This window comes from Trachurus trachurus, assembly GCF_905171665.1.
Source record: "Trachurus trachurus genome assembly, chromosome: 5".
NCBI classification, from domain to species: Eukaryota; Metazoa; Chordata; class Actinopteri; order Carangiformes; family Carangidae; genus Trachurus; species Trachurus trachurus.
The window spans coordinates 35,056,311-35,301,048 of record NC_139896.1 but is presented as its reverse complement, the minus strand read 5'-3'; the positions used below and the strand labels follow the sequence as shown (position 1 = coordinate 35,301,048).

At 41.7% G+C, this 244,738-nt stretch overlaps 5 protein-coding genes across 6 annotated transcripts; 1 reads left to right on the top strand and 4 right to left on the bottom strand.

Annotated features, from left to right (window-relative positions):
* Window positions 1-22,558: 22,558 nt before the first annotated feature.
* On the bottom strand, window positions 22,559-146,620 carry arhgef10la (Rho guanine nucleotide exchange factor (GEF) 10-like a). Of its 2 annotated transcripts, XM_083972303.1 has the most exons (27): window positions 146,410-146,620; window positions 127,037-127,303; window positions 124,039-124,066; window positions 114,620-114,780; window positions 112,407-112,508; window positions 112,179-112,306; window positions 109,930-110,038; window positions 109,016-109,045; window positions 108,651-108,751; window positions 108,118-108,195; window positions 106,613-106,792; window positions 105,445-105,561; window positions 101,409-101,501; window positions 100,334-100,504; window positions 98,276-98,421; window positions 97,239-97,411; window positions 92,457-92,572; window positions 91,003-91,130; window positions 78,724-78,824; window positions 65,364-65,485; window positions 48,189-48,275; window positions 40,463-40,677; window positions 39,424-39,581; window positions 37,225-37,367; window positions 28,754-28,925; window positions 24,391-24,513; window positions 22,559-23,188 (listed from the first exon to the last, which is right to left on the bottom strand). In XM_083972303.1, the coding sequence occupies exons 2-27, from the start codon at window positions 127,296-127,298 to the stop codon at window positions 22,638-22,640; spliced, it is 3,795 nt and encodes a 1,264-aa protein (XP_083828429.1). In that variant the 5' UTR covers window positions 127,299-127,303; window positions 146,410-146,620; the 3' UTR covers window positions 22,559-22,637. The 2 variants fall into 2 exon arrangements, with proteins under 2 accessions (XP_083828429.1, XP_083828430.1); XM_083972304.1 differs by lacking the exon at window positions 109,016-109,045.
* A 4,009-nt stretch (window positions 146,621-150,629) lies between these two features.
* Window positions 150,630-204,029, bottom strand: chd5 (chromodomain helicase DNA binding protein 5; the record flags this gene model as incomplete). Its single annotated transcript, XM_083971031.1, has 41 exons — window positions 150,630-150,757; window positions 151,736-151,862; window positions 154,581-154,744; window positions 155,823-156,018; window positions 156,138-156,270; window positions 156,464-156,572; window positions 157,813-157,956; window positions 158,539-158,628; window positions 158,726-158,933; window positions 159,119-159,198; window positions 159,323-159,482; window positions 161,551-161,695; window positions 164,214-164,347; window positions 169,918-170,006; window positions 170,201-170,287; window positions 171,733-171,907; window positions 173,770-173,945; window positions 174,336-174,582; window positions 174,706-174,830; window positions 174,955-175,072; window positions 175,395-175,526; window positions 175,784-175,925; window positions 176,479-176,652; window positions 176,822-176,943; window positions 177,149-177,286; window positions 178,287-178,487; window positions 179,138-179,329; window positions 179,987-180,095; window positions 180,310-180,441; window positions 181,480-181,691; window positions 182,215-182,421; window positions 182,922-183,140; window positions 185,161-185,327; window positions 186,555-186,681; window positions 186,844-186,956; window positions 187,059-187,300; window positions 187,900-188,018; window positions 189,299-189,517; window positions 196,314-196,465; window positions 203,638-203,722; window positions 203,982-204,029. The coding sequence occupies 41 exons, from the start codon at window positions 204,027-204,029 to the stop codon at window positions 150,630-150,632; spliced, it is 6,087 nt and encodes a 2,028-aa protein (XP_083827157.1).
* A 1,046-nt stretch (window positions 204,030-205,075) lies between these two features.
* Window positions 205,076-210,921, bottom strand: rpl22 (ribosomal protein L22). Its single transcript, XM_083971653.1, has 4 exons — window positions 210,813-210,921; window positions 210,322-210,432; window positions 209,865-209,989; window positions 205,076-205,263 (listed from the first exon to the last, which is right to left on the bottom strand). Exons 1-4 carry the CDS (start codon window positions 210,822-210,824, stop codon window positions 205,122-205,124), a joined length of 390 nt encoding a protein of 129 aa, XP_083827779.1. The 5' UTR covers window positions 210,825-210,921; the 3' UTR covers window positions 205,076-205,121.
* A 1,236-nt stretch (window positions 210,922-212,157) lies between these two features.
* Window positions 212,158-237,755, top strand: rnf207a (ring finger protein 207a; the record flags this gene model as incomplete). Its single annotated transcript, XM_083972305.1, has 18 exons — window positions 212,158-212,182; window positions 212,407-212,600; window positions 218,329-218,461; window positions 218,799-218,943; window positions 219,155-219,236; window positions 219,420-219,495; window positions 221,667-221,792; window positions 223,588-223,634; window positions 224,909-224,981; window positions 225,601-225,669; window positions 226,081-226,149; window positions 226,810-226,916; window positions 232,316-232,493; window positions 234,158-234,343; window positions 234,981-235,032; window positions 235,128-235,245; window positions 236,641-236,733; window positions 237,602-237,755. Exons 2-18 carry the CDS (start codon window positions 212,407-212,409, stop codon window positions 237,753-237,755), a joined length of 1,902 nt encoding a protein of 633 aa, XP_083828431.1. The 5' UTR covers window positions 212,158-212,182.
* Window positions 215,210-217,072, bottom strand: zpr1 (ZPR1 zinc finger). The gene has a single exon (XM_083972310.1). The coding sequence runs from the start codon at window positions 216,902-216,904 to the stop codon at window positions 215,561-215,563; it is 1,344 nt and encodes a 447-aa protein (XP_083828436.1). The 5' UTR covers window positions 216,905-217,072; the 3' UTR covers window positions 215,210-215,560.
* Window positions 237,756-244,738: the final 6,983 nt, after the last annotated feature.

Sequence of the window (244,738 nt, the reverse complement as noted above, 5' to 3'; positions counted from 1 at the left end):
AGCTCTTAGTTATGCTGCTCTAGGCCTCGACTGCTGGCAGGACTCCCATGATGCATCTATATTGTACCACTTCATGTCATTAACTCGTATTTTCTCTCTTCGTTTGTTTGTGCTTCTGTGTGTCCTCACTCTGCAGGTACCTCTGACTCTGGATCTGCATCTACAGTACTCAGCATTAATATTAAAGCAGAAGTGAGTGGTCCGGTCGTTTTCGCTAATGCTGCGTTCCAGGCAGGCTTTTGAAATCGTAAATTACAGCTTCAAGTCACAACTTACGACTTTGTAGCGTTTCAGGCAACCCACTCGTGTTTTTCCGACCTGTTTTACCGGTGAAAGTCACTATAACGGCCACTCGTAACTTCCGACCGGTGAACTCGTACCAGATCGAACTGGTACCACTTCACGGTCGGAAAAATACGAGTTTCCTTGAACGCACCGTAACAGTCCTCGTCCCTACGTCACCACATTCACGGCGTTCCTTGGCTGCACACACAGCCCTGCATGCCGTTCTCTCTCCTCATTGGATAAAAACTGTAGGATACGATAAATGTTTTCTCTTCGGCTCAGAGCAGAGCAGAGGGACTGACAGACCCGTGTTTCAGTCTGTTTTCGGTATGCGCTAATTTGCAATTTTTGTTAATGTCAATCGTACTTTTATGGTTGCGGATACGGAGGAAATGATAATTTCTGGAGCATACATCATTGTTCAGGAGAGAGAGAGCTTTACAATGATACCTGACATGACATGGGTCAGACAACAAACACAGCACAGTATGTCACAGACAGTAGCTGTTAACTTTTGGTGAATTTAGGAGAAATCTACTGACGAAAGAGACAAAATGAAGTAAAATAACCACCTTAATGTGGATGTTCTACCATTTCTTTGGACTTTTATGAAAGAATACATGTTAAGGAAGCAAAATAGCCCAAAATCTCAAAAATGATCAGTGCATCAAAAAGACTACTTTACTATTATTATCATTAATAGCTGTGATAATACTATAATGTCATTACCCAATAACTAATTTCATCAAAATATCCAACATATCAATAATATTATATACAGTACAGTCATTCCTGCTCTCTCTCCCACTTTTCTTTCTTCCCTCCCTCTTTCTATCTTCCCCTTTCCATCTTTTTTCCTCTAAACCCAACTACTGAAAGCAGAGGGCCATCTACCCTGTCTCCAATTCTGTTGGAGCTTTCTTCTTGTTACTGTCACCAAGTGGAAACTGTTGTGGTTTCATGTTGTGAGGTCTTGACCTTACATTGTACTACGCTGCCTTGAGATGATGCTTGTTGTTGGTGTACAGATAAAACTTGAATTAAAGGCATTCTGCAGTAAAGTGACTGGCAATCTGGTCAGGGACATTTTGCCATGTTCTGACACCACTGCTATTTGTTGAGAATTTTGTTCATTTCTGAGGTTTTAAATGTTCACTACTGCCTAGAGTGCACTATAGCCCAAATAAAAGCGCATCTGCCATGACAGTAGTGCTGTGCAGGCGCATGTCAACTAGATTACTGATATCATGGATCTCATCTACTGTAGTGTAAGAACAATGTTGAGCTGACTCCTTGTTGAGAGAAACAAACACGTAGCTCCAGCTTCTGACAGAAATCAGAGGAGAAACATTTGCTCCATTATCCGAAGATAAGAAAGTGCCCACGATGCGGTCTTAGTATCTCATTTCATTAAGTGGCTTATTCACCCAATTCCAGCTCTGTGTGCATGAAAATCACAAGCCTAAATGTTAAACTTGTTATTGATTATGCTGAATGTATCTCATTAAAGACAGCATGAGATGTGTTATATTATTCAGTAGGAGCTGCATAAGGAATGAGACAAGTCAGGAAAACATAGAAAATAAAAACATATAGCAACAAACTTTTTCAGGTTGTAGCTATACAATATTAGTGCACTGTTTGTTGACTGAGTGGTGGCAAGCCTCTGCAGCCTTTTGGGTAAACTAAAACAAAACACATGTCTAATAGTTTGCCCCCCACACCCAACACCTGCAGCCTCAATCCCTCTCCCATTCTCATCTATAGATTTGAACTGGGACTTTATGGTGAGCAATAGTGTCTCGTCTGTATCCATTTGTATTCCCCAAACACCACACTATCCCCATCTTTTGTTTTTGGCACCAACAAATGGTAAATGATAAATGATACTCCATTTCATTTAAGTGGAGCTGAAGCACAGAACTACACATTTTCTACACTTTTATATTTATCTGATGAAATACGGAGTTACTAGGTATATTTACTAATTACTCACTTATTATGCAAAGGCTATAATCCCCAGTCAATATACTTAGAGCTTAGAGCTGTGACCCTTAATTTCCATGTAAAATATACTGGCCTACTGCTGTGTTTTTAATCACTGAACATAAATTCCAGTAAATGATAATGACATCAAGGACGTGAGCACAAGTACAGGGACTGATTTTATTTTTAATGTGGTCATGTGACAAGGCATGGAAATCAATTCTCCACATGTGCAGATATCTTTTATGGGATTTCTTAACATCAAACAGGCCAAAATGGTCCATGCGTTGAGTTGGCCAGCGATCACTTCAAATCAAAAATTGTAAGATCAACAAATGTAGTGCAAGGAAAGGTCAGGGAAGAATTACGTGCGTGTACTACGCCTGAACTTTGAGATGAAGGGAAATTAAGATAACAGGGAAATCTTGCAACCTTGAATGGTTTCACCTCACAAGCAGCAGAAGATGCAAAGAACAAAGCAATGTATCATCAGACACTTTGATGCTAGAAAACAACTGAATGAACTGAATACAAGGTTACAGTATGCTGTGAAGATGCCGCTGTGCATCTTATTCCTTTCAGAGGCTCCTTGAGTCATAAAAGAATAACAGTTCTTACTGTAGGCCCTTTCACCCTATTCTAATTAAATTACTTCCCTTGCTAAGTGTAACAGGGTCAGTGCAGTGTCTGATTCCCTTCACCATATTTTCAGAAGTATAGGCTTAGTGTCCTAAGGGCCCCTTCTCTCAGTAAGGAAATAGTCTGCAAGTCTGCCAGCTCTGTCAGAGACACTTATATCAAGGAACTGACCGTTTATAGTAAATGGTTAAACAGTTTGATTTGGCAGAAGAGGCTGAGCCGTTCAAAGACCGAGGAACCTGAGAGACCTAATCTCCCTCAATAAAAATAATAAATACATAAACCTCAGTTCAACCAAAATTGTTTAGAAGGAGGCTGAGGAGCTGTGGCAATAAACAGTGTTGGCATGAGCAGTAATCAGCAGCATAAATTTGAGGGAGTGTCACTTTTTACACCTGAATCAATATGATGGGATGTTACTTGAAACACAGCCGTGAATGGGCTGATCGTTTGCAGCATATTACAAATGCCAATCAGCCAATACAAACGTAACTTCCGTCTGCCTGGACTGTTTGTTTCATTCGAGGTATGCAGGAAATTACTCAACTCCTTATTGATTCTGATTTGAGACTATTGATACTGATTCAAATGGTTTTATTCAGCTCGGTTCAACAATCCATGACCACTGAGTGTGCAGTTTATTTGCTTTTTGTCTGAGCTGAGCAGTTGCTTTGGTGTCCAAGCTCACTGCACAGTGTACGTTAGTAAACAAACAAACCATAAAGCCTTGGTTCTAATCACAGGAGGGGGAGCACAGGAAGACAAGACAAAAGGAATTTCGAAATAAAACACGGGAAGCGCAAAAGACCTTGAGCAGTTTCAGCCCTTAGTCATGAGATCATTGTTTCACCGGTTAGGCTCCACTGCTTAGGGTTATTGATTCACTCACTGCCAATGGTTATTCACTACAATAGATGATTGTTTTGTTAAAATAAAAATATATATCTCCTTAAGGTCAGAGGACCTTTGATCTCATCATCCACAGCAGTGAATGGCTCAGCCTCTGCCTCAGTACTGCTGACTGCCTCTCAAAAATAGGAGCTGCTGTTGATCTAATCTCATGCAGGTTAAAATCATCTCACACAACGCCATCTTGAAATAATCCCATATATACCATATGCGACCCATGTTGCTGCTGTCATGATTAGTTTGGCCATTGGAGGTCGCATAACAATAAGATACAACTGTGCAGCGTAATGCGTTTTAAGTTAGCATTGTCGCTATCCCTAGCGCCGTCTAGAGCACTGGAAAAGAGAGTAACGACACGCAATGGTTCAATGGAAGCGCCTCCTGGTGGAGGAATATGGGTATTGCAAAAGCGCCCAAGAACTGACAACTCTGCATCGTTGGTGAATGAGCAAGTGTGGTATTTTCAATAATTTAAGGACATTTATAGATCACCCACGTTAATAGCATCATTCAGGACCCTTTACAGATAAACATTAACACATAGGCGAGTAAAAAACAACCAAAAAAAAACCCAACCAGTTGTCTACATTAATGTTTCAATCTACATTTTGTAATAAACAAATTATAAGTATAATTTGATATGACCAAGACACCTAAAAACAAAAACACGGCCATTTTCATCAATTTACAAGCAAGTGGGCAACACACATACATTGGAGTGAATGGGTTTTCTGGGCGCTTTTGCAATACCCATATCCTGCCACTCGGGGTGCAAAACCCTTACCACGGGAGTCAATGCTGGTGTCGTTACTCTCTTTTCCAGTGCTCTAGCGCCGTCTAGCCATGGTGTAACTCCGGTTTGCCTGCATCAATTTTAGTCACGTTTTCTGCTCCCCCCAACACCGGGTGACCATCAGGACAACGATTTAGGGGTCAAAAATGACTGGAATTCTCCTTTAAGATGATTGGTGTAGGTGGTTGTTTTTTTCTGCAGGACAATCCCCTTCGGTATGAAAGTGTGAGTGCTGTGGCATTTTGAAATGCACAAAACATGTGCCAAAGTGGCAGTGCAATGTGAAATAATGCAAGAAAACACAGGCTAGCGACAAAAATAACTTGTCAATCTATAGTATGCTGTGCCTAAGCCAACTGTATGACTAACCCGTAAATATTCTGTTCTAAAAAAAAAACACATGGGTTCACAGAAATCTATTGATGTAAGCCTCCTGTCCATCATCCCTCCACCCACACAAACAATTTGATGTCAAGCTGTTGCTTAACGCGCTGGTGTCTGACAGAGGTTAGGTTCAAGTTACAAGAAAACAGAGATGCTAACAACACATCTTAGACAGTGAGAGAGACAAAGCAAAGCACATAATGTATGGTTGGCGCCGCGGTAAACTATACGTATAGTTTAATGTCTTTTGAACATTCAGTCACGATACTGTACATCCTGGGGCAACGTGCATCTTTCTTTGGGCTGTCTAACATCAAACAGGTAAAAATCCATAAGTTTGCAAACAGTTGCCTGAAACTAAACATTATAAGATCAACAAAAGTAGTGCAAGGTAAGGTTACAGAAGAATTATGAGTGTGTACTAAGCCTAAACCTTGAGATGAAGGAAAAATTAAGATAAGGGATAAATCATCGGCCTCGACTGATCTCACCTCAAAAACATCAGAAAGAGCAAAGAATAAAGAGTCGTGTGATTTAGCACTTTAATATTGAAAAAAACAACAAGGTTCCAGTGCATTTAATCATTATGCACATGTTCCTGTCAAGGATACAGTGAGTCATTAAAAGGACAAAAGCTTTTTCTGCAGGCCTTGCCATCCTGTTTACATGTGGGGCAGTTTTTATTATATCTTAAGAATATTTGTATTTGCCCTTTACATATTGTTGTCTTGGTAGCTCAGCTGCAGAAGAAGACATGCAAACACATTATACAACATGCTGTCTTTTGCATTTACATCAACACACATACAGTTGGCAGAACTGTATGTGTCATTGTAAATGCTGAGACCCTTATATTAGATATAGATTGAGATTGAGTCATCCCAGTTGAAGAGCAAGGTATGGTTATGTGTTACAGTCAAGCAGTCACTTTACCCTGATGAGGTTAAATTCAGCAAAATGAGGTACAGATTAGGAAGATTGTTGAACGTAGGCATAGCTGCTGCCAGGACTGGGAGGTGTAAGAGTATGCTAAAACCTATGCTGACAGACAGTGTAAGATAAGTGCACTCACTGGTGCAATAATGTTTTGCCAGTGATGCATATTGTGGTTTTGTGGTAGAGGAGTGAGTGCAGCTCCACAGACAGCTCAGTAGGTGGTAGGTGTGAGGCCACAGTTTGTGGGTGTGCTAGGAGTGAGAGAATGAGCCTTTTTATAGTAAAGTATTGTGAGTTTTTGTGGATACAGTGAATTGTTACATCATTGTTTTTGGTGTGAGGTACGATGGCATGGAATAAGTGTCAGCGTACTGCTGGGTAATATCCTTAAAGCTGAATTTCTAATTTGTCAATTTTTGGGTTGAGATGTAGATTATTACTTGGTTATTGCAAAAGGTTTCAACAGAAAATCCTGTTTCTCTTTCATCATTCTGCTCATACAGAGGTGTATACAGCAGCTTTATCATGTGGTCATAATTTGACTGTGAGAGACAAATACAATATATTTCAAAGCATGAAAACACAGCAAGGGTTTATCAATAAAATGCATAAGAAAAACCAGACTGCTACAGATATAACACCATGGTATTATTCTTCACTTCTCTAAAACTTTTTTTACCAACAAACAATGTGCACCCTTTACAGCTATCTACTGTAGCTACACCCAGAGAGTGGATATAATGTTTGCTGCTTTTCTTATGGTATAATAAAAGGTCAAACATATTAAAGTAATAATAACCATTTAAGCAATAAGTAATAGGCACATTAGCACAGAAAAACATGTACAAGTACATGTCTGTGTTTTCTTGGTTTCTTTTTTTCAATTACAGAGCAAAGAGGAAATGCCTCTCTTACTGTAAGTGGTGACTTCACACTCGTGGGGCCATTACATGTTAAAGGTCTATAGCCTGCACTTGTACCACAATGAGTATCGGATAAGATATCTAACATAAAATATTACCTCTAGTAAACCAGAGGTCTCTGAACCACCTGCAGGGTAATAGCCTCTTCCTTCTCGGGCAAGAGGTAACCTTATGCACAAGTTAATCATCTGTGTGTCCCACTCAGACGACACAGCTGAATTGCACTGACCTGGTGGTAACAGTTGGGTTAGATACAGTTTAATAACTTTGGAGACAGTTTACGTGTTTGAGAAATTTGGAGCAGCCAATAGAAAGATTTGTTGTATAAAAACTCATCTGCCACTCAGTGGGCGCAGACTGAGCAGTGAAAAACACATCTCATTTCAGTGTGAAGTGCTTGTCCTGTTTAACTATGTGTGACAGCGAAGACTAGAGGCAAACATTTGCCAGCTAGCACTAAAAACAATGTACAGATGAGGCTGATGCTGCCATTAGTTTTACAGGTGACTGGTCTGGTTCTGTTTTTTCGACCTCATGATGGTGGCAGATGCATAGCCCACTCATTCATCTCTAATTTGTAGAAAGGATTTCATAGTGCACACTTTTATGTCCCAAACACCTTTTAACATGGGCGATGAAGTGGTGAGAGCTACACACAATTATAATTTTAGGATATGTGTAGCCTACTGTTACTGTACAACTAGAAAAGAGCTGTACATAACTGTGCTGTTGGTGTGTATCACATTTTTAACTAACATTTACCACCACATGGATTACATGGCTGCAAAAGAGTAATAAATGGCCAATCAAAAGAATAATAGAACCATATTTATTCAAAACACCAAATAAAATAAACTGAGCCTATGGTACTGTTTATGTTGGCACACTGTTGGAGGTCATTTCTAAAACCTAGCCACTGTCCCTATCGAATACAGAAACAGAAAATGGAACCTGAGAAGTTCAAGGTTTGCCCAAAACAAGAGATAATTGAACACCTTGACAAAAATATGCATTTCTCTATACTGAATACCAAAACTAACCCAGATTAGCAATGTCTCAGACAGTATTACCAAATACATTTTACTGAACTAAATTTATATGCAAAATGATAAAAATATGAAACCAAAAATGATTATGGTACCACCACCCACATTAGTTATTCACCCTGACCCACATTCAATCAGTCAACACTGTGTTGAGTCAGGGGGTTAGCAAAGTCGGCAGATAATTTGAATCAATTGTTTGGAAACCATGGATATCTACTGTACTGTATACCAAATTTTGTGGAAATTCATTTAGAAAATCTTGAGAGATTTTTTTACTGGCTGAGCTGAAACTTGGCTGTGCTGTTGGAACTAGATTAAAGAAAAAGTCAGTACCTCACCAAAATCTTATTCATAGTTTGTGGACCATGGATAACTGCACAAAATCTCTGCAATTTCAGACTGGAACAAAATAATGCACCAACAAAGTGACAAAATCTGGTGCTGAAAAATGAAGGCAATACGTGGCCAACTGTGTTTGTGGTGTACTTTTTTTTTTTTTTTTTTTAAGATTTTCCATGCAAATATGAGAAAAATACATTTTCTTTGGCTGGCTTTTCTGTTCCTCTGTATTCTATTTGTTAGCACTAATTAGCAGTTCTCAGTGTCTGTGCCCATTACAGCAGTAGTAGGGCCCAGCATGATGAACGACGTATAGGGAACTAACTCTTTAGATGGGGTATGTCCGGAAGTGTCTAGTTTGGTGGATAGGCTACTATTAGGTTTGAGATTAATGGTGTGAGTCCATCAAAGACTTTGGGATATTTGGTCTGTGGTGTCAATTCTGGCTACTAGCCTCAGTCTCACTGTAGCTGCTCAATCGCTGTGACACCTATTTGACAGTCTTACTTTAGCTGTATCAGTTTTGCTCCACCAGAACCATCTGTGCTTTTTGCCTCTGTGCATGTCTCCTTTAAACACCTTTAGACTTGGCTGGAACATCAGCCCCGGTATATATAACATTACCTTACTGCCTCTTATGCTGATGTCAACCAGTAGCCACCTCAGCTAAAAACAGTCCATCCACGTCCTCAGAAACCTCATTTACTGTGCAGTTTGACCTGCAGACTTTCCAATAATGTCCTCTTTTTCCACGGTTGTGTCATTCTGCTCTCTTAGTTGAGCATTGAAATACCGGCTGAAAGGGTGATTTCCACAATTTGGGCATGCTTTGTGTAGCACTTTGCTCTGCACTGTTTTTCTGGTCTGTAGTCGTCCCTGTGTCTGTTCCTTGGCTTCATATTTTTGCGCTTTCCCTCTCTTGATGCGCACAGCATCCATGGCTCCTTTACCGGCACTCATCTCCTCTCTCAAATCAGTCTGTTGCCGCTTTATTTCCTCTGACTGTCTAGCCATTGTGATAGCTTTTGTGAGGGTGAGAGTGTCAACTTACATCCTCTCTGACAGTGATGAATCTTTAAGACCCACTACCAGTCTGTCCCTCAGAAGTTCAATGTGCACTTCCCCATACTCACAGTTCTCCAGTAGTGCATAAAATCCTGTGATGAATAAGTCCACAGTTTCAGTGGGCTGCTGTACCCTGTTGTTGGTTCAAGCTGGCACTGCACCTTGGTTAATTCAAGCCCTCGTCAAACGCCATCGGCCTTTTCTCCTCGGAAATCAAATGTTTACTTGGTTTGGGTACTGTACATGAATTGTTAGAAATGCTCAAATCTCCTTGTTCACTTTTCTCAGTCCTGTGGATTCAAGGGGTTGAAGGTTTAATGATGAACGCTGGCATCAGAGGTGTCGCTGCTTCATCCTCCATGTTGCTGTTTTGCATGTTGTTTATTTGCTAGCTGTGCACTTTCATTCCTCTGGGGCAGAGCCACGTTGTGTTGGGTTCATTCTCAGAAAATACAGACTATAGTTTAAAATAAGTGTTCAGAACTTTTACATTTACATTTACACAGATGCGTAGATGCAATTTCATTGGTTAGTGCACTAACCAATGAAATTGCATCTACAGAACTGAGTGATCAACCAACAGCCGACAACCAACAGAAATGATTACATCAGCTGTTGACCAGCCAATCTTACTCATGATCAGTATCAGTATCAGCAGCAAAAAAAAGTGTGATCACACACCATCCCTAATACAAACTGTAAGTACTGATAAATAAGCTGCTGCTCTGATCCTCCAGCTCACCCTCACTGAAAACCATCATCTCATCGGCTGATCAAAAGTGCAGTGTAGATATTGTTCTCAACCATTGTTCTCAATCCATCACCACTATTACCATCCTCCACGCAGTGCCCAAAATAACATTCTTGAAATGCTTTAACTGTCCCTGACACCCTCTCACCGAGCTTTTCATCTTGTATGAGCATTAAACCTTAAACACACCAACCAATTACACATTCTGTCTGCTCCATCCATTTATACTGCGTACAATTACCCTTGTGCCACCTGGTTTGTTAATATGACAATGAAGGCCCCTTGGGGGTATGGAATTTATTCTATTTTGCCACCTATTTTTTTTGACTAAGAGTTGGAATCCCTGTGGCTGTATCGTAATTCTCAAACACTACCATAGTAAACAGTTAAATTAAATTGGGAACATATGCCAAAGGGGTAATCCTGTATTAATGATGAGACTGGACCCCCCCCGCCCCCCCAAAAAAAAAAAAAAAAAGTAAAATAATAAATATCCTGCAGAGTCTGGTAAGTACAGAGACACTTCAGACTGCAGCAACATAATCGCCTCAATAACCATTGGTTTATTTTTCTGCATGGCCCATTTTGATGTAGTCTGTGACAACTTCCTCAAGCAATGAGTAAAAACCAGCCAGACCCATCTGTTTCAAAACAAGGATATCAAAGAACGCTTCTCTGCATTTATTGTGTTCACGTCTTCCAAACAAAAATGAAACCAGTGGGCTATATGTATCTTGTTGACAGCTGGTCTGATATTACCGCTGTGTTCATACGGCTCCTATTATGCAAAGTGTCCAATTGAAGACTGTGTCTGTAAACTGACATTATGGGCATCAGTTTGTACTTGGGCAACAACACTACAGTATGGCCGACTGTTCAGGAATTCACAGCACTGACTGAGTTCCTGCTTGTATATTCCAAGTGTGACCCTGTCTCCAAGTGTTCACAGTGCACATTGGGTGAGAACTATCCTTTAGAAGTGAAGCAGAGAGGGGGTGAATTTGGATGTGGCTAAACTTGCAGACCTGACAGATGCCACTTTTCCCCCCCCCTTTTCTTTCAAATTACAAATCAGATGAGATTACATAAGATTTGACTGATTCTGGGGTGATATTCACACATTGCAGCTGTGGAGCCTGGATAACACCAGACCTCATCTCAATGTAGGTTGAGACTCGGTCTGAGAACCACCAGTTCATTTTTTCATATTTGAGGCATGGTTTACGAAAGCCCAGAGCTGTTTATTGGGCGCTACAAATGTCTATCAAATGCGTCTGTACGTAGCTTAGCCAATCGTATCAATCATACCCGATCTTAAAATAGGTGTCTGACTGCCACCATGTTGGATCGACAAGCTATCAACAAAGTAGCTTTGGTGTGTCGTCATCGTCTTGCTGCCTCCTCCCCTGTTCTGTGATTGGCTCCCTCGTTCAGGGAAAAATTGGCCCATGGTTTCCAGGCTGACTTTGCAGAGCAAGTAAAATCACACGCAAGGCAGCATGGGAATACTCAGGCTAGCTGTGCACCATAAAACAAAACAAACCAAAACAACAACTAAAATAAGACACACATAATTAACACATAATTGAGCTTTTTTTCATTTCTCAAATCTTTTTTTAAATTTACGTATAAGGGTAAAGCTTTATAGTGATCAAATGTTTGCTTACAGTACTGTATGTTTGTTTTTAGCATAGGAAAGCTCCTGCTGAACTCAAGCTTTAGTGTTGCCCCTCTCCTGTAAGTCACTTGAAAAATGCAAATTGAGCAAGTTGCACCTACAGTTTTTATTCTTGGTGATACTTTTGCACACTCTGATTCAGCCTTACTGCAGGATCATGCAGGCCAGTCTCAGTCCTTGCATGTGGCTAAAATGAATGACCATTTTGTGGCATTTAACTGTGCTCTGTGCTACTGAGTGTTGTTACCAGTATTCTATATTTAACAGTTGTTGAAAATGTGAGTCCAGTACACCAGCATAGTACAGTAAATGAAGAAGGGCATGGCTTAATACACACTGTGGTCACTTTATCTGCAGGTGACTTTAACTGGTGACAAAAAGCAACATTACTGATATAGTATCTAGGCACTGACATGATCATTTCCACAGTTCTGACTGAAACAAGCTAAAGGAAAAAAAATTATCATGCAACGTCCAAAAAAATGTCTCTGTGGCCGCTTTATAGTTTTGCAATAACCCACTTGTTTAGTCAAACCATCAGAGGTCACAAGGCCATGTAAACACGTTAGCTTTTGAGCTTAGTGCAGCTGCTCATAGACTTAGCTATAGAAAGTGGCAGTGAGCAAAAGGAGGGAGGCACAGTTCAAGGGCCATCAAAAGAATCAATTTCCCAATGGAAATTACAACCAAAACATTTGGAAAACACTAAGGTGTAAGCATCAGCATAATCAGTGCCTGTGTTGGTTGTGTGTGAGATGTAGTGAGGTCTGAGAGTGTGGGATGTTAAAGAAAAGGAATAATAGGGTTGAGGAGTGAAGGGCCAGGCCACCGCACCACACCGGCAGCACATAGAACCAGAGAGACACCGGGCCGGGTGCCTTATTAACAACATAGCCTACACCGCCTACGCCTACCGCGGCTAACATTAGGCTACTATTTGTATTCTCCCTTGATCACAATTAGTCTGAAGCTGGTAAAAATGAAACACAAGGTAAAAATCCTTAGTTCTTCTGCCCTGCTCCGCTGATCAGAGCAGCGTCCCTAGCAACGGCCCGTTTTACTTAGCAACGGTCTGTTATACAGAAATAAAAGACCCTAAATGCAGAATCAGTGAGTAATTAATAAGAAAGTAATCAAAATGCAGAATTCAATATATCCATGTTATTAAAAAAAAGTGAATCCCCTCTTTTTGTGAGACTTGTCACAGCCCACGCTGCCACTGATAGACTGCCTGCAGTCAACTATTTATTCCGCCTATAACTTTACGTCTTTTGGGATGGAATAAAACTGCAGTCTGGGGTTTCTTTGGCGACTGCTATCACAGTCAACAGCACAATATAATCCTGGCATCTTTCAAATAACGTCAATTTTCGGTCTCTTGCTGATTTCCTCCTACTACTCCACTTGTTCTGGTAACGTGACGCTGTGATCTGAGCCCAGATTGCCCTGATTCGGACACAAATATGGCGGCGCAGAAACACAGTGACGTCATGTGAATCTAATGAATACACCAACCTAGATATTACCCTATCGTTATATGTGTTTCTTTCTGTTTTTAATTGAACCTAAAAGCTATTGCAGATCTCTTAATTAAACACATTTTACTTTAATTTTCACTTCTTGAATCTTAAAGATTATTAATACTGTCCAATTAATTAAACACCATGGTTATGTAGCGAAACATTGGGGCTACATAACCATGGCAACAAAGGTAGGTACACTGATCTTGCACTTTCTGTGTGCATCATTGTAACCATGGAAACCAATGTGCAGTGCACCTGCAGGGGCGCTATCACAGGAGACACTCCCATGGGTCGTATCAGAACTCTGGGGTTCTTCAAGTTGGAGGAGTCGTGTAACAATGTAAAGTAACAGATAATTATGACTTGTTACTAACGCCCAAATGACATATTTTTCCTATCCTATAATTTCAAATCAGAATTCCAACTGTCCCAGCCCACTGCTGTGACAGTGTTGGATTTCAGGATCTCTCTCAGAGGAGTGAGGGGTTTAAAAATAGAAACTGTCATCGCTGGTTACTGTGAATGTCCACACTATAAAACAGACAGTGTCTAAGCTGCCAAGCTTCCTGCAAAGCCTAACCCCCTCTCTCCTCTTTTTATCAAGAGAGGGAGTGCATTTTGAATAAATATCATACCTGCCACTGCTGATATTGATTTTCTATACCTTTGAAGAGGGGAAAAAAAGCAAGAATTTGAACTGTGCCATGCATGTGGTTGTCAGCTCTAATGCCTTGTGGAGAAAGTTGATTATTCAGTCACACTCCCCTTCTGTGAGATCAGGCTTGATGAGCAGAGCTGCAATCAAAACAACAACTGAGAAACTGCAGCTTGGCTGAATCCAATATACCAAAAATCACAGATGTGGCACACTGAGTGTACATAGTAAACCCATGACAAGATGGCTACATGACTTCCTCTTGTATTGTGGTACTGTCAAGGGGACAGTATTATTACACAAACATGGCCATGTTATTTACCATAATACAAACGAAAATGTGTTTAATAGGCTCCATCTGTCACGCAGAGGACAAAAGCACTAAAAGGAACTGTACATCTCTTCCCCCAGGGAGAAGGAGAAGCAGGAATGAGGTGGAGGAGAGAGAGAGAGAGAGAGAGAGAGAGAGAGAGAGAGAGAGAGAGAGAGAGAGAGAGAGAGAGAGAGAGAGAGAGAGAGAGAGACGGAGAGAGAGGGAGTTGTTGAAGAACAGAGGAGCATGTTGGAAAGGTACAGAGTGAGAGTCAGAGCAAGGAAAACACTAAACTTGACCAAAGTGCTGCACAGACTCAGGTGATGCAAGTATTGCACGGGTGTGTCACGCAGACAGACAGTGAGAGCAAGGATAAGATGTTGTTGTTTTTGATGCCGAAAATGATTCGTCTTTATTTTTGCCTCTGTGGTGAAACGCATCCAGGTTACAGCCACATTCAACACGTTATTTACTTCACAGACGCTCTCTGGCTGGCATCCAAATACAACAGGGATGCAAAAAAGGAGAACGAGTGGACTTGAATGCTAACATTCTCATTTTGTTTGAATAGTCAGAGGAATGTTGGCATAAAAGTGACTTGATTCACTGCGAGACATAAAAAGAAATTTTTATCTTCTCCACAGAGGTCCCACTGAGATAGTAGCAGAGAGTTATAGCAATAGATATATGAATTGAAGGTCACCCTTCAAAGGCCCAAACAGTCTCAGAAAATAAAACACTGCAGGACAGTGAGAAGTGCAGAGCATGTAAAACTGGCATGTTTATACGTGTGATAGTAAATAAGAAGTGGAACTAGGAGTATTGGATCTGAGACATTATATAAATGTGTTTTCAGGAAATTGCCTATAAAACTCCTCAGCCGCACATCACCTACTATGATTTTACAGACTGCAAAAAATAAATAAAAATAAATAAACATGATAACGCCATAACTAAAATAAGGTGCAGCAACAAGAAAACATCACAGAGATCCCACTGTTATGAGGCCGGAGCTGCATTATTTCTCAGTAGCTCTGGACAAATTGATAGACGAAGAAATAAATATTGTTGGAGATGTTAACTATTCAATACAGGCTTGGTGTCATGCCATTAAGCAGACCCCTCTCCTGGGGGACAAGTTGAATAATGTACAGTGATCAAAATTTCATCAATCTTTTGCATGATTAAAATGTGGTAAATAAAATATATGTGTGAGCAGCGGTGAGAGCATTGTAAAAGACAGGTCTGCATAAAGCAATGAGAGATTGATGGGTCTGAGCGCTGAGCAGGCATAGGGGGGAGTTCAGTTCTCAGATCCAGAAATTGATGAACTAGAAAACAATACCCACTATTGAAATGTTTTTTTTTTCATCATATGACAGGGATTTTGCTAGGGGAGACACCCAAGATGTGACCCAGCCCCTCTCCGTTGGGGCTGCACCGAGCACGCTGACAGCCATCAGCTCCGAGCATTGATGGAGGGTGATAATAACACCCGAGGCAGCCCTGTGTGGGCCTCATCCCCGCATTCTCCGTATGCAAATCATTAGCTACTTCCTCCTTTGTCAAGAAAGGTTTGTACAGTGTGCTGCTCTTCCTTTATCATTCCCACTGCCAAGCCTGTGGAAATGAAAAGCAATGCAAATATGCCTGGCTTTTAGGAGTCTGCAGATAAAGCAGGGAGACCTTCAAAACCGCAATGCTTCATCCGCTTCAGTTTAGCCTTGACCGAGGCATGCAAATTATACCTGAGATGTCGGGAGAGTGACGCCGTGAGCTGCACAGGCGCAAAGCTGGGGCTCGAGATAGGCAAATCTCTTCTGGAGCAGGGTTAATTGGCAGAAAATATCTATAGAAAGGTTTTCTAAAAAAAAGGTTTAAAAAAAAAGGTTTAAAAAAAAGGCGGGGGGGGGGGGTCCCACCAGAAAAAAAGCACACATATTTACGGCGCCCCCATACTGTTTGAGTCTCAACAGTGAAACGCTTGCGCAGCAGTTGGGCCTCTCATTTTGTCATTGTGCTTCCAGGCAGGGCTGTGTTCTTCTGCTGACCCAGGTACAAGGTGCAATTCAGCACTGCTTTATCAGATCAGTATTACACTCGCAATTCTCACTGGAGTTTTATGAACCCTTTCAGAGAGACTCCTTGTTGTGGTGTGATCCTCATTGTGTTGCTGGGATGCTGGGATGCTGGTTTGCGTATTGGGGCGCTCCCAAGATAACATCTACGAGCCAAAAAAAAACGCTGGGTAAATGAGAGCTTGAGGCAAAAATGAAAAGAGTACAAGTAAACAAAGCCTAGATTATACACATCCACAGAGGGTGAGGAGGCATATTAATGGCAGTGAATGCATTGTTTTGTTCTGACACACAGGTTATGCATATAGAACTGATTTACTGCACGACTGGGGAAGACATCTCAACATTTCATAAGAAAAAAAACAAAACATCACTGCTTGTTTGTATTTGTGTAACATTTTTGTAGTTTCTGCCTCAAGCTGGTTTACAGAAAGTAACAGTGTTTTGAAAGACTCAGCTGGCTGTGATCAGTTTAGTCATGTACTGTAATTATCTAAATGTTGCTATACACACCTGAATCTCCATCTGACTCTTTTCGTTTAGCCCATAATTCATGGTTTGTTTTAGCTTTGACTTTTCTGGATAATTTCCTGTGGGCTAGTGGTGGGAATGAGGCCCAAGCTCATTTGTCATTTGCTTCCCTTCACCCTACCTCCACCCCTGCCCTCAACCCCTTGCCCCCTGCAACAGAGTGGTAAGGGGCAACCTTACTGGAATACGATGTATGTTAAATGTTGAATTTCAGGCATAATCAGACATAAAAATATGCAGAAATGTAGGACCACCATGCAAATCTGCAATAATGATATTACATTAGTGAGCAAAACAAACAGCGTGCTGGCGATTTTAGAAAAGGTTTCTATGAAGAAGGGGGTCGAATATATAGACAAAAGGATTAAAGGATAATTAACGTTTTTTACAATCTGGACCTTATTTCTAGCATAAAATATGATCATTTACTCACCCAGATAACTTTGGTGTCATTACAAGTCGTTCCGACGAAATTAGCTCCAGCCGAGAGCCGCGTATATCTGTATAACGTGAGTCTACAGGGCAGCGGAATGCAGCCTCTAAATAACACATTATCTGCAGAGAAAGATATTTTGTTAGTGCTATTCCCCTCTGAGTCCGGGGTTAGCTGTTATCAACATCCGGGGTCTGTAGGATGACCTACTGACCTCTGACCTGGATGATGTCGTCTCTGAGTGCCGCGCATCGTGGCTTGTTGCTACCGCTAATGCTACGGTTCGTTTCTGTGTGTTTCCGACTTCCAAATGAGCAGCTGGATGAAGTTCAGCTTCCACAGGCTTCCTCTCCTCAACCTGGACTCACTAAAGCTCCGGCTAGTTGAGATAAAAATGGACCCAGATGACGAAGCAAAAAGATTATTATCAGAATGAGCCGGGCAGCGCTCAGAGATGACATCATCCAGGTCAGAGGTCAATAGGTCAACCTACAGACCCCAGATGTTGATAACAGCTAACCCCGGACTCAGAGGGGAATAGCACTAGTGTATCATAACAAAATATTGGTGAATGAACGAGTTTCGCGGCAGATAATGTGTTATTTAGAGGCTGCAATTCCGTTGCCCTGTAGACTCACAGATATATGCGGCTCTCGGCTGGAGCTAATTTCGTCAGAACGACTTGTAATGACACCAAAGTTATCTGGGTGAAAAAATTATCATATTTTATGCTAGAAATAAGGTCCAGATTGTAAAAAATGGTAATTTTCCTTTAAGGACTATAATGTATGTGTCTGTTTGGTTGCTGCATTCTGGGAAGTGTGTTGCTAGCTTGTAGTGTGGTCCAAAAAAATCTTTGTTTGAAGGCCGATGTCACCCATCCATTGATCCCAAAGAGAATGGTGATACCCCTTCCCCTGCTGTGTGCTAAACTAAGTGGTAGAGTTAAGGAAGAAGGCTGACGGGTAGAAATGGACCTGGGCCTGAGGGTCAGTGGTTGTGCAACCCCCCAGCATGTGGAGGGACAGGGTGGGTGGGCTTTCATGTGGCCTGACAGCTTCATGTGGAGTTAGTAGGAAGAGAAGGCTGTTAACGTAACGTTGAGGTCAAAGGGTGACAGCGCGCGTTGACCTGATGATTGGTCATGAGGAAATGGCACACCGCCTCATTTCCTACAATGATGGATTGTCACACTTGTATTCTGTGCAGACTTCTCAGACACTTGTTGGGAGACAGGAGACAGGAGGATAGAAAACACAGCCAGGCAGGCAGGCAGGGAGGATCCAGAGGGGGAGGGGGTTGGAGAGGAGGATGGGAAATAGTAGGGGGCTCCCCTGTGTGTTTTCACCTGCAGTTTGAGCTGGCTTGTAACAATCCTCCTGCCTCCCTGAAGTGTTGTGTGCCAGCGACGACATAAGCCTCTGGCACTCCACATAGGATGAAGGTGAAGAGGCATAAAGGATGTGACAAAACCAAGTCTCCACGGCAATTCTTTACCAAGGAAGTTTTACTTAAACTGTCAATTTTGGTAAATTCAGTCACTCCCATATTCTGTCCTCTAACTAAAGCATTGATCAATGTTTTTTCCCCCCTTTTTCTTTTTTGTAACATCAAGCCCACTTGTAAAGCTGACGGTGTCTTGCATTTGAAGACAGCAGAGCTCTTGAGACAGCAACAAGAAACAAATAAACTGGACTGTGACCTGTGATGTGATGTCTAGAGGGGAGCGTATTGAAGATGAAACACATCTGAGTGAAAAATTAAAAGGCATTACATCAGATTCTGTTTTCCCTGTTCTGTCTCTGTATTCGTACTTGTACTTCACAAAAGTGCAAGATTTGTGTTGTTTTTTTCCCTTCTTTTTTAAAGCACTGAGTAGATGTAGAGGTAAGCTCATTGTAATTTGAATAACCAAACACCCAAAAAGTAAGAAGATAATCCAGATGATATGATCAAAGACAGGATTTTCTGTTGCTGAGTCACAGAGAAACAGGAAAAGTATAACTTCATTAGCATAATAATGCTGCACATGTACAATATATCCCCAAAACCGGAAAGCGCCCTAATGCCAGTTGCCTCTATCCTCATCCTTAATCAGTCATATAAAAAGATCAAATTCACTCTCATGTTTAAACATGTTTTATTTTAGCATAAGCTTGTTAGACAATGTTTAGACATGTAACATTAAATTACTGTACCAAAAGGAAACAAGCACTGTTTCCACATGCCTGCCATGGCATCAAGAGTAACACTCGTGCGGTTTATTGCCTTTACTTCTGTTAAGTATTTTCATAGGTCTGACCATCAGGTTTTGGCAATCTTGTGCTTTCCAGACTGAGAACTGGGAACGTAGCTACATCGTGAAGAAACACGAGTAATCAGATAATCGTACACTGTAAAACTTTTGCAGTGGGTAGAACTTAAAGTGACACCTCCTTATGTCACGTGTGACTGTAGAGTAGGTCAAAGTGGAGCTTGGAGGATGGTTGGTCAATTGTGGACATAATTTGAGTAATAATTTTATGTCTATATTTTCTTTTCAGTATTTCAATGTGTTTGTTTAAACCAGTTTTCTCTCCTTAACTCTTTGTTTTGATTTGAAGTCCCAGTTCTCAGCTGTTACCTTGTGGAGCACATGTTGTCAGAACTGATGAAACAACAACAACAAATCTACAAAAATAAGATCCCATTTTTTGATAAACCGCAATAACTTTTAATACTGCAAGAAAACAAATTTCATTTGAAAATACCAACACTGCTGGAGTCCTCTTTAGGGTTTAATTAGCACAGTTAACAGTTCTAATTAGTAGTACAGTACGTTCATTTGTGAGCATTAATATTCAGAGTCTGGGTAATACCTGCGCACATAGAAGCAAATGGAAGGAATGAGTCAGTGTCCATCGAAGGTCAACATACACGCTGAGATTAAATCTCAGTTGTTAGCACATAAGCTAGTGAAAACAGCTCGACAATGCCGACTGCACATCAGCTTCAGCAAAGCAATCATGTATATTTCATCAGGCCAGTCAGGCAGGAGCACGCCGTCGCCGCTCATCCTCTGGCTAAGGTTGAACAAACAACCTCTGTGGTGACCATGAGGGGGCTGGAGTTCCAGCTGCATTGACTCGCACATGAATAAGAGTACGTTTCTGACGTGACATTGAGATTTACATTTAGATGACACCATCTGAGGACAGTTTACATCATCTTTGTTATTTATTTATATATTTTTTAATGATTTTGACTGACAGCAGGATGTTTAAATGCTTTTTGAGTTTCGGTTGTGAAGAGAAGAAGAAAAGGGAAAATAAGCCCCCGATGTGCCTCGGGGAAATACAAAGCATGAATTTTATGCTTCGTCTGTGATGGAGGGATAAGCAGTGATTCCATGTGTGGAGGGAGGGAGGGCTAGGTAGAGACAGGTGGAGGAAAATGATATACCATAACCTTCACCATTGCTTGGTCTGCTGACAATCCACAAAGCAATGTTCATAGTTGGATACTACTGTGTCAACACACCGTCAATGATGCGGTCTGTGAAGTATTAACTTCTTGGATTTCTCTGCAGGACAAAATGCCAATGTCAATAGTCCGTGTTTGCAAACCTACCGACACTGCTCTGACTTTGAATTAAGAGGCCATGAAGCAAAACACAAAAAACAAAAAAAACAACACTTCACATAATCACTTAGTACCACTGAGTTCTTCTCATACCAGCTCAGATTCAATATACTCCAGGATAAACACAGTGTATTTACAAATTATTTCATTTCACAAGTTAAAAAAAAGAGAACAACCTGTACATAGGCTAACAATAATGCATTTCATATCATTCCATGTGGTTCTAAAATTGTTTTCTAAGCATATCAGATTAAAGACAGACCATGTAATCCTTCAACTGATCTGAAGACACGATAACCACCACAAATGGAGATGTGAGGTTTTAACTAGACAGGAATGACAAGCTGTTTATGTGCGTCCTCGTATCCTGATCATAAAATATTAATGTTTGCATTAAATTACAAATATTTACATTATTTATATTAGCAAGGAAAACAAGTGTTGATGGGACGAGTCCTGGTTAATTTTACAGATAATATAAATCAATGTTAACTGCAGCACTGACTGCTGTTGACTATGTATTGTAAAACACCATCTTCAATCAGAATCATCTTGTATGTATATTTAAAATGAATGTGCATTAAACATGCGTGTTGGTGTTTTATCTCATAAGTTCCCAGAGTTGATACATAGCCAATAGCAGTTTAGATGACTGCAGCATTTTTATTTCATCATTCATTAATAGAGATTTGCTTTTGATGTGTAACTGGGGTTTCCAGCTAATGACATCTGTGTATTAACGAGACTGTGTGCGCATTTGTTTTATCTATCTGGTAGATGACAGTGAATAATGAAACAGATGTCTGCCATTTACAGTACACAGGCAAGATAATACTCTAAAATGTGGCACTATAGAGTTTCATTTCCTCAGATAAACCTGTAATAATAGTGGCATTCTTTCAGTGCAAATATGGCTCTGTAATGTAGAGTAATATCATCTTTCTTTCATAACTTTTGTTCTTCGAGTCAGTTGGTTCTTGACAAAGTTTTTGTAGCCATCTCATGGAGGCATCTCATTTTCTGAACCAAAAACAAAATTGCAACAGCTGCAACAAAAACAGGAAAAATTAAGTTCTTTCTTTAAGAGAGCACAGATTGAATTTCGAGACACAATAGAAGGTATCTTACATTCACATTGTATGGGACGGGAGAAAGGCTGGCAAAGCTAATAAAGTGATGCTAATGTACTTTGTGATGCAGTGGGAGTCCCCAGCTTTCAGCTCCAAACAGATGGGATCTCTCCCCACAGGATCAGATAAAAGACGTCCATCTCTAACTCCGTGGAGCCTGGCAGATTCAACAAAGGCTGCGTCTCAAAGACATGTTGTCCATGGGTGCTCACACTGAAGTCCTTCACACTAAATAAATGTGGCAGAGCCGACGCAGCGCAGCGATGAGGAGGTTAAACTGCAGCATATCAATCCTAACTACGGCAACCACATCAAAAACAATCACACGGACCTAATCAGTGGCAGCATCCGCCGCCGCTGGGAAGATGAAGATGATGAAGATTCACAATCGTGAACATTCAAAGTGTCCTGTGGACTCACAGTACTTCTAGTAACCAGAGTGTCTATAGTTTTTTTTTTTTACTCCACAGAGCGTGTCAAGCTCTGTTACAGTGGCAACACCTTCTCATCATGTATTCAAATCTCTTGAATTTATGGAGCAGGTTATTCAAGGCTGAGCTTCAAGCTTTAAGTTGACATCTATAAATACACATCACCTTACGATATATCATTTTCCATATCACACTGTGAGTGGGAGCTGCCACACCATGAGGATATTCTCTAAGCCCTCCATACTTGTCCTAGTACCTGCTGGAGCTCCTTCCTTCAGCCTGCGGAAGCCCTTTCCTCCGGAGATAACCGCCGCAGAGATCACCCTGTCTCTGCGTCCCCCGTCCCTCTCACAAGGACGCCCTTTCACCCACATTTCCGGGTCGTCGCTGAGCTCGTAGATAGACCCGTCCTCCACGCTGTGCTCCAGAGACTCCAGGGACGAGTCCAGCGCCTCGTCTCCCAGGGCCGTGAGCGGCCGCCCGGGTAATCCCGACGTGGAGCGCAGCTTGTACTGCAGCAGGACGCCACGTCTCTTGCCCCGTCCCTCTCCCTGGTAGGAGCTGGACTGTTGGAGGGACTCCTGGGAGGAGGTGTCGCTGCGGTCCTCGCCTCCGCAGGCGGAGTCTGGGCTGTCCCCGACAGAATCCCTCTTCAGCAGTTCAGGAGACAAGCTGCTGGTGGTGGCGACCAGGAAGTCCACAGGCCCACAGTGGGCGTTTAGAGAGACCATGCCCTTCCCTGTAGCAGACAGACACACAGAATATAGATATGAGACCCACAGAGAAAACACACACTGCTCCTCTTTGGGAAGTTAAAGGGATAGTTCACCCAAAATTCAAATTTCACTCATTATCTACTCACCCTCATGTCAACTAAGAGCTGTGAGAATTTTCAGAGTCCTCCGTGGCTTCTCTGAGTTACGGGGGGGTCCGCGCAGCAGTATTTGTCCATATAATGGTTGTCAATGGATACCAACTTTCTTCGTCCAAAAAGACACACCAACATCCAAATACCTCCATGCTACTCGTCTGTAATGTCCCTCTTGTATTGAAGCCCCGACATGAGAAATTGTTCCAAAAAAAATTAAATAAGTCTATATTTTAAGCTTGTTTGTAGCGGAAGCTCCCAGTGTCTCGGTTCACTGCTCTTCCTGTGTCACTGCAAATCTCGCGTGATTTGCACTGACCGGCGGAACAATTTCTCATGTCGGGGCTTCAATACAAGAGGGACATTACAGACGAGCAGTATGGAGGTATTTGGATGTTTTTTGGTGTGTCTTTTTGGACAAAGAAAGTTGGTATCCATTGACAACCATTATATGGACAAATACTGCTGCGCGGACCCCCCCGTAACTCAGAGAAGGGACGGAGGACTCTCACAGCTCTTAGTCGACATGAGGGTGAGTAGATAATGAGTGAAATTTGAATTTTGGGTGAACTATCCCTTTAAAAGACTTTATGATCTAAGTTGCAGTTGTGTCAAGTGAGAGTAACTGAAAGCCAATGTGGGATCATAAAATACGTCATCAACAGTTTTCTGTAAATTATTCATCATAATTCACGGTGGTACAGTAATGACTGTAGCTATAGTTTGTGGTGTATTTACATATTATTCAATAAACTCACTCAGAGTATGATGGTCATGAAGTAAGTTTGTGCGAGAGGGAAACTAATGACCTCATTTGCTTGGTATAATAAACACAATGCTGCCAGGCAGTTTTTAAATTACCCTGCAAGACTATATATACAATATGATTTGTGTGTTGCCTGCCTGGTAATATTTGCACTGATTCCCAGAGCCACAAGAAAAATGTGAAGTGTGACCTCAATAATGGGCAGAGCAGAGTAATTTTCTGTCATGAAAAAAAAAACCTCTTCGCTCTTCTTTTGACCTGTCAAGAGGCTGTTCAATCACAGTCATCCGCCTCCTCTGATCCATACCTGTTATTTTGGGGATGCCCTCCAGTTTGGGAACGGGGAGGGTGATAATTAAGCCTTGGGCTGTGCCCACCCACAACAGGCCCTGGCAAATCAGGAGACTCGTGACTCGCATGTTCTTTTGACCTGTAATATTGAGAATGACAGAAAATTGAATTGAGTTACGTTGCCATCTATTGTTACAAAATGACAGGTAGCCCTCAAAACCACAACAGATGACGATGCCCTTTCAAAGAGCAACACGTTAAATCCCTGTTGACACAACAATACAACTTTTACAGACTGGAAGCGGTCGGTAAAGGTCTATCTGTTACAGTCAATTATGAACTCCCATTGATTTTGTTATTGCCAGTGGCTTTTCACAAATGCTGCATTCTGAGTTCATGATGAACTCTTATCCTCGGTTATCGCTGTGAGTTGTGGTAAAGTTTAAGCTCGGTGATCAGTCTGTGGCGTACGAGTTTAACACAGCATTGCCAACCAGGGCTCTGGGTTACATAAGATTATGAAAAACTGGATTTGTCTCGTTGCTACTGACCCAGTTGAAAGAAAAACTCTCAACAACACAACACTGAACTTAGTGTTAGACATTTCTGTTTCAAATCCGAGTGGTTTTGAAATATTGAGTTGCCAAGTTTTTACCTCCTGCTGTAAGTAGCAAAGCTGATAAACAGGGAAGTTTTCTTTTATCGGTAAAACGGCAAACGCTGACAGGCTTCCTGAGTAAGTGAGGCGCTACACACCCATGGTGCATGCACAGGTGCTTTCAATCATTCTGGGTGATTGTGACTCTTCCATTGTGGGCTGATGCCATGTTGCTGACCTTGTTGTTATGTTTGATGCGACTGCACTGGCTACGTAACATAAAACATTTTCTTTTGCTTCAAGTCTTTTAAGTGCTCCAGTTTAGTGTCCTAAACAAACACCAAACAAACGAACCCGCTCTCAGACTGAAAATAGGTCACATCATCCAGAATAATTGAAAACGACTGTTACTGTACACACTACAGACGTGTCAGAGGAGGACAGTTAAGACAGGTTCAGGCTTAGAAATGTGCTTTGTTGCCTGAGTAACCAGACCCAACAACAACATACACATGTATCACCACAGCCAGTTGAGAGGGTAAACCACCAAAGTCAGCAAAAACCACATGTTCATGATGTTAATTTACTCTTTAAAGGTAGAGTCTGTGGAATTTTCCTAAAAAAACAAAACTAAATATAGACGTCATACAAAAGTTGAGCTCGAGAGGAGGGACCCAAATTGAATGTTGTATTTACAAACTGCAATGAACAAACCTACAGCCTCTACCTTTAAATACTGTATCAACACCACCAAACCAAAAAATAAAAAAATAAAATCAAAATATCCACTTTTAACAGACATAACAGAGAAAACAATGCATACTATTAAGACTTATTAAGACTATTAAAGACCTAGATACTAATACTTGAACCCAGAGTGCACATTATCATATTACCACATAATAAATGATATATTTTGTATTTCACATAGAGCGTGACATTGACCTGCTGATATTACAGATAATATTGCATCACGTTTTTGGTTTAGGTTGTTTTTTTATTCCTAGATGAGATATAACAAGTTGGCATTAGAGACGACTGAGTCTCTCTGTTAGTGTGACAAATGAAGGAATTCTGGGTGATTTTCTTTTCCCTCATGTGTGTGTGTGTGCTGATAATCCTTGGGATGAAATCAAGCAGTGATTTTCTTAGGATAAAGTTACCTTGTTTTACTTCCTGTGATGGCGTATGATGCAACATATCCTTTCTGCTGTGAAGTGTTTTTTTATTGCTGACCTGTTTTTGTAGCTTGTATTAGTGACGGGGAAAGGATAATTGCACGCTCTTATTATACTGCACATGCACAACCTTTGTTTCCAGTTAACAAAGGAGTGAAACACATTGTTTGTTTTGGATGTATTTCTGCATTCCTTCTGTGGTCCCTCAGCTCTTGGCTCCCACCGTGGCCTAGTTATCTATAGAACCATTTACCATAATATCCATGGTGCCCATAATTGAATTACACCACCACTCATGTGATCAGGACTAGGAGAATTCTCATTTACATGTGTAGCTGTATTTACATGTTTGTTCTGTGTCATGCTCAGATTATGATGATTTGCATGAGTGGCTCAACTGTGTCAATAATTAATTCATTTTGCTGTGCAGAGATGAATCATGCCAAGTAGGATCCTGGTGCTGTGTGTACAGGAGGAAGTGGAGGCAGAGCAGAGGAGCTCATTCAGCAAACAGAGCAGAAGCCTTTAGGTGGAGACCTCGCTGGGTCACGGCAAGGAAGTTAGGCGCCGGCAAAAAAAAACGGCTTTCATCTTGAAACTGTCAGTTACCTGCTCACATCGCCTCAGAGTCTATTTGTACTTTGGTTTGGAGAGCTTAAGTGAGAGAGTGGCGCTCGTGAACACCCACTTTTGGGTTGCCATGAAATCTGGAGTTAAGTCGGAAGATGTGGGCACCAGGCATTGTCTTTAAGAACAGTGATAAAAAGGGATAATGACAAAGGCACTTGAGATTAAGGAGGTATAGCTTAACCTCCAGCAATCTTGAACCTCCATTTCTGCAGCGATGCACACACTCTGCAGTGTGTAGTGGGTTTATCGTGGGAGCTGGTATTTGCCTTAAAAAGAAGATGTCTCCAAAGATAAATGTTACTCAGAGATGTGTCACTGAGGACTTTATTTTGGAATATTATTTTTTCACCCTGAGGACAGAACTATTAAAGGCATTAGTAGCAAAGAGATCAGCAGTTTCCTCTGCCTCGGAAACTTCTTGTTGTTTACTGCAACTGGAATTCCCCATTGAGTATAAATCACATTAAGGGGAGAGGATTAGGGGGTATATCATCACTGCATGTCCTAGCATAAGTCAAGGAGAAACCTATGGGAGCAGAGACCTATTGACAGAGAGAAACTATCAGTATTTCATGAGCAGTATCTGTGCTTGTAGAGTATCAGGGGATGCTCTTTTCTCCTGTGAGCTCGACAAATCACAACTAAAGTCAAAGATCCTCTTCCCGTTGCGGACCCTGAAGACATGAGGCGAGCAACTCTTTTTCCTCTGACCTTGTAGCTCCCCCCAGGGCTGAGCCTCCAGGCTGCCACCCTGCCCAAAATCTGCTGCATATTTCAAGGGGAGACACTGGTGCCGGGTGAAAATGACCTCTGGGTCACCGCTTTCCTCCAGATATGACGGCCACAGGAGTCTCTTCTCCTTAAAGTCTCCTCTTTACTTTGATCTGGGAGAGAAAAGTTTGGCGTCTGAAACACACGCTTGTTTTTATTCTTTCCTCAACTCACAAGAGAAAACCTTTTTTTTCTGATTGGATGGAGTGCTACCACAGCTTTGAGAATTGCTCTAAATACATCAATCACACTCTGGTGTGACTCAATGAAAAGGACAACATTTTCTAAATCCAGATGCATTTATACCACTCCCTGAAGCTCAAAATGATCTTCACATGTGTTGAACGGGCTGATGGCCCACGTGCCGCAGCCATCGAGTCACATGCACTGTACTGTTATCATTACTTGACAGTTTTAGGTATGCTTCATTGCTATCTAATTTGTTTACCATAGTTCTTCCCTGGAAAAAGGGAAAAACACCCACACTGGCTGATAAATATTTCATCCATCATGAAGGAAGTCACACAGGAAGTAATGCGCTATCTGCAGTATACTAAATGGACTGCAGTGAGAAGTGAAACGGGGGTGAGTGGATTTTAAAGCAGAGCGGATGAGATGAAACGGGGAGTGAGAGGGAGAAAAGTGGGACAAAAAAGAAAAGCAAAATATTAACTCAAAGGGGAGAAAAGTGGGGAGGTACATGCAGAGAAAAAGAGGTAAACTGGGCATGATATCACAGAGGCATGTACATTTAAAGAGAGACAAGATTGTTTCCATGGGAACCCTTAGTATGAAATCTTTAAGGCTGCCAGTTAACTGCTCCTCAATGACTTTATTTCTTTTTTATTAATCCCTATCTCTCACCCCATGGCTCTATTATGGCTCTGTGAAGGCCTGAGATGGATACTTATTCAGGTCAGTCCCCGGAGTGCAAGACCCAAGGAGCAACTTGGACAAGACAAGAATATCATTCAAGGGAGGAGAGCGTCATCAATGTTAAATCAGTGCCCTCGCATTGCTCTTATATAATCAACGAATTTGGAGGCAGACATTTTGAAACAATAAAGTATCATAGAGAAAATCAATTTTATGGGTTTTTGCACAGAGAAGAAAATGTGTTTCAGCTGCACTGCGAGATAGAGGCCGACCTCTGCGAGTGGAGGGTCAGCATCGAGTGTTGTGTGAGATGTGTGAGTGTGTACCAGTGTTCAGCAGCGTCGCCCGTGTTGAGATGTTGATTTCCTGCAGGAGCTCCAGTGTTTCGGTGTGAAAGAGACGGATGGAGGAGCCCTCGGAGAAAGCCATCCACACCCCGCCGCCGGCACACGCCATGTGTGAGACGCTGACCATGGGATCTGGGTGGACTTCAAACTTCTGTAATGGAAACAACAGCACTGTTAAAAATAACAGCGACATAAGAAGAAAATGCAATCACCCACGTCATCAACAAATGACATTAGTGCCACGACAAAGAGAAAACAAAACATTTCAACAGCTGAAAGGTTAGCTCTCTCTGGAATCTTACTCGGGTCTTTTGAACAAATTTGACCTTTTGGGGGGATTTTTTCTCTAAATAATCTGTGGACTGCAAGATTTTGAAAAATAAAGGTGCTGAAAACTTGGTCTTGGTCCTGTTTTTTTCAGTTTCTAACCCTCTATTATTCCATGAACAGGGTATTTGCAGGGTCTTGAAAAGTATTAAAAGGTGATAAATCAATTTTGGAAAAATTAAGAGCCTTAAAAAGTATTAAAAAGTCTTTTCACGACTTTATAAATTTATAAAGGGAAGTCTGAATTAGCTGTCCAAGAGTTTGAGTCCTAAAAACATTGTGAAAGTGTGTGAATTTATTTGTTTTATTAAAAAACAAAGATGAACCGGTACATAAAAACTAGGCTATTGTGGGTGCGTTCGTAAATTGTCTTTGAGAGCGCCAGAGCGCACTAGGGCAGAAATTCAGAGGCACAAAGTTCACTCTGGCGCTCCCAGTGCATATTACAAACGCACCATGTCACATGACGCCCCCAGCCTATTTTGAATTCTGTTGTATCATAGTGGTCTATAGTCTTTATCACAAACTAAAACTGTTAATCTAAAAGTGTCACTGATGTAAATGGTTACAGCTTGAAGTGCCGGTGAGGTATTAAAAAATATTGAGAAGGTCTTGAAAAAGTCTTAAAAATGTATTAAAATTAACTTCAAGATTCCTGTATAACCCTGACGAAGGAAGCAGGCGTTTTCCCAAACTAGGAAACTCAGAAACAAAATTAATGAGAATGTGGGACATTGAAAGCGAAAAAAAGAGGGAAGGGCACAAAAGGAGAAATAAACTTTATATAAATAAATTACAGAACAAACAAATTAAAGCAACAATGGGAGGGCATGAGTGTGCTTGACTGTGCTGTGCTTCACCTTAGGAACTGTTTGTTCCATTAGTTTACCAATTATAGATTATTGTGACAGACAGTCAGTTCAAAGCTGAAGCTACTGCAGTGCTCATCTTTTTTAAAACATTACAAGATAAATGTCAATTGTAATAATATCATGACATGATGAGGTCAGATGCCACCCCACTGACTCTCATGTTTAGCTGTTGCTCTGCTCTTGCTGTTCTGTAAATAAAGTCTAACTGTGCCTCCTAATTTTGTCATTTAGAGAGTCCCTGACACACGGGGCATGTTTTTGCATCATTCCCCTGGCTTCTATCTTTTTAAGACCACAATGGAAAAAGAGTGTTTCAGGCACACAGTCTTAATGAGTAGCTTGAAATAAATGCAATGAGCCTTATCATAGCAACACATGCAGCCCCTGCGGTCCAAGGCGTGACAGGGGCTGGTTTGGGCATCATCTTAGAACTCATATCACTGTCAGTGCATGAGTTGCATGAGGCTGGGCAATTAGTCAGTGAGAGCAAGTGAGTGAAGATGAGAATGCACCCCCCTCTACCCCAACCCAAGTGCACCGGCGGACAGGGATTACCACCTGTTTGTGTGCCCTTGCCCGTGGGTCCTCCTTTGTTTGAAATTAGGGAAAAGGAGAGAAGCCTTTGATGTGTTTTCTCTTTTAATTGACTCCTCAGCAGTGGGTGCCTGCTCCGCCCGGGAAGGGATGTGCAATACGGCTCATCGTTTTTTCAAGTGCAGCCATCAAAAAATTAGATATCCATAATAAAAAGGCACATTTCACCTTCAATAACCCATTGCAATTCAAATAAGTTGACAAGTTGCAATGAAAACAGTCCGGCTGTACTGTATATATGCTACATAATTATCTCATTAATCATTATCAAACGTGGCGGCTCTGAGAGGACTTCCAGCTAACCAGTGGCCGTCAGACTGTAATTGTTGAATGTCATCTTGTTTGCCATATGTTTGGAACCACCTGGAAGGCATTCTGTTACCTTAATGTACCCAGGAATCTCAGAAAGCGCCAGAATATGTGTTAAGATCAGTGATTTAACGCTTGTAAGAGAAGAATGTTTTTTCATAACTATCAATTCATATTTAAAGGGACAACGAGGAGTTTCCCCGTCAGCAGAACGAAAAATTCCGCGGCAAATAAAAAAAGTCTCATATTAATGTGGATGAATCTACGTTACCACTTGTTAATGGGCCCATTTTAGATAAATATATTGTTTTGTCTCTATCGTTATTTTGTTATTATTAGTGGTGGCGGAAACGCTGGTCGGTTTCCTTACTTTCGGTTTCGCGGCGAGTCATGAGAATAACGCCGCCGAATCGCCGTTTATGGTCAGAACTACGACGGTATGTGATCGTCTTCAAACCTCTGACTTTAATTCTTGATGAATCTGAGTCTGAAGAATTTCACGGTGTACGCGGAGGCTCATAAATGTAGTGTGAAAACGCTTTGCTTTTCCAAAACTCCCCGTTGTCCCTTTAAGATAGTGCTGCAAAATAAAATTCTCCAAATATAATCAGGGATATAGACCCAACATGTTGGAATAGCCTGCTGCGCTATGTCAAATACAGGATAAGTACAAGCCACAACTGTTGCCCTCAGCCAGCAACCTGGTATTAGTTTGCTGAATCCAGCGTTGCTTACAGAGATGAGGTGGTCAGTGAAGCTTGACAGTAGTAATGTGCCCTTTCCACTCAACTCGGCAGTGTCACAATAACAACAACATCCCTCTACAGTCCCCTACCAGCTGTGGGGAAACAGCAGAGCTCGGGCTGCAGACGCCACAGCTGATCTGAACAGCTCATTAGTTCTTCATTACATCAGGTGACGAGGTGTCTTTGTCCTTTGTCGAGTGCTACGTCCACGCCTCTACTCTACTGCGAGCTATGGCGGGGAGTCGTAGACGTGAGTGATGGGAGAAAGCAGGCAGAAAAAGAAGTAGTAATGGGAAGTGGAAGGAACAAGGCCGGCCAGTCTGTATTGATCAAAGCCTGTACGTTCATGCATGTCCTGCTTTGTTAAGGTTACACCACAGGCTCTGAGACCGCTGTATGGATGACGTGACGCGCCCTCAGAAACACACAGTTGTACCTTGAGAAGTTTGAACAAGATGGTAAAATGCTTTTGTGTAAAAAATCAAACAAAGTAATAAAGTACTCCTACTGAGTGACTATCCATGAGATTTTTTTTTAAAAAAGAAAATCTTTTCATTGGCTGACTTTGTCTCATTTTCTCCCTAGTTAAGTTGTTTCACGATTCCTGCTGTGAACAAGACCCTCTAGTTACCCTGATGGGAAATGTAGGTAGCGTTTATGATTCTGCAATTTCACTGATGTTCACACAGTTTTTTGTTGGGGGAAAACAAGTATAAATTGATGTGAGCATCATGCCTGTGGCACAAAGACACTATACTGACCACAATGTCACAGGGTCCTCTGGTGGTAGAGAGAGCTTAACAGCATTCTTGTAATAAATGCAAGTGTAAGCAGACAAAGGGGTGAGAGGGACTTGGAGCTGGAGATTGAACTTTTATTTTGGTTGCAGGGGATCTTTTTGTTGCTGAGACAGACTAACACCATGCCCAGTTTCCTTAACACATTCATGGGCAGTTGAGCGGTATCATCAGCAGGACATTCAGCTTGTCTCAGTGCTAATGGGACCCCAGGACCGGCTGTATGAAGTTGTTAGCTATATTACAGTAGCAGCCAGTCTCTAGAGATGGCCGTTTTGAATTTTTCATATGTCTAGTGAAAGGTATAATGTGTAGGAATTCCCCCCATCTAGCGGTGCGGTTGCATATCTGAACGTATTCTTGATGTTGCATTCAGGTGAAATGGGGCAGACGTCAGACAGACAACAGACGCTGCATGTAACAGGATAAACAAGCCTCTATGTAAACAAGTGGTCCACCAGCACGAGGCAAAACAATACAGGCGTGACAATATGTTGTCATGGTGATGTGGTATTGTTTTACCGTCTTTCTTTCGTCCAGTAAAATGACATCCGGTTGGTTTGCCGACGGCCGTCTGCCTGACTGCACCTGAATGCAACACCAGTGCCTCCGTCCTTCCTCACACTACACAGTGGTGACAGTTTTAACAGGCCGAGCCCACAGCTCGGCTGAGTTTCTATGGTTACCTACGGTCACGCTGACACTCAACGTAAAAAATGGCGATGCAACATGGCCGCCTCGGTTCGGTGCGAGAAAGCTTTCATTTGTATGCAGGTGTGATTCCACTTCAGTGAAATACGTACCTTTTACCTTTGTCAACTACTGGATGGATGAACTGCCATGAAATGTTCTACAGATATCCAGGATAAATTTGGTGTCAAGTCATTTATAACTAATTACACTCCCATGATGCTGAACTGTAGTTTGTGTTTATTTCTGATTATCAAATGCTGTCACATCTAACACTGTGAAGCAAACTGCTGGACGTGTTACACTAACATTGCTTTAAACGCAACACTGTGCTGAAATATGGCCTCACAGAACTGCTGTGAACTCGTTCCTCCTTCATTTCCTTAATTGTTTAAACCTCTGTGGTCATATCTAATAGCTAAAACCATGGAAGGTATTGTTCCCAGGCTTTGTGAGCTTGTTAGCAAGATATCTGCATTTTAAGACAGATGAAACAGCCCATAAATCCTCACTTTCCTTCAGCCACATTTGTCTCTCTTGTCTCAGAGCCACTGCATCGCTGAGGTTTTGTCAGCTCTATAATTTTCATCTTTCCCCACCGGGGTGGAATGTAGCTACATAATACACACACACACATTTTTAAGTGGTGATGATCCTTTGGGTTTCTCATGCAAGCGATTTCAATATCATAGTAAGCAGACAGCCATGTTTACCCGACACATAGTGAAAAGGTTATAGCTGAATAATAATGTAAGTCACAGATGTAAAGATTTAAAAGAGACTCTTGCCGTGCAGCGGGTGCAGGGATCAGCTCTGTCAGACGAGACGAGGTGCAGTGTCCACCAAAGTCATGGACAAATGATTCAAAAGTGCAGAAAATCTAACAAAGTGGTGACCGTGGGGAAAACAATGAAATTAAGTGAATACGAGTCCATGACCCCTCCAGCCGTGCTCTGTGTCATATGTCTCGCTACAGGTGCCAAGTACTGCTTATCCAGATCCTGGACATGCACCAACGCCCCTGTGAAGTCAGCCCTCTTGAGTCCACATTAGTGAGGAAGACAAGGTTAGCAAAGAAGTAACCAGAGCTGACCGGTTAAGCTCTGTGGGAGATACAGTGAACCAGAACTGTGCCTCCGTTGCATGGCCATTCAGCTGATTAAGCCCATGTCTCTGGAGGACGGGGGGAGGGAAAAGAGGTGAAGGAATAAAAGGAGACATCCCTGGCTTGCCTCGCTCCTGATTATGTGGACCTTGAGGCCGGCTCAATAAGCAGCTGTACTGATGGTCCACATTTGCCAGCTGTTGCTTCTTATTTGTTGCAAATAACAACCCTAACCCTAACCCTTTAAGAGAAAAAAATGTAAACACATATTAACTTAAAAATCAAATACATTATTTTTACTCCTTGTATATTACTACATCTTTTTCTAGTTGGCATGAGATCAACCCAAACATCTGTAATTCCAGATGGAGTAAGTTAAAGGGATAGTTCAATATTTTCTGGCAAATTGGCCCATTGCCATAATCCCTACAGTCATAGCAGTAGGTTCGTTACCTTTAAAGCAGAAGTAAGGGGAATGTTTGTGTTAATATAAGTCTTAAATAGTTGTATCTTCCGACAGCAATCACTTCTATAGAGTGTTTGGTCTGAAACACGGGTCTGTCAGTCACTCTGCTCTGCTGTAAGCCGAGGAGAAAACTTTCCTTGTATCCTACAACCTTTATCCAATGAGGAGAGAGAACGGCATAAAGGGGCGGTCCTCTCTGTGTGTGCAGCCAAGGGATGCGCGTGAATGTGGTGACGTAGGGACGGGGGCGGGGACTGCTAACTCCATCAGCTGACAGGAAGTTAGCCAAAACCTCCGGATCACTTACTTCTGCTTTAAGTGCAAGTTATTTTTTGAACAGCGGAGCAGAGCCGCAAGCGGTTTTTTTCATTTACTCTGAAGATGTAAACCTAATTTATATGATGTGGGCAATGAGACACACTGTGTTTGGATGTTCAGATTCTGTGAAAGTAGATTTGTCTTGTGTAATTTGTGTGAACAGATAGGCTACTATCACACATCTTAATCAGGTCCTGTCACATATCTTACAACTGTGTGTTGTCTCAGAGTGGCCGTGTGATACAAGTTGTTTTTTGTTCCACAAGCATAGAATTGAGATCCACAAACAGTTTGTGTAAATGTTAGGTAGATGTTCACAAATGTTTTTCATTTATTTGAAAATTATTGTAATGTATTCACAGATATGTTTTTATTTGTTCAATTTGTTTGTGCATTTGCAGATCAGTTTTATATTTGCGAGATATTTCTGTGAGTTTGCTATTTTAATTTGTGTATTTGTGGAAGGTGTTTCATATAAACAGATTACAAATTTGAACACAGATTGTCAATCTATTCACCCAAATAACTCTAAATCTACCTCCATCATGTTTTTTTATATGTCACTAACTTGTATTTGTCCAGGGAGGGTCTGCTCGGCACACATGCTTGTTTTCAACAAAAGCCCTTCAACTCATTTGTACAGCTATGCACACGCACATCTGGGAGCTATAATTAAATAGTAATGGTTTGCAGTTCAGCATCTGAATACCATATTAACATAACCCAGAAGAGTTTGTTTTCTGCCAGTCATTATTGTCTACTGCAGTGAGAGAGTCGCCCCCCCCCCCCCCCGCACACCTCTAATGACACACAGCAGAGATGAACACCTTGGAGAGCAACAACACAAAAACCAAAAGCATGACAGAGACAACACCCAGGGTGATATTCTGGAGATAACACTGCACATTCCCGTACCGTAACTCAGATCTCAGAGCGCTACAGCGAAATGAGGCTTATTTGTGTGTGAAAGCCCCAACAAACATGGTACAAATCTACAAAGGCTTTGACTCATTGTCCACACAGCAGCTCCAGGCTGTAAATCTCAATGACATCACAGATTAGGACGCAGGCTCTCCGAGGCTGTGTGCATCAATCTTTTCAGAAAATGAAAGCAGAGGAAATTTTCCTCAAAGCTACGAAAAACCAAAAACAAACAAAAAAACACCTTGTCAAGCAGTTTCACATATGAACCATCCATTTAGGAGCTCAGAACATGCTCTAGTGAATATTTATCAGCGGGAGAGGTTGGAGGAATTGACCTGCCAACTTGAGATGGAAAAAACATGCATGCATTTTTTGGATTGTCATTTTTTAACTGGTTAATCAATTTTGACATAAACTTCTGAAATGCAAAATATTCTAATCTCGATAGGTTGCTAAACACAATTGACAAAGAACAACAAATACATCTAAACAAATAGATTTATTAAAATAGTATTGTATACAAATAGAAACTAAAATGTGCTCTACTGTCCTCTGCTTTCATCTCAATTCTAATCTTGGATTTTGATGGATATTATTTTTTTTAGAATCTGCTTCATAATGTTTTTGAAAATTACAGATTCACACTCCATTTTCTCATACAGTTTTCTTATGTTGCCTTTTATGTCTATTTCCATGCTACTTTAATGCCTGTTTTGCACACTGAATTAACTCTTTGTATGATAATGTGCTTTACCTCCATTCAGCCCTAGTAATCTTGCTGCTTTGTGTACAGAAAACACATGGGTCAAATAATCTTAATATCAGTACTGTACTGTAAAACTGTATTCAGAGTAAAGGAAAAGCAATGCAAAAGAAAAAGGCAAAACCAAAAAAAAATAAGGAAAGAAAAACCTCTGTAAAGGTTTGCACAAAAATTCTTATTATGATGCCTGGACAAAACGAAAATAAAATTACACTCAAATCAGTCTAAAGATGATGTTCAGTCTAGAAAGGCAATCACATACGGTTAACAATATAAATGGCTTAAGTTTAGAAAATTCCAACAGCTTTGAATTGATGGAGTGAAAATATTTCAACATTTATCAATTATTAGCTGTGAAAATGTTTCAAAGTTTGTTCGTTGTATCTATGGTTTCCCCTTTAAGGCGGAATATCCAGATAAATAATGCACAATCCTAAGAGTCTGCTCAGATGAAAGCAGATTTTGTCTGATGAAAAATCTCTGAAATGTTATCTTTTTTTTGTCAACATGGTAAACTGCAACATTATGTATTTATTTACCTGAGTGACGAGGCTGGAGATGTCTATGGCTGTGACAGAGTTCCCCCAACTGGCCCACACCGAGTCGTCCAACACCAACAGCGTGCGCACCGGTTCTGAGCCCAGGTTTACACATCTGCAGGAATCAGGTTCCCAAAGATCATCTGAGGGAAAGAAAAACACACAGTGAACAAAAAAACCAATAGCTGTCTACAAACCCTCAAAATCACCGTCTATTATCACAGCTAGCTTCAACTCTGAGGGTCCTACTTCTATTTCAACACCATAATATTGAGTGAAGCAATTACATTCATTTCTTGCCTCTTGTATCGCAGCAAGTTATCTTGGTGTTTATGTAAAAAAAAATACACTTAAAGCTATTTAATGTGGAGCAATTACTTAAGTGTCAGTGGAGGGAGCTCCCAGTTGAGGCTCATTTTACTTAAATGAATAAAAAAGCAACAGACATGAGCGTATGTGGACTAAAGGTTGACTAAACAAGTCTACAGACCTCCATTTGAAGCACCACATACTGTGCAGCACAATGTTTGCACCCTTGCCACCCACATGCTAATAACTCTGGTGTATACTTTAATCCACTTTCCAACTCCTTTATCACTCCCCCCTCTCTTGCTGTGTCGTTCACTCTTTTTGCTTCATCAGTGTGAAAATGAAGCAGACCTTTTTTCTTTGAGTTTTAATCACAGTGCCCACGTTGCAGCTACCACAGAAGCACATTATAAAGTGAATTACATAAGCATTGCCTTTGCTATGCGTTAATGAAGCAAAATTAGAGAAGGAAGTGCATCCAGCCATTTAATTAACATTTTGAGTTGTTTATTTCTGCCTTTCATAGCAGAATGGCTTTACAATGCCTTTTGACTTCCACAGGTTAATTGCTTGGCATGTTATAAAGGTCATTTTTCCACCTTTTCAAAATTCACTCTTGTAAATGTCCCTACAGTCCCCTTGCACTAAGGAACACCAAACCCATGATTCTCCCACTTTAACATAATGGGGGACCAGTCTTGTTGCAAGTCAAGTCAAACATTTCTCCCTCTGCTTGTTAAATGTTTTCATTTTAAGCTGACATAATGTCTGATGTGCATATCTCGGTGAGAGAAGCTAGAAAACATTATTCACTAAGCAACAATGTGTTGTGTGTATTCACATGCCTTTTGATACGAGTCTCGACTGAAACCTTGGCATTTCCTGGCTGCTGCAGACTTGTTTTTAGACAGTAGCGCGCTAGTCAAGGGCATAAATCTTTAACAGATGTGCCGAATCCACAAACATTCCCCGGCACCCTCCAGAGCTTTTCTCCTGTCCTTTTTTTTATATACAAAGCATGAATAGTAATATTTAATCGGCATGCAGCAGCTTGGTGTAATTAATCATCCTTTCTGCTTGGGAGGAGAGAGGAGCACGGGAGGAAAGCAGGCGCATTGACATACTGTGGCCAGGTAAGAAGAACCCAGTGATAGAGCTATTGTGCTCCCGCTGGCTGTGAAGACTACAACCCACTGCTGAGATGGTGTTAAGCCCCCCTAGCCTTGTGCAATGCCTGACTAAACATGGCATGCCATCTACCACATGGAGAGGTGTTATTTTCATACTTATACCGGGTGTGAAATTCACCAGGAAAACAAAATGGGATCCTAGCATAGACTGTTCAAAATTAAAATCATTTTACAAATACTCTCATTGTGGAAATGGGTTTTCCGAAAAATGTATCGTGCACGACGTTAATATTTTTAGGTCATGTTAATAAAGAATTTATGTTTGAACACAATAATTGTTTACTACTACAGAGCAGTTTCATAAATATGTAATGCATGAAAACAGAATCTCATTTGTACCAGTTATTAAAATATTTTTGTTGCTAAACAAGCTGATTTAGAATCTGAAAAATATTCAGTCAGTCTGCCTCACTGTCATGCAATACGGGACAACAGGTACAGTATAGAGGGAACATAAACACTCATCAGTAGAAAAGAAATAGTTCACACAGTAGTAAATACGAGTTCATAATTAGCATTTAGAATATGTAGTCAATTGAAATATTTTTGTCTCTCCCTAATATGCTTTGCATTTTGAGTTAGTTTATAGTTGTTTTAATTATTATTATTTGCCATATGAAATAAAAGGACACATCATGCACAGAGAGCAGAAAAACACCTAACAACATCCTTCTAAAAAAAAAAAAACCCAAAACCTTACCGCTGTTATTTCTTCCATAAACCATCACAGTCCCATTCCTCAGGCCTGCAAACAGGAAACGAGAGGAGTGCTTGAGGCAGAGCACAGGGCAGCCCTCTGGGTTACGGAGGGTCAATAGGCACTGTGCTGCAGTGTCCACGCTGCCATACACCAGGATGCTGCAGGAACAAAAGCAGTACAGGCAAACATGATAAATGGGTGTCATTTAAGATGACAGAGTGGCTCTTTTTCATGCAGTTTGATTTAACAGTTCACTCTGGAGCAAAGCATTGTGTAAGTGCAACCACTCTGTCTTTCTCATGTTTGAAATCCCATCTTAACTTTGCTACATCTTGTTGTCTTCTTCAGAATGACAAATGCACATTGCTTTTTGTTTCTCTCTGTCAGAGAGGAAGAAGTAGAAGAAGTAGTATTGGAGATGACAGTTATTTGAGTGTGCTGAAATGCATAAATTGATTTTTTTTTTTTTTACTGTATGTCTTTTTTCTCTTTCCCTGGACAGACACGCATTGAAAGGGAATGATTCAGCATCCACAAAGTGCTGACATATGATTTCTTATTCTTATGCAAAGGACTAAACACTACTACAAAATGTCAATTATAGAAAAGTTGTAACATAATGGGTAAATCTGAGATACAGGACCATTCCCTGCTTGAAGAAAACACAATGTATTCACTGCAGCTATGGCAGGAGACTGATTAAACCCATCCCCTATTACACACGGTGGGATCAGAGGGTTTATTGGATTAGAAAATGAAACTGATCTTAGCAGCAGTAGCAGGATTGATGCCATGTTGGGTATCACCTCTGATTTTTTGCTTTGATGAAATATTGACAAGCAAATCTATAATGCTGGAAATCTCAAGGGGCCATAACAAAGGATAATACAGGATATTATTTTACAACAGAAGACATGGAGCATACTGAAAAGCAGATACAAGTTATTTCCAATGAATATAATTTAAAAATTTCTCCTTTTTTTCTATATCAACACAAAAGCTTGTTTTTCTCTTTTTTTCTAAGGCATCTGTTCCTCACCGGCCGTCGTCTAACCCGACACAAATGTTGGCGCCGATCCCAGAGGTCGCCCGGTGAACTCCAGCCTCGCCTTCCTCAGCCTGAGATGGTTCTGGTACATACTCCAGACATCGGACAGCAGAGCCTACCTGCAGGCTCTTCACAGCCCGTGGCATGGGCCTGTTGAGGGAAAATATCTCTATCTGCCCCTGAGAACTCTCTCCTCCACCAGCCACCTGTAGGGAGAAAAGAGCCTGGTTGAAAGAGGTCGAGACCCCATGTTAAGTTGTACCAATGGACTGAATCGTAATGCCGCAGGTGATAAACTATTCTGCTGGAATAGAGAAAAAGATATAGGAGGAGAAAATGTGCTGAACCAGGCTGGGCTCCATTAGATCATGCTACTGTAGCAATGTGTGTTTGCTGTCTTGATGGAACTGTGGAAGCCGGGGTATAATGTGTCTGTGCTTAAACATTCTCCACCTGTCAGCAATTTAGATTAAAAAAAAGTTCAAATCAATTATCCTGTCAGACTTTATCGTTTGTAGTCCTCCCTCAGTTTCTTTGAATATCACGTAGAATTTTAAACACATTATGTAATGGATTCACAATGTCATCTCGAGAACATCAAACAGTCCTTAAAACACTGAGATCTTTTCATCAGAGCAGGAGGGAGAGGCTAGCTCTCCAAGGTTTCTGGAGGGCCCTGAGCTGCTTAACAATGACGTTTTCTGAGTTCATAAGATCCGAGTGACTAATCAATTGCTTGAGTCAGTTAATGATGAAATGAAAATAAATCTTTTTCAATTAATTGAAAAGGACGATTTTAGCGTGTCCAAGGTCACAGTCAGTTGAGGAAGCTGTTTTCTGAGTGAATGAAGAAGTGCACAGCACACAGGAGGTACAAACTACAAACAAAGCTTCTGAAAGCCAGACGTTTCTTCCAATCAATGCCTTGTGTCCCATTTTGAAAGGAGCTCAAGTTGTGAAAGAGCCTCCCTGAAAACAGGAACAACAACAAACTTAGATGTTACCAAAAGAAGTCAACTCAATAAGCTTTCCCAAGGTGATTCATACTCTACAGACTGACTGTCGGCCTCAATAGAGACTTGATTTCCTGTGTATCACATTTATATTGGCCTTTGTGTAAGCCTGTCAATGCCAATGCTGAGAAAACAAAGACAGCAGGAGCTTTCTCTGATTCCAATTAAGGTGGCATCGCTCCCATTCCCAAACAATTAAAGTGTCACTGTAGGTTTTCAATATAATTTCATTCATTACTTGTGTGTAAGACCTAGATGCTTGTCCAGACAAAATGCAAAGCCCTTCTAGGTGAAACAAGAAAGCACGGCTGCTCGGCGTTAGACAGTGAAGATTTATTCTCTGTATGAATCACATTGTGTGAGTGTGACATGAGCTAAATATAGTCTTTAGCTCTTCTCCTCCACACTCACCCTTATTTGCATGCAATCATTTGTTTGATTTGTATCAGCGTGCAGAATCTGGACAGGAGTGATCCTGTGGGCTCTTGAGAATGAGCCAGAACAAATAATGGTCTGTTGCACAGGGTGAAAAGAAGATAGGGAGGACTTATCTTGCAGCAAGGGGCCCAGAAAAACACAGCTTCAAGTGACTCTGTGTAACCGACGCCAGAGGCAGGGCCCCTGTCACCCACACTCCTACACAATTTAATCATTCACATGTCCGTCTGTACCTCCAACCCTTTACACACACACACACCACCATCACCACTACACAACCTGGAAAGCCAGCGCTAATACTGTGCCCTGACAAAGTCATCACTACTTATTTGGGGAAATAGATTTCTGGAGTTGTGCCGTGGACAGATTCCTCCTCTCGGCTTGGGAGACACAAAAACTTCCCAAACAGTAAAAGCTCTGCCAGCATTAATTAGATTGCTCTGGACAGAGCGAGGAAGCATGGGAGAATGGTCATGATAGCACACTCTGCTCAACAATGTTCGCCACATTAAGAGGCCAAAACCACGGATGACCAGATTGCTGATATACTCTGAAGAAAATACATTTCAACTTCCCCAGCACTAATGCTTGCTATGAATGCTAACACGCTGAATAAATGCTGATGATAAACGTGAGGGCAGAGTTAACGGAGACTTTATCTAAAACTGAGAAGTAGGATATTGGGGGAAAAGGAGGACAAGTGGGGTGAAGGCAAACAGGGAAACACTGGGGTATCAGCCTGATTAGACACAATGTCATTACTCTGATCAAAGCACACAGAAATCCCCATAGCCCATCTCACTTTAACATGATTAGTGTCATCCCTTATTTGACAAGCCTGCCAGGGAGGTAGAACCAACTGGGGGCGGGAACGCTCAGCCACTAATTATTCTTGCTGGATCTGCAGGCCTTCACTGTTTTGTGTTTTAGTGGATACCAGTATGTTTTCACTGTGGTTAAGTGTTGCACCTTGCAGTGTGTAACATGCACTGTGCTGGGAGATAGATGTGCTTAGTACACAGTGAGTTGCTTGTCCTGTTTTTAAGGTTGGTTTGAATAATGAATGTCTAAGTATATTTGCTCAACAGATTTAAATTACATTCATAACAAAATTTGTCTGTTAAACATTTAGATGCTTAAAGGGATAGTAGCATTTTTTTTAAGTGGGGTTGTATGATCTACAAATAGCCCCTAAGTACTTTAATTGCAGTAGAAGACTCTCTGCACTCCTCCCGTTAGCAACGACAGCCCATAGCCCTGCCCAGAGATTTACAACATACAGTGTTGTGAACAGACCCAAAGAAAAAAAATACACAGTTCCATTGTTCAGTATAATATAATTTTTTCCAGCCACTCAAAGTGCAGGAAAAACACAGTTTTTATTTGGACCTAACCAACTCACGTATCCCTCCGCCCAGGGTCAGGGGTGGACTGGGACAAAAATTTGGCCCTGGACTTTTTGGTCCAGACCGGCCCACTTTCTGCGCACGGATATTTTGCCAACTAGCACCGTTGATGTACATACAAACACACAAGCTCTTAATAACACCACTACTAAACGATATACAATATACAACAAAGTACAGGAATAGTGTGGAATAAGTTAAGTTTGGACAACATTACATGCACATAATGAGTCTGCATGCAATCAGAACTTTGGCTAGTTGGCTAAAGTATGGAAAACAATAGTACAATGATCTGAAAAATGGACAAACACTAATTTTATCTTAGAAAGACAGTACAGCTCAACATAATGTATAGACAATGAAGCATGACAAGAAATACTGTATGCAGAATGATGTTTTACTGTAACAGTATAATCAGTGTTTTATTAATTTTAACTGTATAATGTTAAACTGTTGAAAGGACAATAAACCATAAACACTGACTGAAAAAAATATGGAAAGCATTTGTTAAGTTGTTAGCTCAATGTCCTTCATGACCAAATTTGAGTGAGGGCACTTTAATAAAAGCAACTAATCAATTAATCAGGATAGTATATGAATTTATTGTTTTCCAACTTTAGATAACTAGATTTAGCTGTAACACACCACACCATCATAGTTATTTATTATGTCAAGTAAAGTTCATAGCAACCGTTCTGGACCATTTACAGTATTTTAATGAATGTTTATCCACACCACTCTGGAAAGCACATACCTGCTTAACACGGTATCACTACCTCCTTCACATGGTGGAGAGTCTTCCTCAACACTTGTTTTTTCAGCCTCCTCCTGCACCATAAGGGCACTGGTGGAGGCTGGAGCCTTCTCCAGACTGTCAGACTCACGTGAAGGACCTGCTGCTGAAGCTGCAGCCTCGGTGCTTCTAGCCCTGGCCAGGCCAGGCGGCCCCTGATCTGCGTAATTGTTGTACTTTTAGCAGTCTGTGCTGCTGTTACTTTCCTCCATTTTTCCGCGCCGTCTTTGCGTTTGTTTACTTTTCTTTTCCGTTTTCGTGCGCTAGTGTGTTGTTGTTTTCTCTCTCTCGCTCTCTCTCTCATCATGACTCCGTGATTGGACGAGGGGGGGGTCTATAACATGCGTGGGTGGGACTCCTGGGCCTCTGTAACCTCTCATAGGGCCATTGGGCCAGGTAGACAAGCCACTGGGCCAATCGTCACCTCTCTGCTGTGTCTGCAGCTGAGCACTGTGGGCCGAGCCGATGCATGTCTCTCTCTCTGGGCCGGGAGAGTTACAATACGCAAGGCGAGGCATGGCGAAAAAAAAGTTAAATAAATAAATAAAAAACGGCCGCCTATCGGCCCATTGGTGACCGTCCCACCGGGAAAACTCCCGGTACTCCCTATGGCCAATCCACCCCTGCCCAGGGTTAGCGCCCGCCGATCAGCAGTTGGTTAGGTCCAAATAAAAACAGTTTTTCCTGCACTTTGAAGGGCTGGAAAAAATTATATTATAGCGAACAATGGAACTATGTATTTTTTTTCAGGTAAAACCTCTTTTAGGCCGTGAAAGTAGGCCGTTTCTTTGGGTCTGTTCACAACACTGTATGTTGTAAATCTCTGGGCAGGGCTATGGGCTGGCGTTGCTAACGGGAGGAGTGTAGAGAGTCTTCTACAGCAATTAAAGTACTTAGGGGCTATTTGTAGATCATACAACCCCATTTTAAAACAATGCTACTATCCCTTTAAGTGCTATGGTTGGGAATCTTTGGGTGTCTCACAATTCGACTTGATTCCGATTCTTAGGGTCACGATTCCATTAAAAATCGATTATCCTCAATTGACGATGGAGGGTGGGGTTGCTGATGGGCATAGGCCTAGTCACAGACATCCAATAGAGGATTTAAATCTGACCCGTTAACGTTAATAGGCGGTTAATGAGCGTCATGGCGTGCTGCAGCTGCAGCGCTGTGTGCGGAAGCCTGTGAGTGCGCGTATTGAGACGGAGGAAGATTATGAATCGATCCAGAATCGTAGAGGATAAGAAAGAAGAAGCTGCATCCTCTCACAAATTGTTAAAGCTATCAGTAAGCGATCCGGTGGTTTTGGCTAACTTCTCGTCAGCCGATGGAGTTAGCAGTCCCCGCCCTCGTCATGGATCTATTGGTCCTCGTCCCTACGTCACCACATTCACGCGCATCCCTTGGCTGCACACACAGAGGACCGCCCCTTTATGCTGTTCTCTCTCCTCATTGGATAAAGGTTGTAGGATACAAGGAAAGTTTTCTCCTCGGCTTACAGCAGAGCAGAGTGACTGACAGACCCGTGTTTCAGACCAAACACTCTATAGAAGTGATTGCTGTCGGAAGATACAACTATTTAAGACTTATATTAACACAAACATTCTGCTTACTTCTGCTTTACTTTTAACATTTACATTACATTGACATTTATTTTAAACTTATTTTGAAGCTTTTAAAAATTAGATGTTTAAAACTGGAAAGTTTTATACAGAGATGAACAATTCATGAAAAATATTGACAAAATCACAATATGGCCAAAGCAATGTCCACATTGCAATGTCTGCAATTTCATGCATTCATCCACTGGCTGTAGGGTCGGGGGGGGGGGGGCTAGGCGATCCTAGCTGGTATAGTCTGAGGGCAGGGTAAACCCTAGAGGGGTCGTTGGTCTATCACAGGGCTGACACATCGAGACTAACAATGCTCAAACTCTCACAGGCAATTTAGCGTTGGCAATCAACCTAATGAGCATGTCTCTGGACCGTGGGAGGAAGAACCTGGAGAGAACCCACACAGGCACAGGGAGAATATGTAAACTAAACTCTACACAGAAAAGTCCCTGGCCTGGCAACCACTGCACATGCACAATATACCATAACAAAAGCTGTGTGGTGCTACGAGTACCTCTCAGTTTTAAAGGACAAGGTCCAAACTGTGAGTGGAAAACACCAATGCAACTCTACTGCTACTGTAAATCATTCTGCTGGTCAATATTCAAAGACCTGAAGCACTTGATTCTCATCCTCAAGGACTGAAGACAGATAATGCTGTCGAAGACCACAGAGTGCTCTGACAGACCTGAAACATAACAGCTTCTTTATCGAGCTTAACCTGGCCATGCCTCAATAACACACAGCTCTTTGCATTAGGCCTTGCTGCTGTGCTGTATAGTATGAGTGAACATCTTCTGTACACACTGCAGTAACAGTCAATAGCTGATTGTTGCAGCTGTAAACAGACTGAAAGCTTTAAACACATACTTCAGTCTAGTGGACATATTCTCTACCAGTGGAGCACATACTTGTATCCTGCAACCTAACTTTGCTCCTCTGAATGGTGTGGGTCAAGCTCTGGGGCATTTAAGCCATCTGTAACACATGTGCTCTACAGGAAGTTGAAGGTCAAACACTGACATCAAATTGCCCTAACTTCCAGTTGTGCCACACAGTATCTCCCTTTTCCCCATCTGACTGAGCATCCAGCTTTAAAAACCTTTCAAATAGCACCACAAAAGCAATTAAGGCCCCGTCCAGACGAATTCGTTTTTTTCGAATCCGGATAAATACTTTATCGGATTGGCCTCGCGTCCACACGGATCCGGCGTTTTCAGGGGGTGAAAACGGTATTTTTTGAAAACGGGTCCCAGAGTGGGAAAATTTGAAAACGCCGCCCCAGCGTATCCGTCTGGACGGCCAATACGGACTTTTTCAGAAACGATGATGTCATGCCCCCCGCCGCTCTACCTGTAACCTGAGAGGCACACACACACACACACACACACACACACACACACACACACACACCGCTGCAGCAGCTGCACACTGACAGTCTATGCACGTAACAACAACAACGGCCAACTACCGTCAGGTCGCTCAGACGCTGCGGCTGAATCGCGCCTGTTTAATCATCACTGATCATCATATTAACTCTGACACGACTCCCTGTCAACATTTAATCCATGTTTGAGTTTGAATACAGCGGGGAACTTCTTCTTCTATTGAATTACAGCGGGGACTTCCCGTCTTCTTCTCTGTTTTAAGTGTTTATGTGTGGCAGGCCGCGCTGCAGCGACACACACACTCCACACACACGCCTGCAGTATGCAGGTACTACAGCGTTTTGGGTCGTTTTCACTGGATCAGTGTGGACGCAGATATTTCTGAAAACGATGCCGTGTTTACGGAGATTTTTTTCAAAACGATTAAGAAAAAGATCGGATTCAGTGAAGCCGCGTTTTCGTGTGGATGGGGCCTAAGTCTGAGAAACTAAACTGTGAGTAGTGAGTTTTTCGAGGGCCTTCACTTGATTTAGCCAGTTTTAGGTCAAAGGGGGATTACCTGATAAAGTGCCCACCTTCTGCAAAGAGGAGAGGGAGCAAAAATTGAAACTTAAAGATTAATAGCAGATTCACTCGTTTTCCTGAGTTTCTCTCTCTCTAGATCTGTTAAATTCCCCCAAGTCTGGGGATTGTAATGTGATAGTCTGGCAGTGCAATTTGCCCCACTCATCACAAAGCACTCAGCAGCAGTTACCTACTACTAGCCTTCACAAGGTGTCAATTCGCAGTTTCCTTGTGACATTTTACAGAGAAAAATGGTGCGTGTCCCATTCTTTGCCTTAAGAAAAAAAAATTTACTCATTTTTTTTAATGAATGAGAGCAGGATATAGAGGACCTTTAAAAATGTCATGGTAATTGTGTTAAAAGCTAAAATTATCAGCAACTGTAAAATATGCATTATTTTACCTTGTCATTGGTTTCAATTATTTGGCATACCACTGAGTGTGCGGGTTCTTGTATATGCATGCATGCATATGTGTGTGTAAGCAAGACATTACTTACCCAGAGGTAGCCTTGAGGTAGGGAGGTGCTCGCTGCAGAGAAGCCCAACAATGCACAGTGAACAGGATTATGGAGGGCGGCTTCCAGCTAGGAAAGACAAAATGAATATGGATTTAAAATGCATCAAGGCTCCATGATGCAAACTTATTTTTTATTCTTTTGATGTAGTCCCAAAAATACTGCTTATCTCAAGAACATCTTCCTGACAGTTCTTTACGTGCTGAAGAATATCATTGAATTCCTGTTTTGACACACACACACACACACAGACACACACACGTAAACACAGTAATTTCATACATTGAACACTAAAATCAATGTAGCACAACTGGCAGACATTTCCCAAAACGTTCTTATTAGTATGATTGTACTGCACTTAGCTCTTTCCTAGTCCCATCAACTACTCAAAGTGCTTTACACACATTCACACAGACATCACTATCAGCCATAGACTGTAAAAAGAATGGACGTAGCACCGTGATGTCAGCCATTAGTTTGGGGGAGTCTGTTTTGTGCTCCTACTACGGACATTTGAACTGCGCCATCTTGGATTTTAGTGGGAGTCTACTTTCCATATTTGAAGCCCAAACAACACTAAAACAGAGAGTTGCTCACTTCAGGTCCCAACCCCCAGAGGCCGCTGGAGAACTGCAGCTTTTTGAATGCAGAAGTGGTCTTCACTTGTAGAACCCACAACTCCCCCCTTGCTACCAAACAGTCAATTTGAGGCAAACATTCACATTCTGGACGTATTTTAACATCAACTCTGATTCATTTAATTTGTTTTCAGATCTCTTTCCTTCAGTAATGGTGCTGTCATGGTTTGTCTCTCCTGTTTAGTTCCTGTTTTATTCCTGTTTGTTGGTTCGTCTGCATTGTTACCCCATGTCCCTGAGTTTTTTCCACGTGTTCCTGCCCTTTGATTTAAGTATTAAATATATATATATATATCATTCCACTACACCTGTCTTTCGTGTGGGGCCAGTTTTAGACAGGTGCTGTCCACTCATTTGAATTTACTGTACAGGTTTGTTCACAATGAATAATACAGTATAGTATACTTACTGTACATGTAAATGGTAGATGTGACCAACAATAAGCCTTTCCATTGCAAACAGTTGCAAATGCAGTTTGCACGCAATAATAATTTTGAAGCATAAAATGCACGGAGCATGCACTACAAAGCTGTATGGTGTTTGTATAACAACTGGTATTTAACATTTACTATTAGAGCTGAAAGTGAGCATACATGGGAACACGTAACAGGTGTGTTGGTGTCTTGAACTAAGGCAGATGTCAGACTGTTATCAATAAAAGGAGCCAACATCTTATCAAAAAGAAAAATAAATTGATATTTTTATAATTTATATCCCTTAGACATATCGGAGTTTGCCTGAGAATAAGTGAAGGAGTGCAGCAGAGCCTGTGGCTGATGCGTGCATCAAACCCCCCATGGTGAAAGCTGCTCTTCTAACCAGCGGCCTGTGTGGTGGGGAATGATTATTATTTTGGAGTGTGACCGCTAAGGGTGGGCTATGTGACAGACAGAACAGCTAATTGTGAGTTGCTGGGATGGTGGGATGGTGGTGGGGGGGCAGTGGGAGAGTTGTTGAGTTGTTGGGCTTTAGGAGGGATGTATTGAGTGAAGAGAGGGTCAGTGATGAGCGCTGCGTGTCTTTAACTGTCGTCCTCCACGGCAGTGAGCATCAATCACAGGTAATTTATAGCCTCCCATGACCAGAACACTCCCTCTTTTGTCTCTTGTTGGGTATGTTTGTAAACACTAAACAAAAAGAAGGATGCTGGCCACATCACTGCCCCCACCATCTGCCCCCACCCACTGCCCTACCCCTCCACACCCCGGCTGTCTCCATCTATTCATATTCACTACATACATGCATGGCTTGTCCTCTATATATCCTCTCAGTCCCACTTTCCCATTTCTCATTCCCATCTTTCACTTTATTTATGTCTGCTCTTTTCCCACCATCTTTTTTTTCTCCCTCTCCCGTTCTGCCAGCCTCTCATCAAGTGCAGTGAAATGTTTTTGATAGGTAATTAAGTGGCAGCCGTATTATGTGTCCATATGGAAGCCCCACGGTGAAGGGAGCTGCGGTGGGACAGAGGGACTGGAGGACTGGAGCAGACTGTGCTGGTGGTTCAATAGTGGTTGGATTTTATCAGTCACCTGAGACTGGAGAGCATTGTAGGCCAATCTTCCCGGGCCAAGATTGTTTTGTATGTTAGCACTCTCCACAGTCAGTACGGCAATTCTAGAGGGATCCATCGCCTCTATCAGAGCAGTCTCTAACTTCATAAGTTATTCAAAGGCAGGAATGTGCACCGGGATCATTCAGATAAAGAACCGATGTGTAAATGAAGAGGCTTGTGTCTTAATGAGATACAGTCTGGGTTAAAATTATCGACAATGCTGAATTTCAAGTACATAATTCATAATATCTTCAGAAATGTGAACACATTTTTTTTAACTGATTATACTGACATTACAATAACCAAATCTGATACCTACACTCTTAGAAATAAAAGTGCTAACTAGAACCATATAAGGTTATCCGGCTTGTCTTCATAGGAGAACCCTTTATTGTTCCTGGTAGAACCTTTTATAAAGGTTTCACCTGGAACCCTTAGTTTTTCCAAGAAGCCTTGAAAAACCCTCTCTTCAAAAAAGGGGTTTTCAGAGGTAAATGGTTCTGGCTAGAACCTCAGACCTTCTAGAAGAACCCTTTTTGAACCCTTATTTCTAAGAGTGTATTGACATATTTAAATTAAAGCAAACAAACAAATAAAACAGACCTGTGGTTAATTTTCCATTGCATGACCTGAATTAACCAATGAATGATGGGTTTGTTTTACCACACAAAAGGGCTGATTGTTTCCAGTTTCCTTTTCACAATGGTAAAGACAAGAGCGCTGTCTGAGAGCATCAGAAATACTGTTATCAAAGAACATAACAACTCCCAAGGCTACACGGCAGTCGGCAAAGATCTTCAAATCCCTGCTCCAACAGTTCATAATGTTATGGAGACATTTCACAGTCATAAAAGTATTAGGATGCTTCCAGGACATGATTTTAAGAAGAAGCTCCATGGAGGTTACTGTGGATTGTGGGAAAAACACCACACAAGATGTCAAAAGAGCTTCAGGCTGACCTGGAGCTTTGTGGAGTGGTGGTTTGAGTTTGTGCTACACGCTGCACAATAAACCATGTCAGGCTCCATGGGCAAAGGCCAAGCAGGATACATCTATTGCAAAAGAAAAGACTCAAAAGGCAAGACTAATGTGTGCAAAAAGTTCCACAGATAAGCCACAGTCCTTCTGGGATAATGTTTATGAACAGATGAAACCAAAATAGAGCTCTGTGGGAATGCACTGCATCAGTTTGTTTACAGGCGAAGAAAGAAGCCTATAAAGAAAAGAACACCTACAGTAAAAAAACGGCGGAGGCTTTACATAATTGGTTCATTTGCATTTAATTCTGAAGGTATTTGGAATTATGTACTTGAACTTCAGGGGTGCCAATCATTTTTACCAGGATGTATTCATTCGTTGAAACATCTCATGCCTACTCTTGTAAAATGGTTTCAGGTATAAAAGGGAAATCTAATTTTGAACTATTGAACTAATTAGCTGTTTCCCAACGACACACTATGCTTAAGAATGTTAAAAAGCACTTCTTTCTATATAACAATGATGCAAATTCATGTTACTTAATAGGCTACTTAGCATGAAATATATATTTCATATTATCAATGTCTAACAAAATTCTTTGACTGTTACATGAAGCATTTTGTGTTAATGGCTCACTGGGCTTCAAGTACACTAGGACACCGAGGGAAGCATAGATTGTGTTCCCATTAAAGTGCAGACAGTGACTGTGATCAATACGGTAAACCCCGGGTCCACTTATTGAACTTCTTTAAACAGCCAATGGAAAGAGCTCAGATGAGCATCACAACAAAGCATATGAGATCATTTACACCTGTGAATGTGCAAATTATATTGACAGGCACAAAGGAAATGCGGGCCTTCAACGATGATCATATCAGTGGCGATCCAAATGCTAATTAGGTATCAGTGAGGCACCATTTAAAAATCAATGAGCTCCAAGCCTTCTGAAAGTCAATTGTCAGTCTTGTTTATAGCACAGTCTGTGTGCGTTATGTGTGTCTGCAGAGCCGTAGGTGTGAAGTGGAGAAGCCGAAGCTATTCCCAGGTGTGGAGGCAGGATGAGAGAGAGGTGAGTGTGGAAGCCGGCGGAGGGAAGTTTGATGGAGGACTTTGGGGAGTGTGGGGAGGAAACGGGCAGGTGAGCTAATTAAAGCAGGATTTGTTGATGTGATGAGAGGGCGGCCTCCCAGCTGCTGGTTACCAATGACCCAATGGTCGACAGAGAGTCCGCCCCACCCATTACCCCAAGAGGGCGCCAGCCCATATGCTGGTGCCAGGTGGCAATGGTTAGCAGAGGAGCATCCATCGCTTTTCCAGAGGATAAATGTAAAATGTGTGCATTAGTCCCATTCCTACAGGACAGAATGGATGGGAGCCGTTACTGTGACTGTCTTTTATCTACTGTAAACATTTTTGCCTCGTTAGACACTGCTACAGCTCTCGGCTCTGTGTGTCAACAAATGGAAGCAGTGGTGGTTGTTGGTAGTGGTCTAGTATGACAGGGTAGAGTTTTAATGATTCATGCTCTTGGCTGTCAGACCGTCAGTGCAGTGTCCCCCTGGTAAGGATGACTTTCCCAAATCCAATTAATGTTGTTTTACCTCCCAAGGCTACTCAGGTGCACTGTTTTTCCTTACAGCAATATTGCTCTGTAAGCACTGTGAAATGTGCTCTCGGAAATGTGGGGAATCTTCCACGCATCAGATTTGTGACAAGTGCTATCCAAAAAGGCTCCATGCATCACATTCATCAGGGGCCCGTAATGTTATCAAGACACACTGCAGCCTGCGTCGCTTTGTTTGGCCTCAACTGTGCTTATGTAATGGATTCTCTTTATTGGAGAGAGTGCTCTATAGACACTTATGAGATACTGCATTAGGTGAAACTACTGAGCACACATTTCTGGACTGTTCAAAAGAAAAAAATGAGTTTGCAAATACAATATATTGCACTGTATAGCCTGCCTGGAAATCAAATAACAAATATTATCTCCATAAACGGCATGCATACAGAGAACCGGGTGCTGTGTGTTAGACCCAGAGAAAGAAAATATGCCCTTTTTTTAATTCCATAGTCACAGTGCCTTCCCCCAATTCCACATACCAACAATCTTTTACACGCACTAACAAGCACTAATAGAAAACTTCCACTGTTTATTAACTGGTAATTGACTGGTGCTGGCGCTCCCTCTCCACTGCAACCCCACTGCCTAAGGCTACAGGCAGGATGGCCGCAGAGTGAATCGCCAGTCAGCCTGAAATTACTTACATCCTGAGTACTGCCACAGGTAATGCACACTAAACAAGCTCCTGACATGAGAGATTTTGTAAAGTTGCTGCCTGGGTTAACAAGAAGGAAGAGTGGCATTTCATGCTCAAACATAAAAAAAAAATTGTGTTGATCATATTTGGTTTTGATTTGACCTTTGATTGGGCAACTCTTAACAACCACATCTACCAAGGAGCATGTTGTACTGTGCACTGAGGTACAGTACGTTGTGTAGCTGAGCGTCTGGTTTCAGAGTTTTCTAAGGCTGCGTTTGGACAATACACCGAGACATGTGAAGAGGAAAAAAGAACACTTTGCTTCTTTGATTTCTCTCCCTGATGAGTCAGAAATTCCTCCTCCAGTTGTAAGCAAACAGAAATAAGTAAATACAATTGGATAGTTATGATGCTGTAAAAGACACCCAGAAAGTATCTATGAAACCTTTCTGGCAAACAGATGGTGTGATCTGAACAAAAAGCATTGTGTTTTGTAGCAACTGTTCAGTGTGGACTAACCAGTGTAGCTGAGGAAGGGAAGGAGCACCAAAGACACAGTATTCCATTTGCACAGGGTGAAAGTACAACGGTTTGCTCATTTAGAGCACAAGGTAAACTGGCAGTGTCCTAATTCACTAAATTGCTACCCCCTGTATAATAAGCATTCAGCTGTGCTCTACAGCAGTGCATATACATATTTCATATTTTGAGTTAACAAGCTATTTTTTTAGGCTTTCAAAATTCATTTTTTAAATTCTTGTATTTGTTGAAAATACTTTTGCATATTTTGAGGTGTAAAACTACTTTGGCGCATCCCTGTGCTGCCCTACAACGCAAGAAAGGGGTAACTCATTTTTTGTCAAAAATGAGATTTTGTCATTTTTGGGACATTAAAGGTCTGCTACATCATGTGGATAAATATCTTGACTCAACGTTATCTTATTTGGGATATATTTGCGGGTGGTTTTCACAGTAACTCCCAAAAACTGGGGTGAAACAACAAGAGAACACAGTAACTAGAGTTACCCCTTTCTTCCTGTGTATAGAACTACCCAAAGCTGTGGGGAAACAACGAGAGAACACAGTAACATGAGTTACCCTTTTCTTCCTGTGTATAGAATGTTCAACAGGCCCTACTGTACAACAGGCTGCTACCATTTTAGAACCAATGGGAGTTACCCCTTTCTTGCGTTGTATGGCCAGCTTATATTTTGCCTCAATGCACAAAAAGACAGAGGTAACTCTGAAATAAGGGTAAAATGTTAAGTTTGACTTACATATTTTTACACAGCTAGAATACTACTCGCAAAAGCAAGGATTTGACCAATTTTCAGAATCCTAAGTTCAATACAGTTGACTGGACAAGAAAAATACTTTAAACTCATTTTTCTCAGAACTGCACTCTGAGGAGTTACCCCTTTCTTCTGTTGTAGGGCAGGCTCACCAGGTAGAGCACACACCACATTGGCTTTGTCCTAACTGCAGTGGCCTTGGGTTTGGATCTGAGCTGCGGTGCCTCTGACATGGCTCGGCTCCCTCTTACGTTGCTGACATGCTCACCCAATACACACCAGAGAGATCCCTTCGATCATCAAATAAAGATCTCCTCACTACACTATACCCAGAATCAACTCCAAATCAGCTCATGGTGCTTTCAGCCACTATGGTCCTACTGTCTGGAATTCTCTTCCACATGAACTATGGTCTGCTACAACAGTGTCTTCTTTTAAAAGCAAACTAAAAACATATCTTTTTTGCAAGCTTTTAGTTATATTTAAAGCAGAAGTAAGCGATCCGGTGGTTTTGGCTAACTTCTTGTCAGCAGATGGAGTTAGCAGTCCCCGCCCTCGTCCCTACGTCACCACATTCACGCGCATCCCTTGGCTGCACACACAGAGAGGACCGCCCCTTTATGCCGTTCTCTCTCCTCATTGGATAAAGGTTGTAGGATACGAGGAAAGTTTTCTCCTCGGCTTACAGCAGAGCAGAGTGACTGACAGACCCGTGTTTCAGACCAAACACTCTATGTAAGTGATTGGAAGATATAACTATTTAAGACTTATATTAACACAAATATTCCACTTACTTCTGCTTTAAAGAGTGTTTTATTTCTGTCTTGTTTGCTTTAAGAATTTGTATTATCTCCCTCTTTAAATGATGATAATAATACATTCTTGTGTGATTTTATAATGTCCTAAATGTTTATTTGTAATATTTTCTTATCCTATATGCTATTTTATGTTATACATCTTTGTTTTAATTTTTTGAAGCACATTGAGTTTACGCTTGCCATATGAAATGTGCTATATAAATACATTTGACTTGACTTGACTCTCTCTCCCCCTGACTTTCCTCTGTCTAATGTCATAACAAAAGGCAAAAATACCAAAAACTAACTTAAAAAAAACAAAACAGAAAGACGTTACACAGTTAACAGTGTGCTACACAAACCCTTATACACACTTTGTTTGCGGACATGCACACTGTCACAAAGCAAGCATACGGGGGGGGCAGCAAAATGTTGTTTGCTCATTATCTGCTTTCCAATACTGTACATCATCCTCTCTAATGAACCTAATACAAAAGGACAACAGGATCAAAGTTGAAACTTGCTGTTCATGTTATGATTTCATGAGCTAGATGTCACCCTGTGATTTAAATTCCACCGGCATCTACAAGCGGAGATCAAAGGGCCAACCACCTGCTGTGCTTACAGGCCTGCATTACACACAGAATATTCAAAGTCATTTGAAGACAATAAGATTAAACCATCTGCACGAGAGAGGGCTGAGTAGACAGCCTGATTTTTAACTCTTGGTAGACCTGTATCAGGTCCTTTAGAGGTGGTTAGGACTTGCGGCAAAAGCATATGGCTATCAGCTTATTATTGAAACTGGCTCAGGACATTTCCCTCAATTTAATAACCACAGTCTGTACAGTAACGATTCCCTGTCTCCCTTGGCTATGCCACAGATCATATCAGCAATAAGTGGAATGAAGTTGGAGAGTGGTTTTGCATATCACTGCTCAGAGCCACAGCCTGACATTGGTAGGACATCACAAACTCATATTCATGACTTGACTGAGATTTTCTTCCTTGTGCCCTTCACCGCTCCTAGCTCAACGACTGCAACACGCCCAACAAATGTGATGCAAATTCGGTGTGTCGCTATGCCCCCTCACATTCACGCTCACACACAGACACACACGCACGCACACATGCACACACACACTGCTGACTCCTGCGGCCATGGCAGTTCCAGCTCTGGATGAAAGCAGTGTACTGCCCCTGCATTAATGGGTTCAAAAGAGGACTACGGGCCAAACTTCTCCGTCTACTCCATCACTTCCTCCATCTTCCATTCCCTTTTGCCAGACGCAGGAAACAACCGACCAGGTCCCGGATCTGTACCCACCTCAAAGACGGAAACTGACACAACAGTTTGTCAATACAAGGTCCTAGATGAAACCCTGTACACAAGATTGGACAAGGCTTTCTATAATCCTTAATATCAGATGGCAGGAAACACAGAACAAAGGCAGCTGTGTTGCCAGCTCAGATCCAGCCATGTGGCCGTTGAAGTGACTTTTGCCAAGGAAGCTTTGCACATCAAGGAGCACCTCCCAAATTTGCATCTGCCCCTCGCAATCCTTGGATCCTTATTCTATGGTGGCCTCTTTGGCATAACATGAGACAAACACAAATCACAACTGTTCACAAATACAAATCTGGTTGTTCCACCTCAAGTCTGTATTTTGATATTTGTTGTTAGCTGGATACGATATAACCTTTTTGTACGGATCAACATAAGAAGTAGTAAAGCATTGAGCACATTTCAGCATAGAGAATTAAAGAACACTGAAGCATAAGGTTAAATGTCCTTAAATCTCTTAATAGTGGCCAACAACAACAAACAAAACAGCAATCAGAGTGGTAGTTGCCCATGTCTTGGAAGCAAGTAGCAAGAAGACTAATTAGCAGAGCAGACATATCACTGCAACAGACAGGATTGCTTTGGCACAATAGGAAATCAAAGAAGAGAGAGGGCTTTCTTCCCTTTCCTTTTGAATTGATGCAGTTTTTGCCTATCGTCCTCTCCATATTGATGTATAATCACAGAGGAAGAATGTGACCGAATTACCACATTTAGCAGATCTGCAGGATTTTCCTTCTGGGTACATAATTTGTTCCTGCATGCTATCTTGACAAGTACAGAGTGAGCTCAGACCCAAGGCCAGAGAAGGACTGTAGTCTGAGGCATTGCTAGAGTGTCTATGATTCCCTGTAATTAGTATGTTAACTGTCACAGCAACTGATCGGGCTCTTCGCAAATGACCTCGCTGTCAAGCAGTGGGTGTGTCTTCTCATTTTCGTATATACACAGGCGCCATACTGCCCTCTATTGGCAGGGAGAGCACTGAGGAGAAAATCAACTGTGCAGTATATGGAAACCAGGCTCTTATGTGCACACACAGTACCAACTTCCCCAGTGACTCTGGCAGCATAAACCAGTTTCCTGTCCCGGCCAATAAGAGGCAGGAAGAAGAGGCTGTACTGTTGGCAAGCATGGCAACCATTCATAATGAAATCCTACTTGCTCTCATGTTGTTAGTAACATCATCTACTATGAAAACACTTCTTTCATCAGGACGCTTGGAAAAATACCAACTCTGTATCATACAAACACAAAATAATAAAATATGTCTATTAAGCTCTGAGCACTTCGAATTTTTTCTTCTCTTCACATACATTTCACAGTTGCTTCTTATGAAAATTATGAAAAATGCAGCTCCATAGCCATCGCCTGTGTATAATAGTCAAAACTTACACCCACCACATCTACATTTCCGCTTCTGTGGTTCTTGCCTTTTTGTTTGCTGCTGACATAACAGCTACAAAGTACCTTCTAACTATTGCTTTAATTCAATAACCTTGACTGATGATGCTGCTTAGCTCCGGCAGTGAGTGTAGAGATCCACATCTATATACAAAAAAAGAAAGCCTGACCTCTGTGTACTCCTGAACCATTAGCCAAGTTGTTGGAAACTGTCACGACTTCCTCAGACTTGTTCTCTGCGAATGCCAAAGTTTGACTTCTGCCCTGACCTCTGAGAAAGGTCCTCTTTGATCGGGAGTGTTAAGCAGTCAGAGCTTGTGTGCTGTCACTGGCCCCTGTGTTTGTGACAGTGACAAGTTTGGTGTGTCTGGGGTTGGGTTTTTTGCTGAGCTGAGCCGCGATGGCCAGAAGGGCCAAGCTGTATCAGCTCCAGCGACAGGTCTGCTGTGATCCAGCTTCACACAGAAAAATTAGATTGACACTTCCTCCTGCATTCTCATATTCCGCATGCCAAAAGCCTGTCTTCCCCCCTTTGAACTCAGAGGATGAGCAGCAGTGGTCTGTATTTTGTGGAGAGAACTGTGGAACATGTTTACAAAGCTTCCAAATCTCAGAGTGGCTCCAAAAATTTACAACTACAATTGAGGTAAGTCATTTTTTTCCCTGAATGCAGCTCTCGGTGCATTTCAACAAACACAGTTCAGTTCAGCATGATGTGAATGAATTCCATAAGACATACAGTACATCTCCGTAGAGTGAATCTTGCGAAAATCCATCACAGCAGTTACAGAAAATGGGAATTTGTATATAGTATATATCTGTGCATTCAATATTACAGCTGTGGATTTGGGAGGTGGCCACATCACGTTGTGCTTCATGTCCTGGAAACATCAGCATGATGCCGGATGTCTGGTGAGCACCTACTGGATGAACATGTCCTAAAATGAAAATCACTTGAGATAAACCCAGATAAATACCCATGTTGTGTTCATGAACACGTACTGTATCACTCTGTGGCTCTAAACTGCAGAGAGGTGGGAATTATTTCTAACATGTCCTCGTAAATAAAGAGGCTGGCCACCGATGGCATTTTTAAGCATCATTTGCAGAAATGATAATGAAGCAAACACAGCCAAATAGAGCACGGCACAGTCAGTACTGTTGGTCATCATCGTAATTCATTTGACCCCATGATGGTCACAGCAAAGCCTGTATACTGTAGATTATCCTAAAGCTCCAATAAGTAATCCATGGGGAAAAAAGAAAAGGGATCTTGATGAGGATGGGGTCTGGGAGAGAACAGTGTGCTCTCTCCTGTCTCAAGCACTTGTGCATCCTGCTGTTTGTGTTTTTCTGTTTGCTCAAAGGATATTACTGCAGAGCAAGAAAGGGAGCTGATACGCCCCGGTGGATGTATGATGAGAAGGAGCTTTTAATCCGTGCTGTGGCATCCATTCTCAACAAATCAGAGAGGTGGCTGATATCTGCTACTCTGAAAGGTAGCAAACGACCTTCAGGAAAAACAGAGGGAGAAGCATTACATAACGTGTCAACTTGATGACTTTACCTATAAAAAAAATTAGGATAAAAAACAGTCTGGAGGGGGGAGAGGAAATAAATCATCAGAAAGGCGTTGCATCAGGGAAAGGCCACCTTTTTCACATTGTCCTTCTCCTTTTTAATCCATATTTCATAACATAGCATCTCATCTGTGGTGCTTCACCCACACACAGCCTTCACGCTGAACCATTTCCTTCATCTTGGCTTTAAGAGCTTTGAGTCATTATGTTGGTAAATCAGTCATTCACCAGACAATGCTATAAACGTAGCAGTGTATTTACCGCTGCCAGGGGTGCCACTCGACAAGCTCGTTTTACACACATGCAGTCACTTTCATGTGGCCTGGTGAATGCACAGTGCTGATCTCCTATCAGCTGATCAGCAGGCATGATGGATGACACAGCACGTGAGAGGGACATGCACAACATGCCCCCGAAGAACCAGCTACTCCAGTGACACGGCACAGATCTCTTGTCACTGGATGACAAAGACAGAAATGACCTAGAACATGTTTAAAGGGATAGTTCAACATTTTGGCAAATTGGCCCATTGCCATAATCGCTATAGTCATAGCAGTAGGTTTGATACCTTTATTTGTCGGTGTAAGCTGTTTTTAGAACGGTGGAGCAGAGCAGCAGGCTGTTCAGGGCTACGCTATGGAGGCTAAGGGAATTTCTTGGTTTCTCTCATCAAACTCATCAAATACACAACCCAACAACTCAAAAACACTCTGGTGGACAAGCTGTGAGCTGCACAATCACCACGCTATGAGATAATAACGGAACGTTACGAGACTGAGCTGTTTTAGAGGGAAATTCATGCAAAACCGCTGATACGCGTTGCCTTCAGGGAAAGTTTTTCAGCAAGCAGTCTCTGTATTTACCTCGAAAACGGCTCCGTTTCGTAATGTTCCATTATTATCTCATAGTGTGGTGAATGTGCAGGTCACAACTTGTCCACCAGAGCGTTTTGGAGTTGTTGGATTGTGTATTTGATGAGTTTGATGAGAGACACCAAGAAATCCCATTAGCCCCCGTAGCTCTGAGCAGCTCATGGCTCTGCTCCGCCGTTCTAAAAATAGCTTACACCGACAAATAAAGGTAACAAACCTACTCCTATGACTATAGCGATTATGGCAATGGGCCAATTTGCCAAAATGTTGAACTATCCCTTTAATGGATTGGAAGTTGATAGGAGACTGAATTACTGTAGAGTAGACCCAATCACAAAAAGACATAAAATAGTAAATAAATAATAATGGTGATCTCTGTGATGATCTATGTAAACTAGTGGAGTATATTGGGGGTGAGATGTGAGCAAGCTTTGCCGTTTTCCGAGCTGAGACACAGAAGCTAATCCTCTCAGAGAAAGAGAAGGGAAGCTAACCCTGATGCAGCCCAAACCCTTTTCCAGTTTGTCATTCTACACTTCAAAGCATACATGATGAAATCCCCCAAGGTATTATAAGAGCTCTGGCATAGCAGCCATCCTCAACCCTGTCCTAGCCTAATGCCTCATAAATGGAGTCTGGAAACATGTCTCTTTACTATTTCGAAAGTCTTTGTAGCCTTGGATCTTTAAGAACCTTTTAGAGTTGCAGAGGAAGAGGTGCTTTCCTACTGAAGGAGATAGGCCACGTTTGTGAATCATTATGCAGCCAAGGGATTCCTGTCCCCTCACTGTAAAATACTGCACATACAGTATGCATGTGAGCCTCTTTCAGAACGGTACTGTAAGATCAGGACAGGAACTGGGCATTGATCTTCTCCCGAGCTTTGCTGAATGAGCGGTTATACAGAAATACTGTGCACAAGAAAATAAATGTGTCCTACATAGTCAGGCACATAATTTAAGCCATTCAGTTCCCAATGCACTATGTGACGCCATCAAATGCCAGTTGTTGTACAGCTTGCTGAGCTGTCAGGTTATTGGGTTTCATTAAAAAAAATCCATTACTGGTATCCAGGATTCAGAGTAGCATAGCAGTGCTTGCTGGACAGAACTTAAGAAATAGTTGATAACAATCTGCAGGGATGGCAAGGGGCACAGTGGACGCTGTTCTCTAAACTTAGCACATACCATGTGACGCCACTACAAAAAATGTCATTACAAGCCAATAACAAGCCTTTGTTTAAAGGGATAGTTCACCCACCGGGAGGAGGGGGGGGGGGGGTCCCGCGCAGCAGTATTTGTCAATGGTTGTATTTGTTAATGGTTGTCAATGGATACCAACTTTCTTTGTCCAAAAAGACTTCAATACAAGAGGGACATTACAGACGAGCAGTATGGAGGTATTTGGATGTTTTTTTTGGTGTGTCCTTTTGGACAAAGAAAGTTGGTATCCATTGACAACCATTATTATCAATCATCAATTATCAATAATAATATCAATTATTATTGACCCCCCCCCCCCCCCCCCCCCCGTAACTCAGAGAAGGGACGGAGGACTCTGAAAATTCTCACAGCTCTTAGTTGACATGAGGGTGAGTAGATAATGAGTGAAATTTGAATTTTGGGTGAACTATCCCTTTAAGTTTTTGATGATAATTTGTGTTGAGACACAGGATGGAAGGCCAAGTAATGATAGCTATGATTACTATCTATTATGTCCTAAATGCCAGGATATAATGTAAAATTGACTATCAGCAAATACCAGAGCCAAAGGTTGTTGGTTCTTGTAAACAACCCAAAACGACAAATTATACACGGCAGTAAATTGTCACATTTGAAAGACTAGATAAACTGAAATTTAGCAAATCACTGAAATGATTCATCCACTATTAAAAAGGTGGGTGACATATTTACTGCTGTGGGTCTAACTGATAAACCTGACTCTGTTTCAGCACCGCTGGTTTTTAGCCACATTGATGTATGTTCCCATCACATCAGTGAAAAAAGCTATTAATAATAACAATGTGTGACTGTTATTATTTAGTGTGATTTCAACAGGGTTCAGTCAATTTGAGCTGATATTTTATCTCTTCATCTGTAAACATCCACTAACATGCTACAGCACTTTAAAAAAATGTCTTTAATTGTCCCGTTTAACAGCCGATTCTCCTGTATAGAAACCTGGCTCAGCTGTTAGCCTTGCTGCTATAGCATCACCTATTAATCCCTTAACCCATCCACCTCACACCCTCCCTGTGGGCCAGCTGCCAAACCTGCTCTGTTTCATCTTTCAAAATGGCAGAGAGGGCAGTGAAACCGAGCGTGCACTGACTCTTTAAACAACAACTACCATCAGAATGTCGTTTGTCTATTAACCAAGATAGCTCCTGATTCTGAGTGTGTGTGTATGAGAGGCAGAGAGAGGGGGAGCGAGAGAGAGAGAGAGAGAGAGAGAGAGAGAGAGAGAGAGAGAGCTAGAGAGAAAATGAAGGAGATAAATTGAGAGGAGTCTGTCTGCCCCTGCTGTTTTCACTCAGTAGACTTGTGATAAGGTTTATCTCCGGTGCCTAACGAGTTGGCCCAGTAGCCCGGTCCGGCTCCTACTGAGTGGACCAGGGCGCACCGAGCTGCACACAGCCGGCAGAGGGTTGAGCTCCCTTAGGTGACCTGTGCGTGTTGTTCATGCTACGCTGCTTTAGAACTTTATTTTCTGTAGGAAATAGGCTTCGGCCCCTTCGGCCACATCTCTTTTAATCTGGGATTTCTTTTTTTTTTGCCTCCTTTTCTTCATCCTTTCTACTCACTGTAACTCAGACTGCCAAGAGAAGCTGCGAGAGCTGGAGAAAGAGATGCTGCGGAGCTTTGGCACAGAGAGGCGTGTGTGTCCCAGAGGCAGTGGCTGAGGCAAAGATGGAGACACAGAGAGGGAGAGGGGGGCTGCTGCTGAGTTAAGCCCCTAATCACAGTCTGCTCTGCATGAAGGACTTAAAGTCACTCCATTTAATGCTACCTTCTCTTTAGTCAGAAAAGGGAAAGAAATACTACTGCTTACCTCTTCAGCTTTCTGATACCTAGGCCCCCCATTCCTATCAAACCCATTCACATGATGCATTTCAGTAAACGCACACCAAGGCGAGCTGTTCTCCTTTCATTAACCTGAACATGAGTGACCGTTACTGCCCTTCACGGACACAACTCATAAAAACATCCATGCTCAACTTGGTAGTCCTCAAAAAATAAAGCCATGTGAAACAATTCCATGCTAAACCACATCTGTGACTGACATGGTTGCCGTGCCCTTCATTGGCATGCTCAGCTGCTTCATTTGTTTGCGCGAGAAGTGAAGAATATGAGCAAACCCTGTGAGACTGCGGCATCCCATCGGCTCAGAATACATTAATTGATTTGGCTCCACTTCCAGCCAGGTGTAACACACTTTTGCAGAATACCTTGAAACATCAGTAAGATCTTTGGGGAAATTCCCCGTGCCGTGTCAGAGTCAGACTTTCTGCCGTTTCGCCGCCCTTCCTGTCTCGTCCACACGGTTAGCAGACTATGGAGTGGGCTATAGGTCTTAATCTAATGTTGAAACATTGATTTATGCTTGGGTGTCCCACAGCCATTAAGATAATTGCATGATCACTTTATAACATCCTCCCCTGGTGGCCATGGTAATGTGGCTCCCACCACCACCCACCTTGCTCAGGAAGACCTGTAACCACATTATGGCGATAGACAATGTGGTTGGAAATATCATCTTTCAGCCCTTGCAAATTGATTTCAAACCATTTCCTCTGACTTCTAAACCCTTTTAGTCTATCTCTTACCTGTGCTGACCATTTGATCTATTGGAGGCTTCTAGGTCTTAACAGCATGTATTGATCGAGATTCTTCAGCCTGTATCTTGAGGGGATGCTTTCGTGTCACCTTGTAACTCCAATAGTCTGGGTATTTTTGAGTGAGATCATCAGTGAGACAGTGTATTCTTAGCTCTTAGGGCAAAGGCAGGTGCACTTTGATTGCACTCAATGGGAAAAATGGTGGTGTTAATTGGCACTATGATCTCTGGCGACAAACTCTTTATTAAAATATTATGTACAGAACCTGACGTGACTTCAGGCTAATAGCCTCCAAAGAGGAGAGGCTCTGAAGTCCTCTTTGCTATAAGTAGAAGCAAGCTCAGAAATATGCAGTATATTTAAACTTTAGACTGACATCAACAGCCAGATGATTAAACTGAAAATGTCACTTATGCTATCATTTATGCTTTAAATTTCATATTTCATTGACAAATAAATATGGAATATTGATATTTATTTATTTTTTGGCATTGGGGTTAATCTGATTTAAACCTTTTGAAACCTCAGAACATATGGTAAGCCTGTGCTCTTTAAGAAATGATCTTTATCTTTCTTAGGTGTCGGCGGATTTACCTTTCTTTCGGGCGACTTCATAGCAAAGACTGGCATGTGACATGAAAGCAGCGGCCACCAAAGCTGGGCCATCGTTTTTCCGTCGTCTTCTCCACATAACCAGCCCGGGGAATTCTCCTCTCCTGTGACAGAAGAAGAGAGTGACGTCTTAATGTTTTTGTAGTTTTGCTGCTGGTTTTACTGACACTTTCTTACACGGATCTCATGCTCACAGTTGAGCCTCCTTCAAGATGTAAAAAAACTATGCAAAATAGCCCTAAATACATTTCCAGTATGTAATATGAATGGTGTTATTCGCATGTGAATGTTATAATCAGCCAGAGGCCTACTCCCTGGTGGAGGAGGCGAGGCCAGCTACTGCCAACGCGGGGCCTCAACAGTGATTAAACCGGCACTTAATCAACAGTGAGAGTCAGTCCCTGCAGGAAAAAGGCAACTACTGGATTTGAGTTATAATAATGGATCTGCCTGGTGTGAGCTCAGAGCTCTGAGCCTTACAACAGGTGCACCCCCTGACAAGGCACCAGGCAAAACTGCCAAAATATTCCCATTATGTAATTTTGTCATCATCAATTTCAATTTACAGAAACTAAATTGTGCATGAAATTCAACAGCTTGCTAAAATTTGCTTCCTGGTTTGTTTGCATGCCTTACCATGGAGAAAGCTACTCCTCACCTGTAGTGTGACTCCAAGGCACCACAGAACCATCAAACCTATTTGCATCCGTCTATAGTGGAGTTTTGTTTTATAAGAACAACTCTTTCTGTGGCACAGGGCTGTGCCTATGGGCAGAATGAATGAAAGGTCGTAAGATTAGTTTTTATTTATCTATTTCTGTCACACAGATACCAACCTGCAACCTTGTAGTCATAGTGACATTGACCTGCACCTTATTGTTGTTTAACAACTGAGACTAAAATTACTGAATTACCATAAATGTGTCATCATTCTCCCAAGCTGTCAGTTTGCAAACAGGGGATCACAGAGTGAATCTCTTGTCAGATTCAAAGCATGAACACATCTGAATAAAGATAAAACATGTTGATACAGATTGAGAAGCTACAATAAGGCAGAAAAAAAAAGATAGAAAGCCTCTAGTGCCATTTGAAATACAACGTGCTACTCCTGAATGGTACACGCATAAGAATGATGAAGGACAGGAGTGAACAGCATCCAGTCAGTAGGCTACTGTTCGTTGTAGCCTGTGTGTGTAAAAACGTGTGCAAACTTGATTGCACGCTCAAACACACGTTGCCCAACACTGATCAAAGCAGCTCTTACTCATTTTTTTAATGATAAACCAAATTTTCTTTTGTTCTTTGCCTTATAGGCCTATCTCCTCATCTTCTCTTCATATCTGTTCTCACCACATTTACCTTCTCATAGTAAACTCCCTCGTTTCTTCTGCTGCAGCTCGACAATATGTTTATTTGCCCCTCTCTACAGTATTAATCCATCGGATCAAATTTTCATTCAGCGTGTTCAGCCATCCAGCTCTCTGTCCACACTGGCGGAAACGATCACCACACGTAAAACACTCATTTAAATACTGTAGTTTGCGCGTGTCATTTAGGCGTCTTACTCTTAGTAGATCACCTATTTTGCGTGCGCTAACCAAACACGCAACATTTTACTAGGAGCACGCAATTTAGCGCCTGTTATCTGGGATCTTAGTAGATCCGGCTCATGTCTTTTCAGACCTTTCAATGACTTTTTGTCTAGTGTTTATTTGCTCTACAGTTTCTTTCATAATTCCTTCAACCTTTTGAGCAACACACGCCAACTTGCACTCACCTCAACTATCTCAAAACATCTGTGAATGAAATCAGGCTATCTGTGTGGCCACAACACAACAGTGTATGACATTTAAAGGGATAGTTCACCCAAAATTGAAATTTCGTCAAATTTGGACGAACTGGGAAGAGGACAGACCCTGGTTCGTCCAAATATGACGAACCGGGAAGAGGAGCTTCGAGAAGCTTCCGCTACAAAACAAGCTTGAAATATAGACTTATTAAATTTTTTTCGGGACAATTTCGCATTTCGGGGCTTCAATACAAGACGGATATTACATACGAGCAGCATGGAGGTATTTGGATGTTTTTTGGTGTGTCTTTTTGTTACAAAGACAGTTGGTATCCATTTCCAACCGTTATATGGACATGCACTGCTACGCCGAGACCCCCTGTAACTCAGAGAAGCCACGGAGGACTCTGAAACTTCTCCCAGCCCTTAGTCCACATGAGGGTGAGTAGATAATGAGTGAAATTTCAATCTTGGGTTTTGGGTTTTTCAATCCCTTTAAAATTGTGTATATTGTATTGTACAAGTTGTACAGATTTCATCTTACTTTGTCCCACCCCCGCACTGCGATGACACTGAAAATAGAGAGCAATGTACAGAAATAGAATTCATCGCCTCTTGCGCTGCATAGTGATCCTGTGTTCAACAGAGACACAGTGAGGAATCAGGTGGATAACTGGAAGTTTTAAATCATTCATTAATTTATATTTACAGTCATCTGGAGTTGTGGAGTGTTCTTTAATAATTCATTTTGGTGGGGGTGGGTTGGCTTATGTGCTGACTATCCCCTCAGCTATCCAGTGCAAGGATATGGGGGGCGGGGGGTCACTTATGAAAAGACTTTAATTGAGGCCAGATTGCTGCAGGTGGGGCAGGAGGTCCAGTGGTTTCCTTTGCCTCGGAGTAATCGTCAACTTTCTTCACTTAATCATTAAATTAGCATAAATAATGTTTCGTTTGGGCGTACTGACTTCTCTCACTCAAGCAGAGTTTAATGTGGTTATCAATTTAAAGGAGAGACAGACACATGGAGGAGAAGAAAGAGGGAGACAGAAAGAGACTGGGACAGACAGAGAAAGTGGTTATGAAGGGACACAAATTAGCCTTAACCTTCAGTCCTTGGCACACAGTAATGATGATGAATAACGACGAACAAATGATTCCAACGGGCCTAAATTGAAAACGGCATCAAGTGGGGACATGAAGGCCACTCACCTCAACACACATTTTCTCATACACGCGCACACGCGCGCACACACACACACACGCGCGCACACAACCATACACACACTTCTTAGTGATTTGTTTGCATGATTTGAACTCCTAAACACAGGAAAACATGATCAAGATGAGCTTTAGCCTGCCTCCCTCTACTATTACACAAAAATACTTTGTATGTGTCTACATCTTGTTTAAAGTAATTTATCAAATGTATCAAAAAAAACTATAAAACTAAACTATTATCATTATTAGTTTTATATTATAGCTTTCTTTTTGTTTACGCATATGCAGGCTCATATTATATATGATATATTATTATACTATATATTAAAGCAGAAGTAAGCGATCCGGTGGTTTTGGCTAACTTCTTGTCAGCCGATGGAGTTAGCAGTCCCCGCCCTCGTCCCTACGTCACCACATTCACGCGCATCCCTTGGCTGCACACACAGAGAGGACCGCCCCTTCATGCCGTTCTCTCTCCTCATTGGATAAAGGTTGTAGGATACAAGGAAAGTTTTCTCCTCCGAGCAGAGTGACTGACAGACCCGTGTTTCAGACCAAACACTCTGATGTGAAGCTGACTCTGTTTAAAGCTTATTGCACACCGCTGTACACTGCACATCTGTGGTCAAATTACAAAAAAACGAGTTTTCGGAGACTACAAGTGGCATATAATGACTCTTTGAGAATCTTGTTAAAACAGCCCAGATGGACCAGCGCCACTGAAATGTTTGTGAATGCTCGAGTCAACACTCTCCAGTCTGTCTTAAGAAATATTATGTATAAGTTCATTTGTCGTCTAAACAACTCAGAAAATCAGATTGTGATGGAACTGACAAATGTTGCATTTAGTGCCACGCGTTACACGTCACTGCTCTGGAAACACTGGTATAAGTGTCTTTTAATAAGGGGCTGCTAGGCTACCCCGTATGTTGTTGTTGTCTGTTGTTGTAGTATTGTTGTATTTTTAACTGAACCCAGAGTCTGTACTAATAAATTATCTATCTATCTATCTATCTATCTATCTATCTATCTATCTATCTATCTATCTATCTATCTATCTATCTATCTATCTATCTATCTATCTATCTATCTATCTATCTATCTATCTATCTATATTCATATATATATAATAATAATAATATATCTTATATTAACACAAACATTCCGCTTACTTCTGCTTTAAGTACAAGATTCAGTATAAATTACTACCTGAAAACCTTCCTCTAATTTTGATTGTGTAGTACAATGAAGGAAAATGAAGATTTTACAAAGAAAACAGTATTTTTTACGGTGTGTTTTTCCTAGTACACTGCACGTGAGCTGTGATTCATACCAGATACACATTGAGTTGGATTTACTAGAAATAGGACAAGAAAAAAAAGGCATTCATGTCAGTCTCCTAATGGTAATTACAAGTACATGTGACTTACTGTGGCTTCCAATACATACCAATTAGTGTCATATTGCTTAAGTGTGTTGACACAGGCAGCAAACTGCAGCAAGCCTCTAATGCCAGCAGTCTGATATAATAAGGATCAAAACAGTTATATTACTACTCATACAATACGCTGGTGATTTTGCATGCGGTTGGTCAATTAGTTTAATAAAAAGGCTTGGGATATTTATTCCACATACAGTGGCCTTTTTCTGTCCATGTACATGTGTGATTACTAACAACGATAACGCACCATCACATACAATGTATAATAATACTGTACTGTAGTATTCATTGTCTGCAGTCTACAGTATGTCATCATTTCTTAAAGTTAAAAAAATTAATGTTTGTAAATGATTGAAACTTCATTACAATAATATAAATATAAAGAAACCTGCTGCATAATTATCCAACATTATATTAAGGTTAAATGTAATTTCATGAAAACAGAACAAGCCGTACAGGCTATTCAACCTACTAAATTAACTCAATTCAAATAGCATTTGACAACAATTAGGGTCCACTCTGGAACTACTTTACATTAACACCATAGGTACACTCTATATTAAAGCCAGAATGATTAGTTGAGTAGCCCATTGACATACAACAATTGAAAAACACACTGTATCATTTCACTATTTCAGTCATTGCTCATATAAAAGAATGAAGAGATGTTGTTCTTTGCTTTGTCCTTCAAACAAAAAAAATGCTGCTTTTACTTTGTTTGCTGAATATGGATATTGACCTTGTGACTGAATACAAATGATTGCTTCTACACTGTACCACAATTAAAGTAGAATTCACTGAGGAATAATACTGTGTCGAAATCAATGACAAAAAAGGCAAACCACTACGTGGTACCAACAGTCATATGGTTTTAATACCATGGTCTATTATGTTTCTATACACATTTGAAACTAATGTTTCCAACACGTTTCCTTTACAAAGGAAGCAGAGTGAATTACTGTTACAGAGACACAAGTCTCTAAACAGCTGGATTGCATATACATCTGAAAATATCAGCCACAAAACAACATGAGAGTGATTCAGGAAAAGAATCAAGGAGGTGGAAATGTTGCTGTCATGTCAGTGTTAAAGGATAAACTGTCACACACAGCACTCATGTGGCTTGACCATGACATCACAGACGCGATTGACACAGTTAGTAGCCTGACTGAAAAGACGTGCATGCTGAGGCATACATTAAAGCTAAACTTGCCTATAAATGTAACGGCTCTGCTCGTATGTTCTCTACAAACATACTCAGCTAGCTTTTCATTTGCAAAGTTCAAAGGGAGGAGGGCCGTGGGCTCCTTCAGGCTACTACCCATTTGGGCAGAGAGTACACTAATCATCTCAGGATAAACTATAACAGAGTCAATTACCGTGCCTTGCTGAAGTTATATCCACTTTTAACTTCTTCAGTTTTCCCTGTGCCTAATAAAATGGTAAGAACAGAGATACCCAGGATCTGCAGTTGATGCATGGATGCAATGCATGGAAGACTGACAAGTAGATTAGTGCACTGATTCCCAGCCAGACGCACTCGTATCCCAGGAGATACCGCTGCAGTTGCCAAGGGGAATGTGTAAAGATTGTTGGAGTACCTCAGCTAGTTTGAAAAAAAGAAAGTATGATTTAGTTAAAAAAAAAAAAAAATCTGCCAAATTCTGTGTGAAAGGGAAACAGAGGCAAAAGCACCTCTACAAATATATATAAGATCTTTATGATGATCGACCTTTAATAATTAACTGTGTGAATAACATTTCTTTCATGTCAGTTCAAACACCACTGGATTACTGAACCAGTACTGATGGAAACCAGGGTTAAAAGTACAATTCTCAGTGATGCAGAGAACTAAAATGTAGTAATAAAAATGCTAAAGCAGTAAGTTAACTTAAGACTTAATAACTATGCAAACAGTGTAGCTCAGTGTAGAGCTATGGTCATTTCAACACCAATGTCTACCACAAATTACCCTCCTCAAGTGTTTCAAAACACTGCTTAATAGTTCATTCCAGAAGCACGGTGTTCTTACAGCCAAAACCTATATTATTTATAAATTATTTATTTGAACGCACTTTTCTTTTCTTATAAATGTCAAATCTACTATATGTTGTATGTTTTTTTGCTTTTGAAAGTGTGGAAAAACCAATTACAGAATGGTGAGCTCCCCTGTGTGCAGTTTGTTTATCTACAGTGTTAATTAAAGGCAATCCTCATGAATGATGAGATTCCAGCAGTTAAAGGTTGAGGTCAGCTCTATATACAGTACTGTGAACCCAATCCCAGATACTGTACAATAACCATGTGTAACAGCATTTATGAGGGGGAGGGTTGGAATACTAAGTAGGGGGGATTTAGTTTCTCAGTTTCCTTATTCCAATCATGCTTTTGTTTCAAGTCTTTTGCTGATGAAGATTAATTTGCAGAGCATGGCGCTCTATCAACCCCAGTGACACAAAGGGCAAAGATATAGACTAATTAAATACACCAGTGCAATTGATATTTCCCATGGATCAATGCAAGTGTGGGATCTGTTAATTAAATCCGTGATAATGTTTACTCATCATAAACATTTCCCATGTTTGAGCACAGCGAGATAGGGAGATAATCTTCGCTGTCTGACAGATTAATTTAGGGCTAATAATTCTAGCACATACAGAGTGAATGCCTTTTTTGAGGAGGGGTGGGGGGTGGGGTTGTGTTCAATATTTATAGTAAAGTGTCTTCAAAGGGAGTCTTACCAGCTTCCACACTGACAAGACACACTTTAACAACACAAAACTAAACAAAAAAATACACTTGCACATACAGTAACGTATAGTCAATGCCATCTGAACAGACGCAAAGAAATCAGTCACTATAGCAACCAAGCAATCTGAATCCCTGGGCTAATGAAAGTAAAGCCCTTGCAGTCTCAGCTCAGGTCCATGCACCAGGCTGGATTTTGCATTCTCCTGTTTTCCTCGTCTCCTCTCCTGTGTGGTATACATCGGCATGGCACAGGTTATCACACAGTGGATTAAGAAGGCGTGTCAGAGTGTGTGCCAGAACCTCCGAGCCGCACTCCACTCATCTATTGATCCATGTGCGAGAGAAAAAGCGAGAGACCGGCACACTTAGCAGTGTAACTGCAGGCAACAGCCCCCTGCCTGCCCTCTGTTCCCTGTAGTGGGACTGATTGCTTGTCTCAATCATCATTTCACCCCCCTAACCATCCTTTCTTCCCCTCCACACATACACACACATTAACACATACTCCCTTACACCCTCAACCTCTCCTCCTCCTGCGCACATTCATTGCTCTGCTTCTGTCTCCAACGTCTCAGCGGCAATCTCTCATGATTTGACGGCCTCTTGTTCTTCTTGTGAGGGCCATCAAAGTCTGCTGCCTTAACCCTGTCTGAAAGGGCTGGGACTGCATGGTAGGAAGCAATTAATTCTGCAGTGAGAAAGCCCATTAATTAGGCAATGCTTCTGGCTATTTCACGAAGACCCTTCAGAAACAGTAGGGCCACTCAGAGAGACATAAAAGATGCACTAGCACACCAGGTTATTAATGGACCCCAGGGCTCCTGGTGAAGCACCACTGTGGGGTAATTCTCACTTTCTGTTTCAAGGCCTCGTACAGTAACTATCACATGCACTCACAAAATGACAAATGGTATTTACTGGAAACGCATCTTACTGGGCTCGGCTCATGTAAAGCTTGAATACCAATGCAGCTTCAAGATCCTGCTGAAGTTAAACATTTCTTGCAAAGCACTGCCAATCACAGGCTGCAACGTTTGAAAGAAATGAACATGTTGTCGATAATGGACAGTAAAGAGATGGGACTAGGGTTGCAAAGGGGCGGGAAATTTCCGGTAAATTTTCAGAAACTTTCCATGGGAAGTTAAGCTGGGGAATTTGGAAACTTTCCATGGGAATTAATGGGAATAATTGTAATTTATGGGAATTAACTGGAAATTGGGGATCATTTAAACAAACTGTATCATATCCAAACATAAATGTAAATATTTTGTTTTGTAATAAGCAGACACCCATGCAAAATAATACAATTAAAAAACATGACACCCCCCCCAAGTTCCCTGTTAAGGGCCAACCTTCAATTTTGTAAATTTCGGATTTATTCCCATGTATTCCCGTTTATTCCCATATATTCCAGTTTATTGTGATATATTCCCGTTAATTCCCATGGAAAGTTCCCAACTTTGAAAATTTTGCAGCCCTAGATGGGACCTAAACATGACATGCAGGACCATCACCGAAAACCACTCCTATTCACGCACGTGGTGCAGAGAAAATCCAGGCAGTGGATGTGGCTGTGCTTTCACTGAGGTAACAGGATACATTACACACTGGTGTGAAGATGAGTCTGGGTAAATGAGTTTTGTGATGTCTAATCACTCACTTAATCATGCATGAGAACATTAGCTATTTGTGTTGTCCACCATTCGGGACATTTCAGAGCACAGAACCCATTTGAAACTAAACAAGAGCATGGTTGGGTGCGTTTGAAACGCTGACTCATCTGTAGGTCTCCCCTGAGCACAGGGCAGGCCTGCCTCCGCCTGCAATGACGAGGAAGCCTCAGTGACAGTACACCATCCGTGAAATTAAATCAACAACTCCTTTATTGTAATTACATTTGGTTAAATGGGAAGGCAAAGTGTGGGTGTAAAACAATTAACATGTAATTGTCATCCTGACCAGGTTGGTGCTGATCTATTTCACCAAGGGATTCAATGAAATCCATCACCCCGCCCTCATCTGTACCATTTGTTTCTAAATGAATGATTAGATAAGTACCAGTGTCTCATAGTGCTGTAATGCACTATGACACACCTTATGGGTAATCTATTCTAGATGATGCAACAATCAGCTGGGAGTTACTTTGACTTTATAAAATCACAGTTGAGTTATTCACATATTCTGAAATGTTAGTGTCTGGTTTTATCTATTTTGAGGTTAAACATTTTAAATACTTGAGTTCAGTATAAATTCAATATTGCAATAAATTACTTTCACATCTTTAATTTAAAGTTTTGTAACCTTAAAGGTACATTGTGTAGGAATTCCTCCCATCTAGCGTTGTGGTTGTATATCGCAAGCAACTCAGTCGTATTTTTCATGCTGCATTCACGTGAAATTGGGCAGACGGCAGACGGACAACAGCCGCTGCACGTAACGGCATAAACAAGCCTCTATGTAACAATGTAACACGTACAACAATACACGTGACAATATGTTGTCATGGCGATGTGGTATTGTTTACCTGACCCACGTTTTATCAGCTTTCTCTAAAATGACATCTGGTTTGTTAGCAACGGCCGTCTGCCCGACTGCAGGTGAATGCAGCATCAGTGTAACGCTCCATTCCTCCTCACTGCGTTACCGCGGTGACTTTTCACAGACGCCACCTCCACCTGAGCCGACAGCTCCGGTGTCTCCGCTGAGTTTCCGTGGTTTCCTACCGTCACGCTGCCACTGAACGTAAAAACATGGAGACACCACATGGCAGCCAGCACCGAGCTTACCCGCTCCATGTAGATAAGAACGATATGAACGGCTCATTCAGAGCTGAAAGGAACACTTCAGTTTGTTGATGAGGCGGAATTACTGATTAATGAAAAACAGACTTTTGAATGAAATAATCGATTTTCGTGAATAGATAACAGGAGAAGTTACACAATGTCCCTTTAATTATACCTGTTACACAACATAACATACTGTGTGACTGGTCTAAACACACAGCCTAATGCAGGCCTGGATACCAGTTCCCTTGAGTCCCTGTAGAGAGCATGTGGCTATGAAAACTGAAGAGGTAGATGAACTTTGTACAGGCAGGGGATTCACTTTGTCCATTTAGAAAATAAAAACTCAGTCTGAGTAACAAGCTGCTATTTTTACCACTAATAGCTGATCATGATAAACATTTCCATTAACCTCTGCTTGTGAGGCTAGAGGAGAGGGGGAGGTGGTGAAGAGGACTGACACTGTGTGGGCTGTCAACTATGAATACATATTTAAATTCATATAAGCCATCTGAGAGGAAGGCAAATGTGAGAGAGCCTTCAATGATTGCCTAGAAAAACATGAAAATTACTTTTTTTCTTCAGTCTGCAGTCTTTAAGTTGTTTGAATCTGCTTGAATGCTAACAGTACTATCTTACCTCATGCATGATACGCAGTCAGTTGCATTGTTTAAATTTTAAAATGTCAGTGATATATGTTACATGAGGTCGTTAGAGGGAGAGATAAGTAAAACCAACAGCTGTGTTATTTCATTTCTCATGTGTATTAAAGCAGGAATCATTTAAATCAGTTGTTTATACAACAGCATATTACAGTATAAGACAATTTGGAGTTTGAGGATGTTTCCATATAATTCAGGAGTAAAGAAAACATCTTCAAATGTAATATATTATACATCCTGTCACTCATTTTAACAAGAGATGAGTGAATCAATATCCGAGTTAAACACGTTCTCCAGCTGAAAGATGTAGATGGTCTTTATCATCTCTGCAGCCTCACTGTCATATTTCTGAGTCTTGAGCTTGATATATTAAAATTAACCAGCTGTGTGATGTCTTGAATGCAGTGAGGCTTTCTGTGGACTGTTCCCCCGCCCTTCCTTTTGCTCCACTTGACCTAAAACTGGTCTTCTGTGTTTTCTGTCTTCTTAATTTTGTTGTCCTCTTATTTTATTGCTTTTCTTTGTGCCTAGAAGTTTGCTCTCCTTGAAGGAAACACAGCTGTGGTTCTAATGGTAACTTGCCAGATATAGACGTGTTGGCTAATGGCCTTAAATCTTACAAATTTAAGTGTGTCAATTTCCACTCAACAGTTAGATCCGAAACTTTTCTGAATCAAAGAAAGGCAAAGATGTTAGGCTTTTTCTCAAGCCACAGGAGGATAATGGCTCTGACAAGTGCTAGAGGCGACGAGACAGAAGAATAGCCCGACAGAGATGGATCGGTGCTGACAGCTGTACAATTGTCACTCAACATGAGAGTGAAAATAATGTGCAATATTAACATGTTGATAGCACTTTGTCCCATGTCTTCAAGGTGTGTAGAGTGTTTTCCCCAGTTGTCCTGGGTGTGAAGTGAGAAAATTCAATAAACATTTATTTTTTGTTTTTTTTAGGTCTATTAGATAAATTCAATTTATTTAATTATTTAGAAAAAAAGGGAGCTATAAGGCTCAGCCCTTGTCTGTACTTTTAACCATCCTTGAGTTATACTGGATGTATGACATACTGGTGGTCCCCATAAACATTGTTGCAGTGTGAGACTCCTCCTGGCATGCAGCTACGGATAACGTGCATGATTCAGCTTTGAATATCATCCATGTCCACAAACCAGCCACAGGGGAGGAGAGTAGCATGCTATAACTATGCCACTGTCCCCATCAGTGCGCCTGCTGTGATGCTGATAAAGGTGTGAGCAACAAGGAAAAGGCTGGGGATGCTGCGCTGCGCTTCGCTGCAGCCTCAGCATCCTCTGCTCTCAGCCTGGTGTTTTTGATGCCACTCTGACACAAACCATATACAGTAGGCTCTACTGGAGAGTCTACAGATGCACTGTATGCTTTATGCACCTCTGTGCCAATACTGTGAAGGAAGGCCAGCAGTGTGGGGGAAGAATCTTTTTTTTTTCTTATTGTAATGTGCTGGAATGGAGAGTCTCAAGATACAGGGAAGTAAAATCTCAGGAAAACTTCTCTAGGACATAAAAAGCTCCCTTGAAGCTCTCGGGGCTCTGCTGGCATATTAACAACAGGCAGTGGGGTTCAAAAGTGTGAGACCACTCTCCCTAAGTGGTCTCGAAGTTTTGGAGCACACTGCATATCTCTGGCCACTCATCTAAGTGCGACAATAAAGTGAGAATTCTGTGATCTACCTCCAATAAAGCCCTCCGAAAACCTTGACTGTTTCTGTGCTGATGCCCTCAGCAATGGCCTCAGGGATAAAAGAAGCCACAACAATACAACTGAAGCTACACACAAGCAGTGTGTTGAGAGACATACTGCATGCACAACAAACCCCGGAATAAAGCGTGTGTGACAAGGAAGAGTGCTCAAGGCGACGCAGGGAGTAGCAAAGGATGAGGAGAGGAGACCGAGCCAGTGAGTGGGTTGAATATGCGTGCCATCATGGCCAAATAAGCAGATTAATGTCCTCAGTAGTCCCATCTCTGTTTTTACCACATGATGACTGCACACATTGATGAGCCCCGTGGAGGAAGACCCCCTGTACTACAGCATGGTCAGACTGCATCGGCTTAGGCCTGGCCAGAGCAAGCAAGGCTTGGAAGGAAGAGGTTAGGAAGATTAAAAAAATAGAACTGTGCTGCTCCCTGCTGGGCAGGGTTTGGCCATTTCTTTTCCACCCATCAATGCTGATATCAAAGAGTCACCCAGAATTTGAAAAAGGGGGGAGAAATCGCTGTACAAATGACAAATGGAAGCAGAGAATCACATTTTTTTCAAGAGCTAATATGTAACTTGCAATGGCCACATCATCTCTCCTAGATGATGGGTCATACTTTCTTTGACAATAGATAGGTGGCATTGTAAAACATAGGCTATTAATAAAACATTGTTTGGACAGATTGCCTCTTTCCTCCACACATAAACTTCACATGACCCAGTTGAAAGTCTCAGTTTTTCTGTGATTATATAAGTTGTAACAGCAGTTGTGCACTTAGCCGATACAGAGTGAAGCAAACACTGATGATGCGTCTGTGCCTCTGACTTAAAACATTGTTATTGCATTTCCCTGCATTACATCATCCTGTTTAAATAGAAAATACATAGTAATCCTTTCTGTGTTTGTGTGTGTGTGTGTGTGTGTGTGTGTGTGTGTGTGTGTGTGTGTGCGTGCTTACGTAGTGCGATCTTGGCCAAGTGCAGACGGTTGACCCAGGAGATTTTACTAAGGGGGTTGGGAGTGTTGAAGACCACCATGAAACTGACAGGACGCCCAGACCTGGAGCAAACACACATGCACACACATATAAATACACAGGCATCCACACAGCAGATGTACTTACTGAATTTTTAAAATGTTTGTCACAAGTCTTCTTTGAAAAGAATAGAATAAAAGCATAAATGCTGATTTAGTCTGTGTTTTTTTTCTTCATTTCATCACTTCATCCGATCAGACAGACTATCTTGCTGAGGCTCAGGAAGTGAGATCTTGGTGTCTGAAATGGAGGAGCTCCAACTGCATTATATTGCAGATACACTATTGTGTAACGACAGACTGACCACTGTCTTTCGTAGCGCCTGAAGAAACAGTGTGATGTCAAATAAAGTTTCTGCAGTGATGTCACTTGGGACTGTATTAGCTGAAACTAAAAACTGCAGTTTCTCACAGAGAAGTGAGATTACCAAACCAAGTTCAAGGTTACTGCTGCTACTGGTCGGCCTACAACACATCTGAACCTCTGACCAAACTGGCAGCAGCACTGTTACATTTGGGTTATGAAGGCAACAGGATTTGATAAGAAAGATGAAACAGATGAAGAAGTGGAATCAGAAATGTACAGTGCAAACTGCAGAAGAGGCAGCCCTTACCTATCTGCCACATGTCATTTCTCTTCCATACAACCATGAGCAGTATTGACTTCATATGAAGACTGAAAACCTGTGGCCCTGTGTTCTCATCTCAACCTACTGATAACTGTTGTAAGAATATGACAGAATATATATTGACTTAGAATCTCAAGCTATGGTGAACATTTCAAGTGCGTCTGGACTAACACATTCTAGTCACAAGAATGGACATGGCTTTGAGATGATTATTTGTTGCACTGGTTTTATCTGGTTCCAAATGTTGGTGTGAGAAAAAAAAGGGAAACGCTGACTGTAACTGTGGTTCACATGACTGAATTTATTCATTGAGGTATCACGGTGGAAATGTTTAGGATTTTGATTAAAAGAAAAGTGGTCAAATGTTCATGTCTAACATCCTCTTCATGTGCTATCTAAAGACAAAACAGTACACCACAGTCAGAGGAACACGGCGGCAACAGGGGAAAGACATTTTTCATTTCATGGGACTTTAGGTTTAATACAGCAAGATTTTTTTGTCTGAGAACACCTGCTTGCTTGCTTGTAGTTTTACAGTGGTTCAGTTCAGTAAGCTGCGGCTTTATGATTTCAGCCTGCACGTCAACATTCAGGGCAGACTGTGATGATCACACAGTCTGGTCACAGTAAATGGCTTCTAGATGGGCTCCAATGCCCAAAATGCCAGTAATGTGTCAGGATTTCTGTCTCAGCCTTGTTTATTGCCCTCCTGTCATACTCCACACACCCACCAGATGTCTCCTGACTTTATTCCCTTTCCCAGATCCACCTGCTCACCTGTTTTCATTTCCAGTCACCTGAACTTCTCCGCCATAGCCTACCTACACACCTGTTTCTCATTTTCCTCATCTGCTCTCCAAATGATTTATTTTTTAAAAGCTCTTTTACCAAGTCAGCTGCCGGATCGTTCACTAATGTCTTGTGCTGCCCGTGCTTTAGACCCACCCACCTTTCATGCTTCATACTTATCACAGTTTTTCCCATTACTGATTTAAAGCAGAAGCAAGCGATCCGGTCGTTTTGGCTAACTTCTTGTGAGCCAATGGAGTTAGCAGCCCCCGCCCTCGTCATGGATCTATTGGTCCTCGTCCCTACGTCACCACATTCATGCGCATCCCTTGGCTGCACACACAGCCCTTCATGCCGTTCTCTCTCCTCATTGGATAAAGGTTGTAGGATACAAGGAAGTATACAAGACGTTTTCTCCTCGGCTCAGAGCAGAGTGACTGACAGACCCGTGTTTCAGACCAAACACTCTATGTAAGTGATTGCTGTTGGAAGATACAACTATTTAAGTCTTATATTAACACAAATATTCCACTTACTTCTGCTTTAATGATGGGAAATGATCATACCAAGGTCAGCTTTAGGCATAAAGATGCTACTAACAGGACATTCATTTTGCAACAGGGATGCTTATCACAACACAAGACTACTAAACTAAAATAAAGTTTTGGCTGTAGCTGTCCTTAACCAGCCTTCTCTGTGTGCCTGTCCTTCAGGGTGCAGACTTATGGACTAACTCACTTGAAAAGATCCTTGATTGTGTGAAAAGTTAACTGTGCAAATGCCAGACCCAAGCTGTGTATTCAAGTAGTTTGGGAGAGCTCTTGAAACACAAACTTGAATTAATGCATGAATTAGAAACGCTTTATGTTTTCGTATGATAACACTCTCTCACAACACTTTATTCTGATTTTGATCTCAGCTGGCCTTTTCCTTGATTAACTGGAGGAGAAAATGACACAATTGCATACATATAGAGAGAAGAGAGGTGTAACAGCAGGTGAGGCATGAAAAGTTTCTCTGAATGTTATTGAACTAGAAACTAGGCTGTTGTTGTTGCTGCAATCGACTGTAAAAGCCATGAATTCAAACTGACTATACCTGCAATCCTCTGCAAAGATGCCAGATTTACAGAGGCACCTTTCAAGCTGTGAGGAGCGTGTTTGACATTGAAAACATAGATGTTTCATGTATTGCTCCTTTAACCTCTGATATACAATATCTGATATGAAATTATGATTTAATGGTATTCAAAAATAAAATACAGTAAAATCTACATCCTTTACCAAAAAGTGTGTTGGATCTCATACATTACATTGAATAATCTCTGCATATATTTCCATTACAGTCCCATAATTTAGTGTTTAACAGGGTTGAAAAATATATTTCCTTATGATATGATAATGATAAATAATCTTAATAGTGAATATAGTTTGCTTAAGGCTGTGTAACATGCTAGATCACACATCTCTATGCTGTAATTTGCATTTTGCCTCTGTCCCTATATGGTAATTTTTGGTGATTTTGACAAGTGTTAAATATGTTTTCAGTGCTTCATTTATGCATATTTCTTTGTTGTTGAGGGGTTAGGGTTTGCGGAGCCGTGAACTGGGTGTCAGTGCAAATCGCACGAGATTTGCACTGACACAGGCAAAGCAGTGAACTGAGACACTGGGAGCTTCCGCTACGAACAAGCTTAAAATATAGACTTATTTAATTTTTTTCGGAACAATTTCTCATGTTGGGGCTTCAATACAAGAGGGACATTATAGACGAGCTGTGTGGAGGTATTTGGATGTTTTTTGGTGTGTCTTTTTGGACGAAGAAAAGTGAGCTCCATTCTCAACCGTCATATGGACATGCAGTACTGCACGGAGCCCCGCTGTAACTCAGAGAAGACACGGAGGACTTCTCCGTGTCCTTAGTCCACATGAGGGTGAGTAGATAATGAGTGAAATTTAAATTTTGAGTGAACTATCCCTTTAAATACAGTGAATGCATTTTTGTGCGTAAAACTTTACAGCAATACAAACCTGTTTTTGCACTGGGGTAGTAAACTTCTTTTGCATAACAAATTATTTCATATGCTATACAATCTAATACAAATTTTCAGTTTGTAGTAATTCAATTTAATGCTAATCACCATTAACCTCCTGAGACCCGAGCTTTTTTCTGGTGTACATTTTTTATTTCTCCTTGCTATCTGGGATAAGTAGGACCTAATAAGTACAATACCTTAAGTTTGTCTTTGTACAGGAAGTAGTTTTTGCAAAAGATGATGTCCTCATATGAGGAGTGGACACTGGGATTATCACAACATTAAAAAAAATGTTGTTTGGGACCAGAAGGGCCCAATTTGTGTAAATTCAAAATTTCAGCTTTCTACAATAAGTAGTTCTCTCAAAAATCAGTGTCCTCATACGAGGACATTGGGTCGAAAAACAATGAATCCTACTGTATATAGAATACAGTGAAATATGGAAGTTCAAAGGGGTTTTATTCTAAAATGAGTGTCATCCTGAGGTCAAGTACTATAAGTCTGAAGTGGAACAGTCAAGTAATAACGAGTAGTTTTTAAGAAATCCTCCTGAGACCCTGCATCCTCATAGGAACATTATTTTTGCCTCTTAGCACCATGATACTCCATTTTTAAAAACTTTGACCTATTAGCCACATTTAGGGACACTGCCTGTGTCATATTGTGGTGATATCACAAATTACACCAATTTCTTTGAAAACAACATGGTACTTTAATAACATAACATAGTCCCAATGTCCTCAAACGAGGACGTGACATTTATTGATGTCCTAGTCTGCTAATATTACTAAAATGTGTCAAATTTTAATGCTATATGAAGACAGAGACATTGTTGTACATAAATACACTGGTTTCATTCATAAAATTTGGATTTAATTCTTACTTTGGTCTTTTATCTTCCGGGAACTGCCATAGAAGGCTCCAGCTGAAATTCCCGCCATTTTTTCCCCCAAAGAAATTGGTGTAATTTGTGATATCACCACAAGATAGCACAGGCAGTGTCCCTAAATGTGGCTAATAGGTCAAAGTTTTTAAAAATGGAGTATCATGGTGCTAAGAGGCAAAAATGTAATGTCCTCGTATGAGGACGCAGGGTCTCAGAAGGAAATCATTTTAAATTTCCGCTGTCTAATTTGTTTCACTTCTTGTTATCTCAATTTCTCATTTTTAGGGTAAAGGACTTCAGTTTGACTGTCTGTACACTACAGGACTGCAGAGTCTTTTCAGGTTGCCAACTGCTAACTGTCTCATTTCGTCTACCACAAGCCATCAGGTGCTGTGTCACTTTTATCTCCAGAGGTCAATATGGAACAGTTACCAACTGTATTGAGCTACCAGTGCAGAGCAAAAGACAATGTGATCCAAACAAATAACAGTTTTTCATTAAAGTCTCACTCCATGCCAACTTGGAATGGGTCTTGGTTAGTGCCAAACTGCTGGCAGAGAGCTGGTTGTCTCCTGGTTCACACGTTTACCAGATTTGTTCTTTTCCATCAGCTCATTCAAGCTGCTGTGTTATTATTTCAGGCAGGGAAGAACACTATCTGAGGAAAGACACCTTGTTGAATGTACCAGAACTTCAAAACACATTATAAAAAACAATTCTCTAAAAGCAAGAGCCCCACTCATAGCCCCGATGACAAACCAGCTCTCATAGCTGCTTCCTTCTTCCATACAAAATAAATGGAAATAGCCAAACAATAGCATGGGTAAGTCTTATGCAAGTCAAGTGAATTTACAAGCTAATACAACAATACACACTTGCATCAATTCCAAAGTCAATACCAAAATGTGTGTGTAGAAATGCAAGGTCTCTCCAAGAGACAAGCATTTTGAAGTATTTGGAAGTGGATGTTTTCTTTGTGGGTCATGTGGGCTAACACACATACAACTCGTGTTCTAGTTATACATTTAAAACACTGAGCTTTCTGTAGCTTTTGTTTAGTCTTTTTTTTTTTCAAACCACTGGTGTTGAAATACTTGGCTATCTCCTGTCAACTAAAATAAAACAACATCATGACGCACTGTCTGAAATTAGACTCTGTTGTCTGGAATGATCAGGCTTTATTGGAACAAGTAAGCTGCCTGGCCAAGGAGAAGATGTCTTTTTAAAGTACTAAGTGGCTTTCCAAAGTAATGGCCCTGTTTCAGTCACCTGTGCAACCATTCCACAGTGACTCCAAGGCAATGAAAAAAAAGGATAAAGTAAGTAAGTAAGATCTCAAACTTCCTTGACGAAAAAATTGAGCTTTCACACAAATGTAATTCATACCATTCGCTGCTTAAATATAGCAGAGGCAATTTGCCGAAGACAGAGGGGGAGCCGAGAATACAACTTCTCACATGGTTAGATTCCTAAGGCAACACTTCATGCCCACACAGTCTCAAACATGCTAAACTGAGCAGTCTCCGTTTCCTCCCTCCTGCCCACTGATTGACAGCCGCAGTGCAGGTGTGCTGCACTGCCAGAACGAAGAGAAGAGAAGAGAACTACACTGGAGCACGCTGGCAGAGGGGACAGGAGGAGAGCAGAGAGGGAAGGAGGCTCTAAAAGGGACGGGGGTAACAGGGAAGGAGAGGGGACAGAGCGGGGCGAGGCAGCAAAGTGAGACGAATTTATGGGATCATGTCAGTGCTGAAGCTCATGTATGACAATAAAACACAGGGACGGGACAGGACAGATGTAGGAGTGAGTCCTGAGTGGCAGCCTGTCACACACCTATCCTTCAGCTCACCTCCACCCTCCACACACTAACAGTCAGCTGGCTCTGCAAAAAAGGAGACAGTTCTGTGTCCCTGTGAGAGGTTGTTGAGCTAGTCCAAGACAGACTTGATAGAAAATATTACAAGAGACGGACTAAAGTTGATACAGACTTGTGAGTCTCAATACTCACACTTCCCCTCAAAATCAGCCCTAGCCCTTGGTTTTTCACGTTCCCGCTGAGGGGTAGGGTGTCCCCAACGTCAAGACAAGTAAGGGAAGTGCTGTTCAGCCCTAAAATCCCACTTAATTTGAAGGGCCGTGTGATGCACACTATGAATTGAGGGGAAGAAAATTGAGGGCTGCACACATGAGTCCTGGAAACCACTGAGCCATACGCAGAGAGCCAAGTTAAGTTGGTAAATATTATACAATTATATATGGTGGTGGTTATAATGCGACATGTCTGTCATCAGAAGACAGTGGTGTGTAGATGCAGATAAAAAAGAGTATTAACAGTCTATCGCCTGTACACCTGCATCTTCTTTTTTTACTCCTTTACTCCCGCTGTGTCTTTGAACAGCTGGAATACGTAGCGGAGCTGACATTAAACATGATCGCAACTCACATTTATCCGGCAGAAGAACTGTTTCCATCTGCATTTGCTATATTCATGACATTTAATCAAATTTCGCCATTTCCACAAGGAATTTTTAAGTTCTTAATGGGAATAAAAACATGTGCATGTAACAACAGCAACAACAACAGCTGATGACACTGCCTGACCATTTTTGTTTTTGATCGACATCCGTTGATTTGTCAGACGAAGGAGAATAAAAGGAGCCAAGGAAATGGGTAACGCCACCACTGGAGCTGGCATGTTTGAAATGAGGGCAAGAAGCGTACGTCGACAACACGCATGACGTAGGTGAAGACGTCTGTTACGCTAATTTGTAGGGCTGGGACGATATGCTTTTCTCCCGATTCGATTCTTCTACGATTTTTTGGATGGCGATTCGATTTAAATTGTGATTCTACGATAGTGCAGATTCTCTCGATTTTTGGTCTGCATTTTTAACATTTATCTGCACACAAATACTGTAGGAGCCTGTAAATTAACATACTCCATTATAAAGTGAACTTAAACCCTTTTCAAAACCTGTACTCTCTGTATGTAAAAAAGGCTAACAAATGCACATTGCACAATATTTCAAAAAAATTCAAAAAAGAAAAAAAAAAAATGATTTTTGAAAATAAAATCGATTTAAAAATCGTCAAAAAAGATATCGCAATATTTATGTGATTCGATTTTTTCTCCCACCCCTACTAATTTGCATGAAGCGGTGTCCCAATTAGGTAAAATTCCCTACCCATCAACACTATCCCTTCGTCAGTAAGGGGAATCTATCAAGTGAGTGCACTTGAAACCAAGGGGTAAGGTTAAGGGAGGAGAATTGGGATTGGGCTGTACTGTAGTGTGATTTAGTGCTGTATAGAAAATCAAAGGGAGGACACAAAACAGGATCCTCAGAAATTTCAGAAAATGTGCTTGAAAATAAGTCTGGGTCCAGCATGACATGGTTTTATAGAGTCACACACCACCTCTCTGACAAGTAACCATGTACTGCAATTTACATAGTCACTGTCTGCGATACAAAATAATGAACATGTATTCAGTTTGACCCTGAACACGGCTGATCACAAGTAAATACCTGGTTGTCACCATTTGAGCAGGACCCAGGTTTGGCCCCTCTGTCCAGAACTCCCTGCTATACCACATCATTATACCAGAGCTGGTGAACATCTATTTGCTAAAGAAGGTTGTTAAGTAGAAATTCATTTCAAGTGCTTGGTGCAGTGTTTATCCTGGTTTTACTGTACTGAGGGATTTTGTGACATAATACGCTCACATCATGAAAAGTTAATGCAACTACTTACATTAATGATCATCACCTATCTTTGTGATTCAGCATAAAAACTATGAGGGCTAAATGCCAACCGACCCACCCTCTGCTATTAGGTGTACTGGATAGTCCTAATGAGGATTTATGCGGTTTCCGCTTTGTATCTGAACCACATAACAAGATACATCTTTTACAAAAAAAATCTGTCTGTATGAAAATGAATATAGGGGAAAACAGCTTGTGAATATTGGATGAAATACCTTCTCAGGGCTAAGGAGCCAATTTCCCCAGTTTGTTTTGACTACTCAAGCAAGAACACAAACTTTTCCACTTGAGTTGACCAAAGGAAATGTGTCGTAGGTTCCCTTTAGCTTCAGCCCCGCTGCACCTGATAACTGGCTAAAAGTAGAGGACCGTGTTTTTTCTTGGTCACTTCCCAGTGTGAATGTGTCTACATGAGGGAATGTCAAGAGAGGGGGAATGGAGAACAGCAAGCTGTCCCTGGATAAATAAGGCTGAAGACAGCGGCACGAAGGTGGGGGGTGGGTGCAGAGGCGGAATGTTATTCACATATCACTGTACACTAAAGCACGGGAATATGACAGATGTTATAACAACACTGCCATCCTGAGAAGTACACGTTGCTTTACTGAGTCAGATGAAGAGACAGACTACAGTCCGTCTCTGTGAGATCAGTCAGCATCTTCTCCTTTAAACGTTCAATGGCACACACACACACAAAAAAAAAGCATTCAGTGTAACAAGGTCACAGACGCTGAAAAGACGTGTTGCTGATAAACATTCTTGACATGTCAGTGTAGTGAGCCAGTGACCACCTAATACTCATTACTATTCACTGTATCAGGATGAAAGAAGAAATAGGAGGTGGATATCTCAGAATCTGAACAAATCAAAGGAAACCACTATCTGCATGTCTGGAATGAATGAATGAATGAATGAATGAATGAATGAATGAATGAATGAATGAATGAAATCATGGAATTCACATAAATAATTCACTTTTTCTTTTTGACCAGGCACTTTTTATGAAAGTAGCTATAGTAAAGACTTATTTTCTGAAGAACCATTCTGGATGCCATTGGAAGAATTGTGTGAAATTATATTTTTCTCTAATTTCTGAACCAAGCTTTTAAGTGGGAGTCCACACTTCCCTTAATACCCATGTAGTGTAAATATTGGAGAAACACCTCTATAGTCCAAACACTGAGATAAGGTCACAGGGACTCTCCAGAGCCTCTTAGGGAACATCTGTATTTAGAAAAGACTCTCCATCAAAATTAACTAGAAATGGAGCCCAAAACACACATCTGACTGTGACTGTCAGCTCTGCCATTTGCTTTGAAGGTAGCCTGCACATTTCCCGTAAGAGAGACTGTGAAAAAAAAGAAGCTTCGGGCTTACAATACTGTTCCTTCATGTGTGCCATGCTGCTGTGAGAAGGGGATGAAGCAACAAACACATTTGGCTAAACTATGAAATTTGAACTCTGGATGTATCACTTGCCAGTATGGCCCATGTATCTGTGCCTGTGGTTGCTCCAGCAGACGCAGTAAAAGAGGATGTTAATGAACTGCTGTCACACGTAGGCTGGTGCCTTTGAGGCAGCAGTCAGGATTCTCTCCACGTACTCAGTCTGTTTGCAGTGTGGAGGCTGTGATGTGCTGCCTGACTGCAGAGAGTCGCTCGCGGCCAGACAGGAGGGGACCAACTCAGTACAGGGGGTCCCTGCTGCGGTCCTACTCTCTCACCAGCAGAGCAGTGGCTCAGCTCCGCACACAAGTGTGTGTATGTGTGATTCTACCCCAGGAAAGTGTGCCTCATTGTCTGAGATGCATGCTCCCTTATGTTCAGATGCATTTGTCAGTCGGAAGCATGTACATGTAACATGGACATATTGAATCTGGAAGCCCTTTAGTTCCCTGTAGATCCTTACTCAGATTAGTGACAAAACTGAGAAGGATAGCGAGGGAAATCCAAGGTATGTGTGAGTGCAATTGTGTGTGTGTGTGAGTGAGAGAGAGAGAGAGAGAGAGAGAGAGAGAGAGAGAGAGAGAGAGAGAGAGAGAGTCAGTCTACCGCTGATCTCCCCTGCAATCTGCCACTTCTGCACCCTGGGTAGTGTCAGAATGGTTTCGGCGCCCGCTGAGCCACCTGTCACCCTCAGCCCCGAGGCTCACTGCCGGTCCAGCCACCTGACACCGAGGCCCGGCCTAAATTAGATTGCTATCACACAACCAGGACTGGCTCTTCCCCCTACAGGAGGTTTTCTTCTTTCAGCTGACATTGTTACCTTTTTACATCTCCACACAACTCTTTGGCCATCTCCAAACAGGATTTTACTGCAGGTCTTGCTCTGTATTATTTACGTTTTAAATAAGAATCTTCGCCTGGACATATGTAGGGGTGGGAAATCCCCTTGTCAGTGCAGTTGCTAATGACATTATCACAGGAACTGAGCAAATAGGGTACCCCTTGAAGGGGAATTGGGGGACTCTCTTGTAAGCATGACATCTGGCTCCACCAAACATCTGAGTAAGCAGATTGGCCCTGCAGGCCTGGTGTGACAGCCGACGAGGAAGCTGGGAGATGTGGGAGAACTGATCTGCACAGCTCCGCTGCTCAAGCTGTCACTTTAGCTTGGCTTGGCACAGTTAGATTCTCTGTGGCTCTGAAGCATTAGGCCCACTCTTCTGACTGCCGCTGCCCTGCCGGCACTGAGCCAACTCTTTCATGAGGGAGGTTGATCATCGTGCTCACGCTTTCTTTCTTCCTCTCCGACTCCTACGTGCTCTCTCAGCAGGCCCTTGGCTTCTCTTTCCTTCTCTTTTTGTCCTCCCCTGTCTCTTTATCATCCTATCCCCACCAGAAACAACACATTGGGATCCATTATAATCTGCCATTATTTACTATTCCCTGTTACTGTACAGTACTCTAAGCTAGTTGTGTGCTCTGTCCTTTCCATCTTTGTTCTTCACTAAGTAGGTGTTCAGTGATGCAGAAGTCACTTTTCCCACCAGGATTCATTTCAACATGTTGGGACATCCACTTGAAAATCCTCAGCCTGACAAGGTAACCTGCTCAGCTGAGGAAAATTGCAGCTGCAGCTGTTTGTTTTTGGAATAAAAACATAACAAGTGCCCTTTTTTTGCGTTTGAAGATATGGATATACATAAAAATACCAATTGGGGACTATTAGGACATAATCTTCACTATAAACTGTATAGATTTTTAAAATTACTCATCACAGTTTACAGTACTCTTGTGTGTGAAAATCTAATATTAAAAAAACTGTATTAAATTAAACTGGGGAACTGTAGAGCCAGGAGATAAATTAGAGCTCTGTGGAGTATATAAATACAGCACTTTTCCAAATGCTAAACATTTGGCTTTTCAACAAAGATACTGAAAAGATAAAATTATATGGATCTTAGTTAGCAATGCAGAAACCTTAGAGGTCCATATGTTAGGTAAACGCTTAAATAAAAAATAGGAACCTAAATCCAGCTGAAGGAACATTTTGTAAAACACTCCTCATTATTCTGTCCAGGTATTGAAGGGAATGAATTATTTGACTCTGGTAATTACCCACTCACACTCCAATAAGCTGCTTTTGCCTCTAATTTGCTAAAGGTCAAGATGTCCTGTTGGCTAGGTGATCTAAGGACATCCACTGTCTGTAACCATGACTTCCTGGATTTTAGACATCCCTCCCCTGTGTCCACCTGTACTCTCAGATACTATATTAAGATACTATAAGATATGATACAGTACTATACTGCACTACTACTACTACTACTACTACTACCATACCATACTACTACATTTCCAAATCTAACGATAGTAATTATTTTCTGCATGTTTAATGTTATAAATAGTTCCATATATGTTAATCTTGTTATTTCATCATGTACAGTAAGCCCCTATAGCCCTCCAGTCAACCATGAGGTATGGTACTGTGTACCTCCATTTACTGGAACATTTTAAGTCAGTGACCAGCACAAGAATACATTTTTTGTTGTAGTTATCTTTGCTGTTGTTGCCATGGTCATTTAAGTTTCCACACCCAAACATACAGTATATAGCAGATTTTACTTCTCACTTCTGAACATGAAATACTACTCACTTGTCTGGCCTGCCAGGCACCTGCAGGCGTAAGCGACATTTGTTAGCACTCTGGATCTGTTCTTCTTTGATGCGAATGAGCCTCTGCAGAGCCAGACACCAGTCCTGGGCCACTGTGGTGTTCAGGTTCTTTGATGGAAAAAGACACACAGTTAAAACTTGTTTCTCAGCTGTGGCTTACGCTGGGTCATCTAGCAGAGATACAAGCACATTACATGCATGCTGAGCACAGGAGCCATCCGTAAATGTGCTTGCATATTAATATTCTTACACACAAAGAACACATCCACAGACATAAAACTGCAGTATATCATCCGAAGCTATGTGGTTGTGGCATTTTTATCCCCTCAAATGTAACACTGAGTTCACTTCGACACTGGCATCCGTTTTACAATAAAACCTACTCCCTCAAGTGAAATAGAATCAAATCAATTTTCAGAAGTCAATGAGCTGTGCAGAACTATTCCGTCTATTTGTTCGGTGGACAATAATATAACAGGGTGGAAAGTGAAAATCAGTCATTTAGTGTCAGGCCAATATCACTCCTCCTGAGGACATTGTGCTCATTAAGTGCAGGGAGGCAAAGGTGCCGCCATTAGCCTGAGAGGCTGCTGATTGCTGCAGTATACCTTCATGGCTGTGTTATGTAGTGTATAGTAGTGTTAATGTGTTAGTGGATGGCTGCTGGGAAGCGGCCTGATCTGAATGCTACAGGATGCTAGTTTCTTTTACAACGGAGCAAATGACACCTTTATCTAGCATATCAGAGGGAACATCTCATTCCCACCATTGTGGCACTGTTGATGAGTAGATGGATCGGAGACTCCATGCTTTTAGGAATTGATGATTCAAGAAGCATGTGAGGCTGCACTTTGATCACATTTTAAACATCTCGAATCCTTTTTCAATTTCTTTACAAGGAATAGCACACAGATTTGTCAATAGTTATCTTTGTACCATCTAAACTTGATCTCTACGTTTGCACTGAATCTACCAATTTAAATTAACTGTGCATACTTCAGTGTTGTCTTTGCTGCCTCTGTGATTCTGCAGTGTGCTGTCAGAACTTGGAAGCAATCATAAGGTAAAGCTGCAGTTAACAGGACAGATATTTTTTCAGTAAATATCTTGAGATAACTGCCTTATAAATAATTTGTGATGCTGAAAGGAGGAGAGAATAGAATATTTGAAGGTCAGTCTGTGGGTGCATTTTTTTTTAAGAGGCCGATTTGAACCGAGGCTTTTAAAGGAAACCCTTAGAGAAGCAAGCTGGCCTGTGTAGGGGTGTGATGAATGTAACAGACTATGACTTTTGTAACTCGGCCTGGAGACTCAGTTGGACTGAGGAACCCTATGCCTTTCAGCCTACTTTGTTTCAATATATGTTGTATGATACACATTTTCCCTGTGAGACAGTGCGGCCACAGTGAATGTGTAACATGAAGCGACATGTACCTGGTATGTCCCCTGCAACGTGCCCACCAGCAGAGTGACCTCCTCCACCACAGAAAGGTCATGTTGCAGCTCCTGCAGCTCTTGGTACAGTCTTGGAGGGCCCAGTATTGCTTTACCTAAGAGACCATATACAGAAGAAAGAGAGAAAATCACACATATTTTATCAACCAAGCTTGCACAAAGACAGCAAGGTTACATGGCATGCAGCCACTTGTAATTACTAGTCAGTTGGATTTTTGTTTTCTCAACTAATAGCTAAAAATCTGTCAAAAAACAATACTTAAAATGGACATCACAATTTCACAGAGCTCATGGGGATGTCTTCACCGGTGGCCGCTTGTTTCGGTAACTTTTGACGGTAACACTTTACAATGAGGGTCCCTTAATTAACGTTAGTTAGTGCATTATTAAGCATTAATATATAAACTAATGTGTTAATTAATGCTGAGTATGCATACATAATTATAACTAATTACATTATTCAACTTTTATTATTACTTAATAATTTATTAACTAACTTTGAGTAGTAAACATTAATTAACTGCTTACTGCAACATTAATTAATGTGATTCCTAATCCTAAGTAATACATGATAATGATTGTTAATATATCTGTAAACAGTTAATTAATGCTTAATAATGTACTAACTAACATTAACTAAGGGACTCTTATTGTAAAGTGTTACCCGTTTGAAGCAACAGTCCCACAACCAGAAGTATTTACAGTAATACACTTTGCACAAGATACACTGAGGTTCAAGGTTAAAGTTTTGTCATTGCACCTGAGAACTTTAGCGCCAGCTGGAACTCTGGCACTAATAAAAGAAGTTTGATGTGTGGGTGGATCGATCTTCATTATTTGTTGAACAACACCAGAGTGAATTTATGAGTAAAAAAATTAGGTGGAGAAACTGTTATTTGGAGCTATGATGCCCTTTTGCTGGCCAAAAGGAATGCGGGTGTCTCATTAGACACAAAATTCAGCATCGATTTGCGGCCCGCTACCTTCAAATCTCTCTCTCCTACTACCGCCAATCGATAGCTGTGTCTCCTCCTGTCTGCCGTCCTCCCCTGGCCCACATCTAGCCAGCAGCAGCCTCCATGAGAGCTGCCTAATTAAATTCTGCAGGTAGATTTTGCTTTAGAGCTGTCCTGCACTGTCAGTGCTGCCACATAATAAAAGAAGCACAGGAGCTGAGCCGGTAGGCGGGTTTAGTGAGGCATGCTCCTCCGAGGGGACCTGCTACCTTTTGTCTATCCAAGTGCATAAATGGAGTGCGAGTAAAGCCATAAGAGGGAAGGGAGAGAGAAAGAGGGGGTGGGTGGGCTGAGATTGTTCATTTAAAAAGCTCCATTGTAGCTTTTGGGGTTTAATGGGATCTTTGACCAGGCAGCCAGTGACATCTGTCATCTGAGCAAGGAAATCAATAGGTGAGGCATTTGAATATAAAGGGGTGTGCTGCGAGCTGCAAGAACAATGTCTGCGTGTCCTCTCCAGGGAGACTGCTTGGACCTATGTTCAGGTTCGTCAAGTCCTCCGAGGCCTGCTGTTGGCTACAGCCCGAGAGGTGAATGTGCTGAGTTGTAATCCAGCGTAATCCCGTTGGTGAGGCAGGATATGGTTTTCACACTCAGACATGGCTATCCACGCCGGCCGCCAGGCACGGAGCTCACTGGTATGGAAGGAAGGCCAGAGCCCAGAGGGGTCCGGCCCCGCTTCCCCTGGAATAAGTCAGCCATCTAGCACTCCGCTGCTGTGCCAGTGGATTTAAAGACAATGCAGCCTCCATACCTGTATCAAAAACCCTTGACTGATCCACAGCCAAAGTCCAAAAAACTGTGCTCCTGACAGCAGGTCAAAAGAGAAGCAGCAATAAGACAGGTATAATGGGGACATAAGAAGAGTAAGACAGTAGAGCTGGGCGGTATGACCAAAAATTTATATCACGGTATTTTTCATAATTATATCGGTTTCACGGTATTTGACGGTATTTTTTTTTTGTTAACCCCATTTTCTAATAATTTAGAGAATAATTACTGCAGTAAATTGGCTGAGAATGACCTATTTTACTGTCACGAGGAGTGAATATTGTGGAAGAACATTAGTATCCAGACTAGTATTAACACGGGTTTGAATGGTCCCACAAAATGCTGCTGTTCACAAAGAGGTGGCAGTGGCACTCATAACTGGAATGAGGTGAAGGAATCAGAATGAATGACTGTTACAGTCAAAAAGCAGAACCCTTTATTAATATAATACAGACTAAAAAAATGTTTGCACATGAGAATAATCATCAATCTAAAATGCTATCTAATCAAAATGTGTTCTCAAAATGAATTCATGACATCAATTATTTATACATAAATAAACATTTCTTCACACACACAAAAAAGTCCAGACAGTAGGCCTAGCTACTGCTTTGCAAGTCAGTCTGTGTCATAGAACACGGTGGCATGGGGCGACTGTGCTCAATCAGAGGTGTGCCTTCAGATCATAACAACAGGTTGAGAGCCAGAGGACGTTCCGCCGCTCTGTGTTCCCAACGTTTTGTACGCTACACACTCACCGGTATTGGGGTATATGAAAAATGCATATCATTTAAAAAAAATTCACCGGTATTCGGTATGAACCGGTATATCGCCCAGCCCTCTAAGACAGCGTAAGAGTAAACAACTGGCACAAGAAAAGAGCACATACATTGGTGGGCTGTCAAGTGCGGTAGGTACAGACAGCGAGAGCAACAGCCTGACAGAGACACAGGCGGACAGAAAGAAGAGAAAGACAGACAGGCCTGGATTTCCCTAAAGGACAGTTTTCTTCAGTAAAGGACAGCACGGCCTGCAGAAGATGAAAAATGACTCTATTTTGAGTCATGCTGAGGAAGCACAAGATTTAGACTACACACCCCACCCAATGACATCACAGGGGTTGGAACTATAAATAGATGGGATAGCCTGCCTGAATGAAAATGTAGGGAACAACAGATGTTCACATAGGTGACTGAGGTGACCGCACCGTGTGAAGAGGGTGGGAAAAAAAACATGAGAAAGTCAGGCATGACATTGGCAGAGTTATATGCAGGGAAAGGAAGAGAGACTGGTGCATTGACAGCTAACCTTAAATGATCCCCAAACCTTGCAGCAAAGTATGTGAGTAGCTATACGAGTATTATACACTACCTGAAGAACAGTGAAAAGTTAATCCAGTCAGAATCTAAACCAGCTCTCAAAGCAGTAGCTGCTTGCTGAGCATGACACAGGAGGCTCTGTAGAAGGCACCATTAATATTTAAGTCATGGAGCTGCAACTTTAAAAAGCCTGTACCATTACATCCTGATAAGGTTTTGTATCTCCCTTTTCCCATGGCACATTTATCAGGGATCTCGTCAAGCTCTGAATACACCAGAGTTTTGTGAGGGGTGGTGGGAGAACTAGTGTTTCAACCACTGATTCCTATCTACTACTACTGGCTCTCTAATTGGGCCTGGAAAGGGAGGGAATAATCTCTGCAGATTGATGACTCCACTCTGGATGTGTTTGTGGTCTATCAGACAGTGAAATGAGACGGTGGGGACGATGCTGCAGGGGGCCCTCTACCCCCACATATCTCTCCAAGATAAAACACCCCAGGCACATGGGAACAAGTGACCGTCATGACTATCCTCCTCGCAAACACATCCTCAATCAGAGTGACAAGCAGCAAGACCCGCGGCCCGTATTCCTAAAGATTTGGAGAATCCCCTCAGAGAATTCCTAGGAGTGATTCCAGAATATTCTCAGAGAACTCTGAGCAAGGAATGGACAGAAACTTCGGAGGTGTGGTTGACCCCTGTTGCTAGGTATGAGTCATCATTTCAAAAGCTGTGATTGGTTGATCCTAAAAGCTAGATAAGAAATATACTTTTGGTGATAATGGGCAAAGGATGGACCCTCAAATTGATAAACTTAACCATAGAATCTAATCTTATGAAGTCTGTGTAATTATAAATAATATTTCACATAAAAGAAAATATCTGTTAAATGAATAGTAAGCTATACTTTAAAATTATCCTACAAAATGTGTGAAAACATAGACCCACTTGCACAGTATTCACATAGTGATAGTTAGATTTATTTGCTTATATTAATTGCCATGCTGGTCATTTTTGCACTTTCAACTTTCAACATTTCAACTCAATTTGGTATTAACGAGGGTAAAATGGCTCAGCTTTCATCAATGTCTGTGACTGCTGACCGGCCTATAAGACGCAGTGTTGGCTGGCTTTCATTTCATTTCATTTGCATTGTGGCGTTGGGTTGGAGAAGTAAGTGCATCTCTAATGAGATCAGCCACAAACATGATTCCTGCACGATCCAATCTGTAGCGTTTCATTAATTCACTGTCATCCAGTGTTTGGAGAATATCTCTCCTGCCTCTTCCGTCCGCCATTTTGTCCTCTGCTTAGGAAACTCCTAAGTCCTCTTCCCTGCTCTTAACAGATCTCACCTTAGGAGCTCTCTTAAGATTCTTTAGGAATAGCTTTTATCTTTATCTACTCTTCACTTTTAGGGGAAATTCTAAGAAAACATCATGATTCTAAGAATTTTCTTAGAATTTGGCCACTAGGAGCAACTCTTTGCACTAAGAATCTTTAGGAATACAGCACCAAACAGAACTGGATTAGCTTTGCTGAGTCAGAGAAAGGTGCTGAGGCTAGTCAAGTTAGTCCTAGTGATGAGATGAGCTGTATGACATGGGGGGAAAGGAGTGAGATCTGGTACACTTTTGTTTTGTTTTTTTTACCTGAAGAGCAGATGGCACTTGGACGCTTAGTCCCACTCTGCTGAATGAAGGTGTCTTTGCTCTGAGCGCCCTCTTGCCCCACCTCTACAACTTGCACCTGTTGTAAGGGGGCGCTCCACTTCATGGTGTACCTGGGGCCAACGGGGACTAGGCTGCTGATATCCGGCGGCCCCCTGGTGGAGATAAGAAAAAAAAGAAACTTAAAGGTGGAATTTTATTAAGAAAACAACCTGAGAGAAATCCCCACCCTACTGGCAACCTGCTCAGAGCACTATACCCTGCACTCCATAGGAGGAGACGCTCTCTGAATTGTCAAGAAGAAGATTTAGGTGTTAGAACTGGAATCTGTATGATCACACGTGTTTCCTACCAGAACCGTACCCCTGGCTGTGCTGGGATGAGTTCATTGCTATTCATGTATTCCTGTAATCACACAGATAATCAACATTGTGATCGGTCTGTCAAGATCCTGGAGGGCAGACCAAGTCAACTTCGGGACACTTGAGTTGAATGAGACGTAGAGCGATAATTACTTTGAAGGGTGAACAAGAGCGCTTTAAGCCACATCTATGACAGGAGCTTTGCAAAACAGACGAAATCCCTTTCCTGTTTACTTCTCTCAAGAGAGGGAGCGAAGGAGAGAGAGAGGAAGTGAAAGAGAGCGATGTGATCAATGTTGTTGTCACAGAAAATAAATTGGAATGAAACCAAAAAATGTTTTATGTCAGTAATCTAGGACTCCTGTAGCTGTAGTTAGGCATTCTACCATTTGTTTAAAGCTGATAAAGCTGCTGCAACTCCTGATAGCGCCCAAAAGCCCTAGCAGCTATTTCTCTTTGCTATGCAGTTTGCCAAAATATCCTTGCAAAACCCAGGGCATCACATTAGAGCCCGATGTCACCTAATAGCTATTTCTCCCAACTGTGCAGTTTTCCTTAAAAAACGTACATACAATTTCATGCTAGCACTACGCATTAGCAAAGTATTCTTGAATGAAAAGCCATATGGCTTCACTTAGCTCTACAAGAGGGACTTACTTGACATTTATATTGGCACAGATGAGTACATCATCAAAGAGGAAGACCTTTCTCTCCTTTGACTTCAGGACTTGTCCCCGGTCGCCATACACAGTCTCAATAAGCGTCTCACAGAGGACCAGTGACCCCTGCTCCGAGTTCAGTTGCTATAGGGGACACAGAAATCAGATCAGAGGCACAGGAGACAGCATCACAAAGGACCAGGACTCCAGAGTTCAATGCCTGAAGGACAGAAAAATCAGGCTTGGAGGATCACATGTCTCATCAGGGATTACCCATAAAACCAAGCTGTTGAAGGTCATTTAATGTGTGTTACATGAAGACAGAGACAGCACATGCGTGACTGTTCATTCGGTGGCTCACGCTCCTTCTCTGTCTTTGTTGTGCACGCATGTGATGAGAGAGGCAACCTTCAGTTCAGTGGAGCTGCCAGAAACTTGTATTGGCATGTTTTAAATAAATACATCCAACACATTTTTGCAGATCATTCTTAGTCTTTTTGTCTGTGTCGTGCCATCCACCACACCACCACATCAGAACCTACACTCACTTAAGTAGGAGACACAATATTTTCCACTGTATTGGAGCAAACACATTGGGATGGAAATACATTAACAGTTTGCAGCATGCATACCTTTACACACACACAGAGTTAAAGAATCTGATAACAGATGCAATTTGTGCTACAGTATGTTGCCACATGCTGGGCTTTCCAGTCTTCCATTATGTTTGGCAAAAGGAAATAGCAACAGAAAGCTTTTTTAACACTTTGGTCAAGCCCTGTTTATGACTGACTCAAGACTTATACTGTGCCAATTTAATTCAGGGTCATAACAAATTAAACAAATGAAGTGAAGCTACTACACTTCAAGCAGCAGGTTAAGTCAAAGTAAGGAGTCCACATCCTGATATTTGATGTTGATGTTGGTTCAAGAGACACAGATTTAAGAGAATAATGAATCACGCTGCTGTGTCCATTCTACAACCTGCAGTGCAGTAATGTCTCTGTCCTATCTGCAGCCAATCTGTAGCTGCTTTTGGCTGTGGCTCAGATAGCACACAGGATGAATCATTAGACTGACTAGGACTGATGTTTGATGGCTACAAAAACCATACAGCTCCCTCACGAGGTGGGCCGCAATAAGAATACATCCTTAAAAGTCTTCAAGCATCAATTGGCACAGAGGGCATTGCACCATGTACATGTGAGTCTGAGTGCAAACATGTGCGTGTGCATGTGTGGAAAGCCCATTCTCACTCCCATTGTTATCTGCCCTATTCTGGCGACTTAGACACTTTGAGACAAAGAATGAATATTTCATTGGATGGTTATGGGGGCAATAGAGTAGACTGTTTCCTATTGGAATTCTGCAGTGTCACCGCAGCAAATGGAATTCTGTGTGGAGTGGGGGAGATTGGCCGAATCAGCTCATCTCAGAGTCCTAGAAAGCAAGGGCTGATAGAGGAAAAAAAAAAAAGGGGGGAGGGTGAGAGAGAGGAGGACAGACAAAGATGCAGCTACACAAGAGAAAGAGAAGAAGAGTGTATAAGTGGAGTGGGAAGGTAAGCAAGGGAGTGCAAGTGGAGAATAGAGGGGAGGCAAAGTGGAGAGCAAGAGGAAGCGGGAGAGAGACAGGGTGAAAGAGATAGCTCTCTTACAGTTTCCAATTAAATGTCTCATTTACCCCCTAATTCTTCTTATTCAGAGCAGCATTTGTTCAGATTTGCAGCGGCAGGACTGTAATTTCAGTGTGGTAATGGAGAGGCAACGCCTCTGCCATTGCATTTGGTACTGTTTAGGGATGATAATGGGCATCATTTCTAGGAGATAATTTCTCTAAATAAAAATGCCTCCCTAGATTAATGTGCAAGAAAGTGATATAAGCAATCGCTATATACTAGTTTAATTCATAGGTGTTTGGCTCACAGTGATAACAACATAGAGGAGTTAAAAGGCTCAGAGCCTGGCTCACAGTTGATTTGATTGGAGCATGGGAGCGTGTGTGTGTGCATGTGCATGTGGGAGGGAGGGGAGAGCGTGTGTGTATATCCAGTCACCTTACTGAGCAGGCGATCACTGACGCTGCGGGCTAGTTGTTGAGTTTCTGTAATCTGGTCAGCTACTCGCTTCTGTTCATTCAGCTTCTCAGCCAGCATCTCCAGCTCTGTGAGAGCCAGCTGCAGCGGCAGCCGGTCCACGTGGCCCTTCGGTGTGTTCTTAAGCATGTCCTGGAAAAGGTTACAAGGGGAGTTTGAAGTAAAGAAGTTAGAAAACACTCACCACCCTCTATGTGATTTAATACCTTTCTCTGTATCTTGCAATGTGCTGAATTAAAACAAAATAGGTTTTTTGTTGTTGTTGTCTTGACCTTCAAGTTCACATCAGGGTCAAATAGGTCTGTTTAATTTGAGCTGTGTGTTTGTCACACGTTCTCAAGGATTTAGGTTACCATACTGAGTCAACAATGGTTTAAAATTGTAAAGCTCATTGTATCCAGAATTTAAAAAAAAAAAAAACTCCAAATGATCAAAGTTCATATGAGAAAAGTTGGGGTAACAAATCTTTGTTTGTCCTGCATCTCTGACTGGTTGAAAGCTTGGTGTTATCTTGATATGCAACTCAGATGTTCCTCAATGCCTTGAGCTCTAGTTCGCTATAATGTATGATTTAATACATACACTTCCTCTTTGGAGTACTGAGTTTAGGCTAGAAGAAAATGCCTGATTCACATTCATAACTTATCTTTTGAATTCATGGATAATCAATGCCTACTGAGGGATGAAATGAGCTGCTGCAGATCCAGCAAGTCAAGCTCAAATCCAAATCTTTGCACAGAATAGAAAGTGGAGGAGCTGGGATGTAAAGCCAGCACTATGAAAAACTGATGGGGCTAGCTACTTTTCAAGCTCTGGCAAACCCCGATGTAAAGTATGTAATGTACAACTTCTTGTTCTCTGGATAAGTTCAAATCTAATCGATTCTGTGGCCTTGCAGCATTGCATCTTTATTAGTGTATGTACTGCTAAATCATTATTTTGTCAAGTTTCTCACATTTGAAGTGTTTTAACTAGTAAGATTCCTTTAATTAATACACATTAAATCACTAGCCCTGTACAAACAACAGTTGTTTACCTGCAGGAGCAATATGAACTGAGGGAATCGTTGAATGGGTTTCACCATTAAGCCATACAGGGTGATCCGGTCAACACTATTTGCCTGCTTTTTCTGAAAAAAAAAAAAAAAAGAATTAAAACAGAACATGCAGTTGGGAAAACATTTTAGTCTATAAAGACCATTAGAAGGAAACTAAACTATTCCTACTTCAAGAGGAGCTTAGCATAATGCTCTAGTCTCCGGCCCAGGAGTAGGAGTGTGAGTGGGTGAATAAGATTTGAAAATCAGGGTTTAGCAGTCGTAGGAGAGTATGAAAGAGGAGATTTGATGAGTGTATGCGTCTAATGTATTACTGTGGGTGTAGGTCAGGAAAAGATATTGTTCCAGTGCAGTGTCAAGACTGGATACATTTCAAAGATGGTACTGTATGGTAGTAAAGGCTGGATTGGATCAACTGTGAGGTAGAAATGCAAAAAGGAAATGTAATGTGTAATGTGTGGATACACATGCATATACAGTATACATGTACACACATTTGTTCCAGAAACATTACTGTTGTGACATACTCTGCCATTAAATGCAGTTTTATTTTAGTGAGTATACCTTTTTCCTTAGACTTCAGAAACTTTTGTTCTTTTTAAGATGGCACGTAGATGAGTCATTTGTGAATAAATGTATACTATATTATAAATTGGATTGGTATTGATGTTCTGATATGAAAAGAGCCAAACCCTGTGTTTTCCAGGCACTTTATGATGCCGTCTGGTAAAATTCACAAATATATGTGAGCTTATCTGATGGTACCAGCTGTATGAATTATGAATACCTTTTATTTTTCTGGTCATCATAGTCACATTATTGAACCACCAGTCACTGTCACATCCAATATTATTACATACTGGATAAGATCAACTTCAATTAATAAACTTTACACAATTTGTTATGCGACGCCACAGTATTGATGTTGTCTGATTTTGTTGATATTGAAATCTGACAAAAAATGTCCTCTTAAAAAAGGTTTGTGTCTCATATCTTATTAAAATCATTATTACACTTCAACAAATGATGAAGTTAGGATTAGGACATTGATTGATGTCCTCAACAAGATAGGCAAGGCAAGGCATGTTTATTTGGATAGCCCATTTTTACAATCAGTTAGTCTCTAAAGGCTTAACATAGCACTAGAAAAACACATCATATACTCGCAGAGCAAAATTTCAGACTGCAGCCCCCGTTCAGTCAGGGTAAGTGAACTCCATCTACTGTGGAGTTCACTCACATGTAGGCTACTTAATTAGCCAGTCAGCAATAATCTCATATTCTCTCATTGTACTGGCCCTATATAAATCATTCATGAGGTCAGCAACTAGTAGAGTAGCAGAACACCAATATTAGTGTAATAAGATGTATTATTTCATTTTGTATTCTAATGTAATAGTTAACTTTGTGTACATAACACATAAATTGTGGGACTCTGGTCCTACACAGCCCACCTTCACTCACTAAACTGTCAGTGACACAAGATCCCTGTTTCTTGTTCATTAAGTGAACAGGCATTAAGAGGAATCCCCCTGGTAACTCCAGGACAACAACACTAAACAAGCATAACACCTTAGAGAGCGACAACAGTGGTCAGCAGCCACTGAACTATTAAATCACAGGTGAGGAAAGCAGGGCTTGTGATCAAAAGACGCTGTTTCATGAGCACTAAGTAAAATCTTTCCAGTATGACCAGATCAGAATGTCAAAGGAGATGTGCTGTTTCCCTACAAGAAAAATGCTTTCATTGTGGTCTTCTGGCTTTTGGAAAGTAATTTATACTGAGCTCACAAATGTACCTCTTTGCAAATGCAGCCCTCACATTACATCATACAGTACCGTCTGCAAACTGTATTCAAACTCACTAAACTAAATGTAATAATTGCCATCACTGTAAATATTTGTTACATGCTTATGGTCATGTGCCTCCACAAAACATAAAAACAAGATAATGAAGTAATTTATTTTGTGGTTTTCAGTCTCTCTCCAATTTACTATTTGGTTTGTCTCCACGTTGCCAGTGTGAGCTGCAACAGGCAGTGGGAGAGACAGAGGAACCTTTCAACAGAAAGAAAGGGACTCATGTTATCTGGAGAAACACGCAGGGCTGTCAGCTGTGTGATCTGGTTCTGTAACTCAGCATTACAACTCAATGATCCAGGTCATACTCATGCATGAATGCTGTGTGCACAGGGAATTGTTCAACTCAGCACACTGAAATCATTTCTTGGCACTCTCTATGCACCTTGGCACTATATTTTGTTGTTCACAAATCCTAATGAATATCTGAAGTATTAAGTAAACAGAGTACAAGTATTAAAGCAGAAGTGAGTGATATATTTGTGTTAATATAAGTCTTAAATAGTTATATCTTCCGACAGCAATCACTTACATAGAGTGTTTGGTCTGAAACACGGGTCTCTCAGTCCCTCTGCTCTGCTCTGAGCCGAAGAGAAAACATTTATCGTATCCTACAGTTTTTATCCAATGAGGAGAGAGAACGGCATGCAGGGCTGTGTGTGCAGCCAAGGAACGCCGTGAATGTGGTGACGTAGCGACGAGGACTGTTATGGTGCGTTCAAGGAAACTCGTATTTTTCCGACCGTGAAGTGGTACCAGTTCGATCTGGTACGAGTTCACCGGTCGGAAGTTACGAGTGGCCGTTATAGTGACTTTCACCGGTAAAACAGGTCGGAAAAACACGAGTGGGTTGCCTGGAACGCTACAAAGTCGTAAATTGTGACTTGAAGCTGTAATTTACGATTTCAAAAGCCTGCCTGGAACGCAGCATTAGCGAAAACGACCGGATCACTCACTTCTGCTTTAAGTACAGAAACAATTTCCATTTCATATATTGGCCAACTAGAAACTTTGCAATTTCCTCATTGTAAAAATCACATAGCCTGGCGTCACCAGGCTCTTCAGAGAGGAGAAGAGCCTGTATCTGTTAACTCCCAATGTTGTCTGCATTCTGGTTCTGGTCTGAGAGCGGATACGGAAATCATCAAATTCACCAAAGTAAAAGTGTTCACCAACATAAAACTTATAAAATAGACATTAATTTGTAATACAATAAATGCAAAAAATGTGTAATACAATAAATAAAAAAGGTTAACTTAATGGCTCTGGGACTTTCTTGTAAATTATATTCCTTAAATTAAAAAGTTTCACTGCATTTTATTAGCTTGGTGTTTTTATTTTGACGGAAAGGCCCCAGACTAAAAATCACATGCTTTTTGAGATACATTAAAAAATTCAAGAGCAGCGAGAACAGTACAAAATAATAATTAGTGTCAGATTCTGAGAATTATTATGCATTTACAACATAAATACAGGCCATGTTCATTAACAGGACAACCCTGGACATTATAGTTTTCAATCGAAATGTTGGTGACAAGGTCATTATTTCTGAAATTAAGGACAATATAACCTATAATCCATACTTGACCTGCACGATATGAGCATAATGTGCAATGTGCGCTGCTGACACTGTTCAATATTGCGATGATGATGTGACAATTATTTAAGTGTGCATATTAACCATGCAGTTCCTATGTTTTTCTGCTTTAATAGATACCCTGCAACACTGAACAGAATAATAGAAAAAAATATTTTGAGCATACTTTTATTGAACAAATTGCTCATGAATAATCAATCAATTATCGATTCTCCTTACTCATTGCCTATCAGGCAACCTTTTGCGATGTGTTTATCGCGCATGTTCATATCACGAATATGATTAATTGCTCAGCCCTAATCCATACTATTTAACACCAAGAATCATGAACTATATGTAAATAACAATTTTGTATTCTGTGTTAACACCAACTTTTAACGCACTGAATTCTTGTTCTGTCTCTGTGGAAACCTGAGAAGCATGCATTATTGAAGCCTTTAGCTTTGGGGCTTTGATGGAACACAACAGAGAAAAGAAGAAGCAAAGGACAAAAAAAAAAAAAAAAAATTGGGTTAAAAAAAAAGAAGAACATTTTTGCTCATGGGCTTTGCAACTCACCTTTAAGAATTCCAGAAAAGCTGGCTTGGACATGCAGGCCTTTTTAATGAGAGCCATGGCACTGGTGAAGTTGTTGACGTATTCACTGTATACATCCAGCACCATTGACTTGGAAAACTGTGGAAACAAAGAAAACAAGCATAATGATTTGACAGCAATGGGGGAGGGGGGGGGGGGGGGGTCTACTGCTCTGCCTGTTTGATTATTTTGTCTTTGCACCCGCATCCACAAACTCATGTAATTTCCTCTGACATCTTGAATGTCTGTCTAACCATCTTGTTTGCAGGACCCATCGGTAATTTCAATGTAAAGAGAGGCTCAAAATGGGCCTTTTAAGTATAGTACTTTAAAAAATTGGTTTGTTTACCATCTCGGTTACTGCAATACCCTTCACGATCCATTTAAGAGGTTGGGCAAAGAGGAATGAGGTTGCAGAGTGTGAGACAGAAAGTGTGTGCGCGAAAGGGGGGTGTGTCTGCGGCGCGGTAGACATTCATTCTCTCTCCTCAATTAAACCCACACCAGGCAGCTGATAGCAGCAGTTTAAGGAGTGGTGGGGAATTAGCGAATCACAAGAAGGAATTAACCTGCGTTGCTCACACCCTCCTCTCAGATGTAACTACAAGCCCTGCTGGAACACAAACATGGCCACATGACAAAGGGGCAGCTAAATAAAGAGTACACAGTCCCAATGTTTCCCTTCTCCATGTGGCCTCATTTGATGGCAGGACCAGTGTGTATTGGCCAGCAGAGAAGGAGAGGGTCAAATCAGCACTTTTTTTTAAAGAAAATAATGAGCGGTGCTTATGGATGAGCACACTGGGGAGACTCACAACAGAAAACTGAAAGAAAAAGTGTAAACGCATATCCCAGAGATCCCACTGGATGCTGAGGAGATAGTCATCACCACTGTAATTGATTCCATGTTTGGGGTAAACTATCCCTATTTGCTCCTTCTAAAACCTGTAGCTCATTATGACACTGGTAGCAGAGATTGTGTTATGAAGTTCAATAGAAATGCCAAGAAAAATATGAGTGCTTCTACCTAGAATTTGAGTCTTTGATTGGCTGTTTTATAGATACAAACAAAACACACACACAAATAATGCAGCAAAAAAGCCTCCCCCATGTGAAGATACATACAGGAAACATGCAAATACACACTAACCGAGGCAACAAATAAGTCTCCAATTTTCTCACTGGTATCCCACTCAGCCACACGAGATGCCAGTGCAATCTGAAACATGGAGTGGCATTGTGTGATCTCCCTGATTCGGTAAAATATTGGCCGGATCTTCCGTGGACTCAGGATGCGTGGATCAGCCTCCATCAGTGGTCGGTGGTATTCCTGATGAGATTATGAGAGAAAATTGGGGTTTTATTGTCACAGATGTACATAATGCATGTGTGTGTGTGTGTGTGTGTGTGTGTGTGTGTGTGTGTGTGTGTGTGTGTGTGTGTGTGTGTGTGTGTGTGTGTGTGTGTGTGTGTGTGTGTGTGTGTGTGTGTGTGTGTGTGGGTGGCTGCTTAAAGATGAATCAGCAGTCCGCCTTCCTTTTTCTTTTCAACAGCATAAATAGACAACTGAGAGGTAGCTGACAAATATCCTATGAATCTGGGATAATGAGGAAATGTAGTCATGGTGCTTGGAAACGCATCCAACCAAAGGATTCACCCAAAGAAAAGCATTAGCCACTGGCAAACATGCTCTGAATTCAAGGTGACTTGTAATCATAAAAGCCAGTTGACGATGGCGAGAGGCAGCTCCGAGAAAAGTTAAAGAAAAGATGCAAAAACAAAAATGGTGAAAGGGATAGTGATTGATTCTTCAGTCGGTGCTCATGGGAATATTAGCCTCGCCTGCAGAAATAAGTTGACAAGAGCTTTTTGTGGATGGCAAGCCAGCGACCGTGACGTCTTTGTATCTGAACATGCTGAAGTATAGATGACTTTATGTAAAAGCCAAAACAAGTAAGATGAAAAGAATATTTAACAGAAAAAAGGATCGATCTGAACAAGAGCAGAGCTAATTTTTGTTGTTGTGCCTGATGTTGTATTTCTGTAAATCCATAACAGTAAATTAATCCTCAACAGAAGAAACACGGGCAGGCAACGCAACATGAACAACTGTGCAATCTGTTTTACAGTAAAAATTAAAGTCACAGCCATCAATGTCTAATTGTGCTTGTGGCTCTTTGTCTTTTTTATTTTTTTGTTATCTGTCTGGAGACGCTGCATTTACCACTTGGCTGGACTCTCTGAATAAGAAGAGAGATTTCAGAGGAGCGAAGCCTTCCCAAGTAGCACACACAATCATGTCGCTCGACAACAAAGGTAACACATTGTTCTAGACAATGAAATATTTAGTCACTGATTGCCACTGATTCCATCTCAGTAGGTGCTACTCTCATTTTTGTGATGAAGAGATAACAAGTCATAGTTTTTGTGCAGAAGAGATAAAACTGCACTACATCCTATGCAAGCCCTACAGTCCCTTTGTCTCTTAGCGCACAGAAATGGGGAGGGTTGTTTGATGAGGATTTTTTTTCTGCACTGAGACACCTCGGTAATTTGATGGATGTCACGGCTTCTCTATTCAGTTTAATTCATAATGGCTAAATGGTGAAGATATTGTAAGTGGCAGAGGAGGACAACAGGGACTAAACAACTCACCTGCAAGATTCTCCTGAGAGACTCTAGGTAGCTCCGCTCACTCTGAATGATGGAACTGAGGATATGGCGTCTGACAACCTGTGGAGACAACAGACCAGTCAGGAAATCTAGCGCTAAGAGGACATGATGGGGCTGCGGTGCGCGCTATGCTTTCAGTTAAGCATGGCGCAGGTTGATGGATTGCACTATAATCATGCATTCGTCACAGGAGGAAAAAAAAAACGAAGGAGGAGTACTGTAGGTGTGTTTGAACAAGGTCTTCGTCAGAGTCTGAGTCTTCAGATTCCCAAGATGTGACAGAAAGCGTTTTAGCTGTTGTAAAACATGCTGCCTTCCCAAACAGGACAAAAGAGAATTGTCTGTATAGATATGTAAAAATACTGAAACAACAAATCAGTGCTTTTAAGATGACAAGCCTACGGTCTCATCTTAAGACTATACCGGATGCTTGATGTTTCTGCTACAAAAGTGGGCTGAACATATGCAGTAGGGGGAAAAAGAAATCTGGACAAAAGGTGCCAGGCGTACTGTACCTGGTAGCTGGTCAGCCCCTCTGGCATGGGGCTCAGTTGTGGAGGGGGGTGCTTCACTTCTGACACAGCCACATCCAGGTATCCTGCATCATCCTCCTCTTCTGCAGACAATCAGAAATGAAAGAGAAAAACACCAGAAGGTTAAAAAGAGACAGTGTGTGCATGTGTGTGTGTGTGTGTGTGTGTGTGTGTGTGTGTGTGTGTGTGTGTGTGTGTGTGTGTGTGTGTGTGTGTGTGTGTGTGTGTGTGTGTGTGTGTGTGTGTGTGTGTGTGTGACACAGAGAATGAGACAGAGAGGGGAAACAGAAAGCCAGCCTTCAGATCTCACTGCAGCCGGAGACACTGCGACACACTAAGTTTATTACCTCTAAAATATGAAGAGATTTCTGTGCTCTCTGAAGAAGAGATGGAGAGACAGCAGAGAGATGGAGAGACACAGACAGAGAAATACAAAAAAAAAGAGAAAAAAAGGGAGAAATTCGAAACAATACTGTATCTCTGCAGGAGTAAAGCAGGCACACATAATGCAAAACACGATCCGGCACATTCTCATCTCTGCATTGGCACAAAGATGTTTGACAGTTTCAAAACTAAAAAATCTCCACTTCCGTAACCATGCTTCCACCATTCCAATTAAAGACTTTGGAATGATAACAGAGGATTGGTGGAAAAGCAATATAATGCCGTGCAGATTTCCCTTGATCAACACCTAAAAATAGCAGCACTGGCCTCTTTACCTCTTTGTGATGGTTGGGAGATTTGTGAGGAATGGGTCTGCTATATGTGGTTTATGGCACTCCTTCATACTTCACTAATGGATGCTAATCTTCCTCTATTGTTAGACAAGGGCTCCTATAATACAACCTATATTGTATAGGCTTTGTTGCTTCATCCTTCCCCCTCTCTCTCTCTCTCTCTCCCTCTCCATCACACATCAAAAGCTTTACTCGACCACATCGCCAGTCTCAAAAACTGAAAAAGAGTGTTTTAGTTGGTGTTTTATTTATTATACTTATAATCAGTGAGATCTGTCTCTTTCACAGTGCTTTCATTTCTCCCTTAAGGGATTTGTATAAAGAAAAAGTAAGACTTTCTACTCTATCTGCCTCCAACACTTCTTTGGCTTGGCTATACAAAAGCAACTGCCTCTAATTCGCCGACTGCAAAGAGCAACCGAACCCACACTTCATAACCAATACCCACTACTAAAAAAAGAGAAACATTCATCCAAAAAATAAAGCTGACCAACAATTACAAAGCTCAGTCATCCCTGCATTACCCAATTGATCTTTTCTCTGCAGGAAGGGAACTTTTCGCATGACGGCTATTTTGGTCTTTTCAAGCCCATCTTTTGTTCCACTTTTCGCCGCCTTCATGAGCTGTTGAACCTGGTTGGAAGGAGCAGACAAAAACAAGAGAGAAGTGTTAGAGCACGAGGAATGTGCCATGCTGTGGAGACTTGATAACCTACGGTGCTCCTCTGGAGAGAGATGGAGAGAAGTGGCGCACAGTGGGCTCATCATGAATCTCACCATCTGCGGCTCCCTGTGGTCGCTGTGCAGCCTCTAATCAGAGAGTCTATGAGCATATCATTGAGATATTATGGTAACAGAGTGAGCTCCACATCCGAGTAACACAGCTACTTTGCTAAGTGTGGGAGAATTTAGCTGACCGCCAACTCCACCCTGAGACTCACAGAGGACCTGCAACCAGACTCCACAAACCCAGAATACACCCAGGGTAATAGTATTTTTAAATGATGCTACTTCAGGAAAGTAGGTCATTAATTGGGGGCAAGTTGCACTGGTGTTTATGGAAGTAAATACACGGAATATTATTTAATAATTCATGTGGCCCATAAATGCGTCTTGATATTAAACCAGGCAGGGAAAGAGAGAGAGGCCAACAGAGAATCTTAAAGAGAAGTCACAGTCCAAAGCAAAGCTGGGAGGGATGGTGCAGACAGACAGTTAAGCCTCTGAGTTAGCTAAGCATACAACACAGCATATTTCAGCAATGGGTGATCATCTGTCCTATTGGCAAACATCGAGCAGATTGCTTTCAGCTCTGCAAAGAAATAGTGCGATCACTGCGTTCGCTGGCTTCTGTGGATATACCTTGATGTCATAGTTGTGCTTGCCAGACAGCCTCATGGCCAGTTCACGTTTGGTCCTGGCACAGCGCTCCCTCAGCCGGCACACTTCAGGAGAGAGCTACAGGTGTGGGACAGGGACGGGCATGGGGTGCGTTTAGCCACAAATGGCGGTTGGTGGAGGAAAAGTGTAGGGGGAGAGGAAATAGAAAAGGGAAACGGAAGGCAAAGTGATCAAGGCAAAACAAGCTACTTCACATCAGGAATTAATCACAAGCACAGAGAGTGAAAGCCTGGAGCACTGCGTTGGTCAGAGCGTTATGGCTTATGAGACTAATGGCCACTGATTTACAGAGGGGTGGGGGGTGGGGGTGCGGGTGGGGGTTGCAGGCGGTTTAGGGCAAATATTAAAGAGGCAAACTCTGTTGCAGCTCTCCCAGGCTGCACCAATTAAGCAATGAGCTGAACAGGAGGCGGACTTCAGGTACACTTAGTGAAAAATGAATCGGGCAGGATTAATTAAAAACAATGTGTTTTTGATTAAGGCTATGTCGGCTGAAAATTGTCGTCGGACCCTCACAGTCAAGGTTTCATCATTAATTGTTCAACCAGTGTAGCTGAATCCCTTCTTTTGTTCAGTGGCCTGGGAAGAGCATGCCAACAGAGCTGTGGGGGGACTTTTACACCACACCCTCCTGTAATTACCGGAGCAACTCATTTTTGTCCCGCTACAACAAACACTTTTCCCCCTTGGTCTCCCTCCTTTCTCAGAGCATTAACTCTGGATTGTCTTGCTTTACAGCGTAGTTACATCCATAAATAAACAACCTGGATATGTAAAAATGTGAAAAAGAAGATGTAAGTCTATACATTGATGATGGCTCAACTCAGCAAAAGACTACTTTATTAGTATGACTCCAGATTTCCCCCCATGCCTGCTACAAAGCATGCATGTTAAAGGCTGGTGAAGCATAGAGGAAATGCAGCCCGATGTGAATGTGCACACAGTGCCATCATGTGGAAGTCCGACACTCTGTAGCCGCGCTGCAGAGTGATGAACAGTATCTTTGGCAGAGGAAAGAGAAGGAGATCTGAGGCTTTTCAAACAGAAACGGCTCTTGTTTACCTTCATTCCACAATGAAAGTAGAAAGCCCAGACAACCTGTTATCCATTTTTCATGTTCTTTATGTTTCCCTTCGAGTTCTATACATTAATAAACAACAACTGTGCTAGAGGAGCAGATGATGAAATATTCTCCTTGATAATTTTGTAAGTGCTGAAAACCAACCGAAACAACCCAGCCAGTCGTGACGCCATTTAAAATAAACAGAGAGGATCATTTTTGTTAACTAAATACATATTTCAGGAATGCACCCCCCCCCCCCCCCCCACACACACACACACACACACACACACACACACACACACATAATACCTTGCTCCGTGTTGGTTGTTTGGCCTCGTTATCAGACTGTTCGTCATAGCTCTCAAACTCACTGGAGCTCCAGCCGTTGTCTGCGTTCCCAGGGCCAGCGTCTCTCTGAACATCTTCATAAATCATATCTGCTAAACACTCACAAATGTTACACATCAAAAGTTTCACACTGATATTCACGGACGGACAAAACATGCTATGAAACACAATGCAGTTGTAGCTACAAACCTGCATCAGGGGAGAGCGGGTCCTCACTTGGAACATCATCATAGATCACCTCTGAAGCCTCTGCTGTTTGTGGCCCAGCTTCAGCTTCAGCCACACATACAGCTGGCAGGGAAAAGCAGTAACATCAAAGTGAACAAGCATTGTTTTAAATGGAAAAATAGTGGTGTCTGTCTTCTACCTTTTATCTCCCTTTCTGTTTGATAGTTGCACCTCCTGTTGTTAAATCATTCTTTTAAATTTCTCTCTCAAAAACAACAAACACACACGCAGCACACACAATACGCGCTCCAAACTACATTCCCTGAATCCTGTTGGCAAAGCAGAATAGATAAAAGATGCCAGATCCTCTAGCCTCTGGTTAGGAATTCACACAGCCTTTGAATATTTACATACTTATTGTATCATTTGCATTTGAAGGTCTTTTTGCTCAGGCAGACCTGGCACAGCTCCTGCGCGTGTTGCTGTAATGGCTTTGTCCACGTGACGCAACATGATTGTATCAAGCTTGTTTGAGCTATTGACCCATCCTATCTCTACGCTCGACAGGATTTGTCATTAACTGCTTTGAGAGTGTTTCAGCCTAATTTAGCTCAGTGAGCTTTATTGATTTGGTTTTAAACTGTGATTTGTCTGCAACACTTTCGCCTAAGCCCCGAACAGCAACAATCACTGTTTTCAATTAATCTGATTGGAGATGTGTATTCTGTCATGGATTATTCAGCAGCGTTCAGTCTAAAATTCGAAATAACCTTGGGCACAATCCAGGAGATGAACAAAGAGCAACTGCTTTTCTTCAAAAGAGGATTAGCTACACAAATGTTCTTTATATCTTGCTCACTTTCCTCCACTGCATTCAGAAAGGATTCAGTACAGAGAATAAAACAACTGGATTTGGGCTATCAGCCTGACTATCAGCATATCTGCAAAGTGACTGGGCCTCTTGGGAACACGGCTTGTTATTTCAAAAGTGGCAAACCAGAAGTTCCCCGATGTGTTTTCTCACTTTTATTTAACTTTTCTCTACAGCAGCACAATGACACTTTAATGAACTCACTCATAGGTCACGCTAACACTGCAAGCAATCACAAAATGACACTGCCGTTATGAATATGTCCTAGTTGTTGCAAATGAGAACGCACAAATGGGAGGCATGTGGAAATCAATGTCAGATAATCACTTCAAAATGTGCCATGACCACAATCAAGAGACGGAACATGCTTTTACAAACAGGAAATAGTTCATTATTCATAATGATCCATTTAAACAACTTTGAAACACAGTCTGTCTACACAAAGAGCTGCTTTGCTCTCCACAACAGGCTAACATGAATACAAAATGTTTACTTGAGTCTGGTATTTGGAAAACAAAAAAGCCACATGTGAAAGCACAAATGAAGTCTATAATAGATTTCCCATTAAGATCAGAACAAAAGTCATCTATCCTAGGTTAACCTGCTTTTTCTACTTTCTGCATCATAGTTTTGGATATTTGGGAGTTTAATACAGTTTTATTATTCAGTTTAAGTATACTGTACACGTTCAAAATGACAGCAGAGGCAGTGTGTGAAAATACATCAGAAGAGTGGGACATAAAAAATGTCATGCAGCATTGCAGGGCTCCTTTATATCTCTCATTTCTGAGCCACCTTCAAATAACGGCAGCACTGCTGACTGAGTCGAAATCCAAAAGCAATTTTCCCTCATGGAAATGGTTCTCTATTGATCCTCATCCTGAATTAATTGGATTCATGTCATGTCTGTGTGGAAATCAAATCATGGCAGAGAATATGTGTGCGTGAGCCCCTGTGTACTGTGTCAGTATGTGTGTCACTGCAAATTCATGTGGCCATACATATGTGTATCGGGCTCCTTACACTGTGGAAATCAATGAGGCATAAGATGGCTGTAAGTCTGTGACACAGTATTCTTGTCACCTTTCATGAAGTTCAAGAGATGCAGTGTGCAGTTTTAACAGAGGACTGGAGCACCAACTTATTTTGCCAGTGTCATTATGGTGTGGTCCATGACTGTTTACGCAACTCTGGAGTCCCACTTGGTTTTCTATCAGATCTGTCTGCTGTGTGAACACTATGATACAGAAGTGCAATGAGCCTGAATGCCGAGATAGGCTTAGCTTTTTTCAGGTCTGAAATTGAACCCTTGATCTACAATATAAGGCAAATCACTACTTGTCAATATAATTCAGTTCTGTACCTTCAGAGGTGTCCCTCGAGGCAGAGCTTTCCTTGAAGGTTTCTTTGCTGTGGTCTCCTGTATCAGTCGGCTTCTCCACAGTTGATGGCACCACAGGAAGCCCCTGAAGCTTCTCTCCCACACAAGGAGCTGAGGTACTGGGCTCGTCTGCTGCCGAGGCCCTGGAAGGTACCCAAACATTAGCACAGTTAAACTAACACTGAGAGCTGTGTGCCTCATTACCAGTTGATTTCAGTGAGAGGAAGGGGAGGCAGAGTGGCTAGAGGTGGGGGGACGAAATACTTCTTTGCTATCAAAACATGCAAGCACACACTCCCTCCGGTCTGACAGAACACATACTGCGGCTGTCAAATTAGTGTGATGTTCTTGAGGAAACTTTTTTCTGGAGCACTAGTTTTCCGTGCTAACAGATGTGCATTTTCACCCCCTCCGAGGAGGCTTTGTTTTATCTTCCTGTTAGTCTGTTTACTGGACAGATTGCAGATATATCTCAAAGAACCAATTAAGAAATATCAGTGAAATTTGTTGGAAAGTGGGAATATGGGCTGAGGCACAAGTGATTAGTTTTTGGTGCCAAATAGATCAATGTACAAAGTATAATTCAGATCATCTTTTATACTGAATGATTAACTTTTCCTTGCACCACTTTTGCATCCACATAATTGCTAATACATAAAGACAGTAGATGCTGCACTTAGTTCAATGGAAATTATTTGGCACCCAAAGTCCATGACTGTTTACCATTATGTTGATTTTGATGCAGACAGAAACTGATTAAACATTTTAAGAGAGTACTTTCTTAAAATTTCAACTTTGTGCCATTTTTGTTTGCTTGGCTTCACAAGCTCTCCTCTTAAAACTTTACTGAAATTGAAAATAGCAAATTATTCAGTATTACAAAGTAGACTCTTTAAGGTTATGATTTATGTCACCTGTTTATGGGATATACTGTATAAAATCACACCTACTGCATGTTACTTGAATCACCTAGAGCACTGTCAAATCATTATCTGTCATGCCTGCGGCTTACTATAATCACCACTGGCTTTTTGAATGAGAACATGCCCTGAACCAGTTATTAAAAGCAGCCTCTGTCAGGGGGAAATACTGTTGACACAGCTATCACATGGCCTGTGTTGAGGGATTGTCCTCCCCCACATTACTGATAATATGACAGGATCCATCGTGTAGGAGAGTCCCATTTACACTAATTAAATCTGTCCCTCTGCTAAACACCTTAGTAACAAACTAACAGCAACAGCCAGTCAGAGTGATGGGCAACACACAGACAACATCACTTGCCAGAAGGATAACGGCATAAAATGCAGTCATTTTGAACTGCCAGAATGTTAGCCTTGCAAACACTTAGTTTGCATTAAAGCAGGAATAGAAAAAGACTATCTGTATTCAACCATCTTGCAAACCATTATCTTTGCTTGTATGGCACAGCACCAGGTGAGCTGTGTATTATTTGTCAGAAAGAAAGGAAAGCATGCCTGAAGCAGACAAGGATAAATAAAAAAAATAAAAAAACAGTGGGCAGTTTATAGCATTTGTGGGTACCATACACAGAATACAGGTACACCACATAAAATCACTGTTAGTCAGAAGAATCTCTACATGTACACATAAATCCATATGTAAATCCCAATCTGTACATTAGGTCATTATGTTTTATTATATTATTACTTTGGTTATTATTTTTAATTTATTTATTAAGTCAGATGACCCCTGGACATTTTTGTCCACCTCTCACACTTTCCCAACTCCCCACGGTCAAATGAAAGGTCCTGATTTTTGGCAAGGAGGTGTATCGTTGGGTAAACTCTGGATGTCCCAAATTTCAGAATGAAAGTCCATTTTCTGGACCTGTAATGCATTTTTACAACACCCATGACCCTTCAACTGAAATGTCCACCTCCGCCTATGGGTTTTTTAATGTATTTCAAAATAAAAATTTTAACTAACAAATATCACCATGAAACTTCCCAAGTTTATTACTCACATTAAGACAAATACTTTGGGAGTAACTGATGTCTACATTTTGTCCAGGGGTCATGGATGTGGTACAAATTGAAGGATCATTTGAGGGTTACGTAACATGTACACACAACAATGTGTGTATAACATACACACAATTTTAGGATTGTGTGTTTATGTAACTATTCATAAATCTGGTCCTAATTCGTGTCTATGCTTTGTTCTCCCCATTGTACAATAAATGCTTAGCACATATCTGGAGGTAGCTATAAAGCCGTGCCGACATGTCATTTTACAGCTACTGCTACTTATTTGTGGTGTCAAGTTGCAAAAGACTGCCAAGTATTATTCTGCAGCATTATCTATGATGCTGGATGATTCATCTCAATCTAAGAAACAAAAATGATCTGCACCCACATGAAAACAAAATAAAGAGCCATTTGTCAACACATTTCTTAGAATAACCTGATCATTTGTCATTCAACTTGCTTGTGTAGAAAAGAGTAGAGCCAGAACAATAATAGCTATGCAGCTTGTCCACCTGACCGTGTCAGGTGTGAGTGATTTGAGCTGCTTAGCTATTGATCCAAGCATATCTTTGCACATCCCTTCACAACTTATCTGTGGCTATGAGCCCCGGTGAGTCATATAGCTCAAGGAGAGAAGCAGGAATCCTTTTTCAATGCAAATGACACAGCCTGGGGCAGAGCACAGCCTAAAGTAAAAGCTGCCTGAATGCAAATCTCACACTGATTCCATTCCTTTCAGCTACTGTGCCAGGGCAGTACTGCAATGCCACCTGTTTTGCCCTGTGGTCTCAGGCATAGCTGTTTTTTTCATAACTGCACCAGCATTGTGTTGAGCATATTAATGGCTCTTAGTTTGTCCTGAGGTCATCAGTCCCCATTAGTCCTCCCATCATGCTGGCCTGCTCTCACTGCCTTTCCTCCCACCAGAAGCTGCCTCCTTCAGCTCTTGTTAACATTTCTATGTTTCCCACATTCTGTGTTATAAACTGTTTTCTTGTCTGTAACAACATCTATTGCACGTCTACCCGTCCTGGGTGAGGGATCCCTCCTCTGTTGCTCTTCCTGAGGTTTCTCAGATTTTTCCCTGTTAAAAGGGTTTTCTAGGAGTTTTTCCTCAGTGGATGTGAGGGTCTAAGGCCAGAGGATGTTGTTATGATGCTATGTGAAGCCCTTACAGACAAACTGTTTGTAAAAATGGGCTATACAAATAAAATTGCCTTGCCTCGCCTTGCCATGAACAACTGCCCACTCTTCACATTAAACTACAATGCATCCTGTTTTACAGCCCAAAGATGCGACAGACTCAGATTAGATGGCAATCAAACTATTTGGTTCGTGGCTTCTAATTATATTTTTACGAGTTTAGTTTTAATGTTTGCATCTCTGCATCTCTCTTGCACACCCAAATGAGACAAACACAACAAGGTGAGGGGTCAACAAACAGAGGGATCAGCTGTGAAAAATACATCGTCCTCTGTGAGAAACATCGAATGACTTTTCTCTCGAAAGCAAATGTAAAAAACTTCTGCAAGACCGCAAAAGGGTAAAGAGGTCAAGGCGAACAAAGATACTGTTGAACACGTGAGGTTATACTCACTAAGGTTAGGACTCGGTGTAAGTAACACAGATACTTGCCACGTTGTCATGGTATCTCTTGTGTTAATCTTTTCATTGCTGAGGTTCCATGCAACTCGTTTAATGAAAACTATCTGTCAGGGGGTGAAAAGTGAAGTCAGGAGTAAATGTTGGCATCAAACACTGGAGCGTGTACAGAACTCACGGGAGAGGAATGCTGCCTTAAGCCTAATAGCTGTAACAAGCTGATGTGCTGTCACTGCAGTGTTAAGAAAAACCCACATTTCTGCAATAACAATCACAAAGTAATTTTGGCAATATTATTCTAAAACTGCTGACAGATGTGGTGGATGTGCTGACAGTCCCAACACCTTGATGATGGAAAGTGCTATTGATAGCTCTTCTTTAAAAGGCAGGCTATTGACTAAACCCAAGTGGAAACGTGCACTCAGCAGAAATCCCCCTGCATGAGAAATTGCCAAGACCTCACTGGGACATGCGCAAACACACACATACAATACACAGCCGTTTGTGCTCACAACATGCACACAGCAGACATGTACACACACACACTCACACACCTGTGTACAAATACAGGCCCCTCTTTTCAGCACAGGAAAGCCCACAGGAATCCACCCCATGAAGTCAACTGTCATGCAGAGGTTTCTGAGCACACTTCCTAGATGCAGGTGGGGGGGCTTCACCGAATTCACAGCCCCGGCACGATGCAGCCAGAGAGGCTGGGGAGGGATAACTGTGAGAAGACCTAACAAAGAGACTTTAGAATAGTTCAACCAGTCACATAAAGTTAGAAAGTAAGCAAAAGCTAGTATATTAAAGGAGAATTCTGGTCATTTTTGACCCCTAAATCGTTGTCCTGATGGTCACCCAGTGTTGGGGGGAGCAAAAAACGACGCGACTAAAATTGATGCAGACAAACCAGAGTTACACCATGGCTAGACGGCGCTAGGGATAGCAACAACGCTAAACTATGGGGGCAATTCTTTCAGCCACAACAAACACTCAAAAAACAATCAAATATCTATGGTACATGACTGGAATCCTTATGACACACCACTGAACTCATATAGTGTAGAGTATAAACAGTATAAACTTTGTGTTTTTGCATGTAGTCACTCACCTCAGAGTCAGACAGCCGAACTCTGAAACATCCTGGAAAGACATTACTATCCCATCACAGAGATATTTTGGACATTACCACTGCACTGCTCCACCGTTTATTTTTGTAAAGAAATCATCACAACAAGGAAAAAGTGTTTGTTTCTGTGGCGGGGAGAGCAGGCGCTCTGTGATGGGATAGTAATGTCTTTCCAGGATGTTTCAGAGTTGGGCTGTCTGAGGTGAGTGACTACATGCAAAAACACAAAGTTTATACTGTTTATACTGTACACTATATGAGTTCAGTGGTGTGTCATAATGATTCCAGTCATGTACCATAGATATTTGATTGTTTTTTGAGACAGAATTGCCCCCATAGTTTAGCGTTGTTGCTATCCCTAGCGTCGTCTAGCCATTGTGTAACTCTGGTTTGCCTGCATCAATTTTAGTCACGTTTTTTGCTCCCCCCAACACTGGGTGACCATCAGGACAATGATTTAGGGGTCAAAAATGACCGGAATTCTCCTTTAACTTTAGCACTAAACTACTTTAGTATGTTTGTCATTATCTGGCAAATGTTCCATACAGACGCTAATGTCCCCCAAGTGAAAGTGGTATGAGATAGGAACTACTAATATTATATTTCAGTGTTTATTTAATTTTCTTTCATACTGATTGATGATATTCTGATGAACTGAAGCAGAGAAGTGGATGGTCACCCTCCCTTTAGCAGGGAGCAGGCAAAAGACAGCTGCTGCCTGAGAGCAATCAATAAACTATCACCTTATCATTTACTGTGCTGCGACCTTGAAGCAAACCATCTTCTTGACTATGAAAGATGCAGCCAGTCAGTGTCGGATCATTTCACTCATACACCTAATAGTCCAACAATAAAGCCTCTGAATATCAGCTGGATTTTAATGTTGCCATATGTGGATAAATGTTTTATGTTTCACCAAAAGCACAAAAGATAAAAAATATCCCCAGTGGCATAGAACCACGTAGTTTGCTTTGGAAAGGTTTTGACATATCCAACGAGTACAGTACGTATAGCAAAGCTAGCAGGAGAGTGAGTGAGCTGTCACTACGGTAACACCATCCTACATGCCCGCACAGTCTCACAGGTCTTATCAGCCAAACTCATTGAAATGAACCTGAGTGCAGCTCTTTTAACTTGAGCCGCATCTGAATACAATAAAGATTCATTGAATTGTACTTGTGTCACTCAAATCAGTAAAAACAACCAAACACTCAACAGAAACACAAACCGGTCCTCATTAGTCTGGCTCATACAAACATATTTGCTGAGACACACAAAGCAATTTAAGAGAATTTATGGTATTTGACAATTTTCTAGTAATTTGAATGTATTCTTAGGCATTAACAAAATTCATGAGTGGTCCACTCCTGTTGTGTGAGCCTTTTTTCCACAGGAGGAAAACACCCTAATTTGACTTAATAATCATAGTGAACTAATTTGTATTAATATAACACGTCATTGACAGATGTGCAATTTACATTTTGTATTGTTAAATGTACCGGTTAATTGTTTTGGGTCCTCTGATATGACTATTGACACCATTTATATTGACAGCAAACTTCTGCAGTGTGAAATTCTCCTTTTTACACTTGCTTGATATTTCTGTGAATGAACCTTTCCCACAAAGAAGAACAGGCAGCCTTATATGGTAATTTTAGGGGCAATGATTATGCTAATAATGATCAAATCTCACAAATGCACACCTCCTCATTAACAGGTTCATCGGACTGAAACAAGCAATTTATGACAATTTTATGTGGTTATGGGAATTTGGTGAATCAAACTTTTAACATTCATGTTAAAGCAGATATCAGTGGAATGTTTTTGTTAATATAAGTCCTAAATAGTCCTATTTTCCGTCAGCAATCACTTACATGAAGTATTTCAGCCTAAACACGAGTCTCTCCGTCACTCTGCTCTGCTGTAACCCGAGGAGAAAATTTTCCTTGTGGGATACAAGTGTTATCCAATGAGGAGAGAGAACGGCATGAAGGGCTGTGTGTGCAGCCAAGGGATGCGCGTGAATGTGGTGACGTAGCACGAGGACCAATTGATGCCTGACAAGGGCGGGGGCTGCTAACTCATGGTGCGTTCAAAGAAACTCGTACTTTGTGTTTTTCCTTCCTGTGAAGTCATACCAGTTCGATCTGGTACGAGTTCACGGGTCGGAAGTTACGAGTGGCCGTTATAGGGAACTTTCACAGACAACAGGATGGTAAAAACACGAGCTACGGGTTACCTGGAACGCTACCAAGTCGTAGTTGTGACTTGAAGCTGTAACTTACGGTTTCAAAAGCCTGCCTTGAACGCAGCATTAGCCGAAACGGCCGTGAAGCTGATATCTGCTTTAACAACTCTCACAGAAAAAAGCAACATCATTTTAGGACAAGAACACAATAATATTCTTGCATGAGGCCAAATTTACCAGTTGATTGTCCACACATTCCTCACAGGTGTAAAGAGTAACACTCGTCACCACTGCACCTCAGTTAGGTGCTGAGTTCCCATTTCCTCCTATTACATACAGTATACTGTAGATCCTGGCTCACTGGTATGGTACGTTTTCACTGCTGCTAAATTTGAGTTCTTTTCCAGGAGCAATAAAGAGTTTCATTATTGTCTTTCTATTGTACTACAAGAGGTGTAGTGTAATACAACCTCAGAGCTTCAGTGAGTTGCTATCAGAAGGTGACTACAGAGGTACAGTAGGAACATGTTAAAAATTCAGTAAGAGAAAATAAGTGTCACAAACATGAGTTAATATTGGTGTTGCTTTCCACTGCTGGAGACGACTCTTGGCAAGTAAAGGAATGAAGCTTGGTGCACAATTCAAAGATGTTTTCTTAATTAAACAGCAGTTAATGCTAATGTTGGCTGTAGCAGCAGCAAGAGTTAGTTACTAACAGCTTACTAAGCCATTGGTGTTATTTTTGGTGTATTCTTGCCACAAAAAATCTAAATGTTTGCCATGAAAAAGATCTTACAGTTTTTGGAATGCTATAAAATATTTCAAACATTTTTTCAGTGCTGTGAGCATGGAAGCAGAAATGGACACTTAATACTTAAAGGACAATTCCGGACAAATTCAACTCATTCTGTATTTTCCTAACATTTTAGGTCTAAAAGAAGGAATCTGAAGATTTTCAGTTTAATTGCTCCTATTTTGTGGTAGTTGTGTCTGTCCCCGCATCGCCACGGCAGCCATGAATGGGAGAGGATGGAAGTTCCGCTGTTTAGGCTGTTTACATCCCTCAAAGCCGTATTTTTTTCCCCACAGACAGCGTCAGATGGCGACTCAAACATGCACCCAGAAGTTTATTTACTTCAAGCAAGTCAACATGTTTGTAAAACTAGATCTAATTCAAAGTCTTGCGCGAGACCCAAGTTGACGCTCGGTGTGTTCAGGTGCAGTCGGAAGCTCCCGTTTGTGTCATAAACACAGGAATATCAACTCTTGACTTGCTTGAAGTAAATAAACTTCTGGGTGCATGTTTGAGTAGCCATCTGACCCTGTCTGTGGAGGAAATTGCGGCTTTGAGGGATGTAAACAGCAGCGGAACTTCTATCCGCTCCCGTGGCGATGCGGGGACAGACACAACTACCACAAAACAAGAGCAATTAAACTGAAAATTCCTTCTTTTAGACCTAAAATTTTAGAAAAATATGGCCCGAGTTGAATTTGCCCAGAATTGTCCTTTAAGCAGAGGAAACTTGTTGTTTTGCATGGCTACACTGTAGGCCTACACCGACCAGGTATAACATTATGACCGCTGCCTAATACTGTGTTGGTCCCCCTTTTATACGCACACAAGTGTGATGCACTGTGTATTCTGACGCCTTTCTATCAGAACCAACATGAACTTATTCAGCAATTTGAGCAAAGGAGGCTTGTCTGTTGGATGGGACCACACAGGCCAGCCTTCGCTCCCCAAGTGTATCACTGAGCCTGTGGCCGGTTCACCACTGCTCCTTCCTTGGACCACTTTTGATAGATACTGACCACTGCAGACCGGGAACATCCCACAAGAGCTGCAGTTTTTCAGATGCTCTGACCCAGTCGTCCTTGTCAAACTGGCTCAAATCCTTACACTTTCCCCTTTGTTCCTGCTTCTAATACATCAACTTTGAGGACAAAATGTTCACTTGCTGCCTTATATCTCCCACCCGCTAACAGGCGCCATGAGGAAGTGTAATTATTGTCATTCACTTCCCCTGTCAGTGGTCATAATGTTATGCCTGATTGGTGTACCACAGGGGTTACATGGAATAAACATGTTCATTTGTGATGCGAGGGAACTGACTTTTTAAATTAAATTCATCTCACTGCATAATAAAGTGTAAACAAGGCTGATCCAATCATACTGTATGCATCATCATGAATTAGGCAACCCAGTGATTTCCCTCTAGAATTGCAACAGCAACAACACTTTATACTTAACATTACCACTACTCACTGTGGGTGTGACATGCCATCTGTCATCTAAATGTTGTACAAATAGATGCAGCGTAACATCACAGAATCTCATACCCACTGTGGTGTGTTTGGATGGAGTGTAAGCATGACATTATCTCAGACGGAATGACATGACAATGATGTAGTGTGGTGTTGAGTTTACTTCCCCCACCGTCCTTTAGTAATTTTCCCCATACTGTGATAGGAATCAGAGGCAACTTACCAGCTGGGTGAGTGACTAACTGGAACATCTGTCAAAATGAAGAAAACAGCAACCATGAAAAACGACTCAGTAGCAAAGGAAGCACATATTTGAAAGAAAAAAAGAGAGAGACGGACACATATAACTCATCTTTAGAATTTTTTTTAAGTGAGTTTCTGTTCAAACTCTTTTACTTCTAGTCTATAGGACTTTTTAAAATCTATAGCCTCAACAACTGAATCACACCTGCTTGGAGCAAATGTTATCTGATTGTCAGGATAAAACATACAACTGCACAAGTGTAAGTGAGTCTGAGATACTTCAGCAGATAGAGCAGCTAGACAATCACAAGAAAAAAAAACTATTTTGCATGGTGGCGCCGTGCTGTCAAAGCACAGGTACAACTTAGGTGCTGTTCAATAAATGTCACTATTGATTTCCTATGGATTCCACCATGTAACCTCATGTAATCTGGTGAGGGAGTCTCAGCTGCTCTCAGCTCTCACTTACATAACAGACCTCCCCTACAGTCTACTACACCCAGAATTCCCCTATGCATCCCATAGCCCACTTAATGGATTACCACATGTAGAGTAAAAACACTTTTTAATCAAGCACTAATCACTTCACTTTGTCCAAAAGGACTGGTCCAAGACCTAAATCTCCCTCTCTCCCCCTCTCTGTTTGGCAACATTAGTCAGGTTGTAAATACAGTATGTCATATCTGCATTTCCATCCAATTAAGAGTAAAGTTAACTCTGCTCTCTCATGACTGTCTGCCAGAGGTGACAAGTGAATCATGCTACAGTAAGTAAAGATTAAAACCACATACAACTGTCTGAAGACACTCACACAGGCACACAGTTATTCCATTCAATTTCCCACATGATACAGTTTTCAAAATGGAGAAAAATAAAGTTGTATTCTCTTCTTCTGATACCCTTGTTTATTGTTTTATTTTTTATTTTACATTGTAGCCTATCACCTGGTAGCTATACCCTTTTATGGTTAATTATATTCTATTTTTATTCTATAGGCTATTGAGAGTGAGGAGTCACGTGCCGATTTGAGCAGCCAGTCGGCCATGATGGAAGGAGACGCTATCGGTTGCCAGGGGCAACACATCAGAACAGCACAGAGACGGACTAAATTCTAGCTCTTTTTTTGCGCCAACAGATGAACAAATTACAAGAAAGAATAAGGAGAAAGTAAATCACTGGAGCAGTTTTTAACACAGCAGTGATTTCCGGCATTGTAAAACAGTAAATTACGGAGTAGACGATTTTGTTTTGCCCATAGACTAGTAAGGCCTTTGCCACCTAAATCCTTCCATCATGGCGGAGAAGGGGGGCGGGGCTCTGACATGGATGTGCATTAGGGCTCTGAGCTGTGACGACAACTCCTCACTCTCAATAGCCTAGCTGGTAGAGAGGCCACTGATGTCCCATCACACCCACTGTCCTCTGGCACAGGTGTTTTTCACTTACTGTGCTAATTAGGGCCTCATCTTGTGTTAGATTATATTGCTTATTTACGCTATTTTAGATTTTCAGCTTTTGTCTAATTCAGTTAGCTTTATTTGTCACAATTATCTAGCTATCTAAAATAACATTCAAGTCTAAAACATGTTATTAATTAGGCTATGACTCACTTACGATTCAGTGTGCAACTAGTAAAAAGTTTAGAAAACATCTCCACCAGCTACAACATTAACACGTTGCTTGTGGGGTGAAATGTATTTAAACAACTTTTGTCCAATATTAATAAAGCATAATTTGTAATCACATAATAGCACCTTACATGTTGATTAGGTAGTATAGACTCGTCAGTGGAGAGATTGTTGCTTGTTAACTAGCAAGGGTTAGGGTTAGGCTACAAATCAATAGTAAACTCTTAAATATCTCTAAATATTTGTGGAGGTCAGCTTGTTTGCTGTCTCACCGGGTGATGGATGAAAATGCTCACGTTGAGCTCCGTTAGCAAGCTGTCCAAACTAGCTTGTGCTGCTGACGTCTGGTCGAGGAACTCTGAGGTGTCGAGTGTTTAACTGTTTACTGTGTGATTAGTTTCAGGTGTGCTAGCAGCTAAGTTAAAGCAGAAGTAAGCGATCCGGTGGTGGCTAACTTTCTGTCAGCCGATGGAGTTAGCAGTCCCCGCCGTGGTCCCTACGTCACCACATGAAGCCGATCAATGTAGCCTACCCTATAGCTAACATAATGTGAGTCCCCTCCAGTTCTATATTTGTTTTCAGTAACGCAATGAATAAATTAGCTGTAACATACCACAAATAAGTGCACAAATTATCACCTGAATTTAAATAATATTTGCACAAGACAGTGAACATTCACTTCCACAGCCTGCAATGCAATCATTAGAAAAAATGACTGATGACTTTTGGCCGATTCCACCAAAAGAGTGCCATTTCTGTCCCCAGCATATTAAATGTATAAAAACATAATATAAATTATAGTATATATATGTATGTATGTATGTAGCCTATGTATGTATGTGGAATATAACATGGTTTTAAAATGGCATTTGAGTTTTGGTAACAGCCCAGAAAAAATAATAAACTTTCAAAAGTTGTAATAAATTAAATAAAGTAGCCTGAGATTGACCAGTAGCTCATTTTGAATGAGTAAATGCATATATTAATAAATTCTATAGGCTACTGAAATGGAATGAAAAATGAAGTTTAATTTTTAAGAGTTGAGCAAATGGCACTCTTTTCGCAGAATGACCCTTTGTAGGAATCTGTGATTTTTTTTCTTTATATATGGTGACATTTAAAAAAAAAAAAAAAAAAGATGATGCTAATTATGAATTTAACAGACATTATGAATGGCACCTAGTGTTGGTCAGTGGTGTAAATATAATGGTAAATATTCTGCACTGTGGTGGTCATCCCTCCTCTTCCCCATGCAGATTTAGGTGGACAGCACGTCTCTGGTAGTAGGCTATGGAGGCCTAAATATGTGGAGATACTACAGTGGCTGTGAGCTAAGAAAAAACATGTTACCTTCAGTAGAACTTGATGCTACATCCTTGTTGGGAATGTCCTCCTGTCCAGCAGGAGGTGAGCTTTTGGGAAGCTGGGTGGTGTCTTGTGATACTGTCCCACTGTCCTCCTTAGTTGCCACCTGCACAGAGCTGATCCCTTTACTGTCCGCCTGAAGTTTCTCCTCTTCAGCGCTGTCCTCAAACACAAACTCTTCACCTTGTTCCTCGTCTTCCTCCTCCTCATCCTCTTTTGGTGGTTGCTGAGAGATCACAGTCGACATGATTCCTGGAAAGGTGACATAATGTAAGTGTATTTAGTTTGTATGATGCAAGTTAAAATTTACATGTGTGACCAAAAAAACTGAATACAAAGAAAAGACTGGAGGGCCTGTGAAGTTCTCTCTCTGCTTTTTATCAACATAGCAAAGCTGCTTAACAGAATGTAAAATAGCCTACATTTTAAGATAAAAATCTGTGTTGTACCAAACAACAGTGGCCTGAAATGAACTCCTAACCTCATCCTGTGTTCACAGCAAAGCATTAGACTGATCTGCAGTCTTCTTCAGTGCCAACAAGAACATTTTCTTGAAAGTCCATGAAGAACACCCTGAGTTGAACACCTTATTTTTTATTTTCCTGCCTGACATGAACTAGCTCAGATGCTCAGACAGAGACACTCCCAGCACTATAGCCTACATACTGTAACATATGGCAGTTGGAAAGACTGTTAGTTAAATCAAAGAGTTTGAGGAGGCTTAGTGGCAGATTAATTAAGATATCCACACAGTGATGAAAACATGTGCCCTCAATTATGCGAGAGGCTAATTCCGTCTTGTCTTATCAATGAAAACAGGTAGCAGCCTCTGTGTTTTTTAGGAATTGATTTAAAAACAACTGAAATCCATCAATACAGTCTTTGCAATCAGCATCTACATGTTTTACAGTGTTTCTGGGATGTTATTTCTTCAGCAAATGAGGTCATCCCTGTAAACTGTCAGTTGTAATTCCTGGAAGTTCGATTTGTTGTTAGCATATTTCAACACAAAATGGACATTTTTCCATTACACACACAGACCCTGAAGTTAATAAATTTCTATAATTGTTTCTTTATTTTTACATTGTGGGGATTTTTTTATGACACACAGGCTCTGTTTCTGTACATGTCAGTCTACACCCGGCATCTGCTTTGCATTTTGATTAGCACTGAACTCCTTCCAGTGCTGGAACATTGTCCGGCCTGATGAGGTAGTTTACCGCGCTCCTTCGGGAAAAATGACACCATGGGGCGGAGGCAGCCGAACACGGGTCGCTTGTGAAAACATCCCTGAACCATGCTGCTTGTGGATTGTAAAATTCATCGCCAGCACTTTCTGTTTAACCTGGATATGAGATGTGTCATCATGTCAGTTATGGCTCTCAAAAGCTTTTGGAATCCCGAATTCCCAGCACCACAGCACAGTGACGCTGCAGTTAAAACAGCCCCCACTTCTTTAGATTAGTTTTAAAGAAGAGGGAGGGAAATAGTTCTCTGCTTGTTTACAAGAACAATATGCAGCCTTTGGACCCGGTTACCTCCTCTGTGCCACAAACACAGTTTCTTCAGTCATCCCACTCATTGGTCAAATCAACAATGACTCTTTTGTGGAGGGAAAACTTCTGCCCAGCCTCAGAAGGCATTGTTTCTACATTTCGTCACTGCAATACTGATTAGCTCACAGGTCGTCTGGACTACGGCTGTGCACACTGTACAGTATGGTATGGATCATACAAAGTTAATGTGGAATAAAGGACTATTTTGTCAAAGAAAGCATGGATGAATGAAATCTTACAGCATTAAGTTTAAGTGGAAGTTAAAGGAGCGGTATGTAAGAATTGTTGCTGCAGTCAAATACAAAACACAGCAGTGCGTTGTTTCCCCTCCCCTACCCCCAGACTCCAGGTTGCCAGACAGCTAACCTCTGCTCTGCTCACTCACAGTCAGTCTCAAAGTCTCAAAGCAGAGTAAAAAACTAAATATTCATCAACAACCTCACTGTTTTATTGTTCACGTCACTCAGACCAGAGACAGGCGACCTGACCGGGCCGGACTCATCTCATGAACCGCTCCTCACGTTCACCATCACTTCATTTACCATCGGCTCCATTTCGCCACATTTCCTCCCTCTTTTCTAACTTTCACTTTGTAATTATTCCCTTTAGCTTTAGCTGCTCAAACTAACTAGGCTATTTGCTCACAACAGCAAGCTGTGCATCAAACGGCAGAGCGACAAGCTGCTTATTTCTACTGTGTGATATCAAGGAAATATGACCATAATAACCGATAATAGAAAACAATCTTCTTTTTTTTCGCGATCTCGTTTTATCTCCAAGCGGTAGCTGCAGCTCAGTGGTAGCCTAACTGGCAACCCAGAGGCTGAAATGCCACCGACACTGTGACTGGCTGGGTGGCAACGCATGCCAACACGTAAAGTCAAAACATAAACATGATTTGCGGTCTGCAAAAAAATGTTTTGATGCAAATATTCTGGCTGTACTATTGTTGTTGGTGAGTTCATCATGTTATATGAACATTGTTGACATATTAGGATGATTTTATGGCCAGTTGCTTTAGATTTGTTGATTCTTACATATTCTTACGTATTGTACCTTTAATGCCACAGGTGGAGGCCATGCTGACGAAACAATCATTCCCGTGAAGGGGACTGAGTAAACTTTAGATCACCCTGACATCTTGAGGATGTAATTGATATTTCCACATTGTTACAAATCAGCAGACAGCAGGGGCCTTGACTAAAAGTTCAGCTAATACTCACCCAAAACTGGAACCCAAAAAGTTTTTCACTTCCTCAGAACCAAAATGACAGGTATTCTGAGCAAATGTCTTTGAGGTAAGGCGTTTGGACAAGTCATCAAACAGACTCCATCTTAGAAAAATAAAGAGCCCCAGGAGTGGTGCTGTGAAAGCTATTCTTGAGGGGAAAATAAGATACATCACAGAATAGAGATGAAACCAACTCCTACACACCCTGTCCCTGACCTACATAGAGCTCTGGAAACTCCACCGCTCTGTACCAAATGTGGTAATGAGTCTGTCGAATGTGTACAGAGGAAAGTGAGGTATTTGTGCACTTTCCTGAGTGATCCGTGGCAAACCAGGTCGCATGTTGGCAGTGCACATCCTGATGTGCAACATCAAATGTTTCATCTTGCTTTAAATGTAGTAGTTCTTGGATTTGCATATTTAGTTGCATTTTTACATTATGTATATTTTTTTCTGTCATTTCCTTTCAATTGCAATCTTTGATTACTCAGTCGCATCGTATGGGTACGTGGCATCTGATTTGTTGCCCGATGTTGCCAGATTCCATCTCAGCTCCCTATTGTACTTTATTTATTGCACAATGCAGTAAGGATGTGTAATCTTCTCTAAAGGACAAAATTAAATTACAGCGTTTAAAAACAGAAAGATCAGGGGAGAGAAAGGGTTTTCTATCCAGTAACTGTATCAAAAGCTTTCAGTCAGGATTTTGCAAATCTGCCGGGCTGCATATTTAGTTCTAGCCAATGATTTACACAGAGCTATGTTTAACCAACTGCAGACAAACCTCACAGCCACTGGTCAGCGGCAGTCGGGTATATCAATGGACAACGGCAGAGAAGAGCAGCTGGTGACGACTGAATAAACAGCACTGCAAAATCTTAACAGAAAGCCACTGAGAACACCCCCCACTTTAGGGTTTTCCTTAACAGAAAGCGGCACACAAACATTGAACAGACAATGAGAGAGCAGTGGACCATTGACAACAACAAACTGTGCCAGGCAGAGATGATTCTGCTCCTGGCGCTTGTTTCTTCTTCAGCTTCCCCGAGGACTTCCTATCGAGAGATGTGAATGCGACTCGGCCAATTTAGGAACTGCAAACAGCTCCTTGAGAACAGACGGAATATGTCTTTCTTTGGCTGTCAAAAGGCATAACAATTTGAGTGGGAAGCTGTTCACAGACATTTGTGGATTTCATGGGTGCGCTTTTAAACACAGCATAACCCAACCAAAGATTTTTTCAACACAGAGGAAGCTAAGCCTATTGCATTATATATTACAAACGTTATGAATATTTTAAATTTAACTTTAAATTAATTCCTGAAGACTGTGCGCCAAAGGCCACGTAGAATATCACATCACACTACAAAAGCATCATGATAAGAGGGTTATCTATGCATATTTGAGATTTGAGTTTATTCCTGCTTTCCTCCTGGTTGTCGTGGTGTTGCCCCTGTTGAGACGTTCGGGGATATATTATTCATTCAGGCGCCAGTCTGGCCTTCATATGCCCTCTGCAGTGTAGAGCAAATCCACTAATGTCTGTCCACAACAGCAGTGATGTGCTGCTGGTGTCACAGTCAAGGACACAGTGGGAGTAACCTCCACCTCCCATCTGCCATTTGTGCTCACAGCATAATAGTGTACTGGTTTGGGTGTGTGTGTGTGTGTGTGTGTGTGTGTGTGTGTGTGTGTGTGTGTGTGTGTGTGTGTGTGTGTGTGTGTGTGTGTGTGTGCTGCACTGTACAAACACTGGGCAGAGATAAGAATGCCCTGAATGTGTTGACCAGACAGCGTTTTGTTTATCCAGAGAAATACTTTAGAAAGTGAAAAACTAGATTGGGTCAGAGGAGTGACAGTGTGTTCTCTGAATAACTCTTGCACACAGTTTATTTTAGAAAATGTCGATGACGACGAATCTTGTAACGCAGAGACTATAATATAACTAGGGTTGCAAAGGGGTGGAAAATTTCCTGAAAATTACCTGAAATTTTCCATGGGAAGTTTTGGAAATATTCCAAATTGGAAACTTCCCATGGGAATTATTGGGAATTTATGGGAATTAACTGGAAATTGGGGGTATTTTTGGGGGGCTTTCCATTGCCTTTAATTGATATCACAGTGGAGAGAGAGACAGGAAATGGGCGGCAGAGAGGGGGAATGACATGCAGGAAAGGGCTGCTGTGTGCATGTGATTGAGGAATAGCAATAGGTTATCCCCCAAAAAAACTCTATTTTTTTTTTTTTTTTTTGGTTCAACCATGTTAAAGCAATACTTACCTTTCTGGAACTTTTGCACATTTCTTTGTCTAAGTTAAAATGCTATTAATAATCTGATGATACATTAAAATGTAAGAGAAACCCAACAGGGTTAAAAACTCATCATTTTTTCATTCTCATATAATTCTGAGAAAAGTCTGACCAATAATATTATTCGGTCCGATTAATAAGATTTGACGAGCGACCGAACCTACTTAATATGTAATCACTTTGTGCACCCCTCTCCTCCTCTCCCCCCTCCCGACCAGGAAGAACGCTTATTGACAGAGCAGTAGCAGGACATGAGCAGAGGAGACTAGAGTCACAACACACACAAGAAAGAAGGTTTTTGGAAATAAATAGTTTTTTAAAAGACCAATAACTGCAGCCGCAGCTGGTCGCGGAGTTTCATGTCTGATATTGTAACGTTGATAGTGAGCAGCCCCGAGTGATACGTAAACACAGGACGTCACATGTGTCTATAAAGCATCCAGTGCTAACGGCTAGGGGGCTAGGCTACTGTTAGCTCTGTGCTAACGGCTAGGCTACTGTTAGCTCTGTGAGTTCTCAGCGGTCCGGACCCGGTTGAACTCCGGACCGGCGCGGCTCGACTCGGCTCGGTCTGGATTTATTTTCGGCCTGAACCACCGCATCAGGTGGCGCTGGTCCGGCCGCCAGCCCGGCTGGTTGAGAACTGTAATATGTAACAATCACTTCCCCTGCGTCTCCAGTAGCAGTAGGCTAACAATTTTTATTATAAAACTCATCAGTCATCATCACTGAGTCCGTTTATACGGTTTAAAACTCCGGTGTTGTGTTTGTTTGTGTTGTTCCCGTTTCACTCGTGTTCCTGTTCTGTTTACCGTTGCCATGCCAACGCATGCAGCAGGGAGGGAGGGGGCTCGTGGAGGTGCTGCAGGAGGGAGAGGTGGGTGGGACTTGTGAGGGAGGTGGAGCTGTTGATTTTCAAATGTTTGTGCTGTGCTGAGTGAAATGCCAGATATTTGGTCCTATAGTTTGTTCTCACAGTGCATTTGGATCCAAAATGTGTATAAGTGCCCGCCCTCAGGTCAAGAAGTCACACAATCTCCAATTTTTTGATCGAGCAACATCCCTTCAATTTACTGGACTGGATTCATCTATTCAAGTAAGTAAAATGCTTTGACGTTGTTGTTGTTGTTGTTGCTGTTGCTATCAGGTTGCTATGCGGGATCATGTGCGGGATTCTGATTGGCCAACGTGGGCTTGAAATTCTCGCTACACTGCCACCTACAGGTTTGGCATGCTCTTGACGGCATATATACACGGGTTAGTGTAAACGAAACGTTTTCTGAAAACGGACTGGTGTGCGCGCAGTTTTTTTTGTAAACGGAGAGGGTGAAATGTCCGTTTATGAAAATAGCCGGGCACATGTAAACGTAGTCTAAATGTGTGGAAACCTGCCTGTGAGGTCTTGGTGACGTGTGTGCACTGCGCGTCGGTGAACCAATCTACCACTGCGCCGGCTGCACTTCGCCTTGCACCGAGAGTAGACCAAGCTGGCGAGCTTTCGGCGCACCCTCTGCGGGGCATTTTCGCACGAAACTTCCACTGCGCCAAGCTGAATCTGTGACACCTCTCCATCTCGGCGCACCGCAGTCTACCAACCTGCCAAACTGACCGTGCGCCAGGCTGCGCTAGTCGAAACTTGTACTGCACCGGCTGCGCCACCAGCACTGCGCCACAAAATTATAGGGCCCTGAGAGAACAAGCAGACGCAGACTACACGCTGTGTGTAGGGCCCCGCGATCCATGGGGCCCCCCATTGCGCCATTGTAATCTCCCACTCTCCGCAAATGCGCAAAGGATGTTCACCCCGGGCAGCGCTACAAGTCATCCCGAGACATTTTCTTAATACCGCGTCACGGTGTGTGTGGGCGGGGCTCCTCCCCCACATGCACGTCCAGAGCAAGGGGGCAGTTGTCAGTATGAGAAGTGAAGCTCACTTCCGCGTTCAAAAAACTGCAATCCCCCCGGCTTCCTCTGGGGGCTGGTGTCAGAAAGCAGCATTCTCCACAGACCCCCATGTTAAAATAGCCGACTTTACATCCTCAATAAACATTATCAAAGCCTGGTACCATTACGTTTTTTGGTCTCAACCGATCGAGTTAGAACCGAGCGGCACAAAACAGACCCCCCCAAACCAATGGGTGACGTCACGGGTGCTACGTCCATTCTTTTTACAGTCTATGGTCCAGAGAGACAGAAAGCAGCTGCCTCATCGATAACTCCCTGTGTGCTGCTGCAGGATTTACCTTATGTTTAATTTTTACCATCATTAAACAGCTTCGGACTAATTGTGATGTTAGATAAACGACTTGTAACTTGTTACAAGGAGAGTGGAGGCTCCTTCCACATCGTGGCTGGAAACCAAACCTGCAATCAGAGCCTCTGACCCGCAGTGTCACAGCTCTCCTCGGTGAGCTCGGTGGCACCGCGACTCCTCGACACAAACGCTGGACGCTGGGGCCACACCAGACGCGGAAGCGCCGAGAAGCGGGGGCATTTTCATTTCGACGTCCAAATCATGGATCTAAGCCTGGTTTATGCTTCTGAGTCGCAGCGACGGCGGACCTACGGCGTAGACCCGACGTCGTCGTTGAGCATTCGAAGTTCTGCGTCGAGGGAACGCGTTGCTTCTGGTCACAGTAAACAATGGTAACTGAAAAACAAACGCTTTTATTGCAAATGTTGAAGCGCAGGTGACGGAGAAGACGTTTGCGGAGGTGGTCTGTCTGACCAGTCGAGGCTGAACGGGTGAATTACCACACTGACGTTCTGAGCGGACCAATCACAGTCCTTGTGGTTCGCGTTGGTACGCGTCAAAGCGTCGTGGAGGTGCACGTCAGGCTACGGCGTAGGGGTCCGCGTCAACGGCATAGTTTGGTCAAATGCCACTGGAGACATGTTAAATAAACTACAATGTAGAATGGAGCTGCCCGCACAATACTGAAGTGTACAGGACAAGTATAATTTCTATGCACGAGAAACTTAACTGGTTACTGGTCAAAGACAGACTATTGTACTCACTGTTCGTTGTTATTAGAAATATATCTGTCCTAAAAACACCTGTTATCTTGTTTAAAGGTGTACAGAAATGGCCGTTTGTCCTGTTTGTCGCGCCGAGTTGTCACGAGCTGCAACACGAGTTTACCCGAGTAAGGAAAACGAATTTGATTGGTCGTTATCGAGCGGGCGGGATATTCAAAGCTTGGGGCGAGCCCAAGCTCCGTGTGTGTGTGCGTGTCTCAGACGTTTGATGACGGATTACGGATCCAATATCAGTGGCTGGTGAATCGTGTACAGGCTGACGTATAATCTGTGCGCCTGCATTATCCAATGCGAAAAAAAAAATACACACTTTCATCCCGGATTTACTCAAAAATAGAATTTTGCACAAAGTTTGGCCTACATCGTCTGAAAGATGAGTTATCACATTAATTTTATGATCCAGAGTGGGCTCAAATTCAGTTTTCTTTTCTGTACACCTTTAAAAACCTCGCTTTTAGTGCAGAGAGTCATAAATATATCACCAGACATGCAGCTGTAGGAAACTTTACATTACCTAAAGCAAGATCTAACGCCATCAAGCGTACGGTTTTGTATAGAGGTATGAAAGAATGGAATTCACTGCCGAAAAATATCAAAGAAATTCAAAATGTTAATAAAACAGCATTTATCAAAGTAAGACAACATGGTATATTTATATATGGAGTAGCCTATATTTCGATGGATATATGATATGTGTTATTATAATGTATATTCTGTAGAATGAATGTATATACAAGTATGATGTGTGATGTGTAATGATGTACAGTATGCATATGATATGTAGAAATGTGGGATTAGTGTGTGAACAATTAATATAACGAAGAATGAATGAAGCACAGTTAAGAAATGTAAACACTTTGTTTTTGTTTTGTTAGGTTAAGCATATCGCTCACTTGTTTTTTTGTTTTTAATTTTTAAAATGTTTATGTTTTGTGTTTTCAACTGTATATTTGATACTGTTGGACCCCAGGAAGAAGAGCTGTGGCTTAGCTGCAGCTAATGGGGATCTTAATAATAAACAAATAAAACAAATAGCTACGCCGTCGCCGCAACGCAGAAGCATAAACCAGGCTTATAATACATCCATGGTCCAAATCCTCTGCGGCCGGCTCGCGCCCTGCAGCGATCGTTTCGCCGTCTGGTCTATTTTGTGCACGGGCCGCGAGCGATTGCGTCAATCAATCAGGAAGTCACACAAAGAAACACAAGTGAATCCGGTCAATTTTCAAAATAAAACACTGCGATTGACAAATACGTGAGGCCAATGTGTCTACGTTTGTAGCCTATTTGTGTTTATTCATCTAAACAGAGCGCGAGAGATGAACACACACAGAGCTGAGGGGCAGTGCTTGTTTCTCTATTTCTTATTTGTGATGTTTTATTCTTGGAAAGGGGAGTTATGATAGCATCATAGCCTACCACTAGTTGTGGTTTTAATTGCAGTTATATAAGCAAAATGTTGTCTGGGAGAGGGGTACTTATATTCAATTTGGGAAAGGGTAGGCTACTCAAGCCAAACAAATATGGTGTCTATTGTTATAAATATTCCTTAGATAGAAAATCGGTATCGGAAAAACCGGTTTTGGCAGGTCAGACCTCCTTAAAAACTGGAAATCTGTATCGGCCAAGAATTTTGCAATCGGTGCATCTCTACTCTTTTTCTTGACGTTTCTGTCTGTCTCAGCCTGGGGGGCCTCTATCGTCATTGGCAACCACCTCAAGTTGCCGTGGTAACCTCTGAGCCTCAGGCCAGAGCTCGTTAACTTTTTAAACAATCCACCTGGAGCCACACACACCAACACATACAGGTAGCTTCATGTGATTACAGTCACACACACACACCAAAACACACAGGTAACATACACATGCGTGCGTATGCGCGCACTCCTCTCCCACACACACAAAAACACACACAGGTAACTTCATGTGATTAAAGAGATACACACACACACACACACACACCAGTACACAGGTGACTTAATGTGGTTACAGCTCCTCCATATCAGAGCTCAGTGAAAGATGATCATGTGTCTGTCTGATCAGCTCTGTCTTGACCTGAAGATCGTGGGTTTGATTCCCATGTTGACAGAGATGGTATGCCCGGCAGTAGCCCCCCGTGGTCCTATCAAAAATTCCCAGAGGAAATGTTCTAGTTTTATCTACTCTAGTGTTCTCCCCACTGCAAACGATTGCATGTAAGATAGTGTAACGTCAATGTATTTTCCAATTCCAATTCCAATGTTTTATGTCTTATGTAAATGTGTGTATGTAAAAGTATGTGTCTCCTATTATGTGTCCCTTATGATCCTTGTTTCTATCATGTGAAGCACTTTAAGCTGCCACTGGCATGAAAAGTGCTGTAAATCCTGATTGATTGATCAATCAATCAAAGAATGGAAGACTGCAAAATGTGACTTGTGACTTTTTTGTGTAATTTATATTTTAGATGATTCCTCCATACCATACTATGTGAGGTCCATATTTATGAGGCTGGACCGAATAGAAACCTCACTCACAAACCTCACTCACAAACATAACAAAAATCTTGATGAAAGACATGCAACATCAAGATGTTGAAATTGAGGAGCTGTCGAGGCAACTCACAACGCCTGAAGAGCTGGAGGAAGCTTGTGAAAAGATTGGAGATGCCAACTACAAAAAGAAAGTGGTATGTGCAATGTTGCTGTTGCTGTGTGTTAAACTATGGCGCCATCCAAATAATATTGGCCACGTTTCCCAGATTCGATCTTTCTTAAGGACGTAAGAAGGCTCTTAAAGCAGAAGTGAGTGGTCCGGTCGTTTTCGCTAATGCTGCGTTCGTTTTGAAATCGTAAATTACAGCTTCAAGTCACAACTTACGACTTTGTAGCGTTCCAGGCAACCCACTCGTGTTTTTCCGACCTGTTTTACCGGTGAAAGTCACTATAACGGCCACTCGTAACTTCTGACCGGTGAACTCGTACCAGATCGAACTGGTACGACTTCACGGTCGGAAAAATACGAGTTTCCTTGAACGCACCATAACAGTCCTTGTCGCTACGTCACCACATTCACGGCGTTCCTTGGCTGCACACACAGCCCTGCATGCCGTTCTCTCTCCTCATTGGATAAAAACTGTAGGATACGATAAATGTTTTCTCTTCGGCTCAGAGCAGAGCAGAGGGACTGAGAGACCCGTGTTTCAGTCCAAACACTCTATGTAAGTGATTGCTGTCGGAAGATATAACTATTTAAGACTTATATTAACACAAATATATCACTCACTTCTGCTTTAAGAAGGGTTCGGCTAAGAAGGAGCACGGGTGTTTCCGAGATGCGTTCTTAACTGCCTTCTTAGGAGAACCTTAAGATCATGCCAAATAAGTTTCTTAAGAAGCTCTTAACGGGAGCTGTCCACCGCCACAGTACTGAAACTGAATCAATCGGTGCCAGGCAAATCGATTATTATATCACACGCCACCTAATACACGCATAAATCACACACAGTGACAAGCGCAGCTGCACCGACGGGCGATGAATAAACCGAAAACGGGATTTCCACTTGCCAAACATGGGGTTAACACAGGTCCCGGTGTCCACGGGCCTGATTAGAAACTTCTGCGCTGTTGTTGCCGTGTTGGTCACGGGCAGTGACAGACTGGCCGTAGATGACACGGCACAGCCGCGTAATGATGCGGCCAGGACGGCTGCGTGACCATGTGATTGATGTGTGTGAAAATAAAAAATAAAAACGATGATCAATGATCAATGCTATACATATAGAGAATGTGAAGTTACGTCACACCGTGGGACGTTGGGCGCCATCTTTGGAGGATCGCGGATGTAAACACTTGCTCGTCTCCCTAAAAAAAGTTCCCCAAAGTCGCTTAAAAGTAATCATGGTGGGACAGTACTGCTGCGTAAAAAAATGCCACAGTAGTATATGCACTAATACCAAAAACAAGATAGTTCACGATGTCTGGATAAGTCAGTGGAGGGAGTAAATCTGGGTCTTGAATCCAGTCCCCACTCTCTGTTAACGTTTGCGTTCCTCCAAAGATGGCGCCGTCGTTCCCCAACGCAAAGCGGCGTGACGTCAGCTTCACATTCTCTATAGGCTACATATATATTTAGGCAGTGGAGTGTTAATGCGTGACAGTCTTTATTCCTCATATTTAGTTTATTATTGTTCTTATTTTATTTTTTATCTCTTTATTTTTTATTTTGGCACATAATTTAATATGTTTTAAACATACAATGTGCACTGTTTAACTATCTTGCTTAGTGTGATATTGATTTGCCTTGAAAAAGTGAGCGTTGGTCGCTAAGAAAACTCGTAACTGTGCGTTCACACCAAAAGCTTCCAAAGCGTCAAAAACGCCGGAAGACAATTCATTTTCAATGAGAGCCCGGCGACACTGAGCGTCCAAAGCGTCAACAGGCGTTGCCGCGCTTCCAAAGCGTCCAAAGCTACACCAGATGAGAAGTTGAGCCAGGTTTAACTTTAGGGTAATTAGCTATGACGTGGTTCAGCGGCAACCGGCGGCAGCCTGTCAGAATAGAGATGTCCGTCGGCTGCCTTTTTTTCTTTTTTTTGTATTTCGGCTCCCCAATGACCAGCGCGATTGAACTTTGACGTCAGTCACCTGACGAGCAGCCAAAGCGGCTGAAAATATTTGCCCTTTTGGGAGCTGTCTTGTCTGACGCCCACCCTCGAGCGTTTTTGACGCTTTGGAAGCTTTTGGTGTGAACGCACAGTTAGAGTGGGTCAGCTCGATCTTACATTTCCTTCTTAATGAAAGATCTTCTTAAGCTAAGAGCGACTCTGGGAAACACGTTCTTCTTTCACAGCGTTCTTAAGAGCGCTCCTAAGAAGATCTTAGCACTTCTTAACGAATCTGGGAAACGCGGCCATTGTGGGCTGCTTCTCCAAATTATCCAGACTGGGTGAAAAACTGCATTTGCCTGTATTCTGACTCAAAGCTACAAAATGGTTCAGCTGCTGTTTCAAACTGCTCTAGCAGTTTCTGTGCTTTTGGAGTCTCAGAGTGGCCTATCTCTCTTATAAAAGAAACTGTTCTTCTCTTCAGACCATCAACAATATCTCTGATTAGACTAGAAGACGTGTGTTCAACAACATCCCTGATCCCACTTAATGTATGTGAGGACTTGGCCTTCAACCTAGCTAAGAAGAGTGCAACTCTGTCTTTTATGCTTTCATCTGGTAACTCATCCCATTCCTCCACTGCAGTCTCACTGCATTCCACCTCACCTAACACATTGGGTTCAGGGTCTGGGGATATGGACCAATCAGAAAGTCGCGCCTTCTACTGATTCAACATCAAAGTCAAAACTGTGCCCCATTAGGTGTCTCCTAAACGATCTCTGGTTGTCAAATGAACGATGGCACCCAACTTGTGCACACTGGAAATAAGTTGATGTGGATAACCTATATTGTGCATCACTTTCAGATGAAAAAAATATTGTCTTATGTCAGCCTAAAGACCTCTACATTTGAAACACGTAAACTATTTTGTCTAGACCTACTCTAGTGTACCTCAAGCAACTTCTTTTGGTGTTGTTGAAATTTAAGCTGTGCCGATATTATTGTAAACACCCACAGCAGCTCGCGCCCATTCAGTCAATGGAAGCTCCTCCACCGGCCTCCACCGGCCATGTGAGCGACGCGCACTCCAGCAGCCGTCGCGCGGCGTCTCTCTTCTCTTTCGCGCCGGGTCTATTTTATTTCCTCGTTGCGTGGCTACGCGGCCCTCCAACAGGTAGAAAACTACAGAGAACGGTGTATAAAACAAATATATTACATTTAAAAGTGATTAAAATAAATGTCTCATGTACCAGAGGCAAAGCCAGTAGCAGTGCAACATTATGGGGTTTGTTTTTTTACATTGTGGATCCATGATCGTGTAGTTAAACAGTAAATTGATACCATTTAATATAGTCTGCACTTGCAAACCCTACATAGTTAGCGTGGCCTAATTGTGTGACGGAGGCGTGGCCTAATTTTGTAAGGGGGCGTGGCCTAATTATGTAATGGGGGCGTGGGCGGTTTATACTGGTTTATACCAGTTTAGATCGGTTTACTCCAGTTTATACTGGTTTATACCGGTTTATACCAGTTTATTCCGGTTTAGATTGGTTTACTCCGGTTTATACATATTCCGGTTTATACCAGTTTATTCCAGGTTAGATCGGTTTTCTCCGGTTTATACAGGTTTATACTGCTTTATTCCGGTTTACTGGTTTATACCAGTTTACCGGATTATTCCGTTCTAGATCGGTTTATTCCGGTTTATACAGGATACAGATTAAAGGCTAAACTAAACCAGGCCAAACCAGATTAAACCGGGCCAAATCAGACTAAACCAGGCAAAACAAGCCTTAAATCTGGTTGTTTTATAGCCTGACAAACCAGACTGTAACGACCGGTAGACCTCGGCTCAATCCAGGGGGCGGGATGAAGGCTGTCTTTCAAACTGCCTCTGCACATAATAGGGTAGCGCTTGAGCGCTACGACTAATCAGAGCAAAGAGCAGGATGACGTTAGCCTGACAAGCCAATTAAAATGTATGTCGTCATGGCGTTAAGCCCGCCCAACGACTCTCTAAACAGATAGAGCGCTGTGATTGGTGAACACAAACGGTGTTCGAGACTCAAAAAGTTCCTCTGGCTCGTTTCTAGACCCACCTACGGAGCAAATATATTTGCTGCCGCTAGGGTGCATCTAGATTTCTAGGCTAGTTGTTTTAGCCAAGACTGCTACAAAATATTTTCCCCAACTGAGTTCCCTGTTAAGGGCCAACCTTCAATTTTGTAAATGTTGGATTTATTCCCGTTTATTCCCATATATTCCCGTTAATTCCCATGGAAAGTTTCCAACTTTGAAAATTCCCGGAATTTTGCAACCCTAAAAATAACACAACATCTGCACAGGCTTCAGTTAACGAACACTTTGTCAGTGTTTACGGATTTTCTGGCCCTCAGCAACCAGTCACACTCAGTCTCTTCCCTTCTCCCACTCACTTTTATTTTCATCTACACCATTGTGCAAAACGGATGTTGATTTTTACACTGTTAGATTTTATTATGGTCCCTCCAGACATCTTGCAACATCATTACTAAACGTAAACATAAGCATCCATCAGTGGATAGAGGCTCTGAAGAAACTAAGTGTGGCCACTTGAAATTAATGAAAGCCATTAGTTAGTTAAAAGACTGTGAGGAATCTTTGATTGGTGTCATGTTAGTCATGTTCCTATTCAGATGTTAGAGAAGTGCGGCCACCAAACTCATTTCCTGTACCTCAAATAGATGTCTCCTTCCTGTGAGCACTGAAAAAGAAATCAAAGCCTCAGATGCCAGGATATACTGACTTTTAGCTCCCAATTTGTCTCAAGTTCCAAACAACAACAGATGCTACACTCCCCTCATTGCAGAAGTTGTCAAACTACAGGGCCCGCCTCCCTGGGGACGACACAGGAGAGTTGAAGCCAGGGCGCGGTAGGGAGAAGCATGAGGCAAAGAAAGGTGAAAGGAGAGACGTGAGGTGAAGACAGGTGAAAGGGACGGTGCACTTCATGTTCTTAAAACCAGGTCAAATCTGGTATAGCAGGACAACTTCAGGTCAAAGCCTGATTATAACTGAAATGCCATCTGACAACATCAGCAAACAAACTATGCCAGACAAAGACTGTGCTGTGATTTCAGCTGTATTGACTAGAATCACTATCTATCACTCAGAGAGAAAGTTGGAAAAGACAGACTTTCTTTATTTTTGAAGCCAGGGAGGCCAAAAAGACAGACAGACAGAGGATGGTGAGCAGCAAAGGGCCACTGCCGGGTACTCTCTAACCTGAGCTGCCAGAGGAAGAACTAAGCCCAAATGTCATGCAGTCTCATCTCTCTCTCTCCTGTAGCTCACAGGGATAAACAAATAATTTATTTCAAATTCCAGATTGTGACAGACTTTTATTGAAGACAAATATTTATGTTTAAAGGGACATTGTGTAACTTCTCCTTTTATCTATTCACAAAGTGAATAGATAATAGTGTTCCTTTCAGCTCTGAATTAGCCGTTCATATCATTCATATCTCCATGGAGCGGGTAAGCTCGGTGCTGCTGCCATGTGGTGTCTCCATGTTTTTACGTTCAGTGGCAGCGTGACGGTAGGAAACCACGGAAACTCAGCGGAGACACCGGAGCTGTCGGCTCAGGTGGAGGTGGCGTCTGTGAAAAGTCACCGTGGTAACGCAGTGAGGAGGAATGGAGCGTTACACTGATGCTGCATTCACCTGCAGTCGGGCAGACGGCCGTCGCTAACAAACCAGATGTCATTTTAGTCACAGAAGTCCAGAGAAAGCCGGTAAAACGTGGGTCAGGTAAACAATACCACATCACCATGACAACATATTGTCACGTGTATTGTTTTGCCTCGTGCTGACGGACCACTTGTTTACATAGAGGCTTGTTTATGCCGTTACGTGCAGCGGCTGACGTCCGTCTGCCGTCTGCCCAATTTTACATGAATGCAGCATGAAAAATACGATTGAGTTGCTTGTGATATACAAACGCAACACTAGATGGGAGTAATTCCTACACAATGTACCAGTACTACTGATGACTTCTTTCTCTCCTGCTCATTGTGTCTTTTCTTTAATTATTCTTCTTCCTTCTTTAATAATAATACCATACAATTAAAGTACTCTATTTATTGTAATGGAAGTGAGTGTGAGTATCGGGAGTCCTCTTGCACTTCTCTGCAGTTCCAAAGCAGCAGCTCGGTGGACTGAGGCTATGCACTCTGCTGACCAGTGGCAGAAATACCATCAGTCCATCAATCAGTAAGACAGTCAGACAGTTATTTAGGGACATTTTGTGACGAAGAGACTAGCCACTGTGTTGTGGTCCGGCCAACAATAGAAAGTTAGTTGTTGCGGTTTGGCCCTCTGTTGCTCACTAATCAATACAGCAAAGACAGACAAATAAGGTGCTTTAAAGCCCTTGGTGCTCCTGACTGCTGCAGGTAGCAGCAAAATCATACTCCTTCTAAGAGTCATAACTCAGCTAAATCTAAACACACGGGACACATGTTTTTAGACACATTGTGACTCTTGCCTCACAAGGATATGATTATCTCACAAATAAATGTCCATAAATACACTTGAACTTAAAAAAAACAAACCCTGACCTAATGCCACCCACAATCTGCCTCTGCCTGCCTGTTACATGCTCATGTCTTTCAAACTCCACATTTCCAGGTTCTGAGCCCAAACCAAGATGCCACCATAGTAAGTCTGACATGACACAGTTCCTCCACAGCCACATGAGACACTGTGAGTTATGAGTCACCTTTATGGGAAAACTTGTTTTAATTCTCCGATAATATACAACAATTCTAAGATTATGCACATTCTTACTTAACATGAAAGGGAAGTTTGTGTCTTACTTTTTGCCTTTTGCTAAACTTTCATGGAAGCCCGGTGTTTGCTCAGTAAAACTTCACCACCTGTAAGTTCAAATATAAGGTAGTGTATTAGGTATTGAGTGATGATGTTGTGTGATGTGTGTTCTTAATTTATCTCCTATCATAAACACGTAATTCGGACTAAAATGTCCTAACTGAGTGCTGTATAAGGGTCAGCCACCTCCTCTACTTAAAATTCGGCCTGGACCTGCTCAAGCCCACCAGTGTCACTACAGTAACTGCAACTGGGACGACAGACAACTGAATAACAAGCTGTTTGAGAAGCACTTGTGTAGATCTAAAATGTAAGCTGTAAACTGCCACTAACGACTCACTGTATCTGTTATATGTTCAAGTATTGTATAACTCCAGGTAGCAAGGCTAACTTTCACAATCAGTACAAAGGAGATGTGGCAGTCCCTCTGATGTGCCACTCAAATGAGACATCACTTGTGAAAACATACAGTACTGTACCCCTGAGGGAAAGTGTTGAGGTGTCAGGAAGTGTCAGTTTTAACTTCCTACTTGCCCTTGATCTCAGGAGATTATTATGAATATCAGACTAGTGTGCTAGAGTTTGTTTGTTTTTTTTGTTGGAAGAGTTCACAGGAAAATTAAAGTTCTGTTTGGGTGACATGCCACCACTGTAACAGCAACATACTGAAGATAAGCTAATAGACATCCCGGAATTCCTTCTACTAGTTAATTACCTGCAGTGCAGAATACTGTGTACACGGTTCAATACATCACACCAGTAAACATTTGACAGGTGTATCACTACTGTCAAATGAGTCATTGTGTATACTGAGCACCAAGGCCTTTCCTGTGTGCATATGATTGCATGGGTGCAAGTCTTAATGGGTGAATGTGTGGCAAAAGGGGAATGAGTTCCCATTGATAGTGAAGTCTTTGTGGTAGCTGCAGGCCATGCATGCATGGATTGTTAATGTCTGTTGGATGGGGTGGACTGTGACTAAGGAGAAAAAAATCTGATACAGTGAGTCCTTGGAGTTTCTTAAAAGAAAGGCTCTTGGACATCCGGCAAGTGAGGCAGAAACAGTGCCCTAGCTAAAAATGCAAATGACTTGGTCAGAGGTCCCGTAGCCCTCCCTCCCTCCCTCCCTGCCTCTCTATTCTGCTCAGAGTGTAGCAGCAGCGTGAAATCCATCCTGGGAGGGGCTATTGTACTCCGGGAAACCGTCAAACTGGAATGGGTAAGAGCAGGCCCAGGCCAGAGGATCTCTTTTTATAGCCCCGAGGCTTTGGGAGAGCTGTTGCAGTGCTGCTGAAAACCAGCCAGCCAGAGGCGTGTGGGTCTGGGATGAGCCTCAGAGCCGGCAGTCTCCCGCTCATCCTTCCTGGTTGGTGTCTGTCTCAGGGACTGCTGCTATCACTGCAAGGCCTCACGCTCTGTAGCCTCGCCGGCTCTGTGAGGCAGACTCAGGTTTAATCGTCCATGATGGTGTGTACTCTGCCAAAGGGACACACGGGTGTCTGCCATCGTGCTCCACCTTTTCCCTTGTCCCCCTCAGCTGTCCCCTAGTAGCTGCTGGACTGAGAGACAAGAGAGGCACAAAACCACCAGCACACACCACCCCCCAGCTCCTCTCCATCAATAGCCCTCTTGCACAAAGCTGCTGTCTTTGCAACATGCTAACCAACCGACAGGGAGGAGGGAGAGAGAGAGATGAGATGGAATGAAGGGAAGAAAGAGGGAAAGTGTTTGGAGGACAACAAATAGTATATATATATGCCTCTCACCTCCTTGTCCTCAGTAGTGTGTCCTCCGAGAAGCTTCAGGCACTCCCTGGTGACCCTTTAGTCCTGCTAGCCTCCTATGAACTCTCAGTCCTCACACTCATCCTCCTTGTGTCCTGTGAGGGCTGCGAGTGGCTCAACACAGATTGGAATTCTCCTGTGCTGTTTACTTTCCCACAACTTCTCTCCTGCACCGTGTGCACTAGCAGCTCTGGATGAGGTAACCCTCTTTGCTCCCTCCCCTTTCTCTCTGCCTCCCTTGGCTCTCTGCTTCCGTTCCTCCCTCTGTCTCCCCTCTCTGTCCCTCTCTGTTTTTTAGATGGGGTCTATTCCCCCCTTCAGCCCCTTCAGTCTCATGCTGTCCTTTCTTTGGTTTTCTCCCTCCTCCCACTCTCCAGACCCCTGCTGCTGTCCAGACAGCAGCACAAAGCAGGGTGAGGGCACTCAAACACAGCTGGCCAATGGTAGAGTGACAAAGTTAAGCATGTGACCAGTGAGAGGCAGAGGGGTAGCATTTGCACCAATCAGGAGAGATATTCAGAGCAACGTGGGCTGGACAAAAAGAATTAGGGCCAATGCTATTTTACAGCACTTCCTGTATGTGACTGCAGGTGTGTGCACACACTGCACTTGTGTCAGTGTAGCAGTTTCTCATTAATGGCTGAAATTATGATTATAAATATCATTATTATAATTGTTTAAAAGGTAAATCTAGAATATGCACATAAATCACAACAAGATTTAAGTTTTTATTCAGCCACTTCTTACCTGCTTTAGTTTTTCATTTACCAAATGAATGGCTGTTTCATCAGTTGATTGTTATCACTAATTTAACACAGTTTACTTCCTGTCTACAGCTAAGAACACAAAATAAAATGTACTTGTAGTGCAGTGTAATTATTATGCAGCAGAATTAACCATCAGAAATATACAATTGGCCTTTATGTAGTATTATATTTGCATATTATGTTATTTTAGTATATTATGACTAGTATAATTATTTGTCCATTTACTTACTAGTGAATTACTGCAGTAGACTTATTTTAGTTACTTTCTATACAGTTTAACAGTTTAATGTGTAACAATGCATGATGTCATAAATAATTATGTAAAACTGATCATGCTTTGTGTGTAAAATCTCATAATAACTGCTGCTGTCAAATACATTTGGAGGTTTATCTGTACAGGTATGGCTGTTGTTGCTATTTTCAACCTCACCAGTGTTTCTATTTCTGCCTCTAATCACATTTACAGACTGCAGGCTCAGGCAGCTCGTAGCATGCTGCACTGGGAGATGCTGCACAATCAACCTGAGCTAATGTGTGAGGTCACGTAAAGAATAGCGTAAAGAAGTTGCTCACATGCACTTGTCTTCATTCATCTAAAGACTGACTGCACAATAAATAAATAAAATCAGACTGTTGTCCAGAAGATTTATTAAAACACATTGAACAAATACACAGAATACAAATAAAAAGATGACAATTCACTTTTTTCATTCAATTGCTATACAGCACAAATATCAGAACCATAACACTGCTTGGAGCTCATTGTCTGTAAATGCTAGATACACTACCATCTCCCCAAAGTGAACCGTCATATCAAACGTTTCACATGCTGTGCATTCACTGCAACAAAGGTGCCTTTTGTCAGGGTCTTTTGGTAGCTTTTGAAGCCATGTTAATAAGCATGTACATACATTGTTAACATATTTATAATATTAGACTGAAGCCTTTTTTTCTAACAGACGTTACATTCATACTGACTTCAGTTTGATTGCATTTCATTGCAGTATGTTTTTGATGTCATCTCATGGTCATCGCTCCAGAGGGTAAAAGACATGGTTTTGATTGATGAGCACATGTGGTGCACACTGCAGTTCTATGGCAACACCATCCAGCAGACATTCATCTTTTTTTCACTTCGATACATAAATCTATAGGAGATGGACTTATCTCTCAAAAATCTTTCAAGTATTTACATGTTTCTGAGGTTCTATCTGTCGAGCAACCTAATACATGTCATGGTCAAGTAATTGATGAAATGAACAGAAACACAGTGAACGGAACGGCACTGATTAACACTAACAAAGCGCAAAAAACCAATATGATGTACTTCAAGGTTCATCTCATGGTGCTTTCAAAACGGGTCGGGTGATGTTTTGTTTTGTAACTCATTTTCAGCTCTTAGTTAAAGCGCGTCTGAGAATTGGCGAGGAGGTTGCAGCCACACAATCTAAGTAAGAGAAAAGCAGGAGAGCACCTCAGGACAATCATTTGCACTGGCAAAAGGAGAGTAAGAAAATACGCTCACCAACTCTATACAACGCCACCTCTTCAGTTTAGATTAGTCCAGCCACAATCATCATTTCAACAATGTCAGATAAGTGCTGTGGCAATGGCAATAACAATAATACAAACAGGTAATGCCACTGGTCTTTGGAAAAAGACAAAAAAAGACAAATATGTCAATAAGAATTTGCACTTTAAGTCCAAACATTCAAACAATGCCTTCATAGAAAAGGAAATATAGTAGAAGCTTGAATTTATAAAAGACTGTTCTGCGTAGTGGACGGTCACTTTAGCACATATTAATAGTAGATGGAAAAGGACTGGATATGTAGCGGTACCATGCTAAAGTGCCTTCACTTCCAGGTAAAGTGAAAGGCGACGACAGACACATCTGAAAGAAACAGAACATTAACTGAGGAAGCCAGATGTGAAGACATCATCTAAGAGTAATGTTGTGCAACATTGGTCCTTAAAAAGCTGATATACAGAGAAATATTCCTTCAGATGCAGGTTCAGACTGTGACACTACCAATTCAAGTCCTCACCTCTGTGGAGGAAATGCACTGCATCAAAGAACAAATCATAACAGGATCATCTTCTTCAATGGCACCAAATACATCTAATTTTACCTTAACGTAAAGAGAAGCAAACAAAAGCTCATTTTGCGACAAATACGAGACTTATAAGGTGACATTGCGCCATAAGGATTTCATGTTTCTTATTCAGTTCTAACAATGAAAGGGAACCAGGAAAGTCCCTGGGATGTAAGAGGAAAAAAAGCCACCCTCCACTCAGGACTGTGTTCTCAGTTAGGCCTGAACATTAAAGCCCTGTATGTGGATGTAGACCAGATGAGTTCCTGTTTATAGTGCAGTCCCACTGGTCATGGCCCCAGGGTTAAGCTCTACAGCCACTACTAACATTCAAATATAGAAAGAATCACAAATATTGTACCATACACAGAAATACTCAGTCTTCTCTGAAATGTGTTAAAAATCATTTTTGCCTCTTCCACAGTTTCTTCCGCTCTGCCCGATCTTCATATATGATACCAAGCCAGGCGTCTGATTTCATCCATGTATGTATACATATTTCACTATGATTAGACCTATGTGAGGTAAAATAAACAGCAGTCTCTGAGTATATACAGTACAAGAGAGGCCAACCCTCACAGCTATACTGCAGTCAAGTGTATCTGCAGGTTTGGCAGAAATGACTTTCTCCAAATGACCAGCGGGTGGCAGTCTTTAGAGGATTCAGACAGACTGTGTCCAGCTACTGCATACATGATAATAGTTTTTGATGCTTTCAAATCAATACTTCATCCACTGGTTACTACATGAATGACAAAAAACACTTATTCATTTAAAGTAACGATATTGGCCCTCAAAAAAAAAAAGAAAAGAAAAAAAGCTATCTCCTATCTAACCATGACTGAAGACATCCTTGACTTCACTTCCTCTTCACAGAGAAAAAGCTCCAGTGGGGCACAGTCACAGTGTACAATGAGTGGGTAGATGGATAAAAGCAGCAGAGTGCACGCAGAATGAAACGGTCGAGGCTGGCACTAATAACACACATCCCAAGATTAGAATGAGCCCCGAGTCTGGAGCATCAGAAACTCAGTTACTGCCAACTTGCTCAAGTTTCGCCTTGTATTGAAAGGCTGAGAAAAAATCCTCTGTCAGGAAAAGCTGCTCCGATTTCCCTCCTAATCTATGATCCTCTAAAGATAAAAGTGCAATTGTTAAGATAGATACATCTGCATTAATCAAAAAAGTTGCATCGCCTTAACCGTAGACAGCAGAGAGCTTGATTTTGTAGAAGGAGCAGGAGAAAGAGGACAATGTGGCGGAAGAGATGGGCGGCTGTCATCCATACAGATTCCATCCCTGGGAGTTTCTGACCTCCGGTCAGTGTTACAGAACTCGTCTAGTCCTCAATGCAGATGACATCACTAGGTTTGCCGGACTTGAGGTCAGGCGTGGCCACATCTCTCAAGGAGTCAAGTGACTTCTTATCCAGATGGCTTGTAGGGGGTGGGGGGCCGTTAGAGGACACTAGACAAGAAAGAGATTGAGTATTGACAGTTCATTAGAATAAAGTCTGTTCAAAGCATAGAAATGTGACATACAATATTTCAATTCTGTGATGTACACACAGTACAGCATCTTATTCAAATGCAAAACTAAAAGTCTGGGTACTGTATGTGTAACAATCCCTCAAGTATGGTAAAGCAGGTCCCAGCTGAATCAGGACGTATAGTGATGGATGTCTATATGGACTCATTTCATTTCATAGCAATAGTTGTACTGTAAAAAAAGAAAAGAAATCCTTTCATTTCATTCCACCTCACATCAATCCAGTTTTGAAGTTATCCAAAAACTACGCAGAGCGACCATATTAACTGCATAAACTGGCATATTTTCTCTTCTGAGTTTCATGTAAAATTTAAATTTAATAATAGTCTATTCGTGAAAAGATCCTCTCAATCATATTAAAAGTATCCAATATCCCATATGTCAAAAGGATTAAAAAAAAATTAAGTACGTATTAAGGCCTAATTAAAATACGTTAAAGGGATACGCCAACATTTTTTTCCCCGTGTCTTGCCTCACTCCCACTGACCAGCAGATAGACACCATCCTTTCGACTGTGCGTGCAGTAACAAGGGAGATACGGGCAGAGCTGGCACACAGCTAATTAGCTTAGCTCAAACGCTGGAAGTGTATAGGTAGTGTTAGCCTGCCTCCTACCCAAGCTGAAATCAGCAATCAGAAGCTGATTTCATTTTAGCTCTAAACTCTGTAAATATATCACTTTATCAACATTTTAAACATCTTTAGGCGAGAAAGTAGCCGTTTAGATCAGCAGTGTGTCCTTAATTTGTCTAACCAGCTGTTTACAATTTTGTTCAATGAATGTTGGCAATGTTGGCGTATCCCTTTAAGCAAAACACAGTTAATGATTATAAGGATTTAAATGGCGTGGGGCAACCTCCAACTTTCTCCCCACCTACACTAAAGGTGGATGCTTACCGCTGACGTAGGGTCCCAGAGGCATCTGACTGTAGTTGACCATGGGCTGCCCCCCCGGCCCTCTGAACCCTCCACCGAAGCCGCTGCTGTACATCTGGGAGCAGCCAAACCCACCTTGGCTGAAAGGCTGAGGAACACACATGAGGATCTGTTGTCATGGGACCCATGTATGGAATAATGACATAAAGCAATCCTATTACAGAGACACAATAGTTGAAGATGCTTCTACATATTCAGCAGGTCTGACTAGTTTTTTTGTTTGCCTGCAGTGGAAAAACAAACCAAACAAAAAACCAGGGAAAGAAAATCAGACTCCCAATTGTTTCCCTGGTTACAACAAGAGTTGGCATAGCAACCATAAAAAAAGCACAGTCAGAGCACATGACCAATCACTCTGCTTGGCTGACATGACAGAACAAAACACACACATTGGGTTGTGGAGAACAGGTGCAGGAGAGATGAAAGTAATGAGACAATAGAGTCTCTGTTAAGTCCTTGGAGACGTGGAGCTGAGAGACGACAGTAAACAACTGCATTTTTCACACTGCACCTGGGGAGACTGTTTCATTGGGGGATAAGTGAGTCTCTACAGGTTTTTGAAGGAATAATGTGGTTGCTGAGTTGTAAGTATAGAAATCATCAAAGACCCACCACACATTATAGTGAGCCTTGTTTTCTCTCTGCAGCCTCCTCTGCATAGTAATCACCAACCCAGACCAAACCATTCATAAAAGAGTCTAGTAAAACATAAAAATCTCCATCGAAATGTTTGTGGAAGTCAACTCACTCCTTCACTATACTAACTTTACAACGATTATTAAACAAAAAAGCAGAATATTGTAACAATAATCATTATTAAAAGGGAGGGATAATGAACTGTATGGTGCTGATCCCCTCTAGACATTCAGGAGGTACGTTACTGTTCGCTGCAACTCTGTCACTCTTTTGTTTTTGTTGTTTCACGCAATATAATTGCATGTCATTTCTCGAAATGATCCTTTTATTCAAAGATGATGCCGATGTCGAATTTGTTAAATATAGTAATACTTTTGGGCAGATATCATATACACTCCTGCAAATGGAAAAATAAATCCCCATCAATTGCATGTTTCAAAAAAGAGCTAAACAAATATTTTAGTTCCTTAAGTTTACTGGCAGATGGAAATGAAAAAATTAATGGTATGGTGGAAATTGCAATGCAGTGTAATATGTTTATTTGTGAAGGGTACAATGCCTTCAAACCTTTTATTTTTGTCTATATGTACTGCATACACATATTTAAAATAGCTATTTTCCTATTCTGTAAAAGCCTTGTAGATTTGTTTTTTTTTTCTATTTTCATTGTATGAAAATGAATGTCTCCTCCTGGGAAAAAGAATGCAACATATGTTCCTATTTGAGAGTGTATGTAAATCTGAATACAATAAAGTAAAAAAAAAAAGAAGTAATTTCTCAAAATGTTCATATATACGTATCTACAAGCCAGCTATAGTGCAGGCTGGTGCTGGTGCTGGTGCTGTAATGGTGTGGGGTATTTTATTGCCCCTCAGTACAAACTGAGCATTACTTAAACACCCATGTTGACCTGAGTATTGTTGCTGACTGTGTCCGTCCCTTTATGACCACTGTGTACACATCATGTGATGACTACTTCTAGCAGGATCATGGCACCACGTCACAAAGCTCAGACTGATTTCTTGAACAGGACAATGTTAAGTTAACCAGATCCAAACAGCCTCCACAGTGGTGGGATTGAATAGAGTTTGAACCTGGTAATGCTCTCATGTCAACATGGACCAAAAACCCTATGAGGAACATTCCCAGCACTTTGTTGAATCTATTCCATAAAGAAGTTAAAGGACAATTCCAGGCGAATTCAACTCGGGGCTGTATGTTCCTAACATTTTAGGTCTAAAAGAAGGAATCTGAAGATTTTCAGTTTAATTGCTCCTGTTTTGCGGTAGTTGTGTCTGTCCCCGCATCGCCACGGCAGCGATGAATGGGAGCGGATGCAAGTTCCGCTGCTTAGGCTGTTTACATCCCTCAAAGCCACAGACAGCGTCAGATGGCGACTCAAACATGCACCCAGAAGTTTATTTACTTCAAGCAAGCCGACATGTTTGTAAAACTAGATCTAATGCAAAGTCTCCCAGAGTCTCACACGAGACCCAAGTTGACGCTTGGTTCACATGCAGTGGGAAAAGCTACCGTTTGTGTCATAAACACAGGAATATCAACTCTTAACTTGCTTGAAGTAAAAAAACTTCTCGGCGCAAGTCAAGAGTTGATATTCCTGTGTTTATGACACAAACGGGAGCTTCCAACTGCACCTGAACACACCGAGCGTCAACTTGGGTCTCACGCGAGACTCTGGGAGACTTTGAATTAGATCTAGTTTTACAAACATGTCGGCTTGCTTGAAGTAAATAAACTTCTGGGTGCATGTCTGAGTCGCCATCTGACGCTGTCTGTGGAAAAAAAATTACAGCTTTGAGGGCTGTAAACAGCCTAAGCAGCAGAACTTCCATCCGCTCCCATTCATTGCTGCCATGGCGATGCGGGGACAGACACAACTACCGCAAAACAGGAGCAATTAAACTGAAAATCTTCAGATTCCTTCTTTTAGACCTAAAATGTTAGGAAAATACAGCCCCGAGTTGAATTTGCCCAGAATTGTCCTTTAAGGTAGTGCTGAAGGCAAAAAGGATCCTACCAGTACTTATGTCTGATCCATTTCTGATTATTGAATTGTGCAATAAAAATCTTACAGTGCCACAGTTATATTTCACATAATGTTCAGATCATATTATCTGACAACAGTGTTCTGTGGAGCTTCTCATCTCACCTGCTGTGGTGGAGGTTCGCTGCCTCGGCTGGTGAGGCGGCTCAGGATGCTCCTCTCAGACATCTGCAGGCGCGCCGACACCGGCGGGATCCTGGACAGCATGTTGGGCAGTCGTGTCACATCTGCTTTCATGTCGCTCAGAAGTTCCTCCAGCTGGTTCAGCACTACAAGACCACAGGCAGACACACACATACACACTTAGCACAATATAACAAGTGGTCTCACTTATGTTAACAGTCATATGATGCCTGCATCTGTGGTATGATTAATGAGAGAAAGATGAGCGAAGGGAAACGGAAGGGAAAATGCATTAAAATGTTTTGAAGGATCCTGTTTGAAATGAGTAAGAGTAACCTCCAATCATTAGAAAAGCTAATTAATTGTGGGAACTAGGGCCTGAAATTAACAACTGCCAAGAGCTAAATGCCATAAAATTTTTCACTGGCGGATAAATCAATAAGGGTCACGGGCAGCAACATTTTGAAACGATAACATTTTAACACCTCGTTTTTATATGCTCTTTAGTCTTGGCTCATTTCCAAACTTTCATCCTTCTAATAGCTGTAAACATGTTTTGACGGTGAGTCAAATGATCATGAAATGAAGCGACTGTGTCAAAAAGGATCTTCTCTGACTGCCTGTTAGACGCTCCGCATGCGGCAGAGGTGGGGAAACGTCTGCGTGCGCTTCATTTTGTAATTCAATTATTGTCTGGATGGACTGACAAACCCGTTTCCCACTGAAACAGAGCGTCTGCATCCTGAGGCAAGACAGAGTGAGGCAGGTCAATTTGCCTTAAGATAAAAAAAACTGCTCCAATAACAAGCTGATCTGTGATAGAAACAGTCAGTCTCAAAGATGACTTGATAAACAAGAGATATTTCTCAGTGTAGCTGCATCACTTGCAGTGCTGCATTGGTTTTTACAAGTTAAACATTTATTTTATTCTGACAGAGCGGTATAAACAACAAAACTAAGACCAAGTATTTAATAAAAGATGTTTTCTGAATATATTCGTTGTAAAATATTGATGATTCTAGGGGGATTTCGGGAGATTTCAGCTCAAACTTTGCCCTTGCCTCTTTAATGAATGTTTCATTCGCGACGCAGCGGACCAGTGGGCTGACAAGCGTCTTGTGAAAAATTCAGATCATTACTTTTGTCCTGTAAAAGTTATTTGTTCAAGGTTTATTTTCCCCCAGTCAGACTCTCAGGACACTAATCTGTTGCCGTGTTTGAGACCTTTGTGCAGCACGGCGTTGGCAGGCTTGTTCCCAGCCAGGGACTCTTTAGACAGGTGCTGGTGGGATTCTGCCAGACATTCCACCTCGGCAAAACGAGTGTTGAGGGCCATGGCCGGGTGACTGGGGTCCTGGGTCATGTTCAGGTAGGCTGCACGCCTCAGCTGCTCCTCGATCACCAGAGCCTGCTCCAACAGCTACACAGGGAGGCGGGGAAACAAAGAGACAGGATGAGATAAAGATACAGCTACAGATGGAACAAATCCTTTATTCCTTGACAAGTGATTTGATTTTATTCCAAAGAGTGATGTATTGCCTTAAAGCGGCGTGCCAGGAACTTGTTCTTCATCTCTAGGTAGTTGCCCTTATGCATCTCAGTCTTAAAGGGCTCGTTCAGAATAGCATAGCGTGGGTCATTCTGAATGTCCTGCCAGCGAGCATAGCCATGTCTGAGACACATTCCCGGTCAAGAAAAGACAAACAGAAGTGCAGGACCTCATAAAACCCTTCAAATAAAACAGCAATAAGACAGCTTCGGTTTCATATCAGCTCCTCAGCCGCTGCTCCCCTCCAGTCAGAAGTAATTACATTACTTTACCAGATGCCGAGCTTCTCGCTCCTACATCTGGGAAAAAAGGATACGTTACAATGCCAGCCAACAGCCAGTAGTCATGGCGACGGTGCCAGATGTCATGCATCTTTCCAGAAGACAGCGCCGCTCGTTCCTCTGTTTGCCACAAGGTGTGAAGCTCTGAGAGCAGAGACACAGAGACAGAGAGACAGAGAGACACAGAGACACAGAGACAGAGACATAGAGACACAGAGACAGACAGGTTCACCTAATGAGCCAGGTAATATTCAGGATATTTGCAGCATATTATTACAGCATATTATAATAACAGTACAATAAAAGACATGATCAAGACTGATAACAAGACAAAGCCGCTTCACTGTGTCACCTCAGATAAACAACCTCCAGTGGGACCCTGCAGCGTAGTCTTAGGAGGTATTAAAGTCTGGTGGGGGTGAGTTATTCATGTCACTTTTTTTCACTGGTATTAAATTAGCCCGTGACTTTGCAAACTCATGAAATCATTTTTTTTTTTAATTTACAGCCTCCAGCTGTAGGAATATAAAAAGCAACTAGAATTACAGCCTTGTGTTTGTTTGCCTCCACCACTCAGTCTAATTTCAGGTTCAATCCCCGTTTATCTAAAGTTATATCAAATATTTAGTTTTAGTCTTCTGAGGTACAGTACTATAGGGATATTACACAAACAAGCTCAAACTGTGTCACAGTGTATTTGAACTTTTTACCCTCGAAATCTAATCAGTTCATCCCTTAGTTCAAGTGAATGTTTGTGCCAAACGTTAAGGGATTTCCCTGGATGAGCTCACAGAGTCAATATCATGTTTTGTGAGGTCACAATGACCTCCGAACTCTGACCTTTAGCCACTAAAATTTGAATGAATAAAATTCATCCACGAGCCCTAATGAGCCCAATTCCATTGAGTCATTACTAAGATATCCATAAGGATGAGACGTAGCTACATACTGTACTGATGGACAACCCAAACGCTGTCACCAACACAGAGGCTTCAAAATCAGCTGCTTGTTTTTCCTGCTGCCAGTAGTTTCTTTATTCATTGTCTACTCATTTGTCTCCAGATAACACAAACACACACACACACACACGCGCACACACCACAGACTGCACCTGTGTTGTCTCTATCTGCTCAGCATAAGAAAAAGACTTCACCAATTAAACCTAAACTGCACAATATTACGGGACAATATTGTGGAAATGAGTCATTTATAACGACGGTCCTGCTGACAAACACAATACAGCAGATTCATTTTTTCCCTACAGTATTATCTTTAGAATAATCAGCACTGTGCTGCTGTGTCAGTGTGTTAATATAATACAAACTAATAAAACTTCCCATCGCTCCAATGTGGGAATTATGTTATAAGTCAGGTTTATTCTCACCTGTGAAACCTCCGTCGGCAATGTTAAACATGAATTTGGTTTTGAATCCATTCTTGTCTTCCTTCCTGCTCTCGTCCATCTCATCCAAATTGTCTTTGTCTCCATTCAGCCGACCCTCCAACACGTCTTCGCTCTTCAGGTCATCTGCAACAGCTACATGAGACACAGAAAGGTTTTAAAACAGATCTCTGTTTGCTTTCAGCGAGCAGCACAGTTGTTGCACCACTTCTACCTGTTTCATCCAAAAATCTATAGCATGTATCTCTCCTCCTTATTAGCTAGATGCTTGATTTCATTCAAATGGAAGGCTGCTACTCCTCCATCTCATCACCACTGGATTAGGGACGTTATGCAGAACCTTAAGCTGGAAAAGATCAGATGTACCCTCAATGGTTCCATTAACAGATTCCACAAAACTCTCTAATAACTTACAGTATGTGAACAATTTACCTGGTCTGGAACTGGAACTCTGAATCATTACACCTGTCCTTGAACAAATTCTGTAATAAGAAGTATTAAGTGCACTTCTTGTTGTTGTTTTTTTCCTCTTGTCTTTGCCTGTCTATTGTCTATGACTAGTTTGTCACGTTGATGGGGTTTGATCTGTCTCTGTCTATTCTCTGGACTGTTTGTTATAGTTATTTGTAATACAGAGAATATGACTGTTTTATATGTTTAACTGAAAATTACAAATAAAGTGTTCAAAAAAATCTATAGCATGTATACCTGGCTTATTTTCCTTGTCTTCAGTTTTAGCCTGAGGAGAATCACTATCTCCTTTGTCTGAGGACTTCTCTGTTTCTTTGCAGGGCTCCACTGAGGATAGCAGAGAGAGAGAAAAAAGATTAACTTTACCAAAGTACAACTTCACAGAAGAAAAGGATTTGCAGCACACGGACCATGCATCACTCACTTCTCGGTGAGGTCTGACTGGATGACAGCTCTGTCTGTTTGAAAGCTGAGTCTTTTGTGTTGGCAGATGGCTCTCTGTCTCTCTCTGTCTTTGTGGAGGGTGACTCGGTCCTGTCCCTCTCATCTCCTGGTTTGTCCTCTGAGCCGGCCTTGCTCTCCTCACTGTCAGCTCCTTTCTCAGGTGCAGATGTTGGCTCCACACTGGAAGTCTGCTGAGAGAGGAACAGACAGGGCAGCGGCAGGAAAACAAGGAGAAAGTTGGTAAAGGGCACGAGAGACCAAGTTTAAAGTTTGACAACCACATCGTCTGAGGATGATAAGAGGAGTTATGGTTAAAGTGTAATGAACCACGACAAGATAGACAAGACAAGACAATATAGGAAGAAAAACTCACTTCCTGCTCTGACAGCTTCTTGCTATCTTGCTCTGTGGTCTCCTTGTCCTCGCTGGAACCCAAGAGGGACTCAGACTTCTCTACAGTCCAGAAAACAGCAATAAAAAAAAAAGTTTTAAAAGTTTCTGTCTCTTCTTTTTCTGATCACAGACTTTAGATTGAAAGAGAAGTAAAACACGATGAACACAGACACTTTGTTCTGACCTTGCGGGACGGGGGTGCTGGGCTGCGTAGCGACAGGACTGGCTGGCACCGGGGTGTTGGGATCAGAGGAAACACTCTCAGTCAGTTTCTTCAGCTCCATCCCAATGGGAATCAGATCTGGAGAACTCAGTTTCCCATTCACATGCTCGAACTCTTGCACCTACGAACAGATTGGCTTAGTTGTAACAAAATGAAACTTCTGTGGGAATAAGGAATTAAGAGGAGGTCTATAAGTGGCATGCTGAATTTTTACTCATACATATACTTCTTAAGTTCAAACTTGGTCTACTTTTGATGACTGAGTGAGGCTGAAAGGGTTAGTTGATAAATTGATAAGTCAATCAGAAGTATTTTTCCAATTAATGGGCCAAACTTTGTCTGATTCCTGCTGCTCAGTCCAGAGCATTTGCTAAACCTGAGACTTTTAAAAATGTATTCCATTTAGTTGTCAGGGACCACATACAAAAATCTATAGATACAAGTTAGACAAATACAAGTTAATAATACAACAAATAATACAACTTTTTGTTCTTTACACTTCAGAGAATAGTTGTTACAATATTAATACAACCAGTAAAGTGTTAGTCTGCTAATGTGCAACATATTCAGAGTGAAGAGTAAATATTGTAATATAAAAAAATCGTCTTTGATCAAAATAGCATTGAAATGCATTTCATGTTAAGGCACATTGTGTCTCAGACTAAATGACTAAATAATGTATTAATATAATAACTGTGTTGTTTGAGGAAATACTGCCCCCTTACTCTGAAAGTACACTACTAATTCTGAAACACACTTCTCCATGTTTTATACACAGGTGAGACACTACAGGCAAAAACACTGTTTTTTCATGCACTGATCAATTTTGAGATTTTGGGCTATTTTTCTTCCTGAACATGTGTTCTTTCAGAAAAGTCAAAAGAAATGGTAGAACATCCACATTAAGGTGGTTATTTTACTTCATTTTGTCTTTCGTCAGTAGATTTCTCCTAAATTCACCAAAAGTTAACAGCTACTGTGACAAACTGTGCTGTGCCTGTCTGACCCATGTCATGTCAGGTATCATTGTAAAGCTCTCTCTCCTGAACAATGATGTAGGCTCCAGAAATGATCATTTCCTGAATTCGTGCGATTTACATAACAATCTATGGAATTTTACAGTACAAGTCTTTAAAGGCCGTTTTCTCAAAATTAGTTTTTCCTCAGACTCTGAGCCCGAAATCTCAACTTCAGCAGCACTTAGAGACACCAAACCTTCCAGTTTCATTCCTGTCCATATTCTGAAGGTTTTTACAGAGGGGTATTGTTTATATAACATTTTATTCTTAAAAACAGGGCGAAATTTGATTTTTTAGGGCTGGTGACAGTATTTTCTCATTTACAAAGTGATAAAAAGAGATATCCAAAATCCCCTCTGTAAAAACTTCTGACTCTAATATGTCAACAAAATAAAACAAGAATTTTGAAAGGGGCTTTATCCATTGTTCAGATTTCGGTTCTGGAAATGTATGCAAATTAGCACATATTTCATCAGATATTGCCTAATTTACATATTTAAACATAAAAATGGACAAAACTTGTAATCCAAAAAATATTTGTCTTAATGTAAGTGATACACTTGGGAAGTTTCATGGTGATATCTGTTAGTTAAAATGTTTACCCTATTCACCTGTAGTGTCTCCCCTTAATGAAACAAAGCCATGCCTATGTTGTTTACGTACTGACAGGCTGTAATGTAGTTATAGTAATTTAACTATAACCTTTGGAGAACATGCTCCAGCTGGTGGCCCTGCAGAGACTGGTTGTTGAAATAACAGATTGCTTTTGATTATTTGTGCAACAGAAGATTCCTAGTTACCAATGTAGCTACAGTACACATCCCTCAAGTCTGATTAATATCCCATCTCTTTAATGGCACAAATTCTCCATAACTGCAGCAGCTAATACAGACTGAATACACACAGTTAGTTTTTTAAATGACAGGTCCAAACCAATCCTGATTCCCTCTAGATCCAGAAAGCACATTAGGCTTTGTTTTTTTCTACCCAGGTGTATTATGACAGACAAAGCTAACAAAACATTTGTAGTTTGTACGTATGAAACAGTTTGTACCAAAAAGGTACTCACTCCTCTCTGCATCTGCCTATTCCTGAATAGTTTGACCTACTTTCTCTGATCTGACAGTGCGACAGCTGAAAGCCAGCATTTATATGTTGAAGGACCAGTACCTTCTTCCTGACAAGGGACATGACCCCGATCCTGGTGAGGACATGCTGACGAGACAGCCCCTCACGTGGGACTCCATCAGCGAAGGTCTCTGCTCCATCTGCCCCCGGCTCACACAGATGTCTCATGAAGAGAGACACGTAGGCCCTGGTGAAAATAACACACATGCTTTAATGGCACAATGCGACAGGGGAGGTTACCAGCTCCAACACGACACGAGTGCTGTTAACGGCCGGGGAAAACACAGTGAAAGTGACAGGATAGTGGTAGAATGAGCAAATAATATTCTTCTGTAAAAGAAGCCGAGGTAGTAGCAAGGTATTAGTACTATTAGCAGGAGAGACGGCAGCAACAGTCAGGGAAGTCAGTTGTTTTAGCGACCTGACACATCCCACAGTCAAATCTTTAGTCAAAAATTGTTGGTATATTATACATTCAAATTCAAATTCAAATGTATTCATATAGCACCATATCATGCAGAAGCAGTTCAGAGTGCTTTAAATAGAGATAGGACAACATATTAAAAAGTAAACAGCAATAGATACTAAGAAACACAGAAGTTCATACACACAAAGACATTTAAGGAAATGCACAGCTAAACAGAAAAGTCTTAAGTTTGGCTTTGAAGGAGCACAACGTCGGAGCATTTCTGAGACCATGTGGTAGACTAGTCCACTCTTTAGGTGCATAGATGCTACATTAAAGGCCATGTCACCTGGTTTGGTAAAGCCTCTGGGCACATGGAGGAGATCTCTACTCTGTGACCTGAGCAGTCCACCAGGATTGTGAGCTGATAACAGGTCTGATAGCTACTGTGGAGCCAGATGTGAAGTCTGTGTTTTGTAGACCAGAAGGAGTATTTTAAATCCAATTCTGAAGACAACAGGTAGCCAGTGAAGGTTGCAGAGGATTGGAGTTATGTGGTCTGATCTTTTTGTTATGGTTAGAACCCATGCAGCTGAATTTTGGATGTAATCTGTGGATTGTTTTGATTGGAAGACCCATAAACAGAGAGTTACAGTAATCAAGCCGGCTCATGACAAAAGCATGCATACGTTTTTCTGAATCGGACTGGGAGAGAAAGCCTCTAATCCTTGAGATATTTCTGACAGCCCTAGTGATGTTGCTGATATAGCTTTTAAAACAGAGATCTCCATCCATGATAGCACCTACAGTAAGTTCTTGATTTGTTCACTGGTTGTGAGTGATCTAGACTCTGTCTCTGGGCTTTAGCACCCACAACCAGAATTTCAGTTTTCTCCCTATTCAACTGAAGGAAGTAAGCTGACAGTATTTTTACACTCAATATTATGTTTAAATTTGATCATATGATTAACACTGAAAAAAAGAACAAATGAAATATGGAGAATACAGAACAGTTGAGAGACTGATGAGCTTCCTAGTTATAAAATCCTCCCTAAGGCAACAGTGAGATCAGGTTTAGATGCAGTATGAAGAAGGATAGCACTAATAAAGACAGTTATAAAACCAACAGGTCACACTCACAGATAAAAGAGAAAATGTGTGTCAGCTGTAAGCTGCCATCAGTGTAATTTAATTTCAAGTTTTCCAATTTTACAGCCAACATGGAAGAGTTTTTTTTTAAAGCAATGAAGCACTTGTATTTAATCATAAAAGTGGACTCATGTGATATTAGAAAGAACATTGTAGAACCTGTTTACAGAAGTCTGGTGATATGTGCACATGATGTGGGCACCTGAGGTCTAAGAACAAGAACACACTGACCAGGATTACAGACACGGCCAGTAGAATTACTGGGAGAGATCAGAAACAACTGGAGTGTGTGTGTATACAGAGAGCAGGTGAAACAGAAAGCTCAACAAAACTGAGCAGCTGAGAACATTTGATGAAAGTCCTATTTACCAAATGTAATGACTTTAACTCATAGATGTGGTTCAAACCAGAATCATGTCTGTTATTGTTGTTTGTGCTCATTTTACTTTTGTTGTCATTACTGTATGTGTGTTTTAATGATGTGTTTGAACAAGCCAGTGAAACCAAATGTAAATGTCCATATCTGTGGAAAATTAAGATTGTCATTAATTATAAACAATAGACGTGGATGTGACAATACATGGATGGATGAGGTTTAAACTCAAACATGGAAGAAACACCCAGAAGTGCCACCCACAAAGACGGATGTGTGGCCATGACAACAGCGTCACACACTGATAAAGGCTCAACTAGATGTTTAAGAACAAATACCCAGATTAGAGATAATATATTACCATTTGTAGTCTTTGTATTTGTAATTTAGAAAAGCACAGGAGCCACTACCCTGACACATACCTGCAGGAAGTGTGGGGTTAGTGCTAGGAGCTGAGTGCAAGTGTTTTACTTTAGAAGTAACAAACACCACTCAGGGAAACTTACACTTAGACATGTATTTCTGTGATGGCTGGCTCTGGTGCATTACAAAGTGAGGTAACCCTGACACTGGCAAGGCCAACCTTTGCAAAGCTGATAAGGGAGTTGTGGAGCTTTGCTCTGGGCCAACCAATTAAATGTGAGAAGTTGATAAAACCCAGAACTGCCTCTCAACTTTTTGGCCCTTGACTGCATGAAAAGGGAATTACAGATAAATCGAATAAAAATCCTTGTTGTATCCCAGTTTAAATATATAAAAAACGTGCTGAGGCATTACCTAAACTCGCGCTCACTCTTCCCTCTCAGGTCCCTGACCAGCCAGTGAGAGTTGAAAGCGTCCTGGGGGGGCATGCCCCAGCGCATGATGGCATTGAGGAAGGCTTTCCTCTGGCGAGCGTTGAACCCCAACACCTGGTATGAAGAAGAAACAGCTTTAGACAGAAAAATGACACAGTGATATCAGGAGGAGAAACTGTTCAACTGTTCATACTGATTTCTTATGAACATTAGACTTATAAACACATAAAACCTGCTTTAAAGAACCGCCTAATACAGCTCAGTACATAACACTGCTTGCTGCTTAACAATGCAATCATTTCTTGATCCCAGTTCTGTTCATGCCCCGTTCCATGGAGCAGTGAGCCAGAACACAGGATCAGCTGGAGAGCAGTGAAGCTTCCTGACATATTGGACTTAAACTCTCAGAGTTTGTTATGATGCCCAGGGTTGGCCCCTTATCCCAGATTCCCTCCTATTATGCACAATTTGCAGAATGGAGGATTATCCCCCTACTACACCATGCGTCCAGAAATGTGATTAGTTGCTGTAAACACAGCGTAAAACCCTTATTTAACCCTCCTGTTGTCCTCCTGGGTTAAGGAAGGAAGGACGAAAGGAAGGAAAGAAGGAAGGATAAAGGGATAGAAGGAAGGAAGGAAGCATAAAGGGAAAGAAGGAAGGAAGGAAGGACAAAGGGAAAGAAGGAAAGATAAAGGGATAGAAGGATAGGATTTTAATCGTGTCTGATTTTTCTTACTTTACTTTATGAAAAGTGCTTTACAAATAAAATGTATTATTAGGGCCCGAGCCAGTGACAACGTCACAGGGAGGACCCTATTGTAATTCGACATGCACATAAATCAACGTGCCAGCCGACGAGTAACAACAAGTAAGCAAGCAAGTAATCAAGTACTCCACTGACCTGGCGCAAAATTCCCCGAAATGCAAATGTTTATTCTTATTATTATTATTATTATTATTATTATTATTCCCCGAGTTCGAACGCGATTTCGACCCCTTTCCCAAGCCGGGAAACGGAGGAAATTTAACACGCAGGGGGGGAAGCCCAAAAATTGCGATTCTGTGGTAGTCTCGCATGTGGGCGTGGCGAAATGGCACCACAGCGCCCCCTAGACCGCGCATAGGAAATGACAGTCTGCGACACCGATTTGTCCGAAACTTGGTAAACATATTCATCAACCCGAGATCTTCAAAAAATCTCATTACGGACATACCCGACAACCAACAGGAAGTCGGCCATTTTGCTTCAAATTTGGTTTACGCAAAACGAACTCCTCCGAGGGGTTACGCCCGATCGGCTCCAAATTGGGTAGAGAACATCGTCAGTCCTAGCTGAGCTTATCTTGTACTCCGCAGGTCTGTAGCTCAAAGCGCTTGGCCTCTGGCGTGCCCCGAAATTTGGCGACTGTTTCGGTGCTCGCCATGTAAATACGAACGGCTCTCATGCCCACATACTTGATCGTAGACGCTTCAAACTTAGTGCAAAAATCTATGGCAAGACCCTGAACGATCCGACATATTATTTGCCTACGTCGCTCATAGCGCCCCCCGGTGGTAACAGGAAACGTACAAAAATTCGTTAAAAATCCATCGTTGACCAAATCGACTTCGTTCCACTTCTAATACATGCAGACCCGGATGGTGAAGCTACATCATGAACACTTTGACCCTACGAGCAACGGCGTCCGTGTGCCGTCGCGGCGAAAGTGTATCTTCCCAATTTAAATTACGTTTGCCATTCACGCGCACATACTTCGTCGTAGCCACTCGAAATTCAAAGGACATGACGTTGGCTCCTCCCTGAACGTTTTGATATATCGACTTCCTGCCTGGCTCATAGCGCCCCCTGGTGGTAACAGGAAGTACGCAAAAATTCATTTAAAATCCATACTTCACCCGATCAACTTCATTCCACTTCTAATACATGCAGAACCAGTTGCTGAAGCTACATTATGAACGCTGTGAAGATACGACGAACGGCGTCCGTGTGCCGCCGCGGCGACTGGCGATTTTTTATCGTACAATTACGTTTGCCTTTTTCGTGGCTTTAACGAAGTCGTGTCCTCACGAAATTTCATCCACAGGTCAAGAATGGCGAGCTCTTTCAGCGGATAGAGTCGTTTCCCATGGGCGTGGCTAAATGCCTCAATAGCGCCCCCTTTAAGTTTTTCTGAAATTCTCCATAGACAAATTTCGCTTACTTTGTCGTACACATACGAAACTCGACACACACGTGTATCATACCCAAACATACAAAAAATTGAATTGCAGCCACGCGCTAAACCCAACAGGAAGTCGGCCATTTTGGTTAGCATTTCTTTGACGCAAAACGAACTCGTCCGAGGGAGTTCGCCCGATTGACTTAAAATTGGGTAGAGAACATCTCCAGACCAAGCTGATTACGGCTTGTGCTCCGCAGGTGTGTAGCTCAAAGGACGTGGCTGCTAGGGCACGGCCAAGTCCCACGAGTCAGCTAAAAAGGTTTAAATGCTATCACGCCCACAGATTTGATCGCAGCTGCTTCAAACTTGGTGCACATGATGAGGGCGTGACCCTGAACGATCCGACATATTATTTTCCTACGTCACTCATAGCGCCCCCCGGTGGTAACAGGAAGTGCGCTAAAATTCATTAAAAATACATCGTTGACCCCATCAACTTCATTCCACTTCTAAAACATGCCGAACAAGTTGGTGAAAGTATTTCATGAACGCTATGACGCTACGGCTAATGGCCCCCTTGTGGAGGCGACAGGAATAGCGCTCCATCGTGAACTGCCACCTCCCACGGATTTTGCCCGATTGACTTCATATTCGCTACAGATCATCAGGAGACCAAGCTGGTCAAACACTATTAAAAGCTTTTCTCTACGTCAAACGGCGTGGCTGCTAGGGGGCGACAAAGTTGGCCAACAGCTCGTTTAGTCGCCATGCTATTACGTTTGCCTTCCACGCCCACATACTTGATCGTAGTCACTTCAAAATTTCAGTACATGATCAGAGGCCCGCCCTCTACGCCTCCATTTGATCGTACGCTAGCTCGCTCAAGATGCCCCCTTGTGGACACAGGAAATGTCGTGTATTGCATCGACATTGTCCGATCAGCTCGAAACTTCACATGTGTGATGAGGTCACGACCCCAAACACAACGGCCCACATCCCGTTACCGCCCCCTGGTGGACGAACCGTAAACCTGCCGTAACTCCATCGTACGTTGTCCGATTTGCTCGAACCTTCACGTGTTCGACGAGGGGACCGCCCTCGACGCAGCCGCCCACGTCCGGTTGCGCGCGGGGGTTTCGAAGAGCGGCCCGGGGGTAGCGGGGACGCCGAGTGGCGTGGAACGAGGGCCCGTCATAGCCGCTTGCGGCTTTAATTAGGGCCCGAGCCTGTGACAACGTCCCAGGGAGGACCCTATTGTAATTCGACATGCACATTAGTCAACGTGCCAGCCGACGAGTAACAACAAGTAAGCAAGCAAGTAACCAAGTACTGCATAGACCTGGCGCAAAAAACCCCAGATATTGTAGTGTTTATTATTATTATTATTCCGCGTCTTTGAACCCCGATTTGACCCCTTTGCCACGCTCGAAAACTCACCAAATTTGGGACACACGTCGAGTCCTGCGAAAATTGCGATATAGTGCAGTCGCCGTTTTTCGCCAGGGCAAAATGGCTCAATAGCGCCCCCTAAACACGTTTCCAAATTCCCATAGGGATTTTTGGTTTATTTGGGCGGAGCCATTCCAAATTGGATACACATATGTATCATACTCTGACATACAAAAAAATGAATTGGAGCCACGCCCTAAACCCAACAGGAAGTCGGCCATTTTGGTTAGCATTTTTTTGACGTAAAACGAACTCCTCCGAGGGAGTTCGCCCGATTCACTTCAAATTGGGTACAGAACATCTCCAGACCAAGCTGATTACGGCTTGTGCTCCGCAGGTGTGTACGTCAAAGGGCTTGGCTGCTAGCGCACGGCCAAGTTCAACGGGTCAGCTAAAAAGTTTGAAATGCTATCATGCCCACATACTTCATCGTAGACACTTCAAACTTGGTGCAAAAATCTATGGCGTGACCCTGAACGATCCGACATATTATTTGCCTACGTCGCTCATAGCGCCCCCCGGTGGTAACAGGAAACATACAAAAATTCGTTAAAAATACATAGTTGACCAAATCGACTTCGTTCCACTTCTAATACATGCAGACCCGGATGGTGAAGCTACATCATGAACGATTTGACCCTACGACGAACGGCGTCCGTGTGCCGCCGCGGCGACTGACGATTTTTTATCGTACAATTACGTTTGCCTTTTTCGTGGCTTTAACAAAGTCGTGTCCTCACGAAATTTCATCCACAGGTCAAGAATGGCGAGCTTTTTCAGCGGATAGAGTCGTTTCCCATGGGCGTGGCTAAATGCCTCAATAGCGCCCCCTTGTTGTTTTTCCGAAATTCTCCATAGACAAATTTCGCTTACTTTGTCGTACACATACGAAACTCGGCACACACGTGTATCATACCCAAACATACAAAAAGTTGAATTGGAGCCACGCCCTAAACCCAACAGGAAGTCGGCCATTTTGGTTAGCATTTTTTTGACGTAAAACGAACTCCTCCGATGGAGTTCGTCCGATCGACTTCAAATTGGGTACAGAACATCTCCAGACTAAGCTGATTACGGCTTGTGCTCCGCAGGTGTGTAGGTCAAAGGGCGTGGCTGCTAGGGCACGGCCAAGTTCCCGAATTCAGCTAAAAAGGTTTAAATGCTATCGCGCCCACAGATTTGATCGCAGCAGCTTCAAAATTGCTGGATATGATAATGGCGTGACCCTGAACGATTTGACATATTAATTTAATTCGTCACTCATAGTGCCCCCTGGTGGTAACAGGAAATGCCATATTTTGCATCGACATTGTCCGATCAGCTCGAAACTTCACATGTGTGATGAGGTAACGACCCCGAACGCAACGGCCCACATCCCGTTACCGCCCCCTGGTGGACAAACCGTAAACTTGCCGTAACTCCATCGTACATTGTCCGATTTGCTCGAAACTTCACGTGTTCGACGAGGGGACCGCCCTCGACGCAGCCGCCCGCGTCCGGTGGCGCACGGGGGTTTCGAAGAGCGGCCCGGGGATAGCGAGACGCCGAGTGGCGTGGAACGAGGGCCCGTCACAGCCGCTTGCGGCTTTAATTATTATTATTATTAGAAGGAAGGAAGGATAAAGGGATAGAAGGAAGGAAGGCAGGGATGACGAAGGGAAAGAAGGAAGGAAGGACAAAGGGAACGATGGGAGGAAAGGAGGAAGAGAAAAAGAAAGGAAAGATAGATGGAGGGAGGGAGGGAACAGATTGGGTCAAAAAAAGAAGGAAGAAGTAAGGACAAAGGGAAGGAAGGGAGGGAGGGAGGCAGAAAGGATTGTGGAAAGAAGGAAAGGAAAAGGGAAGGAAAGGAAAGAAAAATGGAGGGAGGTAACAGACCAGGTCAACTGGATCAAAAGAGGAAGGAAGAAGAAGTAAGGATGAAGGGAAGGAAGGAAGGAAAGAAGCAAGGGAAAAACGATTGTGGAAAGAAGGAAGGGAGAAAGGAAGGAAAGAAGGAAGTGAACAGATTGGACAACAGGAGGGTTAATGGCTCAGGATGTCCTGTGAAGGGCTGCAGCCTACACACACCTCGATGCTGCCCCCTACGCGAGCTAGTAGGGGTGGCAGGGGTTTGTCTTTCTCGCTCTTCAGCTGCCGACGAGACTGTCTGCGCCCGCCTACAACACATAAAGAACCAAAGCCACAGTTAGAGGGATGATCCTCCCAGACTCTCATCAAAAGCAGAATGGGACCTTAGTTATTATCATATCTCCTCAGAGAGAGATGTACTGTGTAGCCACACCAAACCAACACAAGTGGTTGTATGATTTTTTTTTTTTTTTTTTTTTTTTTTTTTTTTGGGGCTGCCTACCTTCCGGCCTCTCCTCGAAATCTTCGTCCTCGTCCTCGGACCCCACAGAGTACTCCGACTGATTGTCTGAAAGATCATCCTGCCATTCTGAGCAACACATCAAAGAGAAACAGTACATTGTGTTCGCTTCTGTTGGTGGCCACCTGAGGGCGCCATGGCACTGCAGATTACTACAGACCACTACAGCTGGGCATGCACAGACTTCCACTACTTTTGTGTCCTCTGAAAGTGAGGTGAGAGTGTACTACTCCGCCAGACAATCACTTTCAACTTGGAGTGTACTCCAAGCCGCCATGGGCTGTGAAATCTTTACTCTATCACAGTCTGCTGCTGTTGAACTGTGGCAATCAGGAAGCTGAAGCCACTCTGCAAAAGCACAACTGTAGGAAGTGGAACTGCAATACACATGGAAACTGTTGAACTACTAGAGGGGGTGTAGGGGGGGGGGGGGGGGGTTTCAAAACCCACTGAGAAGAGCTTTAGACCAGTATAACACGCCCTGAGGTGGATTTAATGGAGGTCAATAGCTCTTGTTGAGACACGCAGCCTTAAGAGGATTTAATAAAGATGCTGATTAATTTCTGTGCCATTCTTGCTTGAACTGAGCTGATTGCACAGAAAAAGGATTGTGTGTCAAGATAATGTCACTGCGTTAACTCACTGATGGAGCGTCGAGCACGTGGAGGTAGCAGTATCGCTGCTCGGTTATTGAATTAGCTGGATGTCAAAGCCGATCACAGCGTTTAGTCTGCAGCAGGAGCTGCTGAGGTGCACTAAAGCCAACACAGAGGGAGCAACACTGGTCTGTACAATGTCACCATGCAGAGATATATCTCACATCTCCTTTATCTGTAATGAAAGCCCGGTTATTAGACGCTGCAAATGTGCTTCCCTCATGGCAGCGGATCGGCTGCCCATTTGAGTGACCACGTCATTTACTAAAAAACCTGAGCTCTTTCATCGTGGAGAAGCTACTGCAAATAACACAGTGTCATTTCATGCTTCAATTCAGATTCATTCACACACAGAACAACAAAAGTGTTAATCTTTAATCTCTTGGTTGTTTTTCACAATGGACACCAGCTCCCAGAATGCCAATTCAGAACACAACATTAAATATTGACTGTTGGAGTTGCTGATTCATCTCACAGCTGTTATAAGACTGCAGGAATATCACTGGAGGAAAATTAAAAAAAAAAAAAAAAAAAGAAATCCATATCATAAACCTCCAACAGGAGCCCAGTGAGTGGTTTATTTAGAAACTGATGTCTCCTCTTGCTGAGGAATATGCGTTGAGCTCACCTGACAGCTGGTAACAGGTGTCTACTGAGCACTAAAAGCATGGGTGTCAAATCCTGGTTGAAAATGAAGAGCAGTGATAATAAGACGCTGGCTGTTACTTCCAAATATCCTGCCAGGTAATCATTCAGCACACAATAGTCTTAAAGATTAACACTTCAGACATTGGTCTTGGTGAAGGCATGAGGTAAAGCAGCAAACCCAGCCACAGCGTGTCTGCCAGCAGCGCCTACCTTGGTCCTCCTGGGTGGTGTCGTTGTAGTTGACCTGCTTGCGGATGCGTTTGCCTTTGCCCAGGTTGCGAGCCAGATCCTCCTGTTGCTGCTCATAGTGGTGGCGAAGGAGTTTTTCCCAGTAGTCCGGATCCACGTTCTCTTCCTGCTTGATGATCTCCCGCTCCACCTCTTCCTGAACCCACAAACACAAAGACAAACAGACATACATGAGATGCTGCTGATATCTCACTGTATACAATATAATGCACGGTTTTATGCTGATAAAACTGTTTCTCATACAGCTGATTATTTGACATTGTATGTGTGCAGTGCATTAGGCAGTTGTCCTATTTCCCATACATTAAAAATCACCAAACTTTGCACAAAAGTCCAGTCCAATGCCAGATTTACTCAACATGCGCATGTCAATATTCCTCATTGGGGGTGGGGGTGCACAATAAGCGTTTAAATTTTAAAACTTTGAAAATTCCTACCAAACCACTGTACATGCTATGGTTTTGCAGCTTTCACCAAAATGTCGCCCCAATACTGCATAAACTTTCAATTGCGTAGTAATGTTAAGAAATAGCCTAGAAATAACAGTAAATTTCATATTTCATAGTAATGTCATGTTTTTCATAAAGGCAAAAGATTAAACATGCTTTTCATGCTTAGATTTTTTTGGTAAAGGCCAGAATTTTTTTCCACCAAGTCCTTGCAACTGACCGTTATTTCTAGGCTATTTCAATCAGACAACTCTGGAATGAGAAGAACTCATTTATTGAGCGTAAGCATAGCTAGCTGAAGCACAGCATGGATAGCAGATCCTTGAGCATGGCTGCAGCAGGTTTGGCGTCAGGCTCTGTCTCAAATTCCTTCCCTGAATGATCTGGTTTGCCAGACATTACAGGGAATGAAGCCGACCCCCCACAGGGAATCAAGAGACAGAGCCCACAGGTGGATGCTGGGGAGGATGTGGGTTTGCAAAACCTCATGGGCAGCAAGGCAGCAGCAGAGTAGCAGCAGCAGTAGCATAGCCAGGGATGAGCAGGTAAACTGGGGATTTAAATAACCCGCCCTGTTTGGGTGATATGAGGAGAGCATGTGACTAAGGATGTCACGATTATAGATGTTCTTGATACGATTATTGTCAGAGAAATAAACACGGTATTACGATTATCACGATTATTATGCATCAATAAATTTCCCAACACTATGAATGTGTAAAATCAAATATGGTAAAAAAAAATAAAAAAATCTCTAAATATAGGACCAGTTATTAATCTCCCGGGGGAAGTGTTTGAAATATAATATATAAGTCATTAATTGTCATCTATACCAATTGTTTACATTTATTTTAATCATTTTTTAAAATTACAAATGTCACGCTAATATTTAAATTCCCACCAATTCAGTGTTACGTTAGATAAATGGACCAGTATCTGTGCATCTTCCTTTACTTTGGCTGATATGGTTCCGACATAATATTTTTCGCAAAGTGACGGAATCTTTACGATCAATTGATTGTGGCGTTTAAAACCGCGATTAATTGTGAAAACAAGTCATTGTGACATCCCTACATGTGACTGATCAGCTGATTGGCACGGCTTGAGTTGTCTGCCTGAACCACTGTATAAAAAACTGAACTGGCTTCGCATCATTTCTATGCGATCAATCGTCATTTCTTGTTTATATTTCTCGACATTACTATGAAATTGACGGTTATTTCCAGGCTATTTCTAGACATTATGATGCAATTAATTGTAATTTCTTGACATTGTCACGTAATTGGCGGCCTGTAAATTAAAGGGTTATCAAATTATTTTCTCCTCATTATTTAAAACCTATTGTAAATATTTATCAACTGTTCAAACTGTTTTTTACTGCTTTTTGTCAGTCACCATGTGCATCCCCTCAGCCCAGTGCTCAATGCTGCTATACAGCACCACTAGCAGGCCAAACAGACACAGTGTAGCTATGAAATAAAATCTATTTATTTAAATCACAAGCTCAACACTCATCCTGATGGCAGATGATTGTGGGTATTTCTCTCACCTCTCCATCCTCTTCCTTCACCACATACTGAGCCACCTTGAAGGAGCTCAGGTACTCATTCATGTTCTGAATCTCTGTGTCTTCGGTGGCGTCCTGGCTGCGGTCCAACAGCTTTGAGATGGCGTCGTCGTCATAGTGGATCACGTTGCCCTCCTCGCCGTCTTTGGTGTCACCACCTATTGATGAAAAGACTTACAGAAAATGAGAGGGTTTGTAAAGAGGAGGTTGCTGCTACTTGTAAACAGAGCAAGAAGAAGCACAATTTCTGTGTTTGAAAAGAAGAGGCTAAATGGAAGCTTATTATCGGAATAAATGCACAGAATAGCAAAACCTTTAAGTGGCTCAACTAAGATGTGATTTGTTTGTTATCATCAAACAACTCTGAAGTTTAATAATGACGAAGCAGATTGAAGATCAAGTGGAAGTTTGGAAGTTTACTTAGAACTTTTCTGGATTGAGTTCGGCTATCATAAAACAAACCAAAGATATCAAAGGATGCCAGCACACCAGATTCTCTGTTAAATCCTCAAAGCTAAAGAAAACATTTGGAGCGGCGACGTACGTACCCATGTTTCGGGCTGCCTCAATTTCATCTTTGAAAAGCTCCTCTGTGCCAAACTTGAGGATGTCATCAAGTTCCTGTTTTGACATGGAGCCGGTTTTGGAGCCCAGGCCGGGCCGGACCACTAGATGGGTCAACATCATCTTCCTCTTGGCCACCTGAGTGATCCGTTCCTCCACCGAGCCTCGCGTCACAAAACGATAGATCATCACTTTCCTATTCTGGCCGATACGGTGGGCCCTGCTGAAGGCCTGGGGGAGCGGAGAGATGGAGTGAGAGGGAAAACAACAGAGATGACTTGGCATTAAACACAGCTGGTTAAATAGCAAACTGAAACCAAAGTGCACATCACATATTCTTTGTGAAATCAGTACTTGAATGTCATTGTGAGGGTTCCAGTCAGAGTCGTAGATGATGACAGTGTCTGCACTTGCAAGATTGATGCCAAGACCCCCAGCTCGGGTTGAAAGCAAGAAGCAGAACTGCTGAGCGCCCGGCGCTGTGACAAAAACCAAAGCACAGAGTGAACGTGTGTGTGGGTTAGAGAGCGAGTGAAAGGCAGGTGGAAGAAAACATGCATCTTCAAAAACACACCCAAAAAGTCAGTGGATAGTCCGACTCACCATTGAAGCGGTCTATGGCCTCTTGCCTCAGGCCTCCAGTTATTCCTCCATCAATACGTTCATATTTATAACCTTCAAACTCCAAAAAATCTTCAAGCAAATCCAACATCTTGGTCATCTGTAAACCAAAGATGCCATAATAAATGTATGTGTCTGATCAAACTCATTGAAATTATAAAAAGATATTTGGAATATCTGGTGATTTATCACCTACAACTGGCACTGGCATTGGAAAGGCTAAAACATGGGGGACTGCAGATGGAAATTAGCCTCAGAGCTAAATCTGGTGTATTTACATATTGTATGTTCATGAATATGCAGAGTCCCAGTACAAATAAACAAATAACTGAAATGGATGGCTGCATGTTTTACTGTTTCATAGCCATGATCAGTTAAAGCCGTGGCCTCGGGCCTTAATGCAATATTTATTCAAGTATTACCTGAGAGAAAATGAGAACTCTGTGTCCTTCATCTTTGAGTTTTTTCAGCATTTTCTGAAGCAGCGTGAGTTTTCCTGAGGACTTCACCAGTAGGTTGCCATCATACGAACCATTGGGTAATACAGGAGCTTCCTGTTAGAGACACAAAACAATTCCAGACATGAACTGCTGAAATATATGAACACAATCAACAGTATTATTGATTAACAGGTACACAGTTTCCTAGCAGAACAACTTGGGTTAAAGAATAACAGGTAAAGAATAAGGTAAGGTAGCCATAGTCTCCTTGGAGAGAAACTCTAACTGTCCCAGAGACATTCATCTACTTAAGTATATTCTGTGCTCAGTATTATGATAGAGTATATAATCAGTTCAATATGCTGCCTCACCACAGCAGCCACAGGGAACAGGTAGGGATGGTTGCAGCACTTCTTCAGGTCCATCATAATGTTGAGCAGAGACACTTGGTTCCCTCCGCCTTTGGAGTTCAGAGCCTCAAAGTTTCGCGTCAGAATAAACTTGTAATATTTCCTGAAGGTCAGAGAACAGATATCAGAGTCAGGAGAGTGATGAAAAAAAGAAAAAACACATCATCTAATCAAAATGCTCAGAGCATGGTCTTGGGGAGTTAAACCAATACCTACAGCAACCTTAACAAACTTAAACTTAACTTAAAAGACCTTTATTGTCCTTACGGAAATTTGTGCTACACAGCAGCTCCACAATCCCCCACATTCCCACTCAACACATATCATACTTTAAAAAGTCTCCTCCCGTTCCAGTCAAGACAAATCATACATTAAAAAACGTCATACGTATAAATAGAATTAAAAGTCAAAGTGTATGCAAGAGTCCAGGGATCCTGTAATGTGTGAATGTGTGTGCAAACAAATGTTAACAAATATAAGTTTACTCCATTTTTTTGTTTGTACTGAAACTCAATTATACAGTTTCATAATCATTTTAACAACTGAACCCTACCATGTCATTTAAAATATCCTGTGTGTAGGAGCTAGGTTTTATCAGATGGCACAGACACCAACAGTGCATCCTTTTAATATCCCTTTAATATGTCTATTATTACTTCTGCATGGGGCTGAGCTCCACTCTGACGATCAGCTCTGTCTTAGCAGGCATGTTCTTGAAGACATCAGCCTTCAGCCTCCTGAGCATGTGAGGCCCGAGGAGGTCGTGGAGCTTCTTGATCTGGTCCTCTTTAGAGATGTCGGCAAACTCCTCCAGGAAACCATCCAGGTTGCTGTTGGGAAGAATTGAAGAATTAAACGAGGTTACGGTGCAGAAAAGACTATTTCTTGCTTGTCAACTTTATACGATACAACAAGATTTGTCGAGGTGTTAATATAAAGAGGAATCTATTTGAGGCACCAGTGAGGAGCTACTGGAAAAATGAGAAAAAAAAGGCTTACTTGAAGCGATCTGGGGTGAGGAAGTTAAGCAGGTGGAACAGCTCCTCCAGGTTGTTCTGTAGAGGAGTCCCAGTCAGCAGCAGCTTGTAGTAGATCTTATACCCGTTGAGAATTCTGAAAAACTGGATTTTATACAGGATATGATCAAAGAAAAGCAAGAAAACATGTCCTGTAAACTTTTTCCCCAGAATATTTATTTCTTTTTCATGAACATCTCATGCTCATATCTGTCAGGGTCCCTCCTCCTTTCCTGAAAAGCTTCTGCAGGTTTGCTTCAGTGGAGTGGATCACTAACTGCTGCTATCAATGCCAGAAAGGCTGTCATACCTTTGATTGATTGTTCTTCAGTCTGTGGGCCTCATCTACCACCAGGCAGGCCCAGGTGATTGAGCCCAGAATGGCTTGATCTATAGTAATCAGCTCATAGGATGTCAGCAGCACATGGAACTTGATTGGAGTGTCTTTCTGCAGAGGGAATACACAAAGAGTAGAGGAACTGAAGCCTTGGAAAGTTGAGAGACCTTCACCCAAGGTAAAACAACACACCAATGTATTCTTTCATGTTTGATATTTCAATTTAATGAAATGGATGGCTGGATAAAAATATTTTACTGCCCAAGTAGTACATGATATTTGGATCATCCCCAAAACCAATAATACAGAAAGTTTTGGGGCAGTGTCTGCAATTTCTCATATATCTCTAGAAATAGTGGACGGAAACTTACCAAATTCAGACCAAAGCCACTTGAGAGATACAGGCAATTAATAATTAAAAAATATTTATATTTTAAAACGACAAACAGATGCCATGAAAATGAGTCAGGTATGGGAAGTCTTTGTGGACTACATAAGGGGTGTGATGCCATAGAAGGGTGTAAGGCATGGTTGGAAGGATAGTTGCATGTAACTGTATTTGTTTACTTTGAATGTGTATGAAGCATGAGGGGTGCCAGGGGTGGGGGCTGCCTTTAAGTTGTAAGATGAGTGTTTTATTTTTTATCAGTGTTATATTTTTTATTTTTTCAGATTTTTTTATTTTATTTTTGTTTATCTTCGTCCTATCTATCTATTTCTCCTTTTTACTTTCTTAAAGAGACTATTAATTTGTTTATGTCATACCTGTAACATTTGAAATGTCTGTAAAGTTATGTTAAAACAAATAAAAATTTGAATGACAAAAAAAAAAAAAAAACATAAGCAGAAACTGAATGTATTTTTGAAAATGTAAAATATACTTATATGCATGCCTGAAATAATAGAAATAAGAAAATTAAATTACATATAAAAGAAATATCAATGATATGAAAAAACATAGTTGTCCATCTCAGGTGAAGGGATGTCAAAAACCCATCTACTAAAAGAGGATTTCGTATGTGGAACCATAGGGTCAGCTGGTAGAAGCGGTGATTTATAAGCGTCTCGGTGTGGTACTGAATAGTCAAGTGTGTGTGAGACCGTGACGTACCTTCATGCGAAACACCTTACGCCCTGATTTCACTGCGCTGTCTTCGAATGTGAACTCGTTCTCCCTGATGATGGCTCTGCTGTCTTTGTCCCCGGTGTACGTCACCACGTAGAAGTCTGGAGCCCACATCTCAAATTCCCTTTCCCAGTTGATGATAGTGGAGAGGGGAGCACTCACCAAGAAAGGACCTTTAGAGTGACCCTGAGAGACAGAGAGAGAGAGGAAAGACACGACTAAGAAACTCTCACATCACCGAAAGAACATAGGCATATGGTTTAATCATTTACTTCACTCTATGATTTTATTTAAGTGTATATCTTGAGCCTATACTCCCATTCATATCACAGGGATTGATCCTACTAGTCTTTCCTTTTACAGTACATGGCACTCAAGGAACCAGAATGGAGACTGATACAAACTTGTTTAATAGAGGATTAAAAGCATGGTTAAAAGCAAAACAACAATGCTCACATGTATAAATATGGACTTTTTCATTGTTACTATTTTTACTGTTACGATCATGATTTCTGTTTGCTCAATCTCCTCTCGTTGATCTTGTGCTCTGTATTTTTTAGTATGCTACTGTCATGATGTAGTGTCATGCACTTGGTTTTATCTTATACTGTTGATAATATGTTCTGTGCTTTTTGAATAGCTGCCTATGGACTGGTGTTGAAAAGTAGCACATGTGCTAAACACACCCAAGCAAAGCATCTGTTCTGTCCACTGGAACAGTCTCAATGTATTTGTGATGTCCATATCAAATAAATAAACATAACATAACATAATGTGATATACAGTATGTTATGCAATATGGAGATAATAAAGAGAGGACATTGTCCCGGCCTCACCTCCTTATAGAGTGAGTAGAGAAACACTATTGTTTGCACCGTCTTCCCCAGGCCCATCTCATCAGCCAGGATGGTGTCTGTGCCCTGAGCCCAGGAGAACCTCAACCAGTTCAGACCCTCCAGCTGGTACGGGTGCAGGGTTCCTCCAGTGGCGTTAATGTACCACGGCTGATGTTCAAACTTGATGGTGGGCTGGTGATTTGAGCATTTTGTAAAGTAATCACACAAGTTATAGTCGAACATTTGGCATAATGTAAATGAATAATAATAAATACATCATTAAAGGGACAACGAGGAGTTTTGGAAAAGCGAAGCATTTTCACACTACATTTATGAGCCTCCGCGCGCACCGTGAAACTCTTTGACCGGCGCAAGACAGACTCATGTTTTCATTCATTAAGAATTAAAGTCAGAGGTTGGAAGACGATCACATACCGTCGTAGTTCTGACCATAAACGGAGATTCGGCGGCGTTATTCTCATGACTCGCCACGAAACCGAAAGTAAAGAAACGCTGGTCGGCTCGACCAGCATCTCCGCCACCACTAATAATAACAAAATAACCATAGAGACAAAACCATATATTTATCGAAAATGGGCCCATTAACAAGTGTGGGTAGCAGAGATTCATCCACATTAACGTGAGACTTTTTTATAACCAAATAGAAACTCCTCGTTGTCCCTTTAAGTTACAGCACATTTCTCACATCCACAGTATCACTCTAGATGTGTTTACTATAGAAAGCTGCAGCTAATAACAATGAGGTCTGTATTCCCACAGAGACACAGGTAACTAGGGCAGCTCATTGGACTATTAGTGACCTAAGTGCATCAAAGTAATTCAGCTTACGTCTATGATGGGAGCATCAGGAGGGACCTCCCTCTTCTGATGGTCCTCTTTCAGCTTCTTTCCTTTCCTCACCACCAGGGGGCGTTGATCTTCTCCTAGAATTTGCTCTCTGGGTAAAAAAAAAAAAAAAAAAATGCAGCAACATGATGAGCCAAACAAGTGGAACTGGGGAATCAGGCAGGACTGAACAGGAAGAGCAGCAGATGTAGGCATATGCCTTTGTTTATCTGCGTGTGACGGGGATTTATCCTAGTTATCCCTCCTGTCGTCTCCGCACCACTCAGACATAAGGCTAAGCACATTCAGAGATGCCGTTTACCCACCTGTGGTCCCAGTAGAAAGGTTTATTGTTGTCGTATTCTGGGACGTCAAAGTCGTCCACCTCCCAGGTGCACTGGTCATAGGGCAGGTCTCTCCACTTGATCAGATAATGCACATCACCGTCCTTATCAAAGCTATGGGCAAGAACAAACATAAGCAAAGACAGGAGACTCTTGACATTAGTTAATGAGGTGTGACATAATGACATATACAATCACATAATGACAGTAATTTATCACTTCCTGCAACTGTAGCAACCAAATAAGGTGGTTGAGATGTCACGATTATAGATTTTCTTGGTACGATTATTGTCAGATAAATAATCACGATAATCACGATGATTACGATTAACAACACTATGAATGTGTAAAATCAAATAGTCAAAATATCATTGCATTATCAATTATATAAACAAATTATTTAAAGTATCTATTAATATACAGTAGGACCAATTAATAATCCTTCAGATGAAATTTTTTTTTTAAATCTTTTTTTTTCTTATAAATGAGGCACTAACTAAATTCTTACCAGTTCAGTGTTACGTTAGGTACATTGACATTAACATAATTTAACCCAGTTACTGTGTATTTACCTTTACTCTGGGATACAAAGCAAGGTGGTTAACTTATCTCGCAGGTGATGATTCATATGGTTCATAATGTTGCGTAACTTTGTTTACATTCTGTGCGAGTTGTGCTGATCTGCCTACATGGTTCCGACATAATCTTTTTTGGAAAGTGGCGGTATTTAGGAACCTTTACGATTAAATAATTGTGGCATTTAATACCGCGATTAATTGTGAAGACAAGTAATCATGACATCCCTAGGACTCACATTTCGAGAATATTGTATTTCTGCCAAAGCATAATGCGTAGAGTCAAACATATGATTATACTGTATACTGAATATGTCAGAAAGACATGTGTGTACATGATCAGTTACAAGCTCCAACACAGGCCTGAAACATGTGGAAATGACCATGTAGCTGTTCTGTTCTTTCTAAATATCCCTCACAATAGACTTTTCCTCTCTAAACTGAAATATGATGTGCTGTGAAGAGTAATCTCCATCTATAAAAGCAAGATGAAAGGGGGGATAAACCACACTGAGCTCCAGCTTATCGTCAAGAAGTGGAGACAGTGTGTAAAACATCTGGATGAAAGAACAGACACCTGTGGTTGAGTATCCGGTGGATAACCATCCACTCTGGTTTAATGCCGTAGCGGTAGAAGCGCTCCTCCATCACAGCGTACTGGGGGTCTTTGCTCTTCCTCTTCTCGCTGTTCAGCTCCTCCTCTCCGGAGCCGTAGTCGTACGGCGGCGGCTCGTCCATGTCGTTCTTTCGCTGGTAGTTCCGGTACATGACCGTGTGATACAGCTCCAACTGCACACACACACACACACACACACACACACACACACACACACACACACACAGACACATTCACAGCATGACAATAAGTTCTGCTTATGTTTTGGTTCAGCACAACCTCTGGTGAAGGAGGCTTTAACAAGAATGTAATATTTAATGTGGCACTGCATGGCAATGAGACTAATTTGATTCACTGTTCAAAGTTCCAGAAAGGATTTAATGAAGGGAAGACAGAAACAAAATAAATTAAGGAAGCTGTATTGTCGCTAAATAAGGGACACTAAGAGAGCCAAATCTGAAAACAACCAATTGTTCAATCATCAGTAAATGAAATGTCAGCTTGAGTTGCTGTCTGAAATGCTCACTAATGACAGCTAAACGGTTATAGGAACCTGCATTATCATTTGTATATTAAACTGCACAAGACGGTCCAGGGGAAACCTGCTCTGAGTGTCCCACATTCGGAGAGGACACGTCGCTCCTGTGGCCAAACACAGCACAAGTGTTAATTGGAGGTTCTCCTGTGGCATCTCACCTGCAGCTCGCTGACCCAGGAGCAGTGCCAGTATGAAAGGCCGGCCCACTTCACAAAGAACTCCCTCTCTGGGTGGCCCTTGAGTGGGGGCTTGGTCAACGGATCATTTGGCTTGCCATCAGGGCCTGCAGGCAGCTCAGCTGGTAATGGGGGTTCGCCCCATGTCCAGTGCAGAATCTTTTGTACTTTACCTTTCAAGGGAGGGCACTGAGGAAAAACACAGAGGTAATGTGCACACACATTCTTATGATAAATGCTACAGCTCACATAGCTGGTGTGAGAAAATCAAATGCCAACTGAACATGTAATTGCAAGATTTAAGCCGACACTGCTTTTGTCAAGCTCTCTCTCTCTCTCCAACCACCTCATAAACGATCTCCAACTGACTTCTGTTGCCATCGGCACTAGAATATTATAAAATGAAGTACACAGTACAGATTTAGCTTCTGTTTGATCCCATAACTCCATAGCAATTTCCACAGAGCAGAAACCAGAAATTCAACACTGTTAAATGACAAACGTTGTTCCTTGTAGAAATATAAGTGAAGTTAGGAGAATTACAGCCAGAGAAGTTCTTGTAAATCTATGTGGTGTTCAGGTGACACACTGGAGTAGGTTAAGCATATTGAGATTGTAGGGTTGAACGTGTACTTTGTATTTGAACCCTATTTTCACAGCACAGGCCGAGGTGTGCAGCCTGAACTCACCATGCATCGGGGACACAGCCATTCCCCGTTGGGGATCTCCGGCAGAGGCGGGTTGAGGCAGTGGATGTGGTAGGAAGATGGGCATGTGTCGCAACACAGCAGCTCTCCTCCATCTTTACACACTCTGCAAAACTCCATGTGGTCGTCCTCTTCCTCACCTGCAGGCTCCTCCTCTTCGTCCTCTTCATCTTTCGCCTCCCACTGGATCCCCTCTTTCTCCTGAGGGACATTATCAACACACAGTGAGGTTACAAACATACTCACTGTGTAAGCTATATGACATTCACTGATTATCTTTATGTCATTTGTTGTTGTTTTTTTACGGAAACGACCACAATAAAGGTACATTGTGTAGGACTTACTCCCATCTAATGTTGTGGTTGTATATCTCAAGAAACTCAATCCTATTTTTCATGCTGCATTCACGTGAAATTGGGCAGACGGCAGACGGACGACAGCCGCTGCACGTAACGGCATAAACAAGCCTCTATGTAAACAAGTGGTCCGTCAGCACGAGGCAAAACAATACACCTGACAATATGTTGTCATGGCGATGTGGTATTGTTTTACCGGCTTTCTCTGGACTTTTGTGATTAAAATGACATCTGGTTTGTTAGCGACGGCCGTCTGCCCGACTGCAGGTGAATGCAGCATCAGTGTAACGCTCCATTCCTCCTCACTGCGTTACCGCGGTGACTTTTCACAGACGCCACCTCCACCTGAGCCGACAGCTCCGGTGTCTCCGCTGAGTTTCCGTGGTTTCCTACCGTCACGCTGCCACTGAACGTAAAACATGGAGACACCACATGGCAGCCAGCACCGAGCTTACCCGCTCCATGGAGATATGAATGATATGAACGGCTCATTCAGAGCTGAAAGGAACACTTCACTTTGTTGATGGGGGGATTACTGATTAGGGATGTCACGATTATATATTTTCTTGGTGCAATAATTGTCAGAGAAATAACCACGGTACTACGATTATCACGATTAATTAATTTCACAACACTATGAATGTGTAAAATCAAATATAGTCAAAATATAATGACATTACTCATTGTTTACACAAAAGTATCTATTAATATATGACTAATTATTAATCCCCAGGGGAAATGTTTCAAATATTCAGGTCATAAATTGTCATCTATACCAAATGTTTACGTTTATTTTCATGTTTTTTTTTTTTTTTTTTTTTAGTAGAAATGACACGCTAACGTTTAAATTCCTACCAATTCAATGTTACGTTAGTTAAATGGACCAGTATCTGTGCATTTACCTTTATTTTTGCGCACATCTGCCAATAAGGTTCCAACATCAAATTTTTGTGAAAGTAACGGTATTTAGGAACCTTTACGATAAATTAATTGTGGCTTTTTATACCACAATTAATCATGAAAACAAGTAATCGTGACATCCCTATTACTGATTAATGAAAAACAGACTTTTAAACGAAATAATCGATTTTCGTGAATAGATAACAGGAGAAGTTACACAATGTCCCTTTAACTTATTAACCAAATGACTTTGTGATCAAATTTTTGTCCTTCATCTTGGCTTTCTTACCAACTGCAGATTGTAGATTTATAAAAATGTATTAAATAGAAACCTTGAAGCGATAACTTGACTGGCTTCACACATAGTGAATACTGACAACTAACAAGACACAAAGGGAGTTCTTAGCCCTCAGTATCAACTGCTGCTGCCGTACTGTACTGAGGTCTTGAGGGGAAAAAAGTGTCTCTGCTCCAAGAAACTGTGATAAATATTTCAGACTTTTCTCTCTAATCTTTCCCTGCTACTTGTGAAATACAGGATACTTTTACCCCTTCACAGTCAGGTATATGCAGCCTGTTATGTGGGTGTTTAAGAAGATGTTGCCTCATTTTAAGTCTGCAAAGGTTGGGCACCACTCCTGTAGATAATAGCTCAGAAAAGCAGTGGCGGTGTGCACAACTCCAAATATTGAGTAGGAAACTGTGTCGGGTTCACAGAAGAAGCTGAATAAACAAGATAAAGACGATGCTGGCACTTGAACTTGAATATTCTTAACATTTAATATGTGATAAACAATGAACATGTTTCGGCTGTAAGCTATCATCAGCATAAGAAAAAGACGATGAGATTAGCATAAGTTTATATTTCCCTCCCTGAAGTTATGAACCTGTTAATTTCTCTTATTAGCATAACATTAAAAAAAAACTCCCAAAAAAATGTTTACACTTCACACTAATCAACTCACACAGTGCGGACAGCTCCATTTGCCCTCGGGGGCCTTCTCCAGCTCAGGGTCCAGACAGACCAGGTGGTACGCCCGGGGACAGGTGTCACACAGGATGATCTCCCCCCCCTGCTGGCAGACCTCACAGTAGTCCTGGTGGTCTGTCTCATAGCCGTCACCGTCTTCCTCTGGAGTAGGTTCAAAAAAAAAAGTTAACATAGGTTAGTGTGGCCATATGTATTTTGATTTCCAAAAAAGAGGACAGTCGACCTGGGGGGGGGAGTTGTCTAAAGGTAACAGGTAGATGACAGACAGAGCCAGCCCAAGGCAGAAGCAAACTAAGCACCTGCTTAGTGTAACGTCTGTCGATCCCTTGAGAAATCTTGTGTATTTACAAAAACCCTTAATTGTTGTGGTTGCACTTTAAGTTGTTGTTTCACATTGGTGTCGCAGTTTGTTTAAAACCAAAAAGAAGAAATTATAAATTATGACGTTTACAGCAAATGCATTGGCTATTGGTTTATTTTGTTACTTTTAGTAGGCCCATATGACATTTAGTTCTAGGCCTATATCACTTTGAATATTAAGTGTAAATCAGCCCCAGGCTGCACTTTTGGCTGAATTAATATCATTTCAGATTAAAAACCATACTGTAGATGGGTAAAAACATTCGACAGATTAGAAAAATTTTAATCAGTTTGTAGTAGCTAGGTGTGTAAATGATCAATAATCTTATTATAATATTATTGGCAACAACAAAGGCCCCATGGAGGCTTGGGCCGGCCCTGATCACAGATAAACATGGCTGTATTTAGAAAAGAAAAAAGAAAAGGAAAACAGTGACTACGTGTCAGCCGCCGGCCGTTCTTCTCCAGAACACACAGATGTGTATGAGCGCGTCGCAGAGCCGCTCATACAGAGGCAGCCTCTCGGGAATTACGTCAGAGACACAACAAAATACCGGAGTATTCTGTGCAAAGCGCCAGTCAAGTATGATTAATGGTCCCATGAAAAACAGTGAAAACCGGACATTTTCATGAATTTATAAAACCTGCCCGGACAGGACGTAAAAAGTGGACATGTCTGGGTAAAAGGAGAAGTTTGGTCACCCTAACATAGGTTATTCCTATGCACTGAACAGTCTTTGAATGCAGCTGCTAAGCTACTGCTAAATGTGAATGAGACTCCAGAAGTGTGAAGGAGATAGCTGCTTAGAAAAGGCTTTCAGAAAAGATTCCCAATATAAATGATATTTAAAAATACATCACAATGTCCTTGTGACCCATAATCAAACAGTCTGGTTTCATTGGGATTTTGGAGGGAGAAAAAAAAGCACACACAGACACACACACACACACACACATACCACGCGACCACACACCACAGAGCCACAGCCGCAGAGACAGCAAACATACTTTTCCTTTTTTTCCTCCCACGCCGGGCCTTTTTCTTGGTGGCTGCCCCCGAGGTATCAGAAAGCACCGAGGCACTGTGGATGCTGATGTCATCAAAGTCGGACTCCTCCAGGAAGTCCTCCTCACTCTGGGAAAGGACACACACACACAAACTGATGAGCTGAGCCACACTAAGAATGAACATGAACCGACTTTCACATGAAGCGCAAACAAAAGTCTGGTCACTTTGATGTCACGGATAAGATGTAGACAAGGAGAGGAGCTGAGGGAAAGTAAAAACAAAGCGTACCGAGGATGCTTTCTTCTTCTTCCCACTTTGACCAGACTTTGATTTTGTCTTCTTGGGCTTCGGTTTCTTCTTCACCTCCTTTACACTCTTGCTTCTCTTTCTAACTCCAGGTCCTGAGGCGCACAGACAACAAACACGTTAAACAAGTGCTATTCTTTCTATTATGTTCCCCCCCCAAAAAAACCCATGTTCTGTCAGTGTTCACTCGGCCTTACCCTTCCCCTCTTTGGTTTTGGCTTTTTTGATTGGCCCCGGCTGAGAGCTCGGCTGGCTGCTGCTGACAGACGTTGGCTGTGCCACGGTAACCGTTTCCACAGCGGCGGCCACAGCGGCGGCCACAGCGGTGGCAGATGCGCCTTTGAACGGGTTGTTGGCACTGAACTCTCGCCACTTGGCCCCTAACACCGTCATCATCTTTGACATGGGAATCTTCGGGTTCTTCTTGGCAATGAGAGGCCTGAGTGAGACCGGGGGGGGGGATGATGGGATGGGGGGGGAGAGGAGACAACAACAACGGCAGTTTTATTGTGTCACCCTTCATTCCCGTTGATGTCATTTCTACTTCCCTTAGTGCTGGAGGGAGCGGGGTCTTGATTTGCTGACACCCCACTGCCCCTTAAATTGTGTTCTCTTTGCTTTGCTGTGTGTATGTCATGTTTGTGATTTGTCAGGCAACAGCTTGAGGTTTGGCACGCTGGCCTGTGAAAGATAGTGGGTCAGAGCGCCGAGTCCCAGAGCCTCCCGGCTGTCACAGGCATCCAGTAAGCAGCTGACTACTCACAGGGGGCACTGCAGGAGCTCATGCTCCACTTTGTAGGAGCAGAGGCTTAGCCGAGCCAGACAGCCCCAGGTGAGACAGACTCTTTCTATCAACAGCCGAGCTTTCTAGCTCAAACAAAAAGAGCAGTGTTTGCTCGTCACAGTACACTATAGACTCACTGTGGAGTTTTTGTTGGAAGTGTCTCAGGGAGGGACTCTGACAGCCCTCAGAAAACAGAAACAGAACAGAGCAGTTTAACACAGGAAGAGAATCCAGACACAAAATGAGATGCTTGCCTGAGGAACTGGCTGAAAGCCTTGTAGTTGGTGATGGTTTTATAGTCGTCCTCGGTGAAGCCGTACTGAACGTCTTCGAGACCCCACTCCTGCATCAACTGGCCCGATGATTTAGGTTCCTGGGGAAACACGGATGAGAGGGAATCAACACATGTTACACGTTAAATGATGGTTAATAATGGAAATATTGATGTCAAATAAATCGTCCACACCACTTTCAGGGATGGATTCCATTTAAAATAGAACATATGGGGCTATTTCTGATCTGTAGGTCTTTGTTGTGGTGACTTTGGGCTTTAAATCTTTACTTTATTGTCGGACTGAAAAACGATTTAGGAAGTTGATAAACACCACATTTTTAGTTGACTTTGTACTTTCTTGTGCTTTGAACCTGTGTGTCCGGTGATACACAAATAACATTCTCTTTACTGAGGATTTATCAAAGTTAGGGTAGACAGTCAACAGTAAAAAGGTTCAAATGTATTTACTTGTTTAAATTCATGACATTTGTTTGTCAATTAACTACATGTCACTCGCTGCCCATCATTGCCTAAACCTGCAATGCAGCATTCATTTTTAGATCTAGGGTAATCTAATCTAGACAAATCTAATATCAGATTTTTTTTGCCCTTTTTCCCTCTGTAAAATATCCCTGGGATATGTGAACCACAGAATGAACTTCATCGTAATTATTAGATTATCATATCATGAGATGATTGGTTTAAAATGATCGGCACGACCCAGCTGAGAAGTTAGCCTCTTCATTTAAAGGGATAGTAGCTTTTTTTTTAAGTGGGGTTGTATGATCTACAAATAGCCCCTAAGTACTTTAATTGCAGTAGAAGACTCTCTGCACTCCTCCCGTTAGCAACGCCAGCCCATAGCCCTGCCCAGAGATTTACAACATACAGTGTTGTGAACAGACCCAAAGAATCGGCCTATGTTCACGGTCTAAAAGAGGTTTTACCTGAAAAAAAATACACAGTTCCATTGTTCGCTATAATATAATTTTTTCCAGCCACTCAAAGTGCAGGAAAAACGCAGTTTTTATTTGGACCTAACCAACTCACGTATCCCTCCGCCCAGGGTTAGCGCCCGCTGATCAGCAGTTGGTCAGCTCCTTTTTTCAGGTAAAACCTCTTTTAGGCCATGAAAATAGGCCGATTCTTTGGGTCCATTCACAACAATGTATGTTGTAAATCTGTGGGCAGGGCAATGGGCTGTCGTTGCTAACTGGAGGAGTGCAGAGAGTCTGCTACTGCAATTAAAGTACTTTGGGGCTATTTGTAGATCATACAACCCCACTTTAAAAAAAAATGCTACTATCCCTTTAAGATACAGAACAATAGTGGATCTATTTGAGATCTCTGTCAGCACTTCGCCTCCTGGACTAACTTACTTTCATGCTACCATCATCATCGTCGTCGTCATCCTCCTCCTCATCTCTCTTCTTCTTCCGGGGCTTCTTCTCCTTCTTCTCCTTGGGTTTCTTCTTCTTCTTCTTGGTGGGGCCGTACATGCTGCTCTCGCTCTCCGAGCCTATTTCAGGAAGTTCCCGTTCCTCCTCCACCTCCGAGGTCTCCTCCAGGTCGCTGTCAACTCTCGGCTGAATTCCTCCCTGGGGCATTTTGCAAAAGGACACACAAACATCATGCAAAAAAAAAGAACACCACTGTTAATCAGCAGCATGATATGAGCCTATATTAGAAGGTGTGTGGTTCAAACAGACAAAGAGGGTGTTTCAGATACACCTTCTCAGAACTCCAACTCCATTTTTACTGAATGAAAACTTCACCCTAGCAGTCTCCCTTTGATGTCGTCAGCAGCTCCTGCCAAACAGCTATTTTTATAAATGTAAACTGCTAGAATCCGGCGTTGGGACTTGCTTCAGCTACCTACCTCAGGACATGACTGGAGCTGACTGAAGCGCACATCAAAGCCACATTCCTGGATCATAACTAAATTTAAAGTCTGGATTCTACCGTCGTTGACACAACAGAAATCTGTCTGGTTAAGAGCTCTATCTTCTGAGAGTGAATTTCAAACATTAGTGATAAAAAATGGGAATAATTAAAACATGAAACTCAATGATAGGGCAAAGAAGCACAGCATTAATTTTTCCAGGGTTACGGATTAGAGCTCCCACAGAGACCACCCACACTAAAAACATAAGTTGTCAGTACACTATACAGCTTCTACTTGATGGCATTTGCATAAATAAAATGACCTCATTCCAAAGAGTCACTCTTTTGCTAATATTATAAACGCTCTGCTTATGATGCAATCTATACATAATATATATAACATATTATATATGATCATATGCTGAAGGGAGAGCCAGAACACCTCAGGTGATGCAGCCAATAGCAGCTCAGAGTTGATGTGTAGCCTGAGCTGCATCCTACCCATTTAAAATGAGACATCTGGAAGGCTATATGGATTTAACAGTTAACAGGTGTTGTTTATGTGATCAAGAGTGTTGCATACGAACAAATTCACTGGTGCGTGCTCGGTATGTGTGTGTGTGTGTGAGTGTAAGACAGCGGGAAGGAAAAGTATGTGGTGTTTTCTCTCATTATGCACCTTTCATGTGTGTGCAAGTGCGCATGTTAATTTTTCTGTGTATCTAGATATGTTTTTGGCCTGGTGTGTTTGTCTGTGTGGAGACGCATTTTTTTGTCGGTGGAGCTTTGCACATTTGCATGAATGCATGTGTGTGTACAGTACATGCGCACATCTATTATTTGTGTGTGTGTGCGTGAGTGAGATAATATTTGTCTTGAATATTTCTCTTTGTGTTCCTTTCCAAACGTTTTTTTTTTTTTGCATTTGTGCGTCTGTGTGTCTATGTGTCTATGTACAGTATGTATGCATCTGTGTGTGCACATGTGTGTTCACATGCTAAAAGGGTGAATTAGTGCACAACAGCTTTGTGCGCTGGCCGCTGCCTGTTGCTCAGCGGGCCTGTGTGGATTCACGGAGAGAGACTTGCAGGCGTTTTACTCTGTAGCGCAGTGGAAAGGCTCACGTTGCCGCAGCGCCCGCCAACCCTACCAGCAGCCTGGCTGTGTTGCCATGGTGACCAAATTTGAGCAGTGTCTGGCTCCAGCTCTCTTTCTCTCTTCTCTCCTAGTTTTCTCTCTCTCCTTTCCCATAGCTCACCCCCACACACACTATTCGCCTTCTTTTTCTCCCACTTTCTCTCTTTCACATCTCATACACACAACCCCCCCCCCCCCATCCCGCCCCCCCATTACATTATTTTCTCTCTCACCCTCTCTCTCTTAACTGCTCCCCCTTTCTTGTTCTTTCTTTCTATCCTGCCACTCACCCCACCACCACCACCACCACCACACACCCCACACATACCGCACACACATACTCTATCACAGTGGCAGCCAATGGAACGGTGCCATCCAATCAGACACGTTTGCATAACGAGCTTGTTATGCAGAGGCCTGTGGTTGCAGAGCTGGTGCTCCAGCACCCGTCTAGACAAATCTCATTTATGCATAAGAAGAAGGAGAGAGAGAGGGAGAGAGAGAGAGAGAGAGAGAGAGAGAGAGAGAGAGAGAGAGAGAGAGAGAGAGAGAGAGAGAGAGTAAATTGAAGATTGTGGATGGGGGATGGGAGTGGGGGTGGAGGTGGAGGAGGGAAAAGCAAAGAAGCAGAACCACTGTTGAGAGCAACTGCAAAGAGGTGGTGAAACTGTGCAACAACCTCACTGTGGCCCTGAGTTCAATGTTAGACACACATCATAGGACCGACGAGGACAGTGGCAGCAACAAAGAGGGTGTCTCTACTGTCAGAGGGAAGAAAATCAGATAAGTTCTGATAAAGTAATCAAATTAGACGCTTCCCCATAATGGCTCTGCCTCAGGGAGATTGCAGAGGATGCCACAGAAAATCCGAAATGAGCCACGAACTGGATATTCAATAAAAATCTAGTTCAATGACAAAAAAAATGCAGCTGTAAAAACGCTACATGGCTCCAAAACAACAGCCTCCACTTCCCCCAAAAAACCCAGCAACAGCTCTCTGTTGACTCATAATCCCTTGAGGGATATTGAACTTAAAAAAAACATGACAGAGGTTCATCTCAAAGTGACTGTATTTCAGCAAAATGTCTATTTAGGTTTTATTGTGGCCAAACATCAGCCTTTTCTTTTTCAAATAAAATGAGGTGCTTCCTGTTATCTCAGCCTTTCTCACTTGGGTAGGTTTTTTGAAAAGGAGGCAGATTGTCTACACAGTGGTTGTCTTTCCCTGGCAAATAGAGGAGGAAGGCGGTTTACCATTTCTCCCACCAGTAGCTCTGACCTGACACTGGGATGTGCCACTGACAGTCTCTGACCCCAATTGACTTTTGGCCCCTGTCTGACACCAACCTATGGGGAGTGATTGGAAGTGAATTACAGCAGCGGCGGCTCCTCAGTGGGAGGGCAAGAGGGAAAGAAATAATAGGAGGGGAGGCAGGGAGAGAGGGAAAGAAAGAAAGAAAGAAAGAAAGAAAGAAAGAAAGAAAGAAAGAAAGAAAGAAAGAAAGAAAGAAAGAAAGAAAGAAAGAAAGAGAAAAAAAGGGCTGGCGTGGCAGTAACAAAAGCAGCAGCATCACGATCAAGGCGAAGTGAGGTGATGCGTGAGGGATGAGAGCAGGAGGAGGAAGGAGGAGAATACAGAGCAGAGCCTGTGAGTGTGTGAGGGAGTCCCCCCCTCATTAGCTCAGTGAGACCCAGAGCTCAGTGTTTACCACAAGCAGCCAAAGGGCCGGGTGGCAGCCTGGCCAGCCAAGCTCCTCACAGCACTGCTGGCATCTCCACCCAGCAGAGGGGAACATCCTGGCTATGTCAGTGACACTGTTAAAGCCATCACCAGCATGGGCTGGAAACGCACTGGGAATACAGTGAATTCCTGTAATCACTGAATAAAAAAATATTATAGCTTCTGGGTTTGGCCACATTTTCTGGAATACGAGTGGATGGGAGTTATCTTAATTCAATGCCACCTTTTTTTTTGGCAAAGTTGCCTTAAAGATATAATATGTAGGGATTACCCCCCATCTAGCCGTGCGGTTGCATATCAGAACGTATTCTTGATGTTGCATTCAGGTGAAATGGGGCAGACGTCAGACAGACAACAGACGCTGCATGTAACAGGATAAACAAGCGTCTATGTAAACAAGTGGTCCACCAGCACGAGGCAAAACAATACAGGCGTGACAATATGTTGTCATGGTGATGTTGTATTGTTTACCTGACCCACGTTTTACCGTCTTTCTCTCGTCCAGTAAAATGACATCCGGTTGGTTTGCCGACAGCCGTCTGCCTGACTGCACCTGAATGCAACATCAGTGCCTCCGTCCTTCCTTTATGAAAGCAATATTTGATTTTTGATAATAAAAAGCCAAATAAGTTACATACTGGGGCTTTAAAGCTTCACTAATTAATATTATATAGCAACAATAAACCAAAATAAACGTTGTCACATAATAGGCTCTATGCCGAGGGTCACATGACCAAACCGGAAACCGGGTAACTCCACTTCCGCTTAGATTCTGACAAGCACAACGCGCGGTAAAAACAAATCAAACAGACCACAGTCAGCTACTTCTACGCGTTCTTTTGCTACAGGTAGTTATAACGTTATAGTCTCTTTTATGTTGTATGTAATGTATAATGTTTTTTATCGCTTTTATGTTTTATGTTTGAAAAATGTCGAGTAAAGACAGGGAAAAGAAGGTGAAGTGCTAGCAACCACAGCTTTTGCTGTGTTCCTGAATGCCCTATGTGGACCAAAGAAAGAAGTGGATTCACAATATTAAAAGAAAAAACTTAATAATAAAAAAGAGCACCACCGTCTGCAGCCGGCACTTCCTTCAGACGGACGTCATACAAGGAGGTTACAAGTTGTGTATTAAATGTGTTTTTTATGTTAACAATGGACATTGTTGAATAAACTTCATATTTCATTCCTTTGTGTAATCTTTTTTTCAAACTGGTAATTGCAAAGTATACAGAAATATAGAGAAGGCATTTTTTTTTAGAGCTTTTAACCTTTTTACCATGTCCACAAGATGTTTTTTACATTATAGGCTACATTACATATGAAGAAAATAAGCGGTGGAAGTCTTAATGTTTATTTCCATGTTGGAATAGCAGTGAACCGATGACAGGCTCATAAAAACAGATTAACTCAGCCAGTAATCAATCGTGAGAATTTGCAGGGAACAAGTAGTCTATAACCTGGCAGTAAGTTACAGACAGCGAGAGTTAGCATTAGCACAACTATTAACATTAAGCTTGTCCATTTTCGTGGTAGGAGCTTTAGATATGATTCGATGGACGTCGGACACGCTCAGATTGGGTAATTCCTGCAGGCATCGTGAATAAAAAAGTTGTTGTGCCATCCTGGGAAGAGCAACAACAAAATCGTGGAAAAATGAAGTGGGTTTGATTCGTTTTTACTGCGCGTTGTGCTTGTCAGAATCTCACCAAGTGGAGTTACCCGGTTTCCGGTTTGGTCATGTGACCCTCGGCATAGAGCCTATTATGAACAAAGATGCATTTTTGGTCAGCTGTGAGGTGATTGTTTTGATTTTCTGACCTGATCAATAATTTCGGTACTGATAAGATATTCTGCTCTACAGTATGCTTCCCTTCGCCTGGCAGCCAGATCAATCAGTGGGTTCATTTGCTCTCGCAGATGGGTCCTGGCCCCGCTCCCGTTCAGACACAAGGTCCTGATCCAGGTTGGACCAGTCACAACTATGCAACATGGGGAGGGTTCGATATGATGCCTAACAGAGCAGCATCACTAAAGCAGTTTTCTTAACAACCAAGATGGATGCTGCAGAGATGGAGAGGTTTGTTGAAACCGCTATTGCAACAGCACACTTTCTGCCCAGCACCACAAGACAAACAGACAACATATGGTGAGAATTAAGAGCTAATGAGCCAGATGTTTCATCAGAAGGAGGTGGAGACCAAAACAGAGCTGAGAGAGAGGAAAGTGAATGTTAAATATAACCAGGTATCAAGGTGGACAGAATAATGATTTACAACCAACTCAATCGTATTTTTCATGCTGCATTCACATGAAATTGGGCAGACGGCAGACGGACGACAGCCGCTGCACGTAACGGCATAAACAAGCCTCTATGTAAACAAGTGGTCCGTCAGCACGAGGCAAAACAATACACGTGACAATATGTTGTCATGGCGATGTGGTATTGTTTACCTGACCCACGTTTTACCGGCTTTCTCTGGACTCTGTGACTAAAATGACATCTGGTTTGTTAGCGACGGCCGTCTGCCTGACTGCAGGTGAATGCAGCATCAGTGTAACGCTCCATTCCTCCTCACTGCGTTACCGCGGTGACTTTTCACAGACGCCACCTCCACCTGAGCCGACAGCTCCGGTGTCTCCGCTGAGTTTCCGTGGTTTCCTACCGTCACGCTGCCACTGAACGTAAAAACATGGAGACACCACATGGCAGCAGCACCGAGCTTACCCGCTCCATGTAGATATGAATGATATGAACGGCTCATTCAGAGCTGAAAGGGACACTTCACTTTGTTGATGGGGGGGATTAGTGTTTTTGGTGTTTTTAGTACTTTTTGCAGCTGTTTTTTGTACTGTTTTGTCTTGTTGTGTAGCAGCACTGCCCTTTGTCCAAGACAAATCTCTACCATGGGAGACCAATAACTGACTTTGATTACTGAATAATGAAAAACATACTTGAACGAAATAATCGATTTTCGTGAATAGATAACAGAAGTTGCACAATGTCCCTTTAATGAACATAGAAATTATATTTCTGACTTAGTTTGAATACTTTGAAAACTACATTACCATTATGTCGTAATTGTGTTCAAAGTGGCTGCTGTTCAACAAAAGTATGGTTACCTTAAACTGCTAGTTGGAATCAGTGATGGAAATAAAACAAATCTGGTTGAGCTAAGTCACTAGTGTTCAAACGTCTGACCTGTTGTCTGGGTCTTGGAGACTAAAGGCTGGAGAATCTCTGATGTCAAAACTGCTCTGTCACAGCTCAGACTCCCAATGCTAGCTTGGCACTGACTCTGTACTTCTGACCTACAGTCCCTGCCATCAGCACCAGCACCACAGGCACAAATCTACACTCTAAACTGGCACTTGGTGCCCACAGCTTACACTGGCAATGACGGCAATGCTGCTGCCAACCTCCCCTAAGCCTGAGACAGTCCACTGCCTCTCATTTAGATTACAAAGGCAATCCAGCAGCCAAAACACACCTCTGATCCAATTGCAGAGACATCAAAAGAGCAATGGTTGAGAAACAGAGAATGTGGAGTACAACTTGAGCCAAAAGGCCTGACAAGCTGTCGTGTCCAAGGTCATGACAGATGGTGTGAACAGTGAGAATTACACATTACCTCCTTTTTCCTCTTCTTAACTTTGGGCATTTTTCCCTCTTTCATCTTTTTGGGCTTCTTCTTCTTTTGTTGTTTGAGCGAGTCATCGTCAGAAAAGAAGCTGTCGAGTGGTGTAAGAGGAACAGTGTTGCGCTCACCTTCATCATCCTCATCTGGAAACAGAGACAAAAACACATGAGCCAAAAGCACAAGACGCTACATCTTCAAATCAGTCTGATCCTGTGCAAACATTACATCCAAGAAATGAATTGACAAACATGTTGACAACTAATTAATCATCATTTATCAAAGAAACATGAAAAACATTTGTTGCCTCCAGCAGCTAAAATGAGAAGGTTTCATAAGATTGCACAATGAGGTCTGTTCGTCAGACAAAAGAAAGTCAGAAGACATCACCTTGGGTTTGGAAAATTGTGATGAGTTTTCTTTTCTACAATCTAAGAAATCAAAAAGGATTAAAAAAAAAAAAAAAAAAGATGAAACAATAATGAATTTAGTCATCAGTTGTCAGCCTAGCACACAGTGAAAAAGACAGTGAAGGGAAGAGGCAGCTGATGATAAATCGGTGTCAGGCCAACAGGAGCACTTGGCAAAATAAACCTCATAATCACACATCATTGAGTGTGGATCAACTTTATCCGTCAAAGCACAAATAGATGGAGTGCCTGCCCTGCTGCTAAATGGGAAGTCCCTGGAGGACCACTGAGGTATACTGAGCATAACTTCTGCCTTTAATGCTTGCTGGGACTAAAGCGACCTGCTGCTGTTTGTCAGCTGTACTGTCTCAGAGCTGCTGTGTACAAACGTGTTGACATGCTGAGCGCAGCAGACTCCACTGATGCCATAGCGGGTCACAGAGGAGTAAGTAAGGGGGAGAGAGACGGTCCGAAACAATACATCACTATAAAGAGACAACGAGGATGGGATGGATAGCTACACACAGGATGCAACCGCCCCGTAAAAAGCTTGACCCCATCTCACTTTCCCACTGAGTCTCTGATTGTCTTTTGTGTCTCTTTCATTCAGTCTATATATCTGCATGTCTCGCTCGTGCTCTTGCGTCTCACACAGACAGACTGGAGGGCATGAAATATGCAGCACATGTATCAGAGTCAATCAGCCAACACTCGCCCTGCAGTCTACCACTCCCCTGGGTAGCTGGAGTGAGAGATTGGGGAGGAGGGATTCCTGTGTAGTAGACACACAAGCCTCACCAACCACTTATCCTCTATTTAGCAAAGCTAGCAGGAGGTATCCCATGCACACACACAGACACACACACACACAGTATAGAACAGATCAGTGACTTCAAAGCTTTAATCAGTGGCACTGGCAGGCTCATTGTGGTTTTTTTCTGTCCACCAGATGAAATGTGTCACGCCTTCTTTAGTGCTAATTGGGGGAAACTTGTGCTTTTTATGCCCATTTTTTTTAATAGAGCTACTGTATGACTCACATTTATAACTGACACCATCTATCTATCTATCTATCTATCTATCTATCTATCTATCTATCTATCTATCTATCTATCTATCTATCTATCTATCTATCTATTTAGTGCTAATTGGGGGAAACTTGTGCTTTTTATGCCCATTTTTAAATAGAGCTGTGACTCTATCTATCTATCTATCTATCTATCTATCTATCTATCTATCTATCTATCTATCTATCTATCTATCTATCTATCTATCTATCTATCTATCTACTTTAGTGCTAATTGGGGGAAACTTGTGCTTTTTATGCCCATTTTTTTTAAATAGAGCTGTGACTCACATTTATAACTGACACCATCTATCTATCTATCTATCTATCTATCTATCTATCTATCTATCTATCTATCTATCTATCTATCTATCTATCTATCTATCTATCTATCTATCTATCTATCTATCTATCTATCTACTTCAGTGCTAATTGGGGGAAACTTGTGCTTTTTATGCCCATTTTTTTTAAATAGAGCTGTGACTCACATTTATAACCGACACCATCTATCTATCTATCTATCTATCTATCTATCTATCTATCTATCTATCTATCTATCTATCTATCTATCTATCTATCTATCTATCTATCTATCTATCTATCTGTCTGTCTATCTATCTATCTATCTATCTATCTATCTATCTATCTATCTATCTATCTATCTATCTATCTATCTATCTATCTATCTATCCTATATCTTGCTGCTTTGCCTGCTCTTTCTTTCTCTGGCAGACTCCTCTCCTTCTCAATAGAGCCTTGAGTACATGTATTCAGTGCCTCAAACAGGGAGCTCTTTCACGTCTCAGATGTATGTTAGCCGCCTGCCAGGAAACTTATGATGGCAGCGCAGCAAGCCTTACATCTCTTTTTAGATGCACAGATGATGACACAGATCAGATAGAGGATGGAGGATGGAGACAGCTCCGGATTACAGAGAGAAAGCACGGCCTTTCTCTCTATGAGTGAACTGACAGGTTGACCACACATCACTGATTAGACAGGCCAGATGACGCTGGACCCTGTGTCCTCTGTGCTGCTTCCTGTACAATAAATAACTCCATCTTGACAGTGATGAAGCTATGTTACTGATGTAAGGTTTAAGAATTCAATTACATGCATCTAATTCACTTTAGGCGTACAGGACTTGGCCATATTTAGCCATGATAGTATGTGACTGTCAGGGTTGTTGTGTTCACCACTCTGGGGCTGGATGCTTTGACTTTCCCAGATGTTCTATCCTACTGACAATGGTGATGCTCTGACTTCTGCTATAGTTATTGGTTCCCAATAACCAGATAGACTGATCAGAAATTACATATAGGCTTTATGCACAGCTCCACTACTTCCTGAACTTAAACAAGCTCCTTTATTTCCTGTCTTACTTACATTATTGGACAAACTGATTGGTCAGACGCACCTGGATTAATCAGTTTGTCCAATAATGTAAGACAGGGAAGAGTTCATTTGCAAAAGCAGATAACTCAGTTTTTAAAAAATTCTAGAATCTTCATTTTTCATTTTTTATTTACATAAGGTGATATCAGTCAAACCAAAGTTGAGTGACTTTGAGATGTAACAAAACAGACATATCTCAAAAAAATAAAGTTTTATTGAAAACAACACTATGCAAAGAATAATTACAAAGCCTCAGCTCATTTTTTTCAAAATGGCACTTATCTGCTTTTGCAAATGAACTCAATAAAGGAGCTTGTTTAAGTTCAGGAAGTAGTGGAGCTGTGCATAAAGCCTATTCATCATTGTTTATAACATAATCTATCAATGTCTTCCTTAGGTACAATTTCTGGTGTGTGCTCATTATCAAATGTCGTGTTAACAATTTTTCTTTAACATCCTCCCAAATCTACAAAATGTTAGCATTTTCTTTGTAAGTATGTTAGCATGCTGATGTTAACATTTCAGTTAAAAGCATCACTGTGCCTAAAGTGCACTGAGCCACCAGCATGGAAGACTCTTGGAGACATTAGTCTCAATTAAAAGAAAAATCCAAGCAAAAATATTGAACAAATGGTCAGTCGGTAATGGGTCGTATTTTTTAAGAGGGTGTAACAGCCATGCAACTGATTGAAAAAAATGGTCGGTGTTTAAACCTGCATTGCCTTATAATCCTAACCTTGCCTCCAGTAAATGGCCTGTGAAGTCCCCAAGGGGAAAGCCATCAGGGGAAAGATATCTTTCTGCTTGGTGAGTGAACCAGGCGGTGCCAGGTGTTGGAGAGGGGGGGTGGGGGGTCGCTCAGTCATGTGGCACAGAGAGGTCTGGCACCAGATACCGTTAGAAAGAGGACCAAAGCTCTGCTTGGCAAACAGGCCGTCTGTAAAGTGTGGACGGATGGCACAGACACAGTTCTGACCTTCCTGCAAGGGCTTGGCCATCGGACTGACCCATTAGAAGGGAGATTCATGAGCGACTCCCAAGTGAGGAAGCTAGAGTTTACTGGAAAGCACATTAGCCCTTTGTCTGTTGGCCCCTGTGTGGAAATACCCACTTAATGTTGCCCGGCATTGCTTGCCACAAAGGAGGCAAGACAGAGCCAAAGGGTTTCCTTTCTTCACTGATTAAGTGCTTGTAGCTCAGGCCTCAAACGCCTTCACACCAAGATACCCATAGACTATTATTAGAAAATGTAATCATCAAAGTGATTGAAGGATAAAGCCCAAATGGCATCATTAAAATCATATCTGTTATAGACAATATATGCACAAGATCAGGATGTGTGCAATATAAAGTAGATATAAAACAGAAAAGGCATCTTTTGTGCTTGGGCTGCGTGCACGCGCAGCAGGAAAAAATGGTGTCAACTTTCACAATGAGGGATCCAAAAATAGACCCCTTTCCAATTGGGGATAACATTTGTAGGCACACAAAAGCCCATTATAATCTTTCAATTTTAGGGAAGAACAAAACAATTAAAACAGAAAACACAATGGAACAATCTGTGACAGTGTAAGCACCCAGAGTGAAACAAAGGGAATTAGGACACTTTATGTGCCACAGCAAATAAAAGCTGTGATAGGATAACATTCAGGGGTCTGAAGTTCCCCTAGGATGTGCTTCTGCATTGTTGGGTTTTAATTGCATGGAAGCATCTTGATGCCGGGACCAAAATCTGATCTGGATTCCTGACCTTGTCTGTCACTTTGATGTGTGATGATGGAGGTGGTAAACTGCTGTGGAAAGTGCTTCTTGTTTGGGTGGGTTTGTATCACTTCATGGCGGTGAGTGATGTGATATCAAATAAAAACACAGCAACTAACAATGTTATATTGTCTAAATAGCAAAGATATCTTGGTTTATCAACAAAAGCCGTCATTTAGGCGTAATAAATATAAATCATTATGTCGGATTTTCATTGAATTCACCTGCCACTGCATCATCACGTTATATAGTTACACAAATAGGATTATAGCCAACAACATAATACAAAATCATATCCACATACATATTGCAATTTTAAGTTACTAAACTGGATTACCACTCACATACTTTCACTCACCTGCCATAATCAATTGCACCCTTCCTTCCTCATACATGTTTAACCAACCCCCTGGGTTATTGGGGACACGCATCAGTGCTCGTGTTCTCCCTTGGGCTATGGCTGGCAGTCACAGATGATGCTTCAACTGCTCCACACTTCTCTCTCTTTCTCCCCTTCCCTCTCTTTGTCTGTCTTTTTCCCTCCCTGGTGCACACCTCCACACAGAAGCTTACAAGAGTTCATCTGGTTTATCAAAAATATTGTTTGTAAAAAAAATAATAAAAAAAAATAAAGAAAACAATATATGCATGGCATTGTCACAAATAACGTGCGGATAATGCAGCCTATATGTGACAGGCTTTCTCTAAAACCTGTCCCTTCAGTAGAAAATCACATTTTAGAAACAGAAAAGAACGATGATATTAACCGACAGTAATTGATTTATAGAAAGTACGTCGACTGTAAAGGTTGAAGACCTTCAAAAATGGAAGGAAAAAAATTGTAGAAAAAAAAGCACCATGGCAACTCCACTCCATGACAATTACTCATGAATGCAGTTAACACCTGGGCACCACATTACTAAACCAAGCCACTGTGATTCTTCATCATTTATCCACTGCACTGCGTTTACGACTTATTATGTAGCCTATCCCAAACCAGAATGCATCTTTATCTTCAGTATGAACTGGGACACTCACTATGTATTCTATGTAATGCTGCCTGCAACATATAACAGACCTTCATGCGTTGGATTTTCATGCAGCCACACAACTTGTCATGAAATATTTTGTTATAACCAAGAAACTTTTCCACATCCAAAGTGAAATAGAGGACAGAGCGGCATCTTTCAAGTCATGCCCTTGACATCAAAGCATGAAATAAGTCAATGCCCGAAGCGAGCTGCAGGGGTAGATAAAAATAATAATAATAAATATGTAAATATGTCAATCTATTGGCAGCACTGGACCAAGTCACACAACACAGTGTGCCTGCCTTGCCTTTTCTGTGTGTATTTCCCACCCGGTGCAAGTGCAACAGAGGGGAGCATCAACCCCTAACACCTTGGACCAGGAAACAGATTGATCTATAGATGAACATGGAACTGGCTCCAGGCTGCACATGACAGACATCACAGTTAGCAGTTACAGCATGTGTCATGTAGACATGACGGCTGTGGCCCACTGCTAATCCCACTGCTGCTTTATCCAGAGGAGAGAACCATCATGCAGCAGTCATGATATGTTAACTTCACACTGTTAGAAAAGCATCACTTAGACCACATGACACTCGACTGGGATTCCCCTAACTCAGGTGTGTTATCTGTCTCCCCAGGTACACAGAGGACACCTGCCAAAAAACTCTGACAAACTTATGACCCAGGAGAAAACAAATGTGCACAATTTGGCCAGTGGGTCTGTACAGTCTCTACAGATCAGAGTAATTAACCAATCTTGATTTCTAAGGAGAGAAATTGACATATGCACTGATGGTTCATTGCCAGAGTGGCAGACAGATTAATTGTCCATCCAGAGGAAATATTACCCAGAACTGGCTTGTGTGAAACCACCATGTGAACTCAATGAGCTGCATGTGGAGCACGGTGGTGAAGGGATGATGGTGGTAACCCAACCATGGCCATAAACGAGCGACCAGGACCAGGGGCTCTACTGACTGACTTGATAAAGACTGTTTACTGTAGCCTTTACACGTGGCTTTCACACCTCTGCGGCCATGCAGTGCAATAGGAAAAAAAAAAAAGATGGAAAGTTGGAGCAGTCTCCACATCACGAGTGGAAACAGCAGCGCATCTTCTACAAAATGAACACGGATGTTGTCACTGTAGCCTATTTCTACTTAAAAGCATATGCACGCATTAAACCGAGAAGCACGGAAAAGCCATCAGAGCACAGTGGGGCTGACACAGCACCGAATCCAACTGTCACGGCTTTAAAACAGCTCCCTGACCCCAAAACTTGTGTCTTTGGACTTGCATCAAAGCCTTTCACTTGTACACGCATGCAGCCGGCGAGAGGGGAAAAAATTAAAAAATTAAAAAAAACAAAACAGCCCACAGAAACCATGCAGCAGGGTTTTCATCTTGCCCCCCCAAAATCAGGCTGGATGAGAGGATAGCCGGAGGCAAATCCACTAAATCTGTTCCCACCTTAAAGACACTAGGTCGTGCAAGGAAAAAAAAAACATAATAGCATGACTGTGCTTATTGCACCCCACCCCTCCTCCTCCTCTCTGGTCTCAGGAACGCAGGACAAGCCCTTTTCCCCGCATTCAAGGCGTAGCGGCGCAAAAATAATCTGAAGGACACCCCGCCTCCCCCCTTTCCCTCACCTGGCATATCGTCTTCAAAATCCATGTCGTCTTGTCCCTCGTCTTCATTACTCAGCGACCCCGGCATCTTTATCTCATAGCCCCCAAACCCCTTTTAGGCTGAGAATACTGAAAGTTAACCCTCCAGACGCCGCAGCCCAGTCTCTTTCTTCACCCAAAAAAGAAATGTATTCGTCGCTGAGTTAATTTTTTTTTTTTAATTTTTTTTTCTCGCAGTGAATCTCGGGCTTTCTCTCCAGGATTATAATAATTAAAAAAAAAAAATTAAAAACATTTTTTTTTTCCACTGATCTCTATCCAGGTCTTCCAGTCTGAAAAATAAGAAAGACAAAAATGGAACACACATGCCCAGATTGTGACGTCTGGTCTGTTGCCATGACGATGCATCCCATAATTTCACCCACAACTAGTTAGTCATGCTCTCCTAGTTACCACTTTCTACTAGTAGTGTGCGAGGAGACACGCACCGTGCGGCATCGCCATGTGCCGCTAATAGGCGGATACTCTCCCGCGCCTGTCGCTGCCCCTTTTCTTTAGGAAGTCCAGAGAATAGAGACACAAACTTCTGCTGCTGCTGCTCTCCGCTCAGCTGCCTCTCTCCACTCACCTTTACTCCACATATCAGCTCTTGTCTGTGTGGGGGGGCATGAAAACAAGGCTTTGTGCTCAAATAAGTGATAGTATTTATGTCAATTATTGTTTTCTGGGCTAATTCTCACTTTTAATTAACGTCTGAGACCTGAGGCAGAAATAAATACACATCCAAATAAAAGTGTTTCTTAATTTTAAAACAAACTTTGGCTTTTCCTTTACTTTTTTTAAGAAAAAAAAAAACCCATGACAATAAATAAATAAAATCCCCACACAAGTGCAGCGTAATGACTGCATGCTGAGAGGAGTCCTGGCTGCCCGTGGTCCAACTGTTGTCAAGGTTACCACAGCTGTAACACAGGATGCCCCACAGAGAGCTCACCAGAGAGCGTGGCTTTCAGCTTCACTTACTGGGTATTAAAATATACAAATCGAGGGCTGGAAGTGCACATGCTGCAGAGGAGGCTTCATTCTGACCATTTTATATAATTATAGCCTATTTATTATTTATATTCAGCTTTAATAGTTTTGCTCATCTCTTTTTTTTCAGCTATTAGCATGGTGCACTTGGCTGCAGTTTCATTTCATTTTCATGCAATCAGCTTTGTTGATGCCAATTTCTGCACAAAGGGCTCAAAAGGAAAATCAATTTCTAAAAGGTGATTATTTTTTAAATGAATAGTTTAAAAGTACTAATATTTGACCACTCTTTTTACACATCTAAATTTTGGGGAAAAAAAAAAGAAGAAAGAAAGAAAAAAAACACACAATTACAAGGCTCTGGTATGGGATGCCCACAAATCAAAATTAACCCAAAATGTTAAAAACAACCACAAAAGATAGACACTTGTGTTTCTTCTCTTTAGAAAACTTTATTCAAAGTGGTGTCAGGTTTAATCTTCCTCTTCTTCCTCCTCATCCTGGTTGATCTGGAAGTAGCGCAGCTCATAGCTCTCCTTGGTGTTGGCCACAACCCGCAGCCAGTCCCTGAGGTTGTTCTTTTTCAGATATTTCTTGGTGAGATATTTCAGGTACCTAACACAGAGGGGGAGAGGGAGGACAAATGGCATAAACCTTTTAGTGTATAATAGGCAAATCATTTCCATTAACATATTCATTGTGAACCTGCTCTCAGGACTGTTTTGCACAATCTTGCTTTCTCGGTTTTTGTTTAGTTTCTTAAAAGCAGAAGTAAGCGATCCGGTCGTTTTGGCTAATGCTGCGTTCCAGGCAGGCTTTTGAAACCGTAAATTACAGCTTCAAGTCACAACTTACGACTTTGTAGCGTTCCAGGCAACCCACTCGTGTTTTTCCGACCTGTTTTACCTGTGAAAGTCACTATAACGGCCACTCGTAACTTCCGACCCGTGAACTCGTACCAGATCGAACTGGTACGACTTCACAGGTCGGAAAAACACGAGTTACGGGCTGCCTTGAACGCACCATAACGTCTTGTCAGCTGATGGAGTTAGCAGCCCCCGCCCTCGTCATGGATCTATTGGTCCTCGTCCCTACGTCACCACATTCACACGCATCCCTTGGCTGCACACACAGCCCTGCATGCCGTTCTCTCTCCTCATTGGATAAAAATTGTAGGATAAGAGAAAAGTTTTCTCCTGGGCTCAGAGCAGAGTGACTGACAGACCCGTGTTTCGGTCCAAACACTCTATGTAAGTGATTGCTGTCGGAAGATATAACAATTTAAGACTTATATTAACACAAAAATATCGCTTACTTCTGCTTTAACATGGCTGAATAAACAGGCAAGTGTTTAAAAGATCAAACATATGACTATTTAATGTAATTAGTTTGACCTTAAAAGCACTAAATGTTTTTTTTTTTTATTCAACTTGTCTGTCACTAAATTCTGTTAATTTCATGACAAATCACAATACAGTGTGATTGCACACATAACTGCATACACTAATCCCAACACATCATCATGTTGTTACCTTTCCCACTGGTCATATGTAGTGCTCCATTTAAGAACAAAAATGGTCGAGACACCCTCTGCTGGTGGTGTCCTTTACTCAGTCTCACTGTGTATCTGTGCTTATTTTCTTCTTTTTTTTTTAAATGAGTTTATGCAAATAAATAATTTCAAATGCATAAATCTAGAGGTGATTCTGACCTATTTTTTTTCATTCCCACAACCTGCCTCCAGTCACTTCAGGAGTATTGCTGAATTCACATCTTCTCTTTACTTCTATGACACTAAAATCTAAAACCCCTACTAGTGTATTTGTTTACAGTCAGTCGGGACACTGTAAATCCTTATTCTATGACCTGCCTCAGCAATCCACTGAATGGTTTCAAATTGTTAGAAATGACTGTAGGGTCCTCACAAGAACTAGGAAACATGATTTCTCTTTTCTCCCAAAACTTTGGAACAACCTCCCAAGATAAATAAGCAGGTCAGCTTTTAATTGGTTTTTACTTTCTTAATGCTTTTTAGTGTCTCCTAAACATGTCCATCTTCTCGTTTTTATCCTCACTCATGTCTGCCCCTTTGTGAACCTAAAATTCTGAGTTCTATACAGATTAAGTTAATTGGCTGTGTTATCATCATTGTTACTATTATTAAGAGCAGAGCCATTGTTAAGGTTATTAAGGTTATCGTGCCACCTCCATCGTTCCTACATTATGTTGAACTCATTTGAAAAAAACTTCACACGTTATAGGTATGCTTGTACAATCTAGTATCTCGCCGTCCTAACCCTAACCCTGACATCAAGTCTTCTTTCATGATGTCTAATTTCTCCTGATACAGTCACAGTGGTGTTAATTCAAACCTTTGTTTCAGCACATAGGTTATTTGTGTCGTGCTGGACTGCATTATACTAACAAGTGTTTCTAATACTCTGCCCCTCTCATCTGTACAATAAATATGGAGGACAAAACATCAGAAACACATTTAAATATGATGTACACCATCACATTTAATTATGACCTCACTAATAAACCTTTGACTGAATTACACATTTCAGAGAACTGAACAAAAATTGGAAATTATACACTTGGCAATGGTTGAATTTATAGTAGAGCTATCGTATTGTGGAACAGATTTTAGAGGCCACACAGTGCGTGGACTGTTTAAAGTGATGCTCTGGGTAGGGATCGCTACAGATCATTATCAGCCCGTTATTGGCTGATAATTATCGGGCAAAATTTACAGCTAAGTCATCTTTACTCACTACATCTTAGCCTTTCTTAAACGCAGGTGTAGGTGTAGATATTTATCGGTTATCGGTATGGGTGGCAAAAAAGAGTCATGGCGTATCCCTAGCTTTAGGTACCACAAACAAAACTCCACTCCTTTTGCACTGGGCTAATGGCACAGACCTTAGCAGCAGGAGAGCAAAACAAACTGTGTGGCTGGATACCACTATGAATATTTGACTGAACTACCCTTTAAATATGGAAACACAACAAGACACAAGAAAATATTGGAAACTTTAAGGACACTGTCTGTACAAGTTAACTAAGATAGAGAAGATGAAGATAAAGATTCAACATTGACACTCTGATTTCAGCGGTTGTGTCTGAAATCACTCACTACTCACTATAGTGACTACGCCATTTTGTAGTGGTGTCTGAAAGTTAAGTGATTATTAATGTTCACTTTATAGTGCACTCATTGTATCCCACAATTCACCGTGAAATGTAACAATCCGATGGTCACTAACCAAAGCAGGATATCCCATCATGCATTGCGGTCATGGATCGCCATTACGATCGCGGTCAGCATTGATCTGGAACCTTTTAATTACACAACGTAGTCCAACTATTTGGAAATTAATGTGGCCAAAACAAAAGAACTCATAATACAAACAAAGGGAGTTACTAATGTCATCCCTGTTGCTCCCGACAACCAGACTGTGGAGGTCGGAGATCAATTTAAGTATCTGGGCCCAATCATTGATCACGCCTGGAGCTTCAATGAGAACTCAAAGTGTTTTTAAGAGAGCAAACCAGCCACTGTTTTTAATCAGGAAACTAATGAGAGGTGTAAGTCGACATATACTGGAAATGACATACAGAGGCCTTGTTGAAAGTATTTTGCAGTTTAATATAGCTGCCTGGTATGGCAACCTGAAGGTGCAGCAAAAAAAAAAAGGAAGCTTTCCTCTATAGTAAATATTGCTGGGAAGCTGGTCAGTAAGCAACGACGACACCGCAGTTGTCAGGATGGCCAGACAGATATCTGAGGATGTTACACATCCCTTAAACTCAGAGTTCAAACTGCTCCCATCCGACCGAAGATTCAGAGTTCCCAGGATGAACCGGGAAATTTTTAAGAAATCCTTTATTCCACAGGCCATACAAGCTCTGGCTGTTCTATCTGCTGTTGTTGTTGTCTATGCCTGTTTTGCACAACATTTCAGTTTGTTTCTTGTTTCCATGTCTTTTATGTGTATGCTGTGGAGTGCTTTGATTGTTTTATGCTTTGTTGTCTTGGAGAGGCCGAAGACAAATTTCCACTACGGTGGACAATAAAGTCTTTCTATCTATCTATCTATCTATCTATCTATCTATCTATCTATAATTAACTGTGCGGCGGAGTAGTGTCCGTATTAAGTGTTTTTTCATTTGACCAGTGAGTCCACTATATAGTCCTCTATACTGAATTCCCTATAGGGAGTAATAGATGAGTGAGTGATTTCGGACACAGCCAGGGTTTCTGTAGAGAATTTCTCATATCACAGAGAATGTGCAGATGACACTGTGTACAGGTTGGAAGGAATGCCAATTTTCAAGGCTATGAATTCTGCATTATACATCTCGACACGATCACGACAGCTGCCTGTACAGATGTCAGAGATAAACTCCTATGAATATGTGCTGCTTATGTAATTATGTTATCACCTTGTAACAGAATAATGAAGTACAGCTCCACCTGGTGATTTAGTGCTCTCTGATAAAAGTTCTGTAGTGGCTAATAGACCTTATCCAGACACTACAGGATTAAATCCCACCAATATCCATATGACTGACCACATCAGACCATTAACGTATGCATGATTCAGTACTGAGGTGTGCTTACTTCACAGCCCTTACCCTAAATAGAAAACAAGCTCAAAAAACACCAACAACGCTGTAATCAAAACCACATTTCACACACCGATGCTGCAACTCATCCTACAGAATAGTTGCTCCACGTATTAAAGGAACAATAATCAGCAGTCAGCCTGCTTCTTCAGAGGCTACGTGGTTAACCTCAAACCTTTTACATCCTCATTTAAAGTCTGCAGTGGCGAGCACTCAAAGGGCATTTTGGTATCACCACAATGTGTCATACAGCAAATAAAGCTGGATTTGTTTGGTGCTCTCTCAATTTGTCAAATGCTCGTTACATAACTATTATTGAAATGACAACATTAAATGAGAAATCACACAGACAGATATTACATTTTTTTCAGGAGGATGTTGCATTCTCTTCTCTCTCACACAAACATAAATTTGATTTCTAAGTAGCCCTAACATTTGTCCAAACAACTCTTCAAATAAAACATATCCATGTTTGTCTCTGGTAGGATGCACGGCACGGCACAGTGAAGTGGTTGACAATCTCTAGCAGTTTGTATCCGACTGTGACGTGCCACATATTATTTCCATCAACCAGTAACATGTCATACCTCTTGGAGAAGGGAACTTCGGAGTTCACAGCAATTTTGCTCTTGCTCCTCTCAATAGACACGACACCACCACCGAGGTTTCCAGCTTTGCCGTTCACCTTGATGCGCTCCTGGAGGAACTGCTCCTGTAGGTGCAGAGGACACAGCCAGTCAGACAGCTGCTCACCAATACTATACACATTTAGTACAATAGAATAGAGAATCCCCAAGCAAAGGTGTTATGCATAGATGCCAGTTTCTACTCAGACCCGAGAGGTGATATGCTGCAGTGAATATCTTGTTCATTTCCATTCAAAACCACAGGAGATTAATGCCACTGAACTCACTGTTAAAAAAACCCATCACCACTGACTGTGGACTGATCCCACTGCTGTGACAGCAGTGATCCAACCCAACAGCTGCTGCTGTAAGCAGTACTATTTAACAATATGTCACTTGTATCTAAACTGCTACTCACAAAGTTGGCAGCATCCATGATGCCATCTTCAACAGGGTGAGTGCAGTCCAGTGTGAACTTCAGGATCTGCTTCTTCCTCTTTCCACCCTGCTTCTTGACCACCTGCTTTTTCTGGAACATACATAAAGGTTAGTCACACATACATATATCATGTAACACAAATAACTCTCCAACACAGCCTCTGGAACAACTTATGTCATTTGAAAACCACGTTCAAATACCCGGCACGGCTAGCTAGCTGCCTCTGAATCTTTTTTTAGCCAACAACATTTCGCGACACATCTTTCACGTTAACTACTGCTAGCTAGAATTAGCACCAACAGTTAGCCCAACGTGGTGTCCGCCGACACAGCCGTAACAAACCCACATGACTGTCTTAAAGTGCGGACGACACACAGACTAATCACATACTACGTACACTACCGTGGGAGCAAAACACAGGCTGGAATATAAGGGCTGTGTGTAGTTTATTTGATCTTTTCACTACTCACAATCGGGGCCATGGTTGACACATTCAGCAAAAAGGAAGGGGAGAGGGTGCGCAGGAAGTATAATACCCGGCCGCACAATCGATCGCTCCGCTCTCATCGAGTTATCTGGGATTGATTAAGGAATTGATATGAGGTACTATAATTAGCCTAACACTAGAGCTACGTATGTTAAATATAAGAAACTAAATATATTTCTTAAATAACAAACATGATTATTATCTCCTATTTTATCAATTATACCATATGCTAGCTATCGACATGTTCACTGCCCACTGCTGTCAGTAATTTATCAACAATGGTAGGTGAGCTAGTTTTAGCCAAATGTACAAAAATTAGCTGCGTATGTATTTATTCCTAAGAGCATTCTGCTTAATTCAGTAATAACATCACAACTGTAATATCAGCAAAACATGTAGGTAGGCTACTAGATATTAAACTGCTGAGCTGTCTCCATGACTACAAGAGCAAATATCATTAGTTAAAGAAAACAAAAACAAAAAGCTATTTAGTGGATCTTGAAGATTATTTTCCTTTTTTTCATTAAATAGATTTTTTAAAATAAGAATTATGTAGGTTTCAACTAATGAGGGAACAAAGACCAAAAATGACTGGTAGGTTAAACCAGGGGAACAGTGCACAGCAGTTAAATGAAATTTATTTCACATAAAGTTCACATTTATGGACATAAGTTTTACGTAATAAACAAACAATACATTTAGCTGTTTATTGTAAGTTAAACAGAGTAGTTCTACCAAACTGCATAGCTAAAATTATTAGTAGGCTACATGTGGACTACTACCTGTAGGCCTATGTTATTTTATACAATACCAATACCAATACCAAGGTTAATCTGTTCTTAATGAAGAACTTTTCTAAATCAAACAATAAGACCATTTCTTACTGAGAGTATTCATGTTGCTCCCAGCCCCTTCCCTCCCCCCACCCCCGCTCTGGTGTCTAAGACCTGATAACTGTATGACATTAGAAATAGGACAACTGTATTTACAGCAATAGAAACACTGTATTGGATCCCAATATTAAATGTCCCGTTTGCACGTTGACAACATGTGGGGGCTGGCATTAGGTGTGTGTGCTGTCAGCTGCCTGGCAGAGAGACCCCTTCAGCCTACTATTGAAGAGTTTCTGCATTGCTGTCATTCCTGCAGGGGGTAGCTGATAGCAGCGCTGAAAGGTAAGACAGTGGCTCTCTGTGCTTTCTGCAGACCTTCCTGTTACATTTACAGTAGGCTTTGTTAGCTGGGTATAGCCTAACTTTGGTGTTGGTTAAGTCTTTGATGTTATTTATTTTCTTCCATCCGTGGATCGTGTGCTGTCACTGAAGCTCTGGACATTCTTACAAAACTGACAAGGTAAATGAAAAAAGAAAGTCCTTTGTTTGTTAATATCTGTTTTGATCAAAGTGTTTCATATCACATTTGGCTAAAGTCTCTTATACTGTATCATTTGGACTTTTATTCAATACAGTTAAACATGCTGAAGCTTTTTAGCTTACTCATGTGATGGTGTGGCCTTTTAAATATTGTCAGTCATGTGATACACTCACTCTGTCCTTGTACACACTCTCTGTTTACAGATGGCAGGTGTAATCTTCACCAATCTGGAGAGTAAGACGTGGAACGTGGATTGTACCAACGTCCACCCCCTGATGTGTCACCTGTGCCATGAGCAGTACCAGTCCCCGTGTCTGTTGGACTGCTACCACATCTTCTGTGCGCGCTGCTTACGAGGCCGGACCAATGACAGCCGTCTCACCTGCCCCCTCTGTGGGTAAGAGATAGCACTGTGCAGTTGATCAGGACCATTTTAGGCTACATACAGATAGATTCTTGAGAGCAATGGAAAAGTCTTACATTTGAACAGTGTTTTGATATCAGTCTGGATATCACACCTCTGGTACTAAGCCAGATATCCTCAAACAAACTGGCACATAGAGGCCAAAGGTCAAGGGCTGGCTGTTTTGGTGGACTACAGACACGCTCAATTTGAGCTACAATCCCCCACAGCCGAGTTTACATCCTGTTGAAACTGGCTGATGCTGTCTAATGAGCTGGTGAGCTCAAACGTGTTTAAGCACTTTAAATTCCTAGTAAAATATCATTTTGTTCCTCGTAACCCCATGGAGGGTCACACGTTTTGTGTGAGAAGCCAGATTTTTCCCACAAGCCCTGGTTTTGGGCAGCGTCGCTCAAAGGGATCCGTTCCACGTAAGTTGATTATTAGATTGGTTTGGTTAATTCCAGAGATTTGAGGAGAATCCCATTGGTTTCAGACAGCTTCAAGTCACTCTGAGTCACTCCATTACTGGCCTGGTGTAGATAGGGCAGGGCTGAGTGGCTGGGACAGCTGCAGGGTCATCCCTGTTCTCTGATTTAGCCCATGGCTGGAACACCTAGCAGGGCCAGCAAGTTCCACTAAGACCAGTCATAAAGCAAACAAAGCATACTGGCATTTGGCACCAGCGCCGGCAGCTTAGGGCAATCAAAAGCAGTCACATGATATAAATCCATTTCATCCCCTATTAAGGAATGACCCGTGGTACAGTCACCTTCATGTCTGCAGAATTAACTGTACCCCATCAGGGCACAATGAGATGTATAGAAACTGACCTCTACTGCAGGGTGATATGATTTTATTGTGTCAAATATAACTTGACCCAAATATTCGATTTCTCTTGTGTGTGGACAAAGACAAATCAAATGTTGGTGATGAACTTTGACAACCCCACAATATTCTTAACTGTTCATATAATCTTTCTAACATATGGTTTTATATTAAGAACTGCTCAAAGCTCCTGCAATGTATGTATGTATTAATGTGTGAAGCTGTAATGACCCAGATTCTTTTCGCACTTTCAAAACAAACCGCGTACCTTTCACATTTAGAGCTATTAGATGTTGAAGTACTTAGTTTGTGCTTGTCAGCAGCAGAGTTAAAAGTCATACCAATATTTATTTGATTAATTGCTTGAGGCACTGAAAAATGAGGGGGAAAGCAGAAAATCATCCATTTTTTCCATGAAAATAACCCAGTGGGCACAGAGCCATTGAGCTGTGTGTTGTCTGGGCTCAGGCTACAGGGCCCGCTCCCTGACAGCTACTATTTCCATAAGCAGCAGCAGCAGCAGCAGCAGCAGCAGCAACAGCCTGCTAACAGCTGCTCACTCAAACACCATGTAATCTAGGAATTCACTACTCTGCTATTAGTAGAACACAATAGAGTCCTGTTGCTATGAAAACTAGATAAAACCTTCTGTGCACAGGACTGAGACTGTATCTGAATTATGCTAACATCCAATAGTTAATATAGGCTAGATGAAATGAGTGGAATAATGACTTGTTTTCATCAATAAAAACCCTCTATTTAATATCTAATAGGGTTGCAAAGAGGCAGAACATTTCCAGAAACTTTCCATGGGAAGTTCAGTTGGGGAATTTTGGAAATATTCCAAATTGGAAACCTTCCATGGTTTCCAATTTCCAATTAAACAAACTGTATCATATCCAAACATAAATGTAAATATTTTGTTTTGTCATAATTAAATAACATGACATTTCAACAGATTGTGAGTAGAACTTTTAAGTTTTAATTCTTGAACAATCAATTCTTTTACTGAACAAAAAAAACATCACGTGTGCATGTGATTGAGGAATAGATATTCAAGTGTACTTGCATTAAATCTGGTTGTTTTAGTCAAGATTATGCTACAATATATTCTCCCCAACTATATTTAAGTTCCCTGTTAAGGGCCAACATTCAATTTTGTAAATTTGGATTTATTCCCATTTATTCCAGTTTTTTCCCATATATCCCCGTTAATTCCCATGGAAAGTTTCCAACCTTGAAAATTCCCAGAATTTTGCAACCCTAATATCTAATAATCATTTTTTCTTAGTGTCAGATTTTCTAACAGAAATGCATTGCACTTGTTCATAAACTGGATATATTCAGGTTCTTGACTAAGGGGAATATGAGGTTGCCACCTTGGGATATGAAAAATTATAATGGACAGTTATACCGGTATGTCATTATCAAAAATATTCATCAAAATTGGAAAGAATTCTTAGTTGCAGTCCTTTTACTCAGACCGTGCTTGGTATGAAACTGTCCTGTAAATATGTGAATATCCACAATTCAGAAGCATTTATTTAATGTCTGTTCATGGTTAAGTATAAATTATGCCTAATTATGCAGATTAGCATAAGAAAATAGTACTTAAATCTAAATACAAAGCAACCCCAGTGTGCTGGCTGTCAACATCTGCCAAATCAAAGAGCGGGGCTTAACTATCAATTTAGATATCGCTTTATTTAGATGATGTCATGCTTGCAGGTGTATAAAAAGATTAATTGGTCACACAGTGCGAGGTCCACTGAAAGAAAAGAAATCTTTTTAATCAAAGATAACAGCGCCATCTCCTGGGATGCCATAAGAATGCAGTAAACAGCACATGTATCTTTAGCAAGAGCATCATTCCTTGTTATTCAAGTCAGGTGACTTAGCTTTTTGTACTTTTAATTTTTTTTTTCACTGTACTTTTAAATAACTCAGAATTTCTCACACTGATCATGAACATCATGAACATACTGATGGAAACAACCTTTCCGCCTGTGTTTAACTGAAAATGTGTGAGCATGAAAGAAATCATAGAGCAATATAATTACATTGGATTTGTGTCAAGACATGGTCAACTGACAACTCTTTTAGTCCTTTCAGCAGGTGCTGACAGTTCAGTGATCCTCTTGATAACCTTCAGTCTTCATGTCATTCAGACCGAGGTCTTCGTTCTGCTCAAAGGAGCGTGTGTACTTCTCCACGGTCAGCTCCGGATCTGGCTCTGGAGCGTACACGTTCTGCAGATAGCTGTTCCCCGCTGGGTCGTCCAGGACGATGTGGACCTTCATCTCTCCCGCTACGACCTTGTCTATCTTCTCCCCAAACTCGTACAGCTTCTGCACCCGGTCCGAGGCGCCGCTGTCCCCGCAGATGAAGGGGTTCTTGGAGACGATCAGGTCTTTGATGTCTTTGAGCAGTCCCTCCAGGGTGGTGAACTTCCCCCCCAGAGCCGCCATCCCCAGCTCGAACTCCAGCTCGGGGATGAGGACGGAGCACGTCTCAGACTTGAGCAGGTCCCGGGTCATGTCTGAAGCGTCGGTGATGTTCAGGCAGATCTTGGTGCCCAGCTCCTCGGTGGCTCCGCCTGACTTCACCTCGTTGGTCCGGTGGCCACAGCCGTCACAGTTGGTGGCCATGATGATGACCTCCTTGAAGTGAGGGATCTGGACCAGCTTCATGTTGGTGGAGGCGGGCGCGTTGCATTCTGGGCAGTTGGTGTTGAAAACCAAAACCTCGTTCCTCATGGCCTCCAGGTCGTTGGCTGGCGGTTCCTCTTCCACATCATCACCATCATCATCATCAGCCCTGAGTCCCAGCTTCATGTCCTGCTGGGCCGTCCGCTTGAACCGGGACACGGTCAGAGCCTCGTCCTTCTGGGGGGCCAGGGGGTTCTCCACAAAACTGTTCCCAGATGGATCCTCAATCACCAGAGTGAACTCGCTCTCCACATCTTTTAGCTTCTTCAGCTTCTGGGTGAACTCATCTATCTTGTCAGCCACCTCTGGGTGAGCTGCTCGTCTGGCAGGCTGGTCCTGCTCCAACCCTGCAACCGCTCGGTCCAGAAGCCCCTCCACGGTGGACAGTGAGCCCTTCTGGGTGAACGGGGGGATTTCGAAATCCAGCTCAGGGATCCTGGTGGTCGCGCTGTCCGCTTTCACAACCTCCCGGTTCAAGTCCTGTTTTGATGTGACTTTGAGCGAGTAGCAGACGCCTTGCTCCTGTATCCGGCCTGCAGACTGGATCTCGGTGTTGGACCAGCTGCAGTTTTCGCAGCTGAAGGAGCTGACGATGATTTCTTTAAAGAAGGGGATTCTGGTCAGGAGCAGACGGGTCGTACCGTTCTTGTAGCAGTTCATACACAGACTCTCGATCTCAGTGGGCTGCCAGTCGTCGTCGTCAGCGTTGATATCCTTGAAAACGCTGCCGCCTCGCACGGTCTCCTCGGAAATAACAGACATGTTGACGCTCAGATATGTTTCCTCCGATGACAAACTGTTGACACGCGCTCTGCCGCTCGACCAGATGTGTCTCTTGCTGGAACTTTCCAGATGACAAGCCGTCAGAGCCGCCTCCTGCCTACTGCAACCAGACAGCAACACGTTGGAGCTGCTCGTCGTGTTGCTTGTACAGCTTCTTCCGCGTCTTCTTCTTCTACGGCCGTGGCTGAGTCTAGGACCTCTCTGCTGCCCCCTCCGCTCCGTGGCGGTACTGCACCTTTTTTTTTTTTTTTTTTTACTTTTTTTTAGAAGAGTTCATTTGCAGATAACAACGTTTTTTAAAAAAATTCTAGAATCTTCATTTTTTATTTCTTATTTACATAAGGTGATATCAGTCAAACCAAAGTTGAGTGACTTTGAGATGTAACAAAACAGACATATCTCAAAAAAATTTAGTTTTCAAAATGGCACTTATCTGCTTTTGCAAATAAACTCTTATTTAAACATTTTAAACATTTTATTTTACATGTGACATATGGCTTTGAAAATGTGTGATAGACTGTAGAGTAGAATGAGTTAAAATAAGAGTAAATAAATAAGTAAATACATTATAAAAATGAATAGAGTAGACATGAATTAAATTAATTGATTAATAAAATGATTAACTACATAAATAAAAAATAAAAATAAGTAATGAAACATGCATACATCTATACATTATCCTACACATTCATGTATACACATACCTTCAAACATGTATATAATTAGATTAAGGTAAAGAGGTACGGTATATCAATGCATAAAAATAATATATTAAAACAGGATAAGTTAATATAGCGCAGACTAGCAGACAAACATTTACATAATTATGATAGGATACAGGGTTTTTAATTACATTTCAATAGTAATCTGGGGGATTATTCTTTCTTCTCTTATACTGAATTGAAATAACTTTTTCATTGAATTTTCCTATCCTAAATGGCTCTTTTAAAATTATACTCATAATTGTTTTTGTAAGTGAGGCACTTGTCTGTTTAACTTCTGTTTATTTTTTAATAAATTAACTTCGTATGGGAAGGATCTCATTTCTATTTTTACTCTGAAACTTTGTGGAGATGATGGCCCCATGTGCGAACACTTTTTTGAACACCCCTCACTCTCATATTACTTATTGAGTTATGGACTGGACTGGATGTTTTTTGTTTTGTTTTGTTTGTAAAAAAAATCTTGTCATGCAGGGGTGAAATAAATAAATGAAATAAAGGGATGAAAATGGTTAAGACTGAAGCCGAGGAAAATCACTGGTGCAGAAACAAATCTCTTCTCTTTTTTTCACTCCACTTCAGTGTCTTCATCTTGTATTGGATTACTTTTTCTCAACATAAATGTCATTATTTTCTATAAATGTCACTTGAGCATGTCTAAACTTGTGCCCTATGCCACAGATATCCATCCATAGTAAAAGGGAGTAACGCGCTCCCACCAGAAGACAGACTGCTGAAGTTCCTGGTTGATAACAATGCAGACAGTGAGGAGACAGTCCAGTGTGCCAACTGTGACCAGGAAAGTAACAAAAAGGTACTAAATGACTTGGCTGTAGTCACTCAAAGAATGTAAGAAGGCACAGCACAGACATCAGAAATAAATGAACACTTATGTCGTATGAAAGCTTAACCAAGAAAAGTTGTTGACTCTCAAAAAAACTGAGAAAAGTATAGTATTAGTAGAATATAGAGGACATTCTATCTATCTGAAGCTATAAAAGAGAAAAGTCTAATCTTATATGGATAGCATATATTTTATACATATCAAATTTAATCTTTTTTAATTCTATATTGTCCCATGTAGGTTTGAAAAAGCCTCTTCCAATTTTCTCATGTAAATTGCATGTTTCATTTCTTTTTTTCCTGTACAGGACACAGGGATGATGTACTACTGCAACACTTGCAGCCAGCCACTGTGCGGCGCCTGCAGGGAGGTGACTCACAAGGCCAGAATGTTTTCCCACCATGAGATTGTGTCCTTGGCCAAACGGAGCAAAGCCAAACACAGGAAGTGCTGTGAGTGCCACCTGTAATTTATTCCCGATGAATTGCAGGCCAACAAGACTTAATTACACAATGTTGCTCATATGAACTGCAGTCCCTACTGTTACTCATACAAAAGCAACATGCTGGCTAATATATAAAAGTTTGATGAATGGTGGTAAACTTCTGCTGGTGTGGGCGGTCTCTGAGTTTTATCAACTAACCTGCATCTGTGTCTCCACAGCCCTCCACGAGGAGCCCTACATCCTCTTCTCAACAGAGAATAAGTCTATGCTTTGTATCAAGTGCTTCAGAGACATGCAAGTGTGAGTCAATCACCCCCCACACACATACAAGATCTATGACTGTCAGTAGTTAACCCTTCTCTTCTCTTCTCTTCTCTTCTCTTCTCTTCTCTTCTCTTCTCTTCTCTTCTCTTCTCTTCTCTTCTCTTCTCTTCTCTTCTCTTCTCCCATTATCTTGTCTTATGTTCTGTTTGTTTACTACAGAGAGAGTCGGACTCACTGCATTGATATTGAAACGGCTTACGGGCAGGGGTGTGAGATGTTGGACCAGGCCGTGCTGGTGAGCGAGTCCTGTCTGTTCACCTACATATGTATGACTCTGAAGGCAAAAAAGAAAAATAATTGCATTATAAATAATTCAGGCACTCAGCAGTGGCAATGACAATGTGGTACGCAGCACAGGTGCACTTAAAATTAGTTTAGTTTATCACCATGCCATTTGAATGTATCGACATACTGCATAAAATATTTTATCATATTATCATCTTTAGTCCAGCCAGGAAAGGCTGGGCAGCTACAGTTGGTTTGTTTGTTTGTTTATTATATTATTATAGGGTTTTAAAGGGATAGTTCACCCAAAATTCAAATTTCACTCATTAGCTACTCACCCTCATGTCGACTAAGGTCTGGGAGAATTTTCAGAGTCCTCCGTGCCTTCTCGGAGTTGCGGGGGGGTCCGCGCAGCAGTAGTTGACCATATAATGGTTGTGAATGGATACCACTTTTCTTCGTCCAAAAAGACACACCAAAAAACATCCAAATACCTCCATACTGCTCGTCTGTAATGTCCCTCTTGTATTGAAGCCCCAACATGAGAAATTGTTCCGCCGGTCAGTGTAAATCACGTGAGATTTGCACTGACACAGGAAGAGCAGTGAACTGAGACACTGGGAGCTTCCGCTACAAACAAGCTTAAAATATAGACTTATTTAATTTTTCTCTGAATAATTTCTCATGTTGGGGCTTCAATACAAGAGGGACATTACAGACGAGCAGCATGGAGGTATTTGGATGTTTTTTGGTGTGTCTTTTTGGACGAAGAAAAGTCAGCCGAATTTACAACCATTATATGGACAAATACTGCTGCGCGGACCCCCCCGTAACTCCGAGAAGGAACGGAGGACTCTGAAAATCCTCCCAGCCCTTAGTCGACATGAGAGGGTGAGTAGATAATGAGTGGAATTTGAATTTTGGGTGAACTATCCCTTTAAAGCCCCATTATGTAACTTATTTGGCTTTTTATCAGCAAAAATCAAATATGTATTTCATTAATACGTATTTGCCTGAAGTGGAATCACACCTGCATACAAATGAAAGCTTTCTGGTACCTTAGAATGAGTTGTTACAAGTCGTTACAAATACATAAGTGGGCGACGCACCGAACCGAGGCGGCCATGTTGCATCGCCATTTTTTACGTTGAGCGTGACCGTAGGTAACCATAGAAACTCAGCGGAGCTGTGGGCTCGGCCTGTTAAAACTGTCACCACTGTGTAGTGTGAGGAAGGACAGAGGCACTGATGTTGCATTCAGGTGCAGTCAGGCAGACGGCCGTCGGGAAAACCAACCGGATGTCATTTTACTCCACCAGAGAAAGACGGTAAAACGTGGGTCAGGTAAACAATACCACATCACCATGACAACATATTGTCAGGCCTGTATTGTTTTGCCTCGTGCTGGCGGACCACTTGTTTACATAGAAGCTTGTTTATCCTGTTACATGCAGCGTCTGTTGTCTGTCTGACGTCTGCCCCATTTCACCTGAATGCAACATCAAGAATACGTTCAGATATGCAAGCGCACCGCTAGATGGGGGGAATTCCTACATATTATACCTTTAAGATACCCACTAGCTTTTGCATGGCATCCACTATTCTTCCTGGGGTCTAAACAAATTGCATAGTGACAATAAAAGAATACACATTCACACTTGACAACTAGACAACACACACACTGACATGACACAATACTGTATATTGCATGATGCATGCAAGTAAAATAACTGACAAGGTAACTCTGACAGAACAATAAAAACAATTGAAACTGACAAGACAATACAGCTGCGATGGAGTCTATCGATCTTATAAATAAATATGAATATTCAAATATTAATATATAGAATGAGAGCGTCTGATTATGGGTGTGATTTTAGAGTAACTAAATGATTACATGCTCATGAGTGTCTGTGCAAAAATCGCAATCAATGTTGACTGGTATACATGAAGTAGCAATGATGTCACATGTCAGCCAGCATGAGTTAGTCAGTCGAAAATTCGGTTTGCAGTATATCGGGCAACATTACAAAACGACAATCATAACAATAAAAACAACCACAACAGTAATAGCCATCAAGATAAAAATGTGAACCGTAAAGTTGTGTTAAAAAGCATCCGCTGACAAATGAAAGCCACAATGACTCGTCATTGACAGTGAGCATCTCTGTCCCCCTGTAGGTGGTGAAGGAGCTGCAGACTTCCACTCGAGAGGCGATCGTCCTGCTCAGAGCCATGATAGGAGAAGTGTGTCTAAACGTGGAAGAAGAAGAGAGCGCAATCTGCAGTCTGTTCAACAGCTTGCAGGTTATTTAATTATCTCCCTTAAATTCACATCAACTTTATTTAAATGGATGGCATTACAGTACATACCAACAGGCTGATAGTGATGATAGGTGAGCTCAGTTATCCTCAATAAACTCTCATCTTTACTGACCTCTCAGATAATATACTTATTTCAGTACTTGCCACATTCACCCAGTTAGCCACACCACACCCATACACACAGTCATGGATCAACCATCAGGAGCAGTGTGGCTTGCCTTCGATAGCGAACTGCTGACCTTCTGATTAGTGAACAAGCCATCAGGCTGCTCAGGACCATAAACATCTCAGAACAGGAAATAATTCATTAAATACCCTCAGCCCAATAATCAAAATGCATCAGTCTCTAAGAGTTGGGGCACAGAGACAATCTTGAATAAAGTGTATCAAAACTATATATATAGAACTAAAGCATTAAACCATTAAAAGTGCCTTTTACTTGTTTTAGAAAAAATCATGTTTATGCATCATAGTTTTCTGATAATACACTCTAACATACATTTAAGTTAAAGGGATAGTTCACCCAAAATTGAAATTTCACTCATTATCTACTCACCCTCATGTGGACTAAGGGCTGGGAGAAGTTTCAAAATCCTCCGTGGCTTCTCTGAGTTACAGGGGGTCTCGGCGTAGCAGTGCATGTCCATATAACGGTTGCAAATGGATACCAACTGTCTTCGTAACAAAAAGACACACCAAAAAACATCCAAATACCTCCATGCTGCTCGTATGTAATGTCCGTCTTGTATTGAAGCCCCGAAATGCAAAATTGTCCCGAAAAAAATTAAATAAGTCTATATTTCAAGCTTGTTTTGTGGCGGAAGCTTCTCGAAGCTCCTCTTCCCGGTTCGTCAGTGGGAAGAGGACAGACCCTGGTTCGTCCAAATTTGACGGAGCAGGAAGAGGAGCTTCCGCTACAAACAAGCTTGAAATATAGACTTATTTCATTTTTTTCGGGACAATTTCGCATTTCGGGGCTTCAATACAAGACGGACATTACATACGAGCAGCATGGAGGTATTTGGATGTTTTTGGTGTGTCTTTTTGTTACGAAGACAGTTGGTATCCATTTGCAACCGTTATATTGACATGCACTGCTACGCCGAGACCCCCTGTAACTCAGAGAAGCCACGGAGGACTCTGAAACTTCTCCCAGCCCTTAGTCCACATGAGGGTGAGTAGATAATGAGTGAAATTTCAATTTTGGGTGAACTATCCCTTTAATACTGAGACGATGGATGTCAGTCCGTAAACTACACCCACAAATTAAATATCTAAATTCTCTCTATTTCCATCTAATTGAATTCTGAACTCTTATTGTAGTTTTGCAGTTATAACTGTAAATACATTAAAAGTCTCCCATCCCCTTCTCTGTCTTCTGCAGATTTAATATGCCTGATGTGAAGATTTCAACTTCACAAAAATCTAACTGGAGTCAATGCATTTCTTGTGTAAATAAATGAGTGGTTTGGAGACGGTGTAGACTTTGCACCAACATGCAATGCTTCTCATGTTTTCCTGACCAACACAGTTGAGCTGCTCTATTTGACAGCATTATCACTGCCTGGCCACTGGATGTCTCTGTTAACCTAATTGTGAAGAGAAGAGTGTATTTTCCTTTGCATAATGAATCGTCAAAGAGAGGAGACAGCACAATGTGGAATTTACACCTAGTTTCCCCACAATCTTGAAAAATCATTGGTATTAAGAGCTCAAGGCCATTTTCACAGCAGTGTAAGGAATAAAAGAGTCTGTTTTCTCTCTTCTCACCTGACAGGAAAAACTAGCAGAGAGGAAGAAGATTCTTCTGAGAGCAGCTCAGAGGTAAAATGAAATATATAAAGAATGCTTTATAGTTCTAATATGGAAATGTTCTTTCATCGCCACAAAGCTGAATGTCTCAATATTTACTAAACTGCATACTATTATCCTGCTCTCACCGGGTCACTTCATACGTTTTCCTTTGTATCAAGCTGCATTGTACTCAGGGTGATGAATAGCAGCACCCTGCGCGCTCTCAACTAATCTCGCTCTTCACCAAGCACGTTTCCTTGGGTGATTTTCATTTCAACAAAGCATTGTGCTGGGTTTCAAATACTTCAGTACAACTACAGTCTTCAAGCTGCAGCAGTTTGTGCCTGGATCAATGAAAATAAAGTATTGGTAACTATACAGTATATCAATTACAGATTTTCTCAAGTCTATAGTGTAAACACCAGAACTGCTGCAGAAAAATGTAGAAACAGTAGATTTAACAATTAACTGTACTAACACATGTACAACTTGTATCTCTATGTTTTTAATGTTGTAGCTGTTTACTTGTGCAGTCACAAGATTGTTGTGATAAACAATGGAGAAACTGCCCTGCAATAACAGGCCAGCGAGAGCCTCCCAAACCATTAAATTAGCATTAACCCACCAGTAAAGTAATTAAAAAATGTACAGCATCCCTTTAGGAATCATTAAAATTTGATTTAATGTCATCCAAGGTTTGCAACTAATTAGTCTCGAAACCAAATTATTGCACATCAGTTAAATTTCATGGAAGATTAATGAGTAATCACTAAAAGATTTTTGGATTTGAAGATAAACAGATATTAAAACTGTGTTTTATCTCGGTTTCTACTCTCCATGAATCTGCCACTTCTGAACAACTAGAATCTCGTATGTAAAAAAAGAATCACTTTTGTTTTTCAGCGTGCGCCCCGTGTATACGTGTCCATGATTGAATGAGAACAATTTTGTGCATGTGAGTGAGTGTATCTGGTTGCACTCTGCGGTGATCTTTAATGAGATTTTTTGTGCCCAGTGTCCTCCATCTCTCTCTCCCTCTCTCTCCATTGCCTGGAAGCCCTCCAGTGGCTGGGTTCCCGGAAGGGTTTTAAAGGCTATTTATGTCGGGCTTTGTGTGTGCGGCCCTGTGTCTACTCCTATGTGTTTGTTACAGGAGAAGACAGATAGATTAGCTTCTGGAAATATGGAGCGTGCTGTTTGTGGTTGCACCTCCTGAGCTGTGGATCCTCCGTGTATTTCGGCAGGCATGGATGTCAGAGTGTAGGATTACATGTTCATGTGTTTGTTTGTTTGTGTGTCTGCAGTCAACACGAAGAGAAGGAGAGAGCACTAAAGGAGCAACTCTCGCACCTTACTGCCCTATTACCAACCGTACAGGTAGAGTCGAAATAATGACCTTGGCTTAGAGATAATAATCAGACACAACCACAACGCTGCAAACATGTTGCTGCTCACAGACAATCACAATATCCTGGAAGAAATACTCAGATATTACATTTAAGTAAAGATACAGATGCAAATCTGGTTGTTGAGCTGATGAATTGGGAGGAGAAGAAATCAGCCTAAATCAGCTTAAGTCATGCAATTTTTATTCTTTAGTCTTTAAATTCTAGTTAAATATTAAATAGCCTTACATTTTGGGGCCTTAAATAGTTATGTAAATGAAACTATTTAAGCAGTAAAAAGGGTAAATCACTGCTGGAAGTGTGAGCTACTCCGACATCTGAAACATCTCGAGGGGCCCGAGCTCGACGCTGCATTGTGTTTTATAAGCGTATTATATGTTTAATGTTGCATGAAATGGTGCTCAAGTAAAGTGCAAGTATCTCCAAACTGTAATTCAATGAACTTATCTAGTTACTTTCCACCACTGCCCACTGAAGGTGATGACCATACAAAAAACGAGCTGAGCAGTGTCCTCTGTTTCACTCCTTCACCTTCTCGTTTTCCAATCCATCTTGTTTGAACATTAACCTTTAATCTGTGATGTTTTTAGGTTCACCTCGTCACCTGTTCGGCCTTTCTAAGCTCAGCCAACAAGTTTGAGTTTTTGGACATGGGCTACGTGAGTACAGCAGCTAGAAGAGGAACATAAACAAATCATTATTATGATGATTATTATGATTATGATTGTGATTGTGATATCATTATTATTACAGAGTCTCTGCAGTATGAGACATAAATCGTGTGAAATAAGAGTAGAATAAACATAAAAAATGAGAAAGAATATTGTGAACAAAAATAAATTCAGTTTTCATATAATTGGTATAATTGACTGTACAATACTAATGACACTTTTAAAAGCTATCCCAAATCACAAAAATCTCTGAGTTTGTTCTAAAGACGTTTTGCTGTCCAGAGAGAAAGTTACACTATTAACTGGGCTGAACTGGTGTTTAAATGGGGGCTGTCCATAATGTCTCAGCAAGGTGATATCGGGTCACTGAGTCACACCCGGGTGTTCTTGCTTACACAGCAACTAATGGAGCGGCTGAAGAGGATTGTCAAGCTCCCTCATCGACTGAGACCAGTGCAGAGCAGCAAAGTGAGTGGGAACAATGTTGATTCAGGGCTGGAAAAGGTTACACAGAGAATGTAATCTACTGCAGTGCAGTTGTTTCACTGGTTCCTGTGAGTCTTAAAAGCCCAGACACAGTTTATGTTTATTCATTTATTAATCTGTCAGAAACAGTAAAAACATAGAATATTTAATATTGTATATGAAAAGAAACAACACATGGAAAATCATTTGGAAGCGTACTGCATAAATTAAGACATACACATGTCACAGGACAAGATCTTCACTATTGTGAAAACATCACACATTTCCACAGAACTATTGACGTATAAGCAGAATATAACCATGGTGCTTTTTCTTGTATATTGTATTTACAATTTACTGTATATGTTAGCATGCCACATGTGAGAATGGGTATAAAGCCCACACTGTCTTCTTTAACAGTTTACTTTCTCTTAAGCCTGTGAATATTCTCATTTGTCCAGGTCATCGTTATCCCCAAAGAAATTTAAGTCAAACGCAACTGGACAAATAACCAAGTCCAGTTGCGTTTGATTTAAATTTCTTTGGGGATTTACTTTCTCTTATTTCCATTGTTGTTGATAGAAACCATAAAGAAAGTTATCTCTGATAAAAGTGCATATTTTTAAACTCTTAATGATTTGATTGTTGTCTGTCTTCCTTTAGATCAATACAGATTACAGAAGTGAGTTTGCCCGCTGTCTAGAGCCCTTACTGCTGCTGGGACAGCGCTGTCCTCCCTCTGTCGCCGGTTCTACGAGTGCGGCAACAAGGTAAAAAACCATATAACTGCTGCCAAATATTACGAATGTACTGACTAATTGGTCCCTTCCTCTGAGGTTGTGTTTTACAATGTGCTTTCACCCGCCTAAATATCACCATGGCATCATTTGGATTTTTCCAAGAAAGCAAAAAAAAAAAAAAAAAGTCTGGCCCGAACATTTCGCGCTTGTGCAGCATCCAAACTCTCAAAATCCCCAAATGGTTTGCAAGTACAGATGGTAGACAGCCATGACTGCAGCGAGAGGAAAGGAGGCGCCACGCTGACTCCCACTATGGCAGTTATCCTGTCAGTCTGTAAGCTCTGTACACTGGTATGTTTTACGTAAGTCACCTTGTCGCAGGGTGTGTGGGGGTGGGGGGTGGGGGGGTGGGGGCGAGAAGGAGACAGTGGATCCTGTTTTAGAAAAGCTCCGGCCCTGCCGTGGTCAGGACAGGAACAACAGCAGATAACACTCAGGAGATGGTGCATGTATGTGGTCACTGCTCTTGGATAGAGATGATCACAGACTGACGTCTTGTTATCTAGGAAAAACCCTTGGTAACACTTTACAATAAGGGTCCCTTAATTAACATTAGTAGTAGTAGTACATTAATAAGCATTAATTAACTGTTTACAGATATATTAACAATCATTATTATGTATTACTTAGGATTAGGAAACACATTCATTAATGTAGCCTATTAGTAAGCAGTTAATTAATGTTTACTACTCAAAGTTAGTTAATAAATTATTAAGTAATAATAACAGTTAAATAATGTAATTAGCTATCATTATGTATGCATTACTCAGCATTAATGTACTAACTAACGTTAATTAAGGGACCCTTATTGTAGTGTTACAAAACCCTTCAACAGCGCCATACAGAATTTTATATTGTTGTTAAATCAACGGTTAATACTTTGTTTAAACACCTATGTTTTTTTTGTTTTTTTTTGTTGTATTTTTAGTTGGATACTTTCCTGTCACTTTCTGTCGCTTTTTTAGTCCTTTTGGTTTGTTTTCTGTTTTTCTGTCCTCCCGTATGTTTGTGATGTTGATGGGTTGTATGTTACTGCCACCTGATTATTTGTTATTTTTTCTTAAAATGAAAAAAAAAGAATGAAAAGAAAAAAGAAAAAATTAATGAGAAAGAAAAAAAAACACCTTTGTTAATCTTTATTTAATCACCCATCAGACAAAATGGTTTTCATCTTCTTTTCTTTTCTTCACTTCACGCCCCTCCACACACACACCCTGCCCTCACCAAATTCTTCTTTTTTTTCCACATCAGTGTCTCCCAACTGTTCGCAGGTCCTCAAGCCCACCCACTAATGCCAGCATACTGACTCTAACTCTCCTCTCCAACTTGTTCTGCGTCCTGCCAGTACAAGATGCAAAGTGGGCAGGGATTGGCGGCCTGGCTGGCTGGCAGCACTATTTTTATCGTAATTTCACAGAACTCTCCAGGATTCATCTGGAAGTTGGCACACGGGAGCGGTCGGACCGCTTTGTTCCAGGGCGCTGATGTCACCGCTTTAGCACGGGCAAAGTCTTTAATTGGCGTCAGACAGAGGCTGGATGTGCAGAGGATGGCATGTGTATGGCAGAGAGAGGGGGATACATGTTTTAGACAGGTCCTCTGTTGCATCAACACTAAGCAAGAAGGCAGGAGTAAGAGCATACCACACTCCAGGTAAATTCATATTATATCATTTTGAAGTCGTTGGCAGTCAAGTGTCTTGTGCGCAGCGTGTGGTGTCATGAGTATGTGACTTGCAGTGTGCAGTTGCATGTCTTCAAATATTAATGGTGAATGTTGAGCTGTTAGTGTGGGATCAGAAGCAGAGTCAGCGTGTGGCTCTCTGCTCTTTTTTGGCAAATATCTGTTTATGCTGGTGGCACAGTCAGATGAAAAAATGACAGTGGTTGCATGAGGTTGCTTGATGCCACAATCTGAGTCTACTCCACACTTCAGTCGACAGACGCGGCAGAAAACAGGCTTCTCCTCAGCGTATGGTGGCTCTGAATGCCTCCCACATGGTGCAGCCTGTTACTCAGAGCAACTGAGTGAGTTGTTGTGTCTGATATCTTCCTGTCTGAGAGCCCCCTCCCCACATACAGTATCACCCATTAATGCGGGATGCAAACTGTGCAGGGACCAGATGACTGACCCTATTTTTATCATTATCTCACATAGTACTTACTGTAGTAGAAGTTGTGCAGAAGTCACACAGGCCTGCTCTTTCCTGCGGCTGATGATGCTGCTTTAGGGGAGACACTACAGGTGAATAGGGTAAACATTTTAAATAACAGATATCACCATGAAACTTACATTAAGACAAATATTTTTTGTATTACAAGTTTTGTCAAATATGTAAATGAGGCAATATCTTATTAAATATGTGCTCATTTGCATACATTTCCAGAACCAAAATCTGAACAATGGATAAAGCCACTTTCAAAATTCTTGTTTTATTTTGTTGACATATTAGAGTCAGAAGTTTTTACAGAGGGGATTTTGGATATCTCTTTTTATCACTCTGTAAATGAGAAAATACTGTCAGAAGCCCTAAAGAATCTAATTTTGCCATGTTTTTAGGAATAAAATGTTGTATAAATCAGGCTTTGAAGGATATATCAACAATCCCCTCTGTAAAAACCTTCAGAATATAGACAGGAATAAAACTGGAAGGTTTGGTGTCTCTAAGTGCTGCTGAAGTGGAGATTTCAGGCTCAGAGTCTGAGGAAAAACTCATTTTGAGAAAACAGCCTTTAAAGACTTGTACTGTAAAATTCCATAGATTGTTAATGTAAACCATACGTTTACGATTGGTTGCGGAAACAGAGGAAATGACAGTTTTTGGAGCCTACATAATTGTTCAGGAGAGAGAGAACTTTACAATGATACCTGACATGATATGGGTCAGACAGGCTCAGCACAGTATGTCACAGTAGCTGTTAACTTTTGGTGAATTTAGGAGAAATCTACTGACAAAAGAGACAAAATGAAGTAAAATAACCACCTTAAAGCAGAGAAGTAAGCGGAATTTTTTGTGTTAATATAAGTCTTAAATAGTTATATCTTCCGACGGCAATCACTTATAGAGTGTTTGGTCTGAAACACGGGTCTGTCTGTCACTCTGCTCTGCTGTAAGCCGAGGAGAAAACTTTTCTTGTATCCTACAACCTTTATCCAATGAGGAGAGAGAACGGCATAAAGGGCTGTGTGTGTGCAGCCAAGGGATGCGCGTGAATGTGGTGACGTAGGGACGAGGACCAATAGATCCATGACGAGGGCGGGGGTTGCTAAATCCATCGGCTGACAAGAAGTTATGGTGCGTTCAAGGCAACTCGTAACTCGTGTTTTTCCGACCTGTGAAGTCGTACCAGTTCGATCTGGTACGACTTCACGGGTCGGAAGTCACGAGTGGCCGTTATATTGACTTTCACAGGCGAGTTACGGGTTGCCTGGAACGCTACAAAGTCGTAAGTCGTAAGTCGTGACTTGAAGCCGTAACTTACGGTTTCAAAAGCCTGCCTGGAACGCAGCATTAGCCAAAACGACCGGATCGCTTACTTCTGCTTTAATGTGGATGTTCTACCATTTCTTTTGACTTTTCTGAAAGAATACATGTTAAGGAAGAAAAATAACCCAAAATCTCAAAATTGATCAGTGCATGAAAAAACAGTGTTTTGGCCTGTAGTGTCTCGCCTTTAGTAAAGTCTGTGACAGGTTGTGCAGGGACGCTCAACAACAACAGGACAACATTTACAGGGGCAACATGAGAGAGATGCATTCACACCTCAGGGCAGAGATGGATCTAAGTTCTAGTTAAACTTACATAAACCTACTTGGCGCTGTGCCACTTTCATACTTTCATCTTGAGGGTGATGATGAGGCCAGAAGAACATTCTGACTGACAGAACAAACTCCCTTCTGAAAGTGTGTTACTTATTTACAAATTTCCAGGACTGACTGTTGTTGTGTGGTTTTAAACATCAGACTTCACTCTGCTGAGTTATGATGAAGCTATTTAGAATGAAAAAGAAATTTAAAGGGACATTGTGTAACTTCTCCTGTTATCGACCGTATTCACGAAAATTCTATATTTGGTTCAAAAGTCTGTTTTTCATTAACCAGTAATCCCCCCCATCAACAAAGTGAAGTGTTTCTTTCAGCTCTGAATGAGCCGTTCATATCATTCATATCTCCATGGAGCGGGTAAGCTCGGTGCTGCTGCCATGTGGTGTCTCCATGTTTTTATGTTCAGTGGCAGCGTGACGGTAGGAAACCACGGAAACTCAGCGGAGACACCGGAGCTGTCGGCTCGGGTCGAGGTGGCGTCTGTGAAAAGTCACCGCGGTAACGCAGTGAGGAGGAATGGAGCGTTACACTGATGCTGCATTCACCTGCAGTCGGGCAGACGGCCGTCGCTAACAAACCAGATGTCATTTTAGTCACAGAAGTCCAGAGAAAGACGGTAAAACGTGGGTCAGGTTAACAATACCACATCGCCATGACAACATATTGTCACGTGTATTGTTTTGCCTCGTGCTGACGGACCACTTGTTTACATAGAGGCTTGTTTATGCCGTTACGTGCAGCGGCTGTCGTCCGTCTGCCGTCTGCCCAATTTCACCTGAATGCAGCATGAAAAATATGATTGAGTTGCTTGAGATATACAACCACAACACTAGATGGGAGAAATTCCTACACAATGTACCTTTCAAAAATAATCATCATGCCACTAAGGCAATAAATAAACACCTTATTCACCTTATAAGAGAGAGAAGGACATCACCATCAAGCTGTGTGTGAAAGAAGCAGGTTAGCCCCAGCAGTAGTCATAGCTGTACTGAGAAGCTCTCAGATATTTTGTTGACTGAGGAAATCTCATTCAAAAAAATGCTTTGATGGGCTGATACAAAAATAAATGTGTTCAGATGTGATATAGAGAGAAGATAGAAAGTTGTACATGGAGTGTATGAAGTTAAAAGTAAAACCTGTCATTTAAAAATAGAAATCCAGCTATGTGTTTTTCATATTTCAGATAATTCTGAAGAATTAGAAGCCAGTTACTGGGGAAAATATATTGAATATTGCACTCTATATGTTTTGAAGAGTGCCTGGAGAGGAGCTGCCCAGGAGCATGTTTATATAAAATCTATACAGCCTGAACTCAACTGAGCGTAGTGGTTGATGCCAGCAATGGTGTTATTGACCAATACGGTCAATAAAAGGGTTCAATTTAGTTAATATGAAGCTTTAACCCTCCTGTGGTTTCAGAGGCAGAGCTTGGCCACAGGTAATGTAATTCTGATGGGAAAAACTGTCAGTAATTGTTGAAGCACAGTTATTAATGTGAGAAAGAAACAATTATGTTTTTTCCCCTTCTCCCCTCCCCTCAGGCTCCAGTCCCCTCTCTCCATGTCCTGCCGCTCCCCATCTCTCAGCGAGATGCCCCAGGGCTCCATGTTGGGGCGAAGGCCGACTTCTCACCGCAACATCTGCACCAAGGTGCTCCTGGCTGAGGGCAGGGAGACGCCCTTCACCGAGCACTGTCGCAACTACGAGAACACCTACAGGGTGAGTGCTGTGTGTGACCACAGTTACAGCGGCTGCACACTTACATTTCTGGCAGTTACACTCTTGCTTTTATCCAGAATGAGACTTCAAGTTGTCCTCCTGGGTCAAGGATGGAAGGAAGGACGAAGGGAAGGAAGGATGGAAGGAAGGACAAAGGGAAAGATGGAAGGAAATAAGGAAGGGAAAAAGGAAGGTAAGATAGAAGGAGGGAGGGAACAGATTGGGTTAATTGGGTCAAAAAGGAAGGAAGAAGTAAGGACGAAGGGAAGGAAGGAAGGGAGGGAAACAGGAAGGAAAGAAAGATGGAGGGAGGGAACAGATTCATTCAAGGAAGGAAGAAGGGAAAGAAGGGAGGGAACAGATCAGGTCAATTGGATCGTAAGAGGAAGAAAGTAAGGACAAAGGGAAGGAAGGAAGGAAGGAAGGAAGGAAGGAAGGAAGGAAGGAAGGAAGGAAGGAAGGAAGGAAGGAAGGGGAAAAGGAAGGATAGAAAGATGGAGGGAGGGAGCAGATTTGTTCAAGGAAGGAAGAAGGGAAAGAAGGAGGGGAAAATGAAGGAAAGAAAGATGGAGGGAGGGAACAGATCAGGTCAATTGGATCAAAAGAGGAAGGAAGTAAGGACGAAGGGGAGAAAGGAAGGAAGGGAATAAGGATTGTGGAAAGAAGGATGAAGGAAGGGAACAGATTGGGTCAATTTGACCCATAAGGACAACAGGAGGGTTAAAGGGATAGTCAACATTTTGGCAAATTGGCCCATTGCCATAATCCCTATAGTCATAGCAGTAGGTTCATTACGTTTAATTGTCAGTGCAAGCTGTTTTTAGAACGGCGGAGCAGAGCCGCGAGCTGCTCAGAGCTACGGAGGCTCATGGGATTTCTTGGTTTCCCTCATCAAACTCATCAAATACACAATCCAACAACTCCACAACGCTCTGGTGGACAAATTGTGACCTGCACATTCACCACGCTATGAGATAATAACACAACATTACCAGACAGAGTTGGTAAATTCATGCAAAACCGCTGATGCACGTTCTCGTTGGCAGCAGTTTTTCGGCAAGCAGTCTCTGCATTTACCTCTAAAAATAGCTTGCACCAACAAATAAAGGTAACAAACCTACTCCTAAAACTATAGGGATTTTGGCAATGGGCTAATTTGCCAAAATGTTGAACTATCCCTTTAATGAATCACACATTTGCAAGGAATAAATCGTAGTATGTTAATTTCCCTGTTACCATAGAACCAGAACAAACCATTGAATGAAGAGGTCTGACATGTAGAGTCAGGAGAAGAGAGGGGCTATCACTGATAGGCTGGAAGTACTTGATAGAATATTTAAAATATGAGTTTTATGTCTGTTTTTCATTCATAAATCTCCTGTGTTTGGAGGCACGAATGTTAAAAGTGCTGTAGCAACTTTTGTTTCTGGAATCCACAATAGTAGATAAGGAACCACCTTTGATCCTCAAAGTGAAGCAGCATGACTTCCTCCAGTAACTCTTCTCCGACCTGTCTAGTGGGTTACAAGATGTTCACGCTTGGATGCTCTTCACCCAGCATCTGTGCACCCATCAAAACTCTGCTGTTCTAAAGACACTGAAACGCCTCTTTAGTGTCATATCTCATAAACTGTAGATCTGTGTGTGTGTGTGTGTGCTCGTAGACTCTTCAGACAGAGATTCAGAATCTGAAGGACCAGGTCCAGGAGCTGCACCGGGACCTGACCAAGCATCACTCCATCATCAACACGGACAAAATGGGCGAGATCCTGGACAGATCACTGAACATTGACAGCCAGATAGCCTCCCAGTACTCCACTGTGGAAACTATGAGAGTCATGTTTGAAGAGGTGTGTCCTGTGGTGGTGGTGCCTTGGTTCCCTCTGGTTTAGGTTTAGGTTTAGGTTTATTTATTTAGCACACATTTATATTCAATGGTGCAAGGAGGGAACAAAGCCGATTGGCTTGTACATAAGTTCCACGTCGTCACTAATTACAACAAAACAAATTTCTATGGCTAACAAATAAACATAGAGAAAAAAAGGAGATAAAGTGCATACATAATCAACTTTATATGAGCAAAATGAGCAAAAATGAGGAGATAGAGAACAAAGTGATCAGTAACAAATAGAGACAATGGAAATAAGGTACAAAAAATAGATTGAAATCATAAAATAAGACAGAGTAAGGATGTGGGATATAGAGAGAGCGGGAAATTCAAGAAAAGCTCAGATGTATTTTTAACTGCTTTTTAAAAAGTGAATAGGAAGATATGGATCTTAGCGAAGGAGGAAGTCCATTCCAAAACATAGGACTGACTACAAAGTTTCTACACTCAGTGCATCTCGCTGCATACTAACAAGCCAGTTCTCACACGTAGGCTGCTAAGAATGCAGAGCCAAAATCAGAGTAACAAATGTTACGGTGTCCTGTGAGTCTGATGTTTGATTTCATGCGAATGAACTTATGTGCTTGGCTTCTTCACAGATCTGGGAGGAGATGTTCCAGAGGGTTACTAACGAGCAGGAGATCTACGAAGGTTCGTCTTCATCGGCCACAACAAGCATTCACATGAGTCCGTCATGTTGTTGACTCATCTAATTTGGTTTAATTTCCTGTGTTCACTGACTCCAGCCCAGCTTCATGACCTGATGCAGCTGAAGCAGGAGAACGTCTACCTGACCACCATCGCCAGACAGATCAGCCCCTACATCATGTCCATCGCCAAGGTCAAGGAGAGGCTGGAGCCCAGGTGTTGTATTTACTTTGTGCATCTGCTGCAGCACCACTTCACTAATGATACTAGTTTTACTTTAAAATCCTAATATTGGTTGCCTGTTAGGTTTTATCTTGGTTTTAAAAAAGATTTATTAGTATGTAAGGCACTTAAAGGTGTACAGAAATGGCCGTTTGTCCTGTTTGTCGCGCCGAGTTGTCACAAGCTGCAACACGAGTTTACCCGAGTAAGGAAAACGAATTTGATTGGTCGTTATCAAGCTGGCGGGATATTCAAAGCTTGGGGCGAGCCCGAGCTCGGTGTGTGTGTGTGTGTGTGTGTGTGTGTGTGTGTGTGTGTGTGTGTGTGTGTGTCTCAGACGTTTGATTGACGGATGACGGATCCAATATCAGTGGCTGGTGAATCGTGTACAGGCTGACGTATAATCCGTGCACCTGCATTATCCAATGCAAAAGAAAAATACCACACTTTCATCCTGGATTTACACAAAAATAGAATTTTGCACAAAGTGTGGTCTACATCGTCTGAAAGATGAGTTATTACACTAATTTTATGACCCAGAGTGGGCTCAAATTCAATTTTCTTTTCTGTACACCTTTAATGGCCTTGCATCAGTCTACGTTTCAGAAAAGCTTCCAGTCTATGAACGACGACAGCCCCTCAGATTCTCCAGCTCTTTGGTTTTAGCTCCACAGAATGAAAATACAAGTTGATGTTGTTCTCAGCCCTTTATGCCCCAAAACACTGGAACAACCTGCCAGAGGATCTGAGACAAGCTGGAGATATCCATATGTTTGGATGTAAACTTGGATAGTTAAATGATTTTCTCTATCGCTATCTTTTTGTTTCTTCTACTCATATCTTTTTTTTAAATCAAGTTTTCATATTCTCTCATTTTGTCTTTTATTATTTATTATTATTGCAGTTCTGCTGGTGTGCATTAGTCTGCATTAGACAGTGCATGTTGACTGGTGTGAAAGGTGCTATATATAAATATGTATAAAGGGGTCTGACTGAATTGAGAGGAAACGGAGGCTCCTCTCGATATGAAGTGCCACTTCATGAAGCATGTGCGTATATGTGTGTGTAGTCTCTTATTGGATATTCTTTGAACATGTAGTTGTTACCAAACAAAATGAACTCTGTTGTTGTACTGGCGTTTTGGCATTTTGAGAACACTAGTCCCACACATTGTTCTGCTGCAGTTCATACTCCTCCTGCAGCAGATTCATTTTACACTGTCGCTGAAAAGTAATCCTTTTTTAACTATGAAATTATATAAAGGTGATGATCTTCTTTAGGCTTTTAGATTTTTACAATACCACAAATACACACTAACACCAGCCTTGTCTTTTAATAGCATTTACAAGGGAAAATGATCACCCTTCATATTTATATAACATCTTCTAGGTTCCAGGAGCCTAAAGAGCACCATGATGACCGCACAGAAACAATGCTGAAAATCTACGAGGACAACTCAGCATCAAAGGAAAAACATGACAGGTATTGACAAATGCTATGTACAACTGTATTTTCTTTCTATATGTAAAGCTTTGTTGTGCATTTTAAAAAAAATTGCGATATCTTTGCTGCGTTACCATCAGCTACAGAGACAGGTAGGTTTAATCAATCAATCAATCAATCAATCAGGCTTTATTTGTATAGCACTTTTCATGCCCACGGCAGCTCAAAGTGCTTCACATGATAAAAACATGGAACATAGGGAACACATATAGGGAGACACACATACATTCACATACACATACGCATTCACACAATCATTTTAGAACATTGGATTTTAGAGACATCGGGGAAACGCTATCTTACACTCAATCATTTGCAATGGGGAAAACACTAGATAAAATGAAGTAAAATAGACAGGTGTAGTAGGATAAAATAGAATAAAAATTGATGAATTAAAATAGAATAAAAAAGATGATAATAAATAAAAAATAAAATAAATTAAATTGAATGTTTTATAACGATAAAAACAATAAGAATCAGTTAAAAGCAAGGCTAAAAAGGTAGGTCTTCAGTTTGCTTTTAAAAATGTCCAGATTCTCTGGAGAGCCACCGCAGAGCAGGAATGTTTGTTTTTGGAGCATTACCAGTGTGTACAGTGGTTTATTTTACATTTTATTGTTGCCTCTATCGTGATTGATGACTTGCACTTTTTTAGGGAAATGTCTCTGGTCTCAAAAGATTTCCTCTGGTTGCAGGATGATAAAATGGTGATTTGTTTAGGCATTTAATTTGCACAGCTAAGGAGAAGGAAACAAATCATTGAAAGCCTTGTTTCACATCTGCAATGATAAATATGGAACGTTATAAATCCACCTGGGCTGGAAATGAACATGTGTTTCTTTGACAGTGACAGTCAGGCCTGTGTGACTGACCAAGACAGAGACAAGAACAACCGCCCACTCATCCTCGAATCGGGGGAAAGCTCTGTCAAGACCAGCCGTCCAGTCAGGCACAGGGGTCCCAGCACCGAGACGTCCAGCCACAATGAGATGCCTTCATAAACACCCTGTCATTTGATTTCTGCAACCTCCATCTCTCCTCCCTCCATGCCCCTGTGGAGCAAAGCAACGGGCCCCTAATTCGACTATAACAAGCCCAGGATGGTATGTGACTTCTTCTGCCGTCCAGATACTGTACATAACATTGTCTGAGCAGCAGGGAGCTGTCAACAGCTCCAAGGTGAGCCCTTGGACACACACTAAGTGAACATACATACAGTACATGGAGGTCAAAGACTCACAGCTGTCAGAGCCACGGTGCCACAGGAAAGCCTTACACATTCAAAGGAAACAATGGACAGAGATAGCTGGTTGGAAATGATAAATATTCCCAGAGTGTGAATTATTATTACTCTGTTGTGTTTTTTTTTTTTTCTACCATGTAGAATTGCTTTTTTCTTTGCATCCAACATGTTTTTGGAGGCTGGAGACTGATGATGAATGACTGTGCTGGTCAGGAGGTTGTCGAGCTGCTGTGACAGCACAGATGGAACAAGGCAAATGCAATGATGTGTGTGTCATTCTGGGTGTCAGCAAAGGTCACATGTTGATTTGTGCCATGTGTCATCTCATGCATCAGTCTCCTCCCAAATGAGGCAGTCATTTCCAGGATGGTGTGTGTAGTATGTTGTGTGTGTGTGTGTGTGTGTGTGTGTGTGTGTGTGTGTGTGTGTGTGTGTGTGTGTGTGTGCTCTGCAGTTCCTATGTTGTCTACACGCAAAGAAATGGAATTACAGAGGTGTGTGTTTTTTTTTTTGACCTGCCACTCATCTGCGATATCTCATCCCACCATTGCACTGTGTACTGTTGCAGGAAATATACAGTATTCCTCCTGGTTCGCCTCTCGACTTCATCACGTCAGTGTCAGCAGCATGCTTTAAAGCATTTACCCTGCAGGAAATCAGCAGGTAACCTTCTTTCCTCTCCTCCTCCCTCCTATGTATACTCTCCGTAATCAATCATGTTGGTGTTTTAAACAGATCCCATATTAAAGGGATACGCCAACATTTTTTTTCGTGTCTTACCTCACTCCTGAGTCCATGACCAGCAGATAGACACCATCCTTTCGACTGTGCGTGCAGTAACAAGGGAGATAGAGCCGTATCGCCTGTAATTAGCTTAGCTCAAACGCTGGAAGTGTATAGGTAGTGTTAGCCTGCCTCCACCTAAAGTCATCAGAGACACTTCAGCAACTCTAAATGGAAACCGGCGGGCCGACTGAGCTGACAAAACTCTCCGGTAAGGCATCTTGAGTGGTCAATTCCGATAACGGGACGAGATCGGTCAAACGGAGGGTTCAAGCAAAGACGCTTTATTTTGGTTCAAGCTAGCTACATCGAGGGTAGGTTAGCTTCCTATTTCAAAGTAAAAGCACAAATTCTATCGTCATGGTTTTCTATATGTAAAGGGCATTGGGTGTTTTATTTTGTGAAACTAACCGGAAGTGCGTTGGTCACAACGGCTAGCTTGAGTAGCGCCGAATTCGTCTGAACAAAATTGTAAACAGCTGGTATTTAGACAAATTAACGACACACTGCTGATCTAAACGGCTACTTTCTCACCTAAACATGTTTGAAATGTCGATAAAGTGATATATTTACAGAGTTTAGAGCTAAAATGAAACCAGCTTCTGACTGCTGATTTCGGCTCAGGTAGGAGGCAGGCTAACACTACCTATGCACTATGCGTTTGAGCTAAGCTAATTACGGGTGATACGGCTCTATCTCCCTTGTTACTGCACGCACAGTCGAAAGGATGGTGTCTATCTGCTGGTCATGGACTCGGGAGTGACACGAAAAAATGTTGGTGTATCCCTTTAACACTAACAAGAATTGGACAGAAACCACACATCACAAAGGCGAGCTGATCTACACGAGCGGTCATATATCATCGGGAAAATATTCATTTTTAATGATTCAGGAGATAGATCTGCCTAGTGTAAAAGGTTTCATTTTTTGAAGGACTTCCTAGTCTGAAAAACTACATCCTTAAGAAACAAAAGGGGCATACTGTAGCACACAGCAGCGATCCAAAGTGAAACCTGCCCACCTGCCTCCAGCTCAGAGACGTGGATGGCCTCTATTCTCGGCACAGGTAAGGATAATAATGAGGAGCTATGGAGTGACGAGTCGAGCAAACAGAAGGAGAAGGTTATTTACATTACACTGCCAGAGCTAAAAGTGGGCTCGTTCAGAGCCACCGCTTCACGGGAAATATTGGGGTCATGCTGGCCTTAAGGAACAGTCCAGCTCCGCAGAGGAGTCAGAGGTGCACATTCATTAAAAATACATTTGTGACAGCAGAGTAACAAATGGCTGTGCCTGTGCTCTGGTCCTGCACACCCTCCCCACAGTCATTCATCATCTGCACTCATCGAACTACCAGGGCCATGTTCACTGTTCATTATTCTCTCTCTCTCTCTGAGTCTCTGTCTGGTTCCCTCACCGACTGCTTGAGGGAGAGAATAAAATTCTTAAGGTTATTTTGCTCCAAGAAAAAAGTATTTTAGGTGTCTTTAAGGGTCGTTCATGCCACATTTGAAGCTAAAGTTCATGGAGAGATTGTTCTTAACAGTTAAGACATGATACATTTTTGCTCCATTCACTTTGCAGCAGTTGCCAATGGATACACTTTCAGAGGATGTAGGTAGTAGAGGAAGAACCCTGCCTGCAAGGCTTCATTTCCTAACTCTTAAGTCTTCATCATCGCGTAATTGAGAAAGAAAACATTAAAGATAGAAGAGAATGATAAAGATAAGATGAAATGAAAGTTTAATGATCTCCATGGTAAAATTGGGTCACTGAAAAATGAATTTTTTACATTAAAAATACTACAATCAGAGCAAATAGAGCAGATTGGGATAAAACTACAGATGATTATATAATGAGGATGGAAATACAGTTAGCAGTCTTAACTATGCCTCACAAGATAATGAATCATAGAGAACTGCAGTGAGCTCCAGTGATTATAATGACGAAAGACGGATTTACAGGAGGGCTAAGTATATTTATCTGGATCTTTGATGTCATGTCAGCTACAGATTTATAACAGTCAGCCAGTACTGCTCACTGAAGGGTGTGGAGTTTGAAAGACCTGCACCTTGACCACGAAAGCTTTTATCAAAGTCACAATTCATTGCATTATCAGAAGTGTAGGATCCAGTCAATATCTCAACTTCAGACGCTTCAATAATAATCATAAACTTTACATATAGAGCACCTTTCATTTCATAAATTGTGTGGGCTCCACATAATGATTTAAGATTCACAACCTGTCTGTATCCGTATCTGTCAAGTCCCCAAACATTATCGACAGATAATACAAAATCTATTTAGTCTATATTTGCATTAGCTCTGAGGTCAGTTTTTACTGGCTCCAACATTCTGAGTTTTTCAACCCTGCTTTCTAAATAAATGTAATCTTGTTTGTAAATACATACCTGTGAGCCATTCTAATCGCTTCCAAGAAAAAGAAGGGGAAAAAAGCTCAAACTTTCATAGCCAGACTTTATTGGTAGCCAAATGTATTAGATCAGATATTAGACCACGTATGTTTTGGCACCACGTCATGTTTTACGATTTCATTCTCCGAGTGCAGCAAGCTTCAACTGGAGCTCCATGGCCAGCTATTGAACCACTCACCGTACAACTGATTATAAAATGCACACTTCACCTGCAGAGTCATCTGGTGCCCTACTTCATGCCCATTAAACACTCCTTTATATCCCCAGCTTCTTCATTGTAAACTGTTGTGACATGTATTTGTAGTTTAAAACTGAAACTTACTTTAGTCAGACTTTTCACAATCAGACCAGCTTTTAGACAATAATCAGTATTCTTACAGTGTTAACAAAAACTAAAACCAATCACTTCTTTGCTTAACGGCGAGGGAACTGCTGACCCCTTCTCTGCTCGCTGCTGTGGACTGAAAGATAATTGGAATCAATGTTGATGCCGTTATCACCAGTGACAGATGCACTAGGCAACAGTGTGAAAAGGTCAGAGGTTGAGCGAGCCCTCCCAGGGGGCTTGAGATGCTATAGAGGCATAAAAATGTCATTGCTGAATCAATTTCATGTGTGAACATTGGTTTTTATCTCCGAGGGGTTTCGAGGATGACTGCCTCTTGTAGTTGTCTTACTGTTGGTCACTGGGCCGCCTCCAGCACCAGGTAGGGGTTAAGTTAAGATGTCTGAGATAGAGAGAGGCTATTACTCCATCCCTTTTTTTCACAAAGGTATTCCTGCCCACATGAGGGATTCTTTCTCCTGTGCATCTGAACTCAAACACAGACATGTAGGTCAAGGCATGTCAATGTATTTTATCACTCAGTGCCCCTGTCGAGTATAATTGACCCAGGAGTCATAGCCAGGGGTTTCAATTTGACCCCAACAGCTGGCAGGGTCATATTTTATTCCCATATTCAGCCTACTCCTGGACATGTAAAAGGGAAAACATGCTATTTGCATTCATTTATTTATTTAATTTTGTAAAAAAGAGGAAAAAAAGTAATAGTAAGAGTCTGGGCTCGGTCTGAAAGCCTGAGTTATACAGAGGTTGTCTTTAAGAAAGAATGGAGTGCAAATCAGAAATAATTTAAATGAACACAGGAAAATGAGAAGAAAACAAAAATGAAGCTGTGCAGAAAAACCTCCATATGGGAAATATAATCTGTGTTAAATGATATTCTGAATTATAATGTCTAGTATTGATCCTGCATGATCATTTTAATAAAGAAGCAGAATATGGCGAGAAAATTGCATTGAATCTTTTGTCTAAGCACGACTTGAACTTGCTATTTCCAAGGCAATAGGGCCAAACCATTTCTCATATCCAGTTAATTTTCTATGAAATAATCATGAGGGTGTAAATGTTGTTAAGTTTTACTATCATAGCTTTTCTTAGGAATAAACAGAAAAAAAAATCAATTGGCCAATTTGATTTGAGAAATATTGGTCACCTCTAGATACAGTTCTAGTCGTGTTGAAAGTCTGCAGTTCTGAGGCCGACAAATTCATTCCTTCACCACCTCTCCTCTCCTCTCCGGGGATCGTCACTAATGCAATAACAGAGGTGACAAATTGAGTTCCTTTTATTGCAGTGAACAACAATAGCAGCAAGTGAGCGTGTCCTTGGCTCTCAGGAATCACATGAGTGAGTCTGAGGATGTGTCAAACCTGCATGTATGCAAGACTCAGGAGAGCTAGCCCAGCGGCTCCTTATTAATCAACAGCTTGTTGGGCGGCTGGCTTCTTCCTTCACTTCCCACCTTCTCCACCTGCACCCCCACTACCCTCCTACTCCATCTCTCTTCCACACCCTGTTTTTTTTTTTTTTCACTGAAGCCACAGCCACTCTGCTCTGGAGCTCAGCACAAATGAATCATTAACACAGTTTGGCTGTTAATTAAGACCTCTCCCCCACACTCTGACAAAGGGAAAGCAAGAGAGCACAATAGGATTCAGCCTATGGAAATCAGGATTTAAAAAAAGAGAAGAAAAAAGAAAGGAGATGCACTGATTATTGTGAATATTTTAACAGCTAATTCTGTTACCCTGCTTTTGGCTAATTTGGCCTCATTACTAAAACATCTCACCCTGTCGCAGCTGGTGGTAGCAGCACAGCCAGGCCGGTGCAATGAACTTACTACGGTAGAATTAATGATGACGACCCACTGTTGCAGACAGACAGGCAGAAACTGAAAATAAAGCAAAGCAAGGTAACAGGAACAAGAGGACACAAACTGGCATGGACAAACAATCTGGCAACTGACTGGAGGGAAGGGGGGCTGGGAGGCACACAGTCAACGGTAAATCCTAAATTAAAATGCATTAATGCCAAAATACCATTGAAACACTCTTTTTAAAATTTGTGACCTTTGGAATGTTTTTATGCCTTACGTGAAGCACTTTGAATGCAAAGTTTCTCCCGTCTCCGCCATGTTTTTGGTTATTCTGGCGTGGTTTCAACTAGGAAAGATCCGACTTCCGACTTTCTAACGCAGCATGGAGACAAATTGAGGGAAATGGGGAACAGGTGTGTAGGAAGTAGGGAACAGGTGATGAGAGGGTCTGGGAGCAGGTTGACATCTGGTGAGCTGGTGGATTGGACAGGAGTAATGACACGCCTGGGATGAAATCGACTTAAATCTAATTTAAATTCTAATTCTGAGAAACCTGCTTAAGAATCATATAATAAATTACTACAAGCTTGTTTCCTCTCTTTACATGCACTGCTGTTGTTTTTGCAGTGTGTGCAGTGTCTGTGTAAAGTTTCATTGTAGTAGGAGTGAAGGAAAAAAATATAGATATTAGAGCTCATTTGCATATTCAAATTCATTTTCAAAGAAACTTGTAATACAAAACATTTTACTTATAGATACTTTCATTGTGTGGAGTCTCATTGTGATAGGAGTAAATGAAAAAAAAAGGCCCATTGGAGTGTATCTTGGATTAAATTAAACATATTTCCCCAACTAGGATTTCTTAGGACTTTTAGTATATTGTTCTGGACACCTCAAAGAAATTATGTATGGTGAAAAAATTATATTATAATTAGTCGTAAAATGCTATTTTGCCTGGACTATAGGCCTGTAGGCCTAGCAAATAACATAATTCTTTTAGGAAATTGATAGTACTAGGGAACGAAATTACACTGATTACAGCATTAAGTCTAACTGCAAGGATGCTGGGGTCAATTTGGGATCTAGGTCATAGTTTTGTAATTTTGCAGTTTTCCTTTATGGACAAACTAACTTTTCACTCAGTCTCTCCCCTCAGCCTCCAGCCTCCACGCCCAAACTGCTTTTCTAGGAAGAAGTACATTAACATTCATCAGTGCACCACCGACACCATTTGCTCTCAGAAGTGATGGGTGTGTAACCTTTTATGAGGCCACTTTTGGTGCTGATCCCAGTGCAGACTGACATGGAAATATGATGTTTACTGTTGATATTTGGACAATTAAAATCACTGGGCTTCTGCACTC

What these genes read in the sequence shown, in the direction of transcription:
- arhgef10la (XM_083972303.1), bottom strand. Translation starts at nt 127,298, where the DNA reads ATGTCGACTGTGATCTCTCAGCAACCACCAAAAGAGGATGAGGAGGAG. An exon ending in AATCTCTTCATATTTTAGAG is followed by an intron (nt 108,752 to 109,015) that starts GTAATAAACTTA and finishes GATTGTCTGCAG; the next exon opens with AAGAGGAGGATGATGCAGGA. An exon ending in TTATGGAAGAAATAACAGCG is followed by an intron (nt 37,368 to 39,423) that starts GTAAGGTTTTGG and finishes TCTTTCCCTCAG; the next exon opens with ATGATCTTTGGGAACCTGAT.
- rpl22 (XM_083971653.1), bottom strand. An exon ending in TCATGGATGCTGCCAACTTT is followed by an intron (nt 209,990 to 210,321) that starts GTGAGTAGCAGT and finishes CTGCACCTACAG; the next exon opens with GAGCAGTTCCTCCAGGAGCG. An exon ending in GAAGTTCCCTTCTCCAAGAG is followed by an intron (nt 205,264 to 209,864) that starts GTATGACATGTT and finishes CCTCTGTGTTAG; the next exon opens with GTACCTGAAATATCTCACCA.
- zpr1 (XM_083972310.1), bottom strand. Translation starts at nt 216,904, where the DNA reads ATGTCTGTTATTTCCGAGGAGACCGTGCGAGGCGGCAGCGTTTTCAAG.